This window comes from Lagopus muta, chromosome 12, assembly GCF_023343835.1.
Source record: "Lagopus muta isolate bLagMut1 chromosome 12, bLagMut1 primary, whole genome shotgun sequence".
Classification (NCBI taxonomy): Eukaryota; Metazoa; Chordata; class Aves; order Galliformes; family Phasianidae; genus Lagopus; species Lagopus muta.
This window is the reverse complement of record NC_064444.1, coordinates 1,476,150-1,736,583: the sequence shown is the minus strand read 5'-3', so window position 1 is coordinate 1,736,583 and position 260,434 is coordinate 1,476,150. Positions and strand designations below refer to the sequence as shown.

Genomic DNA, 260,434 nt, shown 5'->3' with positions numbered 1-260,434 from the left:
ACAAATGTCTGAACTTCACTTTGAGCATTATTAGCAATCTTGCATAACAAAAACAGGCTGGGTACCAAATTGTACAGTGCACGATTAAGACAGTGCTATTACACGTCTGATTTGGATTAAATTCGTCTTGATTTTTATGTCCTTAATGCATTTGTGCTGCAGTAGGCACTTGTTCAGATGACTGAAATGCTTCAAGTCTTTCAGCAGGAATTGGGTATATCTTTGTTGAAGTTTTGCTGAACCCCTTTAGTCAAGCTTTCAAAGGGCAACCAACTTTTTGACTTGGGGACGTGGTGTGCCTGAATGTTGTGCTGCAATTTCCAATTTCCTGCTCTTAATTGTGGAGAGAACACAAAGCCTTCCTGGAGCTGACAGGGGAAAGGTAGAATCAGGATGATGAGCATCCAAACCTGCGCTCTCGTGAAAATGAGGTATTTGTTGGTGTCTTCTGGGCTGATAACGTGTGTTAATAGCTGAGCAGTGCTGATTAATTGTGTAGCATTGAATTAGGGGGAAAACACGACCTTTCTGCTCTTTGGCGTACAGGCACTCCTTATCTTGGTGCCTGGGTGCAGAAGTGTGGGAGGGGAAATTGCTTCAGGAGGGAAAACCCAGCAGGTGAGGAGCAGAGCTGCAGGCTCAGTGCTCAGCCCTGGGCTCGTCCTTCACCCTTCCCATCCTACCCAGTGCAGGTGGTGGATCTTGGCTATTTGGGTTCCCATTGTTACCCTCTAGCAAGCTCCCAGGAACAAATACTGATGTGTGCAAAACCCAAAGCACAACAATAAAAGAGAGAGAGAAAAAAAAAGCACTTTTCTTTAATTGCTTTTCACCAGAACATCCTCTTCAGCAGCTGATCCCTCTCCTGAGAGCACTCTGCACACCCCCTCTCCTTCCTGCAAGGAGAACACTGTCTCTGCAGATGGCAATTGTTTGCTTTGTGGTTACTGATGTATGGAGCAATTTAGAGAGGGGAGAAAAAAAAACCTCCAACCTTTCCTTTTATAGGTTCAGTGGGAGTAATTGCTGAGCCCATTCATCTTGTGTGTTCACCAAAGCTGCTGCAACCCATGCAGGGCTGCGGTGAGATGAGGGCCGTCGTCGGATGGGAGCAGAGCATTGGGTGGAGGTTGGAGTTGTTCCTTCATGGGTAATGCTTTTGGTTGGGTTTGAGGGATGGGGAAAGGCAGGATAATGCAGGTGGTGGTGTGCTCTAAAGGTGCCTGATCTACCCAACCAAGATGTGCGTTTTGTGACACATATTGTGTCCTTGTGATTGTGCTGATCATGGTTGGCAAATCCGAGACCAGCATTGAGCATCTCGCATAGAGAAACTCCTCTATGCAACTGAAAGATAGTTTTGGCTTTGATATACATGAAGGGACTCTGAATCCTTGATTTCTTTACTCTCATTCCCCAACACAGCAAGCTGTGCTCTGTCTTCTGCTCATACCACCTGGCACAGCTTTCCTGTGCTGCAGGGGGGTGTGGGCTGCCTCTGCTAAGCCACACTTTTCCTTTGCAGCCTTTGGGAATGTCCCAGGCTGCCTCTGTAAGCCAGGAAAACACTTAGCAGTTGAGGAGTGTTTAAGGGATGACACGTGCAAAGATGATGCTCAAGTTCAGGATGGTCTCTGCTATGCATCGGAGTGGGTTTGCTTGGGGTGAAAGTGGGGCAGTGGGAGGGGTGTCGGTGTCACTGGGGACCCTGCAGTGATGACACATCTTCCTGCTGCCACGGCTGGAGGTCCCGTCCTGCCGGTGGCTGAGTGGGCAGCAGCAGTGGTCCCAGGGGCTGCTGCTGGCTCCGGATCCACAGCGCTTGCATCAGCCGAGCTGTGCGTGGTCCTCACCCAGCAAACATGTGGGGAGCAGGAGCAGGGATGCTGCAAAGGGGAATGAGGGCTGGGCGCAGCTGAAAGCAAAGCTGAGCAAGGAGAAGCGGGAGAATCCGGTGGCAAATGCACAAAGCATGAAGCTACAGGGGTGCTGATGTCCAAGGTGAGGGTCTTCCATGGCTTCGCTGCGGACCACCGAGCTCTGCCACCCACATAGCAATGGGAAGCTTGGGCTTGGGAGCACAGGGAGGTCAGAATGAACCCCCCACACCTCAGGGTTTGTCCATGCTCCCCATCCCACCTCCTGCTCCCAAATGGATGGGAGGGAGAGCTCGGCTGGACCTGGCCTTATTCCTATCAGCCCGCAGCATCTGCAGCTCGTTCCTGCAGGGAGCAGGCGGTGAGGGGGAGTTGGGATGGTTCTGGCAGTTTTTTGGCTGGGTTTTGTGTGTGTTTTGGGGTTTTGTTTGTTTGTTTGGTCTTAATGGGTTTTCTGTGTTTGCAGCTGGAGAGCTGCCGGGTGGTTGTGGGGGTGTTGGTGTTTGGGGGAGCTGTGCAATCAAAGGGTCTTTGTGCTCCTCATCCTTTGCCGTGAAATGCAAGCGTGTGCATGTTCTGCAAATCTAGCTGAAGTTCTACAAAGAGGGGAAAAAAATTAAGCTTCACTTTGCTGGTTCTTTTTTCTTCTTTTTTTTTTTTTTTTTTTTTAAGAAATATGCATTTATTTGCTGCTGTACCAAAGTGTGCTCTGATTTTATAACTATTTATAACCATTGCTCAGTCTGGAAAATAAAAAGGCCGTCTTCTGGAAGTGCTTTAAAACAGATCAAGGCACGAAATTATGCATGGCTCTTCCTCTCAGAATTCATTACAATGCTCTTCTCCCTAATCCTCCTACTTTTGTCCGAGGCTGTAAAACAAGAATCTTCCCCCACATTGCATCTCACAAACAGAGCAGTAATTGCCAACTTGGGTTTTGAAGATGGAATCTGTGGGGTTCTGGATGTGCTTTCATTTATTTGCATGCACCAGTTTATGTAGCATGAAGCTCTTTAATTATTTGTGCAATCCTTTGTGTGTATAAACCCATGCAGTGAACCTGCAAATGTTGGTGCATAATGCCCATGAGCAAAGCAGACTGGAACACAGAGCTTGAGGACACTCTGGCTTTTGAAGTTTGGGTGCTTTATGGCCACAGCTTTCAATGTGAAGCACAGATTTGGGCACTCAGGGTGCAGTCACTGCTGCTCAGTGCCCATTTTCTTCCAGGGCCATTCCTACTGATCATGCTTTAGTGGGTTGGTGGAAATGGGAAACTCCTCTATGCAACTGAAAGAGAGTTTTGGCTTTGATATACATGAAGGGACTCTGGATCCTTGATTTCTTTACTCTCATTTCCAAAGTCCACAAGTAAACAATTTTCCATCATCAATGTTGCTGTAATGGTTGGACTGGGTGATCTTAATGGTCATTTCCGACCTTAATGGTTCTGTGATAATGATCCTGAAGAACAAGCACTGAAGTTTATCTACCAAGACATTCAGGCTGGACATTAGGAAGTATTACTTTTCAGAAAGGGTGGTCAGGCACTGCAATGGATGCCCAGGGAGGTGGTGGAGTCACCGACCCTGGGGTGTTCAAGGAAAGGCTGGATGTTGTGTTGAGGGACATGGTTTAGTGGGAGCTGTTGGGAATAGGTGAACGGTTGGACTGGATGAGCTTTGAGGTCTTTTCCAACCTTGGTGATTCTATGATTCTATGATTATTTCAGTTCTCCTGGCTTTAAACATAACAGTAGATCAAACTTGATCAAACTTAATCAAACTCGTACACCTGTTGGAATACTCTAACTTAGTTTAGCTTACTTTGTAGCCCATGTGATTGCAGCCCAGCATGGTTGTATGAATGGGTAGGAAGTAGAGCTCAAGCAATGAGCTTGCAGGACTTCTCTTTGCATTTCTGCAAGCCAGTTGGGCTCCAACACTGCTTGCAAACTGCAGATGCTGTGGTCTTTCTTGTGGGTCCACCCATCAACTCACCCTCACCATGCCTACTACATTCAGGGTGCAGAGAAGCTCTCAGAATCCATAAAGATGTGAGTTGTCTTAATTGCTCAGAGATAAATGCCTGCATGTTGCTAACCAATGCTGGGTCTGAAGGGCAGGGATGCTGGGTGAGGAGGTCTGAAGCAAGCTGCTGTTTTCCCACGGAGATTTCTTGTCTCGCTGCTGCTGGTAGCTCAGAAGTTCGCCGCGTTAGCAGCGAGATAAAATCTGAATGGGTTGGAGGAAGTCTCGAGGATTCTCTCTCTTTGGGAAAGAATCTGGCTCAGATTAAGTTCCTATTTACATTTCTAATGCAAAGGTACTCGCGGTCCAACTAAAACTGTGAAAACTTCTCACATTCCTGCCGTCCCAGGGAAAGTAATTTGTACGAAATAGCGGTGCTTTCAACGGTGCTTTGTTGTAAGCCGTGATTCTTCCACCATAGAAAACATCCAGTCCTGTTCTCAGGTTGTGCTGGGAGGTGGTTAAACGGAATCACTGGTGGTGATGGATGGAGAGGACATGAAAGTGCCTACATAGAGATGGTCGTAGCCCGAGGGATGAGTGCATTTGAGGGAGGACCCCTGCCAGCACCGTGGCTGGAAGTGGGGTTTATCTTCTTATTACTCAGATCATTAATAAGCACACCTCACCATTCTCCCTTTGGACACATTGCGCAGAGCATCCCTCCCTGCACACGTGCTTCCTCTGAGATCCATTTTGTTACAGGTTATATCCATCTGTCACAGCAGACAGCTTTATTTTTGCTGAATCTTGCTGCAATAAATGCAACAAGTAATTTGCACACGCGGAGTGGCCCAAGGCTCCTGCTAAAGCCCTTCACCAGCATCTGGGTCTTATTTTGCCTCTATGCTAATAGACTTGCCTGTTTTGTATAGCTTCTGTGCTCCCTGGATAGATCTGCCCTCAAAGGATGGGGACCACGTGCTTTCACTGGAGTATTTCTGATTCAAAATGAGGCCGAGTTGGGCTCTGGGGCGAAGGAGCAACCATTCCTGCTGTTCCAAAGAAGTTTCTCAGATTTTTCTCAGCAAATGTTTGTTTCTTCAAGGGTGAAATTAGGTGACCTATATTCCATCTGAGGGACGCATGATAGATAGGGATTCTGCAGAGGAAAGAATTTGACCACTGATGAATAATAATCAAATCAAAGAGGGAAACCACATATAACTCTTGATCCCTTTTGGACTCTGACTGTTCCCAGAAGCGAGCGTGACTAATAGGTTTGCTCCGGGGCAAGCTGAATATTTTGCTGAAATAAAAATAAAATCCAGAAGCCCAGACAGATCTGTGTGACGTGAGTCATCCTCAGGCTTCTGTAACTCCGTCCTGCTCCGTGGGATCAGACAGCAAATCCCCGCTGAGCTGTGCTGCAAGGGGCACATGGGGCATGGAAACCCTGTTGTGAAATAACTTCAGGGTGACATAACCTTTGCTTGAATGTGCTGTTAGTCACTAGTTGGAGTGCTGGGATGTGTTAGCAAGATGGTAGTGCAGAGGTCTGGTCTGTCTCTGTGATTTGAAGTGCTTTTGTAAATGGGATTGCTGCATTGCGTGGCCATAGGCAACATGTGGTACCTCCCACCCTTCCAGGAGGTGATGATGGTAGTTGGAGCGAGCTGGCAGAGCAAAAATGTGATGGTTTTGCAGGGAATTGTTGTAATGAGTCAGCAAAGATGGAAATCTGCTGGGCAGAAATGGGAAAAGCAAGCAATGGGATGGGGCAGCAACGCATGTGCCTTCCTGTGTGATCGTGGAATCATTAAGGCTGGAAAAGACCTCTATGATCCCCAACCCATCCCACCATGTTGCCTCTCAGTGCCACATCTCCACAGTTCTGGAACACCCTCAGGGACAGTGACCCTTCCCCATCTCCCTGTGCAGCCTATGCTGATGCATCACTGCCCTTTAGGAGAAGAAATCCAATCTGATCCTCCCCTGGCACAATGTGAGGCCATCACCTCTCATCCTATCGCTGTTATTTGGGACAAGAGGCCAAGCCTCACCTCACCACAACCTCCTTTCAGGAGTTGTAGACAGCCATGAGGTCTCCTCTGAGCCTCCTCTTGTCCAGACTGAACCAGCCCATTCCCTCAGCTGCTCCCCATAAGGCTCCAGACCCTTCACAGCTTCTTTGTCCCTCTTGGGCATGCTCCAGAGAGCTCTGATCACTTTCATCAGTGCCCAGGCTGCACACAGAATTTTCCCCTACAGAAGAAAAATGGTCTGAATTGAGCTGACCAATCCCAAGTTGATGCTCTGAGGCAGCTCAGGTCATTGGTGACCCTGCACCATAGCAGGGGGTTGAAACTAAATGATCATTGTGGTCCTTTTCAACCCAGGCCATTCTATGGTTTCCCAGTTTCAGGTGGGAGCCATGCAGAAAGCCAAAAGCAGGCAGAAGTCGATGCATTGGACTGCGTTGCGTTTGAGTTGCGGAGTTGGGTTCCAAAAGAAATGAGCTGGAATTGCAATCGGTGCAAACCAAAAGTGGGTGAAGGTGACAACGTGCAGATGCCAAAGGCAGGAGAGCAAGCTGAGCTCTGCACGGAATGGGCTGAATTCCTGCTGTGAGGGAAGGGACAGCTGGGCCCTACTCACCTCTATAGGGCAACTCAGGATAGCGACCTCATGGGGACGGGCTTGGGTTGATGCAATTAAAAGATACTTAGTGAATAGGGTTATCCATCTTATTCTTTTAAGCAAACGCAGAGTATGAACTTTCCAAACCTCTCTGCTTATGAAATGCATTTCAGGGCAGAGAAATTGAAGTTAGAAGAAAAAAAATTGCGGTGTTTTGTGGCTGTATAATACTGAACGCATCGACCCTTTCCTGCCAAAAGCCCTGATAAGACCTCTATATGTTTTTTTCTTTTAATTAAAACTATGATTTTTCTGTACAAGCGCAGTATTTGTGCCATATTTTTCTTTTATGAATTATTATGTAATTTTAAAATTTGTTCCTGGTTCAGATGCTGAATTCCCAGTGGGAAGCAAGCAGAGCTTGTAAAGAGCATTCTCCAGTCAGTCTCTGAAATACTTCTTTCAGATATTAAGAGGCCCAGTGCCCGATCATAAATATTTCTGGGTTTTTAAGATGCTGTGAGGATGCTGGATTCCTCTGCTGGTTGTGCTGCTTGTATTAATAGCTTCAAGGAGAACATAAATTTGATCCCTGCTGCACGTACATAAATGGAAGGGCTCAATGTCTTCAAGAACCTTTTTTTTGTGGATTTTTATTTTATTTTTTCACTGAAACTGTAGGATTTTTTTTTGCCATGGGATTATTTAAGGGGTTTTCATGACTTGGCACTGAATTGGAACTGTCTCTCCATGCCCATAACCACGTCCCCAAGTGCCACATCTCCGTGGTCCTGGGGCACCTCCAGGGGCATTGACTCCATCGCTCCCTGGGCAGCCTGTGCCAATGCCTGAGCACTCAGAAGCACCCTGTGCAACATCTCCAGCTTCAGGAGCTTTCTGGATCCTTCCATACCCCAGTGATTGCAGAAGTGCTGTGTAGGTGTAGCTGTGACGGTGGCCAGGTGTAGCAGTGGGCAGAAGTTTAGTGATGCTTCCATGCGTCTTGGCTAGATGACTGCAGAAAGGTGTGTTACAAACCTGAGTCTGTGCTGCTGCAAACATGCTTTGCTTTCCCTTTATTTGGCTTTTCAGGGTTCCATCACTGAGCAAACCAGGCGGAGCACCACTTCTGTGCTCTGCTGTGCCTGGCTCAAACCTAACATAAATCCTATATACGTATGTGAGTGTTTATATAATGATTACACTGTAGAGGGTCTAGAATAGATGGTGGTTGATAACGCATTGCCAGCATGATGCCTTTAGGATAATCATCTCAAACAGACCTTGGGCAGACACGTGGATGCTGTTGGAGGAGGATTATGTGTGCTCATTACTCAGTTACATGTTTGCAGGTGTAACCTGGCTGCTGCTTTTCAACTCCTGTTCTGCAAGCTGAAACATTTGGCAGTATTAATGGGAAAAATCCTTTTGCTGCAAGCTTAACGGCAGCAAAACTGCTAAGCTTGCTGATTGGGAAGCCTTAAAAAGCACTGACAGACAAATCTTCGTAGTCTGCTTGCCTTGGATTGAGCGTCTTCTACTTTGATTAGAGAGATCTTACTCAGATGTCAACCCATTGTGCTCTCAGTTTTGGATGGGATTTATGGATCAGCCAAAGTTGTTGACTCCAAATCCAAAGCCGAATGTGCCCACATGACAGAAAGTTGTCAGGCTTCCAAATCTCAGTTTGCTCCGTGGCCCATGTCAAGCACATCTGTAGCATGGGTCTGTGTGTTTTCCCTCTTGCTGGTTGTTGAGTTTGGATTGTTTGCTTTGTGAAGGTATCTTTGCTCACAAATTGGGCTTGATGTGGGCATGCACTGTTTGCAAATTGACGGAGATTAACCCTGGACAGCTGTATGGAACTGGCTCTGGTCTCCTGGTCCTCATCCAGATCCTTTGCTACGTGGCTAATTTCCTTCTAAAGTTCAATCTAACGCTTTGGCTTGGATGTGCTGATGTCTGCAGCAGACGGATCTAGATGTTAAAGCACTTCCAGTTTTGGAGGTGTTGGTAGGTGGAGTTTCCTCCTGTAAGAGGAGAGATGGACAAATGTGGAACTTGAGTTATTTGGTTTGGATTTCACATCCACTTGGAGGATATTTGGATCCGATCCTCTGGTTTAGACCCATCTCCCTTGGAAATGTTAATGAAGCTGGTGATAGCCCAGATGCATGCAGTGCTTGGGAGAACGGCCAGGCAAACCTCGGGGGCAGCTGCAAGGCGAGCTTTGGGAATCTGTCTGCAAACCTCCTTAGAAAGACCCGAGCATCTCTAATTTCAACAGCCCTGTTGTCAGAGTGTCAGGAGATGGGCTTCCAAGGAGATTGGTGAACGTTGAAGTCGGAGTCAGAAATTGAGACGGCTTGGCTGCTGCTTCGTGCTGCTTTATGTAAAGCAGGCTGACATAGGATGCCTTGACAGTAGGCTTTCTCCATCTCACACTGCCTGAAAAGCCACATTAACACACTCGGAAGGGACAGCTTCTGAAAAGCCTGATGTTCTGTGGATGTATTTGTGCTGCAGAGAGCTGGGTCTGTGCCAGAAGCTTGTGCAAACAACAGAATCTCAATTCTAACAGACAGGAAGATGACAAAGATTTAAGTGTTTGTTCTCTTTCTTGTTTTTCTTGTTGTTTTTTTTTTTTCCCAGTGGCAGAATTCCCAACAACAGCACTCCTCGTGGCGCTTTGTTCTGAGAACAGGAGCGTTGCCAGATTTGCCACTTCAGGTCACATCTGCAGGCTGATGGAGTTTTTAATTGGATTTGAAGCTCTGTTGACTAGGGAAGAGATGTTTGTTTTGTTTTGTTTTGCTGCTTAGCATGATGGCTTGGGCACAGTTCATTTTACTGGGTGCATGTCTGACCCTGGGTAGGACTGGTTCCCAGGAACATCTTTAGGTATTAACTGAAGTCAACTTGAAAAGCCACAGGTGGGGTGTGGATTCTGGATATCACTGCTCTGGTCATTCTTGGGCATTGAAACCTCTCTCAACTTATCAGTTGGGTTTTCCATGATGTTATCAACCATATATTAATAAATATGCATAAAATTAAGAGATGTAGCTGGAAGGGAGCATGGGGCACGCCTGCATTGCATGGGCATCAAGCTCTCAGTACTTGGTTGCGTGGTGTGGGCTGTGCTGGATGCGGGTGCCAGGCTGGATGCTAAAAGCCCATCGAGAGGCTTGGTTCCAGAAGTAGCTCAGATCTCTCCTCCCATCAGGACACTGCTGAGTATGGATGTGCTCCACTGCTCTCTGAAGTACTGTAGAAGCAAGAGGCATCAGGAGGTCTGGAAAGCAATTTGGAGCTTGGGTGCACGGTGGGGCTTCGTGGTGGGAAGGAAAGGCAGGAGGGACACTTTCATCCTATGCTGGCAGAGACGTTCTGCCACTGGGTTGATGGGTTGATGGTTGGACTCGATGATCAGATTTCCAACCTGAATGATTCCGTGATTCTTTCTTTAAGCTAAGTTTAGAGGCTCCTTCTCAAGGCCATTTCTCACCGACTGAGAAAATTCCTCATTTTTGTGTCAGTTTGGAGGCTTGAGTGGATGTGCAAATCATACACCGAGTATTAAACTGTCTAATCCTGCAGCCATCCACACCGCATGGGAATGGCCTGACTTCAACAGTGAGGTCTGTAAAGGTTTACAGCTTCTTCAGCTCGCCTGAGGAAGGCAGTGGTGTTTCATAGGGATTCCCCTTGGGAAGAGGACCAGGAGAAGAGCTGCTGAGTCCTATGCACTTCAGTGAGAGCAGCTGGGGAAGCTCTGAAAGGCTGTCTGTCCTTATCATTTTAGTACAACTTCTATTTAAGAAAAACAAAAAGAAATAGCTGAGAACGTTCAAGATTTTTTAAAGTAACTTAATCTTCCTATGGAATTTGATGGTGAAACGTGGTTCAAGATGCCAAAACAACAGTACTTTCTGCCTGCGTGGTTTTGACAAGTTGTGAATAAATAAGGCTCAGCTGGCAGAGATTTTGTCCTTGGATATACAAACATCCACAGGAGAGCTCAGAGCCCTCAGACATCTCCCTTACCTCGGCATTTTTCCTTCCAGCTGCTCTCCTGTTCTATTGATCTCGTGTCTGTGTGCTTTGTGGCTGGAGGATCTGGATCTGTGACTTCGGTTCCCTTGCAGCCACCTCTGCCTTTTTGGGGCTGCTGAGCACTGAGCAAGTTGCGTATCCAGGCCATGTCTCAGTTTCTCCATTGGATGGTCAAAGGTAATGTTTTGAGAGGCTGTCACTTAAAAAGGAGGTGAGACTGTAATGTTGGCCAACAGGCTCTCCTTCTGCCCGTGTTCTCTTCTGATGGGAGATACTAACCCATACTTAGGAGTATGCTTTAGTGGGCAATACTGGTCATAGGTGGATGATTGGACTATGTGATCTTAGAGGTCTTTTCCAACCCTAATGATTCTACGTTTAGTGTGAAGCTGGTCTACTCTAGATCTGCTTTCAGGGTCAGGCACAACTGCCCGCTTCAGTTTGCTTTCCAGCTCTGCCTGAACTTAATGAGAGCACCTCTACCCTTCTCTGTCTCGCCAGCAGCTGTACCTAAGCATGCATTTCATATTTAAGGCCCCCAAGGTAGAGATTTTTGTGGTTCAAGTAGTGTTTTACACGCCGTAAAACATTGCATGCATTTAATTTATGACGTGGAAATAGTAATAAACAGCAATGCTTCACCTGTCCCTGCCGTGTGACGGAAATGTGGATTGTCTGACAGAATGCACGACACCTTACAAATGCTGCTGGAAAGGCAGATCTTGGTGTCATTTGCATGCTATTTCCAATCGGTGTTGAGATCTGAAAGTGCTTGAAAGTGGGGTTTGAGCACCACCACAGCTAAGGGCAGTGTTCAGTTAGCAAATGCGTTTTTGCTTGTGGTTGTTTCTGGGGAGATAAATCTCGTGTGTAAAACACAGCATTCACTGAAATGATTTGGGAGCAGGCGCAAAACACCATTAGGGCGTTGTGCTAATAATTTCATTATGAATTTGGAGGCCTAGAACTAGATTCCTGCAGTACTGTAGCTCCAAAAAATGCAGGTAGGCCCCTCGCAGGATGCCAGAAAGCACATGGATGCCTAAGAATAGGAATCTAAGTATGTTTCCAGATCTGCATAGCACCTGGTGCGAAGCCCAGTTGCATCAGTGGACGCGTTCCAGTAACTCGCTGTGCCTTGGGCCAGAACCAACCCTGCTCTTGCAGAAATTGAATGAGCTTTCGTTGTTCGTAGCCTTGGGTCTGAGTGTCACATCCCCAAAAAGTGCAGGTTGGATGGGTTATCCTGCCTTATCTCGCTCCCTTTGCCCCACTGAAACCTCCCATCATGGTGACTTCTGTAGGATCTTGTCCATAAACTTCCTTGACACGTTGCAAGTTGATTTTATTTCTTGTACTGCGTTGCTCTGGCCAAGCACTGGACTCTTGGAGTACTTCTGGAGTGATTTACATGATGTAAGGGACAGGCCAATTACCTTTATGAGTGTTTTATGCAGAAGTGACATCGTTTTAACAGCCTGCAATTTATTTTATGCACCTATCATGCATGAAATAGGCTTTCTGGGCACGCACATAAAATGTGGACGTTTTATAGCAGCGTGTGGTTGTCCCAGTTCTTGTGCAAAGACCTGCATCGGGCATTTTCCTTCTCGGTATGGGAGAAATCCACATGGATTGCCAAGGCAATACAGTCCCAAGGCAAGTGAGGAGCTGGAGGGCAAAGCAAAGTCTGCAGAGTTTGGAATTAGCATCAAGCAATTAAAGGGGAAGGGGAGAAGGGAAAAAGAGAGCAACTCCAACGTGAAACATGTGGTTGTTCTTTTGCCTCGTATATATTGTCAGCCTAGAGATTTATGCTGGATACAATTCATTCCAGATCATGAGAGCAGATTAATACATGGCTTTTTGGACCTAATCGAGAAGATATTAGTCTCTAATATGTTTCCCTAAAGGTGTGGCAGGCCTCTGTTTTGCTGATCAGCTGCTTTCCATAAGTGAAGTGCTCTTTCTGACCCTGATTTGTGGCACCAGCAGTGCACATGGCAGGTTCAGAGGCAGATAAAACTTTCTCTTGCTCCATCTTATTCAACTGAGAGTCTTTTTTTAACCTAAAATATGTTCTTTGCTCGGTCAGGAAGGCCAACCAAATTTCTTTTTACGGTCCTTTATTTGCCAAAGGTATTAAATATATATATAATATATGTGTATATATGTATGTTCCTCCAAGCAAGTTGCCAAATAAAACCATCCTTACTGTGCGTCTGCTCCTGGATAGCTCTGCCAAAGAGCAGTACTGGAAGCTCTCTTCTGGTCCAGGTTTCCTCTTAACGTTAGCTTCAGGATATCATCAAAGCACAAGAGTAGAAGACGAAGCAAAGTCCTCCAAGAGAGCCACAAAGATGAGACTTTCTCTCTTCAGTTCTCCACTTGTACGGGTGTCCAACCAGCCCAACTGTTTGGGCTTGGTTGGGATGCATTGAGTGAAGAGGATTGTCTTGGGCAATATATGAAATATGTGACGCAGTTAATGCATGTAAGGAAAAATCTTATCTTTATTATATATTTTTTATTCAAACACAAAAGAAAGAGGGCAACAAAAGCCTAGAACCAGCGGGTTGGACACGTATGTTTGGCAGATAGCTGGAGATTGGTGTTTGCCGATGTGGGCACGGCCGCATTCAGTCTTGCCACTCTACTTCATCCTTGAGTCTTCCCATCTGTGCTAAATCCTCCGAAATGTCTGAGTGATGCCTTAAAACCGCCCTCCTGGTCAGCTCTGTCCCAAAGCTCTGCAAGTGTCCCACAGCTGAGTCACTGCCCCTCTGAGTCAGATCCCCCAGCGGCCCCACACGCATGACCTCATTGCTTCGGTTTGGGCAAACTGATAGCTGAAGCTTCCCAAGAAGAAAGATTAATGACAGTGGAAGTCAAAAGAGTGGGAGTTGCATGTTTATGGTGAGTCAAGTGGAGCGGAGAGCTGGACAAGAGGTGCACGTATTGGGATTATGCGCTCGCTTATGTCATCGTGTTGACAATGTGCATTGGAAAGAAAAGCACTAATGTGCAACTGAGATGCTCTGGGTTCCTGGAAACTCCAAGGTAGATTTATTAGCCCCCTGTTTGGTGATGCTGTATGGGACTTTGCATCTGCCCTTCTACCCGTTGTCTGAAGTTTCAGATCTATGCTCTAACTGCTGGCTGGTCTGACAAGCGCGTGCCTTTTCCGTGCAGCCTTCAATATATGTAAGTGTCCCTATGGAAGGAAGTCTAAGAACTCGCAGTAACATAATCCGCTCATCAGCAGCCTTCTGAACTCCCTGAGCTTTTCGCTGCTCCTTCCAACTTCCTTAACTGGACGGAGCTTCCCTTTGCCTGCAGACAATTAGCGACGGCGCTGGAAGGTTGAACGTTGATGGGATGGCGGGGCTGGCTGCTGCCTGGGGCTGCGCTGCTGCCGTGCCTCCTGCTCACCATTCCTCCTGGAAAAACACCTCCAGGTAAGCACAGCGACATGCCCCAGACTGATGAGTTTTACAGCTGGAATTTCCAAACCAGACTGTAAGATTGCCCAACTCTGCACCTGTCATCCGTCCTGGAGAAAGGTTCTGTGTCAGCTGGAGTATTTGAGGGTGAGCTAAGAGTAAAACACAAGCGATGGGGGCAGAGAACAGAGCCCGCGTGGTTCTACATTGCAAAATAGTTCAAAGTTTGTAACCCAAGCTGGAGAGTCAGGGACTGAACTAGGTGTGAAATAGCTGGGTTTTATAACAGCACCTGCCTGAGTGAGAGGGGTGGGCAGGAACCAGGTATTGCTGTGGGCAAAGCTTCCAGCTCTGTGTCCAAGACCTTGCGTTGGCCCCAAAACCAAAAAAGCAATAATGCAGAAAAGTCATTAAAGGTTTAGGAAATTGTTCTGTGTAAGGCTTTCTGCTTTGTGTCAGAGGGATAGAGCTGGACTCGGGGGTCTGGTTTTATATCTGATACAATCAGAAACATCCCCAGTTGTTAGAGACTGCTTAATCAAAGGATGCTTTTCAGCACAAACCAAATAAAACACAGCAGCAAAAAGCAAGGGGCTGCAGGGGGGAGATGAATGCAGTGGAAGATGTGGGCACTCTGCATCTCCGTGCACAGCATCAACAAAGCACAGAGCAAAGCCAGATGTTGGCCACGCTGGGCTGGCTCAGCTCCAGCTGTGCACTCGCTTTCTGCTTACCTGGGACTGTGCTGGAGGAGCTGTGACCAGCTCTATTCCCCGCTCCATGTCCTGGCATGGTGCCCTGCAATGGGATTTAGGGTTTGCAGCCCTCTGTGAGACCTCATGGCCGGGAGGGCTGTGGGTTTTGTTGTTAGATGCGTGCAGAAGTGTTTTGAATTCTCATATTCACGCCTCTGAGAAGGTTTCTTCAAGCAGTCTCATTGCTATCCTTGCCAACAAGCGTCACCTTAAACAAATTAGACTTCATGGAAAAGACATGAAGGCATAATCAATTTGGTGAGGAAGTGCAGGCTGGCAGTTGTCCCTGCTCACTTGGTGGCTCAGAGGCAGCAGTGCGGCTGCTTCCCCACCTGCTGAACCTGTGTGCTGATGGATTTAAAAACCAAAAAAGCTTTCCCTGCAGTAAGGAGGGACGGACTGGCTATCCTCAGGAATTTATGCGTGTGTTAATTCCCTCCTGAATCAGTTCTGTGCAGCTGTGGAAGGGCCCCTGGTTGTGACTGAGATGCAGGAGCAAGCCTTCCTTTGCGCTTGGCCAAAGGTGAAGACCCATGAGACCATTAGAGTGTCCAAGAATCTCATACTAGGATGAGTTTTTGCCGTGTTTAAAGGCTGTGCTCACCTAATTTTTATGTTTCCATATATAGAGCTTGCAGCCGTTCCCAGCCCGATGCTTTAACTGGGTGTTCACAGCCATACTGGGCCTTTCCTTGCAGCTGTATGCCCTGTGTGTCCATCAGCATTGCTCTCAAAGGGTATGAATCTGAAGCGAGCATTCTGGAGATACAGTATTAAGAGGAGGAGGTGATCTTTGAATGCAAAATAGACCTTTGAGTTGGCAGATACTGGAGTTCTCCCAAATGTTGTGACTTGGATGGCCCCATTGGTAGTGCTTGGCTGCAGTGGGAGGCGCTCAGCATTGCAGCCGGGGCGTCAGGTTTGCGGTAGGGCTGTGGGATGGGCTCAGTTTGTCTGCTCAGTCTCTCTCAAAGAACTCTCCAATATTTCCTAAGGTGAATTAGAGGTTTGGGCCTTGTTATATTGCTGATTTACAACAGCACTTGTGGTGTTGGAAAATGCAGATGTGCACCTAGCACTGTTAAAAAAAAAAATAGTCCCGTATTGGGCTAAACATCTGAATCCCAGAGAACTCCACTGGGAGGTGATGAAAGCAAGCTTCTATCTGAGCTCTACGTTGCGTTTCCTTCCTGCTCATTCTCAATCCCTGAATGTGACACTTTTGCAACACCCTCTGCAAAAGCATGAAAAGCAGGGACTCCCAGAGCCCCGAGGTGCTCTGGATAAAGCCAAGAGGAGCTGCAGAGCAGCAGGAGGGGCACAGCAGGGACCGAGGCCATGGGTGGCAGCCTGCAGCCCTACCAGCACCCTGCAGCACGGCTCACACCGCTGCACAGATGCAGCATTAATGGCTGCCAGCGCGAGCAGGATGAAAAAGCCCGTTTGGATGTGAGAGCAGAGGAGTCATGAACATCTTCCCAAAACAAAAATAGTAGCTCAAAACACACTTAGAGTCCTTCTGGCAATAACAGCCAATGGATGGGAAGCGTGTTAGTATATTTTCCTGGTTTGGAGCAAACAGATGTTATTGTGTCCGCAGAAATCGTGGCAATAAGCAGAAAGCAGAGCCTCCCTGCTGCACTGGCATGAATTTTAATCTCCCTCTAGTGTAAATCAGGACAGACTCCATGGAGGGCAATGCTGTTACACCGTTGTAAGCCAGAATTGGCCTTACTTTAGCAAGTCCCAAGGGTGGTATTCTGATATCTAGAAAATTAATGCTTGAGATGGATCTGACCCAAAACCCCGGATTTGAACTCTTTGCAAGTTCAGATCCGGATGCAAACTTCACAGCTGCACCCTATTGTCTCTGAGCCCAATAAAACCCTCTCTCTGAACCACCCACAAGCCTAATGAAAATGTAGATTGAGATCAGATCGTTATGGCTCTGAGCCAGCTCTGCAAAGCACGCACAGTGGATGGCCCAACTCTTCTCTTGCTGCTGGTGATGTAAACCATGAGCAGCTCCAAGGCCATCAGCTGGATTTCCCCAGCATGCAGCCAGTTGTAAATACGAACAGAATAAGGCCCTAAACGTTTTGGTCTTTTTTACATTTCTGTTTTGAGGAGCAAGTGAACTCCCATCTCGCGCTGACCTCGTCAGAGAGGTCATCTCCTTCCAGGAGGAGGTTTGCCAGGAGCTGGGGCTGGATTAATCCTGATTACCACGACACATTGTTGGGGAATGTGGTATCAAATGATGGCTATTTTTGTTCCAAGCTCAGCCCTGTTCTCAGTTTGCTGGGAAAGCTGATGCTGGGTAGAAAAGTCTTGGGGAGGAGAAGGCGGGGTGGAGAAGGAGAGAGGGAGCCCAGAGAATTGTAGGATGACTGAAGTTGGAGAAGCCATCAGTTTTTAACACCTCAGTTTTCTAGCGTGTCGTTTTGGTTTTGTTTGTCCTTGTGTTTCTTCTGGAAAGCGTTTTCACACACCAAAAACTTGCCGAGTCTGTTCAGATCAGGTCCAGCTTTCAATGGTGTGAGCTCAGATTTGTGCTTCTGCTGGGTTTGAATTTTTTGATATTGTTCCCAGTGAAAGATCCAGGCTTGATCCTGATATATCCATGTCATCTCTCAAGAGCTGCCTTCACGCAGAAGCAGGTCTTGGTTGGGCATGGGCATATTTCTTTGGTTGCTGTGCAAGAAGTGGAGTTTGGGTGTTGGTTTCTCTGCTTTTGGGCTCTGCTGGAGCGGAAGCAATGCTGGGAATGGAGCAAAAGCTGCAACGCACAGGGAGCTGAGACGCCTGCTTTGGAGGGCTGTAATTGGCAAGGTCATAGGCCTGCTCTTTTATTAGAGCCCATTTGCTATTTTCCCAGAAGATGAAAGGGCTTTTCTGTCAACAGTATTAAAAACCCCATAACGAACCCAACTCAAGAGGGACTGTGGTTCTGCCATTGACCTCTACTAGGACATGCTTCTGTGAAGCTGCTGCTACAAGATCCCTCAATCCTCGCCGTTGTGAAAGCCCAGAAACGGGCCAGCAAGGCAGAGAATGATGTAGAAACAGCAACAGCTGGGTAATGGGGTGGTGTGTTTTTTGGAACCTGTGTCATCTTACACGTAAATGTGTGATGGGGGAAGCCTGTCAAAGTTTCCCACACCCCCTTTTGTCCTGAAGAGGAAACAAAACACCATCACATCTCTTGCTTTCCTCCTAAAACCTAACACCAACACATTGTTTGAAATGACTCTTAAAAATATATTTCCACGTGATGGTTTGGGAACATTCGGAGAGGATCCAAGTCATCAGCGTGGTTGTGGTGATGGGATTTTGCTCTTTGCTCAAGTAGTGGAGCACTTTGGTTTTGGAGCCTGACGAGATCTGGGCAACCTTTTTCAGGATGAATGGCTTAGTTGCCGAGAAATGCAATTTTGGGGTTGGCTGAAACTATTTACTGAATTGGCATCAGCAGCTAATCTTTTGGTAAAGGGCAGCATGTTTTGTTTCGACATTTTCAGAATTAGGCATTCATGTTCTTCCACTCTGAAGCAACATTTCATTCTGGAACTTGCTTACATTTTAATCTTTTTTTGTTGTTTTTTTTCTTTTGCAAAAGGGAAAACTTATCTACCAAACCAGAATGAAGGGATTGGTCATGCGCTTTGGTTGACCTGAACTTAAAGGCTTATTTTTGCTTTATTTTTCCTTGGCTGAGGGGGGGAAAAAAAAATCCCTAATGAAAATATAACTTTCTCCCTCCCTTTGAATCAGGCAGTGATTCACTGTATTATTTGCATGGTTGCAAGCCTCAGTGCTAATCTCCACATCATGGGTGCTTTCTCTGTCGCAGTTTCTCATCATGGGAATGAATTAGTATTTTATTAATGCTTTGATCTTGGGAAGTGGCACTGACATCTCCCGGATGCTCATTCCCTTGTGCCTGTTCTGAAGAGCAGTTGTCCCCCGACAAGATCTGCTCCTCTGCTGATTGAGGTCAATGGCTGCTGTGCTCTCGTTTTCAGTGCGTATAGGTTGGATGCTCTTAAAGCCCGACTCAGATCGTGCTAACTCTTTGCACGTTAGGACAACAGTATAGGCTGAAGGCATCTACGTTTCCCTGTTTTCCAAGATAAAGTATTTATCGTGGTTGAAGAGGATCCCTGTGGTTAGGGCAGCATGGCTGGGAGGATGGGCTCTTGCTCCATGACACTGATGCTGAATGCTTGCTCTGGTCTGGAACTGAAAGCAGAAGGCTCAGCCATGGTCTCCTCAGTGCCCAAGAAAATGGTTAAACTGGTTTGGGGATGTTACTGGGTTAATGTGAGTATCCAATGCCTGAGAAAAGCTGTGGAAAATGAGTACTGGCCTTGAAGCTTGCTGATGTCCAAGCTGTGCCGCCGTCACCGCATCTTCCCCATGTGTTGTCCCACAACCCAAGGCAGTGGCTCTTGAGCTGTTATTCCAACTGTCCTTGGTGAGCTGAACAGCACTTTGGGCTTGGCAATAAGATGTAGTTCCTCTGAGAGCAGAACAAACATCGCTGCTACTCTTCCATGTGACACTGTGCTTATTTTTCCCATGTCTTGAGCAGCGGGGAAGAAAAAAATCGGAGCCAGGCACTGAGGAGCAAAAAGTAGAGGATAAAAGAAATGGAATGGTTCACACTGGAGAAGGCTCAGCAGAGACTTTATCACTCTCTACATCTGCCTGAATGGAGGCTGTAGGGAGGTGGGGATCAGCCTCTTCACAACAGGGCAAGAGATAAATGGCCTTAAGCTGCACCAGTGGAGGTTCAGGTTGGATATTAGGAACAAATTCTTCTCCAGAAGAGTGGTCAGGTGCAGATTGCCCAGAGGGTGGTGGAGTCACCATTCCTGGAGGTGACCCAGAGCCATGGAGATGTGGCACTGAGGAACGTGGTTGGTGGGCATGGTGGGTGGGGGGGGGTTGAGGTTGGGCTTGGGGGATCTCAGAGGTTTTTAACAACCTGAATGATTCTGTGATTCTTAGGAATACAAATCCTGATTGTGCTGCCTTCTTGCTTAACAACTCATAAAAACCACAACAACTGATATTTAGCCCTGTGGACAGTTCCCTGGAAATTGCTCCTGGAAAATGCACCCATCCATTGTAACATCACATCCCAGGTCCAACAGGGCTTAAGCAGAATAATCCTTGCAGCACCAGGTCTGCAGCCATAATATGGGTAAGGATTGGTAGCTATGGAGAAAGAGCAAGAAAGAGCCGAGCCATGCAGCTGGCCTCGTGTCTTTGCTTGGGGGAAAGTCCTGCAGGGAATGCTGGAGCCTAGGTGGGTGCCAGTCCTTTGTGGGGCTGGGATGCTGCACTGGCACTGCTATATCAGAGAGCATGGGCCCATGGGGGCACAAATCACCCAACTGGTTCTACTTTCTGCCAGCTCTCACAGCTGGCGTCAATTGAGAAGCAACCCAAGGTCCTCCCAGTGCTGTCACCCAAGAACTTGGTGTTCTTGGGTGGAGCAGCACTCTGACAACAAAGACACATGAATGATTGCTTAATTCCTGTCATCACCCAGCAGTGCAGCCAGCAAGCTGCCTTCTGGCGTGTGGCTCGGGATCGTGCAGCCCTGGGATGATCTGCAACCTGCAGAGCCCTGCTGCGTGCCCCAGCCATGCTGGGGAGTGCTGGAGGTGCTGACAGGACATGGGTTTGGGGCTCTGTCCCGTGGTGTAGGGAAAGCCAGAAGTCAGATCTCGGTCATCCAGTCTGCTCCTGCCGCCATTCGTTTTATTACCCTTTGCTCCTCATTTAGAAACTCCCCTTGCAGGCTTCGTCTTCCATCCTGTCTTTTGCTCATCCTTATGGGCTGAGCTCTTGTTTCACCAGCCTTTGACTCTCTAGAGCAGTATCACAGAACAGTTGGTTTGGAAGAAACCCCAAAGATCATTTACTTCCAACCCCTACCACAGGCAGTGTTGTTGACTTCTAAACCAGGCACCAGATCAGGTTGCCCATGACTCCATCCAACCTGCTCTTGAACACCTCCCGGAATGGGGCACTGCCCATCTCTGTGTGATTCTCCATCTCTATTAACAGCACATCTTTTGTCCCATTCTGGTGTCTCTTCCTTGCTATGCACCTCTTCATTTTGCATGCTTCCTGCAGAGGCAGCTGGGATGCCCAGTTCCAGCAGTGTTTCTGCAGAGGTGACAAACTCAGGGTCACCCAATGCTCTGCCTCAAGTAGAACCCAAGCAAAGCAAGGTGCGTGCACCCTGCAATAGATGTAGGGCTGCATTTGTGCAAACCTTGCATAAATAGAAAAGGACCTTTCCTGTTTTGGCTGTGCTCATGCACTGACCTGAGGCTCACGTGTGTAGAAACCAAAAATCATGCAGCTTCCTCAGATGGTGCCATGAAGGGCATTAAGGTAACTGATGGGCCTCTTTTTACACAATTGGATTTTAATAATAGATGGGTTTTTTTTTTTGTTTGTTTGGTGTTTTGGTTTTTTTTTTGCCAAAATATTCCTGCAGGCACCTGCAGGTGGTGACTGCAGAGACTTGACAGCTTTCTGAGCTGCTCATGCTGCAGGTTTGCAGCACGCATCTGCCTTTGGATGCACATTTCTGTTTGAAGGCCCCCGCGTGCAGATATGGCTGCAGAGGGGAGACTGCAAACATTAAACGTGTTTTCGTGTTCCCATTTCAGGCCAGCATTGACTTTCCTTGAACATGGTGAAAACAAACAGATGTTCTCGGAAAGCCAGGGTGACCTGGAAACTATTAATTAGGTAGTGAGTGAAAGAGGAGATTGTAGTGTTTGGATTTCCTTTAAGGATAATTATTTTTAGCCCCTGCTGACATAGCCCAAGACAAGCTAACAGCAACCTGCTGCTGGGCCAGCAGAGGAAATCTAGAGAGAGAGAGTGCTGCGCTTTGAGGGAGGTGGAAGCTGAAATGCTGCCACTGCCTGGGGGTTAGCCTGACCAAAGCCTAGGTTTGTAAGTTTGAAGAATGATGTGTATGCATATCCCTGGAAAATGAGCCAGGAAGAGTCATGATGTAGCCCTGGTCCTGGAATGGAACCCAAAAAAACCCTCTGTTTCTGGGTCATTCTATTCCTCTCCATCTCATCCTTCTGCTCTTTCCTGCTCTGGAGGTGTTCACATCTTCTATGGGGCTCACTGTGCTCCTCACGGTGCCCTTAGCTCTGGTGTATGTTTGTGATGACAGATGTGTCATGGCTTAGGATGCCTGAGAGGAGTTTTGCTCACAAATGTTTTTGCCCATTTGATTTTCTAGCAGAAGACTGAAAACAGCCCAGGCTGACCCAGGTTTGGAGGAAGAGCTCTGTGTGCTCTGCTTGAGAGCTGGTGCTTGAAGCTGATGTTAGGGCAGGCCGTGTATGGTTTGCTCTTGTTATCACATGCTTCACTCCACCTCCTCCTTCCTCCTTTCCTTTGCAAACGTCTCTCCAAAAGCCTTTGTAGCAGCTTCTCTCCAGTTATTACAGCCCAATAATCAACCCTGCAGATCCTCCTCCAGCCATCAGGAAAGCCTCATGTTGTATACATGGTGTCAGCAACAGCAGACAAGGATTTCAGAGCAAAAAAAATAACGCCCAGAGTGGGCTGTGTGCTCTGCCCAGGGCAGGACCTGCCTTTCTGCTGCCAGCACATGAGCACTGCTCATAACAAGCTCTTCGCACGCATGCAGCATCTTTCATCTGTCTTGTTTGAGGGATGGAGATAACAGAACTCTTTGTTGGCCAGGGATGCACAGCCTCTTGGCTGAGTAGAAAATAAGACCCCAGTGCTTTTATTCCCAGCTTTCACCCCTGGCTGCATAAATGGCCCTGGGAGTCCCTATGGTTGGGTTTTCCACGTTAGCACCCCCCTCCCAGAGCTCCCTACAAAGCAGGGCAGGGCAGCAATCCCAGTGAGGATCCCGCAGCTGCATTCCACCAGCTTGGTTTCTCCTGTCCTCCCAGGCTAAAGGCCACGTGAGCTGTTTTAGCTGTGTCCTGAGCTTCCAAGCATCTGGGGCCTGTTCTGAGAAACCTTAGACTCGTGGAAGCGGTGCGTGGAAGTGGCCGGGGTGGAAGGGCTGGGCTGGACCAGGCTCTGGGGATAGTGTGGGTGTTGGGGTGTTAAGTTCACTTATGGAACTCCACCAGCTCCAGCTCCAGGAGGACTTGTGCTTTCAGCACTGCAGTGGGGAGCAGCAGCGGCCAAGGCTCAGTGAGATGAGCACGCCGTGCTCCGCTCTCATCGTGGGCTTTGCTGGCAGCAAGGCTTTGCCGGCTCCGTCTGCCCAAGGATCCAGGTGCAGATCCAGATTTAAATCTTGCCTTTCTGCATGTTTTTCAGTGCAAATGCAGAAGTTGCGCAGAGCAAAGTCCTTTGGAGCGTTCATATCAGTACGGGTCTGTTCTGGTGTGTTTTCTGCTCCCCTTCTGGAGATCTGCAGGGCTCATCCATCCCCTTGCAGTGGTGTTGACTTGGCTGTGTGCAGTGCAGGTCAGGACCTCCCTACCTGCCTCGCTGCTGAGCAATCCCTCTTCTCTGACTCATCATCACCCCAGCATCACACCAGGACGCAGGAATGTGTGTTGCAGTTTCTGGCTGAGGACTAAAACCCAAATGCACGTCCTTTGTTCCTGTTGAGCAAGCGTAACATTCCTAACTCTACTGGAAATCAATCATCCCTGTGTCAGAAGGTACTCCCTCCCCTAAACAAGGCTTTCAAGTTTTAGTTGATGGAATTTAATAATATTTATTATCCTTCCAGTTCACTTCTGGGGAGCAAGACTTGACTTGCTTTGTTGGGCTTCCTCTGGGAGCAAATGATGGGCAGGGTTTGCTTCTATGCTTTCGTGGAACTGCTGTAGCTTCATACAGGCTTAAGCCTCGCAGAGACAAAGCATTTCTTTCTGTAGCTTAATCCATGATTAGTCTTAAATTTCAGCCTTGGTGGGAGGAAAGGGGCTCTCCCTCCATTGTAGGTGAGAAGCTGGAGGTCATGTTTTCCCTCTGAGAGGTTGCTGATAATGTGTGTGTTGTGCTTAAAAGGGATTTAATCTTTTAAACGTCCTACTTCCCTTTTCTTGAGATGATGCCACAATCCTCAGATCATCACCGATGTGGTGGGTTGAGGGTGGGGAGATCTATCTTCTAGAGCATCTCCCACGTCAGCCCAACCTGATCTCATGGGAGCTTTGTAGGGTTGTGTCTTCTGACCTTCTAGGAAAAAAAACTGCCTTTTTTTGGCTTTGGGTTGCTTCAAGTTCTTGGCGACTAAGCACCAAGTCACCCCACTTCAGGCACCAACCCCTCTCCAGGCATCAACCCCTGGGATTTGCTGGGGGAGGCCTGCATAGAATCATAGAATCATGGAGTGGTTTGGGTTGAAAGGGACTTTTAAGATCATCTAGCTGCAACTGTTGTAGGCAGGGACACCTCCCATTAGACCAGGTTGCAGTTGTATGTCTTGTTCCTGGGGAGTGAGGAAGGCTCGTGGCCTCATCGTGTATTCTGAGCACAAATTGTATTATTCTGCTGTAGATTCTCTTTAAATATATATATATAGAGAGAGAGAAATGGTTTGGCTGAATAATGTGAAAAATTTGAGCATTTGCTATAGGACTACCAGCAAATTGAAGTGGTGTTTACTTAACCTACAGCGGCAGACCCAAACTTTATGGATTTTAGTTTTAATACATATTTTACATAAGTGAGATGACAATGTTATTAAAAATGAAAAGATCTGTTGATACAGGCAGCCCCAAAGCCTCCAAGGTGGCTTTTCCTTCCCCTGACCTAAGGCAGGTGATGAGCTGAACTTGAGCAAAACTGTGCCCAGGAGCCACAATCCAAACTGGGAAGTCAGAATAATAATAATAATAATAATGGCCAAGAGCTTTGGTTGCTGTTTTCCAGGGAAGACTGGGTCAGAACCTCATGCATGGGCTGTGTGTGCTTGGGTGGGATGGGAGCAGCTTGCAAAGTTCAATGGGTGCAGCTCCCTATGCACTGGGGCTTGTGCGAAGGTGACAGGTGGAGGTGGCGTGCAGCAAGAGCACACAGGGTCTCATGCTTTCCGTTGCGCTCTTTGATTTATGTTTGCTTTTAAACAACCTCTCCAGAGCTCCATGTTCGGTGCCATATTTTTGAATTGCGTACATCATCCAATAAATAAATCAAGTCCCCATCAGCTTTGCCTCTGAGCAACATCCAGCTGCAGTCGAGCAGAAACACAAACAAGCTGTTGCTGCGCTCCTCAGATCTCTGTCCTTTGTGCACACTTTGTAGTTTGCTGGCAGAGCGCGTGGGGAGTCACTCTGCACTCAGGATGGTGATTCCCAAGCCTGCTCCTGGCTCTGTTCTGTGGCCATGAGTCGTGGTGTTCCGTACACAGTGCTCTGGTTTTCCCACTGCCTCCTCGTCCCGTTTGGAGGATCATCCATCTCATGCTGGAGGAATGCTTCAGGAGGGAGTCGGGGTTGGGTTTGAGAGGTATGATGTGTTTTGTGGTTCTTCCTGACTCAGTGCTGATGGAGATTCCCAGCATCTCTGTAAGCTGGCTCGATAGTCGACCTTTAAAAGAATTTGAAATTCTCTGGGGTGAGACGGTGAGGACTGGGAGAGGGGCTGCTGGCTGGACAGCCCCACTGGCAACAGCCAGGACGTGTCTGTCCTCCCAGCAAAGCCGTCACCGTTCTGCAGCCTCTTGCAACACTCAGACTGCTCGTGCCAAACCCTCACCGAGTCCTCGTGGGATGATTCTGGCATAGGTTGGACAGTGCAAGTCCTGGTGTTCCTGCTGCTGGGAGCGGCTGGAAGAAGATGTATTCCAGGATGACCTGAGGGTGGTCTGCTTTTGAGCAGTTTATCTGTTTTCTGCATGCTGTCTCTGTGTGAGCTGAGGCATTGCCACAGGTGCACGATGGCAAAGTGAGGGAGCTCGGAAAGGGATGGGTTGGCAGGCAGGCTGTTCCCTGGGCCGGGTGTTCTAGCTGCTAATAGTCAGGATGGGTTGTAATTAAAGGATTAGCTAATCAGGCTCTGAAGCTCACTGCCCTGGCTGCTGAGCTGTGCTCGGCCTTGCAATCCTGCTTGTCCCCATCACCACAGGAACAGAGGTGCAGCCACTGGAGCAGATGGGATCGCACAGCCGCTCCCTGCAATGCCTGCCAAGCTGTGCACTGCACTTCTGAAGAACAAAGTAAGAACGAAGTACAACACTCCCCATATTTCCCTTCTGCTGAAATAAAAGCAGAACGCAGTCTCCTCCTATAATTAATTTTTTCCTTCTACCTCCTTTGGATGGTTACACAACGAACACGTTTCCTTGTAAGCGTCCCAGTTGCGCTGCTGCATGCATGCAATAAATCTCAGCAGCCCTATGAGCAAGCTTGCAAATCCCTGGGGGATTTCGGATTGCCTCCCATCCAAATAGTACAACTGCTTGGAAGAAAGCCTGGCAGACCTCTGCTCTACCCCTACTGGAAGTCTGCTGGTTGTATCTGGGTGGTTGCATGGCTCTGTGCATCTGGGGGGCATAGATGGCCAGTCCTGTGTCAGAGGTGCTCCTGTACTGAAGATGCTCCTGATCTAGCAGTGTAACAGCACTGATGAGAAATGCTGTAACAGTGGTTCTTCTGTACACCAACAGTTCTGTACTGCTATCTGTTTCCTAAATGACAGCAAAGGAGAGGGAAGGAGAACTACTTTTTGGAGGCTCCTTTGATTCTGCTTTGGGTGAGTCCCTGCCTATAAAAACACAGTGATGTTGGTGCATTCCCTGTCAGCAAGAACTAGATGTTGCTAGTCTAGAAGGCTCATTTTTCCAACCTTTCTGGTATGGGGATGTATGATGCTGCTGCTCAGCTTTGCAGCTGAACAGGAGCCCTTTCCTTTTTTGTTAATGACTGGAACTATTTCCATCACCTGGCCTACTAAAACTCTGCCAACTTTTTTTGTTGTTGTTTTTTGTAATTTTTTTATTGCATGTTGACTCATTAGGATGTCGTTTTGACAGGACTTGTATGCCTCAGCTGTTTCTGGATCGCGGCGATAATTGATTTAAGGAGGGAACTGCCCAGCTTTCCTAACTACACAATTCCTCTGGTATTCTCACTCCAACAAGCAGCTTTGGACAAATCCTGAAGTCCTCCTTCAGGCAAAAACTTGCATCTTCTCCCAGGCATCCAGATCTGTTCAACACTGCATGTGTTTGAAATGCAGACCTGCCCTGCTCTCTCCTTTTTCACTGCTGCTCTTCTGACTGAAGTCTCCATCAAACAGCTCCACAGAGGATACTGGCTTTGGGGAAAAGGGAAATTTCCACTTGTTGCTGTTTCTAAGTGCTCCCACTGCTTTTTGCACCAACCCCTTGTAGGTAATGTAGGGAGGGAAACTGTGGTCCAAAAACCACCTGGTGGTGGCAGTGGGCAGGTATTGGGCAATGCAGATCAGTCAGGTGATGCCAGGTCACAAACTTGACACATCTTTTTGCAGTGACTTTGTGAAGTGTAGAAAACGAAATAACTTGGGTAAAATATCTGTTCCTTTGAGCTGTGGGGCAGGAGGAATGGCTCCATCATCTCACACGCCATGCTACCCATGATCTAAGGATCTGGGAGGGCTGCCCCTTTCCAGTGTTCCCAAAACCCTGGAGAGCCACCACCAAGCTGTTGGACACAGAGGGTGGTGAGGCACTGGCACAGGTTGCCCAAGGAGGCTGTGGATGCCCCATCCCTGCAGGCATTCAAGGCCAGGCTGGAAGTGGCTCTGGGCAGCCTGGGCTGCTGGTTGGTGACCTGCACACAGCAGGGGCTTGGAACTGGATGGGCGTTGTGCTCCTTTGCAAGCTGGGCTGTTCTATGATTCTATGATCAAGGAACTATATTTGAGTTCATCTTTGCATCAACGCCTGTAGACAAATGAAGATGTCACTAGAATCACTGCAAGGGTCAGCTTTTGCCATGCCCAAGCCATGGTGTTCTGAGAGCAGTGCAGGAAGGCAGGCTGCAGCCCCGCTGAGCACGCACCCGCCTTAAATTCCAGCAAGGGAAATCCTGCTGACAAACACCCTCTGTTGTCCCAGAGCTTTGCGTGCAGAGGAGCTTATCCGAAGGACTTGGCTGCTGATGGGGAATTTGCAGGCTCCCTGGGGGCTGCAGGCTTTGCACAACACCCTCCCTCCCTCCCTGCCACGGACAGTGCTGCTGGCTGGGTTGGATGTTGGATGTTTATATATGCATTTGTTGAAGTGCTTGGGGAAAAGAGGTGCTTATAAAAATATAAGAAGACAGAAGAATTTATAAAAAAAAAAAAAAGGTTGTTTCAACTTTACGCTGCTGTTTGATTTGTGAGCAGCCCTCCAGCTTAAGAGCAAAAGTTTCGCTGATGGCATATGCAGATCATGCTGTGCTGGAGCGAAAAGCAAAAGGGTTTCGCCCAAGGGAAAACTGAGATTCTTCCTCCTGGAGAGAGCAAAAAGCTGCAGAGCAAAACTGAGACAAATTTGTTCCCGTTTTTTTTTTTTATTATTTTTTTTATTTTTGATGAATGGTTGATAACTTCTGGGGAAATGGATCGCTTGGAAGAATGAGTCAAAACTTAATTTGTCATCAAAATGCAGCCCTGACATTCGTTAGGAGGCTTTTGATCAGCTCCCACACCTGACGTGCGTGCACGAGTTTGGTCTGTGACTGTACACATCTGTTTGCTTTGACTCGCAAACCGGTGCCAAGAGATTAGAAGGTACTGCCAGGAAAACCTCAAGTTGACAAATGGGAATTACCCTTCCTGGGATGGCCGCTCGTGTTTTTAGGAAATAAAACCTCTCGCAAGTCATTTGTATTGCAGTGGGATCAGCCGGTCACCCCACCGCTTTCAGGTGTTGCAGTGCCCACCAGCACACGAGTGGGAAATGTTCCTGTACCTGGGGTCTGATCCTGGTGTGGGTGATAATGGTGAAATTGGGCTTAAAGATGAACTGGGAGGAATGGGGTTGCTGAGCTCCCACTGCCCTGCCCATCGCACAGCCTCAAAGGCAACATGCTCAAGATGTTTAATTGCTGCTGATGGTAGCTGGCCTTGATGATGGGGGTTCCTTTGTTGTAGCAGGGAGGCTTTGAGCTTAGGGGAATCCAAGTCCCTCTTCTGCTTTGTCCCGTGTCTCCCCAGTGACTCGCCTCGTGTTCCTCTGCCCCTGCTGCGAAATGGAGCCGCCAGCGCTGCCCTCCCTCGCACAGCTGAGTGCATTCAAGGTTGTGAAGCTGTCAGATGCTTTGCCAGGGGGACTATAAGAAACATATGGGGAGGAGGGAAACGAAATGACCTGCCAGAGGTGCGCTCGCAGGTCTTTAATTACGTGCAGGCTCTCAACCTCCTACCAAACCCTGCCGGAGGATTAAGAAGTGTAAACCCATTTTGGCAAGCTACTGCCACCCTTGAGGACAGCCCCCAACCTGCCCTTTTTCACCCCAAACCCACCCACCCAAAGATCCAACCATGGTCCTCGCAGAGAAGGATGCTGCCGTGGTGCCAGTGGTGGGAGAAGGATGGCAGAGCAGAACTCCTCTATCCAGTGGCTATCGCCAAGTAGGGATTATGTTGGACATTGCTCATGGCTGGCAGTGCTGCTCCATGAGGTTCCTGCAGAAATCTAGGCTTGCTCCATGCCTCCTGACCTTCTGGTCAAACTAAAAGAAAGAAGGTTTGATGCATACTGAAGGACGTGGTTTAGTGGGGAAATATTGGTGGATGGTTGGTCTAGATGATTTTGGATGTCTTTCCCAATCTTTGCAATTGTACAATTCTATGCACTGGTTTCCCTGGTGGCTTTGCTCTCCTCCCTTTGCTCAGGTTTGTTGGGTTTTTTTGAGCTCTTCTTGGCATCATAAAGCATCTTCAATACAGAACACATTAAATATCATTAATTTATACTACAGGTAGGCATAGCAAAGCTTCCCTACCAATACCTGAAATGTGGTATTCCTTGGGTGCGTGCCACCATCCGTGCAGCAGGTGCATGAAGTATGTTGCAAGTCATATCCCCCAGGAAATGCTATGGGTGTGCAGAGATGCTGCAGCTCCTGGCTGGCCAGCTCTGCTGGCTGCTGCCAATTCCTCTGCCCTGAAATAGCTGTGTGTGTGTGAGCAGGCAGCACTGCTGGTGCCAGTCTGCAGAAGCACTTCATGTTTCCAACTCTCCACGTCCCCTGCTGAAGACCTCCAGCGTGTTTCCCGGGAGCGGCATGTTTGTTTTCTCTTCTCCTCTAGTCTGAAAGAGAGCATGAACTTGCCAATGTCTAAGTAGCATTTGGATTACTGTCTTTCAAGCTTGGTTCCATTGATTTTTTTTTCTTCCTCTTTTCTTTTCTTTGGACTCGCAATTCGTTTCCTAGCCCAACAGCAATAAGGCATGTTTGGGCTGGAAGCTCACCACGGCTAACTCCTCAGTACAGCATCTCCAGCGCTGTATTTGTCCTACCACCTACATTTTGGAGAACACTGTTCCCAAAGGAAACTTTTACCTGGATGCTTTTCCCTGCTTTTTTGTTTGTTTGTTTGTATTTTTTTTTTCTTTCTTTTTTTGGAAGGAGTGAAAAAGTCTCTTTCATCCCTGGGAGGATTTCGGGTACCCTCTAAGCAAGCACCCACCCATCCCACAGAAGGTGCCAGAGGCAATTACATCTTGGAAACAGCTTTTCACTCAAAGGCTCACAGCTGGCCCCATCCTCACAGCCAGGAAGATGTGTTGCAGATGGGTCTGACACCATCTCCTGCCTTGTGACACTGTTGCTTCACCCTCCAGCCATCTCAGAGGTGTGAGGCACTGGGTGCAGCCACCACATCCCCATCAGCACAGTTGTTACTCTCCTTTCTTCTTTTCCTTTCTTTTTTCCTTTGTTTTTTTTTTGCCAGCTCCATAAACCAGCCATGTTCCTTGAGCAGGGCCCTTCCCTGCAGGGTAGGAGGATGCTACAGGAGGACGCTGCTTCCAACTTCCCTGTGATAGACTGGGTACAAGGGGAGCTGAGCGTTCCTCTGATCCCACTCACCTTTTTCTGTCAGTGTGGGAAACCTCTACATGCAGTGAAGCAGTTCTGGCTGTGGGAGATGCTTGAGGCCATGGCCAACTGGTGCTCCAGGAGCCAGGTGCTCTGTTATCCATCCTAATGCGCCCAAGTGTGTCCTGTCAAGCTGTGCATCTTGGATGGTCAGAGACACTGATGAATTCGTAGAATCGTGTGAGTTGGACGTGACCTTTAAAGATCACCTCATCCAGCTTCCCTGCAATGGATAGGGACATCTACAGCTGTCGGTGGGCTCTTGCTGGGCAGTTTATCAGATCTGTGATTAAACCAGGAAATGTCTCTGTTACTGCTTGTAGCTGCAGGCCATGCTTCTGCCAAGCTCCACGTGGCATGGTGGAGTGGGGTTGGGAAAGCTTGCCACAGACATCCATTGGGAGCACATAGGAATGGGAACAGAGCTGTCCCCTCCAGCTGCTCATCCCCAAATGTCACTGCAAGCCTTTGGAAGACACACATGTGCCCATGGCTTTGAAAAAAGCTGGATTTCAGCATTTCACGGAAGGATAAATGGCATGGAGTACGCAGTGCCAATAGGGAGAGAAATTTAGAGCTTCACAATATTTAAGGCATCGATCAGGATTTGTCTTTCCTCAGAGCAGCCATGCACAGTGCTCACAGTGCTGGTCCTGCTGCTCTTGGCTACTTTCAGCTGAACAAGTCCAGTTGTTAGCAAGCAGCTGCGCTCAGCCTTAATATTTTTACTTCTTAATAGATAGGGCTGTTTGCTTCAGAGGAAAGAAGTCTTGTATGAGCAGCTCAAGACGTTCCCAGTCTTCTCACTGCATTCATCTTGCCTTATTCCATCCATTGCTCTGTGGAGAGTGGTACCATGAGGGCAGGGCAGAACAGGACTGTTTCTGGTTTGCAGCACAGGTAAGAAATGAGGTTGTATCAGAGACTTCAAACCTCACCTAGGAGGTTTGACACCACATTTTACTGCAGGGAGAATTTTTTTTTTAAGGCCTAACATAGCCTCCCCAGCAGAGCTGCAGGAATTCTCCTTTTTGATGTTGCAGACTGAATGGAGATGGCTCACCATGAACATACCTGCACTTGGGAAGATTAGAAATAAAGAGATCTTTCCCATCCCAAGCTCCTCTGCTACCTTCATCCTCTTTTTGAAGCCATTTAATCCAGTGATGGGAGACATTGCACACGCTATGTAAGCCTGACCCCATGATCAAAACCCTGCTGTTGGGGTCACGGTTGGATGAGCAGCTGGAGGCCCATTTCAGCTATAAGTTCATCCCCATGTTCCCTTTTTTTTCTTCTAAATAAGGAGGAGAATGAGTGTTTGTCTCTACCCCAGAGCTCTAGTGTGGTCCTTTTCCTAGAGTGAAAGAGTTACAGAAAGTATGGGCAGTGTCCTTCTGCTAGCAGTGCTGGGGGGACCTCCCATGCATGCATGACAAGCAGGGTCTGGAATGCTGGCACTCCCCTGTTAATGTCAGTCCCTGGTTGTATACATACATATATATATATATATGACTCTTTTCACAATATCTCGTACAGCAGCCAAAGCAAGGAAAGCTGTGAAGAAAACAGCACTCAGCAGCATGGGCTGCAGCCCAGGCAGTTGACAGGAATCCCTCTTTGCCAGAAAGATCTGGAGATCCCTGTGCAAGAAAGCAGGCTTTTAATTGTACACCAGTACAGGAGATGGAGTTATGGTTTCTGGTTTGGATGGTATTACTGAAATAGCAGAAAATGTAGAAAATGAGGTAATAAACTTCAAAAGGAGCACGGGTGAATGCTGGTGTTTGCATATCAGTGAAGGAGCAGTAGCCATAAGGATAGATGGGACTTGTCTCTGTGACATACTTTGCTGCTGGAGAGGGGAAATAAATAGGCACAAACAGCCAAGGAAATGCATGCTTCTCTCTCGTGTGATTTTTAAAGCATATGCTACTGGAAGACGTGTAAAAGCCTCACTGGAGCTGGAACCTCTCACACCGCTGCTCAGAGCCCTGAAATATTTTCTCATCTGGAACTGGAAAAGATGTTGTTTTTTTTATTTTTTAATCATTATTATTTTGTTCAAGATTTCATTTAAAAATAGGGGTTTTCTTCTCCTTTTTGAGCAGCTCAGCCCTATTACTGCCGACTCCTCCGATGTTCGCCTCATGCTGTCCCTCTGCTTTCTCCTGCCTTCTTCCTGGTACTCCGGGGCTCCTACGTTTTCTGCATGTTTCAGAACCATAAACATGATTGATCCCTTTTTTTAGCAAGCTGTTGAATTATTTATGGATCTGCTGGGATGCTGGGACTGCCAGCTCCAGGCACGCGGCCAGCGGGGAAAGGGGCCAAGCTGTGAAAGGGAAAGCCTTCGCACACGCTGCCGTGAGCACGGAGGGAGCAGGATGCGTGGAAGTGGGGTGAAGGTCCCACGGAGGGTCCCATGGGTGCACTGGGAGCTCTGTAAGGTCCCAGGCACCTGGTGGAGATGGCGGCGGAAGGCTCCGGGCCACTCGCTTGCGGTGGAACACGGCAGCCTTCCGCCAAGATGGATTTTGTTCCTGACCTTTTAAATTCTAGAAAACGGCTCGTTGTCTGGGCTGAAGCGTTCCACAGCTGTTCCTCGTTCGCCTGGGTGCCACAGGCCAAGGCTGAGTGTCTGCGAGGAGCCCAGTGTCAGGGTGACATGCAGAGAGAGGAGCGCATCGTGGGTCAGAGGACGGCAGGGTCGGGACCCGGTGCGTGGGGAGATGTGGGGCTGCAGAGCAGGGCTGGCTGGGCAGACCTGGGCCTGGTTGTAACATGCATGCCGTCCCCATGCTGTGGAGCAGCAGCTGGGCTTCCTCAGCCTTCCTCCCATTGCACGTCCACCCGCTCCGCGTCCACGAAAGCTGCGAGCGATTAGCGCGCTCGGTGGCCTGGCTTTGCGGAGCTGTTAAAAGCCTAAGTGTGTCCTTCAGCTGCTTCTGTTCTTCATAAGGCTCTCCAGCCTGGGGAAAAACTGCATTAAAAAAAAAAAAGAGAAAAAAAGAAGAAGAAAAAAGAAAAGCCCGTTCATAAAACTGTGTGATTTCAGCGAGGGGGGCTGGGTGGCTGCGGGCATCTCATCCCAGCCCATCTGCCTTGGCTCTGCCTAAGCTTCTGCCTGCCCCACTCCCACCACACCTGGGCTGTGGTTGTTGCAGTGAAGGATGAGGAACGTGATGGGTTGCAGCACTTGATCTGAGTGGTCTCTCCAACCAGAATGGTTCTGTGAGTCAATGAATGGGTCCGTGCACTGTGCTTACGTGCTTAAGCACGTGAACTGCAGCAGCAGATGGGCTGCTCTGGCATGGCTGTACACATGGTGGAAGTGTTGTTGGAAGTAGGAAGTAGGAAGCCCACCCTGCCCGCATGTAGTCATTCCTTTGGTCATTAGGAGGCTGTTATCCACGTTGGAGTAACGCACGCGGGCAAATGTTGCTGTGTGACATGTCCTGGAGTATGCTGCAGTCTGTTCAAGACAGAGCCAGGAGATCTCACAAGATGGAAAACAGCAATGACTTACTGGGCTTAGTTACATTTTGTGACTTCCGTACCTGAAACACAGAGGCTAGTTTTTCCAAAGTCATGCAACCAATGAATTTTCTAATCCCGAATCTCTAGGAGCTGCCTGTTCAGCTTATAGGTGTGTAAGTTTGGTATGGCAGGACTGATTAAAATGTTATGTATATTTCTGAAAGAGCTGAGCAGCAGGTTTGCATTTTGAGATCTTTGCCCACGGTTAGAATGATGTATTGTGCTGTCACTGGGAATGTTGCAGAAAAAGAATCATTATCTTTGGAAAAAAACAACCCTAAGCTTTGAGGCATGGTCCTACAAATGCTAAGCAGATGTGTAATGAGACCTAACCTGACTAATCCTAAAGTCATCAGGCTACTTTCACAAGCGTGGTTACGCTGTGCCTTGAAGCTACACGGGGTTATGGGACTTGGAAGCCTAGCAGAGATCTTGCAGGCCAGCCTCATCTGGACCTTGGCAGGAGTACGTGCCAAGGGCTAATAACTGCAAAGACAGAGCACCTGGCTTGGTACATCTCTGTGATGCAAAAAAGCTGGAGGCCGATAGACTATAACAGGGGAGTATCACTTCAGGCTCCTCGTTTTTATACTCTTCCCATGGCTCTTAGCCACTGTTGGAAGCAAATCCAGGCTTGGATGGGCCTGTGGTCCCAGGATGGCCATTCTTGTGCTCAGTCCACAGAGCTTGCATCACCCTTCTGCTCATCTGCTGTGCCACAGGAGAGCAATTCAAATAATCTCTCTTAGAAGGGAGCAGAAAGAAACCTTTGATGCTGAAAAATAAATTTCCCCATTCGCTTCTCTTCTCATGGTTGCCTGACTGACTTTGGGGTGGCTGAGCTTGCAGCTCTCTGCATGGCTCTGGCTTGGGTAGGGCTGGATGGAGCGTTTGAAGACTTGGCCAGCTGTTTTCCCTGGGAATTCTGCCTGAGCCGTTTGTGAGTAAGGATACAGGCATTTGTCCACAGGATGGCTGTAACCAACTAAGCAAACATATTTTAAAAATTAAAGGAAAATTCAGAGGTGACAAGCAGGGAGAGAACAGAGAACATTCTTGCTTTTTGTTTTTTTTCTTCTTCTGATGTAGGAAGGGTGGAAGCACTTATTTTAGTTCCTTGGGTTTTTCTTTTCTTCTTCATAGCAGAAATGCCACCATCGGTTGTTGCTTTTGTTGGAAAACTAGTAAACTGGGGAGAGAGAAGAGTGTTCCTCAGCTCCCAGGTGAAAGGCAGGAGACAGTTGGGATTTTCCTCTTGAAGACTTTGCTCCCCAGATATGCTCTAAGGGATGAGGTTGAATGGGCGTTAGGAGAGCTATAAAGCTCCTATTGAGTACTGCCTTCTGGTTTCGTGATCTCTGCATCCAGTTGACCGAGACCACCTTCACCCCAAGGTTTGGGGTCAAACTGAACCAAAGTAAAATGAGAAAACATAGAGATGCGACCAAGCACCGGCATTCCCCAAAGGCACAAAGAAGAGGTTTGCAAGGGTGATCTTCTAGCCAAGCTCAGAGCCAGGAACGAATGGACTCTGAGAATAGCATCCTTTTAAAAATGAGTCTGAGAATGAAATCTTTAGGTACGGCTGCATTCCGGATGCACTACAGTGATAAAAGTGCATTTTTTTAGCTGAGCTCGGAAGCTGCCAACTGACATGGTGCCAGTTCTAGATGCCTGCCATTAACCTTAAAACAGTCTCACATTGTTGGATTAATGAGTCACCCTTGTATCAACACAGCGACAAGCCAAGCATATTATTTCTTCTGAGGGAAATTACTGGAAGAGACAATTCCTTCTTTTTCAGATTCACCTCCAGGTTTGGCACCCAGTAGCCAGCTGTGACTCCTCTGCAGAAGCTGTGGGGTTGAGTGAGGGAAAGGGAATGGGCCCAAACCTGGGCTGGGGATGGAGCTGTGTTCCTAAAATATCCTCTGATGTCACGGCCCTTGGGTGTGGAGCACGACTGGTTTTTGGAATCGGAAGAGGACAGGCCAGGACTTCTGCTGGGAACAAAATAAACAGAGAGGAGAAATCTTCCATTGATTGGGTCTCCCGAGGAATTAGCCAGGAATTTGTTTCATGTCTCTGCATATTTTTCTCCTTACCTCTAACAAGGTTGAGTTAGGAATTTTAAGCCTCTGATTGCTTACCAAAAACCAGCCCTTTTTTTCTTCTTTCTTTTTTTTTTATGAAGAAGCACAAGGTCGAACCAGACCGAGGGCGGGAGCCCTAACAGACGGTTGCCTATTGGAAACTCTGGGCAGCTTTGCAGTCTGAGGACAGGTCTGAAAACAATAAATAATGGTGCTAGTCAGGCGCTGGTGGTGGTGACAGCCTTCATCCTTGGGGATTGCATAGGAAAACATTGCACATGGCCTGATTCACCCTTATGCTGGGGCATAAGGCTGCTGGTGCTGAGACCAATGCCGCCTTCTTGCCCAAGGAGACATCTGCAGGATGTCTTTATGGTGGGTGGAGAATGGCAGCAATGGGGGAATGGTGATGTCTGTCTGCAGCTCATTTGTGCAGGAACAGGTGTCCCTCTGTCCTGCTATAGGGGAACATGCCTGTGCTCCCCAGCACGCCTCTTTGTATGGCCAGATCCTGCAGCCCAGTGCGTCTGAATGCTGAGTGCAAACATCCCTAATATTTGTTTGGAAAAAGCGTTTGTGTTTCTCTGTGTTTTCAATAGTAACTTCAAAGAGACTTCCTTCATGCATTCACCTTTGTAATACGCTCTTGTTGGGAACCCACGCTTCCCACCCGTGTTTCTGCTGTGAAGCACCAGCAGTGCTTCGCCCCCAAAACAAACTCAAATGGGAACCCATTCCCACAGGTTCCAGAGATGCCCATGAAGGTTTCGTAGAGTCATTCAAGTCAGAGATGATCTCTCAGGTCCCTCCACCCAACCCCAACCCATCCCCGCAATGCCCACTGTCCGTGTCCCTCCATTCTGGGACACCTCCAGGAAATGGAACTTCCCCACCTCCATGGGCAATCTGTGCCAACGCATCACCTCTCTTTAGGAGAACAAGTTTTTTCCTAACATCCAACCTGCATTTCAGCATCGGGTATCATGTGTAGTCAGGACTGCTGCTTCCTTCCCTCTCATTTTGGAAATGAAGGTGACAGCACCTCTCTTGCAAACACTATAGTTAGGTGTGTGCAGGCAGGATGGGGGTTATGTGAAACCATGTGAAGCGGATTGCTGCTGCAGGTCCAGAGGTGCCCTGCAGAGCTCACGGGGCTTCGGAGCACACAGAATCTCAGCTCCAGCTCTTGCGTGTGGGCATCCACGTATCAAAACCCACTGGTCCTTCTGGAAAGCACTATCCACAGTGCCAGCAGGGGTAGGTGACTCATTTCTCAGCCCACAGTGGCCCCACTGGAGTGGGTTGGCTGGGAGCCATCGGCTTTGGCAGCATCCCTGCCCGAGGAGCATCTGTGCTGTGGGTTAGGAGAATGTCCTCTTTGGGAACGGGAGCTGAGTGCTTCAACACAAGCCTCCTGTCTGGGAGATGTACAGAGGGGAGGATGTGTTCTGGGAAGCTGTCAGTGAGCTGGTTTGCCCAGCGTGGTGGCTGGTGGGGTCTGAGCAAGGAGCTGCCTTCCAAAGGGAAAGCAGTGCCAGGGCAGGGCAAAGAGCTGCGCCGTACGGTGGATATGTTAATGTTAGCAAGTTTTGTAACAAATCATATTTTCTCCTGACCTTTCAGTTTCTGGAAACGTAGACACAATAAACAAACGTGGAAGGGATGAGCTTAAGCTGAAATATGAGGATATAGCAGAGTGGAAAGTACAAAGCAAACAAGGAAGCAATTAAGTGCACAATGAAGGGAATTAACCAATATGCAATCCATTACGTATTTATTTATACTCAGAGGCATAACTAATAATAAACATAGGATTTCCACAAAGAAAACAGCCTCTGTTCCTTATTTTAAACAACCTTATGGGGCTGTGATGGTTATAGATGGAGAAATTCCTTCTATCACATTACCCATTTCCTGGTTCTTCCCTGCAGCCCAGATTTTATGGCTTTTGTCTGGGTTTGCAGAGCTCCTGGGAAGCCTCTGGTGCAGCTCCTGCAGCATCTCAGAGCAGAGGGGTTTGTTCCTTCAAAGCTTTTTCTTCATGCAGTGTGTAGCAGGATGGAGCCCTGCTCTGCGCTGGAGCTTCTGGGTACTGCTGAAACATAAATATTAAGCAAGCATCCTTGTGATCCTTGGCTCAGAAACAGGCCGGCGTGGGGATGGACCTGGCTTCTGCCAAAGCTCCTTGATCGTGTTTGAGTTGAGCAAGCAGCAGCTCACAGCGTGCGTTGGATCCCGTGGGTTTGGCTGTTCTGAAGCACGGTGCAAGGAGAGATTCCAGGGATTTCAAGGGCAGCAGCATCAGCCCTTTTTGTGGGTGCTCTTGACCCAAGCCAGAGCCCCTCTGTGCAAGCAGGGTGTGCAAGCAGGGCAACTGCCTCACCATAAAGCTCTGTGCATGCATGGTGCTGCCCTGAAACCCTCCCAGCCCTCATTTCACCACCTCCAGGCTCAGAAATTAATTTGAAGCAGTTTTCCCTGTTTTGGCTGTTTGTGGGCTGTCTGTGAGCTGTGACAGTGACCACTGCCCGATGCGATGCTGACTGCAGGGCAGTGCCATGGGCACTGGGTTGGTGTTCCTGCACAAAGCCCCATCCCTGAGCATCTTCACACTGCACCTGGTGGGCACAGTGGGGTGACAAATGGTTTGCAAAGCTGTTTGTTCTGCTTCAGCATCACCCGCGGTCCTTTTGGGGTTGTGCATCATCTGACATTTACGTTGCTTGTGGGAATGCTTAATCTGTGTAATGCTTGGGAGATGAAAGAAGTTAGGGAAGCGCTCACTAGATGCTGCTATTAATTGTTTGTTATGTAAATCACTGATGTTTTGTCTCCTTTCTGAGTCGGAGGATGGGATTTCCAGCTGTATGTATGGAGATCTTGCAAGGAACACAGTTAATGCAGCACTGTGGCTGGTATCATAAACATTCAGTATTCTCAGCAACATATGGGGAGAGTATGGTGGAGCTTCTTGCCTCGTTTGCCAATTAGTAAAGCAGCTCAGTGGATGTTTCTTGAATGTTTGTGTTCTTTCTTCTCCCAGTTTCAACAAAGTATGGGAAACATCACAGTCCCTTGGCTTTCGAGCCATTATAAGGAAATGGAAATGAGGGGGGATAAAAAGATCAAGTGTGTGGAGTGCTACTTGTTCTAACATCTTCAGCCTTTCTGTGATGAGCTGCGGCTGTTGCCACGCATGAGCATCCCAGCAGTTTGGCCTTTCTTATTTAATTACCTTCTCAGCCCTCCACTGAGGCTGGGAGATGCTGCTGCCTCGTGCACCCACCTCACCTCTCCGAATCATAGAATGGTTGCACTGGAAAGGACCTCAAAGCTCACCTAGTCCCAAGCCCTTGATGGAGGTCCATCCCCCTATGAAGGTCTCCATGCATGGCTCTTTGGGTCAGTGCCACCCCTCCTGGCCTTCCCTGCTTGCTCCAAACAGGTGTGATGCTTCCTACGGATGCACCAGAAAGTGTGCTTTGATCAGGACATCCCTGAACTCGAGAGAAACCCAAACCTTGGCTCTGCATAACCCTGAGCTTTGGGAAAAGTGCAGATTTGGAGCTGAATGTTGTGGTTTGGACTTATTTTGAATGCTTACCTTCCGAGCCACTCAAAACAAAACCAGAATCTGACTTCCAAAGCAGCAGAGAGGTTGAATTCATTTTCCGGGTCTCTTCTTTCCTCTGTATAATGCCACACAAGTTTTCATGTGGTCAGTGCAAGTTATGTCTGTAGCAAAGACAGCAGAGACTCCTTCCTCTAAGTCGTGCATTCTCAGAGGATGTTTGGATGTTTGTGTTGCAAATTTTGAATGGATGATGTGAGCCTATAGCCAAGATTTTAGTACATAACAGTGCACAGCTTACCCCATGTGCACTTTAACCCCTGCTGTAGAACACCAGAGAGAGCGTTAACAAAGAGCCAAGGGTTTGGTAACTTCTGGAAGTTGGGGTGGTGGAGCTCCATCGTTGACATAACAGAAAGGATGGCCGTGCAGCAAAACCTGCTACCATGAGCGCTGCAACAGGCAAACATCCTGATAGCCTCTGCAGAAAGACAGCAATCCAGCCCGTCTTTCTTATGGGGTTTCTCCAAGAACTCAGAGAGGAAATATTTAGTGGCAGTGGGAAGCTGGAGACCTCATTGAAGGTCTCATTTGGAGGAGCTTTTCTCTAGCCCCAGAGGAAGGGGATGAGATGCTGAGAAGCTCTCACAGCAGGGTGGGCGATGGCACTGCAGAGATGCCCCTAGGTAAGCCTTAGGGCTGCCAGTGAGACTCTTGTTGGTTGTCCCTTCGTAGAGTTGGAGGAGAGGCATGCATACAGTTTCCACCTTTGGTTCTCTCTTGTCGGCAGCTCTCTGCACTGCTCTCCCCCTCTATCAGTTATTGTCCTCCTGATCTAAAGCAGGCTGTTACACACACAGCTTGTCCTCTTGGGCATATGAGGTAAACGTTATCGCTCATTCATTTTTAAGGCAATTATGGTTTTTTTTCTTCTTTTTTTAATAACATAATTGTTTTTGATTGTCGTTTTTTGACAGTTTCTTGGCTGGAGCGTGCTGCAGCTGCCCTCATTAGGGGCTGTGCCAAACACAATCTTTTTGATATTGCATGTTTCTTGGTGGCTGCTGCCCCACATGGCATGTGTAGTAGCGATCGAATCCAATTACATCTGTGTAATGCTTTTTAAATTGAAAGCCCGATAGGAAAGGGATGCTGAGCTCTTTGCATTTAAGCAAACCGAACTGGACTTTCTCCTAAGACTCAATGAATCAGAGATCAGAAGGAAGGGGCTGTCCTGAAAACAGAATAATAGTCTTTATGTCGTATTTCTCTATGTGTAATGTCCCTGTCCCTGTGTGATGCGTTGTGCCCATTGAACAGGTCAGGAAAGGTGAGGCAGGGAGCCATGACCTCCCCCTCCAAGAGCACCAAACAAACCAGCAGCCAAACACATTGACCTAGTCAGATAAACGTGGTATTGTGATTTCTTCCACTCCACTGCCCTGTTGTAATAGTCTCATTTGGGCCATTGAAACACATTCACAGCTACAAAGCCACTGAGGATGCTGAGAAGCTTTGGTGAGGTGTGTTGGCTCTGAGTGATGGGGAAGCATGCATGCGTCACTTGGTTTTACTTTGTTGTTGTCCAAAATGTGCCTTTAGTGAGACTTTTCATGAATGTGACGTTGTCTGTCGAGCTTGAATCATTATTAGGCTGTGCTGCTGGATATCTCCAAGCACTTCTCTGCTTGCTGACCTCCAGCTGTTGCACAGCTGCCATTAGCCGATGCTGACAACAAGTTCATGCCATGCAGGAGGGGATTGCACTGGGAGAGCTTCCACCGTGGGCCACCATGAGTGGGAAACAAGGGGAGAGAGGCAGCTGGCTGTCTGGGGGGGCTGTTGCTACTCCAGCCTCACCCTAGAAGCAGTGATGCTGCTTTCCACAGCCTCCTGCATCGACTGGCATCACAGTTACCAACTGGGACTCCCAGAAAGGATTTAAGAACTCAGCCCAAACGCACTCAGGAGCAAACAGAAAAAGAAGTAGAAATGGAAATTGATACAGCCATCAGCAAAGGGTGGGAGAGATGCTACGCATTTGGCAGCTCCCACTGCTCATTTGTTCCTGCTTTGCATTAAGCTATTTGCCACGACTTAAAAAACCAAACAAACATCTCTTCCCACTGAGGCAGGCAGAGAAGAGGTTGTTGGAGGGGGCTGCATGGCAGAGCAGCCTTGAGACAGCTTGGCTCAGTCCTGGCATCACCAGCTCATCCATGGCACAGCCAAGCATTAAATGTCCCCTTCATCCCATATAGGAGATAGAATTGAATGTTCAAGCTGGGCTAGTTTCCTTTTTTTTCCCACTGAGATCACATTTTTTAGATGTTAAGGCTTTTGCAGCGTTCCATGGGAGAACTCTTAGAGTCATTGAAACCACTTCTTCGTTGGACGTGCTCCTAAATATTCCTCAAAAAAAAAATGCATGTGGAAGAATCTACTGTTTGAAAGCAAAGCAAACTGTTTTCAGCGGTCCAAGATGCATTTGCAACATTTTTTTAATTAGCTGAAAATTTTAAGGGAAATGATTTCCAGTCAGTTCTGGTGTGTACAATTTCATGAGGTTGTCAACAAATAGTAGTTCTTCTCCTGGTACGGCCGTTGCATCAGGGATTTCCTATCCCAAAGGTTTCAGAGGCAATTCAGTCAAAGCTCTGAACTTCTGACGCTTTTTCTGGTGTGTTTAATGTGAGCAGTTTCTGAAGCCCCACCACAATTGTTCTCCCATTAACAACGAAGCCCAGCGTGGTCTCTGGAACAACCAGTGTTCAAATTGTGGAATAATCCCTGGTCCAGCAGTGCTGGATGTAGGCAGTGATGAGCGGATAGAGCCCAGGATGAATGGGGTTTGGTCCCACCATGAGTGATGCCAGGGATGCTCTCTTGGGATCACTGAGCAGCAGAACTGAAGCAAAACCAGCTGGTGGTTCAGGGAGGAGGATGAAGACTTGAGAGTATTGCCTCCCTTTCCATCAACAGTGAACCAGCACATGGTGTCATCACCCAGCATCCATACCCAACAGCAAGAACACGCTCCCCAAAATGTAGGGGCAGAATTTTGTCCTTTCCTGCTATGCAACACCAGGAAGGGGTTGTCCAGCCCTGCTTCCTGCTTGCTAAAAGCTTGGCAGGGTTGTCTGTGCCACCTAGGGGACTGCAAGCCAAGGAGTGAGTGTGAAGATATCTCACATTAGCAGTTGATATTATTTTGCTGCGTGCTTAGTGTGTCAAGGAGAAAAATGCCTTGTCTGAGGATCTTTGGGATCCCTCATCTCTAGCACAGGAGAAGACCCACAAGTGGGTCCCTGGGGCAGCAGGATGGGTGATGTGGGGTGGTTGCGACCAAGTTAGTTGGTCGTTGGTGTAAGCAGGAAGGTGGGAGCTCTGCTTTGAGAAATGAGGAGAACCTGCAGCCATCAGCTCCCTTCCCAGTGCTGCTCTCCAGGACAAACTCAAACTCATAAATCTCCTACTCAGCAGGAAGCATTTGTGCTATAAACTAATTAGGCAAGTGGTCAAATACCACCAACACCTTTACCCTCATTAGAGACCGATAATGATCCCAAGTAGGTGCTGAAATGCCTCATTAACAAAGAGCTGGGCCTCATCTCTGGGGTTTGGCCACAAAACCAAGCCAGCAACCCAAGGATGCAGGAAGACCTGACACTAATTTAGTGCACTGCTAATGATTTAAATGCCAGTTATCTTGTCTGACACAATGTGGAAGCTCTGGGCTTATGGGCCATGTAAACCTAGGCATGGAGATGACAGAATTTGCCACAGAAATGAGGAATTTGACCCCCTTCCCATCACTGTTTTGGTGCCCTTCCCCTGATGGTCTCGTGCTGCCTATAGATGCCCTATGAAGATGTGTCTGCGTATAAGTGAACTGGGAAATCTGTCTCCCAGATACCCTAAAGTTAGTAAAGTTCTGCTAAAGCAGAACTGAAACTGGTAGCTTCTTCCACACTGCCCAACCATGGTGTGTTATAAGGCAATAGCAGCTGGGAAATCAGAAGCACCAGCCCTGGGTCTGCATTTCCTGCACTGTTTGTCTTCATTTTCAGTGTCTTTCCCTGCCATGACAAGCACCTGCTCCTACTTTGTATGAGCCTGGTGATATGTGGACCATCACCCCAAGACTGCTAGGCTGTATTGTTTGCTTCTATATGTTTTTCTGCCCAATTTCAGCGTGATCTCTGAAAAAATTCATTGGGCACTGAAGTGAGTTGGAGGCTGTGCCACAATAGAATCTGTTTCCTACGTCAAATTAGAGGCTTGTATTTGTCATAAGCCATGAAGATGTTGCAACCAGCCTGGAGTTTACATTTCTGTTAGCACTCAGCCAAGATGAACAACAGAGATAACACACAGCAGTGCCAAACCAGGCGAAGGGAGACGTAGCATGGAGAAATTCTTGGAGTGATGAATGTTCTGAAACGACTACCAAGAGTGGCAAAGAGAATTACTTAAGCCAAAAGTTAAGAAATTCCTGATTCAGAAATTAGCCTAAGACGGATCCCCTAGGCCAAGTCTTCTGCACAGACATGTCCTGCTGAATGCTCTCCCCATTTCTCCAGCGGAGCAGAAAGTTCTATCGGCATTCCTCGGATGCCATTCATGGAGGGATGTGCGGAAGGGTCATTATTTTGTGCATAACCAGAGAGATTCTGTGTTTGCCCAGGTCATGTGTCACTGGGAACACTGCAGAGCAAATGGCAAAGCCCTTATAAAAGCAGTGTTGAATGGCTTGGGTAGGAAGGGACCTCAAGGATCACGGATCTCCAACCCCCCTGCATGCAGGGCCATCAGCCTCCCCATTTCACAGCAGCCCAGGCTGCCCAGGACCCCATCCAACCTGGCCTTCAACACCTCCAGGGATGGACGGGGCATCACAGCCTCTCTGGGCAGCTGTTCCAGCACCTCACCGCTCTCACCTCTGTTGAGGTGCAGATTGTACAGCTGCAGCCACTTCCAGATGTGTGATGAGGAGTGACGTATCTCCCCATTCCCTCCTCACCGAGTCCTTTAATGCTGCTCTCCAGCTCTGAGGTTCACCCCAGCGGCCCTTTAACACCTCCATGCAGATGTGTTTGGGTGCTGATGGGTCCCCCAGTCATTTGCTCTAAAAGCAAACGCTCGCTCGCAGCTGCTTGATAACTCCAGGGAGACGTTTTGTAAAGTAATAATAATGGTCAATGAAGAAATCCTGTGTGGATTTTGTCAGCTTTGCTGCTTAATGGACCAACTCATTCAGCCTGTAGCGTTGAAATAATCCTTCCAAGGATTCCCACTAGGTTAAGGGAAAGCTTTTACTGCAGGACTTTTGTTAATGAACCTAGATATTGTTGTCGGAGGGAGAAATGGGGCTTTCTCCGACCTGACTTTAGGTGCAGGTGAATTCATTTAGATTTCTCCCCCTGTATTTCAGGCTGACACCTCATCATCGCAGTCTGAACTGTTTCTTTGTCTCTTGCTATTAACCAGGGGACAATGGAGAGGTTTGTAGAGGAGAAATCCCCGGAGTTCTCTTTATTACAAAGACAATACCTCCTTCAGCTCAGGAAGTCCCAGAGCTGCAGTTTCTTTGAGGCTGGGATAATATTATTCTAGGGGGGGGAAAAAAAATCAGTGCATGTTTATTGTATCCTTAAACTCTTCCCTAGGCATCTGCTTTCATCCCCTTGCAGTGGCAAAACACTGTGCTAGACTGACCTTGGTAAGCCATTATTGCAGTCTTAATCTTGGTATGGGCTGTTCCCATGGACTTCAATTAGTATTCATGGACTGAATTTGGCTTGTCGACTTTGCTATCCTTCTTTTCAGCTCTCCCTTCTTCTGAAGCCTCTTTGCTTTTTGGGTTTGTCTCCCACCTCCCAAGGATGCTCAGAGCTCAGGTTTGAGTGCTCTCCTCTTGGCACCTTGCTACAGGGAAGCGTGAGCACCATCATGGAGCTCTGCAGATCTCTGCATTCCTGGAAGAAGAATTTGTTACCTGAATGTCCTTTAGCACTGACTCTTCTTCCACATCCAAGAAAGGGGACTTCCATTAATAACAATAATTTACACGTGGAAGGATCTGACTCATATCCCATTGATCTGAATGGCAATGCTGAGCTCTGAGTGGAGGCAACATACAGATGGTGTGCAACAAACTTGGTGTGCAAATCCAGGAGCTCTGGGCCCATTGAGAACACAAGCAGGCGTGCACTATTTCCTCAAAATACAAGCAGGGCCCTTTGTTGAAACCCTCCCCTCACTGAATGCAAATGCAAAATCCCATTCTGTTAGATAGGACCAGGATTGCCACCCCAAAAAGCCTTTGCTTGGCTGTTGGGAGCAGCCGGGAGGTGAGCAGAGCAGAAGCAGACGAGCTGCAGGTGAAGCTGCAGAGCTGCTCAGCAGCAGACAGCCTTCCCCTCCCTATCAAAGCCATCTGGCTCGCAGTTGCCAAAGCGGTGCCAAGCCCCAGTGACCTTTCAGACTCATCACTGCACTTCGAAGATTTACAGCGGAAGAAAAAAAAACCAAAAAGCTGCTTCTTGCGAGGAAACTCTTGCTCCTTCCTCCCAGGAGAGCACGGAGCTGCAGTGACTCATGCGTTCATCATCCTGGCTTCCCGTCACCGTCCGACAGTGGCTACAATGTGCAGGCTCGGGGAGAATCCGTGCCGCTCGCCTCGAGTGAGGGTGATGTCAGCTCCTGCTCTGGCTTCTCCCGGCTTCCCAGACTCAAAGTTCAAAGCCTGATCGCTCCGTCACCCAGCAGGCCAGCCCTGGCTCGATCCTCTCCTGAAGTGATGACATTTTAAAAGGGCTTTGGAATGACGAAGGTCCCAGAGTCCTGGAGGAAATGGAGGTGAAGCTCGCGGACGGTGGTGGTTCCAGGAGAGCGGTCTGCCTGCTTCCAGGCAGCGCTGCAATCTGCACAGCTGAGGGTTTTTGTCCTGCAGGCTGCCAGGATGCTCTCTGCAAGGTACTCTGATGGGAAGAAGAAATTCTCTTCTTCTGGGATGAGTGGAAAACTGAGAGCACTGACGTCAGGAGAGAGACTGCTTCTTCTGCAGGAGAAGAAGGGCAGCAAAATGAATGAAGAGATGGGTCCGGGCTCTGAAGCAGCACTGGGTTCAGATTTCAGACACCTTCAAAATCCATAAGTAAATCTGAATTCGCTACCCATACAGCAGCAAAACAGCCTCAAGCCCAAAGCCTTGCTGTAAGTTTAACCATGACGTTTACTGGAGTGAGAACTCTCCTTTCATGGACAGCCTGCACCTGGGAAGTGCAGGAAAGCCAAATCTGAAGTCAGCATTAGTGAAAGCTGGCTGTGCTGTTGGATCACTTTGGGCCTTTCCCTCCATCCCCTGAACCTCACCAGTGCACAGCTCTAGAATGCTCCTGGCACCCTGCAGGTGGTCCTTCCGAGGAGAAGGCAGTTCTCCATCCCTCATCCCTCAAGGGATGCTGCCAGGAGGAAAGTTCTTCAGAACATGCCTGAAATCTTACAGAGCAGAACATCTTTTATTGCTGGTTTAACCCTTCCATAAAGGCCAACATGCTCTGTAAGCAGGCTTGCATGCATGCAAGGCAAACACACAGCACCAGCTACCAGAGAGGACGAATGGAAAATAGACACTGTGAAATGTTTGCTGTGTTTTTCCCATGTGGGACAGGTGGTGCCAGGCAGAGCTGGACCAAGGACTGATTTGAATCCTTTCGTTCTCACTGCTTTCAGGGGGTTTCCATGTAGGTCTTCCAGTTTGGAGGTGGGCTTTGAGTGGCTCAGCTGTGTATTTGCTTCCTCAAGCTCAGGAACTGCCAGGCAGGAGTGCAGGTGGAAAGAGCCCATAGAAAGCAAAGAAATGAGCCCAAATCCCCTTTGCCCACTATCAGGCTCTAAGTGATGGGAGCGCAAAGGCAAGCAAAACTTTCCCAAGTGGATGTCTGAGGTCGTGAGGGTTTCATGGGCTGATGTTGCTCTGGGCAAATGGATTGGAACATCCCTACTGGAGAGACCTCTCCATGGAGGGTTTGGCCAAGGATAGTGCTTGGCTGTCTGCAGGAGGGATGGGTGAGCTCCAGCTCCATCCTGCAGGAGTTTGGGGCCTTTGGAACAGAAAGCTGTACCACCAGAGCACAAGGGAACAGAGCATGGCTTTTCTTTCCCATCAAATCTCTCCTTGATTTATTATGTGCCTGCTCAGCAAGGAGGAATGCCAGCACTGCAAGGATTGCGTTATCTGGCTTGTGCTGTTAATGAGGCCATCGTGTTGATTAAGCCTCCGCCTGGAACTTTATCTTGGAGAGGTCTCTCTCTCCCCATGCAGTGACTGACACTTCTCCCTGAACAGGCGCTGGAGAAAGTCCTCAGCACTCATTTCTGCAATTAAAACGAATAGCAGGAGGGATGGAGCTGGGTTGGTGGCAGATGTGTGCAGGAGATTGCACAACTTCTCGTCACTGAGGACAGAGCTGCCCGATTAAAACCAGCTACAGATGAGGAGAGGGGTGGATGCATGACAGTGTTCATTAAGGCTAATAAATAATTAGGTGTGAAATGCCTACAAGCACCTCAAGTCAAGGGGTGCAAAGGGAGTGGGAGAAAGAATGGAGGAGCGGAAGAGAACTGAAGACAAGGGAAATCTGCAGGCTGTGCTTTGGGCATGGAGCTGGCATAAGGGAAGCAGGTGACCTGGAAAATGGTTCCACTTCCCTTCCTTCTTCTCCAGCTTTTTCCCCAGCGGCGACCATCTGCCAATTCCACCCTGCGCAGCTCTGAGTAAAAGTGACACATCTGGCAGTTCTACCCAGGAACTCCAGCCCAAATCTCTTTTCTTTGCTAACAACTCAAGGTTTTGTCATATTCTGGGCCACCCGTGAACCCTGGAGGAGGCAGAAATGGCAGCAAATCCGCCTGCTGAGCCGTGCCAGCGGGACGTGGCAGGCGCAAGGTGGTCACGAGCTCAGCTCGTGCTGGTGCCCTGCCATCAGCTGAAGGCTTGGGCTGTGTTGGACCCTCGCTGGCCATCATCACTTGCATTTTCACCCACAGGGTGGTGAGGCACTGGCACAGGTTGTCCAAGGAGGCTGTGGATGCCCCATCCCTGCAGGCATTCAAGGCCAGGCTGGATGTGGCTCTGGGCAGCCTGGGCTGCTGGTTGGCGACCTGCACACAGCAGGGGGTTGACACTAAATGGTCACTGCAGTCCTTTTCAACCCAGGCCATTCTATGACTCTGTGATTATATGTAGGGTTACGGTGTGGAGAGTGGCTCCTGGCAAGGACAGAGGCAGGCTTGGCAGGGTGTAGGTCGTCACGGGTTTACAGCACGGTTTACAGAGCTGGGCTCTGCCAGCATTCCTACAGCTGGTGTAACTCATTGGGTACACCTTGCCTTGGTGCTGTGGTTTGGGTTGTGGTTTTTTGGTTTTATTTTCTTATCTCCTTCGGGACGATCTGTAAATGGTGCCAGAGCACCAGTTAGTGGGTATGGTGAGATGAGTTGGATGTGGGGATCACAGCGGTCTTCTCCAACATGAATTGGAGATTCATCACATGATTCTATGAGTGATTAAGCTGCTCTTGGGAGACCATGTTCTGCTGCATGGAAGTGCCACACGTGGAATGCAGGCTTAGAGTCCCAGGGCAAAAAGGATGCAACATATGCAAGGGTTTGCTCATCACCAGCGCAGTGAAATGTAGGAGTGCCAGCAGGGAAAGCGAAGCTTCACTTCATGCATATGAGGCACAGCACAGAGAGCTGCAAAGCACTCAGTGTTCAGGCTGCTGCCCCTGGAATCAGCAGGAGCAAGTCCCTTCAGCGTCCACGAAGTGATGCTGCTGCTTCATGTGCTTCCTCCACCTGAGCCTCCAGCAGCTGCAAACGGGAAAGAACAGCAGAGGTTCAGGTGCTGGCAGCGTGTCCTGGGCTTGCAGACACACAGCTGACATCTGCAGGCAGCTCTCAGATCCTCCTAAATATAAATACCCCCCTTCCAAATCGAACTAAACCCTGGAATACCTCCTCGTGCGAAGCATTCCCAATTCCCAAACTATTTGCCTTTGTGTGAGCTCACCGGTGGACCATTGCACAGGTCAAAGGAGTTTTACATTTTATTGTTTTTCAGTTTTACGTTTGGTTATGGGTGTTTGTTGTTCTTTTTTTTCTCCCCACTAAGACCTATGCAGTCCCAGGGCAGCTTGTGCATTAGGAGCTGCTGAGCAAGATAAGTGCTTAAGGCAGTTCCTTAGGGGGGACTGTTTTTAAATGGAAAGAGCAGTGTGTTGATTTGGTCACGTGCCAGCCAGGAAATACCAAAAGCTGAAGATGGACCCGTTACAAACAGCCTAACCAGCCTCAGATGTCCCTTCAATATTGGAAAATGCAAGGTAATAGAGAGCACATGGGTCCTGCAAATAATGAGATTATTAACAAATACGCAGAAATAAAGCCATTTGGCTGCTTCAGTGAGACACTGAAGCCACTGATTCCAGCTGAAATCCCTTAATTGCCCCCTCTTGCCCTGTAAGGGCTGCTTTTTCTGCAGCCGGTCAGAGCTGGGTTTTGCATCTCATAGGTGCTTCTTCCCACGCTTTCCTCCTGCAGAAGGGCTGGGGAGAGGCTGGGGCAGAATGGAGACACTAATGCTGCGGGATGCAGGAAAAGAGGGGCTGCCAAGGGAGCAGGGCAGAGGTGGGAGCTGCTTCTGCTCCTGCTCAACCACCCAAGCCCGTCCTGCTGCTTCTGTAACCCACGGTGTGAGCCGAAAAACCTGGGGAGGAAGGAAGTGAGTCAGAGTCAGAGGGACCCATGGGAAAGCTCACAGCTCTCGGAACAGGGAGAGGGATTGCAGCCCTTCCTTTGGCATCCCTGCAAACGAGGCTGCTGGAGCGCAGGTGCTGGAGAGGGCTGCAAAGCAGTGGGGTTGTTTGTCTGTGCACTGAGAGATGGTGAAGGAGCCCTGCTCTGGGCATCCAGCCTTGCAAATGCTGGCTCAGGCTTTAATCCCTGCATCCAGCTTTCCTTTCCTGGAGTGGGACAAGGTGCATGCAGGTGTCAGTGCAGCATGTATGCATGCACATGGCTTGCCCTTGCTGCGAGGATAGGGAAAGGGCACAGGGCACAAGCAGCAGCTTGGGGATTGGAAAAGAAAGTGCAGACATGGCATTTTGGAGGTGTCAGGAATGCAGGAGGCCATCTGGACCTGTGGCATGGTGCTGAGAGCAGAGGGTGCTTTAACTAGGTGCTAGAGGGCAGTCCTCCTGCACATTGGTATGTCCATCCCCAGCACTGCAGGCAGTGCAGCATTGCATGGAGGAGAGCAGCACAGTGCAGCATCCATCTCCGACTTCTCCCAGTGCTTCAGCATCACTCATTGCCCTCGAGAGCATTTGAGCTGGGAAGTTTAAAGCCATTTTTAGCTGCCTGGCTGCAGAAGGGTAGAGAGGGAGGAGGGAGGGACGAATGCCATGCGGTTAGTATTACATCCCCGACACAATAGGAACTTTTATTAGCAATTTTCCATTGTGTTGTAAATGGCAAAGATCACTGTTATATTTGCATGTTGCAGACTGTCCGGGAGAATTAGCTTTCCTCTGTGATTGGGTAATAGTTTTCACATCTCATTAGCTTCAGCGTTGGGACTGAGGTAGAAAAGTTGCAGCTCGAAGAGCACAGGTTCTGCACCCATGGAGCCATCCATCCTTACCTGGTGGTTCAGGCTCGTTAAGAAGTGATCATAGGAGCTTGATTTCTGTGGGATCGAGGAGGGGGAGGTGGCAGGTGGCAATATGTTTGCTCCAGGACTATTGATTGTGCTTTTCAGGCCAATATAAACACATGCATTCCTGGCTAGAAAACTGACGAGGACATTTCTTTGCTCTGGGATAAGTCAAGACTTGACTAGATTTAAACTTGGCTCCGCGGAGGACATGCAGCTATTGACGGCCTGTAAGAAATTAGGCCAAGAAAACAAAACAGAAACAACTGGGAATGGTTGCAATTCTCCGTCTGCTGCTTTGCTTCCAGGGCACAGGACCCGGGCGCTTTGCCGTGGGGCCATGGCCCCATTTTATTTTGCCTTTCCTTTGAGATTTTGCACTGTGCTTTCCGTGGGGGCATTGAGCTCTGTGCTGCGGTCTGGTGGAGCGCTGATGTGTGTCTGTCCTATTGTGGGACCTGGAGCACAGTGACTGAGCTGACTGATGGCTCTGCTCTCGTCATCTCACCCTGTAGTGCCAGCTATGGCTTCAGCGCAGTGCTAGGTGGCAAAAAAATGGCAGAACTTCCCATTGCGCCAGCTCTCCAATCCCTGTGCAACACCACTGCAACAGAAATCCCCAGCTGCAGCATCCCGCTGAGGGTGGGAAGCTGTTGCTGCTGAGGATAGCCTGCTCCGAACCATCTCAGCTCCTTTTACCCGCAAGGAAACAACAGATTTGTGCTTGCTAGAAGCCAACAAGCTCCTCCGGTAGACTTGAGAAGCATCTTTGAATTGACGTTGGTCTGTTTTCTTCCTATTCTGTGAGACCACCCTTGAGTCATTTTAGGTTTCCAAACACTGGAGATGAGCCCCCATACACTGCAGGCATGGTTTCCATCCCAAGGCTGAACATTGCACCAGGCCTTGGTGAAGGTGTTCCAGCTACAGAGTGAGCTTTCAGGGGTTTGATGTGATGTAAGACCAAGTTCCATGTGGATAAATACCGTATTTTAGCTGTGCTGGGCTTTGTTACTCCCAATCTACATCTCTGATGCATAAACCCAGGGGAAAAGCCATATGTGTACTGTACAGCATCAAGGTCAGAGTGATGTTAGGACTGCAGAGCATCTCTTTGTCCATTCTACTCACAGAAAAGCCCTTCATTTTTGTTACCATCTGGAGAGCAAATGTGCCCTCGTCCGGGAACGTAGCTTTGACCTTTGCTCATTTTGTTTAAGAATGAACATAAGGCAAATGTGTAACATTTGCACCAGGGATCTCCTGTCAGCGCCGCTCATAGGTCAGAGAGCTGGCTTGGCTGCGCTCTGTGTTTATGGTACGTGTAGATGAGTGCAAATATTTAAGTTTGTTCTTTGCATTTGGCTGAAGCTGGGGGAGGCAGACCCTCTCTTTGAAGCGAGGGTGTTCCTAATGTCGCTGTGATTATTGGTGTTAATGAGAACGGCGAGCCCTGCTGTTTGCCAGGCACAACGCGCTCCTGCATGGCGGTGGCACATCTGTCACCAAGGCCCTTGGTGTTCATGGCCACCATCCGTCAACCTGATCTCCTGCAGACCGTGGGGCATTGCTGCTTGCTCCAGGGGTTGTTAGCACGTGCGGGTCACGTTGCTCAGCAATCACTATGTGGGCCAACGGGAGCTGGAGAGCGTCCAAAAGACCACTGTCTCCAGGTCTTCCTGCTGCTTTCCAGTTAGAAAGCCCTGAAAAGCAGGGAAAAAAAACGTGCTATAAGCAGGAGGGGAAGGAAAGGTCAGTCTTCCAGTTATCAAGCGACCTGGGGAGTTGCCAACAAAACTAGCTGGAGGTGTCCCTGTTCATTGCAGAGGATTTGGGCTAGATGATCTTATAGGGTCTCTTCCAGCTCAAGCTCTATGATTCTGTGAAAATACAGTGGGCCAGCAGACCCAAGTGCCATAACTCACAATGAACAGGAATCATTGGTCAAACACCTAGAGAAAATTGGAGCTGTTGGTGCTGGGCACGTGTCCTGCATTCCCCTGGCTTGGTGCAGGCTTGAGGGAGCCCTGGCTCCATCCAGCGTCCCTCAGCACCCCCTCAAAATGCTGCTGCTCACTTCCTAGCATTTCAGTGGGTTTGGCCAAGAATAAATTGGAAAATAACCCCCCGCTGCTCCGAGCTTAGCCAGTGAACTTGTGAAAATTGATTGAATAGCACAATTTGTGCGTTTACTACATAAATGGGTGGTGTACCTTCCTTTTGCTCTGCGCCCAAGGGGCCAATACTGAACCAGGCAAGAGCAGAACCAAGCCCTTGCACTGCATCCTGGAGCTGGAGCAGTGGTTTTGCTTCTGGGAGCTGGTGCTCACTGTTTCCTTTGCCCATTTCCTTGCATTGACTGCAATGCTACCCAGAGTGGGTTCTTCCTGGTAGGCTTTGGGGGTGGTTGCGTTTGTGCAAAGATCTGGCTTTGACAGTGAAAACCAAACAAGCATCACCCCCCACACCCCAATAAATTAAAAGGCATTTCTCTTTATTTGTTTTGCAACCTGACTTGGTTGAAAAATTGCAGATTCTGCCCATTCTTGCACGGTCTCTGGCTCTGCATGCAGCTCCTGTCCCGAGCAGAGGATTCCAGGTGACCCAGGTTGGGCAGCAGGTCCTCAGGATGCCACAGCTCTGCTTTCTCCTGTCATCAATAAAACCATTGAGGGATTCTTTCATAAACAAACAACAAGCATTTTCAGCAGACAGCGGGATGGAAAATGACTCATAGGAAAGCAGGGTATAAAGTACACTCTAGTATTAGGTATTACATGTGTCAAGTTTCTGCTTTTGGTCCAAGAATGCTGTGGTTTTTCTCTAAGGATTATGCCATTGTGGAATAATGTCATTGTGGACTACTTGGTCAAGATGAGCTGATCGAGTCTGGTGGTTACTTACAAATACATATCTCTGTATTTTTCAGCATTTGGAAAATCTGTGACAAGCAGTTTTCAAGAGACTACGGTCAAATTATTGCCATCACTGTTTCCAGCCCTGCCAAATACCATGAAAACTGCTGGAGTCATGCTTTCTCTCTTCCTCTCCTCCTTCCCTTTGCTTCGTGTTATAGAATCGTAGAATCATTCAGGTTGGACAAGACCTCTGAGATCCCCAAGCCACCCCATAATGCCCACTGACCGTGTCCCTCAGTGCCACATCTCTGTGTTTCTGGGCCACCCCCAGGGTCGGTGACTCCTCCACCTCCCTGTGCCAGCCTGTGCCAGAGCATCGCTGCTCTTTGAGAGAGGAAATCGTTCCAAATATCCAACCTGACCCTTCCCTGGTGCACTCTGAGGCCATCCCCTCTCATCCTATTGCTTTTACATGGGAGCAGAGGCTGATCCCCACCTCCTTTCAGGAGCAATGAGGTCTGCCCTGGGTAGACCAAGCCATCCCATTCCATCAGCTGCTCCCCATGAGGGCTGTGCTCCCTTCAACCACATTGCATCACAGCAGTGGCATGTGCCATTCCTCCAGTGCAATTATTCTTCATGGGCCCGCTGACCTGGAACAAAACCCTCTGAGACTGGAGGCAGGGAAAGGGCAGACAGGGGAAAACCTGCTTGCCATTCCCATGGATGTTTTTGGGGGATTAAGAGGCGAGCGATGGCTCTCCAGGGTTGTCTCAAGTGCAAGGAATTACCTGGAGGGGCTGCTGGAGTCTGTTTTTGGATGAGTGGAGATTCTTACCTATTTGCAGAGACAGGAGGTGAGCGCAGCAGGCTGGAAGCATCCCTGAGCTGTCAGGAGGTGCAGATCCCTGAGATGCAGGCTGCACTCCATGCAGATCAGGGATGCCGACCTCGCCAGTTAGCTGGAGGTTCATCCCATCTGCAGGCTAGGTTACAGACACACACTCCACTCCACACCCCTAGAAAAACCACATATGGCTGGGCACCAGAATGGCTGGAAGCTGTTTGGGGTGAGAAGCGAAGCTTGGGCACTACAACGACCCTAACCCCATACCCACCACTCCTCCAGCTGCAGGGCTGTGTGGTTTGATGGGGAGCACTCTCCATCCCCATGCCTGCAGGGTACAAGCACCACTGTCACAAAGGATATTTTCTCTGCCTTTCAGTTTGTTTGTTTTTTTTTTTCTTTTTAATTTCTTAGGCACTTTCCTGCAGTTACCTGTTTTATTGCTAACATCCCTGGATGAAGTGCTAGGGGGCAATCAGAGGAACACAGTGCAGGCCTTTGCTTGCTAACGTAAAAATCTCTTTTCTTTCTTTTCTGAAGGTTCTGGTTCCTGAGGAGGAGCTGAAGAAGGGCAGGCAGCATGGCTTAACTGCAAACTCATCGTAGCGTAGAGCAGGGACCTCATCCAGCAGCGGTAAGGAAACATTCTCAGTGCTGCTGAGGTGGTGAACTGGGACATGACCCTTCTGTGCTTTTATGGCAGGACTTATGACATTGACAAAGGCCATCCTGTTCAATCTGGGCTTCCTGGGCACACACGTTCTGCGCTGAGCATTGCCTATGGGTTGGGAAATGCCCTTGTGTTGGTTTGGGGCATTTGGAGCACATTTATTTGGAAGGTTCTGCTGTAATGAGTCCACGATTTAGGGTCACGCTGGGTCATTGTGTCATCCTATGATAAGGACGAGAAAATGGCTGATCAGATGCTATGAGGTTTCATATATGTGTGTGACTGTATGTGCATATATGCATTCTCTAAATACACATACTTAAAAGACCTAGAAACAGGGAATCTGCAGCTGCTTGCAAATGGAGACTGTACCCCATTGTATCTGCTTATTTAAAAGTCTACTCGGAATCCCACAAATGAAATATCTTTTATAAAAGGGAGGGATGAAATATGCACTTCCTTGGCAGACCTGTACTCTACGACGTATTCTGTAGTGTGCTGACTGGACAGTTTGTAGTGTGCTGAGGCTGAGGGGTTCAGCCCTTAGAGCTGAGGACTTCACAGCTCACAGCTTGGAAAAGAAAATGATGGTTTGTGGTATTCAGCTTCATCAACCAGCTTAGCTCAGCTATGCAGGAGCTGGGGACAAGGGATACTGCAGCTTCTGCAGGTCTCATGGGAGGTTGCCAGTGTGCAGGTAGCTTGCTTACATTGTCCTTTTATTGATCAGTTTGGGTTATAGCATCTCTCCTGCAGGAAGAAAAAAAAAGCTAAACAACCAAACCATCATCTTGAATGGTAAATGAGTACAAAGAAATTCGTGAAATAGAAATGCGTTTCACTTTCCAGCTTATTGGAGTTGGAAACAATGTGGAAAGAGATGTTGTTCATGGCTCCTGATGAGTGATCCTCTGGCAGCACCATTAATCAGAGCTGATTGTTTTGGGAGCAGGAATTTGTAGACGGGGGTTTGATTCCTGTGTTGCATAAATGTCTGTATTGGTTTCTTTTAAAGGATTTTGTGATGCATCCAGGGCTGGGTCTGCCCTGACCCGGGGCGAGTGGGAAGGCCCAGCAGAGGTTTGATGAATGAAGAGCTTGGGGCTGAGCACAGAACCATAGGATGGTTTGAGTTAACAGACCTCTTAAGGTCATCTGGCCCCACTCCCTGCAATGACTGGGGACACCCACAGCTCCATCAGTGCTCAGAGCCCTTCCAGCCTGACCCTGGGTGTCTGCAGGGATGGAGCACCACCACCTCTGGGCAACACAGTGCTTCTCCACCCTTAATCCTGCCCTTCTGGTTGCCCAATTTTCAATGACAAAGATATTTCAGTAGTGCAGCTCCAATGGCTCCAATGCCTCAATTGAGCAAGCGCCTCATTGAGATCAATGAAACTGTATCTAAAGGGTGGAAAATGGATGTGCTGAGCACAGAGCATCCTGCCCTGTCATGCCTGCTGCAAGAGCTTGTCAGGGAAATGCTCACAAACGGTTTCCAGGGTGCAAGGACAATACTTTTCTCATATATATCCACGTATATATTTCCCTTTGTCTCAGTACTTCACATCACTTTTTGCCTCACAATCCCCCACATTCATTTTTCCCTCCCTCGGAGCCGCTCGCTAAATATATTCCCCATCTCAACACTTTGACTTCTGCTGTTTGTTTAATGACCTCCGCTCACTTCGCTGTGATTAAGTTCATCTGTGTCGGGGTGTTTTGGTTAGCATTAAATTCCCTTTATGTTGGGAAGTTCATTTCCACGCCGCGCTCTCTCCCAGTTGCCTTCCTGTAAGCGAGGAGGGTGGATTTCCATCCATGTCTCCCCTCCTCCAAACTCCTCTGTTGCAATTTTTCCTTTCTGGCTTGCGAGCGGCTTTCCAGTTCTCAGAGTGTGAAAACCCACCCTGGAACAGCACGCTAGAAAACCCAAAGCTTTCTGCTGCCAAACTGGAAGCTGACCCCCTAGCGCTCAAGCTCTTTGCACCCCATTGCACCGTGCCGGCCTCAAAACCCCCATTTCCCCCCCTCTTTTCGGGGATGGTGGTGATGGGTCTTTGTACACATGCATTTCCCCATGGGGACTGCCGACCTCTTGGCTGCCATTCCCGTGTCTCAGCATAGCGGTGACTCAGAGGGCTGCGAGTTGTTGTGCTCTGGGCTCATGCATGGGGGTTTTGTCCAGTTGGGGCCCCGCTGCAGCCGGCGAGGGAGCGCGGGGCTGAGCAACAGCAACCGCAACGCTCCACCTGGAGGTGAAAGCAATTCACAACGCAGCCAAGCTGGTGTTATTAGAGCCAGAGGTGGACCAGAAGAAACAGAGGGCCGATGCTGGACCTGAGAGCGGGGCTGTGTTCAGGGTAAGCGTCGCAGAATCACAGAATATCCCCAGTTGGAAGGGACCCATTTGGGTCATTGAGTCCAAGTTGGACTCAGAGCCATCACTGAGCAGAGAAGCGGTGTGGAAACATGCAGAGCTGTGCTGTGCTCAGATCTGGGGGGCCATAAGCAAGGATTTGAGTTTTCTGCCCATGCATTCAGGTGTGCGTTTGCTTTCCTAGCTGCTAAGCTTCTGCCTTCTCCATAAAACCCATTTTTACCCATCGAAACACACATCCCAACCATCCCACTGACTTACAGATGCTCCCAGCCAACCTGCTCACCAACAGCTCACAGCAGCATTTTTTAGCTATGAGCAATTAACCGAAATGAAGTCATCTGGGCTAATTAGAAGTATAATTCAGGGAGCCTTAGGACCTGGTGATAACAGCTCGTTGCGAGGTGCTGATCCAACCCATTGGGCATTTCCATTGCTCCTGCAAACCCTCCGGTGTCTCTGGGGCTGTTCTCCACCTAAACATCACTGCAAGGGAAATTAGTGCTGAATAGATGTGGAAAATAACCAAAAAACATAGTCATCTATCTTGCAAGAATTACAGGAAATTAGAGCAAGTGAATTACACTAAACAAAATTACCCTGCCTCAGAGCACATGTGGTCTGAAAAGAACTTGAAAACCATTCGAGAAGGCATTGCTTTCTTTCTTTTTATTTTTTTTTTTAGTTTTTGCAAAGCTAATAGATCTTATAATTCTGCACAGCCGTATTGGAAATAGGAAAGAACCTGCCTCGTCCAATTAGGAATTAGAAGTAGAGCAGCACCAGGGAGAAAGACTTCTATTTAAATGACTGAGTTTGTTCTCAAGCTCCACGAGGTCCTGCTGGACTGGGAATTCTCTCAACATTCACTGGTAACAGAAGATGCTGGGAGCTCATTGCCAAGCCTTCGCCTTTTCTCCCCTGGGATGCTCTAGCTGCATGCACCTCTTTGCTATTCCCAGCCCTGGTGCACCAGCAACATCTTTAATTTCTTTTTCTGCCCACGCAACCTTGTGCTGTGGGTTTGTGTGGAGGGAAGGGACCTGACTCTCCTTTGGTCCCAGCCAAGCCCTCACTGGGGTGGCTCCAGCAGAATCTGCAGATCCCAAATGCGAACAAAAGCCCAGCACCAGGTCAGCATTCAGCATTCAGCATATTTAAGTATTTACTGCTGTCTCAGGAAGCAGGAAATTCCTACCACTATGTGGGAAGCACAAAGTTCAGTCGGACAAACAGCGGTGCTGCCCTAATTTGGGATGGGCAGGGAGCAGACACCAGGAGATGAAATGCTTTTATGTGTGCTCTGTGCATCCCAGGAGGAGGACAGCACAGCTCCCAGCATGTCATCCCAGTCCTCTTCAGGCTTCTGCTGGCAAGAGGAGATGCCAAAGCAAGAGCCAGTCAATAGGGAGCACCGGAGGGCAGCAACTGCAGCTTTAATGGTTGGGAAGGGGAAAGATGCTCTCTTCTTCCCTGTGCAGACAGCAATCAGCAGGCCATCTAAATTAAGGTTTCTCCAGCCTACAAGGAGCCTTGTGTGGGAATCTTGCAAGTCAGCACAACTGCAGCCGTGGCCTCGGTTTTAAATAGCCCTGTGGTGTGGGCTGCCTCAGCTGTTGGTAAATTTGGGGCTGAAAAAGGAGGTGCTTGCGAGGAGCTGCTGCAGTGACCTCAAAACTCAGCAGCGGTGATCAGTGCTTTGCAGGATCTCTGTTTCTTGCTCCTTGGCATTGGGTGGCAATGCTGTGACTGTGACCAGGTGGGACCGTGGCAGGTTAGTAGCAGGTGGTGTCGATGAGCAATAAATTGTGTCTGAGCATGGATGCAGTGAAGCTGAAGCACTGTCTGCCCAGGGAAGAGTTGAGATCCCCATCCCTGGAGGTGCTCTGGAGCTGTGGAGATGTGGCACTGAGCTGCTTGGTCAATGGACATGATGGGATGGATTGGGATTGGGCTTCGTGATGGTCTTGAGGTCTTTTCCAACCTGAACAGTTCTGATTCTTTGACTGCACTAAAATGATGCCAAAATACACCTGCATGTTCGTGGTGGGAGCTCTAATTCTATGTATGAGGTTCTTACATCAAAGTCCACCTGCTCTCATGAGCCAGTCCTTATCAGATGTGTGTGGCATCTCTGAACCTCCCTCGCCATGCCCAAATTGCAGTGTTGTGCACCATGCACACCTGCAGCATCCACGTGGTTGAGACAGTTTGGGAAGTTACCTGCGTGTGGTGTGCGGGTACTGGAGCATATCTGCATGGGCACAGGGACCTGGCAGCACAGCCAAATGCATGCAGAATGAAGGGCACTGGGCTTTGTGTTGCACAGGGAAAGCTGGAGCTTCCCTTTGCAGGAGGGTTATCCAGACAGGGAGTTCTCTGGCACCAAAATGCTATGGTTGGATAGGAAAAATTGTTGGCTTTGATTTAATTCTTCGGCTGTCAGAGGGGGTGTGAGAGGGACTACATTTCCCCCCACTCCCTCTCCAGACTTCTCCCCTCTTCCCTAAAGAAAGCCCTCTCCCAAACGAAGGCGTTTGTTATGTCTCGTTGTCTTCTCTGGCACTTGGAAGTGCAAGCTTTTCCCATCTCTCTTCTTGGCATCTGTTCACGCTCTCCAGACCTTTGTTGGTTTTTGCACTGATTCTTGCTCTGAGACTCACTTCAGGACCATGGGAAAGACTTTATGGGGCAGCAATACGTCTGAGCTGAGGACCACACTGATGATGAAGCACATGTTGGGCTGCACCACACGACGTCTGACCCAGAGGGATGGGGAGGGAGGGCAAAGTATTTTATAGTGCATTTCTATTCTTCAGACACACAAATCTGCTCTTTGGCATATGTCATGTGTCATAGAATCATAATATCATGGAATGGCCTGGGTTGAAAAGGAGCACAGTGATCACCTCGTTCCAACCCCCTGCTTTGTGCAGGTCACCAACCAGCAGCCCAGGCTGCCCAGAGCCACATCCAGCCTGGCCTTGAATGCCTGCAGGGATGGGGCATCCACAGCCTCCTTGGGCAACCTGTGCCAGTGTGTCACCAAACCTCTGATGTACATCCTTACCGGGAGAGACGTGGGGCAAAACCCCACTGTCCTGGGCTGGGGCTTGGTTGTGAGAAGGGTTATCTGCCATGGGGTCTGGTGATAGCAGGTGATGTGGGAAGTGATATCAGTCATTACGTGAAGCATCTCCAACATAGGAAATGGAGGAGGTCCATGGGGTCGCAAAGCAGAGCCCTGATCCTGAGTCAGGAGACACACATGAACAGCACGGTGTCGCCTTCAGGGGAAGCAAGCTGGGCACAACACCCCCAACTCTGTGTCTTTCTTTCCAGCCAGCAGTCCCTTCCCTAAGGTGGAGGCAAGGTGAGAGCACTACGAGGCGAGCAAATTGCAAGCGAAGCAGAGCAGCAGGAGCTGGTGGCATCTGCAGGGCTGCGGAGCAGCCTCGACGAAGCGGGTGCTCCTACTTGACTCTGCCACTTCGCTGCTGAGATTATTACCAATGGGGTACATTTCTGAAAGCAAACGTGGTTTCAAAACGCCTGCTGATAAGATCTTTCTTGCCCTCAGCGGAGTCATTAATTCAATACGCCGAAATACCATTTTAATTAGTTTGCACGACGGTCCCAAGAGCGATGAAATAATGCTCTTTATTGTGTGAATATGTAGTGCGCCGTGCATAATCCTGTTCTTTATCTCGTCTTCCGTTCTGCCTCACTGGCAAATATTAGTGCATCCTGTCTCCCCGTCGTATCCTTGCGCGAGCGTGCCAGCACTCCCCGGTTAAATGCTCAAAGTTACATTAAAACAATGTTGTAGTTACTGCTGTGGCCAGAAAAACTGGAGTGAATGGCTGCCTTTCATTGCTTATCACGTAGCCAGGTGTTACAATGACCCCAAATTGTGTCAGTAGCATTTATCTTTAGACCCGTCTTCCTCTCAGCTCTGCTATGGTAGGAACTCTTGGCCATAGTAGGGCCAAGGGTTGCTCCAGGAAGGCAGAGCTGTGTTTACAAACACATTCCATGGCAAACTCAGCTCCAAGGATAGGGGTGGACTATGACATTTGCCTGTAATGCCCCACAGTGATCATGGAGAGTCTGTGTGCTGTGACCAAAGTGTTGCTTGGGTTTGAGTGGTGGCTTCTTGAGCCAGCTCTCATTTTGCATCCCCAGGCAGGTTGGATATCAGGAAAAATTTCTTCACATACAGAGCGTTGACACACGGGCACAGGATACCCAGGGAGTGGTGGGGTCACCACTGGGGATGACACAGAACCACGGAGATGTGGCACTGTGGAGGTGGTTATTGGCATGGTGTGATGTGTTGGGTTTGGACTGGGTGATCTCAGTGGTCTTTTCCAGCCTTAATGATTCTGTGGTATCTATGATTCTATGATATCTATGGTTGGACTTGATGATCTCTAGAGGTCCCTTCCAACCCCTACAATTCTGTGATTCTGTGATCCTGTGGTATCTATGATTCTATGGGCAGTGCCTTGATGCTTTTTCTCCTTCGAATCTGATCCGTGCTGATGAGTGCAGTGGCAGTTTGTGTCATCCCGTGCTGCTGAAGGAATGCACCGGGCTGTATGGGGAGCTGCAGATGGACGTAAATCATCTTCACTGCTCATTTGCAGTCCTGCTTGAGCAGAAGGATTACTGCTAGTAATGTCCTTGGTATGCATTGCTTTAAAGGTTATGTCATGTAATGGATGTCGCAGAAGCGTGGTGCAGCTCCCCCGTCAGATGAGTCCCACTGCACTGAGCTCAGCATTTCGTGCTGCTCTTATTCTGCTTTAGTTATGGCACCATTCCTTCAACTCCTGGGCACATCCCGTGGGCACAACCTGGCCATCTCAGCACCACCAACCCACACGTGCCCAGGGCTGGCCCCTGCAGTCCTCAGCAGCTGAAGCTCGTTCCATGCAAGCAATGAAAATTGTGGGGATTTTGCAATTCAGCTCTGGAAGGAGACGTGACAGATAAAGCAGCAGAGATGCAGACTCTGCTGAGGTTCCAGAAAAACCCAGGCGTTTCATCTCAGCTAACCCAGCTGCCTCACAGACCTAGACAAAATAGTAAATGTCCAAATATCTTTTCCTGCCTCTTTTTCTTAATGGCTCTCTGAAGGTCTTTGTAAGTAAGTCCAAACCCTCTAAGCGGTCCCGAATCCTCCTCCATCCTGTTTGGATGCACCTGAGCTCTCCTCCAGCCCTTCTCACTCTTGTATCTGGTTTCCAAAAACGACCACCGAGAGACCCTCTATTTCATAACCTTCCCATCCTTTTCCAGACGACTCTTGCTCAGCCCCACATCCAACCCTGTGCATCCCACCAGGTCTGTCGCTCCATTATTTCAGTGCTGGAATTCCAATTTTAAAGCTGGTTTGCCTACATGCTGCCTGCATTTCTGGCTGCTGAGCTTCTGGAGGAGCTGAGGATCGGCGGTGGAAGCAGGCAATGGAAAAACCAGATAAGATCTGCTTTCAAGATGAAGTTTTCAGTCATGAAATGTAGACTTAAAATATCCTCAGTGACCGAAGAGGATTGAGAGGCGGCCCATAGGCTCCTGCAATCGTTGCGTTTCTCATAAGCTCGTCTCGTTTTTCATGGAGTATGGTGAAAAGTTTGGAAATCTGTTGTCCGAAAGCAAAGGCAGAAGAAAACCTTTGGTCTTAAAAAGCAGTTGAGGGTTGAAAACCAATCCCCTCAGTGGTTTCCTTCTATTTGCAGCGCGGAACTCTTCTGGTGGACCTGGCGGAGGTGGGAGCTGTCAAACCCCGCGGGTGTGGGTGCTGCTCTCACACGTTGTAAAAAAGCCTCGACATGGAGATTGGCTCTGAAACACCTCCAAGTCAGGGAGGAGCTGCTCGAGCCCGTCCAGCTTTTTGTCTGTGGAAACAAATAACTCCGAAAGAGAACAAACCCGTAATGCGTGGCTGAGCGCGCCAGCGCCCGTTATCGTAGGCTGTAATCTGCAAACCACGGTTGTGACTAATGAGTGCATCCCATCGGATAATGGGCCATAAATTAGAAAAAATAAACCACGTCTTAGAGCTTCCAGAGCACTGCAGGAAGAGGAAGGAGCAGAAGATGGTGGCGCGAAGGACGGTGTGAATACAGCCCTTGGGGACGCAGCCTTGGGGAGCAATCCAGAGAGATCCTGGCACGAAGGGCTGTCCCAGATCCCAGCAGCTTTTTTTCAGGAGTTTTTCCCTTTTTTTTCCCCCTGTTGTGCGTGGGGTGGATGTGGCTTTAACGCCTCTGTTGTGTAGGTAGGGATGTGCACTCTGGGTGTCTTTTTGGACATATGGAACAGCAAAGAAATCCAGTGATGTAACATGGCTGCTCCTAACCAGGGAAAGGGAACCCTCCGAAGTGCTGTTTTTCCAGTGGGATGGCTGCTTTCTAATTAAGTTTATTAAGTAATATCAAAAGCACATGGGACTGGAAATGCCATCGGTTCATCATGAAGCGATTAAGTTTGTTAGAAAGTGAAGAGCCCAGGCAGTGATTTCTCGTGGCTGGTGCTGAAAAGATAATATCTACCCCGGCTTATCGGCATGTCTGTCTTGCACGGGCCTCTTTATCCAGCCCGTAGCCTTGGCTTTTACCATCAAAGCCTTCCTGCCATTATCCTAGGGATTATTTCTCTGCCAAAATGGCCAGTAATCCCCAGATTCCCTCGACTGAACTGAAGGAGCTGTTAGGAATCTGCTTGTGTGCATTATGTTTTTACATGCTGTTATCCTGTGCAGATCTTTCCTTTAAAGATGTTGCTGCTTGAGCAGATCTGTCCATTTTCAGACTAATCCAATGACAGTACCTGCTCTAATCTCAACAGTGCTTCTTATGCTAAACCCCTCCCTCCTCTCTGCCTAATCAGGGTTTGGGACCACTTCTTTACCTCCAATCCTTTTGCCATAGTGCACTCATCTGTGTTCCGAGGTGGTGATGGGAACTGGGACCAGCTGCTGTCTCTTGCAAGGGCAGCTTCCAGGGGACCAAGGGCTTCCCCCAGCCCCAGAGCTCCAGGAGAAAACTGGGTAGCAAACCAGGGAGCCCCTGGTAACTTCTGGCCTAAGCAAGATTTCCTTATGCTTGCACTAATGACCAGTTCCCATGTGGCTAATGTAAGAGGGGAGAAATCTGTGCCAGGAGGGAAAGAGGAAGGAATTAATTGCCTGTTGTGCTCTGATTGAAGGTGGTGGTCAATGGAACCAGAGCAGCAGCTGCTATTTGCATCTCCCATAAGGGATATTCCCCCTCTCCTGGCTCTGGGATCCGTGCTGGGCACAGGTCTGCAAGGGGACAGCAGGGAGCAATGACACTGATGTCCCCATGTGGCTGCCAGTATCCCCATGCCATCCCCATATATGCTCACTGCCTGCTCCAGATCTCTCTGCAGAAGCAGCTCCTGCAAACATCTGTCCTTGCAATCAGGCTCTGCTTTTATTTATTTGTTCTACACAGCATCTCCCTGTCCAGAAGCCTCTTGTTTCACAGATGCCATTTGTCTTAATTGCTTTGTATTTCCACACCTCTGCACTGCTGGCAGCCAGTGCCTTTCCCCCAGAGCCTTTGTGCCTCTCAGCATCATTTGAGGGAAGCTTCTGCCTTTTCCCTCCTGCAGTCCCCACTGCCTCTGTGAACACTTGCAAGGCTGGTTTCCGCTCTGCAATTCCTCCACCTCGTGCACAAACCCTTCCTTACTCCCATGTCCCCTGCTTTGCATCCAGGGACGGAAGCAAGCAGAGAGCAAGAACTGTGCAAACCGACTTGCAGGATGCAAACCGAATGCGTTTCCTTGGATTTGTTTTTGCTTGGGTAACTCTCATGGTAGCTTTGCTGCCCTCATTATGGGCAGAATATGACCTCAAGGTGCTGATATTTGGCTTTGGGCAGCCCCTGTCCCAGCAGGTCCAGCCCTTCTGCATTCTCCAGTGTCCATGCAATGACCCAGTGGTGCCTTTACATTTTTAGGGATGAGGGTGAACCTAAAGCATCTGCTTAATGCCAGCTACGTGCTTAAGTATTCTCCCAAGTGAGGCTTTACGTTATGAATTCTGAAGCTGCTGAAGCTAAAAGCACATTTTCTAACCTCTAATCTGCTGTGCCTGTCTTGCTTTCCCATTTCTGCATTGCTTTCGTGCCAGGAAAACTTTTTAACTGAAGTCTCAGCTGGTGCAGCCATTGACACACTCCATGCCATGAGGGTTTTGTGCTTGTCTGTGCTCGGAGGAAAAAAAGAGCAGGGAGAATGGGAATAAAACACAGATCAGATGATGCAAACCTATAACCCGACCTGGGACGTCACCCACAGACTATTTACTTCAAAGATTCACTCTTTGCCATGGTAACTGAGAGCCAAAGGCACATGCTGTACAGAGCACAGTGCCCTGCTAAAGCCATTCCATGGGCTCTGCTTATGGCACCCTGCCTCCGGGGGGGCTGCGCTGTGCATCTTTCCATAGGAAACTTGCCTCTGGGACCCAGCTTTTGCTCTGGGTTTTATATGACTGCACAATCCTGGGGCTGCTCCTCCACTTAGGAGGATTATGAATTTCTTTTTTTTCTTTTTCTCCCCCTTTGGAGCCCAACTGCTGTGCTTCAGCGTCGCTGTCACCACCAGCAGCACTCTGCTCGTGGCCCGTGATGAGCAACATGGGCATCCTTGGGTGGGCTGAAGGGATGCAGGGGGGAGCATCACTTTAGAATCGTAGAACCACAGAATGATTTGAGTTAGAAGAGACATTTAAAGGCCATCATCTGGTCCCACTGCCCTGCAGTGAACAGGGACACAGCTCCACCAGGGTGCTCAGAACCTCAGTTTTCTGAGAGGGGAGCATCACTTTGGGAGGGGAGAGAATCTCGTTAGAGAGAGCATCAATCTGAGAGAGAGGTGCATCAGCTAGGGATGCGGTAGCATCACATTCAAATGGGGAAGCAATCACTTCGAGAAGGGGAAGCGTGATGTTGGGAGTGGGGAGCTTAAATTTGGGAAGAAAGCATCGATTTGAGGGAGGCAAGCATCACTTTGGGGGTGGAAGCATCACTTTTAGAGGGAGAAGCATCCCCTTGGGGAGGCTTACCTTGTGCTTGGCCAGCTCCACCTGCAGTGCAGCAGGAGATGCTGTCACAGCCTTGGCTGTGGCTGGAGGAGCAGGTAGCAAATATCCCATCCTGGCACTCTCCCAGTGAGACCACACTTACGATTAATGAGCTTATAAAGAGGAGTTTCCCCTTCCTCCCAGCAGCAGTTATGGTCGGACCACAGCTGTCATCCCACATCCACACATCCTCCTGCTGCCCACCCAGCTCCTGCAGGCACAGACATCCAATGCAGAGGAAAAGGGGGGCAATGATCCACCCTAAAAATGCAAAACTCCCACAGGTTGGGCATTGTTTCTGCGCTTAGTATGGGAGGGATGATCGCTCTCGAATCTTTTTCTTTAATTATTATATTAAAAGAAAGAAAGAAAAAAGGACACTTGGCAGCGCCCGAAGAGCTGTTCTTCATTTAGCAAACAGAGCATGTGGCTGTTTGTGTAGATATTATTCCTCTGGAAACGCTGCTTTCAGTTAATCACTCTGTAACTTGTATTGGATTCTGTGTTTATGTATCAGCCAAAGCCTCTTTCTGGGCCTTTATGACATAATTTTGAAGTGTTGAAAAATCAGCTTATTCTCTGCCTTCACGGCCTGATATTTTGAAGCATTTTTTTTCCCCCGTGAAGAAAATCCTCATAAACCACCTCATTCTTCAAGTGAAAGAACAGCTGAAAAAAGAGAGAGAAAGGGAGTGTTCCTGGCTCGTGCATGGCGTGGCAGCATCCCTCTCCTCCGATAAGCAGGAGGCAGCCAGCTGCTGGATCCTATTAGAGCTGCTGGGGGAGCCTATGCCCAAATCACTGCTGCAGACTGGGGCAGGCAGAGAGATGGGCAGAAATGAAGTATTCCTTTCCTGAAGAAATGCTGTGCCCAGATGTAACGCCTCTGCGCTCAGTGTTGCAGGAACCCGGAGCTGCTGCAGAACAGGAATGCGTTCCATCCCCATGGACAGAGCAGAGGGCACCTCCTATCTCACCACGTCACTCATATTGTAGAATCACAGAATCATTCAGGTTGGAAAAGACCTCGACGATCCCCAGGCCCAACCCCAAGCCACCCCACCATGCCCATCACTGCATCCCTCGGTGCCACATCTCCACGGCTCTCCAACACCTCCATGTCCCCAAGGGCTGCCCCCATTTCGCATCACCCAGTGTCCTGGCATTGCCCACGTGTCCCCACGGCCTTCTGGGGACATCAAAGGAGGGGTTACCAAGAGCTGAGCCCCTTGGAATGGTGGCCAACAACACTGAAGAGAGACATCTGTTAGCACAGCCAGAGCCCAGGGTTTGGGTTTTCGTAGTAAGAGGGCTTTAGAAAAACAAATGGGAAATAGAAATGTTTCCATTACTGCTTCGTTTTCATTAAAATAGTTTTTAAGAGTACATAGGCAGCTTTAGTGACATAAACACATTGGCTCTGGGCTGCTGTGCCAGAAGAAGAGAGTGAAAATGATTATTAGAATAGGACAACTATGGGAAAAATGTCGAGAAAAAACTTCTTACCGCTTTGGATGGCTTTCTGCTTTGCAGAGCTTAAAATGCTTTTCCTTCTGTTGGGTGAGATGTGCTTTTAGGGGAATTGCTGACATTTTCCCCCGCTTTTGCCCTTTTTTTTTTGCGGTAGCAGGGGGCTGGCAAGAGGATTCGAGGAACCTCCTCACTTCCACAAGGTTTTCATATTTCATTTTTTTCCACTATGCAACCTTTTAAAAATTCTTCCAACATGAGAAATATGACAATGTTTCATATTTCCTTGGCCCATCTGCGCCCTTTCTGGAGCTTGAGCTGCTGCTTCAAAGCCACAAATGAAACATAAAGAATTTGCTACCAGTAACGATGGAAAACTCATCCTGCTCCACGAGGATTGCTCGGGCAGATCCAGCAGCAGAAAGAGGGAGGAAAAGAAAAAGGGAGGATAACGCTACACTCCAATGAGTACCAGAGCATGAAGGCAAGAGGGGAAAAGAAAAAGTTAGATGAGGTTTATGAGCATTTCAAGAAAGGTCATTTTTTACTGAGGTTCCTCCCAAGAAAGTCTGAAATTCAAGAGGTTGACCAAGAATGAACAGGCGGAGAAAATGGCTTTTGTCTGGTTTTGCTGGGCAGAAAAACAAAACGTCAAAGCTGTAGCATAGAGGTGCTGACAAATACTATGCATTTTTAATTTCCTGCAATTTTATTATTTTTTCTGTTGCTGTCTGGAGATAGGAGTTGAAGCGAGGATTTTGTTTGAGAGCGGTGGGGATGTGGCTCTCTGTGCTGTGATTTGGGCCTATCTCAAGATGTCATGAATTAGAGACAACACCCACAGTCAAGCAAGTTCAGCCCAGTTGAGGCTGGATTTATTCAGTGGAGAGAAAAAGCAGAGTGCACTTTCTGGGGATGGACAAGCAGAGTGTGAGTGGCTCCAGCTCCAAGAAACCTGCCTGGATGCCTACCTGTGTGACCTACTGTAGGGAACCTGCTTTGGCAGGGGGGATGGACTCGATGATCTCTGGAGGTCCCTTCCAACCCCTACAATTCTGTGTGATTCTGTGTGATTCTGTGTGAAACCCTTAGAATCATAGAATCAGAGTCATTCAGGTTGGGAAAGACCTCCAAGATCACCAAGCCCAACCCCAACACATCTCACCATTCCCATAACTACGTCCCTCAGGGCCACATCTCCATGGTTCTGGGACACCTCCAGGGACAGTGACCCCATCACTCCCTGGGCAGCCTGTGCTGGTGCCCAACCGCTCTTTGGGAGAAGAAATTTAGGGATCCTCTTGAGGTTCTTGGAGGTCTTTTCCAGCCTTAATGATACTGCGATTCTAATGGCATGAAACCGTGTTCCAACCCAGCATCATCATGCATTTATTCCCACCAGCCCCATGAGCAGAAAACCAGGTTTCCCACAGCTCCCGCTCAGTTTCCCGTTGGCTGTAGTTCAGTTCCTGCATAGGAAGGGGATGATCCTCTGTGATCTCTCCTCTCCCTGACACCTCATAAATCCAGTGCCTGCTCCAGAGGTTTCTTGCAGGGTGTTGGGGCTGTTGGGTTGCTGACTTTCCCGTCCTCACACTCGCCAGCGCATTCGTGGCATTCTGGATGCATAACAGCGTTGCGTTGGACAGGGCTTTAATTAGTTTCCAGAATGCTGTCGTATACAAAAAGGGCCAAATCTGCTCTTAATTACCTTGCTTTTATTTTCCTGGGGCTGATTTAGGCTGTGGCTCGCAGGGCTGAAGCTGGCACTCTGAGCATCGCTTTGTTGCACATATTGGGGCGCTTTTTTGTCTCTTGAATAACATTGGCAGTATATTCACGTGTATCTGTGCAGTCAGTAGGTTATAAAGTGGCACCGACCTGTAGAACTTTGGGATTCTCATTGGACAGAAAACTGCCCAGCTGTATAAAAGTGAGAGGTTCTGTAACTTTTGCCTTTTTCAGATCTTTTTCGTGAAGAAACCCAGAAGTCAGAAGGTCAAACCCATAAACACTTTAAACGAAGAGCTCAGGGGTGGAAATCCTCCCTCCTGAGGCTCAGGGTGCTTTGTTGAAGGCCCTCAGGTCTGGGAATTACCGTGTCCTTGAAAGCAAAACAATAAGAATCTTAGTACTGACTAATTCTTGGTCCCCAAAATTGAGTTCCCACTCGTGCATATGTTCCATTCTCTTTCCTATTTTTTTGTTGCCAACGATCACAATTTGCACGTTAATATAATAGTATGATAATGTGCCAGCAGGCAAAGCTGGATGAGGCGTAGGAAAGTTCCTCTGCCTCCTGTTTCCATTATTCATGGAAGGAGGGCAGCAGGATGGAGCCCTGGGATGGGATATATCCCAGGTCAGGGCTTGGGCATGCACGAGTTCATTTCGAATCAAAATGATGTAATTGCAAAGTGCAGAGGTGATGTCAGAGAGTGCCAAAGCGATGGAGGCTGGGAGTGAAAATCAAGCGATGCAACTGTGTTGAATATTTTTTTCTTTAATTTTTTTTTTTTTTCTCGGTCTAATTATTTTTTTGAGTCAATATCACTTTGTCGTTCAAACCCTGACTCATGACTTCTGCATGCTGGAGGCTGGCAAGGCTGGATGCGGTACAAGAATGCTGGTCTCCAAGAACGCTTGGCAGAGCGTGGCATTTCCAAAAGCAAAAAAGAAAAAATTGGGAAGAAAAAAAAAAAAGTCGTTAATTCCCTTCTGTTTTCTGTAGTTCTTAATGCTCTGCTGCCTCATTGCTGTGCATTGTGTAGGTGTGCTACGATCCAAATTGCCTCCCAGCGATCAGCCATGTTAAAATTCCTCCTCGACACGAGGGTTGCTGGAGCTGCTCCATGCCTGCGTGCTGCAGCTTGCACCGAAACCCTCAAGGCAGGGGAATTGGAGCAGGTGGGACTGGAAACCACAGCCAGGCTGGGTGATGCACGCGGGGCCGCAGGCTGTTGGAAGGCTGGGCAGCAGCAGGATGCAAAGGAGCGGTTTGGCAGGCAGCCATTGCTGCTGGCTGCTCGCAGGCTTGTTGCAGTCACCTGCCCTGCCAGCGTGGTTTTTGCAGGTTTGGCAGGGAGTGTTGGGGTCACCATCCTTGACTGGAGGTGTCCCAGAACCGTGGAGACGTGGCCCTGATGGACGTGGTTATGGGCGCAGTAGGATGGGTTGGGCTTGGGCTTGGGGATCCTGGACATCTTCTCCAATCGGAGTGATTCTGTGGTTCTATGATTAAGGAATGCAGGTCCCAGATCCTTGTTGCATGAGGATCCCAACCAGCCTTCATTTTCCTTTCCAATCTTAGACATCAACGGCGTTTCTTTAAAAACCAAACATTCTGTCCTTGCACTGTTTTCAGGCACTGGCTTCTCCCCTATTGTCAGTGTGTGTCAAGGAGAGAAAACTGCAAACCAAACCTTAAAAAAACATCCCAGAGATGGCTTTATTTCTGGCTGGCTTTCCGCCGCGTGCTCCGTCCAATCTGGCAGGATGGGGAGGATCCATTTGGGACCTATGGATGTAGGCGAGCGCTGGAACAAGGAGAAGACCTGAAAATCTGGCTGTGCTGGGAGGGGAGCAGAGTTTGGGGCATAGATGGACTATATTGCCTTGAAGCCTCCTAAAAATGGACAAAGATGCTGCTTCTAGAAAGCCCCCAACTCCCTTTGCCTTTGTGGTTAATCAGCCGATAAATTACCCCCTCTCTCTCTGCAGTTGGTGAGCAACTGATCACGTGTCCTTGAAAGAGACATTTTCTCCACTTTGCTGGAAGTTTTCTCTTTTACATTTTGGGCCAGCTGCACAAAATGCCTTTTTTTCCCCTTTGTTTTTCCCCTCTCCATTTCCCCAGCTTTAACTCCATTCCTTTGATGAGCGACAATAGTCGAAGGGTTTTAGATGAAGTTGTACCACCAGCAGGACAGGAGCCAAGCAGTTGGTGCCAAGCTCTGCACAAACAGAGCAGGAGATCTGAACTACTGCGGCTGCATAATGGAAATGGCCCACATTGGCCAACAATCTGCACATGAATCACGCTCTGGCAAAACGCGCTCTAACTATAGGTGTCAGCTAGAGTCAGGCCCTTAAAGCTATTTTAACACAGTCCTGTTAGTGTAATTTCCTTTGTTTTTAATGATAGGATTCATTAAAAAGCTGATTAAAAAAAGAAAAAAGGATGGTGAGTGTTAGCAGAGCCTGACCACAGCAAGTGATTGGGGCTGGCTGTCTTTGTGTTGAATCCCATCCCATTCTTGGCCGCACTGAACTCTCACATGGTCAGGAGGAATTTGCAGCCAGAGGTGTCCCTCGAGAAGCTTTGGGTGTCTGTGACCATCATAGCTGTGCTCTTGAAGACAAGATCTCCATTTTGCCAGGGCACTCCATGGTGTAGTATGGGAGGATTGGCCATGGGGTGTTGGTGTTGGCCCCTCACCAACACTTGGAAGGATTGGCCAAGGGGTGGAGGTGGTGGAGCCCGGCTCCTCCTGCTCCAGAAGGTTGGTGTTGCTTGGTGGGGTTGGGAGGATGGATTTTCTGCAAGAGAGTAAAGGAAAATCTCTGGGGATGGTGGCAAAGCTGGGTTTCTCCCAACAGCTGGGAGTCAGCAAGCTCCTGCACATGCCTTATTATTTCTGCTGGGTAACTTCCAGTGTTTTGCTCAGATTTCATTTCTGGCCTGGGAACATTATTGTTGAAATGCTTTTGTCTGGCTCAGGCCACTTCAATACCATCCCAGAGCATCTCCCCACAACAGAGGCCACTAAATGCCTCCTCCTCGCTTCAGAAACCATGTGCACAGTGGCTGCTGGGTTTCTAGGAAGCTCCCACGTCCTTTCTCTTTTTCATCCCTGTTGATGCAAGCTGGAGTCCATCCATGGGACAACTGGGGAAGCCAGACACCAAGACTCTCCCAAGCAGCATGAATAATGCTGCAAGAAGGAGATCCCCAGGAATGCCCTTATGGGGCATTTCAAGTGGCCAGTGGCTACACAGGATTTGATCTGCTCCCGGTGCTGTGCTTGCTTTGGCCATGGCATTATTGCCATAGTAAAATTCTGTTTGTTCAAAGCAAGGGCATTGGTCTTGCTGGGACTGCTGTTGTGTCTGAGAGGCACCAGGAGCCTTCAGCTTTGGATCTCTTCTTTTAATTGCTGGTGGGGCTGTGGTCAACATCTGGGTCTTATATCTGTGCTTACTACAGACTCATTCGGAGCGATGTTTGTGGCACATGAAGTCATCTGGCATCCTCCTTAAGAGCAGAAGATGCTTTCCTGCAGAAGGAAGAGGCTGTTTGGTTTGCAGCGCTTGCACAGTGCGTGTCCAGCATCTTGCTTGGTCTTTGCATCTATTTGGCTGCAAGGAGACGTTAAAAAAAGCAAGCTGTGTTGATTTCATTGTGCAAAAGTATTTTCCCATCATTCTCAGTCAAAAAGCATGATTTAATTAACATTTTTATATGTTTATTATTTAAGAAAGCATGTGCTGCTGGGGTTGGGGATTTTTTATATTCTTTTTTTTTTAACCCAACTCGTGTTTGTTATGAAATAGATGAGTCATGCTCTACTGTATAGGCGGAGGGAAGGGGCCAGGGGATGGATGGGGAGCACCCACCATCTCCGCCTCCCAGATTGGTGTCCACGCATTAAATAAGACAGGAAGAGACTTAAATCCTCCCTCCCCCCCCCCCCTCCTTGCCAACTCACATTAGCTCTCAAGCAAGGCAAGATTTGCATTTTATGTGGCTGTGCTACAGGTGCAAGCTGGATGGGTGTAATGCTTTCTCCCATGGTTATGTGTGAGGCTGTGCTTGGGGTTTAGGGCTTTGAAATCACTGCCTGTTGATATTAACTGGGAGCTACTTGTCTTCAACCCAAACCAGTGGGAGAAACCAACAATTGTGCCGAGCGCTGTGGATGCCTCATCCTTGGAGGTGCCCAAGGCCAAGTTGGATGAGGCCATGGGCATCCAGTGGGAGGCAACCAGACCATGGCAGGGGGTTGGAGCTGGAGGATCTTTGAGGTCCCTTCCAACCCAATCATCCTATGATTCCATGATTCATTCTGTGTTTCTGTGATGTGACTGACAGTGGTCAGGATTGGGCCATTTGGGTCCACCCTCCCTGCAAGGCTCTGCCCAGGGAGGGAGGTGCTCGTAGGGAGCAACCCTCCGCATGCTCTGCTGTCATGGGACAGGGCCAGAGACTGTTTGTTTGCTGTGTCTTGCATAAAAAATATAGCCAAGTCATTTTTAGCCCTTTAAGCACAGGATCACCCTCACACCCGCGTTTCAGGCTCTCCTGCGCCAGCGCTGGAGACTTTTCTCATTGTAAAAAGTAAACATGTGCTTTAGGGCTCTGAAAACAGATAAAGAAAGATCCCTCCCTGAAGGAGAAGGATAAACATTGCTAAAATGTTATCGTTCATGCAACTGCGCTCTGGGTGCTGGATGTGGCCGCAACTGCAGCAGCTCCTTCCTTTGCACGGGAAAGTGCTGGAGAGCCGTGCTGGGCCCAGCTGGAGCAGAAAGCAGTTTTGTTTAGCATCCTTTGCTCTTATCAGCATAAACAGAGCCCTCCTCTTCTGGGGGTGGAGGGGGGGGGCCCGATGACCACACAGCCACCAGTCCCCATCCTGCTGATGATGGCAAGGCTGGTGTTGGCAACCCCTGGTCCTGTCAGCCCCCGTGGCCCCAGCAGCACGATGGGGTGTTAGGACCCCCAGTCCCCATTTCTTGTCCCTCTGTGGCTGGGCTAGAATCCAGCAGGTCCCAAAAAGGGGCTGCAATGGGTGGGCACCCAGAGGTGCGCAGTGCACAGGGATTGTGCCCATCTCCCCCAGCTGGGGCAGCATTATTCCTTCCAGCTCTGCAGGAAAGCTACGCGTGGGCTTGCTCCCTTCCAACAGAAGTTGTAGGAAGCAGAAGGAGGCGGATATATATATCTACATATAAAATTATAGAAATAATTGCCCCCAGAAGGCTCTTGTGGAGGGGCCGGGGGCTGGCAGCGGTGCACGGCCTCTCCGCGTCCCTCCCCGGGGCTAAAGATAGCCGTGTCTGCAGCTGAGCTGTGAATCAGCCACAAAAAATGTGGGTCACCTCCTGTGCGAAGAAATGAACATTCGGAGACTCATCCGCTCCTGACCTCATTTTGCTGGGTATGAATCAGGCCTCCAACCCGACGGACCCCACAGCTGCTCCTGCGACAGCAGCTCTGCGCTCTGACACCCGGCGCACAGCAGGCCTTTATTAAAAGCTATTTGGGGCTGGTTTTCTCGTTAGGGCGAGAGGGTGTTAATTGGGTGAGAGCGCAGGCGCAGAGATTTTGCCTCATTTCCAGGCGGCAGAGCGCTCAGAGCTGACAGTGAAATGGTTAAACCCCGCGTTCCCACCCCATGTGCATGCACACACGTGCAAGCCCCTCACCCACACACATGTTGCATGCATGCATGGCTGCAGCATCCGCATGTGCACGGACTCTGCATGCAAAAAGCGGGCATGGCACACACAGACACCGCTGCACACTGTACAGAGGGAAACACGGCTGTTTGCAACCATGGGTGCACAACCACATGCACCCAGGGAGAGCTGCACATGGGCTTATGTAGTTTTGCTCTCTTTTTTTTCCCCCCCCCCTATCCTACTGTTGCAAAACTCACTCCTGTTTCTCTTTGTCCAAGGAAAACCTGACATGGACTCCAAAGCAGTGAGAAGTGTAGGGGGATATCTTTGGGCTGGCACCCAGAGTGCTGGGTGCTGTCCTTGATGCTGTCCCATGTATCAGGCACGCTGCTGGCAGGTCTGTGTTCTGTGCCTGCACCTTGCACACCCGTCCTCTCACCCAGAAACCCTATTGCTTTTGCAGAAAGTTCTCTGTCCCTACTCACGCCAGCAAGAAGGCAATGGCAGCGGTGGCAATGCCCGCGGGTGACATAGCGTGGGTGACCGCAGGGTGACAGCTTCATGCACCAAACCCCGCTCAGCTCCCTCTGTCTGAGCCGCCTTTAAACAAAACCACTCCGTCTCCACGGGGGGAAATCTCACCCCGAAGGTGGAAAGGCTCCTTCCTCTCTGCATCCGCCTGCACTAAAGGTCCCGCGCGGCACAGCAGCACTGTGCCCTGGGTGCAGCCGGATGGAGCACACTGCTCTGCAGAGCTCCAAACACCGCTCCTGGGTCCAGGCTGGGACACGAATCCCAATCTCTGTTCCCATTTGGGATTTGTTACCCCGCGGGGCTTCGTCTTGCAAAAGCCCGGAGTCAGGAAATAGTTAAGCGCTAGAGTATTTTGATTAGCAGAGCCTTAAAGTCAGTAAAAGACAGTCAGAGAGAACTATCAGGAGCATGCTAATGAAGTGAAGTCATCAGCAGACACCAGGGACGGATTCATGCCTGCTCCACGCCGCGCCGGACCGCCGGGCTGCAGGAACGCGCGGGCAGGTGGACGGGGGCTGACGGCGAGGGGCTCCCCTGGATATCGCAGGAGCCTGATGGCATTTCCAGCCCCGCCGGAGCCGCGGGAGGACTGGAGATAGCGCAGAGAGAGACCGGGAAGGCAGCACAGGGCAGCTTCCGACTCGCGGGGAAAGGTGAGGGAACGCTGTTGGAAAATCCATTTGGTTTTGCCGTGTTGCGGTTGGATTGGGGAAATGCTGGGGGTGGGGTGAGGGGACCGTTTGGGCTTTTTCGGTGGCAGTGGTGGTTGGAAGGGGCCGCATTCTGCATTCATTCTGACTGCACCCACAGAGCTTCCCCCGGTGCCGGGCGCTCGAGGTGTCCTCGGCACAAGGAATGCCCTGGCCCTATGCATGCACCTGGGGCAGCTCCTGCCCTGGGGACACCAAACGGAATACGGAAACCACTCTGTCGCTTGGGGGATCCCCACCCCCTCTTTGAAAACCTGTGGGCGATTTTAAGAGTGTTTAAGAATATCTGTTGGGCTTGGGGCGCCGTGCAGAACTGTTCTCATCCTTCTCGTTTCGCACTATGGGCGCGCAGGCTCTACCTCTTCTGTACAAACGGCTTTCGTGGAATCCTTTAGAAACTTAGGACGGAGTTTGAGTCAGGCAGCTGCCTCAGGGCTGAAGGCAGTAACTCTTCCCCAGACAAATCCACGCTGGAGCCGATGACGCGACGACGCTGTTTAATTTACAGAAAGGCACACGGTGAAAACAGGCGTTTTTGTCAGTGGTAAACGAAAGAAAAACACGCAGAAGAGGTTTTATCCCGACCAGATGGGATTAACCCATTCAAGATGAGCAGCTCCTGCCATGCGCGCGGGCAGTACTGATGAGGACCGTATTGCTTTGCAGTGCCGATGGCTCAGCCCCACGCGCGCACGGATCCTCAGCCACTCTCCAGGTCGGTCCCCAAATTTGGTGCTTTCTGCCCCAAAATAGTTTTAATTTTCCTATTGCAGCGACATCCAAGCTTGTGACACTGAGAATGTGCTTGGCTGCTGAGGACACCCGGCTTCTGGGCTGATGCGGATTCCCGCAATGCGCTCGTTTCAAGTAGCTTCCTTAAATAAAACCCCTCGATTTTATCCATATGGAGGTTAGCATTATCTCCATGCTGTAATGTCAACACGGGATCTTTTGGGCCTAGGGACTCCCGGCGGGATTGGTGACATGATTCCTTTTTAATCTTACATCAGAAGCAGCGCGCTTCCTTCTCTACCGCTCTAAAATCGTAAGGAGGCTCATCCGAAAAGCGACGGCTCTCTGTTTGCACATCCCACGATCTCCCATGATCTCCCCGTGTGCCCCTGCCATGCTCTGCATGCTGCCATGCGACTGGCATCCAGGTGGGATTTTTCCTATGGGAGCACATAGGATGTGCAGCTCCATCCCCACAGCATGGAGAATCCTTGTGCATCGCTGCTGCACCCAGACGCGTCGCAGGGAGCGAGGGGTTGTGAGCTTGTCTGTAATTAAAGGAGAGGAAAATGAGAGAAAAATGAGGGATCTTAGAGGACTCCTTCCTTTCTTCTCTCCCTTGTCCTGTCTGCAGGAGGTGGGTGCGGGCGTCCCATGGCAGGATGCTGGTTGTGGGCAGATGTGGGCAAATTGGTGACCCCTTGGAGATGTTTCCTGGGAGCAGGAATGTGCTTCTGTACGAGCCCGCTGGTCTGCCCCCCACTCTCAGGGTGACATTTGCTGAGTACACCCCAAAGCACACATGTTTAAAAGCAATGATTTGCAATGGGCACTGCAGAAGAGCAGCGGTTTGCTGCGAGGAGATGGGATGCCAGCAGAGCTCGGGGCTGGGGGTGCTCCCCAGGGCTGGGATGGAGCTCAGCCCACCCAGGATATGGGCTAAGGGGTCTCTGGTGCTCTCCATGGCCAGCAGATGTGCCCGGAGTTGTTCTGCTGCTCTGATTTTGCTGTGGTTTCGGTGCACTGCGCTCGGGATCGAAGCACCCAGGGACCCAAAAGTCCTCTAGCAGAGCTGCTGTAGATCCCATGGAATGAAACACCCTGGAATCACCCGCCGTCCTCTTTGGCTGCCCATCCTTGGAGGAGAAAGGTGTTAAAGGGCCAGTGGCCCACTACTAAGCAACAGTTACCAACAACCTTAAGCAAATAAAATATGTGAGATTATGAAAACAGGGGAACTGCAGCTGATTCCCAGCATCTCTGCAGTGTGAGTCAGTAGTGCACGTCTGCTGCTCCCTGCTCGTTCCTAGATGACAGCATCCACACATCAAATCCGCTGGCCCTTGGAGATCAGACAGCCCCTAATATTTATGGTGTTTTCAGATAGCATGCGTTTCTCTGGCTGCTAGATAACACCAGCAAGGAGCTGGGATTTACATGTTTCTGTTCTGGAGGGGTCTTGTTTTGCTTTTTTTTTTAAAATAAGGCTCAGTTGTAGGGTGGTTCAAACACCGTGTGCTGTTCCTATGTGCATTTTGGCACAGCTCGTGCCATCCCATTGCAAGACAGCTCACCAAACCCTGACCCCACACCAGCTGACAGAGGGAAATCATCCATCAGTGAGATAGGGATGAGGAGGGCGTTTGCCCAGCAGTGTTCAGAGATGGGTTTTTATGCAGAAACTCAGGATTTGAGCAGCAGAGGGGGATTTCAGGGTGGTCAGCTGCAGCTTTCCATCTACAGGCACTGGGGGAGTGGGATCAGGCTCGTTTGCCATCCTGTGGAGGCTACACATTTGGCTTTGTGGTGGTTCTGGTTGCTATGGTATGATGAGGATAAGGTTTGGGGTTGGTGGGTGGGAGCTCTGCAGAGGTCTGGATGTGACCTTAGATGACTGCTGTCTGCTGTGCAAGGTGGGTCTTCGGGATGAGTGCGGTGCGTCGCTTTCTTAGCCTGCGCTTTACCATCACTATTCATCCTGCTGGGCCGTGCCTGAGGATGCTGCCCTGTGTTTCCCAACCCTCCCACCACAGCCTCAGCCTCTCCAGATGAGATTCACTCAGAACTTTGGTCTGTCCCCTCCGTGGAGCGCTCACCTTTTCCTGCACAGATGGTGCTGGGCTGCAGGATGGAGCCCTTCAGCCTGGTACCACTGGGAGCCCTTCTGCTGCTGCTCTCCATCACCTGGCATGGCTGGTGTCACATGAGCTGTGACCAAAGGGGCTTTGCTGAAGAAATGCCACCAGTCCGTGGGAACTTGGCACTGCTGTGCAACTCAACGCATCCCACACTGTGCGAATCTCCTGCCTGTGGGCACAGCGAGGGCAAGAAGCTTCTCCATGATCTTCCACCTCCTCCTCCAGAAGGCAGGAGGTTGCTCCAGCTCAGGAGCAGGAATGTGCTTCAGAGACAGGCTCCAGATTTGTTTCTCTGCAAAAAAAAAAAGCACATGGTTGCATGGCAAATCAGAGCCTGGGCACACTTTGGTGGAGGTGCTGGGTGACATCACACACACTGTATGGGACAGACTGTGACCATGGGCTTCTGCAGCAGCGTCTGCTCCAGCTCTGCCACCTCCACCCCATGACCCTGGTCCCATACCATGTCCCTGATCCTCACGCTGCATCCCTTGGGGACAGCATCCTGCACAGACTTCCCTCCAGGAATGGGTGCAGCAAGATGTCATCATGCTGATTGCTCCCAGAACACCATCATCAGTGCTGCATGGCCATGCAGGGCAGACTGCACCTACAAGTGGCTTTGGGAGCAAGAAAACGTGTTAGTCCCACAATCTTCTCCAGCACACTGGCGCTTTTGGTGCACACAGGCTGTCTGCAAAGCCCTTGCCCAGTGCACGCCTCTTCTCTGCCTCTCTCCCAGCTCAGTCCCACTGCACACCGGGGGGAATGCGGCCCGGCCGCTTCGGAGGGCGGCTCTCTGGATGCAGTCCGGATTTTGGGGCTGGAAGCTGAAATCCTGGAGTACAACATCGCCACCTGTTTGCCATTTGAGAACATACAGCGGGAGAAACGCCGGCAGGATGAACCCCGTCAGGACAGTCCCAGCAGGGTGAGCCCTATCAAGATAATCCTGTCGGGATGAGATCCGTCAGGATGCGTTCCATCAGTCGGGATAAATCCCAGCAGGGTGAGCCCCATCGGGATAAGATCCATCCGGCTGCGCAGCTGAAGGAGGGAGGAGGAGAGGAGAGGATGGAGGAAGGAAGCAGCACTGTTTTTTTTTGCCAAAGCAGATGCTGCAGTGCAAGTACACCTCTCCTGTCCGTGCCTTTAGACTTCCTGCTTGCTCCCTGCCCTATTTGCTGGAGCTCTTCACCACCAAAGTGCTTTTTTTCCCCCATCCTCATCAGGAGGCTGAAGCCGGAGCGTGGCATGGGTGAGACAAAAGCATTGAGCCCATCAGAGCTGTGGTACCCATGCAATGGATGTGGCTGCTGCATCCCACCAGGATGCTGGGAGCTCTGCTGCTGGAAAACGCTGAGATCCTCTCCCTCAGTCAAAACCCCTCTGAAGGGTTTCACACACCTCCTAAATCAGGGACCAGCCAGGCTGGACACTGCTTTCCAGTGGACAGTTAGAAAATCTGGCAGTGGATGAGGTCCCACACATGCTGGGTTAATCCTCCTTCACCTCTGTGCTGAAGGTTAATTCACGTCTTCACAAGGCTTTGGACAAATGCTCCCCCCATTTCCACCAAAAAGCACGTGCATGGATGAAGCATCAGCTTTTGTTTGAAAGAAGCCTTCTAGAAAGTGATGCAACAAGACATTTCTCTGTTTGAATTTGTTGGGATTTGAAATATTTAGATTCTGCTTATGAATTTTGGCATCTACCGGGGGAGATCTTGAGCTTAGAGCCCTGGCTGTTGTTCGCAAGGGGGAGAAGTGTGCACACACTCACACGCCTGTGCACACACACAAGGGTTTTCCCTCTTGGAAAGTGCTAATGGGAACAGGCCAACATAGATTGTTCCATTAATGGGGATTTATAGCACAAATCTGCTACTGTTTTGTCAGGACAAACAGAAATAAGTGGGCTTTTAGTGCTGGGAAAGCTGGCCCCGGGGCAGAGTGCTGTTTACTAGCAAAGGGCAGCTGCTCAGCAAGAGCTGCGGGGAGCAGGGAGGAATAAGCAGCAGAGGATGGAGACGAGCAGAGCCAGGGTTTGGAGAAGGAAGAGGCATGGACTCAGGTCCCTTCCTGCATTTGCTGAGTGCATTTTGCCCCTCAAAGTCCTGATGGATGACCGTGCTGCATGCTTTCCCCCTGTTGCTTTGTTAGGGATGGAGGTTGGGCTCGTGCAAGGGCACGGACACCTCAGAGATGAGACGTATTTTGGGGAGAGATGCCCCAGAATTGGATTTGGTGTGATGAGACGCGGGCACAGGGCTGCTCTCCCCACCTCCAGCTGCCTGGGCGGCTTCGTATGGCTGCAGCAGCATTGGTCTTCATTCAAGTGGTGGCACTTGGGTGTGTTCTCCTTATGAGGGCTCTGGCAGTGGGTCCCAGCCCTGATGGACAAGGACAGGTTGCTGCTGAGCCACTGCAGGTCTGGGCTCGGAGGTGAGAGGCTTTCAGAAGGCGCTTGTTTGCACTGCGCGTGAATACCGAATTGTTCTCCCCGTGCCGTTCCTTATTATGCAAAGGCAAGTCCTAAAAAAATATTGAATTTCCTCTCCCATAATTTGGAGGAAAAACACTCATCCGGCATCGAGCAGCGATTGTGAGGTGTCCTTTCATCTCCCGCGTACCTGGCGGGGAGCGCCAGGCCTGCAGCCTCCCCCAGGGCTTCTCTTAGGAATGCACACATTGCTCAAAGCTCCATGAAAAGCTTCTTTTCCTTGGAGCAAAACCTAGGCAGAGCTGCTGCGTTCACAAGAACGCATGAGAGAATCTCATGGAATATCTTGAATTGGAAGGGACCCACGTGGATCTATGGGGCAGTGGGTGCAGGGGGGAAGCCTGCACCTCCTGATGTAGCAGGACGCAATGGGATGGGACTCTGCCCAATGCCACTCTGCCATGCCCAGGTCCTCACTGCATCACCAGCAGCAGCAAACCCATGGGACAGAGCTGCAGGAATGGGGCACGTCACCGTGATTCTATGAGCTGAGTTTATGTCTGATTTGAAGGTGAGCAGCAGGAGGTGGTGCTCCCTCCTCCGTTATTTCTGCTGAATTCATAATGCGCATAAATGAAGGCAGATTAAGCTCCAGCTGGGAGGCAGGAGCGGGCTCAGCAGCTCTCCTTGCCTTTGCAGGTGAAATCCACAGGTTTCATTTCAGACTGCAAAATCCAACAGGAATTTGTTGGTTGTAAATGAACGGAAAGCTCTCTGTCCCATTTCAGCAGTGAGTCCGGCCCATGAAAGAGCAAGAAGTGAGAAGAGGTGATGTGGTAACACATCTGTGATGGTGGCAAGAGCCATGATCCCATTGATCCCTTTTATCTCTTATTTCCTGGGGACACCTCGAAGCAGAGGTCCGAGCCAGGAACCCCATGGCCACAAAGTGATGCTAGAGCCACAGAAGCATGAATCCTCGTCCTGCCAGGGCCAGCAGCCACCTGTGTGACACCCCCATGTCCCTTCCACCCAAGGGCACATCCTCCCTCTGCCTAGGGATGCTGCAACCCTGCACAACAGCACTCACAAGGGCTGATGCGATGGCACAGGGCAGGATGCTCTCTTCTCCCCAGTAGGTGCAGGAAAGCTTCAGCAAGGTGCAGCCGGCGCTGCGATGCCTCTTTTTCTTTTGGTGTAATCCTGATCTTTCAGCACCTCAACAGCTGGAAAATCGAGCCTTTGAGTTTCACCTCCACAAGGTGCCGAGCTCTGGATTGAGTGTGTGTTTGAGCAGGGAAAGGTAGGCAGCCAGGCACCGTGGATGGGAGCGTGCAGGCACTGCCAGCACCGCCCCCCGCATCGCAGCCGCGAGGGAACATCGCGCTTCTCACAGGCATGGTGCACCTTTCCAAACCAAACAAAGCACGTGGTGAACCTGGCAGCAGGTGAGGCAGGAGCCGTGCCAACCTGGTGCCAACCAGCAGCCATCCCCTCTGCCCACTGCTGGAGCCTGGTGACATTTTGCTCCTGCGCATCGCCAGGTTTTGCTCGCTTTCTCCCTCTGGGCACATGGATGCAGTTTTGTGGCTCAGCAGGAGGAGAGGCAAGGCGAGCTTGGGTTGTTTTTATTAGACTTGAAAAGGAAGCTTGAAAGCAGACGTTCCTACAAGTCGTGAGCCCAGTCCGCACGTCGCAGCCGTGCCAGCACAGCCAAGTAGCAAAATCCTCACGTCGGCTGCTGAGCTCCCAGCTGCAGGAAGCTGCTGTCACCAGCAGCCAAAGCAGTCCCCTTGGTGGGGGCTGTGCTGTCTCACAAGCATCAGTTGGTCCAAACTTGGGGTCCCTTCTTTGTCCCCATCAGCCCAGAGAGGTGGAGTGATCGTCACCATCTGGGGCTGAAAATATGTCTGGGGGCTTGGAAGGAGCAAGAGGAATCTGTGCATGCGTTCCTATTTAGTCTGGCTCTTGCTTTTGGATGGGACAGCCTCATATGGCTTCTTTGCGACGTGCTTCCGTGTGCTGGGATGGGTTTGTGATCAGAAACAGAGGGGACCTCTGTGCTCCAGGTTCACATCCACGCCATCTCAGGTGCGGGGGGCATTTCAATGGGCAGCATTCTGCTCCCACTGCTGTTAATGCAGCACTTTGGGGCAGTGCAAATGGGCCTCTTAGCAAGGAAGAGGATGCGCAGAGCTGGGCATCCCACCGATAAAACAGGGTTGCACGCAGCTCTTGATGCAGCTCATTGCACAGCTTAAAGATTTGAATTGGGTTTTCACTCTGCTTGGGTACCAGTGCAGCATCCTCGCAGCCAAACACACACAGCGCTCGTGCCTCAGTTTCCCCATCACAGAGGTGGATGGGAGGGCAGCAGTACGTGTCTGGGATGGCTGGAATGTCCCCAGCCATGCCTCTCCATTGAGAGCCGACATTGACCTATTTACCTACGGCAGAACTTTCTGCTCCACTTAGTTGACCCGGCACCTTTCTGTTTGTTCAAAGCCAGGAACGCTTCCTCCCGGCCAAGGCTGGAGCGCAAGCAGGTATGTTTGCACGGGCACCCGTGCCCAGCAGACAGACCTCTGCTCTGTGCATCCCCACTCCTTCACCTCAAAGGAATCCAGATCCTCTTTCTGCAAAATTCACCCCCAAAATCTCCCGCGTTTCTCTTTGCCCCCATCCTTCTGTGGCTGCATGGTCGTCATCTCGGGGACAGGCAGCGCTGCAATAGAAAGGTGACATTGTTCTGCCCTCAGCATCCCGGCTCTGGAGGTGCCTCAGCCATGCATGTTTGCATATGTTAAAAATATTTAGTCCTCTGCTAAAAAAATATTATGCCCGAGAGCTGGGGCCAGCTCAGTATAATGCCATCTATGTGTCCGTGGCGGAGGCACAGAGGGGCACTATTTGTGTTCAGAGCGTGCGAGGCAGCAGGGATGGGATGCTGCTGGCTGCAGGTGATGCTCTTATCCACACAGAGGGACGTGGGGCAGTGAGGGCTCCTTGCTCTGGTGTGGGGCTTTGCACTTGGATTGCTTCCTGCATGGAGGAATGAGAGTTCAGAGACAGATCTTGGCTCTAAGAAATGGGTTGGTAGGGATGGGATGGGGACAGCACAGCGCACGAGGTGGTGTGCAGAGATGGATGCGTGCCTGAGGCTGCCCAAACTCATCTCACACGTGCTGCGTGACCTCCAAGGGCAATTGGCAGCCATCTGAGGGCAAATGTCAGCCATCTGAGGGCAACTGTTGGCCATTCCCAACCTCAGACTCAGGAGAGGCTTCCTGAGAAGTTCCAGATAAAGAATACTGCTCCAGCTGAGAGTGTGGGAGGGCGAACACTGCCCTGTAGCAGTGTCTCCTGGTGAGATGCTGGAGAAGGCGATGGAGCGGAGGGGAGCAGGGCTGGGGGCCGTCTGCAACATTAAGGGATCATTTCCTCCTCTTTTTCCTGACGGATTTATTTCTGAAGTGGGAAAAGGGGGTGAAATAATCCGGCAGAAAGCGTGAAGGAATCTCTGTGCCCCCCCTTCCCTTCTGCTTTTCGGGGATTTTCCCCCAGCAGCACCAGGAGGGGCATTCCCCCACACACTGCACCCATTCACAGCACGGACTGAGCACAATGTATAGGAGGGTGAGCATCAATAAGGCCATTTATGAACGGAGCCCTTTGCTGCGCGGGGCCGTGAATAAACTGTACAGCTCGCACAAAAATGTAAATGTTAGCGATCCCTTGGAGACATAATTACAGGAAAAAATAAGGACAGCTTTTCAGCCTTTGGGAAGCGAGCCTCCTTCTCCCCTTCCCCAGCTGCTGGGACACATCCTGCTGCCCGCTCCGTGCTGCAGCTCCATCCCATCCTGCTAATTAATTAACGAACGTGGCTCCCGCCCCGCACCGCGCGCTCGCCCTGCCTCGCATTCCTCAATCCCGTGTGCCACGGGCTCCTCTGGACCACAGTGAAAGGTTTCATTCATGCCTCCTCGCTGCCTTCTAGAGTTACCACACCCTGGGCCTCCGCTCCGCAGCTCCTCTCTGTTTTCCTTTCATTAGCAGGATTCCCAGCTTGAATGTCTGCAAAGGGCCGGGAAGGGATGCTACAGCCCTACTGGCATCGGGGCTGTGCAAACAGCCACGCTTGCCACGAGGGCAAGAATGCCAAAATCATCCTTCATTTTTAATTTTTTCCCCTCAGATTGGGCTATGAAAGCAACTCATAGTGCTGCTCCGTGTGCCTCGTACCTCAGTTTCCCCTCTCGCAACCTGCAGGTCCCCATTTGAACCCTGGGCTGCGATGGGTTCGGGGCATTGCTTCCAGGATGGTGCCCAATGCGGGGTCCCCATGCTGGGGCATTTGAGGGCACATGGACACCCTGATGTGCTCAGCTTCCCCCTGAGCCACTCTGTTCTGCAGAGCCTGAGGTTAGAGTGAGAAAATGACATCCTGAGAAACCAGTGCTTTGGCCCAGAGGGGTCACTGAGGGCTTTTGGGAGGAAGCACTGGGACACGGAGCAGCCACTGCCCCTCTGCCCCTGCTGATGGATTTATGGAGGACCTGGAGAAGCAAATTGGCACGCGACAACTTTTCCAATTGAAATAGGGATGGGATTTCACCAGCAATGCAGAGCAAAGCTTTGACTTCACGCTGCCCATCCATTGCCTTGCTGCCTTGGAAGTGCCAGTCCCCTGTCCAGGTGGAGGCAGTGCTCCTCTCACCTTGGAGATAGGAAGCTGCGTGTGGGTATGCTGATGATGAACATCCAGTTGGGAAGGGGCCAGGGAGGGGTGTGGAGAGGCACTGTCCCTTTGTCAGCAATGATGGTGTCACATATGGTGCCCAGGATTCCACAGGTGCTCCCCATCCTCCCTTCCAAACTGTAGGACAGACTAAATAAATAGCATTCTTGGCTCTTCAAGCTGCTGTACCCATGGAGCAGACTGCGTGCTTTGCTGCTACCTGGCTGCGTGGCCATCATTCAGAGCAGTAGAGGATCTGGAGCTGCCATTCCTGATGTCTTTGGTGCAGGGACTGCTCTCCCTGCTGTTTGGGTTGTGGGTTCAAGAAGCCTGAAATAAACTCAAAGCTAATGGCAAAGATAAGCTGTGCTGCTGCATTGCTGCGAGCCATGAGCTCAGATCCTCAGCTCTTTCCTGGGGCCATCCCAGGCAGCAGTGCTGTGCACATCTGGGCTGTGGGTTCACACTGGGATCAGACACCCATGACAGGTTCTGTGGTCAGAGCTGAGCTCTGTTCTCACCCCATCCCTCGTGCAAACCGAACCTCCCTCTGTCTTTTGCATCAGACAAGATGGGGTCGTTAGCACTGCTGGGGGAAAACCTCTATTCCTGGACAAAAAACAAATTCCAGCTCCTCCAAAGGATGGGCTGGGCTGTATTTGGGCACAGGCATGTATCTGTTTTAAGCAATGTTTATTAGCAAAGTATTCCACGTAGCAAGATGCACCTGGCTTTGATTTATGTCACACGAGAAGCATCTTGGCCAAGGCCAACAGCACAGAGCTTGGAGACGGGGGGACACGAAGCAAGCTATTCCTTCTATGCTGCATAATGAGACGTTTGCCATGCGACAAATATATAAGTGGTTTCATGTTAGTGGATTCAAAACAAATCTATGAATACAGCATGTATTTTGAAAGGCATTGTTTTGCCTGCAAACGAGGCTCCTAAAAAAGCCCTTGCGTGGAGACGTGCTGCAAGAATGCGTTCAGTCCATAGAGCTGGGGGAAGTTCCTCAGGAATAACCTCATTTCCCAACATTCTTCCTTCTTTCCTCCCTCTTTCTGCATGGGACCACGTTTGTGTAATGCTTTGTGGTGGTATTCCTCAAATAGGCCCTGGAAGGGCTGGCGCAGCAGCACCCTCACTCTTGGAACAGGGCATCCCATGGATGCATGGAACAGGGCATCCCATGGATGCATGGGCAGTACCTGCAGCAGAGCTGATGTTGGGGGTGCTTCCCCCCCAAAAAAAAGCACCTTTGGAAAGCAAAAGCCAAGAAAAATACAAAAAAGGAGAAAGAGAATGGCATGAATTGCAAACAACACCCCGAGCTGGTGGAGCACCGCTGCTGCTCCCTGCAAACCCGTGCAGGGCATTTGGTGCTGCAAAGGGCTGTGTGCTCCCACAGGGCTGCATGGATGTGGGCCTGGGGGGGTTATTGCAATCCTGCCTGCTTTCCAGGCTGAGACTGCAGCCTCTTCTCCATGCTGCAGAAAGGATGGGCGCGATGGGACGGCGCCGATGGGAATGGCTGGGTCACCCTGCTGGGCATCTCCACGAGCAGATGCTCTTAGCAGAGCAAACCCCCTCAGCTTTTGATCCCTACAAATTGCAGGAGTTACTTTTTTGGTGTATTTGGAGTCGAATTTCCCTCGTGAGCCTTAGGACAGGGCCTGACCCTGCTGCCATCAGCCCTGACCCTGCTGCGTCGGCCTTGGGGTGGCTGTGGGTGCACTGGGGTGTAACTGGGAGGTACCTGCAGGGCTGTCACCCCACGCTGGCAGCTCTCCCCATCTCTCCCCAGAGCTGCTGTGCCAGCAAAGGCCTGGAAACACAACCCACGAGCTGATAGCAGCCCCTTCTCACCAAGGCTTTGCCTGAGGCTCCCTGGTGCGTTTCCTTCTCCTCAGGGCACATCCCCACCTCTGTCACCCCTCAGAAACTCCACAGCCACTTTTCCTGCCCTGCCATATTCAGAGCAAAAGCACTTTATTTTCTGTTCTCTCCCCTTTTTGTCTTTGCTTTCCACATTTTTTCCTCTTTTCTTCCCTTTTTCCTTCCTTTTTCCCGCTTTTTTCTTTTTTTTTTCCCTTTCCCTTTTAAAACCTTTTTCTCTTCCCTTTTCTTTTTTTCCCTTTCCATTTTTCCCCTTTTCCTCCTTTTTTTCTTTTTCCCCTTTCCCTCCTTTCCCCTTTCATTCTCTTTTCCATTCTTTATCCTTTTTCTCCCCCTTTTTCCCCTTTTCCCCCTTTTTTCCTTTATCCCCTTTTCCCCTCTTTTTTCCACTTACTTTCCTCATTTTTTTCCCTTTTTCCCCACTTTTTCCCCCTTTTTTCCTTTTTTTTTCCTTTTCCCCCATTTCTTTCCTTCTTTCCTTCCCCCTTTTTCCTTTCCCCCCATTTCTTTCCTTCTTTCCTTCCCCTTTTCCTTTCCCCCCATTTCTTTCCTTCCTTCCTTCCCCCTTTTTCCTTTTCCCCCTTCTTTCCCCTTTCTCCCCACTTTTTCCTTTTATCCTTTTCCACTTTTTCCCCTCTTTTTCCTCTTTCCTTTCCCCCTTTTTTTCCCCTTCTCCCCACATCTTTCCCCTTTCCCCCCACTTTTTCCTTTTATCCTTTTCCTCTTTTTTCCCTCTTTTTCCCCTCTTTTTCCTCTCTTTCCTTTCCCCCTTTTTTTCCCCTTCTCCCCACATCTTTCCCTTTTTTCCCCCACTATTTCCTTCACTCCTTTCCCCCTTTTTCCCTTTCCCCCCCTTTTTTTCCTCCCCCCCCCCATTCCCCCCCACCCTCCATTCTCTCCCTCTCCCCACCAGAGCTGCAGATCAATCTGCTCTCCTCTCTTTCTCCATCTCCCAACTTCTGTGTGCTACTGGCTGTGCACACGGAGGGGGCGTGAGCAGCTCCGTGCCTGCGGTCAGTAATGAAGACTTCTCTTTTTATACCCAGATTACGGAGGAGCTGCATGGGGTGAGACGGCAGCGCTTCATCCCCCGACTTTTTAATTTCCAGCTCATAGGAGAATGCAGCCCTCCCCTCCGGCCGCCCTATAATGAGGTGAGTAAACACCCCTTTGTCATTTAGGGCTTGCCATGTCAATATTATTTTTGTTCGGTGGAAGGACGGGGTGGGAAGCAGAGTGTGCTGCTGTTTGCCACATGTCACTGTTGGGGTTTTAATACCCGGCTCCGATGCTTTCCTGAGGGTTGGCTTCTCAATGCAGTGTCTCTTTAACACCAACTTTTCTCCCCCTTTTTTGCTCGTTTAATGACTCACTGAGGATTGTCAGCTTTAAAACGCGATGCTGTTGGGTTGCAAAGTATCCGGGCTGGATGTGCCACCCCCCAACCTTTCAAAAGAAAAAGCTTTGCCGCTCCCCGTCCATCCTCTTCTCCTCCCCCAACCCCCCCAAACTAAAAATCATCCCCAGTTTGTGGCTGGGGAAGGGGATGCACTCCTGGGACACTGAACTCAGTGTGTCCCTGTCACTGCTGCACCGGGAGATCAAGGGTTAACCCGCCCCCTCCGCCCCGAGTTCATCTGCAAAAAATATGAAGTGAGGATGGATCTGCTCATCTGCCGAGCAGAGAAGTTGCCTTTGATGTCAGTCCTTCCTTTCCTCCTTCTCCTCCTTTTTCTTTTTTTTCTTTCTTTTTTTTTCTTTTCATTGTTTTCCCTTTTTAACCCTTCTCCTGGTGCTGAGGTCACCTCCCCCCCCCCCCGGGGGGGGGACACACAGAGCTGAATCCCCACAGAGATGGGATTGGGGGGACAGGTCCCCATGGGGACCTCTGTGTGTGCCCCCAGGGGTGGCTGGCTGTGGGGGACACTGTTCCCAACCAACACCTCCAGGCTGGGGACACCTCAGCTGTCCCCAGGGGACAACAGATATTGGGGTGCTCAGGGCAAGAAGTGAGGGGGGGGGGTGTGGATTCACCCCTTTTATTCTTCAAGGCGAAAGGAAAATCTCTGCGGCCGCTTTAAGGCAGGCGTCCCTTTAAGTGACTTTCCATTCGCTCCTTTGGAGAGCTGAGAATTCGGTTTCCCAGATTTCCTTTGAATTGTGAGCAGTAGTCAGAGGGAGTTTAAAAAAGAAAGAAAGAAAGAAAGAAAAACAACTGTGCACACACACACACACACAACTACTGTAAGCTGCGGGAAACCTACAGCAGCAGCGAGATGGGGGGGGAGAAGAGAGAAAAAAGGAGGTTCAAAAATATAGATCAGCTGCTGGCATTTTGCTTCACTTTGCTAATCCCATTACCTCCCCCCTGCATGAGGAAGGCATGGGCACAGAGGGACCCCCCCCCACCCCAGGCAGTGGCTGTGGGCACTGGGGATGCTGTGCCTGGGATGCAGTGATGGGGTTAACCTTGCTCGCCAGCTGGGGAGCATCATAAAACGCAGCCGTGCCCCACCAAATTAATTTGCACTTTCTTTTCCTAATGTTTGCTGGGGGAAGAACAAGAAAAAAAAAAGAGAGAAAGAGAGAAAGAAAAAAGACCCTAAATAAATAAGCAGGCTGGAAGGGGGCTGGGGAAGGCTCTGTTTCCTCAATTAGCTGGGACTTGCCTTCTCTTGACGAAGGGAAGGCAGCGCGTTTTAGCCTCTGGATTTGTGGAGCTTTCTCAAAGTGCCAAGTCTGGTTATACGGGGACTTGGGAGGGTTAGGTGGAGGAATCCGAGTTGCTCTCTGCTCCATTAACTCCTTCGGGGCTGAGTGAGTGGCTTTGGAAACGTGTGCCTGGAGCGGAGGTGTTTGCTTTGGGGAGGGGATTCCCACCCTACGGGGACCCCCCTGGGAAGGAGGTGCTGCGACCCTGTGAGCAAACAGCGATGGGCTGAGAGTTCATCGTCATCCTTAGGGAGAGACTCGCGGGGCCATGGGGAATGTACTCAGCTCTTGAAGGGGGGCAGTGGGGTCTTCGTGCCCAGGAGGAGAGGCTGAAGGTGCGTAAAGCCCCAGCGGGGGATCAGTGCTGCAGGGCGGAGCATCCTCTACCCTACGGCTGTCTGGAACCATCAGGCATGCACTGACAGCAGGAGTTGCTCTTGACACCGTGAGGACACAGTCATATTTTGGGGCAAATGCAAGAATTGGTTGCACAGCACCACCCAGCAGCACCTTTGGAGATGGAGAGCTCTGCGGGACACCCTGTAATCACACCGCTGCAGGAGAAGTGCGCTCCGGAACAATGCAGTCACCTGTGTCACAGGTTGGCAGGATGCCTTCACCTGCCTGGGAAAAATGTTCCTGGGATGCTCAAAACCACATCCTGATCTGCTCCACCCTTGGGAAGGAGGAGCACGGCCGTGGGATTCCTGCTGTACCCTCCCTGGGACTCCATCTCCATCGCGTCGGCACAGCGCAGCGCTTTCACCCCTCGCTGGAACCGTAAAGGGGCCTTCAAAAGGAAGCAGAACTAACTTAAATTTAATTTACACTCACTTAGAGGCCTCTTTACATGGCTCAAGGAGCATAAAGGGGCCTTAATGTGGCCAGGAAGCAGCACTGTGTGGATCTGCTGCATGGCTGCAGGGCTGCACGCATCTCTGCCTGCAACCCAGTCCTGACTTTCCGACCCCAGATATGGACGTGGACTCACAGCATCACCCCAAATGGGGTCAGGCCTCGTTGACGTGTGTGGAAGAAGAGTCAGGGATGGGCTTCCAAGGAACAACTTGCAGGGAGCAGTTCTTGGCTCAGCAAGGAATCTGTGATACCATCCCATGCAACTTCTATTAAAAAGGATCAACCATCCGCCTGTCTGCAGTCAAAAAATTATCTCCTTCATAAGTGCTGTCTGCTTGGGCTTGGAAATGGGGCTTCTTGTTATCGTCTCTTCCTGCTCGCTTCGGGCACAGAGCCCTGTGGATTTGCCATGGTTGAGTTTCTGTGGCTGAATGCAGATGTAACTCCCCAAATCTCTGTGTTGCCTTTGTGTTATTGCAAGCAAAGTGACTCCTGAGACAAAGGATGATGAGGAAACCCCGTGAGCTTGTTTGGGGTTCATCTGCACCCTACAAATTCCCACTGCTGACCGGTTGGAGCCAATCCAGTGATCACTGCTGATGCTGTGCTTATTATAAAGCCTCAATGTGGTGGCCAGTGGAGGTGATGCTGCACACTTGGTCCTACTGCAGCATCCCAGGAAGCCAGGAGATGTTGGCAGGGAGAGTGCATTGCTCCTCAGCATCACACAGGGGGGACTGGAAGGGCCCCGAGCTGCCTCCCCCACTTTGGAGCAGAAGGCAGAACCACCAACTTGGAGAGGGTGGCATGCTGACATCTAAGAAAAGCACCAAGGTTTATCCCAGCCCTGGTTCAGAAGGGAATATCCCACCCAGAGCTTTAGGGCTGCAGTTAATGGGGAGCCATTGAATTTATGGGCAGGTTTCATGGCACCTGTCCCCAGTGCTCCTGGGCTGGGAGCAGCAGGCTTGTGCCGGGTGCTGGCAGGTATTTTCTTCTGCGTTTTGGCCTCGGTGCAAAGCTCCAGCCTCTCAGCCAGCCCCGCTGCCTGCCCACCTGCTTTCCATGCAGCTGCCAGGCTGGGCTCCTTCCCGACCCACAGCTTTGGATTTGTCCCAGGTCCCACACCTGGCACGATGGGACTTTGCCGGGCACAATGCGCAGCAGCCTGCAAACCACAGGGCTCAAACCATGCACTGATAGCCATCTTTCTTAGGAAGGCATGTGAAAAATGCAGCCGCAGGCAAGCATCAGTGTCCCCTTCAAAGCAGAGCCTTGTCTCAGTTTGGGTTGGATCTGCTGCTGCTTAATTACAAGCGAGCACCTACCCCCTCCCCATCACCAATGCCAGGGAGTATTTAATGCCTCTTCCCATCAGGCTCCTGTGTTGAATTAACACCCTCTTGCTCCAGCATGAGGTAACGCCTCCAAATTTCCACCCTCCAAAGGAAGAATGAGGGAATCCCCATTTCTCCCAGCATCACACAATGCATTGCTTTTCCCTCTTGGCCAAGTGGGGAGCAGCCTCCCCATCAGCCCAGCACTGGGAGGAAGAGGAGAGGAGGAAGGCCAGGAGCGGGGGCCATCAGCACCAGCTCCAGGGGCTGCCCTGACCCCAGCCAACTTCAGGATTGGCTTTCATACACCAGCACTGATGGGAACAGATTCCTCACTCCTGATTCTGAGCGGCATCTAGGATGGAAATGTTCCCAGCTGACAGCAAAAGGCAGCGTTTTGCAGTGATGAGAGAAGGGCAGCGGGCTCTGGAGTGTGCTGTGGACAGCATCCAGCACTGGTGGAGCAGAGCTGACCTGCCTCGGCCAGCTCCAGCCCCATAACTCGCTCATGTTTGCATTTAATTACGAACGTTAAAAGCCCTTTCTTTTCCCAACAACAAAGCCTTGAACCATACTTCAAAGTTGGGTTTCTGGGACAGTTGCATACCTTTTAAAAATAGCCCTCTGAGCGGTGCCAAGTGGTAAATGGATTGCAGAGGGCAGGTCCCCCACGTGGGGCTTCAAACGGCCCCGCACGCACTGCTTTTTGGGTTGGTTTTTTTTAGTAGCAAATCTGCATTGCAGAGCGATGGGGAGATGATAAAGTGGTCACCAAGTCAAAGCAGATCCACTGTTTTGGGATGGCACCAACAGGGAGCAGTGCAGAACCACCGGAGTGACAGATGCCCAGCGCACCGCCAGCAGCATCCCGATCTGCCCACAGCATCCTTTGGGGTTGGGGTGGCCAGCATCCCCCAAACCCACGTTGGCATCATTCAGACACATCTGCACAGCTCGCATCCTGCAGCATCACTGCTCCCATTGGTATCAAGGTGCTGGGTGAAACAGCTTCACCTTTGAGGATGGCTTAAAGCTGCCCTGGAGGAAGCAAGCTGCTGTCTGCAGCAGAAGTCTGTGGTTCCCGAGGAAAGGAGGCTGAGCTCAGCTCCGGGAAAAGCTTGTCGGACTCAGAGTGTGCTTTTCTTGGACTTCTGTGCTGTATTTATGCAGGCTGGTATGTGGGGAGTAATTAGAACCTCATCCCAAGCACTTGACGAGCGTATTTTCCATCCTGGATGTTGACAGGTCAGGCTCTCCGGCCGTCCCTCTGTGCCTAAAAATGTTGACATTTTGTCTGCTGAAAATAAACCAAGGGCCCGTGAAGCTCCTGGAGCACGGAGCTGTGGCTGTTACGGATGGGGGGATGGATGTCCACGTGCTTATGGCACCTCTGGGTTCCACGTGCCTGGATTTGGGGCGATGGCCAGAGGGCAAATGGCCGGGGTGCAGGACCTGGGCACATCAGAGAGCCTCATCCCGCAGAGTAAAGGCTTTGCAGATCCCTGTATCCAACCTGCAGACAGAGAGCCATGAGGATGCCAAGGCTGCATCTCACTCTTCTCTCTCTAAAAGACCTTTTCAAATCCCCAGGAAATACCCAGGAGGCAGCCCAGGCTTGGAGAGCTTAAGAAGCTACTGGAGGAGGTTTCAGCAGCTGAACCAAAATTAATACATTTCAGCCCATGCATGAAGTGAACCCACAAGAGTTCGTGGGTGTTGTGCAGCCTGTGGAGCCCGTCAGAAACTGCCCCCCATCCTTGTTCAGCACAGCCTCCATGTCTCTGGGTGTCAGAGGATGGGATACAGGGGTGGGATGCAGGGGGTGGAGTGCAGGGAGAGATGCAGGCGATGGGATGCAGCGCGTAGGATGTAGGGGAGATGTAGGGGATGGGATGCAGGGAACGCAATACAGTGGATGGGATGCAGGGGATGCAGCTTGGGATGCCGGGTGCAGGATGCAGGGAGGGATGGGATATAGGAGGGATGCAGGGCATAAGGGGATGCAGGGGATGGGATGCGCTCCTGGTGGCCATAGCATCTCTCCAACCCCACTGATCTGCTGCCAGCCCCTTGTGTGGCAGGCTTGCTTTCCTCCTCACCCCCTCTCCGTGCCACCCAGCCCCGCCGCATAACGCCGCTCATTTCCCCTATAGATTAACAAAGGCTCAGAGTGAAAAGCTGCGCTCGGACTGACCTAACCCCACACTGGAGCACTGCCGGGGGACACAAAGAGCCGCTGTTCGGCCCTCGCTGGCACCGGCCCCACGTCTGCTCCTGACACAATGGTGTTTTCCTTGGCTGGAGCTCAGAGGCGCGCGCTGGAGCTGGTGACAGGGTGTCGGGCTCGGCAGGGTTCCCACGCGCTCCCGGCTGGGCAGCCTGGCCCCAAAGCGTGGCACAGCCACTGTGTGATGCCTGGTGCTGCTGCGGTGCAGGGGAATGGTGCAGGATCAGCTGTGCTGGCACTGGGGCTGGCAGCTGCTTGGCAATGTTAAATACACTCGGTGTAGAGGTGAAGGATTGCTTCTGAAATGGAAAGTTTGGATGCTACTGACTGAAACGTTCCCACAGCTCCAACCTGAGCTTCCTCTGCAGTGCATCCCCAGCTCCAGTGCTGCTGCCTTCCCTGTCCGGCTGAGCTGTCATTCCGTAGCAGGTCCTTCCGAGTGTGTGGCCTCTGGGATGGGGATGAGCTGCAGCAGGAGGAACCTGATGCTGCTGGGCTGGTGAAAGTGCAATGTGGTGACAGTACAGAGCAATGAAAGAGCAGCACGGTGACAGTGTGGGGTGGTGACAGTGCAGCATGGAGACAATGCAGCTTAGTGCAATGTAGTGACGGTGCAACACGGTGACAGTGCAGCACAGGGACAATGCAGCGAGGTCCCAGTGCAACACAGTGACAGTGCAACATGGGAACAGTGCAACAGTGACAATGCAGTGCAGTGACAGTGCATCATAGTGACAGTGCAAGTTGGTGGCAACGAAACTTTGTGATAGTGCAGCCAGGTGACAGTGCAGCACGGAGGCAGGGCATGCACAGCACCAGGCAGAGGGCATGCAGGTGGTTTCCATCAGTTCAGTGCACAGCAAGGCATAGGAGAGCAAGAGGCAGCCGCCCAGGGCAGGTTTGCAGAGCTTGTTGCTGCTGGTGCATTATTAAATTGAGCCTGAACCCCTTCCCTGCTGCCAACCCCGGACCTCTAATTATATTTTAATCATTTAGTCATGCTGCAGGAGCCTGGAGATGTTGTGGAGGTTGAAGCAATGAAGCCAGGGTTGTTGGGGTGATGCTGCAGGAACCCTAGGGACAAGGGTTAGTTCAGTTTTAGTGCAAAAAAACAGGAGGATCCAGCAGTGAGTTGAAGAGCTGAGGTTTGCTTTTAGGGAGGGAAGCACCTGGTGGCAGAGCCAAAGCTGCAGGCTGGAGAATTCAAGTGGGAAAGCTTCAGGAGTGGGGATAATTGGTGTTGGAAGAGATTACGGAAGCTACTGTGAGTTTTGTGGATTCTGGTGTAGAATCTCTGCTCTGTCCAACAGCAGCTCTCAGGGTGAGGCCAGAATCCCTGTGTGATGTTCCTAGGAGCTGGTGGCTGACCCATGGTGGGGAGCAATGATGATCTGAATGCATCGCGTCCTTCTCATCCCAGCCCCTGCCATCTCCACTGCCAGCTTTCTGCCTGTGCCACTGAGCTGAAATGCTCCCTGGCTGGGATGGCAGCGGATGCTCCGTGAAATCTCATCTTGCAGGAGGGAGAAATCCAGACAAATGGAATGGGAACATTGGTTTCCACAACGCTGAGTTCACTGAGGTCCAGGGGGTGGGTGCAGAGCTGGGGCTGGCACTGAGAATCAGAGGCTGCCCAGGTAATGCCTCCTGATCCAGGTTGTCATCAGTTTAGAGGCCAAGGGAAAGGCAGAACGCTGCAGGAGGGGCTGCCCATGGGCGTTTTTCAGGCTCGGTGTCACAGCTCCTAGGGCACAATCGTGGGTCTGTGTGTCAGGGCTGAACGGTAGCCCCGTTGGAAAGGTTTCGTGCCCTCTCTCAATTCCTGAGTAAACCTCTCGTCCCCCTGTCAGCTTTGATTTGTAATCGTAGTCGTGGCATCTGGTTTTCATATGAAGCGTGGAATACAGGGGATGCTGTCTGCTCACTTCTGCCCAGAGCTATTCATCTGGGGCCGGCGAGCAGGAAAAAAACCCAGCCTGCTCCTGAAAGGCACTAATCATCACTGAGGCCACAGCAGAGAATGGAGCTGCTGTCCCTGTATGTAGGGGCAGGAGGAGGAGGAGGGGAAGAGCCATCATCTGCCTGCGGGAGTGGGACCTCTGCACGGGATGGAGACAGGGATGGGCTTGCAGGAGAAGCTCACAAATGGCACGTGCATGTGGCACATCTGATGATTTGTCCCCGGAGTGCTGGGCAGCACCTGGCACTGGGTGTTCTGCAGTGCACGGGGCTCTTGCAAAGCTCGCCTATGCAGGATGAGGCTCCGGCGTTTTGCGTGCTCTCACAGTGCCAAAAATCGGTGTGATTTTGCTGGTGGGTGAATGAGGTTTCTTTCAATGCGTTGTGATCAGAGCCTGCTTTGTGGATCAGATGGATTGCTGCAGACAAGGAGCATCCAGAAACCCGCTGCTGTCCCTGCCCTCCACTAGCAAGATGCCCCATAAAGCCCTTAGGACAGCAAACTATAGATGATGCTCCAACTTTCCTACACCAGCTTATTTTCAGCAGTGAGGAATGCTCTAGAGGAAGCAATTTTATTTTCCCCTCCTGTGCTGAACTTCCTAGGATGCAGCCTTTGATCCAGACTCCTGATGTTATCAAGGAGGAAGCTGCTGCTCTTTGAAGTGAGCTTCACGTTGTGCTTTAAACTTCTGGGGGTTGGGAGCCTCCAGCACCAGGGACATCTTTTGTACAGATCCACTGGGTCTGAGGGCTGGGAGCTCACATGGTACAGATCTCCTTAATGGCATGCACTGTGTTCCAGGAGGTTTTCTGCTTTCGAGGAGCCCAGCATGTTAGTGCACTGCTGCTGCTGGTGGCTGTGCCTTTCTGCTGGAAGCCAGGGTGGTAGAATCGGGTCACATCCTGAGTCCTGCATACAGGGTTTTGCTTGTCTGGGTCATCAGAAAACATTGTGCTTTGCATCTGTAGTGGCAATGCTAAGTCACAGCCTGACACTGAGATGGAGCACCTGGTGGGAAGCTCAGGTGCATGCAATGTACCTGAGTGACAAGAAGGGCTGGAGCCAGGATCCACCCCTTTCCAGCCCTCATTTAAGGGTTGGCAGTGGAAGCAAGGGTGTCTCTTGTTGGAGGTCCCTGCCTATCTGAGGTCTGAGCTGCTGTTCTTTCATTTCTGCCTCTGGGGCTGCTGTATTTGGGTTCATTCTCATTTGCTGTAGCCAAAGACTTTGTTACCCTGCTTTTATCATCCCGTTACAGCATCTCTGGTGCTGCCTGAATTCACCCCCGAAATGCCCATGTTCATGCAACAGATCAGGCTGGGAGCAGAAAACGGGCAAGAAACAGGAGTAGTTTTATCCTGGTTCTGGATCCTGGAGGGATCAATGCACCTGGGGAGGCTTGGGGTGGACTTGGGTGGCAGAGATTGGTTCATTAAGGAGCCCTGACACAGCAAAGGACGCAGTGCTAATGAGCTGCACAGGGAGCTGTGTCAAGCATGACTCTTGCCAAGTGTTAAGCTGTGCTCAAGAGTGTGATAGTGCTTTCAGGATGACTGCCCCTGCCAGCTCAGGGCAGGCAGTGTTGCATGTCCCCACACAACCTGAGCACAGCTGCAGGAGTGCAGTGGGGAGAGCTATGGAGGAGGATGCAGGCAGGTGGCTCCACCAAAAACCCTGCCATTGCTTTCTGCAGCAGCTTCTGTAGTGGAGCTTCTCTCAAATAACTCATAGGGTCTTTGTACCGTGACAGCCTGAAGGTGGTAGGATGTTGTCGCTGTGGTGGTGAATAGAGCCCACCTCCAGCATCCCCCATGTAAGCATTCCTCCTGACCCTGAGTACTGCCTTCTCCCACAGAGCCAGCATGTGGGCTGCCTGCTGAGCACCACAGGACGAGCACAGCTGCCACAAGGAAAGGATTCACCCCAGGGCATCAGGAATGGCCCCTCCGTTGCCCAGGAGCTGCCAAACAGAGCTGCACGCAGCTGGAGCGTGCAGGGAACCCATGTAGGATAGAGCCATCTGTGGGTGCCAGGTGGGTGACAGTGACACAGCCACTGCCTGTGGGCAGGAGGTGCAAAATGTGTGGCAGAGCACATTTCTGGGCTTGAGGAGTGCAGCTCCTTGAGTGTGTGCATCAGGTGCAGCACAGTCCCTCCATCCCAATCGTCTCAGATGGACCGCAGACCCTAAATGCCTTCAGATGGAAAATAGGCCCTTAGTGCTCTAAGAAACTTCCTCTCTTTCCTCCGCTTCGTCTTCCCTTCCACAAACTCTTAAGCTTACCCAAAAAACAGCCATCTTCTGCTTCTATATGCTGATTTCAGCACGGGGAAGCTGCAGCTCTGCCAGTGGCGCGGAATCTCTGTTGAGCTCTAAGTGAAAGCAAATGGTTTAAAAGGAAATTAAGTTTACAGCTCTATAAAATGAAAAAGAGAAGAAAAAAAGAAAAAGAAAAAAAAAAAGCATTTTATTGCTTCACCTGTCATTCCATTGAGGCAGGAAAGTAAAGGAATGCTTTGCATTTGTCTCTCCTCTCCGGAGGCAAAGGAGAGCAAGCCCACCAAAGGTGGCAATGTGAATCACACTGCTGGGAGGTGGTGGTGCTCTTCCTGGGGTTGAGGGATCAGTGGTGACCCATGGGGAGTATGGTGAATGTGTCACTGCCATTGCAACCCTGTTGGTGGCCCCAGCATAGCACCAGGGATGCTCTTGCACAGAGCTGATGTTTGCTGTCAAAGGAGCTGTGCCTCTTCCAGCACTGCTGGAGCTACAGAGTGAATGCATGGAGCATTTCGGAGGAGGAGGAGCCCTACCCTGGCCCCAGCCCTCCCAGCTGTGTCAATAGTGGAGGAAGAAACAAAAGTGCTCTTTTCTTGCTCTGTTGTTTTTGCAGAGGGGGACATGCTGGTGGCTGTCATTGCATGGTGACACACTGCACAGGATGGGCAAATTGGAGGCTGTGTGCAGCCTTTGGGAAGCATCCACCAGCAGGGTGCTGGGAGGGATCTCCTAGAAGTCTGCTGAGATGGATATATTGATGTTTCCTTTCGCCCGTGGCTCTGCTTGGCAGGGAGCAGGTCACCAAAGGAAGGACCCTTGCCATTTCTCCATGGCTCAGCCCTTTGCTCCCAGCAGCACACTGGGATTTGCTGGGCCATCTCATGCCCAGCTGCAGCAAATCCCTCAGAGCATTGCAGGACCCAGCTGGCCCTGCACACCTGCACTCCCAATGATGTTTGAATGGACTTTAAGCTTGCACACAAACCCTTCCAGAGAAGACCCAAATGGGAGAAGATGCTTGATCACCTTGTTGGTCTCCTGTGATGGCATAACTGTGTCAGCAGACAAGGGAAGAGCTGCTAATGTCACCTAGCTGGACTTCAGCGGAGCCTTTGACACAGTCCCCTGTAACATCCTCTCCAAATTGGAAGGATATGGATTTGATGGGTGGAACTGTTCTGTGGATGAGTTGTAAGATGGTACCCAGAGAGTGGCGGTCAGTGGCTCAGTGTCTGGATGGAGATGGGGGACAGCACTGGGATCATTGCTCTTTAATGCTTTCATCAATAACATCAGCAGGGGGCAAAATCTTCTCCAGGGTGGGTTGGAACAGGACAAGGGGAAATTGTGCCACGCTAAAAGAGGGGCATGCAGAATGAGAATAAGGAATGGTGCTTCAAGGATGGTGCTTGCAGCCCCGAAGCCGTGCTGGCTGTGCATGCTGTCAGGTTGGGCTCCATGCAGAGGACATATGGACATAGTGAGGAGATACAGCAGAGCTGAGAGGAGCAGCTCTGATCCACACCTTTCCTTGGAAAGCAGCAGATTGATGTGCAGTGTTCATGAGGGCATCGTGATAGGGATCAGCTGCTCTCCTCTGCTGCTGTTGGTTCCCATGCATTTTAATCTCAGGGATGATGGGGAGAAATCATTTCTTCTCAGGTAGGAGAAGGAGAGTCCTGGGGAGAGGCATTAATTGCTCGAAGGAAGCATCTTCCATCAGCACCTGGCTTTGCAGTTGGGTTTGGCTGCACTTTGGCAGCCTGAGCCAAGCGGAGGAAAACAACACAGCATGCTGCAATTAAACATCCTTCTCATTGCAGTGCTACACGCAGCTCTTCCTCTGCTTTCTAAGTTTGGTGGCATAATTACAGCAGCAGGGCAGAGGTAGCATCTCTGGCCATGCCAAGCCCTGCCTTCCAGGGATTTTTGGATCCAATCACCTAAAGGCTGGGCTGGGAGCTGGCAGCAGATAAAAGGGCCAAGCAGCCCCAGCTCTCCTTGCTTTGGTCGTGGTGAGGAAGCACAGGCAGAGCCCTCTGTGTCCCTTGCACTGCGGCTCTGGGTGTTTCAGGGGTAGGCAGAGCATTTTGCTGCCTATGTAACAGGTTTGTGAGAAACAGATTTAAAAAAACAACCAACCAACCACAAAGCACAATTCTGCTCCAGTCAGATGCTGCAAGTCCCAGTTTAGAAACCCGCGGGGAGGACAATTAAAGGGCATCCAGCAGGAGGAGGCTGGGTGTCAGGACACGAGGACGAGGGAGTTGTCTTCTCACTGTGCCTCTGCCTCCTCTCCTTGGCTCAGTTTGGAGAATCACAACCCCATGAGCCCGTTTCCATCCTGCTGATCCCCACCTTGTTATTGTGGGGTTGCTCACACGGGTGGTTTGTGGTGGTGTGGGTGTGTGCATTGTCCCACGCTGCAGCGCCTCTGTGCATGCCAGGATGTTCTGACAAGGCTGTGCACCCAGTTCTCAGCCTGCCCAGGGGTGGGCAGCACTACAAGGGGTGTCCCACATCCGCTTCTACTTAAGGCACAAACAGAAGTGACAGGCAGTTTTCTCTTTGGTTGCACCTCTGTGTCGTTTCCATGAGCCAGCCACAGCATCCTTGCATGTACATCCTTCTGGAGCTCCCACCGTGGGGACACCTGGGCCCATGGAAAAGCCCTTTTGAGGTGCAGGGGTGGCAGATGGCACTGCCTGGCAGTGTGACACCCAGGGGCAATGGGCAGCAGGTCACAGGCAGACATACAGATCGACGCATAGATGTGCACAGAGTGGGATGCACAGGTGGAAACATGGATGCACAGACAGATGGATGCACAGGCAGACACACAGATGTGCAGGCTGATGCACAGGTGGACATATGGATACAGGGACGGATACGCAGACAGATGCACAGCTGGGTGTGCAGATGGACAGACAGATGGGCGCACAGAGATGCACAGATGGATGCACAGACTGACACAGATGCACAAATGGACACAGAGACAGATGCACAGGCAGGCACAGATGCGTAGGCAGACATGCAGACGAACACACAGATGATAGATAGAGGCATAGACGCACAGATGGACGCACAGATGGATGCACAGACTGACAGACAGAGATGCACAGATGATGCTTGGGCGCACAGATGGATACCTGGATGGACACATGGGCGCACAGGTGGACACACAGTCACGCAGATGGACGTATGGATGGACACACAGGCACACAGATGGACACACAGGCGGATATTTAATTCCTTTTCCTTCTTTGGACTTGTAGTTTTTTGGGGGGAGTTGATGAATCCTGTGGCAAATACTGCTCCCCATGTCAGGAGGGCACTGAACGCAGGCTGTGGGAACGCAGCCGGGGTGCTGAGCCTTTCCCAGCACACAAGCAGGTTTGTGTGAGTTCACAAAGGCAGGAAGCACCGGGGTAAAGCAACCTCCCCCTGCTCCAACACCCCTCTCCCTAAACCCAATAGCCATAACGAACTAAACAGCAGTGCAAAAATTCAGAGTCGCAACGTTCTGTTGGAAAAATGGAGCAAAAGGAGCCGAGCGGGCTGTGGGTGCATGCAGGGATGTGCTCCCCATGCTGGCTTTCATTGATTCCCCATTGCTGAGGGTGGATTGAGCCTCCAGGTGAAGGAAAAAACGCAGCTGGGGTGTGAATTCAGCATAAAACTATGCTGGGTTTGGTAATCCCCCGTTAGCACCGCGGCGCAGGGAAATGAATGGTTTCCGGCGGTATCACGTTGGGTATTGTGTGGGATGGAGGGGACGTGGGGATGAGCACCCCCTGGGTACAGCCCCTGCTCTTGGGGGAGGAGGAAAGGCCCAGAGAAGGGCTTTTGTCCATCGGTCAGAAGTGAGAAGTTTCATTTTTTTAGTTGCATATTTTTTAATGATGAAAAATTGTCGCTGCTCAGAGGAATTCCGTTTTCCAGCCAGGGTATAAAAATACACATTTTTTCCTTCGGGCAGCCTCCCAGAGGGTTGGGTCTTGGTGTTCTTTTTCTGTAATCCTTCTGCGGTTCAGATGAGGAAAGAGTTGGGAAGCCTGGAGCACCGTCCCTGATACCACAGAACGCCCCATTTCTCCCAGATTCCCCCAGTTCTGCCCTCTGATGCTCAGAGCCATCCCCACCCGCATCCCAATCCCTCTGCAGACACTGTGTGTGGTAGCAGAGTCCATGTGAGCCACCGTGCTTAGGTTCCAGCCTCATTTTGGATTAATTTCTGTGCTTTTCAGTCACCCTTTGCTCACAGCATCACCTTACCATGCAATCCAGCCCTGGGAATGGCTGCAGCTGTGCTTTCCCTGCAGGAAGGGCAGCAGCATCCTCTCCTTGGATCACCCTTCCTGTGTCGGCGTCCTTTGTGCATCCTCCTGCTCACCCTCATAACGATGCCCCAAAGCTGTCAGGAAATCCCCCATCTTCGTTTTGCATCTTGTGAGCACATGTGGCGGAAGGATGCGCAGTGCTGCTGCACCCGGCTGCTTCTTCACCTCCAGCAAAATGCAGATGCCTTTCTTCAGCCCTGTGCAATAGCCCGTGCTCATTTTTTGTGTATGTGCACATGCAGGGTTTGTTCTCTGCAGCCACAAGTGAGTTTGACCCCATCTTTGGGCAGTTTTGGTGCAGGATGCTCAAACCTTCCCCAGTTTCATTTCACTGCTGATGCAGGGATAGCATCAGGTCTGCAGCCACGAGCTGTGAGCATCCATCCCTTGGTCTCAACGCCTGCAAAAAGGGAGAGGAACCCCATGAAGCTCCTTTGCAGAGCACATCTGCCCCATCCCTGCAAGCATCCTACAGGGCTCTGATGCCAGCCTCCAAAGCTTGGGGCAGGATAAGCCATCACATCCCAGCACATTCTGCATGCAGCTGCTCCCATCACCCACACCAGGCAGCCAATTGAGGCGTACCATGAATGTGCCTCTGTTCTTCAGCCTTTTTTACAGCTCCACGTGGATTTTCTGGGCTCCACACCTTTTTTGCTCCTTGGGAGAACAGAAGGCAGCTCTCAGCCTTGGCAGCTGCCGCAACTCACTGGGGACTTTGGGGGTGCTGCCCCAAAATGCAGTGCTTACATGGGCACCAATGCTTCAAGGCAGGCTGGAGGCTCAGCTCAGCGAAGGTCACATCATGCCACGGTGCACTGTGAGCCCAGCAGAGAGCTGGCAGCTCATGCCATTGGCACTGTCATCTCTGTGCCAAGCTGCAGAACTCAATGTCAGCACATCTCCCTCTGTTCTTGGTCCAGGCTCCATCCTTTGGTGCTTGTTTTGCTGTTTGCTGCAGAACCCCAGATGCAAGAGGGAAGGAAATCCTGCCACAATTCCATGCAATGTGCTGGAGGGGGTGGGAAGCTGCTCTTTGAGCAACAGCTCAGAGGAACCCAGAATGGGTTTGCTCCATCAGCAGGGATGGAATCGCCATGGGGATGGATAGGGATAGGGATGGAGAAGGGTTTTGTCTTGGTGCCCACATGCAGGTCTGTGAGCGCAGGTATGGTGAGGTGCACACCTGGATCTGTCCCCAACCTTTGCATTTAGCTCAGCATCCTGTTTTGCTTTCTACCAGCCACAAAGAAAACCAGCAGGACTTCTGCAGGGGGACAGTGTGGGGTTAAAGGCAGCCTCACCACGGCCCATGTCTGGGGCTCTGTTTCAGCTGCAGGGTGTTTTCCAGCACCACTCCCCCTGTGTCCTGGGTGTAACCGGATCCGTCCCCCGCCAAGCAAGCATTTGTGTTCAGAGCATTTTCAGAATGTTTTGCATTTGGGAGGCACACGAGGAATGTCTGCTGTGTGCAGCGTGTGAGCCCTGCGCCTGCTGCAGCTCTTGGCCACTTCTGTCTGCAGCAAGACGTCATTTTGGGGGGCCAAACTCATCTCTGTGGGGAATGGGTGCTGCTATAGAACTGCCATCTTCACAGCCAACAGCATTGGTGTCCCATGGAGCATCTCTTAGAGGGGCCGGTGCATGGAAATGGCACCGAAATGGCACTGAAATGGCACTGAAATGGCACTGAAATGGAACTGAAATGGAACTGAAATGCATTGAAACAGAATTGAATTGCACTGAACAGCACTGAAATGACACACTGGAACTGTACCAAAGTGGCATCAAAATTGCACTGAAATGCACTGAAATGAGATTGGAATAAATCAAAATTGCACTGAAATGGCACTGAAATACACTGAAATTGCACCAAAATGGCACCAAAATTTCACCGAAATTGCGCCAAAATGCTCCAAAATGGCACTGAAATGGCACCAAAATGTCACTAAAATAGCACCGAATTGCGCCGAAATTGCGCTGAAATGGCACCGGAATGAACCAGAAGCACCCAGAGGCTCCGGACACCTTTGCTTTCCGCGCATCCCTCCGCTTCCCTCTGCCTCCCTCTGCGGGTCCGGCCGCGCACTGCAGCGCGTTTGCGCGTCCCGCACCCATCATTGCGGCCAAGGGGCGGCCGCGTCCCGCTGCAGCCACCGTTATCTCCCTCCCTCGGCTATTAGACTTAATCAGGAAGGGGATAGTTTAAAAAAAAAAAAAAAATTTAAAAAAAAAACGGCTTTTCTTTTATAGGGAGCAAATTTTAATCACTTTTAATTGAAAAAAAAAAAAAAAGAAAAAGAAAAAGAAAAAAGAAAAAAAAAGGGGGCTGATAATATTCGGAACCAAATTTCTGGGAGAGCATAATTAAAAGCGCAATCAATCCCCAAAGGAAATGCTCATTAATCTTGTCTTTCAGAAGCAAATTTCAGAGGAGAGAGAGCTTATTTAAGACGTTGCTAATAACGATAGGAAAAGTTGGCAGCTTAAAAGCCCCCAAATCTGGCAGTGTCCTCCTATCAGATCCCAAAGGAACGAGGTCAGGTTGGACACAGCGGTCTCGATCTGCTGGAGGGGGCTTGGTTGATGTGGTCACTGCCACTCAGTGTCACCTGCTGTCACCCAATGTCACCCATTGTCACCCAGTGCCACCCAGTGTCACCCAATGTCACCCACTGTCACCCAGTGTCACCCAACATCCCGCCCAGGCCATCAGCATCCCCATGGGGAGGATTGGACCTGCTCACAGCCATGGGGTGAGCCAAGCACCTTGCTCAGGGTGCCTGGGTGAGAAGCGGAGCCATATGGGCACAGAAGGGGACCTCGCAGAGGAGCCAGGGCATGGCTGTTGCTCATGCAGGGGATGCAGGGTGACATGGTGACACCCAGCGCAGACGTGCTGCGGAGCAAAGGGGATGGAAGGGATGCCAAAAGGACAACGAGATAACTGAGGCTTGGGTGAAAATAACGGCGATGTTCTCATGTGCTCTCAGGTTTCCTGTCCCTGTTTGACCAGGAGTGGAGGGGAAGGCAGCTTGGAGCAGACCCAGGCTCTGCTGGGAGGAAGGAAACATAATATTGAGCTGGGAATGGTGTCATTGCCTTCTTTCCTTTTCTTTTTTTTTCTTCTTTTTTTTTTCTTTCTTCTTTTTGACTCATAACAGCCAGAGCAGGGCCCTATGTCAGGGAAGCAGAGTCTGGGGGCATCCAGGGGCTGCAAAGCCACACTTCGTACCCATCAGCATCTCCACAGGTGCATCTCTCACCCGCTTCCATCACCTCCCCCCTCACGCATCTGTGCACTCATCATCGTTTGCACAGGGGTGTGAAGTTTGGAAAGTTAAAAATAAGGGGGAAGGAGAAGAGAGGGAGAGGGAGAAGGAGAAGGAGAAGGAGAAGGAGAAGGGGAGAAGGGGAGAAGGGGAGAAGGGAAGAAGGGAAGAAGGAGAAGGAGAAGGAGAAGGAGAAGGAGAAGGAGAAGGAGAAGGAGAAGGAGAAGGACACATCACCCCCATCTCCTTTTGACTTATCCAGGCTCTCTGTGTGATGGTGAACAAACTCAGGTCACGCTGACCTGGGGAGATGCAGAGATACCCAATACCTCTCCAAGGCCCCGGTTAACGAGAGCACTTAATCCTTGTGCTTTATTTCATCTCTATGCCTCGAAATACTTCACAATGCGCTCACCTCTGGGCGAGTGCCTGATCCCATTCATCCGAATAAGAGGGATTTAAGCAGCGGTGCTTCCCTGCAGCACGCATTCAGCAGGGCACTGACTTGCTTCTGTCCTCATCTTCCTTTCTCACCCCAAACAGCATTAATTTCTATTAACTATTTCTTTGTCCTGGGCTCCTTGGTCCCCTCCTGCTCCTTGTCACTCTGCCCCACGCTGCCCTGCGCCTTTTATCTGCGTCCCGTTAAATGATCTCAAATATGTGATATGATAAAGACAAACAAACACCCGTTCAATTTAGCTCTCCCTAATGCCAGACTCTACTTTTACCAAAGTAATTAAGATTAATGCAGTTGATAATTTGGGAAGCATTCTTAAATGTACCCTTCTGGCAGCGTCTAACATGTAATTTTACCTTGGAAGATTTATCGGAGCACTTAGGTAACAGATAGTTCCTCAGCAAACAGGAGCATTTAGGAGGAAAATGAAAGATTAATATTTCTTAAATAAACGTCAAAATAAGTCATTCTTCCTGACAGCCCCACAAAGATGCTGCTGTCAGCCCCGGCTCCGCTGCCGATCCCTGGAGGAGATTAAACCCACACGGTCCCAGAGGCTCAGGACTGGGGCAAGAGAGGTGCTCAGGTGCCTCATCTATGGGATTTTTATAGGAAATGGGGCACCTGGAGGGCTCTGCTTGCCCATACCGTAGCTAAGCTGTGTGTTTACCATCGCCATCCCATCGCCTCTGGCAAAGAGCCTTGGGATGGAGTCAGCGTGAGCACCTGCAGAGGTGCACACCAGACATTGGGATCTATGGGATTTGTTTTGCTGTCCTCGATCCACCCGGCTCTTCTTACACTGACAGCAGGCAGGGGTGACCTCCAGCTGCTTCCCGTGGCTTCTCCCCTTTCCACCACCCTGGATGCTCCCAAAAAAGTCCCATGGGGCATTTCCCAGCCTTGCCAGCACCTCCAGATAGGGCAGCGTGGATATTTGGGAGGAGTGTGGGCGCTGTGCCCAGACACTGGCACGCAGCACCCTGAGGGGTACCCAGAGAGCAGCTCAGGATGTGCCTTGTGCTTGTTTGGAACCAGCTCGCGTTAGAAGCTGAGGAAGGATTTGGACTCTCTGCAAAGTCTGGATCCAGACTGAAAGCTGGACGCTCACCAGCTTGGAAACCCAAAGCCGTTCGGATCCAGAAAATCAGTTTTGGACCATTGTGAGCAAGAAGCAAACTTTCTGAATAGCCTTCCAACTCGTCCTCTGGCCAGCAACGTCTGCTGGAAGCAGTCTCTTGCAGTGCTCCTCACCCGGACAGAGCCAGACCAAACCACCCGTGTGTGTGTACACCAGCAGGGCTTCCATCCTATGGCTCCTCCCCAAGGGATGCCCCAGCCTTCCTCAGAACAAGTCTGTGTCCATCACTAAACCTTCTCCTTCCATCCCCAGGCCTTGTCCCCATCCTCAGCCACCATCCCTGGGGCTGAAGGACCCATCGTGTTCCTCTTGATGTGCCACACATGGACAGGAGCTGGCCCCCATTTTGCTTTTCTCTTTATTTTATGGGTTAGCATCAGATGGATGAGCTGTTTTGGGACCTGACCAAGCAGCACGCATGCTCCAGGGGAGCAGCAAGCATTGCTCAGCACTGCAGAGCTCCTGAGCTCTGGGCTGAACCAGGAGCTGGCAGGGAGATAATAATGTGCCCTGAAAATATCCTGAGCTTCTCAGAAGTGCTCTTTTCCCTCCATTCCCCAGTGGGAATGCAGGAAAGGACCCCAGCAGGCTGGGATGCAGGGGGACGGGCTGCCAAGAGGCAGATAGAGCTGGGATACAAGGGGTGGGGATGAAACATAGGGGCTGGGGGCTGGGAATGGGGATGAGATGCAGGGGATGGGGATGAAATGCAGGAGATGGATGGGATGCAAGAGATGAATGGAATGCAGGGGATGGGTGGGATGCAGGGGATAGGGATGGGATGCCAGGGATGGGGATGAGATGCAGGGAATGGAGTGGGATTCAGAACACGTGATACAGCTCTCATCTCCATCCCTGCCTCACTTTCCCTTCCCTGGGGGCACCCATCCTGGCATGGCTGTGGCAGTGCGTTTTGGGAACCCCTCCTTCTCTCAGCCACATGCCAGAGCCCAGCCCAGGCGCTGGGAGCCACTGTGCCGCAGCCAAGCCAAACACAGATTCCTGACATAGTTCTCTCTTTCCCTTGCAGCCAAGAAATTCATATTTCATGGGAGGTGGAAGTGAGTCCCGGCAGTAGCGGCGTGGCGGAGGGGTGCCAAGGTACCGGCCAGCTGACGGCGCGCTCCGATGCTATTTTTGTGAGCCAGGCTTTGCTCCTCATCCCAGCGGGCTCAGGGCATGCCACAACCCCCCCCAAACCTCCTCAGTGCGGGGATGCCGAGGCTCAGCCCCCCCATCACTCCAACCTCCCCAGCTGCTTTCCTGGCCACAAGAGACAGAAAGCTGAAACAGTCCCTGCTTTGAGAAGGGGCCAGTTCACGAGAGAGAGGGATTTTTCACAGCCTCGGCCAAAACCTCACCAACAGAAGCAGCTGCTTGACCCGCCCGGATGGGATGGAAATCCTTTAAATGCCTCTCTCCATCCATGCAGGGCAGACAGAAAGCATCTTCAGAGTTTGGTGGCAGAAACCAGCAGAGGGTTTGGGGGGAGGGAGGGTATATGAGGGGCTTTTTAAGGGTCAGCACAGCCCCGCTGCCTTCAGGGGGCTCTTTGTGTGCCTCCCTAAAGGTACGGCCCAGCTGGGATCTGTGTTTATTTTTTTCCATCCGTTCCCACACCCGTCCCTGTCTGGTCAAAGCTGCATTTGGAGAAACCACAGTGCCTCTGAGGGCCACGGTACCCAGCAGGATAACAGCACTCCATGCTGACATCCAAACAGCACTCTTGCCCCCAGAAGACCCTCACCCCAAGCACGAACCCCACACACCACCCAGCCCTATCAGGGCTTCGTGACACCGGGGCACCGCACGCACAGCTCGTAAGAACAGTCCCTGCCTCGCTAATCTGAGGAGCTGATACACGAGGCAGATAGGCGAGGGGAAGCCTTATCGGGGCTGATTTACAGATGGAGAGCTGAGTCACCACGATTAAATGTCTCACCCAAGGTCAGGCGAGGGAGACGCCGAACCCGGGGCTGCGAGGCCCCAAGAGCTGCGTCCTCCACTCCCCCACAGGGCTGGAGATCCTCCTCCCCATCCCTGACCCTGCATGGGGCAGGAGCTATGGTGGGGTTCTGCAGGGGGGTTTTGGCCCTCTTTGTCTGCTTTGTTTCAGCAGCTGTAGGGTTTTTTTGGTCAGTTTGGGGTTTTTTTTCTTTCTTGGTTTTTGCTTTTTCTTTTTTCTTTTTTTTTTTTTGGCTTTTTTAACGTTTCCCAGAAGCTGCCTTGCTGCAGTGGGGATGTGGTGGCCACCTCTATCCCCATGCTGCATCCCACTGCTGGGATTCACAGCTTTCCCTCTAGGAGAGGAGAAGCTGCCAGGACTGGGATGGATGCGTGCAGGGACAGAGCTCCAGGGGTGGTAGGATGGATGCTCCCATGATGGAGCACTGCCTGCATACCTGGGGACCGGGCTCTCTGCCATGCGCCATGTACCCTGTGTGGCACTTCTATGCTGTGCAGACCAAGCTAGTCACATTGCCACAGCAGAGCCAGGCAAAGGAGCAGGCTTAGAGTCACTTCCATAATAAGAGGAAATGGAACTTCTTTGCATTTTATTCTGTGTTTCCCATCCCATGTCTATGCTCGATCCATAAACCCTGCAGTAAAGGATTATTGCTTGAAGTTAAAGCAACCAGCCCTCCTTATGCATATCCCATGGCTGGCAGCAGTACCTGCCTGGGACAGAGCAGCCCCAGATCCCTGCCCCACTCTGCTCCCTGGGCACCTGTGCAACCAGAGGGCGCAACGGGGCACCGCCATCGGAGTTGGGCTCCCTGAATTCTTCTGCAGGAATGCTTTGTCCCATTCAGCCAGGGTCTTGGGGAGCAAATCCTTTATTCCCAAGCACCACCTATGGGCTGAGCTCAACCCATCCATGCCCAGGCTCTGCCAGCACTGCCATGCATTGCTGTGCCAGCTCCCGCGGCTCTCCGGCACGCTCCTGCATGCCACCAGCTCCACTCTGCCACCCCCAGCTCCCGCTGCCAGCACTGTGTTTGTTTCTCCTGGCGCTCAGCACTAACACAACAGCAGCCCCAGCCCTCGCCATGCCAGCGCCACAGCTTTCGGGACGCACAACTGAGCCTTTCCTCCCAAAAAATAGCCCCTTTATGTGGCTGAAAGAGCGCGACTGTGATAACGGAGCTCACGCTGGCCTTGGTTATTTTATCTTGGCTAGGAGCCTTTGCAAAGTTAAACAGCAGTAAACAAGCCGTGCCATTGCAGCACGGCACAGCATAAGGGGGCATTGTCTGCCCGCTGGAGCCCCGCGTGCCGCTGTGCTGTGTTGGCTTTGGCCAGTGGCAGAGCCACCGCCACAGGGGTCGGCCCCATCGGTTCGGGGCTTGTTTCACTTTGGGGAGTGAAAAAACGTCCTCCTGTTTTGCTTTTCCCTTCCTGCGTCGTCCCAGAAAGGGGCTGCAGGGGGATGCAGAGGTGTCTCACTTCCCATGCATGGGATCTGCAATCAGCACAACTCTAATGAGCTGCACCTGACCCTTATTTGCAGCCCCGGTGCCCCCTCCCCTGCTCGGGGCTGTGATGGGGCGTGCAGACACCAAACGGGTACTCTAACTAGGGAACTAATTCGACAGACCGGTTTTTGGAATGCCTCTTCTCCTCACAATGCAGAGCAGCATTTGGCACAGTGTGCAGTGTTGCTTGGGGGAGTGATGCAAAAAGGGGACTAAGGGCTGCAGATGCCTTTTGCTGCATGCCCTGCCTGGCTCTAAGTGCGGCCATACCCCAAAATCCAGAGCCCTTTTTGGGATGTCTCTCCCAGCCCTGCTGTCAGCCCTCCCTGGTAATCCGTAGGTGGAGCTCTTCTGTCATCTTTTTCTGCCTATGTTGCTAAGAAGTGAACAGAAATAGCTTCCAAGGGAGGAAAAAGTGCCTGGCTCAGCAGCTCTTGTGAAGGTGAACTGCTCCGGGCATCCTTTGAAGCACAAAAAGTTTCATCCCGGGGGCGTTTGCTGGGTTTCACTGCTCAAAGTGCAAAGGGAAGGGGTACTGTCTTGCACCCATTTCTCACTCCACGTTGTTTCTTCTCCATCCTGCAGGTCCAGGTTGAAGGATGCAGCAGCACCCTGCTGGTGCCTGGCAGTCCACAGTGCACCGTGCCCATCCCTGCGCCCGGCCCCGCAGCACCGTGCCATGACGGGCGGACAGGAGGCAGCAGCAGGACGGGCGTGTGGGGCTGCGTAGCCCCCTCCCTGGGTACCATGACTGGAGAGACCCAGCATGCGTACAACATCAGTGAGAAGAGCGAGGCTGGCCCCAAAGAGCAGGACAAGGACTTTGGCTTCGAAGGCTGCGGCGAGAAGGATGGCAGAGGGCTCGGTGGCACCGAGGGGACGTCCTCATTCGCCTCCACCAAGGACAAGGAGCCCCACAGCCAGCGGGAAGCCGTGATCCGGCCGCAGCAAGCGGGGAAGATCGACTTCAAATCCCTCCACAACAACCCCAAGTTTGCGGGTGAGAGCGGTTGGGGCGGAATCAAGGGCGGCCCCCAGTCCCCCCCAGGCAAAGGCCGAACCCGCGAGCGCAGCCGGCGAGCAGGGAAGGGCGAACGGGGCCAGCACCAGCTCTACCGCCTCAGCATCGCCAGCACTCGCCCCAGCCCCACCATAGGCATCGCCTACCCCCAGCAGAAGGTGACCCCCCCGAAAGCTCCCGACCCCGGCCGAGCTCCTGCAGCAGGCAGTTACCGCTTCCACACACCCAGCGTCCCCGAGGAGGAAGAGCTGAGCTTCGGCCGCTGCTTCCCCGAGGCGGCTGCCGGCCGTACCTCTGCCAACTATACCTCACCGCCCCACGGCCCCAAAGGGCAGCCCCCCCCCGGCGTGCCCCTCAAGAGCCCCGGCACCAATGGGCAGCTACATTACTTTGAGTTTCAGGCGAACGGGGCCAATGCGTGGCCCTCTCCGGAGAAGAGCTTCGCAGGTGCTAGCTATGGGGTCAAGCCCAGCTCTTTCTCTGAGGGTGGCAAAGCAGGCGGCCACTCTCTGGGCACTTTGCCCTACCAGTTCCCCTTCCAGCTGCTGCACGAGGCGGGGAAGGAGCCGTACCGTGGCGATGCTGAATACCTGGATGTGGCCATTGCCACTGGGCAAGCGGCTCACGGAGCATTCAGCTTCCATTCATCGTCTGTCCGCGACTGGCAGGAGGAGACACCAAGCGTTGGCCCCTTCGAGGGTGCGTGCCCCTCAGGACGGCTGTACGGTGTGCCCCCGCTGCTGGCCCCACTGCCCACCCCACACCGCAGCCCACTGCCGTGCTATAAGGGCAGGAGCGAGCATCCCACCGACCCCAGTGGTGCTCTCTCATCCTCTGGTGCTATCGACCAAAACCCAAGCACTTTCCAAGAAAACCAAGCTGTTTTTCCGTCTAGTTTACACTCGCCTAACGTGCCAAAGCCAGTCGGTAAGGGGCAAGCCTCAGCCAAGGACAGTGTGCCCAGCCCACGGCTGCTGCTGCAGAGCAGCCCCCTTCGAAGGAACATGCCACCCAATCTCTCCCAAGTGCACTTTCAGAGCAAAGCCTATTGCAGCCCCCCTGCGGGTAGCGCGGGATCAGTGCCTTTTGAGACCGGCATTCCTCCCCCGGCGCCCACCCACCCCCGGCTCGTGCAAGCCTGGGGAGGGGCCGCGAAGGTGTTTTCCCCCATGGACCAGAACTCAGCACCTTATTCAAACCCTGTTGGAAGCCAGTTCTCCTTCGAGTGCCAGCCTGGCCCTGAGCAGAGGCAGCAGAGGCAGAAAAATGCCAGGATGCCCTGGCAGCAGATACACCTCGCTCCCGCAGTTCCCACTCCCAACAGGATGGAGCTGCCAAGACCAATCCCTGGTCAGAAGCTCCCTTTCCCTCTCGGCACCCCAGAGTGGCCAGGCAGTGGCAAAGCCCACAAAGGTCCCCCCCTCAGCAGCCCCTCGGGGTACCACAGCAAAAAGCTCTTATCGGGAGACAGTCTTGGGGCACAGCATGGGGACCTTGCCTCTGTGGGTGCTTTTTCTTTCGACAGTGGCAAGGATCCGGGGTCTCCCAGCTGCGACTTGAGAAGCAAAGCCCTCTTCTATGGCATGAACCAGGCAGGGCCGCCACCTGCTCCTCCTGCCCCCAGGAGCTCATCAGGCTCAGCACTGGTCCTGCCACCATCAGCCTTGGTGGCCACCTCCCCATGTGAATCCCCGCTGCCTTCTCCCGTCCCCAATCCCACCTGTGGCAGCACCTGCTCCTCGCTCTCCCCCATGTCCAGCAGCCCGCTCAATCCCGGCTTTGACGATGGCCAGATGCCTACAGCGCTTGCCCCTTCACCCTTCTTCCACCACCCGTGCCATACAAAGGAGGGCAGCAAAAGCTTCCACCCTTCCGAGGTGCTGAGCTCAGCCTCTCTCCATTATCACCCCCAGGACCCCGCCAAGCCCTTCCACTACCCTCCTGACACCCTAAAGGATGACAACCCCCTGAAGTGCTCCCCAGAGAGCCCCTTTCACAAACCAGGTGTGGAGGTGGCCAAAGGCTGCTTGGAGGAGTTGGATGGGGGCACCCCTCCACCACCACCCTACACATCCCATCACCTGCTGGCCGGCTCACTCAGCAGCGCCAGCCTGGACCAACTGGATGTGCTACTGACCTGCAAGCAGTGCGACCAGAACTACAGCAACTTGGCCTCCTTCCTGGAGCACCGCCAGTTCTGCACGTCCCACCCCGAGGCCAAAGAGGGACGGCGAGCCCCTGAGCCCCCTAAGCCACCCACCAGCATGCCTTTGTCTCCAGACCCCCAGACCCATTTGTTGGCGCTGAACAAGGGCGAGGAGTTTCTGTTGGATGGGGAAAGCAAGAGCGAAGGCAAGGAGGATGCTCTGAAGGGTGGTCTCTTCAATGCCAGCTCACTGCCACTCACCGCCTCCGACCTGGATATCGACGACGCCAAGCTGGACAGCCTGATTACTGAAGCTCTCAATGGCCTGGGCTACCAGTCAGACAACCCTGAGATTGACAGCAGCTTCATAGACGTCTTCGTCGATGAGGATCTAACAGCAGTGAAGGCTGCCGGCAGCGTGTCATCCCACAGAGCAAAGGAAGGTCTGGCCTCAGAGAGCAAAATGAAGCATGCGGCCACAGAGGAGAAAGGGGTGGGCCAACCCAAGGACGGTTACTGCTCTGCAGACAGCCAATGGGGCAAAGAGCGGGCAAAGAGGCGAGCGGGAAGGCAGCACACTCACAAGAGGAGGCCGGCACGAAGGCTGGCAGCCCGCGAGAGCGAGCAGACAGAACCAGTGGTGGAGGAGAAGACAGCCAGACTGAGGGCGGGCAGGAAGAACAGCATTCCACCAGCATCCTCCAGGCCAGCCTCCAGCCAAAAGCAGCCCAAGAAGCTCAACCAGGAGCCTCAGGGTGCTTCCTCCAAAAGCCCCAAGCCACCTCGGTTCTCCATGAAGGAGGTGAAGAAGAGGAAGGCCCGCAGCGGGACGTGGAGCAAGGAGCTCATCCACAAGATCGTGCAGCAGAAGAACAAGCTCCACCAGCTGCACACGAAGAGCAGCAAGCTGCCCACACTCGCTGGGAGACCAGCACCGGGCACCCAGGAGGGCCGGTTCCAGGAATATGAGTACATCTCCGACTCGGAGGAGGAAGGAGCGGCTTGCAGCAAGCTCCGCGGGAGGAGAAAGCGGGGAACAGCATTTATGGGGAGAGCCAAATATGGCTTCAGCAAGAAATGCCCCGGGAGAGGCGAGAGAGCAAAAGAGAAAGATCCAGCCTGGAGCTACAGCCAGAGAAGAAACCACCGGAAAAGGGAGGCACCAGAGCACAGCAGGCTCTCCAGTCCAGAGACAGCCAAGAAAGGGGACAGTTCTGGCAGAGCCTGCAGGCGCAGCAGCCAGTCGTCCATGGGCAGCAGTCCCAGCACCAGTGCTTGCACCAAGGCTGGTCCCAGTGAGCCAGAAAGCAAGAAGGCAGGCGTGAAGGGGACAAGGTGCTCAGACAGCCTGGCACTGACACCAGCAGCTGTACTCAGCCATCCTGAGGACAGGAGCCCAAAGACGAGCCAGAAAAGTAAGGAGGACTTTTCCCGAGGGAGCAGGCGGGTAGGCTCAGCCAAGCCTTTGGTGGCAGCCTCCAGAACACACCTAGGTACCAAAGCAGATGCTGCCACTGCAGGAGATGGAGAGGAGGAGCCGCTACCACAGACCCAGGAGAGGCAGCTGCCAAGCACAGCCACCTTGGGAAGAAGCCCCATCAGACTGCCCCATAAGGAGGAGGCAGAAGAGCCTGAAGGAGCAGCAAACCCCACAGGTGAGGCAAGAGAGCCTGCCTTTGAGGCTCAGGGCTCACCCGGGTCAGAGGTGGCCATCCAGAGGCAACACTTTGCCCCATACACACGTGATGCACTCAAATGCCACGCAGAGGAGCTGATGTCTCCAGCCCATGGTGGGGATGGATCCAGCCCCAGTGCCACCTACTCAGCTGGGGAGGCACCCAGGCTCAGTGACAGTGGGAAGGGCTATGCCATGCAGGCAGCCCCAGTCAGTGACAATGCTGTGGGAATGATGCTGGCCAAAGCGCCTGATCCATACGTCAGCAGTGACAACACGTTTTTTGATCCCAAAGGCCTTCCTGCTCACTACGATGCCAATCTCTTCTCAAAGCCACCGCCCTTGGGACCCTCGCACATGGAGGGTGTGTATTTATGCCAGGAGGACATCAGTGCTGGTTCCTTCGAGCAGAAGCACGCCAGCGTCTCCCCCTACACCGCAGAGACTCAGCAGACTAAGGCCTCCTCCCCTCTCAGCTTCGATTCCTCTTCCATTTTTGGAGAGCTGCCAGTGGCCGAATTCGATTCACCGCTGTATGAGACGGTGCCTGCGAGCAAGGACAGCTATGTGACAGCGTTTGCCTGCCCTGGTGGTGACCCCAGCAAGCCACTGCCCTTTGAGCAGCCATTCTCAGCATTCATGCCAGAGAAGGACTGGTCCCTCATGGAGGAGGTGGCTCCAATGCTGCCCGAAGACATGGCTCCCTTCCACAGCTTGTCAGTGGACAAGCCACTCGCCAAGAAATTCCCTGAGGAGGGACCCATCCCCGCCAACCAGCTGCCTCTGCCGGACAGGATAACAGATTACAATGTGGCTTTCATGAACCACATATCAGATGATGAGCTGGAGATCAAGCGCTTAGTGACCGAGCTGGAGAGTCAGCTGCAAACCAGCAAGCTGAGCGGTGAGGTGCCAACCGCCCCGCAGAAAGGTGAGCATCACGCTGCTGCAGCCCTGCGGGGACCGGCTGAGCCCTTCCCATCCCTACCTGAAGAGCCAGGGATGGGCCACCAGAGGGGGCTCTTTGTGGCAGATGATGTGGGCAGCTCAAACCTCCTGGCCTCTGGGGAAAGGCTGGGGGGCGAGAAGCCAGCAGTCACACATGGAGGCTACGAGGGAGGCAGGGAGCCCTGGCACAGACCCGCGAGGTTCGTCTCGCTGGATGCTGGGATGTGTGCGCCAGCCCCTGCAGATGGATTTTGTCCCATGAAGAGCGGGGAGCAGCTGCAGGGACCTGAGGCCACTCAGGGAAGTGACCCCAGAAAGAAGGAAAATGAGTCTTCCTCCAAAAGTCCACCCGAATCATGCACAGCTGACACAAATGAGGTGCCTGTCTACCCTGCAGACCCCATTGCAAAAAGCCCTCCTGCTGCCACCAGCACCACATTCCCCGAGACACAGGAAGTAACCAAAGCTGGAGAGGACAGCCTGCCACCCCTGGCTCACACACATGATGCTGAGAGCTTCCCCACACCCGGGAAAACAGGGGAGCTCACTGCAGAGCTGGAGAAGTTCGATGCCAGTCTTCCAAGCCATAACCCTGAACAAGGCCTTCAGGCAGATCCATGCACAGCTGCGGATCTTGTCTTCTCGCCTCACATCAAAGATGTCCCAGATGCAGAAGAAAGGCCCTTTGGCAAGTCTGAGGCACCCAAAATGGTGAAGAGTGCTGTGGATTTCAATGGGGACAGCAGTGCGTCTGCATTGCTGGAAGAAGCAGAGGAGAGGAAGAGCCCTCCAGCCTTCCTGGCCCCTGGGCAGGGAGATAGAGGCAGCAAGCACACGGCACGACTGCTCGACATGCTGAGTCTGCCCAAGCAGAGCTCTCCAAAGACCCCCCAGGACACCAACCCTCTGCAGCAGCTCCAGCTCTTCGTGGCACGGACAGTGAAGAGCAATGAGGAGGAGATGCTGCTGCCATGCTTCCCTGTGCTGCTGGCTCCCGGCCACCCCACTGCCTCCAGCAAAGGCCAGCCAGAGCAGAAAGAGGAGAGCAACGATGGGGAAAATCAGACATATCGGCCTGCCCCGGGGGAAGAGGATGGCCCCGTGGTGGGCAATGCAGAGAGCATTGCTGCCCCTGCTAAAGATGCTGCACTATTCCCCAGTGCGTGCGAGCAGCTGGAGTCGTTCAGTGCAGCGGGCTCTTACAGTGCAAAACTATCCACATTTGCTGACCCCGAGCTGCAAAATAACGTGGCAGATCTGCAGCACTTAGCAAATGAGCACATGGAGCTGAATGACATTAATATCCGTGCAGATGGAGCTTCCCCAGAGCACAGTGACCTCTCACCACTCAAAAGCACAGCGGTGACCCTGCTGCCAGGGCAAGGGAAGAAAGCTGATCAGCTCATGGAAGACCAGGAACTAGATAAAAACAAAGCGACCTTGGCATTTACAAAACATGAGCAATCCCATTTAAGCCATAATGCGCCAGAGAAAGAAACGCAGGGCAGCACGACTGCAGAGATGCTGGGGACAAACAAGACTGAATGTGGAGTGTGGTGCAAAGGAGCTGATGTGCAGGTGTCAGGATCTGTACAGAGCAAGCACATGGGAGCAGGCAGTGCTCCCAGCAGCCCTACTGACACGCTCGGTCCCTCTGGTGAGCTCCAGGTACATTCCACCTTGCCACAGGACCCAAAAACCTTCACGGTAAATGCAAAGCTCCCCAGAGATGGGAACAGCAAGAAGAAGCCCCTCAGCTGTCATTACGCAGATGAAGCTCTGGCCAGCCAGCCCTTGCTGATGAATTCTTCCCACCCTGAGTACTTGCAGAGCAGTGGAACTGATGGAGAAGGGTCACCCAGCATTGGCAACCAGCTCTTAGAAGAGAAGAACGCTTGGGGGATGGAGGGTCCCTGTGAGCCGCGCTCTGCTCCTTGCTCACCACCTCAAGGTGTTGGGAAAGAGGGACCTGAGAGCGCTGGTGACGTGCTGCCAGGCTCTTCTTCTAAACAAAACCAAGTGTGTGCTATCCCAGATGTGGTCATTAACTCTATACCTCCAAAAAACACAAACTACCCAACCCAGCCCACGACGGATCTGCTGCTGATCACAGACAGAGAGGTAAACCTTAATGAAGAGAAAAAGTTTGAGAACAGCTCCAATGATGGCAGTAAGCACCAAAATGACGCAGAGGCTCTGTCCGGTTGTTTTGTTGCTCTGCAGGTGCCAAGTGCTGTCTGTAGAGGTTTTAAAAGGACTGGAGATCTTGGTCCCACCGAACTCAATGACCACCACTCAGACGCAGCAGAGGTGGAAACTGGTGATCTCTCCAAAATCACAGAGAACGGGGAAAAGAGTTTAAAAGGTGAGAATCCCAAAAGCCACAGGGCTGAGCATGGCAGGGAAGCTGCGAGTTGCTCACTGAATAACGCAGACCAAGGAGAGAACAACACATGTCCCAGTACTCCAAAACCTTCCCAGCTTGAACCCCATAAAGAAAAGAACCCCGGTGTGCTCCAGGTCATCTGTGACATCTGCTCAGCCTCTTTCCGCTCCAAGCCTGGCCTGACCAGGCACAAAGCTGTCAAGCACCATGTGAGGAACAGCAGCGTGCTGCAGGCCAACAAAACTCCTAAGTCTGCCCTGATCTCTGCAGACCGGACATCAAAAGCAGCAACTCAGAAAGTCCCCAGGAAGAGCCTGAAGATGGGCAAAGAGAAAACCTGCAACTCCCAGACACCAATTGAAGTGGTTGAGCACGTCCCCAAGAAAATATGCACCGGACTGGAGAAAGAGCCTGGTGCACAGATGCAGGAGGTGGTCAGCAGAGTGCTGAGCGACCTGAGTGTGAGATCATTGGAGATGTCGCAGGAGCTGCACCACACACGCTTTCTGCAGCAGGAGATGGGGGCAAAGGGGCAGTGCGTGGAGGCAAGGGCAGCAGGGGAGGTGTCAGCTGAGAAGCTGGACCTGGGCAGGCAGGGCAGGAAGGGGGAAAAGGGCAGAAGGAGCCAAAGCAAAGATCTCGAAGGGATAAACGGCAATTCAGAGAAGAAGCTGAACAGGAAAGTAAGACGAAGGAAAGCAAAGGCATTTGCCAGCAGACACAGGCCTGATGATCTGTGTGAGCTGGAGGAGAATTCACGTCCTCCCCCTGCTCTCCTCAGCTCCAGCCTGCCCAGTGTCATGGAAGGCTTGCATGAGCCTGGCGGTTGCATCTCTACAGAGGAACAAAACAGGCCCAACTCATCCCAGCACCCTCAGAACACAAAACAATCTCCGTGTGCAGCTGAGCTCGCAGAGGACCCAGGTGATGGGACAGTGTCTTCAAAGGAGATGGCCAGCAGGGAGCCAACAACAGGCACAGCTGCCTGTCCTGAGGAGATGGAAGATCCAGATCAAGTAGAAAGTAGCACGCAGGCTTGCAAAATGTGGGTTAGTGGGTTGGCAAAGCAAGTCGGGGAGGGATTGGGCAAGGTAGGCAAAGAGCAGCATCACAGTGCCAACAGCAGGGAAAAGATGGACACCGAGACACGAGACGGTTTGGGAGGCAACGGCAACAGGAACTGGAGCAGTGCTCTGCAGAGTCCTCCATCTCCTTCCCATGGGGTCCCACTGCTTGAGACGTATGATCTGGAAGGCTCTCAGACGTCCCCCAGGCGCAATGCCCTGCAGCCCATGCCAGCAGCCAGCCCCACATCTGCAGAGCCAAAGCACTGGGCAAAGGCAGAGCTTCCACCGAGCAGAGAACACTCACTGGATGAAGACTCCACGTTCTCCCAGCTGTTCCCCAGGGATGACCAGTTCATCCGGAGGAAATGCACACGGGTCTATGGGAAGCGCAGCAAGAAACCCAAGCCCACCAGCGAGGCAAGCCTCCAGCCAGCAGGTGCCATCGACCTCTTCACCATCCAAGTAGCATCTAACCTCAGCAACACCAGCTCCTTCTGCATCACCAGGGAGGATCCTTGTGAATATGAGACCATCTCCATTGACGATGCCTTAACGCTCAACATGTGTCACGGCAACAAGGCAAAGAGTGGAGAAGATGTTCCTAGTGGATCTGAAGGTGTTGTGCTGAGGTCAGACGGTGAGAAGATCGACCAAGAGAAGGAGGTCATTGACTTGGAGGACAACATGCTAACCTTCTTGTGCGAAAACAGCCAAATAGACAATGTCCACAGCATGAACATCTGGGGCAGTCTAGAGAAGGAGGATGAAAGCCTCTCTGCTGAGATGTTTGAGGCCCCAATGGGCCTTGAGAGCGAGCACTCACTTGGAGAAATGAGCTCCAAACCACCCAACTTAGTGGAGGAGCCGTACAATGGCGGGGTGACCGAAGAGTCAGGCTCTCCTGAATTCCACACAATTGACATTGAGAGGCTGAATGCAAAGTTTAAAATGAGAGATGTGTGTTTCTTCAGCCCTTGTGAAGATCCTTCTGGGGACAGCAGCACCATGAGTTTCAAGCCAAAGCCAGGCCAGCACAGCAAGCATAGCAGGAGTAAGCTAGAAGATGGGAAGCTGAGCAAAAACCGCGGTGACATCACCATCAAGACCAAAGACAAGCAGTACAAGTGCAAGGTCTGCTTCCAGTGGTTCCTGACACTAGGAGAGCTGGACTTCCACAAACTAACCCACAACCCATCCCCACCACCCACCTGCTACATGTGCGTCCAGCGCAAGTTCAGCTCCCGGGAACAGCTGAGGGACCACCTGAAGGAGAAGCATGCCAAGAACAAGGCAGGGCTGTGGGCTTGTGGGATGTGCCTGAAGGAGATTTCCGATGTCTGGATGTACAATGAGCATCTTCGGGAGCATGCCACGCAATTTGCTCGCAAAGGGCAAGCGCAGAAGTCTGTGATGGGCCTACCGTCTTGCTTCAGTGAGGACAGTGATGCTGTCACCCATTTCCTCAACACCATCATGTGTCGGAAACCCAGCAGGTCATCCCGGCATGCTGACTCCAGCTGCAAGCATGCAGTGAGCAGAGAGAGCAGGAGCCCCAGGGAGCTACCCCTTGAGCAGGAGGCCAAGGCGATAAAAGAGCCCTTAGAAAGCAGCATGAAAGTAAAGCCAGCTGCACCCAGCTCCTCCAAAGCGTCTGCCAGCCCTTCTCCAGAGCGTACATCAAAAAGTGAAGGCACTCCAAAATCTGTCCCCATGCACCCAGACTGCAAGGATCCTTCCAGGGACTGCCATCACTGTGGCAAGCAGTTTCCCAAGCCCTTTAAACTCCAGCGGCACTTGGTGGTGCACAGTTTGCAGAAGATTTACTTGTGCCACAAGTGCCCCATGTTCTACCAGGAGACCAAAGAGCTTCGAAACCACCTCAGCCAGGAGCACGGGATTGTGGAGGAGCAGGAGATCAAGCACACCACGCTGTATGCCTGCGAGCTGTGTGCCGACGTCATGCATGTTATCAAGAAGTCCTTCATATGCAGCATGTGCAACTACACCTTCTCTAAGAAGGAGCAGTACGACCGGCACATGGAGAAGCACCTAGTGGGAAGCAGCAAGACTTTTAAATTCAGAGGGGTCATGAGGCCCAGCAATGCCTCCAGAGAGCGCAGAGAGCAGGGCAGGGAGGATAGCTCTCTTCGGGAGGCTGTGCCACCAAGCAAGAGGAGGAAGGTTGCTCACAATGGCAGCTCACCCGCTCATCTCAACCACACCGGTGACCTGCAGCTGGTGGAGTCTCCAGCTGGCTCCAACTTGCAGCCTCCTCCTGCCTCTTTCTCTACAGCCTCCAGGGACCCGACGGTGCCTCTGCCCCAGACCTCGGTGAAAACAGAAGAGCTGGTGGGTGACTTCTCTGACCTGCTGGCAGAGATGGAGAAATCTCAGTTTGACACCCTGCCTCCACCCCCCTGCCTCTCCCCATCTTTGCCACAGGCTGTGACAAGTGGCCCAGAGCTCAGTCATATCGCTGCCCTTTCCATTGAGGAGCTGGAGAAAGGAGCGTTTGATGGGAAACCGCTTCCTTTCTTGGACTCACCTGAGTTTGGCATTGACCTTGCCGGGTTAGCTTGCAACCAAGCTACAGACCAAAAGCTGTCTCCTCCACACCTCACCGAGAAATGTGGCTATACCGATACTCCCAAACGAACAAGCATAGGCAACAAAGACGAATACATAGCAGGACTTTCGGATAATCCTGATGCAGCCACGGATGCCATGGACAGAATCCCATTTCTCCAGCTTGCCAAGAAGGTCTCAGAAATTCCTTCCCCACGGGCAGAGGCTCCACCAGCTAAGGAGACCCATAGGACGCTGTGGGGCAACCCCAGTGAGGCCTCCTCTTGGGAAGGAGCATCCAAAGCCACTTCTCCAGGGTCTGCTCATCAGCCCTTGCCCCTGAAGGACAAGACGGCGTCACCCGCACTGAACAGAGCTGCCAAAGATTCGGCCCCACAGAAGAAGACCGCGGGTGAGGAGGCTGCTCCTGAGGAGGGCCAGCAAGGCGGTGTGGTGAAGGACAAACCCGCACCCGAGGCCAGCCCTAAGGACAGCAGCACGAATCCCAAGGACCAGGGTGGCAACCCCAGCAGGTCCACAGGCCACCAAGCCCGGGGAGAGGCAGCCAACAACGCAGCCAAGCTTCACCCCAAGAGGCGGAAAGAACACAAATCTCTCGGCCACCGGGGCAGCGCCGGCTCCCGGGAGAACATGGAGGGGGACGGCAAAAAGAAGAAAATGCGGACACCGGGTCTGTCCAGGAGCGAGGGCTCCGCTGAGCTCAAACGCAATGACTGGGGCAACGGCGACGGCCCAGCCTTGTCCCCTGGGCGGAGGGAGACCCACTGCAACAAGCTGCTGCCCAGGCCCAGAGCGGGCTCCCAGCTGAAGAAGACGGTGCCGGATGCTTGCAGCCAGAAGAAGGGGGAGGTGCGGCACGCCAACGGGGACGTGCGGCGGAGGAAGGCCATTTTGGGGAAGAGCCTCCAGCAGGTGCTGGCCAAAGGTGCGGTGCAGAGCCCACGCGGCTCATTGCACGGCCCGCGGCCCGCACGTGGCACCAGGCCCGCCGGGACGGCCAGCTTCCGCACCGCCGAGTCCCAGAACAACCTGCTCAGCCAGCTCTTCGGGCAAAAATTAACCAGCTTTAAGATTCCTCTAAGAAGAGATACTTCAGAGTAATTTATGGAAGTGACTTACGGTGATCCGCAGCTGCTTTCATGGGGTTTGCAAGGGAAAAATTATCAAAGCATTAAATTCGTTTGTGTAGCATGATTTTTCTGTCTAGCTTAAATGAACTTGCACTGCAGCCTCTGTGAAATAGTTTGCTTTGTGTCTACTAATCTACTTTAATTCACCTGATTTATCATGCAAATGCTAGAACTTTGATGTTGCTGATGATTTTCATGAACTGAAATTGTAATCGCTTTGGGCAGACTGAATCGTGAAGAGCAATTTCTTTATTGCAGAAGTGCTGAGGTTATAAGGATACTTGCAAATCTCAGACCCTTTTGAGACTGTGTCTGTGTTATCTTTGTACAAAGTACTTGAAGAGATGAACTTCATTCCGTAGACGTCTTATTCATGAGGTGCAGTACACTGTAGAAAGCAAATTTTTTTATACATATATATATATATATATTTTTTTTTTTTTTTGGTGAAGATTTTGCACAAATAATCCCGTACGATTCATTAAATTGGGAGCTGGCCTAAGAGCTGATACAATTAAAATAATTAAATTAAGCATCAAGCACCCCGCATTTTGACAGTTATCCCTGGGAATTGGTTTCTACGCCGTCAGGAGGACCCCAAAGGCGCCGGGGCTGTCCGAGCGCTGCCGCCGTCGCTGCCGCTCTTTGACCACTGTAGACGATGCGCACGGAGGAGAGCTGCCGGCACACTGCACCTTGACACTTGTGACAAACTCTTGTGTTGTTTTGGTTTTTTTTTTGAGGGGGGAAGGGGAAAGACTCGGAGATTTTTATTGTTTTTTGTTGTTGTTCGTGTGGGGGTTGGGTTTTTTGGGGTTTTTTTTTGCGCAACGACAAAACTGTGCCAATTTACCGCACCGCAACGGTACTACCCGAGTGCCCTCAACGGTATCACTTCTACCCTATCTTACTGTATTGAGTTAGTGGCTCTGTAGGTATCCGCTTGTACTATGCAGTTACTGGTGCTATTCTTCTTTTGTAATGTGAATACAGACTTCCTCGATCGAGAAGTAAAGGAGAACCGTTAGGAAAGCAGCCGTTACCTGGAGGAGAAAACGAGGCAGGAAAATCAAACGTTAGGGACAATCCTGTATGCTGGTACTCCGCAGTGTCGCGAAGGTTACGTCACGCCCAACGAGCACGTCGTACGACCGAACTTTCGAACCAGAAAGAAATCTCAGGTGCACACGAGGACATGGAAGATAACTAAATACTATTGAAACACTCCCAAGTCAAGGAGGTGAAGCAATGCACTGATGTGATATGAACAGTCAGAGTCCTTTGCGTCTGTCCTGCAATTTTGTTTTGTTTTGTTTTGTTTCAGAGTTAAAAAGAAAAAAGAAAAAAAAAAAGAGGCTTTATTCTGTTAATATGTACCTTTACAATTCTTTGTATTGTATAAAAATATTGTAGGTAATTTACCTTGGGTGCAATGTGTTATGTCAAAAGTTTTTATTTTGATATTTTGTCAGAGAAGCAGAGAGAGAGCAGGAAACGCCGTTTTATGATGTTGTATGTGTGCTTTGAAAGTGCCTCTTTAATATTGTTAAATAAACTATGAGATGAAAATATGGGGTGGTACTGTAAAATCATACGTGATTAATCTTTTCAAATATATTCCAATATTTTCACAGAAATTCCCTGTCTGTGTGACATTTGTGGGCTCTTTCTCCCCAGCTGTGCCTGCCCCACTCTCAGCCCCATTCCCAGCCCAACCACAACACGACCACTCTCAGAGGCTGATGTTCTGCACGCTTTGCTGTTGTCTCATGCAAAGCAGCTGCAGGAGTCCAACCACTGAGTCGTTAAGGTTGGAGAAGAGCTCCATGCTCACCAAGTCCAACCATTGAGTTGTTAAGGTTGGAGAAGAGCTCCATGCTCACCAAGTCCAACCACTGAGTCATTAAGGTTGGAGAAGAGCTCCACGCTCACCGAGTCCAACCATTGAGTCGTTAAAGTTGGAGAAGAGCTCCATGTTCACCAAGTCCAACCATTGAGTCGTTAAGGTTGGAGAAGAGCTCTATGCTCACCAAGTCCAACCATTGAGTCGTTAAGGTTGGAGAAGAGCTCCATGCTCACCAAGTCCAACCATTGAGTCGTTAAGGTTGGAGAAGAGCTCTATGCTCACCAAGTCCAACCATTGAGTTGTTAAGGTTGGAGAAGAGCTCCATGCTCACCAAGTCCAACCATTGAGTCGTTAAGGTTGGAGAAGAGCTCCATGCTCACCAAGTCCAACCACTGAGTCATTAAGGTTGGAGAAGAGCTCCATGCTCACCAAGTCCAACCATTGAGTTGTTAAGGTTGGAGAAGAGCTCCATGCTCACCAAGTCCAACCATTGAGTCGTTAAGGTTGGAGAAGAGCTCCATGCTCACCAAGTCCAACCATTAAGTCGTTAAGGTTGGAGAAGAGCTCCATGCTCACCAAGTCCAACCATTAAGTAGTTAAGGTTGGAGAAGAGCTCTATGCTCACCAAGTCCAACCATTGAGTCGTTAAGGTTGGAGAAGAGCTCCATGCTCACCAAGTGCAACCATTGAGTCGTTAATGTTGGAGAAGAGCTCCATGCTCACCAAGTGCAACCATTGAGTCGTTAAGGTTGGAGAAGAGCTCCATGCTCACCAAGTCCAACCATTGAGTCGTTAAGGTTAGAGAAGAGCTCCATGCTCATCAAGTCCAACTCCAATCCATCCCACCATGCCCACACACCGTGTCCCCATGTGCCACATCTCCACAGCTCTGGAACGCCTCGAGGGACGTGGACTCCACTCACCCATTGGCAGTGACACCGTAGCGGAGGGACCAGGCCCAGGTGGGGAAAGCTGCCCCATTTGTTCATCCCCAAATTGTCCTCGAGACGACCTCTGCTGCACAGCGCTGAGGTCTGGAGGTGGGAGGCTGACACAAAGCCGGGCGTATTACGTTCTTTAATTACTGTTGCAATCATAACATTTAAACGCTGTCAATGAGAGATAGCTCATAACCGCGGGCTGGAATCCTCGCCACTTGGGGCTTGTAACTAAAACTGCAGGATTAATTTGATTAATTGATAGAATTATTTTCCAAACTACTCTTTTGTTTATGGAGGCTTAAAATGCTCACCGCCCGCACCCTCCTGGTGTGTTGCAGAGTGGAGATAAAGAGGCAGAAAATAATTAGTATGGCTTAATTTAGGGGAAAAAATAACCTCAAAAGAATTTTGCAGAAAATTTAAAGCGGCACATTTTACTTTGTTTTGGCAGGAAATATTATGGAGTTGGAAATGGGACTTTTATGTTTTCTCACTCCTATATTTCACCGGGGCTGCAGCCCTACCAAGGAGAGGAGTATTTCACTCTGCTTTGCTGCTGCAGCTCTCTCACACCTCCAGCTTTACACCATGACAAAATCCCACTGAGAGCAACAGGTTTGCTGCAGGCAAGTGCAGGGATGTTGTGCAGGAGCTGCTCTGACCTTATTCCTGCATGCACTGCTCCCCCAAATGCTGCCGGAGCCCCGAACATCCTCCCTGCAGCACTTCACGCTCCTACAGACACCACTGGAGCACTGAATTCTTCCTTTCATCCTCCCTGAGGGACGTCCATCAGCTCCCAAGCCCTGTAGTTTGCTGAGTGCTGCATTATCCATGCACTCCTGGCATGGTGTACAGCTGGCTGATTGCAAATGCCCCTGACAGCACGATTCCAGCAAGGAAGGAAGTGATGGGTTGGGATTGGAAGGCATGGCATGGCCTAGCATGGGATGGCATGGCGTGAGATGCTCCTTGCTACCACAGCAATGTACTCTGGGATGCTGCATGGCACCCTGCAGCAATGTGCACAGCCCTGCCACCAGCCCCAGTCTGAAACCAGGGTTCCCATCACATTCGGATATTTCCTGCCTCCTTGCTCCCAGCCCACATTTTCTTTCTTCCAGCTGCTGTTTGCTCTCAGAGCCCCCGAAATCCAGCTGCCTTTCCTGAAGCCATGCAACCAAGTTCCTGCACTGCAGGTCCTTTAAGCCTCACCACTACGCCTGGCGGATAACAGGATCCACCATGGTTGTCACACTGCTGGCACAGCTAGAGATATTTTTGTTGCTTGAGTCAAATCCTCCTGTTCCTTGCACAGCAATAATTTAAATCCTGTCTCACATACCCTCTCCTTGCCAGGGACCTCATGCACCCGCAGCCTCAGGTGTGCAAGCTGCACATCTGAATGCAAGCAGGATGGGGATGTGATGCTCCACTGAGGTGCAGATTTAAGGAGAAGCATAGAATGGGGGGGGGGGAACCCCAGGCTGGGGTGGGTGTTCAGTGGAGGGGTGAGGGAAGGGGGTCCTGCCACAGCCCCAGGGATGGGGTTATCAGTCCAATTCAGTGCTGTAGCATCATCCCCAAAGCAGACAGCAGGACAGGAAAAGGAAGAAAGAAAATACACCAAGAAATCACAGAATCACAGAACATCCCGAGTTGGATAGACATCCCGGACCATATGGTCCGATCCCAAATCCCTTGAATACAGGGCATGGGGTGGGAGTCTGTCTGTATACTGCCCATCACCTAGGAGCAAACTGCACCGTCCCTTCCAAGCCCAGGCCACCACGGCTCAGCACAGAGGTGACAGGTGGCACTGGGGAGCTGTGAGCACCGGTAGGTGGCAGGGCCTGCCCAGCACCCAGCACTGCAGGGCACCCCAGATGCAATTCCTTCCTTTTCAGAACAAAACACACCAAAAAAAAACAACCCAGGCTTTTGCAGCCATTCCATTCCTACAGCCCCATCAGAGCCTCTCCGTGCCACTGACCGGCACAGCTGTGATCCCCATGGGCACCCAGCACCTCTTGGATGCACCCAGCATGGTTACCCATGAAATATGGCCGAGGCAGCGCCCGAGCTTTTTTCCATTTACATTCCTCTGCCGACACATCCTCTCTAATAATATCACCCCAGATTAATTGGCACTAATACAAATGTACACAGCTCCATAAAAAGATGTCACCTCGCTCACAATGGGGGAAACGGCTGCTTGTGCATTATCTCTGCTCTGCAGGCATGTAATTCACTCCTCGGGAAAACACGCTATTTATTCTGTTACCCTGTAACAATCGCTCAGCAAACACAACGGGATGGAAGGGGAGAAAAAAATCCAAGAGGAGGCACAGCTGCTGTCACCCACACCCACGAGGAGGTGTCCCCACACGAGGACACCCAACGCAATGGGGTGGGACACACAGCAAGACCGGGGATGCTCCTGCACCAAAAATGATCCGATCTGAAGCAACTGCAAATTCTGAGGCCTGAGGGGATCTTATAGGGTTTGGGTGGGTGCCAAAAAGCTAATTAAAAGGACACTGGCAAGGAATGCGCAAAGGGAAGGACTGCAACACGGTTTCCCTCTCCTCCTCCCCCCCCCCCCCCCCCCTCAGTGCTGTGTGCTCCTTCCAGGTTTGGGGGATTCTTGCAGGGCGAGGTGCAGCCACACAGCCTGGGAGGGGTTCAGGGCAGCCACGCAGGGAGGTCTGTGCCCATGGAGCTCTGTGGGACACCGTGCTGATTGCCATAGTACAAAGAGCCAGGAGAAGTCAGTGTCTCCAAGCCAGGATGGCTCGTCAGGGGAAGAAATTTGGCCTACGGCCTCCCCAGGTCCACACATGCATTTGTGTTGCGTTGTGTTTAATTAAAGGCTTCTAGCTGTCTCCCAGGGAGGATGGAAGATGCTGTGGATATGTGCCATCGGTGTCCCCATCACCCTGGTCCCAAAACACCACGTGGACCCCCACGGGTGGCCCATAGGGCAGGGGGCAGGCAGCCCTCGGGGCCCTACATAGACATACATGAGCCGTGGCAGGGAATTAAAGGGCGCTGGACACAGCCACGTGCCCGGCACTATGATGGTCTCCAGGAAAGCTGCAGTTCGGGGCCAACTGAGGTGAAAAACGGTGTGGGACATTTAGGGACTGGATGGAGAGCAGGGCAGGGAGCTCCACAGCATCTCCGCCCTCAATGGTTCCATTTTTTCCCCTGGAACTCTTCTTAATTCCTAACTTAATTTCTTTTGACATCCTCACTGCCGGCTTGACCTCTTTACTGGAATCATGTGCTGCTTAAAACTCATTATCCCACCATTGAAACAGGAAGTTAATTAAAAACCCTTTAAAAAAGAAGGAGAAAAAAAAATAGATAGCGAGGAAGGGAAAAAAAAGAAAAAAGGGAGAGAGGAAAAAAAGAAGAAGAAAAAAAGAAATGCACACCACACACTGGGGGAGGACATGGCAGTAGTGCCACACTGTTCCATGCCATGCTGTGCCATCCCACTCAGGGGTCCTGCAGTTTCCAAGGGCTGGGTTTTGCTGGCATAGGTTATTTTTGACAGCAGAAATATTCAGATTATGGGCCCACGATGGAAGCAGCCCCCTCTTGACCCTGCTTGGCCCCAAACTAGCTGCACGTGCTGGCACTGAGGGCTGGTACAGAGGTGCCAACATCTGTCCCCATTGCACCCTGACCTGTCCTCACTGCCCTAAGAACCCTGGTGGGATTCTGGGGGGCTCTCCATCCCCATTGCACCCTGACCTGTTCTCACTGCCCTAAGAACCCTGGTGGGATTTTGGGGGGCTCTCCATCCTCAGATAGGGTTGGAAGAGCAGAATGAGGCACTGCGGGAACACCGAATTTCAGGTGGGGTGGGCAGGACGAAATGTCACCCTGCAGAGCAGATGTCCCCAGATGTCCCCATGTGAGAGGGGCACAGCGGGACCGGGACTCCCCATACAGTGTCCCTCTGTGGGGGCTATGTGTGGGCTTAGAGGAGCCCGGGATTCCAAGGGGGAACTGAAGCCTCACCGCGTCACCCCAAAACTGTTGACGATCTCATAGCGGTACACCGGAGCTCCCAAAAAGCTGCGTCGGAACCCCAAATTGGGAGGGGTCGAGGCGGCGCTTGGAGACCCCAATGGAGGACACGTAGGAGGGCTTGAGGACCCTCAAAAGACGAGGGCAGGACCCCACAGCACCGAGGCAGCGCCCTGCCGGCTCGCACCGAACCCCGATCCCGACTCCTCTCCCCCCCCCCCCCGCTCCCCGCACACACGCACAGCCCCGCCCCGCGCCGCGCGGCACTACGCCATCCGGTGGGCGTGGCCCGGAGGGAGGGGCGGCGGCCTATGAGCGGCCTCGGTGGGGGGAGGCCACGCCCCCGTGGAACGTTCCGCGCGTTTGAGCCGTCCCGGGCGCCCCATTGAGAAAATCCCGCGGCGGCGGCGGCGGCTGCGGCTCCGCTGTGCCGCTTACGGCCCCGGCCCGGCAGCGCGGGGGGGGCGGGCGGGCATGCGAGGGGCCGGGAGCCCGCCCGCCGCCACCCACCTGCCGCCCGCCCAGCCGCCAGGCTCGCCCCGAGCCGAGCGATGTCCAGGAGGAAACAGAGCAACCCCCGGCAGATCAAACGTGAGTTCCACCGGCCGCTCGCTTCGCCCTATCGCACGCCCCCCTTTTTTTTTTTCTTTTTTCAATTAAATGGCTGGTTTAATTTTTTTTTATTCCCGTTTTAATGGCTTGATTATTATTATTATTATTATTATTATTTTTAATGACGATGATGATTTGGCTTTTTTCTCATTTTTGTTATTCGGTTATTTTTAATAATTCGTGATTAGTACGCGCCGTTTCTTTTAATTATTTTTCATTACCCTTTTACACTCCGCCTCTGCCCTCAAGCCACCCCCCCACAACCCCCCTCCCCCCACCACCACCGCGCTGCCCACCGCCCTCCCCTCGGCTCCGCTCCCGATGGTGCCCTCGATAAGCGCTGCAAATATTCCGCTCCGCGAGTCCCGGCCCGATAGATACCATCGCTCTGTCGGGACGGCCCTGCAATGCCGATCGTATCGCTCCCACCCGTCGGAGCCGCCCACGGGGCTCTCGGTTCCGCGTGGGGTTCCCCGACCTCCACGGGACATCCCGCTTTGTCGTGCGTTCCCTCTCCGCGTTCCGGGGAAGGAAGGGGGGGGGGGGTGGAAATCGGGATCCCCGTTCGGCCGCTGTCCCCCGTGGGTCCGCGAGATGCGGGGCTGGGATGCGCCGCTCGTCGCTGCGTTTTATGAGAAATTCCCCCAACTGTTGGAAGTTTTGGCTGTCGGGCTCCGCCGGCTGCGTTTTCCCTTCCTCTCTCTGTTGGCTTTTTTTTTCTTTCTTTTTTTCTTTTTTTTTTCTCCCCCTCGAGTCGATGGAAGCGGGCGATAAGGCCGAGATGGGAGGATAGGGAAGGCTGGCCACCATGTGATAATAGGGCTTTATCTTTCTCTTGAAATAATTGCAAGGCTGAGTTGCACCTACCTGTTTCCCTGCCTGGGGTGATTGTTCTGCCGATAAAGCTCAGCAGACTTTTACCCGGCTGGAGTTAAAAATAGTCCCAGCTGCCTCCTCGGGTTGTTGTTTTTTTTATTATTTTTTTTTCTCTTTCCCTTTTGATTATTCCCCGTTTCCTTTTATCCAACTTCTGCGGGTTCCTCTCTCTCTGCTCCCCGGCGATGGAGCCGGGTCCCTTTGGACATCCGGGTGGGGGAAAACGGGATAAGATGGGAGTGGGTGCAGAGGGGATGTGGGGTGCTGGGGGGGTGATGTGGAGGGTGGGGGGGGGATATGGGGTGAGGGCGGCTCCCCCCCCCCGTTCACTGCAGAGATGCGAAGCTCTGATACAGTGGGAGGCTGATCTCAGGCCGCCAGCGATGGCCAAAAGCGATTAAAAGCTGAAAGCTTGGAACCCTTCCTGTATGTGTCAACATGAAAACAGTCATTAGAGACGTGGAGCGCCGCGAGAGCGCGTTGCGCTGCCTCCGACAGCCCTCTCCTGAGGAGGGAAAGTATGCATGAATCAGGGCTCTGGTAACCAGACTCCTCTCATGTACAGACCGGACCTGTTTCCACAAAGTCTATCCTTTTTATCATCTCGGCTGGAGCATTAAAACCTCCTCCAGATCCCTATCTGCTTATTTTATTTTCCCCAGTGACGCTATGTTCCCTCTCTTGTCTTCATCTCCTCCTTTTTATTTATTTTTTTTCTTTTCTTTTTCTTTTTCTTTTTTTTTTTGCATTATGTATATTTGACAAACCCGATGTGCAGCACAGATAAGGGGGAGATCGCGGCTGATTGCTGGCAGTGATAAGACAAAGATCAGACGCTGGACTATATTTAACCGCCCGCTTCAACCTTCCCCTCCGCTCTGTGTGTGCCGAAGGTTTCCTCTCCCCCCTGGGGAGGGGTTGGGGCTGCCCCCCCCTCATTGCCACGCCATGGGAATGTGCTGATGGGAGCATCGCATCCAGCTCTTGTGTTCTGCAGGGTCTCTGTGCCATGTGCTGTTCCCTATCCCGTCTCCCTGTGTCCCCATGCTGTGTGCCATTCCCCATCCCATGTGCTGTTCCTTATCCCATGTCCCCATCCCCATCCCATGTGCTGTTCCCTATCCCATGTTACCATTCCCCATCCCATATGCTGTTCCCTGTGCCATGTCCCCATCCCCGTGCTGTGTTACCATTCCCCATGCCACGTCCCCATCCCATGTGCTGTTCCCATGCCACATCCCCATCCCATGTGCTGCTCCTTATCCCATGTCCCCATCCCATGTGCTGCTCCCTGTGCCATGTCCCCATCCCCATGCTGTGTTACCATTCCCCATGCCATGTCCCCATCCCATGTGCTGTTCCCCCTGTCCCCATCCCCACGCCGTGTTGCCATTCTCCATCTCACATCCCCTTGCTGTGTGCCTGTCCCTACACCACGCTCTTACCCCCCTGGGGTGGCTCACCTCCCCCTCCTCCCTCCATCACCACGTTTCACACATGCCGAGCTCCCTGCAGCTGCCACCGCTTTATTTTCTTTCATTATATATATTTTTTTATTTTTATTTTCAGCCTTTTGTTCTGCTGGCAGATAGATGTGAGGGGCTGATAGAGCGCAGGAGCCGATCCCCAGTGCTGATAGCCCCGTGATATTTATTAACTTCAAACGCAGGAGCGCGGCTGATGAGCGAGCAGCTGGCGGCACGCAGCCCTGCGATGGGGGGGCGATAACATTGACCCGTGCACCTCCCCGAGGCCCGTTTTTAGTATATAAATGTATTTATTTTATTTTATTTTCCTTCCTAAATGAGCTGGAAGTGAGCACTTTTGTTGTCGTCGCAGGAGGCTGTGGGTTTTTCTCTTTTTTCTTTTTTTTTTCCCCCTTTTCCCTTTCAATTCTGCTCTCAGCCAGAGCAGATCTGCGCTCCGATAAGCGCAGCCGATCTCCATCCTGATAGAGATCGCCAGCGCAGATAAGGGCTGCTTATCTCTCCCAACCAGGCTGGAGCAGCGCTCGCTGCAGCAACAAACACAGCAACGAGGGGCAGGAGGGCTCCCACGCTCCCTTCCCTTGCAATTGTGATTAATGCAGGTGCTTTAATTACCTGATGGGGGGCAGCTGCGTGCATGTGCTGCTATTTCTCAGCGTGTTCCCCCCCCCCCCCACACACACACATACACACCCCCCGTGTGCAAAGCAGCCTCAAGTAGAAGCCGAGCTTATCACCTACAGATGTTGCATTACTTTGACGAGCACTGACTTTCTTTTCCGATCTCTATCTCCGATTCTGCTCAGCGCAGCAAACGCGCGTGGGGGTGTGCGGGGGGGGAGGGCTGTCGTATTTTTGTCTGTGGATACTTTTTAATTGCCGCGTGATGGTGTTAGATAGCGAGCCCCATTGGCGGGGGGGGGGGGGGGGAGGGGGGCAATATTCCTCTGTTGCAGTGCAGTGGGGCTGTGGGTGCTGCAGGAACCCCGGTGCTGGGGTCTATGTTTGGTGCCAGCGGTCAGCCCGCCGTTTCTGATCCTCCCGGTGCTCCTCCCGCTGTTGGCTCTGCGTCACTCCTCTCGGTAGCATGCAGGTGACTAACTCCCTCCGCTCTGCTCTTCTTATTTTCCTCCCCCCATCCTTTCCCCCCCTCCCCCCCTCCTGTTGTTCTGCTGCTGCACTTTTCCATCCTCACCGCCCTCCGTGCCTCAGTTTCCCCATCCGTGCTGCCAGAGAGGAGTGGGTGGCAGACAATGCTTTTCCCCCCCCCTGCTCTGGGGTTGGGGAGGATTTCCTCCCTCATCTGCAGGGAGACCCCTGAGGATAAGCAGCACCTCCCTAAACCGGTCCTATCTGTGAGATTGGGGTGGGGGGGCACAGCCCCTCACATGTCCTGCTGATGGGGACGGCCCCCACGTCCTGCAGGGTTCTGCTGCTGCTCCCATGGGCGCTGCCACCCCGCGTGCCAACCCCTCCCCTCTTGTGCAAACCCCTCCAAGCTCCTGCCAGCTGTGACTCAGTGCTGGCAGGGCCCCGTGGCACCTCTGCCCCCGCAGCCAGCTGCTGCCATCCCCTTGGGACGCCCTGGGAGCTGCGCTTAAAGGTGAGGACCCATTGGAGCATCTTTGTAGGGTGGGGTGGCCCAGGCCAGGCCGTTGGTGCTGTGATGGTGGGGATGTGGCCAGCAGTGCTATGGAACATCCCACCATCCTGGGTCTGATCCTGCATGGCCACCAACTGCTGACGGCAGGGTGAGGGCTTTGAGCCAACCGTAGGTGATGCTGTGAGGTTGGAAAAAGGCAACCTCGTATCTGCTGGGGTTGGGGGAAGGGTTGTCACCGTGGATGGTGGCACAGGGACACCTCACTTCTGTGCCTCCCCGTGTCACGATCATCATTTGGATGCCACGCTCTGTGCTGTGCCATGCTCTGCCAGTTGTTGGACTTGTGTGGGCTGCTACCCCAACTTCAGACCCCTCCACAGGTCTGTCCCCAAGCTGCCGTCCCCATAAGCCCCATGCTGTGCTCCCCACTGCCTGCAGGATGAGAACCATGGTGAGCCAAGGACCGTTTCCAGCGCTCTGACGGAGGTGGACACTGTGCTTTGGGACATCCCTGTCCCCAGCACCTGGAGTCAGAGGGTTGTCTGCAGGATTTGTGCTCTGCGTGCAGGCTGGTGAGGTCACTCTTTTCCCTGGGTGGATTATGAGGCTTTTGTGAGTTGTGGGCTGGTGATGCGGGCTGGGAATGAGCCGTGATGTCCTCGGGGGTGTTGTGGCAGACAGAGCGGTGGATAGGGCAGAAGAGGGGCACTGGATGGCAACATCCCAAAGGCAACTGTGGACGCGGCGACGCCATGCCCTGCATCCCTCTGTGTGTCCCCATCTCGGATTCCCACCGACGTGAGATGGGGTCATCCTGGAGCGGAGATATAATGCACAGCACTGGGGTGGATGGCACCCACGTCCATTGCAAGGATGGCACTCAGGCTGGGAGCGGCGGTGTTGGCCGAGCCTGGGGCAGAGCTGCTGCACCCTGCAGTTTGGGGTCAAGTGGAGCCTTTTTGGGCAAGGGAAGAGGCCTCATCCACAGCTCCTGGGGGAAGGGGAGGTCTCCTCTAACTCACAGCTCGCCGGTTGTGTCCCATGACCGCCGCTGCCGCCTGACTCAGGAGTTTTGGCTGCCCGTGCTCAGTGAGGCTGCTGTCCTGCTCCATATTTTATCAGAAAAGTTCAAGTGTTTCGGGGGTAATAAAGTTCCCTCTTCCGACAGCCGCCGCAGTGAAGGCTGCGCATTGTTCCTGTAGCAGCATGTTTTTTCGGAAGGGATGAAATGCTGAAAGGAATGTAACTGCTGACCTTGGGCTGCAGCGGGGTTAAGGAGTGTGTGCCTATGAGTCACTCCCGATAAGAGCCTTCCACGGCTTTTTTTTTTTCCTCTTTTTTTTTTTTTTTCCTCTAAAATAATTCTTTATCTCCCGTTTCTCACATCAACATATTTTCTTGACATCTCCCAGTGAATAGGAAGCAAGCCTCTCTCTCTCTCTTCCTCTCTCTCTGCCCATTTGATGCGATAGGGTCGCACGGTGGCCATCCTTTGGGCTCAGCGAGCTCCGTGCCGTCGTCTCGGTGCCACCCACACTGGGCACAGCCCCATTCCCAGCACTCGGGGCAGCTCACGGCGCTCCATCTCCCAGCCGAGGCCTCTCGCGCTACTTCCAGCTCTATGATAATGCGGAAAGTTGAACTGGCCCCATTACTGCGCCGCGATGGTTGCGGCGATAAGGCTGTGATAATGGCAGCGATAGCGGCAGCTCGGTAGCCAATGGCTCTGCCGCTCCTCCCATTAACATTCCCCACCACGGCCCGGCTCGGAGCTGCCTATCTGCTCTCCATTTCCACTCCTCCGCTAGATAAGAATGGAAATACTGACTTCATAGCTCACTGATTAAAGTGTCTGGATTTCTTGATAATACACAGATAAATTATGTTTTTCAAAAAGAAGGTAGGGAAGGGAGCGCGAGGGGAGGGGAAAAACCTCCGGTCCATTTTTATTATTATTATTATATTTTTTTTTTCATTCCCTTTCCCTCCTTCTCAGGGTGAGGCTGGGCACAGCGGGCAGCAGCTTTTGGGGTTCAGCACACAGGGCCGTGCTGTGAGCCGGGTTACATCCTCGCTCCATGTATGGCGTGGCTTCATGCAGCCAGGCTGCCTGTGCTGCATCCCCAGCCTCGAGCGTTGTGTCCCTAAGGATGGTGGCACTTGGCCACTTGGGACCTGCTGGCACCGTGCTTTGCTGCGTGCCGTGGGGATGCTCGGCTTCCCCCATTGCCGTGGTGCCACGTGCTGTGTGGTTGTTCCCAATGGACTGCAGCCAGCTTGCTGCGCTTGGCGACGCTTTTCCTTCTGGACCTCCTCACACCCCCCCCAGCTCTGCTTCCAGGACTTCTTCCTGTCTCTTTTCTGCATCTGCTGGTTGTGCTCTGTGCGTTGGGTTCAGCCCTGGGATGCTGCTGCATGGTTCCAGCCTCGCTCCATGGGCACATCCTCATCATGATCCCATTCAGCCTTAAGGATGCTCAGCCCCTCCTGCCCGGTGCCTTGAAAAAATCACTCTTATTGGGTGTTTTCCTAAATATTGCTGATGTCCCTTAACCATCCTTGCCAGAGCCGTCGGGACTCGCAGGCTTTTTGGTTCCTAGCACAGGGAAAGGTATCGGCTGTGGGAATCTCAGTTTGTTTCATCCAAATATAAAACTAAAGAGCAAACAGTATAAAGTTCATTTTTTAATGTGCTGCCCCATTCCAGTTGGGCTGTTCTCTTGAATTTTTTTATTTTTTTTTTAGAGGAACTGCGATAAAAAGCAGCGATAAAGCCAGGACTGTTTTGTGTAGGAGTCGGTATCTGCGTTATCTATCTCCCTTTTTCACTCTCCGAGCAGCTCTGTTGTTTTTTACCCTTATCTCGCTCCACCAAAATGCCAAGAACAGGAAAAAAAAAAAAAAAAGAGAGAGAAAGAAAAAGAAAAGCAACCCAAGCACACGTGGTGTGCAGACACCAACCCAGCATTGGGGGCTGCTGGGGGCAGAGGGGGGCTGCAAAGGGCACTGGGGGCTGTGCACCCACAGGAGCAGCGAGGGATGCAGGAGCCCAGCTGATGGCTCAGTGCACACTGTGCCTCACAGGGATGTGCTGTGCTCCGTATCCCTGCTTGTCCTCATGTTATTGATCGTAGAGTTGGGACTGGTGGCATGCTGGGGGAGTGGGAGCATCCCCAGCAGTGATGTTGGAGGCTGGTGGGCATCCTGCTGTACCCTCGTCCTCTCGTGATGCTGTTGGTAGCTGAAGTTTCAGACTTGAGGGCACGATCTGGCCCCATCCTTTTGCTGGCAGTTGTTGGATGTTGGCAGTTTTGGATGGAGGAATTTGGGGCTCCCCAGGTTAGGGACCTGCAGCAGTGAGAGGTGATGGGTGGCCCTGTGTAGGTCCGATTTGTCACTGGATTGGCACAGTGTGTGAATTGTGGCCTCTCTGTCACCTGCTGCTTGTGGTGTTCGTGGTGCTGTGCAGTGGGTGAGCATCCCCATCACTCCCTATTCCCATCACGCACCGTTCCCATCCTCGTCCTGCCTCCATCCCATCCCTATCGCACTCCATCCTCATCCCCATTCCTCTCTATCCCATCCCCTCCCATCCTTCAAGGCCTCATAACGCCGGGATCCTGCACAGGAGCAGGACACCATTATCCCAAGGAAAAATACGGAAATGGAGACATTTCACCCAAAAAAAGTCCCTTTCACCAAGGCCCATTTGCTCCCTGATGCTTTTGGGGCCGTTTCCTGGACCACACGCTTGTGCCACCTGATCCCAGTTGTGCATCCCTTCGTGTCCCTGCGCCCCGCGTGGTGCTGCCTCAGTTTCCCCCCACATGAAGGCATTACAGCAGCATCTCCTTCCCCCCCCCATCCTCCAGCAGCAGATCGCATCCCCATTTTTGTGCAGCAATCTTCTCCGATCCATCTGATGCGCCGGGGACGGCTCTATTAGAAGCTCTCTCCTCTCTTAAAAATCTATCAGGGCCTTATCGGCCCCATCTGAAACGTAAAGTCACTTCATTGTCATTGTTCCTGTATTTTCTTTCTCATTATTTCCCCGTGCCCCCCGCGGCCGCTCCCCCCCGCCCCGCGGCGGCTGTTTGATACGATGCGGGCTCTCTGCTATTAGTATTAGTAATCGCGTCCCCTGAAGTGAAACAATCTCCTGTAATCTATCAGCGGTTTATCGGCCCTATCTGAGCGCCGGGAATGGCTGGGCTCGGCGATGGCGCCATGCTCGGGCGCTGATAAAGTTACAGAGTTCAGCCGGTGATGAATGTTAAGTAACTGCACCCCGCGCAGATAGGATGTGGACTTGGCAGGGGGAGCAGCTCCGGCTGAAACCAATCTCTCCCCTATCAGCAGGGCTGGTTTTTCTCAGGCTCTGCCTTTCGGCTCGGCTTTTTCTGTTCTTTTTCTCTTTTTCTTGCTCTATACGTGCGCGTTTTGGGGTGAGCATCGCCGTGGGTGTCCATGTGGAGCGTGGGATGGGCTCTGCTCTCCCATCGTCTTCCTCCGTCTCTCCAAGGGAACCTGTAGAACACAGAGGGGTGGTTGGGGTGGGGGGGGATCTGTGGGGCCTCTCCCCGTTCGGACCCCGCTTGCTTTGGGGGATGCTCAAGGATGCAGGAGGCGTGGAGCGGCCTTGGGTTGCCATCCCAATGGCGCACACAGGGAGGCTGCACCCATGCCGTAGGAGAGGTGCCACCCACATCTCACCGTTGTCCCTTAGCCTCTTGCTGGTGGAGTTTATAGAGCCGCTGCTTTGGTCTCAGAGCATTCCTTTAGGGATGCAAGCGTCCCCTGCAGCCATTGGGTTGGGATCACTGTGCGTTGTGAGGGACCCAACAGAGCGTCCCCCACCCCGGCAGCAAGGCACTCTCTGTTCTATGGTGCAGACATAAGCATCCTCCCCCAGCACCTCCCCAGATACATATATATTTATTATTTTTTTCTTCCTCACCCTTTTAACACAAGGGAGCCGCAGGGTGAGTTTATCTGAGCGCGATAGAGAAGGGCTCCCGATTCGAGATAGGTACAGCTGGGGCTGGCCCCAACATTATCAGCTCCATGCATGGGGTTGATATTAAAAATACTGATATCTTCGGGGGGGGGAGGAGGGGAGGGGATGCCGTTCCAAACCTGTGCTTGGGCTGATAGGGAGAGTTCTGTGCACAAAAGTGCTCGTTTGCCCCCAAAATGAGCGAGTCCGCATCGCTGAGGACTATATTGCAGTTTCGGTCAGGTTAAGGTGAGAAAGGTCAGCCAAGGGGAGGACAGAATAACCCTGTAGATAGCACGCCCTTTGGGGACTCGTGTCATTTCCTAGCCACCAAAACCTCCATTGGCTGCAGCTCCTGGCACCTCCTGTGCTGCTCAGGGCACCCGAGGCCATGCAGAGCATTAGGGCTGCTGGAAAAGAAACCTTAATAAGTGCCGGGGAAAAAAAAATTGGGTGAGAAGTGTGGGCTGCTGGCCCATCAGATAGCGGTGGTTTTGGATCACCCTGCAGCCCAGGTTGCTCCTCAGGCATCACGTGCTGCGGAGCGGCTGCAGCACAACCTCAATACAAGACCCTGGGGAATCCCCGTGCAGCGATGGATGTGGCCAAATTGCTGCACAGCGATGGGGATGGCTTTATGGGGCGGGAGGGGGGCTGGCACAGGGCGTAATCTGGGGGCATCCAGTTGGTGATGGTGCAGATGGGAACTGATACAGACTGGGGAGAGAGCGGGTTGTCCAGGGAGTGCTACTGGCTGTGGCTTTTCTCTGCAAATTTGTGCTGGTTTGGGAGAAAGAGAGATTTGGGATTGGGAGGCTGCTGCACTGCCCCCAAAGCACCCAGGCTCACGGCCCTGCATCTCCATTGCAGCGCAACTGATGAGCAACCCGTCGTCCCATCCTTGTGGTGCTCCATGCGCTGGGAGCCAGAACCTGGTGGGGATGCTCGCCTGGCTGACGGGGCTTGGGATTGGTTTTCCTCTGCGTTTGGAGCTGAATTCTCTTCTTAATTCAGAATGTCAAGTGGAGCATGAAGGGTGTGGTGAAAACGAAGAACGAGGTTGTTATATGGCTGCTCGCTGCCAGCTGACCCCATAGTTGTGCCCGTGGTTCTGTGATGCTGACCTCAACCCCATAGAAACGGGGACACTGGAGGGAGAGGGAGGAGATCTCTGGGCACCAGGAGGCCACTATATCACGTGCTTAGGCTCTCCATCCCCACGATCTTTTAGGTGATTTGGGGTGAAAAGTGTGGTCAGCCTTCAGTCCGTGGCTCTGGGCACTGGGCAGTGCCGATCCCTTTTATTTAAACCTCCACCTGAACTTTGATGCGTGCTGATAAAAGCCAGCAGGTCGCCCCTGCTCACACGTGCAGTGCTGCAGCTCGCGGGACCGCTTCCATGGGCTCCTCCTCCTCCTCCTCCTCCTCCCCCCTGCTCAGAGCCGGTGGGAAAGTCTGGATCTGTTGCTATTTTCTATCTGTTATCGCGGCCCCTTATCGCTTTGCTCTTGTCTGCGTGCCTGCTCTCAGAGCGCCCAGGGTCTCTCTTTTGGCAGCGTGGAAAAGTCCCCTCTTCTTTTCTCGTTTGATTTTTTCCCCGATGTTGGAGCTATCCCAGCCGAGGGGTGGCCAATGCTCCTCGTTCTGGGGGTGCAGAGGTGTGGGGTTGGTGGTGTGGCTGAGGGGGGCCCTGGTGCTGACCCCATCCCTGCGCCCACCCCAGTGTTGGCACGCCGTCACGCACCTCAACGCGAGTTCTTACAGCCGCTGTGATTCAGAGAATGAAACTCCTTGTTATCATGGAAGGAAAAAAAGAGAGAGAGAGAAGGAGGGAGGAGGAAGAAGAGTTAATCGCCGAGCGGAGGATCTCGGAGCAGAGCGCTTTTGGGCTCTTCCCATCGCTGTAAAGCCAGCCTCAGTAATTCAGTTTTAAAGCATGAAAAAAGGGAGTTGATGAAATTCCGCTATCAGCACCGAACCAATATGCAAAATATCTCGCCGAAAATCAAATAGCTATTATGTTTTCATTTCCATTTCAGCGTATTTGCTTAATGAAGAATAGACAGATCAGGCAAGCGGAGGGAGGCTGTGTGCGGCGATAACTGCGCAGGGCTCCCAGCAATCCCACAGAAATGACGCTCTGCTCCGCCACTCTCTCCCTCTTTTTTTTTCCCCCCTCCTCCTTTTTCACCCCTTTTTACTTTTCTTAACGTAGCCGAGGGCTCCTTTAAGCCCCACAGCCATCGGTGCTTCCCTGCCTGGGGCTGGGATGCTGCTTGAGGATGCTGCACCCCTGGGGATGGGGGTCCAGATGCAGTGGGTACCACCTGTCCCCAGCCAGTGCAACCCTTTCCCTGTAGGCATCCCATATCAATGCATTCTCAAAAAATGAGTTTTTTTGAATGGTTTTTTGTCCCCATTGCCTCTCAAGGTGGGATGTGAGTAGAGTGGTGCCATTGGGACGCCCATTGGGACACCCATTGCCACACGGCTCCGTCCCCATTGGTCCCTCCCCACCCCTCTGTGGCAGTGCTGTGCCGGAGCAGCACGATTTGGGTTAACTTTATCAGGAGCCCGAGAGCTGGGAAGGCGTGAAAGAAAAAATTAGCCTAACAATGTTTCATTTACCGCAAGAGAAACGATTTGTTAGCCGGCGATTGTTTCTGAATATTATCAGAGTCTTTTTAATTGTGCTGGAACTGAAATTAGCAGAATTAGAATAAATTGCCTTCCCTTCTCCGGCAGCCTCTTTATTCACGCTCATTGTTGTCTGCTTTGTATAGATTATGGCCCTTTGTTCTCCCGCTGTAAATATACATGCCTGGAGTCACGGCGAGCGGTGGAGGGCCGCAGCCCCATCCCACTGCTGTGCTCCCTGCCCGCTGTGCCATGTGCTGGGGGTGTGCCTTAATTTGGGATGCTGCGTTGCCATGGGGACGGCGGGGTGGCGAGGTACCCGCGGTGCATCCCTCCTGCACCGTGCCACGTCCCCACGTGCATCCTTCCTGCACCCTGCCGTTGACAGCCTTGTGTGCATCCCTCCTGTGCCCTGCAATAATCCTGCACGCGTCCCTCCTGCCCTGTGCCATACGTGCCCTACAGCCACCCTGCTCACACCCTGTTTCCACCCAATACGCCTCCCCAGTTTCCTCCAGCACAGCGGGACGATGCGCACCTGCATCCTCTCTGTTTCTCTGGGGCCCCCACCAGCAGAGTGTGGGGGACCATGGGCGATGCTTTCTGGGGTCCCTCAATGAGTATGGACGCCACTGACCACCCTCTGTGCCCCACAGGTTCCCTGGGAGCGATGGAGGAAGGTGAGGATGCTGCTGCAGGCGAGCAGAGCCCCATGGAGAGGGATGGGGCCACCTCGGAGCGTGAGGGCTCAGCGGAGCGCGACGCCTGCAGCCCCCCCAGCAGCGAAGGTGAGAGCCCCCGCATGTCATCACCGTTTGTTCCCCGTTAGCAGAGCATCCCATTAAGGGTTCAGTGGAGGGTTCAGCAAAATGCTGAACCTGGAGGCTCCATGGGGGCCGCGGGTTTGGGGTCCCCGTGGATGTGGTGTGTTGTGTGGGTTTGGGGTCCTCGTGGGCTTAGTGCGCTGTGCCATTGATTTGTGGGGTCCTTGTGGATGTGTGATGGTCCATGGATGTGGTGGCCAGGAATGAGGATGCTCTCGGTGGACTCTGGACATGTAAGGATCCACAGCTGGGGACAATTTGGACACATTGAGGTTAGACCACACATGGGGCTATGCTGGATCCCAAAGCAGGTTGGGATCCTGGGTGCATTATATGTTGGCACTGTAATGGGGAAGGGTGCAATGGTAGAGAGGGACTCCTGAGGTTAACATCTGTGCAATGGGATGGGGATGGAGCCAATGGGATGGGGATGGAGCCAATGGGATGGGGATGGAGCCAATGGGATGGGGATGGAGCCAATGGGATGGGGATGGAGCCAATGGGATGGGGATGGAGCCGTGCCGCTGCCGCCCGCTTCCTGCTCGGTGCCGCCTGCCTGCCGCCTGCTGCCCCACCCTGGGGCCCAGATAGCCCTTCAGTTCCTTCCTGCGGAGGTGGGGGCAAACCCTAATCAGCCTCCTGGTGAGATAACAGCAGCAGGGCACGCTGCGTGGGGCTGGCCGAGAGGCTCCCGGCGTGCGCCCAACCCCAAAACCGTGGGCTCAGGGAGCGGGGAATCCAGCGAGCGCCCCAACCCCAAAACCAGGGGTCAGCCCCATGGAGGCAGAGTCTTCTTAGGAGTGGGGAGTGTTATCTGATGGGGGCACGGAGCTGGGAGCCGGGCGCAGAGCTGCACCTGGCACTGGCCCGGCTCGATAAAGAGGTGATAGCAGAGATAACGCCGAGCAGCAATAACGGCCACTAAAGCTTTCAGCGAGATGGATAAAAATCAATATGCCAGGCACTTTGATTTATAGCCAAAAATAATAGGACTTTTATACCCGGTGATTGATTTATTTGATGTTAATCATTCCGCTTATCACCTGTATTAATAATCTGCCATGGCAGTGACGTCACCCCAGGGTGTTCGCTCCGGTGCCTATCGATTGGGCTCCGCGCGGGTGATCCGCCCGGGACGAAGGCAAACATGTACTTTGGGCACTAATCTTCCACACTGTCATATGCAGATAGGCTCTTATCTGCCTCATCTCCAGCAGCAGTTAATGGAGAAAATAATTGTTATCAAGTTGCTATGAATACGCCACAAATAGAGCCGTGACGGGAGAGTGCAGCGGGTGACGTGGGGCTGTGGGTCCTGGTGGGGGCACCGGGGTCCCCATGGATGTGGTGCATTGTGCCCTGGGTTTGGGGTCCCCATGGATGTGGTGTGTTCTGTGGGTTTGGGATCCCCGTAGTTGTGGTGTGTTATGTGGATTTGGGGTCCTCATGGGTGTGGGGCGTTGTGCTGCAGGTTTTGGTGTCCCTGTGGATGTGGTGTGTTGTGCCATGGGTTTGGGGTCCCCGTGGATGTGGTGTATTGTGTGGGTTTGGGGTCCTCGTGGGCGTAGTGCGTTGTGCCATTGATTTGTGGGGTCCTTGTGGATGTGATGCATTGTGTGGGTTTGGGGTCCCCTTGGATACGGCGTGTTTTGTCATGGGTTTGTGGGGTCCCCGTGGACGTGGTGCATTGCGCCATGGGGTTTGGGGTCCCCATGGATGGCATGTATTGTGTGGGCTTGGGGTTCCAATGGATGTGGTGCATTAGGCCATGGGTTTGGGGTGGCCATGGGTTTGGGGTGGCCATGGGTTTGGGGTGGCCATGGATGTGATGCGTTGTGTGGGTTTGGGATCCTCGTGGATGTAGTGCACTGTGCCATGCCTTGTGGGGTCCCCCATGGATTGTGGTGCGTTGCGCCATGGGGTTGTGGGGTTCCCATGGATGTAGTGCATTGTGCCATGAATCTCTGGGATCCCTGTGGATGTTATGTATTGTGTGGGTTTCGGGTCCCCGTGGATGTGGTGCATTGTGCCATGGATTTGGGGTCCCCATGGATTTGGTTGGGTACAGGGGAAGTGCAGGGTTCTTGGTGTGTGCCATGGGTTGGGGTGCTCCGTGTTGATCTCATGTTCTTCTGCTGCAGAGGCGGAGTGCAAAGATGTTCCTGAGAGCCCAAAGGAGACGGAGAAGTCAGATCCTGGAGAAAACACGCAGGAGCTGAGCTCTTGGAATGGGCCAGGTAGGTCCCTGTGCGGCCATCACTGTGTGCTCCTATTGCAGAAGTGGGGCTGAGATTGGGGCATGCTGCAAGCATCGTGCCTCCTGCCAGGCTCCATGCAGAAGGTGATGGGCGCAGTGCCCCATGTCCCCTGCTTTGCCATTGGGGCCATAAAAGCCATCAGGGCTGCAGCGTGCGAGAGCTCTGTCCTGCCCCATGTGCACACAGGGCACTTTGCAGACATCCTGGTAACCACTGGAGTGGTTTTGCGATGCTTATCAAAACCCCAAGACGCAGCTTGAGCCATCTATCTCCCCACTGCTATCTCTGTGCCACGCTCGCTGGGTGCCCCGTGCCCTATCGCACTCCTATCTGCAAACCTCCACACCGATGGGGAGAAGGTCAGGATTCCCCCATGAAGATTAGGCCTGTGGGTGCGTGCGCAATGGGGAGCCGCTGGCTCCGGGGTGACTGTTCCCCGATGGGTGGCCGTGCAGTGCTTTGGATGATGGGCTGTGTGCGTCCCATTGGCAGCCTCTCAGAGCAGCACGCTTCCTCCCCACTGCACATGACGGGAAGGGGTGACCCCAGTGCCGGATAGCTAACCCCAGCCCAGCAATGGATGGGGACACCCGCTGCGTCCCCACGGCCGTGTGCAATGCAGAGCCCTGGGAAGGTCTGCCCAGCAATGCACGTGTGCAGCAGCTGCCCCAATCCCCACGGATGGGCCCCGCTCCCCATCCCGCCCCATCCGAGGGGAAGCACGCAGCGGCCCCACTGATACCCCCATTCCTTCCTGCAGGAAGGAGCTGCGAGGCCGCTCCGGCTCCTCCTTATCTCCTCTCTGGCCCTTTGTCCCCATGACCGCGATGCATCGCTCCTAAAATCAACCCTTCCCATCCCAGCAATCCCAAACCCCGTCCCTTTTCCGTGCCTGGTCTGTAGGGGCTTCCTTGGGGTCTCGTTGCAGCAGGTTGCAGCGTGCTCCCCCAAAATGAGCACCACGCAGTGCAGCGCCCGGCTCCGGCCGTGCCTCCCCTTCCCCCCCATCTCCGCAGCGGGTTATTTGCATTCTTTATGTAAAAGAGATTTTATTATCGCCTTCTCCCAGCCCATCTCTATTCTGGTAATTGGAGTAGTATTAATTTCTGTGTGGCTGGGAGTTGATGGCGGTCCGGCGATGCTGCAGCGATAGGGTGTTCCTTTCGCACCAACCGCCGCGATAGCCCGTCTATCAGGCGCTCTGCAGGCTCTGCACTTATCAGGGATGGAGCTGGCAAAAAGGGAAACTCTGAGCAGCCTGAATTTTCTTTTTATCTGGCAGGATCCGCCGTATGTCAGCAATGGCAGCCGCGAAGATGCGGTGTGGGGAGGAGGAGGGGGGAGGTGGGCTGCTCCCGGCGCCTTTGTTTGCACCCCCATGGGGTCTCGGGGGTCTGCAGGGCTCTGTGGGTGCTCATCCCTTGGGATGCTCTTCCAGTGGGTTAACCTATGGGATGACACGGGCACCTCATCGCCTGTCTGCTGCACTGCCCCTGTGGGGACCATCCTGGCTTTCCTCGGCCTCATGCGCAGGAGGTGCTGGGGGGAGGAGAGCGTTTGAGTCTTTTCTTTTTATCTTTGAAATGACCTTGTTGGCAGAGGGTTCTGATACGTGGACGGCTGATAACTGGAATCCATACTCCTGCACTTGGGAGCGCTGCAGATGGACGGGGCAGGTTGGTGTTGGAGGGGGGATTGCTGCCCGGATGCGCTTTGGTCACTTCAGGGCACTTTCTGGAGAGGTGTTGGTGTGGGAGCTCTGCTGTCCATGCCCACCAGGCACTGTGTGGCTCCTAGAGGGGGCTTCACACCCATCCCATCCCTTAGACCATCCCATGAGCAGCGTTCCCCCAGCCCTGTCTTTGCACCTTTCCCACCCATTTGAGAGCTGGTGATGTGGGGAGCACTGCAGCCTCCAGCCCCTCTCCAGTGGGGAGAATTGGGTGTACAGGGCTGTATCCCCTCCCAGTCCCCATTGCCTCCTGGAGGGGCACAGCGAGTGGCTCTGAATTAGGTGTTGGCCTGGTGAATAGAGCTACAGGCAGCTCAGCCTCATTTAGACACCAGAGAATCCCCACGGCAGGCTGCAGCCCCGGGAGGCCGCTGCTTTGTGCTTAAGGTCCTGCAGATCCCCATCCCTCATCATGCACCAATATTCCCCCCCCCAAAAAAAATGAAACCCACAAGTCCAGGCACTATGCCACACCAATAGCAATCACCTGCTCACATCCCCACAGTGTCACCCAGGTGTGGGGCACAGTGTCCCCCCTCCCCCCATGAGACCATTTGGCTCCGAGGGTCACATTGCCCCCATCCCCATATCCATCTTTGCCCATCTCCACGTGCTCTCCCAGCTCCAGCATGGAGATAACTTTCTCAGTGCCATTTTTTTTTCCCCCCTCCATCTAATTAAAACTACAAACTTCTTTTTTTCTCCTTCTCCCTTTTGTTCCTTCCCCTCCACCCCCCCCCCCCCTTTCCCTCAGTCGTTCGGTTGTGTTTATCTGCGCCCTGACTCCTGCCCGAATAATCTCTCGCCGCCCGGAGCTGGTGTGCAAACCTCAAGGTTTATTATCGGGGTGAGCAGGGCACGGCGAGGAGGGACGGCTCGTCCTGACGGACAGCCCCTGCACTCCCCCTTCCCCTCCACAATGGTATGTGTGGGTGGGAAAAATAATTCCAGCTATTTCTCTTTTATCGCCCGGAGCCGGGCTGAGCGGCAGAGAGTTGTGTTTGTGGTAGATTGCTAGGAAGGAAGGAGGAGAAGTTGGGGTTTGGGATGGCAGCCCCGTCAGATGGGGGTCCTGCCCCCCGTGCTCAGCCTGCCGGTGACATGGCAGAGCTCTGTGGTGGCACTGGGGCTGCAGTAGGGCTGGTGACACTTGTCCCGTGTTGGGGACGTTGGGAATGTGGCTGTCACCTTGCTGCTTGGGCACGCCGTGGGCTGGTGAGATGCTCGGGGTAGTTGGGATGGTGTTGGTGGGTTCAGGGTGGGCTGGGGGCATTGCTGGGACAGATTAATGTGTGTCTGCCCCTAAATCTGCCCCACAGAAAGTTTTTGTTAGGGGGTTTTCTGGTTGTATTCCTAATGATTGATGCTGCCACCCCATAGCAAACTCAATGCAGCACAGAGCTGTGGGGTCAATCATGTCCTGGCAGGGAGGGCACCCGTTCTGTGCTGGAATGAGGTGTGATGGCATCTCCTACCACAGCAACCACTGTGGTCTGCTAGAGAAGGGAGCTCCAAGCTGCCCGTGTGCAGCCATCCTTCTCCTCCTGCTCTTCCCCTTGGCACCGCACCCCATGCGTTGGTGGGATGCAGGATGGGGACCCTTTAGGATCGTGGCCCCATCCATCTGTGGGACGCAGCAACGCCCTGAAGGCAAACCCAGCTGTCGGGATGCATCCTGTGGGGCAGGGCATCGCAGCTCCCTGGGGTACGTGGGCACAGCATGGCATGGCCGGTGCCAGCACAGCTGGTGAGCGGAGCCTTGTGCCCTCCTTTCCCCACCCTCCCTCCCCCCCCTCTGCCTGCTGTGCTGCTCAGGGTAGGTAACAGCTCCTCCATTAACCAGGGTCAGGGTTCAGCACGATAAAGATTTGCTGTTGTACCGTGGCAAAAGAAAAAAAAAAAATCAATAAATGGTGAGCGATGGTGGGGAGCGATAAGGGCAGAAGAACTCTTCCCCCCCCCCCGACCCTGGCAGCAAGCAGTTATGCACCAACACCCCCCCTTAACGGAGCCCAAAGCTACAGATCTGAGCCACCCGTGGGGTCGGGGCTGTCCCATAGTGGCCTGGGATCAGTTGGAGAGGGGTGAGAGCCTCCCGAGCCCCCGTCCTCGCCTGCTCTAATTTAAGCCCCGCTCACTCTTTTGTTGTTCCCAAGGCTGCCCTGATTACTCGAGCACCCGGGACGGCAAAGCCGGGATAATCTCCTTAGCCCCTTTGGAGAGATTTCCCTTTGTGAGCGGAGGTGAAGAGTGGAGATGCTGCGTGTTTGCAGCTTAAGACTCTTCCCAATCGGCTCCCTCCATCTTATCGGCGCGGTGCCATCACATCATTGCGCTAGTTGAGTTGTCAGGATTTATTCCTTCCGCCGCACGCGCTCACGGCTTCGGAAAGCAGCAGCGGGGGGCTCGGGGGCTCCGCTTCCGCGCTCGGATCGCGTTTCCTGGGCTGGGAGGATGGGCAGATAGGTGGATAGGTAGGTGGATGGATGGGCAGATGGATCGGTGGACAAACAGGTGGGCAGGTGGGTGGATGGGCAGATGGATGAACAGGTGGACAAATGGCCGGATGAATGGATGGATGGGTAGAGGGATGGATGGCTGGATGGATGGACGGACAGGTGGATGGACGGATGGGCAGATGGGTGAATAGATGGGCAGATGGATGGGCAGATGGATAGGTGGATAGACAGATGGACAGACGGATGGAGAGGTGGGTGAATAGATGGCTAGGTGGATGGGTGGACAGATGTAAGGGCAAATGGGTGGTCGGACAGGATGAATGGATGGATAGATAGACAGACAGACAGACTCGGCCTGCCCTTCAGGGATCCCCAAGCCATGGGCTGGGCTGCATCTGTTTGGCCCTGTGTTTCAGGCATCACTGAAGATGTCTTATTTCCACTCTATCCAGGATGTCTCATTTTGGTGTATTTGGGGCATGAAGGCCCCCAGTGACCCCCAGACCTGGCCCTGGGGGCTGGGACACAAGTATTAATAGGAGTGATGCATGGTGCTGGGAAGCAGTCCCATGACTCCCTGATAGCAGTATTTATCCAGATAGTATCCAGGCAGCTGCAAACACTCCGAGTCCTCAAATCAGAGATCCTGTCCCAGGGCAGATCTGATGCATTCAAATTTGATTAAAGTCTCACGGACACCCGTTGGGCAAGGGACGTGGGAGCCTTTTGGGATGGGACCAGCTGGGCAGCCCTCGTCCTTCCCTTCTCCTTACTCCTGGAGGAGAAGTGCCTGTGTCACCTTGTGTCACCCCAGGTCACCCTTTGTCCCTTCATCTCCAGGACCCCGTCAGCCCCCAGGTGCAGGTGGCAGCCAGCCTTTCTCTTTCATTTATCAGCCGATAACCAGCAGCGGGGCGATGACAGGATTAATCTTTGCTCTCCAGCATAGCCTGGGCCATTTCTTTGAAATCTCGATGGGGAGATAAGCTGGAGCACAGCGCCGGGGGGAGAAGGAGTTGCCAGCCCCATGGCAAACACCACAGCATGGGGACGTGTCCCCAGGCTGTGCCTGCCTCCTTGTGATGGGGCATTGGGGTGGATGCTGGGATCCTACACAGCTCCTGAGTAGAGGCACCTGTTGGGACCGAGCTTTGTGGGTTGGGGTGGTTGTTTTTTATTTTCTCTTTCCATGCTTTTTGGTGACCCAAAGCACACAGCCCCATCCCTGCCCCTTTTGGTTAATCATCTCGGAGATGGGAATTCCTGCATTATCGATGTGGTTCCACCTCACCGGGACCCGATGGTGAGATTAGATAAAGGGCTGTGTCACCCCACGGGGTGGTGACACCGAGCAGCGGTGGCAGTGTGGGGTACACAGACTTTGCTCCTTGAGGCCACCGTCCAGGCTGTGTGTGTGTCGGTCACCTCGAGCGTCCCCAAGGGGTGGCACTGCTGTGTGCCACGTCCCCGTTGCAGTGCATTGGGGCTGAGTGCAGGGCTTGTTTTCCTCCTCTCCCTCTTGCTGGGTGCTGTGACAAGCATAGGGACACAGCTGGCCACCTCTCTGTCACCCCGTGTCCCCATGGGGGGGGGGGGATCTAATAGCATTCCCATCCAAGCACAAGCAGCAGACCCGGCTCCAGGCAGCACCATCCCCACGCTGAGTTTTTGGGGGTGCCAGCAGGCAGCCCATGCTGCTGTGTGCTCCACGATGGGGCCGACTCTATTTTTGTCCCCCAGTCTGGAACGGTTTTCTCTTTATCAGCGCCTGCGTGTTTTCTCTGCTGGGGATTGATACACAGAAGATGAAGTGCTCTGACATGGGAAGTGTCAGGCGAACACGCTTATCTCACAGACATGGTCTCCTGACCCAAACGCTGCTGATTACCACAGAGATGGGGGGAGGGGGGCAACAGGGGGGCAATGCTGGGGTGTGTGGGGGGTGGCAGTTGGGTTAGGATGGGGACGGCTTCCATGAGAGAGCAGTTGGGCTGCAGGGTGGCAAAGGCAACGGTGAGCCAGAAATCCCCCCTCCAGCCCATAGGGAATCTGGGCCCTGGGGAATGGACCTATAGGCTCTCCCAGCTCTCTTCTCCCCTCTTTCCATCACACTGTGATCTGGAAGGATGACAGAGGGCAGGGGACAGAGAGAGCCTGAGGTGCCAGCACGTGGCTGGGTGAGCGCTCGTCCCCCCCCAACCCCACACACAGCACCTGATGCTCACCTGGAATAACCCCAGCACAGAGAGGATCCAGATGTCAGCCCAGCTTATAAACACATCAGATTTCAATCTCGGCAGCCATGGGATCATTTTCTCCTCCCCACGTTTCTAACCCTGAAAGCAATTTGCCTTCCAACCAGCGCAGCCTTCTCCCTGCCTGTGGGACCCCAGTGCTTTGCAAAGCCCTTTAGAGGATGCGACACTGATGTCCCCCATTGTGCTGTGGTGGCAGCAGGGACTGTGACCCAACACATGTGGTGGCTTTAGGAGGATCCCAGCGTGGGGCTCGTGGCAGCTTGGTGTCCTTGTAGAGCATCCTCACAGCACGGAGCAGCCAGAGCGCATACATCCCAGTATTGGTTACCTGCCATCTTATCTGCGCTCCGAAAGACAAAGGCACAGTTAAAACATTTTAGAGCAGCCTTCATAGTGTATTAACATGTTATCTAACCCATTAAACCAGAGCCTTATCAGATAATCAAAGCCATTAAGCCCTGAAGCCGCTGCAACTTTGGATGCGGGGATGGGAAGCGCTCCTTCCTCTCTGCTGCACCACGGTGTGCCCAGACCCCCAGCACTGCTATGGGACCACCAAGCTGGGCACCTGTGGGTTTCCCTGGCCTGGGAACTGCAGTACCAGTGTTTGGGGAACCCAGGGTGGTGGGATTTTCCCAATACCTGCATAGAACCTTCTTCTTCTTCTTCCGGGCACGGATGGGGATGGGGATGGATGGGGATGGATGGGGATGGGACTGACTGACTCCATCCTTCTCCTTGCAGATGAACTGGAGCTGGTGGTGCAGGATGGGGAGCGTCGGGTGCGAGCCCGACAGAGCCTCCCTGAAGGCTTCTCCTGGGGACCCTTCCAGGGCAGCATCCACAGTGAGCCAGCATCACCAGGACACGGCGAGGCGGTAAGGAGCACTTATAGGAGTGGGAAAAGCCCTGCAGCAACAGTGAGCGAAGTTGAGGAGAGGGATTTCCTGGGAAGGCATTTTCCCTGTGCTGAGCTTTGGGATTGTATGGGATCCCCTGGCTGTTTTTGGGTGCCCTGGAACAGCAGCACTGCTGAGAGGCTGGTGGTCCCCCTGGCAGTGCAAGCGGGCTGTTGGCAGGTATGTGTCTCTCACAGAGATGGGTCAGGGTGCAGGAGGATTTGGGGCACAAAGGGAACCTCAGGGACGAGCAGGGGTACAGAGAGGGGCTGGGAGCCTTTGGGAAGGATGGGTTTCTGCTGGTTTTGGGCACCACTGCTGGAGTTTCACGTCGCAGAGCTGGGACCAGCAGAGGCTGCTGGTGGCTCGTGCTTGCTCTGTCAGTGCGGGTGGTGTGCATGGGTGTGCAGGGATGCATGGAGAGGCTGGGGCCCCACAGACGCACACTCACACATCCTTCCCCTCCCTGCAGCCATGCAGGTCAGCTCCAGCCCAGGGGCTCCGCAGCCAGGATCTCAGCTTGGCTCCATCCCCACTCCTCCTCCTCCACTCTCCCTCACTCTTTTTTTTTTTTCTTCTTCTTTTTTTCCTCTCTCTCTCTCTTTTTTTTTAAGCTCAGGCCTGTTTATCTTTGCCGAATTAAATCCTTGATTAACCCTTATCTGCCCAGTTTGGCTCCATATCTCCCGCTTGGCGCCGTGTGTCCAGACACCCGGTACAGGATGATTGATTCCTTAAAGATATGCGCGGCTTTTTTTCTGATACTTCATTTATTGTCTAAATATTTTTGCTCCCATTTCAGCAGCTCCCTTATCGAGGCGGGCTGATGATTCCCAGCCCTGCTTTCCTCCGCCGCTCGCCTCCCTCCTATCTCTGCCTGGGGAAGCGAGGAAGGAATCGCAGCCCCATCCCTGATATGGGCTGTCGCCCTCGGGTCCCTTCGCATTGTTGCTGGCGGCGGGGGGAGATAGAGGGGGCCTCCCCCAGATGCCATCTTGCAGCTGGACGTCCAGCCCATACACAGGTTTTAGTGGGAATCGGGGACACGGAGTGCCTTTGGTGCATGAGGAGCATCGCTCGCGCTCCCTGCTGCATGATGGCACTGTGGCTGAGGTGATGGAGGAGGAGGAGGATGCCTGCTGCATCCCCAGAGGGGATCCCGCAGTGCTCTCCAAAACTCAGTTGCTCAGGAGGGTTTGCAAACCGCCAGTGAAGGGATGCAAGGGGAACTCGGTGCCCATCCCATTTCCCCCGAGGAAGGATGCCTGCTGGGGGGAGCTGCCCTGCTAACACCAGCCCGGGCGGATGCAGAGCAGATAGAGTTTCTGATGGTTATCAGGGCCAGTTCGGCACGGAGACACTGACCTCTTTGTTCAGGGGAAACAAGGAAGGTTCTCAGCATGGGCTGCAGACGGGCAGCTGCTGCTATGGCTGTGGATGGAGTGGGAGCACCTGAGGGTGCTGCAGGGTCCTGAATGCCACAGGGAGCTGCATCTGCTTGGGTACCCCGTGCACAGAGCCAAGCTGCTCCCCAGGGCAACTTCCTGCAGGCCCAGTGCTGCGTGTGCACTGGTGCAGTGTGCACGCGTGTGTGAGCCCCTGTGTGTGTGTGTGTGTGTGTGTGTGTGTGTGAGTGAGCTTTATCACGCTGCGAGCACTCGGCTCCTCGCAGCGATAAGGCCTAAAACCGGCTGTGACTGTCAGTCTGAGTTGGAGGGTTTAGAAATATTGGGAGGAATAATTAGATTTCATATCGTTACCGCGGCAGCCATCAGAGGATCAGGCAGATTAATTTCCAACCCCCCCCCCCCACCCCCCCACTCCCATCCTTGCTCATTAATATTCATTAGAGATGCAGGGAGGCAGCACAGGGTGCAGCGCTGGCACGGGCATGCCAGTGTCCCCTGCTGTCCCCTGCTGTCCCAGTGCCACGAAGACCCTGATGCTCACCTGTACCCCTCCCTGCCCACAGCAGAGCCCACCCGTGACGCTGGTGCTGGGGGATGAGAGCTGCTGGCTGTCCCGCCTGCCCTTGGTGCCTGGAGAGCCTGATGCCAACGCTGTCATCTACAGGAAGGGTTGGTACCTGCGCTGGGGTCAGGGGTTGGCACGGTGATGATGGGGGCTGCATTGGTGCAGTGCTGGCTGCAAGCCTTGTTGCGAGCATTAGTGCAGGTAGTGGTGCAAGATGCAGCGCAGTGCTTTGTGTGAGTGTTACAAATGCTGGTGCAGCGGTCATTGGAAGCCTTGCAAGCATTGGTGCAGGATTCAGCACAGCGTTCAGTGCAAGCATTGGTGCAGGCACTGCTGCAAGGCTTAATGCAGACGTTACTGCAAGATTCAGTGCAAGCAGTATTGCAAGTGTGGAGCTGTGCCCATCAGGCGTGGGCTGACACTGCCACCTCCAGGCGAGCCCAGGCTTTGCCACGGGGGAGGGAGAGCACCCAGGAGCCGGGAGCAGGGCTGGGCACCAGGCCCCAGGGGCGTAATGCTGACCACTCTCTTTTTGTGCCCCCAGATGATGCCGTGTGGTGCAGGACCACACGTGCCGTGCAGGAGGATGAGCCAATGTGCGCCTTCGTGGTGGCTGAGCCGGCTGCCATCCCCAGGCAGGCTGTGAAGGCAGAGCCTGGAGACTCACCCTACCCGGCTGCACTGCACTCCGACATCCAGCTGCTGCCCCAGCAGGCGGGCATGGCTGCCATCCTGGCTACTGCCGTGGTGAACAGTGAGTGCTGGGGTGACGCCAGGGGAGGGGTCCCCAAGGGGATGCCCGTCCTCATCTCTGTGCTCATCCCATCCCCTGGCATCCATCCCTTCCCTTTGCAGAGGACGTCTTCCCATGCAAGGACTGCGGGATCTGGTACCGGAGCGAGCGCAACCTGCAAGCCCATCTGATGTACTACTGTGCCAGTCGGCAGAGCGCGGGCTCACCTGCTGTGGATGAGAAGCCCAAGGAGACGTACCCAAACGAGCGTGTCTGCCCCTTCCCCCAGTGCAAGAAGAGCTGCCCCAGTGCCAGCTCCTTGGAAATCCACATGCGGAGCCACAGCGGTATGGGCATGGCATGACGTGGCACAGCCTGGGGACAGCGGGGACCACAAGGGAGCCAGCCGGCCTGCCAGAGGCACAGGGAGGCTGTGGGTTGCTTGCAGCCAGATGAGGGTCTTCCCCAGTTAGATTACCAATCTGGGGCAGCGCTCTGCAAGCTGGTGCTCACCTGCAAAGCCAAAGATGGAGCAGGTGTAGCTGTGCTGTCCCCATGGTCCCTGTCCCTCAGTGTTGAGGTGTCCTTCTGTCTGCCTTGCAGGGGAGCGTCCATTTGTCTGTCTGATCTGCCTGTCTGCCTTCACCACCAAAGCCAACTGCGAACGTCACTTGAAGGTGCACACGGACACCCTCAACGGTGAGTTAGCACTGCCTGGTGTGCCCATAGGGGATAGCAGCACCAGGGGATGGGAATGACAGGGAGAGATCCTGCGGTGGGACCCACGCCCATGGGTCAAACCCACTTTGTGTCCTTTGCAGGGGTCTGCCACAGCTGTGGCTTCATCTCCACCACACGGGACATCCTCTACAGCCACTTGGTCACCAACCACATGATCTGCCAGCCGGGCTCTAAGGGAGAGGTGTACTCACCAGGGCCAGCACTGCCAGCTGCCAAACCCCTCACCCCTGGTGCGTATGGGACAGGGTTCACACACCAGCCCCCCTAGGGCCACTTGGCATTGCCCCAGCGAGGGCTGTGTCCCCCCATGGCTCCAGATGTGGGGTGGGATGCCACTGACACCTCTCTCCCCTTGGCAGGGCTGAGCCAGCCGAACAATGCACCCGTGCTGAAGTGCAGCCTGCCCACCTTCATACCCGAGGGGCTGCCAGCCCTGCCACAGCACGTGGTGCTGCACGGCCCCCTACCCACCGTTCTGCCCGGCCCAGATGCCACCCCACAGCCCGCATCACCCTCGGACACCACCACAGGACCCACATCCTGCGAGGCGCAGAATGGCGAAGCCCCAAGAGAAGGTCAGTCCTCCTCCTCCGGTGAGCCCATCCGCATCAAGGAGGAGCCAGCTGACAGCCCGGCTGGGAGCGAGGCGGAGGAACCCAAAAGCGGGGAAGCCGCTGCTAGCCCCAGCTCAGAGCCAGAGCCCAGCTCCCGGACTTCATCCCCCCGTAGCCTTCCCCCAGGGAAGGTGAAGTCGGAGCTGGCCAGCCCCACGCCGGGCTCCAGCCCTGTACCCAGCGAGCCGGGCTCAGGCACGGCGGGAGGCACCGTCTTCCTGCCGCAGTACCTGTTTGGCCACGAGGCTGCAACGGTGGTCCCGCAGGCATCGGAGATCCTAGCCAAGATGTCAGAGCTGGTGCACAGCCGGCTGAAGCAGGGCCATGGCACGGTGCCACCGGGACTGTTCACCGGAGCGCCGGTGCCGAAAGGTGCGACGTGCTTCGAGTGCGAGATCACCTTCAACAACATCAACAACTACTACGTGCACAAGCGGCTCTACTGCTCCAGCCGCCACCTGGCCGAGGACAGCCCTCCCGGTGCCCGAAAGCTCAAAGTGCCCCCCGCAACCCCCAAGGGTCCTCCCGTCCCTGGGACGCTGCTGTCTGCTCCGTCAGGTGAAGGGCACAGCGCTCCGTCGGGGGACGGGGAAGTGGGGCGCGCAGCCACACCGCCCGCCCCGCTGGAAGAAGGCAAAGCGGTGTCCCCAGGGACAGAGGTGGCAGCATCAGGGCGGTGCAGCGAGGACAGCCAGAGCCCCGTCAGCTCGGAGGGGGACGAGGACCCCAGCAAGACGCTGTGTGAGGCGTGCAACATCCGCTTCAGCCGCCACGAGACCTACGCCGTCCACAAGCGCTTCTACTGCGCCTCGCGCCACGACCCGCCGCTGCGCCGACCCGGCCTGCCCAAGGTGCCCTTCATCCCGCAGCCCCTCCGCACCCGCAAGCGCCGCAAGCTCTACGAGATCCACGGGGCTGAGCCGCCCCCACAGCCCGACCCCAAAGCCCCTGCGGCCGCCCCTTCGCCCAGCTCCAGCCCCGATGCTGAGGGCCCCATTGATCTGAGCAAGAAGCCGCGGCGGCGCGGCGGAGAGCAGAACGCAGCCACGTTGCTGCCGTTGGCCGACTACCACGAGTGCACGGCGTGCCGCCTCAGCTTTAACAGCCTGGACAGCTATCTGGCCCACAAGAAGTTCTCCTGCCCTGCCACCCCGCTGCAGCCCGGTGCCATGGAGCACCTCCAGAAGATCAAAGGGGCCGTGCCCAAGGGACACCGCGACGGCGAAGGGGACAAAACGGCCCCAACCGGCGCCGCCAAGGCTCTGCCACCCACCTACCCTGCAGTATCCATGGGGGATTCGCGGTACCCTAAAGGTGCCAAAGGGCCGCTTTCTGTCTGCCCCTACTGCCCTCTTAACGGGGCCATCAAGGGGGACCTCATTGAGCACTTCCGCCACGTCCATGGGCTCTTTGTGGCTGCGCATGGCCTCCCTGACACCCCACGGCCCGGGGGGGGCAGGACGCCCGAGCCCCCCGCCGCCTCACCCCCACGCCCACCCGCCCCGCGCCTCCGCCGGGACAGCTTCAACGGCAAGGAGGCTCGCGATGCCCCCCCCAACGGCAGCCCCCGGCCCCCCGTCTCCCCCCGGCCCCCCGCTGACAAGCCACCCACTCCACCCTCCTATACAGACCGGGGGGTGCAGACCCCCCCGGCCAAGGCTGCCCCCAGCCCTGTGCCCAACGGCAACCACCGGTACTGTCGCCTGTGCAACATCAAATTCAGCAGCTTGTCCACTTTCATCGCCCACAAGAAGTATTATTGCTCGTCCCACGCAGCCGAGCACGTCAAGTAAAGGGCCCCCCCCCAGCTCTGATCGGCAGTTTGGGGTTGGGGGGGCTGTGAGGGAATGGTGTGGCTGGGGGGGACACTGGGGGCCGACATCCCGGTGATGGATGTGTATTTATAAAGCGATGCGGCACCATCCTCACTGCAGATGTGGGGTTGGGTCTCGATGATGGACCCCGGGGGGGGGCTTCCGCAGCCCCTCCTCATCTCCAGAGCACCACATCTCTCTGCTCTGGGTGCTGACGTTCACCTCAAGTGGAAGGACCTCAGAGCACGGACCTGAAGCCGTGGTATGGGGAGGGGGGCTGCCCCCCCAGCTCTGCAAAGCCCCCTCCATCTGCCCTACTGCTCCTCCCTACATGGTGCTGCAGGGAAACTAGGGCGGGGGGAGGGGGGGGCAGACACTACAGGGAAAGGGGGGCACAACCAGGCCCTGGAACAGGAGAGCACTGAAGTTGAGAATGAAGCAACCCTGGGAACTGTGTGTATAAGCGTGTACAGAAAATAAATATGTCTAATTACACTGGGTGCTGCCTCCATGCTGGAGGGAAGGGGGGCTGGGGTGCAGCCCCTGCCCAGGTGGTGCAGCAGGTGTGGGGATGGAGGCTGACGACTAATTGTCTGCTTAATGAAAGGAATGAGCTGCAGGTGGGCTGTGCTGCCCCACACCCAGTCCTGGGCTCTGCTGTGGGGTGCAATGCTGCAGTCTCAAAGCTGTGCTGGGAGCTGGGAGCCCCAGGTGAGTGTGGCTGGGATTTGGGATTCCTGCTGTACTGTGGAGGGCACCTAGGGGCTTAGGGACACCGCAGAGAGCTGGGGTTCAGCCAGTATGAACCATTAAACCCTACAGAAAACCATTGCAACAGGAGCTTGTCTGAGTTAATGGGGTTCTCTCCCTACCATAACTCAGCATTTTTGAGCAGGTAAGGTGCAACTCAGGGGGGTGCACATACAGCACCCATTCCTCACCCAGGTTCTCTCCTCCCTGAAACTCTGCCCCCATTCTGGCACAGGTGGGCACTGATTTGCTCTCCCTTCTCCCACTCCTGCTAGAAACTGGCACCAGGCAGGCAGTGAGTGGTGCCACAGCTCCCCCAGGGCCTCTTGCAGCAGCAGCCCTTGCACCACAGCCTGGCACAGCCCCGTGCCAAATGGGGCAAGCAGCTGAACCCCCCCTTCCACCCCAAACCCAGCCAGAGAGGGGAAAGGACACAGAGCAGACTTGCAAGAAGCACAGCTTTACTTAAATAAATATATTTACAAAGCAGCAGGCATCACAGAGGAGGCTGCATCCAGCCAGCAGCATGCAGGGAGAGCTCTGGGTACTGACCTAGGGAGGGGCTCTGGGACCCCCAGGAAAGGACATGCCCTATCTCCTCACTGCAGCATCTTGCTGGGGGGCAGCAGGGGGAGGCTGTGGGGCAGGACGTGGGGCAGCTGCACACAGCTCTCTTCCTTGGGCTCCTCGGTGGCATCCAGCAGCTGCTGCATGTAGCAGGAGGTGCCCAGCAGCACGTGCCCCGTGGCCTGCATGCTGAAGAGCATCCAGCGCAGTGCTTCCCTGGGTAGGGGTCAAAAAACAAGAGTGAGCATCGCTCCGTGCACCTGTGTGTGCTGTGGCTGCCCTCCCAGCACTCACTTCATGAGCCTCTTGGCCCCGTAGCAGCGCAGGTCGTAGGACATGCTGTAGGTGCCATAGAGCGTGGCTTTGACATTGAGGCAGCCCAGGTCCTGCGGATTGGTCTTGTACAGGTCAAAAGTGACACAGGCGACATCGATGCGGCGGGATGGCTTGTGGGACAGGCTCAGCTGGTAGCCAGGTGCCTAAGGCACAGCAGGACCGAGAGTTGCCCAAGGAACCTCGTGCTTCCTCACCCAGCATCATCCTCATTGACCCCAGTGAAATGGATGAAATGGGCTCCTACAGCCCACGCTCACCTTGCAGGCAGACCACGACTGCCCCTTGCCCAGGGCCATCAGCACTGTGCCCTCCTCCAGCGTGCAGAAGAAAGCTTCTGTTTCCACCACAGTGCCGTCCTCATCCAGGACCAGCGTGATGGGGTCAGGGACCAGCAGGGTGCTCCGGACCTGCAATAGGGCTGTGGTGAGGAGATGGCCCATCAGATAGATGGGCCCCTGACAGATAGATGGACGGCTCACCTGGTGCAGCAGCTCGGCCAGGCTGTGTGCCATGATGCCTTTGCGCAGGCTGCGGTCGCAGTTGCAGACACGGAAGGGTCGGGGCCGTGGGGCCGGGCTGGAGAGGAGCAGCTGCTGGGTCATAGAGGCACTGGCGGAGACACATCTGGAGGGGATGGGGAAGGTCAGGGGGCTTCCCAGAGCCATCCCCAGCCCTGGGCTTTCACTCAAAGTGCTGAGTGGTGTCAGAGCAGGGGGAGACAGTGACATCCCCTTCCTAGGGTCAACCAAAGCTTACTTGGAAACAGGCGCAGCCAGGCGCAGGCTCAAGGACTTGGCATAATCCATGCTGGCACGGAACTGAGCCTGGCAGGGAGAAAGCTTCAGCCCAGGCAATGGCAGTGTTCAGTTCTGCCAACCCCTCAGGAGACCCCATCCCTATATCCCAGTGGTACCCGCCCTGCTCAGCAGAGACAGCATCTGCCCTTTGAGCAGGAACAGGCTGGAAGCAACGGGCAGAGTCCTGCTGCCAGCACAGCTCTTGCGTAAAGCAGTGCATGGGCTCTGAGTCAGTGCTGGAGCAAAGGTTAGCAGAGGTGTAGGACTGTGCCCCGACCCCTTTAGGGGACTGTAAGGGATTTAAGGCAGTCAGAGGCACTCACCCCAGCAAATATGACCCTAATGGTCTGTGGACAGCCCCCATCCCCATCCCCATCCCCATCCCCATCCCCATCCCCATCCCCATCCCCATCCCCATCCCCATCCCCATCCCCATCCCCATCCCCATCCCCATCCCCATCCCCATCCCCATCCCCATCCCCATCCCCATCCCCATCCCCATCCCCATCCCCATCCCCATCCCCATCCCCATCCCCATCCCCATCCCCATCCCCATCCCCATCCCCATCCCCATCCCCATCCCCATCCCCATCCCCATCCCCATCCCCATCCCCATCCCCATCCCCATCCCCATCCCCATCCCCATCCCCACTCACCTCCACCACTCAATCTACACCCCACACTACCACGCTCACCTTATATAGCTGTCAGCTAAGGCTCCACCCCACACCCCTCCCACCTAAACCAACCCTCAACTCTGGCTGCTGACACAAGGGGTGGGACCAGTCCTGCCCAGCTGCTCCGCCTGCAGCTCTATTTGCAATGAGTGCATAGTCTCAAACATGCATGCAAGCATTGTCCCAGCAATGCAACAAGCATTGTTGCAGCACCCCACGTGCCTGGTGCTCACTTGCATATAGTTGTGCCTCTGTGTGTGTACGCACACTCATTTACCACTTCTTCTATATGTGTGCACGTATACATTTATTTCTGCGTGTGTGTGTGTATGAGCAGAAATACACATCAGTGTGCATGCACATATCTCCATGCGTGCACACAACCGGCTCCGTGTGACACGTGCAGATCCAGATATGGCATTCACACTCACGTACACATGTCCGCTTCTTTATGGTGTAAGCATCCACAAGCGTGCACACAGGCACCTCCTTGTCCTTGCACGCCTGGCTGCATGTGTCAATGCCTAAAACTCTGCAACTCCATGCACATGTACGTGCATGCTTGGTTGTGCAGGCATGCATGTGTGCCCACGTGCATGGGCACACAGATGTATGCACGCATGTGTTCACACCTGCAGCTCTCCATGTGCATGCACCCATGCACGCGGGTGCAGATATCTACACGCATGTGCGCACTGCCACACGCCCGTGTCCCCCCTCCTCGCGCGCACGACTACGCACGCGCGCACAGCACATTTCCCGCGCGCGGCCCCTTTAAGACGAGAGCTGCGCGGCCGCGCGCGCGTAACGCCGGGCCGCGCAGGCTCCGCCCCCTTTCTTCCCCTCCCCCCGCCCGAACGGCCGTCGCGCCCTGATGACGTCACGCCATGGCCGCCCTGCGCCGCCGCGAGTAGAGGCCCCGTCCCGTCCGCGCCGCCCGCGCCGGAGCCGCTGCCGCCGCCGCCCCCCCGCCCCGCTCTCGCCCCGCCCCGCCCCGCCCGCCGCCCCCCCTCCCCGCCCGGTCCCGCCCGGCCCAGGTGAGCGGCTCCCGTCCCGCCTCGCTCTGCGGGTTGCCGGCTGCGGCCTAGTGCCGGGAAACGGAGGGAGCGGGGGGGGCGGGTCCGGGTGGCAGCGGCGGAAGCGGGGGCGGGGGGCGACGGAACCCCGAGGGGATGAGTGCAGGTGATGGGCGCTACCGGCGGGGTGGGGTTGGAGGGAGGAGGCGGAGGAAGGGGAGGGGGCGGCTCCAGGGTGCCCCCCCCACCAAAAGGCAGTGGGGCCGACCTGGGGCCGTTTGGGGATGCGGCCCTCAGCCGGGTGGGGTAGAAGCTGGGAGAGCTCGTTGAAGGGGTGGTTTGTAGGCCTGTTGGCTCTGACCGGCTTTTTCCCCATGCAGGTGGGAACAGGGAGAGCTCCAGGAGCCTGGGGCGCTGCAGGTCCTCAGCCTGGCAGGAGGAAGCTGAGGTAAGGCTGGTGAAGTTAAGCTTTGTGGTTATTGACCAATTCTGCAGGATATGGAAGTGATGGCGCTTGTTTTCTGGCCTGGCGTTACGGCTCCTGTCGTTCGAAATTAGCATCTGCCAGCACAGAGCTGCAGGAAGAGCCAGCCGGGTGTGCTTCAGCTGTAGGGAAATCAGTGTTGCTGGGATCACAAACTGCAGCTCGTGCAGCTCTGTTTCTCTTAAGGTTTCTGTCCCAGAGTTTGCCTGATACAGCGCAGTGAGGAGCAGTGTATGAGTTGTGTTGGTGTTCTGGATCAGAGCTTTATGGCACTCTTCTTTAAAAGCCAGCTCACTGAAAGCGACTGTCACCAAATAGTTCTCTTTTATTCACGCCAAAAGGTGGCTCAGTTCTCTGCATTAACAGCTTCCCTGACAGCTGCTAAATGCTGCGTATCATCAAAGTCAGGCCTTCTTAGAGGATGTCAGATAAGTTTCTGTTTTAGTTCATTAACCTGCTAAGGATCATAGTTTCATTCAAAGCAAAGGACTGAGTGTTTTGCTTTTGTTCTGTTTCTTCCTGATTTAATACAATGCTCTTTTCTCAGATCACAGGGCTTCTTTTTTTCCCCCCTTCTCTTCCCATTTTTGCTATTCTTTCATATTTTTGCTCATTACAGTTCCTGCCCTTCATTTCTGTTTTGCTTCTGCTTTGCACATCTTTGTCCCCTTAACCTCTTTGTGCTGTGTTTCTTTTCTAACCTGTCTTACCAGCTGTATTTCCCATTCTTTCTCCTCGGCTTGCACATCATTCTTCATTCATCCTTGTGGCTTGACTTGGAACATGCTCCCAAACACTTCTGTTCTGCATTAAGCATTGATTTTCATGGATAAATGGGAATATTTTGTTTTTTGCATCAGACTGTTTGGCTGCAAGAAAGGGGAAAAATAAACCAGCAAACTTTCTGTTACTCCTGAGAGTTCTGCCTGAAACAGAGAGGCCTCAAATCCCTCTCACCAGCAGCACTGAGAGGCAATTCTGCTCCCCTGATATCTGCCCCATGAGCACCCTGGAGCTGCAGGGTGTCTATTTGGAGGTTAATGATGTTGGGGATGGGCTTGGTTCTTCCATCCAACTGGCAATTTGTACTATTGAAGGGTGAAGCTGATGGATCTGTCAGGGCACAGTTTTGTTGTAGGGCACTCGGTGCCTTCCTGCACCCAGAGGTGTTGGGATCAGCTGAGCTGCTGGTTTCTGTACTGTGTTCAAGGTGTGTTTCTTGTTCATTTGTGGCACCGTGGAAAGGCTGAGGGAGGAATCTAATGAATGGAAATAGCAGTTGCCAAGATTATCTTTCCTTGGCGCCTCTTTTAGGTTGGTCCTTGCAGCACTACTGTTTAGTCTGCCACCAAACTGCTACCTTCAGCAGTGAGTCAGCTGCACACGAAGCTTTGCTTCGTCAGCTTAGTTGACGATACGACTTAAACTTTTAATGAGTTGTAGTTGAAAAAGAGCAGTAAGAAACAGGATTTCAGCCTCCTGCCTTCGATGGGCACTGTTGAGAGACGTGCCTTCAGAACACAAAGCAGTGAAATGGGGAGCAGCCTCTGAGATACCTGTGTGATCCCAGACTAAAATCTGTGGTTGGAAATGTTTTCCAGCAAGGCTGTGAGGCTCGAGTGGGAACAGAGGATGAGATGGGCACCCTTTGCTATTGCATCCAAGTCCTTCTGGGTGAGGGCAGCTGTGCCAGTGGCTGGTTTACAAGGAGCACCTCATATGTGGGCCATGAAATGCTGACGAATTCCATTCCTTAAGCTGAAAAAATTCAGAGCTCGGTCTGTGAAACTTCAGCATTGCTTCCTGCTGCATGTGTATTGTGTAACTAAAAACCTCTTTTCCACCAGACCTGGCTGTGACAGCAGAGACAAGGAAGGGCTGTGTTCTGAGAGTGGATGCTGGCTGCTCTTCCAGTGGTCTGTGTGTGTGCAGGGAGGGAGGCTGCAGGGAGAAAAGGCAGTTCTGTCAGTAAGAAAGCTGCAGATCATTGCAGCCAGGTGTCACCTGGGGCTCTTCTTGCCTTTTTCATCCCGTCACCAATGGTTCTGGATGTGTCTCTCTGCAGAGTGCTTTCCCTCATCATCTCTAGACAGAAGAAGAAGGGAAGGATGAACTTTGCAAAGACTGCTCAGGGTTTTTATTTTCTTTTCTGTTCCATTTGCTTGTGTTTCTGGTGGCCCATCTGCAGTGCTCTTGATGGCAGCACCGACAGGCTGCTGCATGGCAACAGGGACTGGCTGGGTCACGAGGATTCTGAAGGAACAACAGGAGGGAAAGTGTTGCTCGATCTGCAGGACAGCAAGCGCAGTCTGGGAGCTGGGAGGATGGCATGTGCTTGCAGATGGGACAGCTGGAAAGCTCAGCTGCCAAATCTGCAGCATCTCTACCTGACATCGTGTGAACTGCTTTGAAGGGACTTAAAATTCAATCAGGTGTGCACAAGTGCTTCTCTAGACAGCACAAGACACAGTTTTGGCCAGAGATGCGTGCCGTGGTTGCATTCACTCCAAAGCTGCTCAGTGGAAGGGTTGTAGAACTTGTCAAGCCTGGCAAAGCAGACTGTTCTGAACTCGTCTGCTACAGATGTGAGGGAAGGGAAAATGTGTCACAGTTTGAATAAATGAAGTCAATTTTGTAGTAAAAAGGGTAAGGTGGCTGGGTCCAACGTTGGCTTTGCCTGAACAACCTGCAGTTTTAAAGATAGCTCTGAAGATAAGCCTCTGCTAGGTGAGAGGTGTCATTGTACAGCTGGTTCGTTGCCCCGTGAACCAAAGCTACAAGTCAAACAATCTTACCTGTAGCTCTGAAGTTAATTTTTGCTTTCATAACCAGTTTTGAAGACAGTAGGAAACAGGCTCGGTTCTGAGACAAAAATTCAGGACTCGTTTACTGTGAAAATGAAAGCTGTGGATTTCTGCTCTGTTGCTTTGCTCAATTTAAAATGCTTCCTTGTAGTCATTTTTGTCCTCAGGTTTTCCTGTTCTTCATCTGTATGTGTAACTAAAGGAGAGTGGAAAGAAAAAGCAGCAACCTGCAGGATTCCAGAGCTTTGGGATGAGCTGTTGTGCAGCTTATTCTGAGGCAGGACTTGGAACGTGAGCTTTAGGTTGCTGCTGCCCTGAAAAGAACAAATCCATTGCAGCTTGTAAGGAAGCCTGAGTGATGCTGGCAAAGACTCCACCATTTCACTCAATTCTTTCTCTGGTGCTCTCACCTTTCATTGCACTCAGTTGTATCTTTTATTCCCTGAAAGAATGGCTACAAGTAACACTGGTTAGGTCAGCGATGAGGCCTTCTCCCATCACTGGTCATTCTTCTGATGTGCTGCTGTTGCAGGTAGGTTTGTGACTGTGATATAAACCACGTTCACTTGCTGTCCTCTTGGCTCAGACCCACGGGGATGCCCAGGGCTGAGGGATGGCTGGAGGATTTGTTTTCAAAGGACCTTTAGGAATCTTTTCTCTCGGAGCATCTTTTCTCACATAGCAGTGAACAGGGAGCAGTGACCCATAGGGAGCAGCTGAGCTGTGGTCTTGCTGAAATCCTGCAGTGTAGGAAGCAGCATAGAGACCATAAGTGCCCTCTGTGTGTTGCTTTGCAGCACGAGCAGATAGAGGCAGCAGGAGGCCTGGAGGCCCATTGCCCAAGGGAAGCTTGGATTTTGTGAACTCTTACAATCAGCTGTCATTTATGGTGTTTCTTATCGCTTCTGCTGTTGGGAATTAATAGGAAATTATTGCAACTCACAAATGCTCTGGATTTAGCTTTAATAGAGGAGGTGAATGTTTCGTGCTCGTCAGTTCAGCTGATGGTGAGAATGTATTCATTTTCCCCCAGCCCTCTGGAGGACTCGGTGTTGAGTGCAGAAAGGCAGTGAGTCACTTAAAAGCCTTTGCTTTGGTGCTGCTTATTTTTTAAGAAATTAGAAAACAAATTTCCTGAACGCATCCATACTTGACAGCTTCTGTATTTCTGCTGGCCTCTTCAGGCTGACCTTTCGGGTGTGATACACTGAGCTGCTCTGTGTGCATGCAAAGTGTAACTTCTCAGACACTCAGGCAATTAAAATTGCTGTCATAAAATTCCTCTTGAAGCCAGCAACGATTTGTGCAAGCATTTATGAACTCGGCGTCAACCTTTATAGGCACAGTAAGAATATAATTTGTTTCAGATTACATCCTGCTTAACTGCCCAGAGCCGCTATCAGCGAGAGGCAATTGCTGTCTTTTAATTTGGTTTATCACCTCTCAGTCAAATCACAGCTTTGGTTGTGAGCAAGAACCAAGAAGTGCAAGGAGGCACGAGGAGCTTGCAGGCAGCTCAGCACGGCCCTGCTGCTCCCCAGGGCTCCCTCAGGCATTCACATCATCCTCACGTATCGGCGAGCTGATGTTTGAGCAGAGTTACTGGCACTGCTGTTTGGATACACTTGTGCTGCTGCTTTTGTTTCTGAGGAACGTTCACAGCTCCTCTGCAGCCTCCCCTGGTGTAACGAGCGTTTCTTGAGAGTGGCTTTCATCTCCAGGGTCTGCTGCCTATACCAGCTAACGAGGGCTGCGCTGTGGCGAAGGCAGGCGATGCTGTCTCAGAGGTGACAGCACAGCTGGCAGTGTCTGGAGCATGAATACAACAGTCCTCATCCCAGGAAGTTCTTAGGGAAGCAGAGAAATACCGTGGGTAATAAAGCTGTGACTGATTTTCCAGGCTCTTAGCACACAGAAGCAATGCTCCGTGCTCCTCCTGCCATATCTCAGCACCAAGTTCCCTCACCACAGTTACTTTCCCTGAGTTTTCTGGATTGCATCCTGTCCTGGTTGCAGTACGTAAAACAAACAAACAAAAAAACCCACCATCAATATATGGCCATTTTTTCCTAGAATCATTGTGAATAGTGGTTCTGTCTCTTCAGGAGTCTGTGCTATCTGCAGTGCCACATTCTTATGCTTAACCAGATGTGTCTGAAAAAGCTGACCCTGTGCTCTGGAGCTCACTCACTTGCTTATGAGAGAAATGCCGTGAGGGTGAGAAAACCCCCTCATTGCTTGGTGGGAGTGCAGTGCAGCTCACTGTTAGGGCCTGTAGATGAAATCCCAACCTTGAGCTCTATCCATATAAATCAAGGGTAACGTGCTCTTAGCTTATGTGGAGTAATCTTGGAGTAAGTTTTTTACGCAGTTTAAAATGCCATCTTCTTGAAGATACTTTGATAAACCACATTTGTGAACTCAAGCGTTCTTTTTCCCCTTTAGGAGGACAAAATACAAGGTGAGCCTTTCTTGTTTTTCCCAGCTCATTCTCCATAACAAGTGCAGCATCCTTCCTCCCACAGGCTATTGGGTACTGATGGATGTTTCCAACAGCCCTGAGCGAAACCCCTGCTCTCCTGATGAAGACCAGCAGCTTTCTGACGACGAGGTCCTAAAGGAGAGCGGTTCGGAGCGGGGACTTGATGGAGAGGGTGGGCAAGGCAGCGTCCTGGGTGAGGAGGAGGAGGCAGCCCGGGCCCTGAGCCGTGGCGAGGAGAACCACTCGGATGAAGAGGACCACTTAAGTGAAGCCAAGTCTCAGGACTCTGACAACAATGAGCAGAGTGGGGAGCTGAAGAGCCCCCAGCCTCGCAAAGGTGAGGAGGAAAACCGTGCTAATGACCTTGGTGATGAAGCATCTTCTGTCACCCGTGAGCTGGATGAGCATGAGTTGGACTATGATGAGGAGGTTCCTGAGGAGCCAAGCGCTGCTCCTGCAGAGGAGGATGTTGAGAAAGCTGCTGGTGAGGATGATGAGGAAGAGGAGAAAGGAGACGACGCCCCTGAGGAGGAGAAAAAATCCAGCAGTAAAAGTGATGATGAAAAGGATGGCCAGGATCCCGTCAAGGAGAAGAAGAAAGAAGAGGATGATGGAGAGATTGATGATGGCGAAATTGATGTAAGTAGGAGCTGGTCTGGGGTGGACAGTTCTGCTGGGAGAGACCTGTCCTTGTGTTTGAGCTGTTGGAGTGTCGTGCCTTTCTCTCCTCATTTGCACGGGTGTCTGTGCTAGTTACATCCCCAGCATGCAAGTAACAACGTTTCCTTCGGAGGTGTAACTGTTGTGGGCCAAGTCCTGACCTCAGTTTTTAGGGCATCCACTGCCACATACTGTAGAAGAATTGTGCCACATATTGCTGGAGCAGTTGCAAGTAAGCTAGTAGCTGCCTAGTGTGGAACAGCTCCAGTGCCTTAAGAAACTATTCTGCTTTGGCTCTCAGAGGACTTACAGATGATGCTGATAGCAAATTAATTAGTGATTCATTAAGCATTCATAAGTGTCTCATCAGGATGGTTTGAGAGGCTGTAGTGCAGCTCCTGGACTTGGTGTCGGGGGTACAAGAAACCCAGGGTCCCAGGAACAACAGGAGGAGCAGACTGTGCTGGGATTCGTGGGGAGTGCTTAACCAGGCAGGCCCTGAGGGCTGGTCATCAGGTAGGGGATGTGCAGAGCCAGTCGGTGCTGTTTCAGCTGAGAAACACATGTAAGTATTTAGGAAAAATGAAGCACCATTTGTTGTTGCTGTGCTCTGGGGCTTCGTGGTCGGCTGTTTTTCCCCCCAAAAGTTGTGGGTTTTTTTGTTTCTAAAACAAAGCAATGCAGCTTTGCTTCATCGTGCCTTGCTCTGGCAAGCAGCTTCCTTAACCACTGATGGCATTTTCCAAAAGTTTTGTGTATTTCTTATTGAGTTAGGAGGAATTTCAGCATGTTGTGAGGGAGTCCAGGCAGGATAAAATAAATTCCTGGCGCCCTGACTCCGTGCCTGCTTCTTGATTAAAATATGAATGCTTTCCTTTAGAATTCACGGCATTCTTAGGAGAGCTCTCCTTACAAAGCACAGGATGAATTTGTTCTCTGCTTCTCATACATTAACTCATAACAGGGTTCCCAGCTGCCTGATTCCAAGGAGACCTCACAGAAATAAATACTTTCCCTTTTGTTCCAGTAGGGCGTCTGCAGAGACTTCACACGGCTCTTTTGAAAGCAGCCGAGTTGAGCTGGTTGTGCCATTCTCTCATCCTTGAATGCCATCCCTGGCTTTTGGGGAACCTCTTAAAGCTCCACGTTTTGCTCTGCTTTCAGACTCCTGTCTTTGGAGGAGGGGATATTAATACAGGTTTTAATTTGAATGAAAGCATAGCCTTTAAAATCAGTTCTTGCTCAGGGGAGCGCTCCTTGCGTTGCCCTCAAAGGGATGCAGAAGGGGCTGTTAATCCATCTCCCTGCAGACTCTATCTAGAGACAAGCAGTGCTTTTTCCTCCTTTCCAGCTTCTACACTGATCAAAGTATGCAACTTTCCTCATCTACTCCCACTGCTGCCGTGGGGCTGTTATTTTTGCCTTGTAGTGGGGAGGCCTCTGCCAGCTGCTCCTTGCTCAGATGTTTTGTACGCTGAAAAATGAGTGGTGAACAGAGACTGTGAGATAAGGCGTGTGCCTTTTAGGAGAGGTAACTGTTTTTCTTGAGTGTGTGTCGGGTGCCTGACAGCTGTGTGCTCACATGGAACAAAGGGAAAGCAGGTACTTCAAAGCCCTGACTGCTGTCTCCTAGAGGAGTTCCATGGTGGTTGCTCTGTGCTCGTCCCCTGTGGTTCTGAGTCTTTGAAGAAAGCTCCATCATCCTGAGTTGTTTCCTCTGTAACTGCTGCATGGAGCTGAGGAGTAGAGAATCACACAATGACTTGGTTTGGAAGGGGCCTCAAGGATCACGAAGCTCCATCCCCCCTGCTGTATGCAGGGCTGCCAACTTCCATATCTAATACCAGCCCAGGCTGCCCAGGGCCCCATCCAACCTGGCCTTGAACACCTCCAGGGATGGACGGGGCATCACAGCCTCTCTGGGCAGCTGTTCCAGCACCTCACCACTCTCATAGTAAAGAACTTCCCCCTTATATCCAACTTAAACCTTCCCTCCTAGAGAGTGACCATACTGGGACACTGCATTAAGTACTCTACTCTGGAATTCTGCTGTGTAATTTAAATCAGTTAATGGAAGGAATTTGCTTCAGCTGAGCAGGTGTGACAGGAGTGCAGAGTAGGGCCAGGCAGTGTGGAGGCTCTGGAGGACAGAAACATCACCCAGCTGTGCTGCCATAGCTTTCTGTGTGCACTTGTAGCCTGCAGCAAGGAAAGGCAATGCAATTGAGCTTGTTTGCATGAGGCTTCCTCTAATTGCATTCCACCTGCTGTCAGCTGGAAGTGCACAACCAGCCTCATTCAACCAAGGTACATTAAGATTTTAATCCACTGTACCACTGATTATTGAGCCCCTGAATGTACACTGAGTAAATTGGTGCAGCACAGTCTACACGTGGTGCCAGGATGTTCGTGATGCCTGCTGGGCTTTGCAGTCAGCTTTGGAAAGCACTGAAGTTGATCCATGTTCTCATTGCTAGCAGTAAGTTGTGAATATACTCAAGGGTGTTTCTCACAACCTCTTCTTGAATTTCCCCCGTGCTTTGCCTCAGGGTGTGCTTGCAGTGGTTGATATTGCACCATGTTGTGACATGTCAAATCACTGCATGAAGTGTCAGCCTGTCTGTCTGTTCCAGGACGATGACTTGGAAGAAGGAGAAGTTAAAGATCCCAACGACAGAAAAGTGAGGCCACGTCCCACCTGTCGGTTCTTCATGAAAGGTAATGGCATGCTGTGATGGTGGAGGCAGACCCGAGGTGCTGTAGGTTTTCTCCCTCTCACTGTTTTGTAGCAGTTAAGCTGCTCTCTGCACAACAGTCTCTGCCCCAGGCATCCCCAGTGTCAGCTTCCTGGTGGCCAGATGCTGAATTTACATAGGGCCAATATGCAAAAAATCCTGTGACCTGGGTCTGTTGAACCCAGGAGAAGCAAATAAAGGAGAACTCACCAACGTGTTCAAAACAGGGTGGAATAAAACTGCTGGGGCTGATTTGACAATTGGTTGTTGCTTAAGGAGGTTCTGTGATGTTATTCAATGGAAAACAAAAATGGCAAGTTTCATTCTTTCTTATCAAGCTGATGCCTTACCAAAATGTAATTGTTTCTTGTAATTTGATGGCCAGCTCACTTCCCTAGTTATTAAAAGGCTCTCCTTTGTTGTTTTTTAAACTGAAGGTAGGGCTGGAGATCTTGGTAAGTCATGTTCTAAGCTATAGTTCTTCATTCAGCCCCCCTGATGTCTACTTTCTGACTGTGCTTTACTGACAGTCATCATTGAACAATTGATTGAAATCTGAAATTAAAAGGAGGATGGAAAGCAGGGTGGAGTCCTCCCCTTTGCGTCAGCAGCACAGGCAGCATAGGGACCTGCTTGGGGATTTCCAGGCACGTGCCCATCACCCAGCACGTCCCTGGCTTCCTGATCTACCTGTGCTGAGCCTGATAAGGATGCTGATGGCACAGGGAAGTTCCTGTGCTTATTCCTCAATGCTTTGCACAACGCACGCCTCCGCTGGATGGAAATGTTTGCCTGAGTCAAAGTTCAGGCTGTGGGATCTCCTGCCCCAGGTGTTCTTTGACTTGGCACTGCTTCAGGTAACGCTGACACTCGCTTTGCCTTGCCCCCCTCAGGGCTTTGTTGCCATCAGTGAGGTCAGGTGCTGCTCACTTGGGACCTTGAGGACATCCGGATTTTCACCCTCGCTGTGTCTGATAAGCACACGTACGGCTGCGCCTCTTCTATTGCATGAATGATGAGCTTGACAGCTTTCAGGGATGGAGCTTGGCGTGTGGCTGCTTTGCCACGTGCCCCTCAGGGGGATCGTTCCCCTTGACACCTCTGTGTGAGGTAGCAGGAGCTGGTGGGGTGTCTCGCAGACCCCTCCTGGCAGGCATTCAGCTGCATGTTGAGCAAGGATGCTGCAGCCACAGCGTGCCTCTGCAAAGGGATTTGTGCTCTCACTGTTGCTGACAGCACGACAGCATCTAGTGTTATCTCTGACTGTGGTTAGTCTGGGACTGATGAGGAGCGTTTCCACAGACCAAGAGCTTCCCTTTACCCAGGTGCAGCATGGATTTCTGACATGTTGCTGAGGCCAGGGAGGCTTCTTAGGCCACGTGCTGCTAGCACGTAAAATCAATGTGTTAATGCCTGAGAGAGCACAGGATTAGTGGTGCCTCTGTGATGCGCTTCTCTGCAAAATCTGCAAAGTGTCTGTTGCCTGATGCTGAGTGAATTGCCAGCAGGAATAAATAACGGGCATTATTTCTAAGACAAGCTGAATTAAAATCAGGAATTGGCTTTGCATCCTGCTACAGACCCCTGAGCGCTGCCATCTCCTTGAGATGATGACTGAAGCTAATGAGCAAGCTGCTGCAGGTTGCTGGCTGCTGCCCTCCTTAGCAGTGTCTCCGTTGCTGCTTTGTGCTGGCAGGCGTGTGGAGTCGGCTGCAGGGAAAAGTCTTTGATGTATGGTCGTGCCTCACCAGAGAGCTGCTAATTCCAAATGCACTGTGATGTTTTCTTTGCTGTCAGGTTATAGTGGTTGTTTTCTGTAAAAGGTGAAGCTCTGAGTTGAGGCATTTGTCTTTAGTATGGCTTGCAGAGCTCACGGACTTATTACGGCGTTTGCTTAACGGTGTGTCTGCATCCATCACTCCCTTCTCCCTGGCATAATAAGGTTCTTGTACGTTCATCTGTTTGTGACTGGAGCTGTTGAATTTATCCTCCCTGGGACAGTGGGGGGTTGACAAGAATATGCAAGTAGGCAAAGCTCAGCAAACTGGGAGAGAAGGGTGGTCAGGTATCCGGAGCAGCGTTGTTCCTTGATGGGTTTCGAGTGGTGGTGGCCCTGAACGAGCATTGCTGTACTGTTCAGACATGCATGGATCTAACAGAGAACTCTGTATTTCCACAGGTCATTGCACTTGGGGCATGAACTGTCGATTTATACACCCCGGAGTGAATGACAAAGGAAATTATTCCTTGATCTCCAAGCCTGAGCCCTTCTCCCCGAATGGCGCGCCGCCCATCGGCCCTCACCCGCTGATGCCAGCCAACCCGTGGGTATGCACTCCTTTTGTGTGAATTCCTGGCTTCTGCAGTCAGCTTCTGTCTCGTGCTCCAGGAGGAGCGAAGGTTCTGAGTTAGTGTTTTAGCAAAACTCTATACGCTTACTGCATATGTGATTCTGAAAAGGTGGTCTTGAAGTTGCTAGTAGAGGGGAGTAATTTTCCACGTGTGTCCCAGCGTATGCCCTGCTGATGCGTCTCCAGAGATTCTGAAGGTATTCCTGAGTGGCTATTTACAAAGCAAATGTTTGCTTAGAACTAATGTTGAATGTCTGTCTCCTTCTCTTTCCCTTTGTGACAGGGAGGGCCGGTGGTTGATGAAATCTTACCTCCCCCTCCTCCGGATCCTCCAACAGAAAGTGCCTGGGAGCGAGGACTCCGGCATGCGAAGGAGGTGAGTGACATCCTCAAGCATGCTGGCTTTCTCCAGAACACACAGACAGGTCTCACTGATAGCAGAATGCTAGCAGAGCTTTCTTTTGCAGCATGTCATGTAGGCTCTTTCTCAGAAGCCTTCCTTTTGCCTTTTAATTTATTGAGTGCTGCCTCCTGCTATCACAGTTCTTGTGCAGGCAAGAGGAGCTGATATCCAGCTTTGTTTTTCCTGTTAGCCTGAGCCATGGGGGAGCTTGTGGCCCAAGGCAGTTAGAAAAAGCTGAAGTCATGCCCTCAAGGAAGCTTGAAAAGCTGGTCGTTTCCCTTTCTGTTTTTCTAGCACCCATGTGTCTGAACATTTCAGAGCATGGGGTTTGCGTGCTTGAAATGCAGCACAGCAGCTGTTCTGAGCTGATCTGGTAGTGAATTACACTTTCTGCAGCAAGGAAATTCCTTTGTGTGCACATTCCTGAGACTTGGGCAGAAGAAGTTCGTTTGAGTTGAAGAACACATTTCTCCCAAGGATTCTTCTGTGCCTTTGGGAAGTTCTCTTCACAGGACTTCTTTTTTTTTTCCTCGTAGGTATTAAAAAAGGCAACAATGAGGAAAGAACAGGAGCCTGACTTTGAGGAGAAGAGGTTCACTGTGACTATTGGAGAAGACGAGCGTGAATTTGACAAGGAAAATGAGTTTTTCCGTGACTGGAATTACCGCATCACCAGAGACGTCCGAGATCCAGCGTAAGATGCAGCTTGGTTCTTGCCGTGTGGAATGGATGGGTGGGAGTGCAGTGTAGCATGGCAGCCTTCCAGTAGCTGAACAGGAAGAATACCTGTCACCAGCTCATTCTTCTGACTTCTTTTCTCTTTTTTTTTAATTGCAACTCGTGAGGGATTTAAACACCAAAATTGGGGTTGTAAAGTTGGAATATCCTCAGTGTCCAAGAGCTTCGTGGCAGCTGCCATGCTGTCATAGCTAGCTGAGTGTTTAGTTGCAAGGTTATTGAGACAGAAGGCTCTTAACAAACGTCTTGACCAGTCCCTAGTAAGCTGTTCGGTAAGGCACTGGTCAGAAAGCAAGCCTGGTAGCTGCTGGTGCACAGCCTAGGCAAAAACAAGCATCCTGAACCTAAGTTGTAGGTGGCTGCTAAAGGAGGTAGTAAAACATGCAATGTTAGCCACCTCAGACACCATCCTGTCATGGCTGAGAGCAGGCAGGCAGAAGCAGGTGCAAGGGTACATCAGTGTGCTCTGGGAGATGTGCACAGTAGTTCTGAGGCTAAAAGATGATATGGAAAGCAACGTTTAAGAGAGAGGTTTGTGTTCTGTAGTGATGTAGGTGAAGCCATGGTTTTTTCTCTCACACATGCATCCCCTGTTCCTCCACATACAGATTTTGGAGATATTTCCACTCAGTTCTACAAACTGACCAATTGGTTCCCCCTGTTAATTCTTCCCCTTTGTAGGAATCAGCCTCTGTCTTCTTCTGAGAAGGCGTTCAGTTGTACCTGGGGCACATTATGAGCAGTGCTCTGTGGGTTAACCCCACAGAGTTATGGGGTTATAAGCTCTATGGTTAAACCACAGAGCATCCTTGTTTTATAACTGTACAGTTACAGCATCTTCACTCAGCGTCCTTCTGTGCCATTGCCTCATTTATGTAAGGATTTGCTGTGCTGGGTGCAGGACTGTCTGTGCTTTCATACAGTCAAGCAAAGTTTGCTCTCACATGTAGTCAACATTAAATAGTAGTAAGCAAACATGGAATTTCTGAAAGTTAATGAATTTTACATAGAAGCAGATGGAGATGTTGAAATATTAAGATGTGTGGTGTGCACAGGCAAAAGTTACCAAGTAGTTACTGCTGTATGCTCTAGAAATAGTGATTTCTCTCTCGTGCACAGATTGACGCCAGCAAATAACCACTGATGGTTCAGCTGGAATGTTAATAAATGCTTTCAGAATTGTCTTGTGACGTATGGAGATGTCTAAATAGTTCATGAATCCCTTTCTCTTTTTTGAAAAACTATAGGGAGGTGGACATCAAAGAAAACATTAACTATGGGTAAGCAGGTCTTTGATTCCAGTACTGTTGCAACTGTAAGAAAATATTCCCCTTCTTTTTCTCCATTGCACTTCTGAAAACTTCCGAGGCCACAGACAACTGGCACACAGATGTGGCTGGCAGTTCACTGACTGAATGGATGTATTTTGGGGGTGAAGCCAATTATTCACCTGTAATTATTTAGATGCACGGCAGGGGTGCTTATGATGTGAATAAAAAGACCATAAATGGATATGGGAAGGGAATGCAGAGATTGGGATTTGAGGCTGGGTTAAAAAGTGAAGAGCTTCCTTTTTGGGGTAGCTTGAGATTTCTTTTATTCAAACACCTGATGTCACTGAATCTCTACTGCTACCTCCTTGGCATCAGCTGTTGGTAAAGGCTTGGCTAGCAGTATTCAGGATTCCCTGGTACGCTTTCCTTTGGAAATCAATTCAGACAGAAACAGAGATCTTAAACCATTTAAAAGTGCTGAAAGAAATACAGGCAGCCTCTAGACTGGCAGGGGAGCACTTTCATGGTAGCCTGGCTTAGGTTATTTGGCACTTCTTCAAATGCAAATTCCCCCTACTCATGAGCTGGAGTCCCACTGTGGACGACCTGGAAGTTGGGAGCACTTTATAATCCTAGTTCTGCCACACTACCTGTTCTGTGGCCCTGGAAGTTTCTTGTTTCCCATACCCACCTCCCCATCTGTACCATGGATCTGATATTTGCACTCCAGGTGGCTGGCAGGGATTGGATGTGGTTGGATATCCAAATTAAAAAACATCAATCAAAACCATCAGAAAATGCGAACAAGAAACCTTTTGGAGGCATTGAGATACAAGGAGGGGTGGGATTTAGATCCTTTTCCTCCTCAAAAGTAATTACAGTTCTTTGCAATTGAGAAGCATGTCGTGTGCCCCCCCAGCCCATTTGTGCACTCGGGGCTTTTCCACTGGAGGATATCAGCTGCAGTTGCAGTTACCTTTGATGCATGGAGTATTCCAGGTGCAGGGACTCAGCACTGCTGTCTGCATCCAGAGCCGAGCTGTTCAGCATCGCTCTGCTTCCAATCCAGGCAGCACTGCTGTGCACCCATCACCTCTGGTGGCTGCAGAGCAGGAGATGGCAGCCTGCTGTGCTTGGGATGTGCTCGAGAGAGCTGTGTGTGCAGGCACAGAGTGCAGCCCTCGGTCAGCGAGGCAAAATGCGTTCTGTTACGTTTGCACACGTCTGAAGTAGCTGTAAGAAGCAATTCTGTATTTGTTACCACGTTGATTTGAAGGCTGAATGGGGCCAGTAGTGTCCTTTCCTGTGCTGTTGAGAAAATGTGGTGCTTTCCTCTGATAAGCTTCATTTGAAGAAGGCTGTTTCTGTGTGGGGTATGTAGGAAACAAACCACTTTCTGCAGCCATAATCCACAGAGCATTTCTTCTTGTCGGTACGCAGTGACTAAGAGCTGACCTAGGCTATGTAGCGTTTCTGTATGGTGACAAAGCCATGTTTCCCTTTCTAACCTTCTGTTTTTCATTGTAGGCTTGATCCCTATGCAGATCCCTATTACGACTATGAAATAGAACGGTTCTGGCGCGGTGGGCAGTATGAGAATTTCAGGGTCCAGTACACAGACCCAGATCCATACCGTAACTACAGAGTAAGTAAGGTGATACCTCTCCCACACCTTCCCTTCCAGCTCTCCTCCAGTATTTCTGCTGCTCATCACATTCCTGTGCAGCTGAGCCAGGATTTCTCTCCTATGTTCAAGATGCCAAATCTTACAGCAGTTAAACCTTCAGTTACTGTGCAGAACGTGCGAAGTGATGGAGCTGGCAGCTCAGTGGCACTGCTGGGTGCAGCTTTCTGCTCTCCTAACTGAAGGTGCTTCTTTTTCACGTGCCCTGGCTGCTTCTGCCAGCACAAGGCAGTTGTGCAACCATTCTTGGAAATTTTGGAGAGGGGAGGGAATTTCCAGGAAATAATGTAGCTGAGGGATGGTTTAGCTGTTAGTTACTGGGACAGATGGAAAGGATTAGATGTGGGCAGGCAGAGGCTCCAGCAAGGCTGTCTTCTGCTGCTACAGCTGCACATTAATTGCTTTGAGTTAGGCAGGGAGAGCACCCTGCTTCTGCCAAAACCCCAACTACTGTCAGTTGGTGTTGCTGTGCTGCAAGGTGCAGAGCACAATGGAAATAAGGCTATGAAGCTTTCTCTGCTCATCCTTTTGCAAGCTGTTGTGCCTAAAGAGAGTAGTGTCTGAAAGAGTAACTCCTGCTCGCTGGGAAGCTTTACTGTGGTTTTCACCATGTTCTTAAGAAAGTGGCTTTGCTTTGCTGTATGACCTCTTTTTCTTACAAAAGCATTGCAGAAACAGGAGCCTTGTCCTCACTGTTGCTGCATATCGCGCACCATCCATTTTCGTGGTGCTTATTTCTCAAGCTAATTAGCTTGTTACAAACATTGACATAATGAGGGAATACTGTAAACATCAATGCATTCCCTTAACAGGTATAGTAAGCAAAAGTAATTTTTCACAGATCACAGAATGGCTTGGGTTGGAAGGGACCTCGAGGCTCATCAAGCTCCAACCCCCCTGCCGCATGCAGGGCCACCAACTTCCATATCTAATAGCAGCCCAGGCTGCCCAGGGCCCCATCCAACCTGGCCTTGAACACCTCCAGGGATGGACGGGGCATCACAGCCTCTCTGGGCAGCTGTTCCAGCACCTCACCACTCTCATAGCAAAGAACTTCCCCCTGACATCCAACCTAAATCCTCCCTCCTTCAACTTGAAACCATTTCCCCTTGTCCTGCCCTTATCTACCCTTTCAAAGAGCTGACTCCCCTCCCATTTATAGGCTTTTTGCCTTTGAAAATCACGACGGTGATTTGTCTCTGGATTTGTCTCAATACTTGGCTCTAACATAGGAGGATGGAGTGCAGTCTGAGACTTGGAGGCCTCCCTATGTGAGATGCTGCCATCCTGACACAGTGATTGCTCTTTGTTTTTTTTATAGGAAAGAGAGCGAGAACGGGAAAGGGAAAGAGAGAACAGACAACGTGAGAGGGAGCGGGAAAGGGAGAGGGAACGGGAGCGAGAGCGGCGTCAAAGGGAGCGCGAACGGGAGCGCGAACGGGAGCGTGACAAGGAGAGACAGAGGAGGAAAGAAGAGTGGGAACGTGAGAGGGAACGGGTGAAAAGAGACGAGAAGGACAGGCAGCACCGGGACCGGGACAGAGACCGGGACAGGGACCGGGACCGGGACAAGGACAAAGATAAACCAAAGCCCCGGTCCCCGCTGCTACCAAGGTAAGCCTTGGCTTCCATTCACTCTTTGCGTTCTAGCTGTGGGTCGTGAATGGGTTCGTGCTGTTCATACAGTGGCTTAGGTTGGAAGGGACTTTCCTTCCTATCCTGTTCCCATCTCTGCTGTGGGCTGGGTGCCCCCACCACGAGGTGAAGCTGCTCAGGGCCCCGTCCCACCTGGCGCTGAGCACCTCCAGGGATGGGGCACCCACAGCTCTCTGGGCAGCAGTGCCAGCACCTCACGTCTGACCTTCCTCTGGACCTGCTCTTTGTTATCTGCAACTGTAGTTGAGCTGTATTTTTAGAGCAAGGCAACAGTGAGCCTTGCTGGCCACTAAGTGGAGCTAAAACATCAGATAAGCAGCAGTCTCTGTAACCTGGCTCTAAAAGGAGCAGAGTGCCAATCCTGTGGCCTGGAGCTACGGAGATGTGCAGCTTGTCCCTGTCTGTGGGGCTGGAGTTTGTGGTGGAAGGCTGACTGAGCCCCCAGTGCTGAGAATCCTGCAGATGGGAGTGACTTTCTGTGGCCTTGACCAGTGCCCTTAGGCACGAATCAGAGCTGGTTTGGGTCTGTATTTACTTCATGAAGTAAAGCTCCAAGAAGAGGTTTGAAAAGCTGAGAGAGTTACATGCCTTGAAATAAGTTTCTTCTAGTCAGTTCCTTCAGTACACTGATATATAGACTGTGTATGAGGCGTGTTTGTAAAGCACTTTATCAATATAGAACTTATGGAAAGTTCTGATTGTTGCAATTTGGTTCAGAGTAAGGGAAAAGTGTGAGATTTCCTGCTCAGGAAAACTGATCAGCAGCATCAGGACCTTGGAAACCAGAGGCAGATAGAGGTTTGTGCTGCTGTGCTGAGAAACATCTGGGTGCACAAGTGTATGCATGTGCATGCTGGGGCAGAAGAGGCACAAGGAAGCCGTGTTCCCCTGAACATACTGAAGCTTCTCCTTCTGGGCAATGTATTCTGCTTCTTGAGCACTGGAGGAGAACATCATGAGCATAAAAAAGAGTGTATTTTAATGCTGAACAGGGCTAAGAAGGCCAGCAACAAGATGCCACGTGGATTTGTGTGCCTTCAGGTGAGAGAAGGGATTAAGTCTGGAATCTGATGCAGAATTCTTGTTTGTATTGCTGGAAGGGAAAACTGATTTTTTGGTGGTGACCCTTTTTCTTAAGAGGAAGTCTCAGTTTCAGAACACCAGGACTGTGCCTTGTGAGTGCTTTGATGCACTAACAGTGTCAGAGTGGTTATAGTAATAAGGGGAATTACATTTAATTGTAATCTTCACTTACAACCATAATTTGTGCACTTAATTACACATTTGCTGTCGGTTTGCGCTCTCGTTGGGTCAGTGATGGAGGAGATCTCACTGTCCATGTGATGATGATGGCGAAAGCAGCATCAGCTGATTGGCAGGGTGTTAGGTATTGAGTCACCATGCCCATGATTGCCAGTCTCCTTCCCTTGACACTTGTGCAGGGTCATGGGTAGGGCTTGGTGGAGGAGCTTTCGCTGTCAGTGCTGCCCAGGCTGTGCTGGGTAGGAGCAGTGGCCATGTTGGCCAGTTGTAGACCCATCTTGCCTCTTGTAACCATGTGTGTGAGCTGAGAGATGGGATTTATAGCATCTGGGGTGTTGCATACTTTGTAGATACAGGTTTCCTGCTTCTCTTGTGTGCATCTCTGCCCTGTAAGCATCACTTAAGCAAGCTGTGGACTGCCTCTTGTAACTCCATAACAGCCTTTTGAAGTTAAGCCTTCGTAGGATCATAGAATGGCTTAGGTTGGAAGGAACCCTAAAGATCATCACGTTCTCCTTGCTGTGGGCAGGTTGCCCTCCGCCAGATGAGGCTGCCAATGGCCCCATCCCGTGTGGCCTTGAGCATCTCTAGGGATAGGGCAGCCTGTGCCACAGCCTTACCACCCTCTTGGGTAACCTCTTGGCAAGCTGAGAGTAGTCCTTGATGTGCCTCTTTGCTTTCTGTGATGTCTGCTGTTATTTCTACCAGCGGATCACAGAGTGCCTACAACTGTAAGCGCCCTCAGCCTGGTGCTGAAAGCAGGAGCAGATGTCTGCAGGGCCAGGCAGAAAGCCAGGAGGGAGTCGGAGCGTGCAGAGCTTGCTTTTGGGCTTCGTGTGGCTGTCAGCAAGGAGCATTAGTATCTCTTGGTGTTGAGTGGGCAATTGATACTGCCTTGGAGAAGAGACAGAAGCGCAGAACAGATTCATAGAATGGCTTGGGTTGGAAGGGACCTTAAAGATGAGCTTGGTAGCATTCCCACCCACTAAACCAGGCACTGGACATCTTCCCCCCCCCCCCCATCCAGCACCTTGTTCCCCCGTGCTGCCCAAAAAGCAGCAAATACACCCCAGAGCCTTTATCACAGGGTGCAGCACCTCCAGGCACCATGGTTTTGTCCCACACAGCCTTTGGATGGGCTTTATGTGGCTCCTGTTGGAGCGGCCTCACCTTTTCCCCACATCCCTTCCTTTGGGCTGGGCTGCAGAGGCTCCATTTTTGGCACCTCGGCATCAAACAGTTCCCCGGTTTGTTTAATGTGTAAAAGGTTTGCAGTCAGTTTACGTGTCCCTGGTAGCATGATAGCAGTGCAGCACTCACCTGCAGCTCTATTTATAGCCTCTGTGCTTTTCCCCATTCGCTGGAGCCCAGTTTTTGGCAGGCCTGCCCTTCCCAGGTGCCCTCATCTCCGTGTGTGTGCAGAACAGTGGAGTTGAAAGGGATGAAAGACAGCTTGAGAAGCAAACGCCTGACGCATGAAAACAAGTTCCCTTTCGGTGCTACTGAAAACAGGAAACTTTAATCTGATCTCTAAACAACGCGCAGCAGTTAAGGCTGATAACAGCAGAGAATCAGAGGACTTCCTTGCATCGTGTTTGCTGCTGGTGAGGAAGATTAAAATTTAACAGACACACGCTGTAAATCCAAGTAGACTCGATGGCAGATGTTTCTCCTTCAGCCTTTTGAGAGGAGGCTGCAGCACTTGGGCTTTCCATAGGATTGGCGCACGAGGATCAGACCTTCTCAAAGTGTGTAATTGCTGTTTCATGCTTGGTTGTTGGTTGTTGTGTTGTTTTTTTTCCAAGCTTGAGATGAGCTTTCCAAGAAGTCTACAATCTGAGATTGCAGTGCCAGTGAAATTGTTCCTCCTCCTCTTCCCTCCTCAGGCATCGAGCACTCAAACAAGCCGGGACACTTTGTGATCCATGGGAGGGATAACGTGGCTGTCTGGCCCCATGCTCCCCATCTCCAGAACAAGTTCTGGGGCCCCAGGCTGTGCCTGTTTTTGCTGAGCACCAGATTTCAGCTTTGTATCTGTCTCTTGCCAGTGTAGTTGACTGTTGTGCAAAGCGTGTTGGAGTGGAGTTGGCATGAAAGATTTGATTTGACTTAAAGCAGGACAAGATGTTCCAACCTGAGCGCTGGATCCAGCCGTGGAGCTGCTGGCTTTCAGCTGCAACCCTGCACACAGAAATAGTAACGTGTTTTAATCCTTCTATTGTTGCACAGGTCTTTATCCTGTCATCATCCCAGTGAATCTGATTGTTTCAGCGGGGCGTTAAGCAACTCACTTGCTGTCGTGGGACTTGTTAGTGTTTCTTTCCAAAGCACTGAGGAGCGTTAAGGCATAGGGCCCAGCAGGCAGGGCAGTGCCCTGGGGTCATGGTGCATGGTGGTTCCCTATGAGCAGGAAGGGAGGGGACGTAATCCTGTGCTGTGGTCAGTGAGACAGCGCTGGGGTTCTTTCCCACTCAGAGAAGTGTGGGTTTTTGCATGCATGGGGTGCTGTGGGCTGTGCTGTGATGAACGTTCAGCTTAAGGTGAGAATTTGGTCCTGCAGTTCTCCAGGAGGTTCGTCTCCACGTCGGTAAGTTCAGTCTAAGCCCAAAACCTGCAGGACACCAGTGCAGATGGGGTGAGGAGGATGCTTGGAGACAGCTCTGGGTGCACCCAGGAGATCCCAGCAGCTCCAAGTCCCAGGGAAGAGGTTGTGTCCTGGTGAACTCATGTGCATTGCCCTATGCTTATAACAGAGCTCTGTGGAAGGAAGTTTGCTTTGGCTGGGTTAGAGGCTATCGATGGAGTGCACTTAGGCAGCCATTAAAAAAAAAAATAAAAATAACACCTACGAGTGGGGATGCTAAAATGGAAAGCAATGTCAGAAAGGGCAGCTCTTCTGTAGGGAACCACAAATCCTTCAGGAAGCCCTTCCAGCACAGAGCATCGTCCTTCTCCCTGCATCTGCTGAGTTGGTGGCAGCTGCTGGCAGTTCTGCAGGCCCTGGGATGGAGGGCTGCGTTCCCTTTCCAGAGATCCCTGGCATTTTCATTCAAGCTGGTTCACGTTGTCTCTGTAATAGGCCATGATGAGTCCCTGGGGTGCTCACGTTAATGAGCAGGATCCCCTGGAGTGTGAAATCAATGAGCGCAGGTTACCCAGGGCTTGCAAGTTAGAAAGTGTTAGAGGGAGGCTGATTAGATAAAGGAGTGGCAAAAAGTAGGGAATGCAAATGGAGTGATTCATGAGTGTGTGTGTGTGATCACAGACTGACTGAGCTTGCTGGGTTTTTGTGTTGGTTTTGGGGTTTTTTTGGAGAATTCAGAGTTCTGAGGGTCGTTCTGATCTTTCGTGGCAGCTGCTGGTGGTCTGCCCATAGCACCAGGTCTGCTCTGTGCTTTGAGTTCTGCTGGAAGCAGCTCTTCAAGCCAGCTGTTGTTCAGGTACATCGCAGGATTCTGAAGGGAAGAAGATGCTCTCGTTAAGGATCCCCATCTCTTGGGGTACAGCTTCCAGCACAAGCAGTGGAACCTGGTTAGACAACCTCTCTTTGTTCTCCCAGCTCATCTGAGGAATGAACGATAATAAAATCTCTCTGCAAACTCCAATCAGCAGAACTTGTCCAAGCTCTCTGCAGAGCAATTCTGTTGGCTGGAGCTTTGGTTGATCGTCGTGCTTCCTGAGGTGGTGCCTCCACTTCTGCAGCAAAAGGAGAAGGGTTTCATAACCGCACCTCAATAGGAAGGAGGGCATCGAGTGACTCAGATGTGGATCTCAGGGAATGCGTTTTTCCTTGGCTTTTTGGAGTCAGAACTGCCGGATCGATCCCACACACGGGATTTTATTAAAGCACAGTTGGGAGCATTGCTGCATGTGGGTCCCTCTTGTTTCGGGAAGGCTCTCGAGGCGTCAAATGCTCGGCCCTCGGGGCAGATCCCATTGCAGATAGGTTTATCTGCCCACTGGGATGATTTCATCCTGGAGGTTCAGATCGTATCTCCAGCTATTTAATTTCAAAGCCTCTCCCCGTCGGGCTTTGAAGAAATCTTTTTATTATTTTTTTTTTTTAAGCAACTGATTACTTGGCTGGAGATGGAAACCTCTTGAGAAAAGCAAAGCCTCTGCTAACACTGCTGCAGCTCGGCGGCCGCTGGCACTGCACAGCGTGGTTCCCATTGCTGGGTGGCTGCTGGGACCCTGTGTCCTTTAGCAGCGCTGGGGATGTATGACTTTACTGTGCTGAGATGGGAGGTGTGCCAGCGTTCACGTGCGCGGCTGGAGCTTATTTAGCAGAAATTATAGAGCCCTTAACGAGCGCTCTGGTTTATGCCTGCAAACATTCCTCGAGTTCACTTCCTTTGGAAAATTCCACTGACACCGAAGGGAAACTTGTGCCAGTGGCACGGCTTCTGCTTTCCTGCTCGAAACGAAACGGCTCGAAGCCGTCGCCAGACTTTTCCTCTTGGAGAAAATTGAGCTGGAAGTGGCGGCCAAAAGAGCAGCCCTGGAGCCAGGCTGACGTCACCGTCGCCGATAAGGTGTGCATTAACCCACGGTGCTGGTGTCACACGGGGAGGGAAGGAAGGAAGCACTTTTCCCTGGGAAGCTTATTTTCTGGCTGAGATTAGGAATGCTTCAGCATCATTTGCATAGCACACGAGCAGGAAGACTGGGGGCACCCAGCTTGATTTTTCTCCCCCCCAAGTGAATTCCTGCTGAGGTTTGGTGGGTCTGGGGCTGAACCATGCGGTGCTGTTACCTTTGTTCCTCCTCACCAAAGCCACGTGCAGCTTCAGTTCTCCTCTGGCTTGCTGTAATTAAACTCCAGCCATATATGCGTTAACGTGTTTGTTCTGGGAAAGAAAGCATTCAGTTATTTTAAGGTTAAAACAGGCTTTAGAAATAGCCGTGCTCTGCCGTGGCTGTTTGTGCCCTGGTGATGCAGGGTGCTGCTGCTCTGGGCTCTGAGGAAATGAAGCTGCTTTTGATTGGGCTTCATCAGTCCCTTTTTATTTCCTTTGTTATTTTTTTAACCTCTTGGCATATCTATCTAATTAGGGAGTTCGTTCTCAAAGGCGCTCTGAAGTATTTCCTGAAAACTACAAGTGGGTGAAAAAGGAGACCTGGATTTACAGAAGTGCTTTGGCTGCAGGTTTGCCTGCAGCTGGATGAGAGTTGGCTGAAGATGAGCCCTTGTAAATCGCAGGAGCTGACCTCCTGGTTCACCACCCCAGCCCTTAAGCCTTGTGCCACCTCCAGCAGTCGTTCAGCTGCTAGGACTCACCAACCCAGCTCCGAACTGAGGCTTCATGCTCTTTGTTCCTCCCTCTTCAACCAAAGAGTTGAGTTGGCTCACGGAGAGCTCAGTCAAACACCAGATCCAGCATGGGATGGGAAGTGGAAATCACCCAGAGTGAAAGTGCAGAGAGAACCTAGCCTAGGATGAAACACGTTGTTGAAGGCCCAGCAGCACGGCACCGTGAGCAGCAATCACACTGGGTGCCATTCCCTCTGCTCTGAGCCCCACAGCTTCCCTGCCTTCATCCACCTGCACCCATCTGCAGCAGGACGTGGCACCAGCACGCTGTCTGCTTGCAGGCTGCCAGCCCTTGGTAGCCTCTGCAGTGAAACTCGTGCGGTTGGTAATGGAGATGTTACTCCGAGGCAGATGGTGAGGATCATCTTGGCGCTTGTTCAGGCTCACTTTCAATTCTGACTCCTGAATTCCATTGTAGGAGATGAGCCAAATGGTGTCGGATGGCACAGTCCCTTGTGCTAAGTTGAACAAGTTCATGTGGTGATGGTACTTGCTGGGCACACAGGTAACTCTTGAGGAAAGCCTTTGATAATGCCTGACACGAGCATCAGCTTTCTTTCTTGGCTGTAGTGTGGTGACACATTTACTGCTGAGTCAAAAGCCAAAGCATACCCAGGAATGAGGCCTTCTGTTGTGGTTTTCCTGGGGAAGAAACCTCTCCTCCAGAAAGTGACCTCATCAAGAGGGAATTGCATCAAACCAGCTAATAAGTGCAAGTAATGGGAATTGTTCTAATAGCCGCCTTTGCTCCAAGCTCGTACCCGAGGTCTAGAGTTAAGTGCTGTGGAAAGGTTCTCAGCATCTTTTTTCCAAGTCTTGAGGTGTAAACTGTGCCTCTCTGCCCGCCTGTGCCAGCAGAATGCTCCCCTTGCATGTCCCCAAGGAGAGGACATCAGAGTGACACGGTCTGCCCGTGTTCAGTAGCATCCTCCCACCGTGTTCTCTTCCATTCTGTTGCCTTTTAGCCTGCTGCTGGGTACCAGGTGTGTAGGCTGAACCTTTCCTCCTTTCTTCCTGCTTTATGCCTCCTTGCTTTGAAGATACTGCAGAGTTCAGATAACCTCAAATCTGCTGGAACAGGAGCTCAGTCCTGGCTACGGCCATTCAGCGTTATCAGAGTATGAACAGTAGGTCGGGTCTATCCCAGCCCCGTGCTCAGAATCATGGTTTTCCTCCCTGATTAGATACTCAGATATAATTGCAGATCTAACATGGAAAACTGGACCAGCCCACTGCAAATAACATGTTAAATAGCGTATGGTAGAGCAATACGGGAAAGGATGGTTCAGCTAAACCAAGGCTCTGGTGAATCATGCTGAGCCATAGCCTGCCTGGGACTCTGAGCAGGCAGTCAGCAGTTCTGCATGCCGCTACGTCATCCTCAGAAGCATCATCTTGTAAGGCTGGACAGAGATTTGTGGGGCTGGTGAACATGAAACATTTCTTGTTTCATTAAATTCTATACGTATAGAGAATAGGGGAGGGGCAAAGTGTGAAGCTGGAGTAGCTGAAGCTGGGAGGACAGAGGATAGGATGCTGTGCTGTCCCTTGATGTCATCATGTACCAGCTGTGGAGTTTGGCAAGAGGGTGAGAGGCTGTAGGAGTTCAACTGTGTGCTGAGGCAATTTGGGGTACTACCAAACAAGGAGCTGGTGAGGCTTCTTAGTGACTGGTGAAGCCTTCAAAGGGAAGAGCAGGCTGCTAATGAAGGGCTTTAATTATCCCGTGTCTGTTGGAAAAGTGTTGTGGCAAGAAACGCAATCCATGGAATTATTAGAAAACTTGGAGGTTGCTTTTTTATCTCAGAAGGTAAAGGAAGTCGTGTGGGGAGTGGTTGCTTCACAGTGGTGTGACTAATAGGGTGGTACTGGCTGAGCCTTCCCTCCCCGGTCCTCCAAGGGAGAGGGTTCATTATTTGGAGAAAAAGAATAAATACGTAGTTATAGAGGTGACTTGATGAGCGCAGTAGGCTTCATAAACCTTTAAGCAAGCATAAACTTTGCTTAAAACCTGACGAAGGAGGTTATGAGCAGGTAATTGACCAGTCACGTGTGTGGTGAAGTAAGGGTGAGGAAAAAACCCAGGTTAAATCATCCACAGATAAGAGATGTGATAAAGTCTAGGCCTGAAGAAACTCATTAAGGAACCATCTGGTGCAGATGCTGAAAAAGCTAGGACCGAATGATTCTCAGAGGGCTGTGGGGGAGAATGGAAGCCCAGAGGAGCAAAGAAAAAGGTTAAACACAGCAAGAGCCCTGGAAGGGAGGAGAGGTGCCCCGTCAAATCTTCAGTGTCATCAAGAACAGGAGAGCACGTGCTCAGCTGTGTTTATAAGCACCTAGAGAATAATAGAGTGATAAACAGCCACTGCAAACTGCTTTCTGCTCAGCTGACGAGGTAACCAGCCCCTTGGTGAAGGTTGGTGAGGCTGCTGAGCATCCCACCTGATGCTCCCATAAGGGAGCTGTGGGAGAAGAACTCGGGCTGAATCTCTTCTCCTAGTGCCTGCTGGCTGTTTGGGTTTGTTGGCTGCGCTGAGGAGATGGCTCAGACGCACACTCCAAGTCCATCCTCAGTCTTGGTCTGGTTAGTATTCTCATTGCACTGGGCTCTGCCCCCCACGCTGAAGTTGCTCCAGCTCCAGCCACCTGGCATAGGTGAAAGAAGCAGTTATGTGTCCCTTTCCTTTGGCACGTGCTTGTGTCTGCTCCTTGGAGACAAGGGGCAGAAGCTGAAACCAGCTGGCAGGTCTCCGCTCAGAAGGAGCGGTTGGCAGAGCTTGCAGGTACCACTTTCCTGAGCGCTTGCAGAGCACTTTACAGAGCTGCTTTGTTTACAGTGGCTGTTCTAAACACTGAACTGCCACAGATTGATGCTGCATATCCTGCAGTGGAGATGTACAGCTAGTACCAGTGTGTGGGGTCAATGTCTGGACCTACGTTTCCGTTGGCCGTGCGATAGAAAAAGATCCGAGGGATTTCACACCTCTTCGTTTTCCAGCCGTCAGCCTGAGCCACCAAAGAAGGAGAAGGAGGCTTCGGCCATCGCCACCGCTCAGTCCAAGAGGGCAGACGAATGGAAGGACCCCTGGCGCCGATCCAAGTCCCCCAAAAAGAAACTGGGGCTGTCTGTGTCTCCCAGCCGTGCCCGTAGGCGCCGGAAAACCTCTGCTTCTTCAGCATCTGCTTCTGGTTCTTCAAGGTAAGGGAAGAGCGTGGTCGCATCCGAGCCTTGGCAGCGCTCCCTCACACCGAGGGAGTGCGGTGTGCTTCTGTCATTGGCAGAATGGAGGTGTTTGGGGAAGCAGTTTGAGGCTTGCTGCTCAATAGCTGCCGTGGATGCTAGTGTATGGGAGGTAGGGAGGTGCCAGGCACAGGGGTCGTGTAGACATGGGTGCTGTGAAGAGCTGTGGTGTATTGAAGGCTAAGCAGCAGCATGGCCATGGGAAAAATAACTCTGTAGGGATGCTGTTCAAGGTGAAAGCTGACCTGTAGGAGCTGGAAACTGCAGGAGTTGGTGCCTCTTCACTGGAGGAGTGCTACAGAGATGAGGAAAAGCATGATGCTACCTGGGAAAAAACTGGGTCCGTGGAGGCTTGACAGGAGGCCAAGAGAGGTGCAGAGATGCTTGGAAACCAGGGTGGGGGAGATAAGTCCACTTCTCAGAAAGAAAGGGGAAAAAAAAAGTGCCCTGAATCTAGGAAAGCTGAGGCATAAGCTGGATCCATTTCCTTTGAATGTTTGAACTTGAAGCTCCTGTAAAGAGGAAAAAAAATGGATCAGAGGAGAATGAGGAACACAGTGAATTGAAGATACAGATCTATAAACCAAAGCCCTCCGGAACCAAATAGGTTTTTTTCACTGGAGTTGCTGCACTGTTGGTTTTTCTGTTTTCTCCTATGTGTGTGACCCAACCTAACAGCCTGGGAAAAGATGTAAAGCTGTGTGCTAGGAGTTCTCAAAAAGAGATTGGATGTCATTAGGTAAATGACAATGACAGAAGCAATAGAATCATGACTTAGAGAGAAGCTGGGATGGGGACTGAGGAAAGGCTGCAGTCCTGGAAGGCCCTCCAGGAGAGGGCAGGCGCTTTTGGAGCAGTGTTTGAGAACTTGGAAGGAGTGTACCTTGGTCTCTCAGGACTTCTCAAGAGGCACTGAATGAAATGCTTTTATTGCAGGTCCTCTTCTCGGTCGTCCACCTACTCTGGTTCAGGCTCCTCACGATCTCGTTCCAGATCGTCCTCTTACAGCTCTTACTCCAGCCGCTCTTCAAGACACAGCTCTTTCTCAGGCAGCAGGTCCAGGTAATGGGTTGGAAAGGAATCGGATCCTGTTTCCCAAACGTTTCCTCGTGGCTTCTTTTGGTGCTGCTTAAAAGCAAATAGCCAACTCCTGAAACAAGATCTTGGATCCGCTCCTGGGTGAGGGAAACGCGAGAGACTGTGAGGCAGCCTGCTGCTTCAGTTGTGGAATGAAGCAGATGTGTCAGCCACCCCCTCCTCTCCCCTGTGCTCCCACCCACGTGTATCCTGCTGCTGTGGCTGGGCTGTTTCCCATGCTTGTGGTAAGCAGGCAGTTGTAGGAGCCTGGCTGAGATGAACGTTTCCATCATTTGCATTTTATGATTGGAAGTTGTTGGCATCTCTTTCTTACTGCTGCACTGGGATTTGTATTTTAAAGAGGCAAATCGCAGTTCTTTAATAAAGCAGCCCATGCAGTTTTGTCTTGTGATAGTCCTGACACTTCAAAGTAACAATCCTGTGTCCCGTCCTAATTAAACACGGGCATGTTTATAGCTCTGCCACTTCCTTGCCCCTGCAGACAGTTGCCCAAATCTGGAATATGCATAGTGGGAGAACTGGCTCCCTAGATAGGCACCTCTTCAGAGCTGAAATTGCACCAAGCCTCAGAGTGAATTGTTTAGTTGATAGTAGAGCGTGGCTTCATTTGGAAGGGGGATTTCTCCTAGGAGAGTCTCCAGCCTCCAGCTCATACATCTTTCTAGCAGAGCAGGCTGACATTCCTCAGCCACCCCATTCCAGCCTCTGTTCCACGCGTGGCAATGCCAAGCATTCAGGACACTTAGATTAGCATTCCTCTCTCTGAAGGTGGGAGAGTGAGGAACACTGCAAATGAGTGCAGTAAAGGTTCTTCAGAAAGCAAGTCACCAAGGCATCTCAAGTACTAAGCTGCAAGGAGGGCACTTCCAGTCTTGCCAGTCAGGAGAATCACCCAGTGACAACATCTGGGGTGCTGGATGAGTGACAACATCTGGTCTTCTTCCTTTCCAGGTCACGGTCCTTCTCATCATCACCCTCTCCTTCCCCAACACCATCTCCACACAAGCCGCTCATGAAGGCTAAAGGGGACTTGTTACCACCTGCTGGTAAAGGGTAAGCCTTCGTAACCCTTTAAATGACACAGCACAGAAAAGCTTCCAAACAGCAGCCGAATTCCTGACCCGAGTCAGACCTTTCTGACCTTCTGGACAGATTAAGGAAGAAGTGGAAGATGCAAAGCTTCACTTGCATAGAGTTGCATTTTGCTTTGCATGGCTGATTAAATGGCAGCACTTTCACATCTTAAATTCAAGTTAAACTCTAGGAGTGTCCTTCACTATTGTATGTATGCATGGGGGTTGAAACGCATACATGATTTGCTATTTAAACACTGTGTGTGCAGAATGCTTACACAGGAGCTCTGCAAAAGCCCAATTCATTCATCTGCTGTAGTTTTGGTTAATGCTCGTCCTTAGAATAACAAAGTAGTCCAGACTCATCTGCTTTTAGCACTGGAGACAAATTGAAGAAGTGCTGTGGCTCTGGAGCTGTTTGTTGAGCAGGCTATGAATACGTGAATGCTGTTTCCGCATAGTTTTTTATACTGCTCTTTTGAATGTTTGAAGTTGCTGTTTCACAAACTGCTGTAACAGGCAGTAAGTTGCAGATAGTTGGAGGTGTCACAACAGCTCAGTGATGTCAGCACTGCTAAGGTCACCTGCAAACCAGTTACATCATGGGAATCCCCCTGCATCCTCCAGCATATGGGACAGTACCCTTTGCCACACTTGTTGTACCTCCTCGACCTGCTTTATTATTATTTGTTTTTTTCCTTCTCAAATCAGAAGGATCAACCCTTTAAGGACACATTCTCTGCCCGCTGCCACGTCTTTATACCTTTCCAGTATACATTGCAGTGCTGGTTTGGTAACACTTAACATCAGGCAGCAACCTGCACTAGCAGGGGGATTGGTTTGGCTGTGTAACATTGCATGCACTGGATCCCACGTTCTTCAGAGAATGAATTTAGATATTCTTAAACACGGAGGAATGAGGAGTCTCTGTTTCAGTATGCAGGCAGCTGCCTCCTCCCCAGTTAATAGCAGGTGTGACTGCACTGCTGGGGATGCTGAGCAGCATCTAGAGCAGAGGTTGGAATGCTCTGAGCAGTGCCAAAGTGATCCCCATCTCCCGCGCTGGATAAAGTGACAAAGTCCATGCACAGCAGTGTGAGATTTACCATCAAGTATTCTGCAGGGTAGAAAAGCATGGAGTCGACTGAGAGACAGCAGTGATTCTGCACTGTCTGCTTCACGAGTTGATTGGCAAGTAGAAAATATCTCCAGCATTCACTGCTGTACAGAGCAGCTCCTCTCTGAGGAGGTGACTTGATTGAGGCAACAGATCCCTTCCAGGGGGTCTCTGTTGTTTGAGAGCAGCTTGGTGAGACGAGTTTGCTTTCTGCAGATTGCACAGCACCGGTTATCAGTGCGTTTAGAAGGTGTCTGTGTTCTGTTCCTTGCGAGGTTGATCGTGAGTGTGACTTTATCTTACAGTGAGAAATCAGTGAAGAAACTAGCTGCCCTTCCCGTCCCTCAGCCGCTCGCTAAAATTACAGCAGCTGCACCAGAGCCAGCCAAACCAGGGGATAATAGGGAGGCAAGAAGGAAGGAACGTCAGACCAGAACTCCACCCAGGAGGTAAGAAAGCTGTGGGGTGGAGTGAGGTTTGATCTCCTGGAAGATAGAGCAAGTCCTGAGCTTGCCTCTAGAGTACCTGTTATGAGGGCTGCTCAGTGTTGAAGGAGAAATGTGTTTCCTGGGGTGGGAAGGAAATGGGAAGATAGAGCTGGTCCATCAGCATCCAGCAGTGCTGTGTCCTGAGCACAGCTCTCTTTTCTCCTCCTGCCATGTGTCTGAATCTCTCACTGGGGCTTCGTTCTGTCTGTCCTCTGATTGTTTTTGTTGTCTTCTGCTCTTCCCTTTGCATTTGAAATGAGAGAAGCTTCTGATAGCATTCAAACAGGGAGTGCTCATCTCTATGTAAATATTTTAATCGGGCCCAATCTACTCTGTATTTTAAAACGTTACAGAATGCATGCAGGTAGCACTGCCTGTTCTTGGAGAGACACTGAGTCAGCTGAACAGAGCTGAAGCTCTTTGAGCATCCTTCCTGCACTGTAAGTTTTGAATCCTGGTGCAATGCCTGTGTGCTCTGGCAGCGGAAGCTTGGTGGGCAGGAAGCAGAGTGCAGGCTGCTGTCCTGCAGTAAGACACATGATTTGTTCTGGATCAGGGGATGATGCTTTACAGCAGTGCGTTTTGGAGGAGGCCGTGCATCTGCTGTATGTGCAGGTTTTTGGAAGCATTCTCAATTCTTAATTTTGCATGGGATTACCTCTCCTGTTCCTCGCCAGTAGCTGCAGAGAAGGGCTGGAGCTGAGCAGTTTTTTTCCATAGGTGAAAATTGATCACCACCATTTCTTTTCCATAGAAACTTCTTCCATTCCAGTTTCTGTTTCACTAGTTGATCAGATTTTTCCCTTCTTCTTTATCCCAGTCTTGGTTTGTTGGCTTTTTTTCTTGCAAGTTCCTGCCCAAATCCCGCTGCCCTACGCTCTGACAGCTCTGTTTATGTCAGTGCTGGTGAGTTACTCAGAAAATGCATATGGTTATTTAGAGAGCCTGAAATACAATGTAGTCCCACTGTGTTCTGCAGTGAGCAGTTTTTCTTCATAGGAAGCATTTGCTCCTGGTGTCAGTATGGGATTAAGCAGCTTTAGCTCATCTGGCTCTGACTCGCATGGTTCAGTCCTGCATGAAATCTGTACCGTTCACAAAAGAGATGGAGGGAAAACAATGCGGAGAAGAGCATCCAAACCAATTCCCGTGGGCAAAGCACCATTCTTCCACACAGTACAGCAGAGCAGTGTGCCAGCACCGTGCTGCAGCTGCCCCTGCTCAGCATCCTGCAGCCCCTGTGGCCGGGTGCAGCGAGCTGAGCGCTGTTGCTGTGTTGCAGGCGGACCATCAGCGGCAGCATCAGCGGCAGCGCCAGCAGCTACAGCGGCTCCAGCTCCCGCTCCAGGTCTCTGTCCCGGTCCCTATCCAGATCTCATTCCAGATCATCGTCTGCCTCAGCCTCCCACTCCCCATCTGGATCCAGGAAATCCAGGTACGGCCTTGTGGCCCTCCATAGCAGCACATTCTAACTGTTTGTTGGTGTCCATGCTTTTCTACGACGAAGGCTCTCTCTAGGTTCCGGTATCAGCAGCTGCAGGCAAGTAGGATGTGTTCCTGCTTGTTCCTTCTTGTTGTGAACGTGTTCCTTCTCGTGGTGTTACAAATCCTGAGTCCTGAATCACGACAGAGGCCTCGTGGCTTCATCAAGGAAACAATTTGCCATGTGCCGAACTGTCCGTGTTCACCTAAACCATCACTAAAGCTGTTTCTCCAGGTCTTAGCTTAACATGTTGTCTTGCTGTGGGAAGAAAAAAACAAAACAAAACCAAAAACCAAACCACCCCACATCTTAATTTATTTACAAGGTAACAGTTTTGGTCTGTGGAGCTTTGCAATTCTAAACCTCCGTTCCCTCCAGTTACTGGATGTCCTTAGGGAAGATGCTGGGCCCAGCAGGAAGGTGGGTCAGAAAACACCTAAAAGGCCTCACTAATGATATTTTTGCTTTGCTGTGAAGTTGCACGACCAGTTCCCTTTGCATTTAGCCCCGAGTGACTAGTTCAGTGGCTGTTAGTCTGTGAGATCTGTAAACAGCTAACTCCCTCCAGTAAAAAGTCATCAGATCAATCTCTTTCAAGTCCTTCCTTTCAGCCCTCTTGCGTCTCTGGTACACAGGAATCCCTGGAACTTCAGAGGCAGCCTTGAAATGTGAAGCTTCCCAGTAAGGAAGTGCAGGCATACAGCTAGACCTGCCTAAAGCCAGTGGATAAAACAGGATTTGGCTCAGCCCAGCTTTAATTCGCATATCTGAGCTGTGTGAAACTCCCAGGTTCAATATCCGCGTTATTTTACGGAAATGCAGGCTTGTTTACAACGTGCCTGTTGCCTTCATCAGATCAGGCAGGGGTGATGCAAGAAGTTCAGAGAGCACTCAGCTGTGCACTGCCCTGCTGCACGAGGGCTTGAGAAGAGATGTGTGCAGAACTGCAGTGCAGGTGTTGCTTGTGTGGCACTGCACTGGTTGCTTTTGCAGGTGCGTAGACAAGGAGGAAACTTCTAGGAAATAGTCTGTAGCCAAGCCAAGTTTGCTGTCACACAAGCAAACAGGAGCTTTCCCAAAGATTGTGGCTCATCCAGTCGCTGTTGTGCCTTCAGCAAGCCCTTCTCCCAGGGCTCAGCTCTGGCTCTGGCATGGATACCCATGGGTAGCAACTTTGCAGCTTGTTGCAGGGCATGTCTGCGTTGTGGCTGCTGCAGGCTGTGTGGTTGTGCACAGCCCAGCTTTTGGTGAGTGAGCCTGACTCTTGCCTGCAGAACCTGCTGGAGAGGCTGCATAAATATTCATGGGGTTAGCATACAGCTGGTCCTGCCTGGCAGTGGCTGTGTGTGAGCCAGCTCCTGCCTGGCTGGGATTTGAGCACAGCTATGCTGGAGACTTGCCCCTGCAGGGGAGTCCACTTGTGCTTAGCCCTGTATAGCGTGTTCCCAAGTACAAAGTCTTTCTCAAGTAAGTAGGACTGTCTGACATTCGTGGTGTTGTGACTCCACGAGCAGATAGCCATCTTACAGGCTTCCTTCCCTGTCATTACCACTCCTGACAGTATGTGCATCCTCAGAGCAGGCAGCTGGGCTCTCCTGTACCCTGGGGAGATGTGGGCAGTAGGGCTCGAGGTGTTGAAAGCCTCCATGAATAAATGTGTACCAAGCAACAAAAACACTGCTGGGAAACCCTTGACAACCTGAGCTGCAGTGCTGACATGTACATGCTAGCACACACCCTGCTTTCACTTTTTGTTTACTGGAGTAACAGTGACCTGTTTAAGTTTGTTGCCTTAATCCTGTTTATAAATAAACAGTACTTTCCAGACTTCCATCTGACACATTCTAGATTTTCCTATTGCCAGCCCCCCAGGAGCTTTTGTCCTTTTGTTGGATGCTTCCTGCCCTGGGAGCTGACATCTCAGCCGCTCTGTTTTGGGGAATTAAAACAAAGACATCTGTCTCAGTGCTGCTTTCTCATCCCATTCCTGACTGCAGTGGGTTCTTGGCTCTTTGCAGGTCCCTGAGTGTGAGCAGCGTTTCTTCTGTCTCCAGTGCCTCCTCCAGCAGCAGCTCTGTGCGCAGCGCCGACTCAGAAGACATGTATGCAGACCTGGCCAGCCCTGTCTCCTCAGCCAGCTCTCGATCCCCAACCCCTGCACAGCAGAAGAAAGGTAGAGGTACCTGGTTTGCTTTTTTGTTTGTTTTTCTTCTCTAAGGGGCCCTGGGTAAAGAAAGGGAGAGGTGTGCAGACAGTTTGGTGATGCTCCAGGCCACTGGAAAATGGTTGAGCAGCTCGCAAGGGCTTGGGGTGGGCTAAGGGAGTCCAGAGGCTTCCCCAAGGATCATGGAGAAGGGAAGATGCAGAGCTTTCCTCCATGTAGCCGTGGCTCTAAAGCTGCTTTCTCGTGCCCTCGCGTTCTGCCTGATGTTCCCTCGCCTCATTTTGTTCCCTTTCACCTCTGCACCTCTGATGCCCAATCTTCTGGATGGATCCAGCATCGTGTTGCACGTCCCCTGTTCTTTTTTTGACAGCAGCAGAGGTAGCAGTGAGAGCTTTTTGTTCTTTGTCCTTACGTTAAGTGTTCCCCCTGTGGAAGTTATGGCTTCCTGGATCTTTTGAACTTGGGGCCACGTGCAGTGCTAACTGTGTGGGCATTTTCAGTCTGTGATGGAGCAGCATCCTCCCAAAGGGAGGGCAGGAGAAAGGAGCTGGTTACAAACCACTCCATCTGCACTTTGGTTTCAACAGGAAAGTCGAAAAAAGAAGATAGTGCTAAAGAGGAAAAACGGAAACGGGACGTGCCTGCTCAGCTGAAAGCAGCCAAGCCCACCCAGGGGGGCAAATCCCAGCAGCTCCTCCAGGCCCAGCAGCCTACGGCCCCCCAGGCCCAGCAAGGGGGCTTCAGTGCTCACAAAGAGATCAAACTGACGCTCTTGAATAAGGTGAGAGCAGGGGTGGCTGCGGTTCCTTGCGCTCAGGGGTCCGAGGGATGGGGACCAGCTGCAGGGCCACGGGCTGGAAAAGGGAGCTCTGGGGCCAGTGCTGTGAGGATGAGCTCAGCAGGTAGGTCTGCAGCTGGGATTGGCGAGGCTGCAGACAGAACCTGTCTGGCAGCACACACCCTGTGGTGGCTGGGGCTTGGGACCGTGTTGGCGGCTCCCCTGGGGCGCATTCCTGCTGCAGCTTCAAGGGCTGTTCCCTGCTTTCTCGAAGGCTGCAGATGCAGGTCCCACATGTGCTAGGGCCTTGCCCACTGAAGGCGTGCTGGCAGTGAGCTGTCCTCCTGCTGGCCTGCTCCAGAGCCGACTGCTGGCAAGTCATTAACTGAGTCAGGAGGTAAAAGTGGTGACTGCTGCATGCGGCAGCTGGAAGCACTGAGCCCCGTGCCCCAGTTGAGTGCCTTCAGCAGGGGAACTGTCTTGGATCATGTGAGAGTTTGGCCTCGTGGGGCTTTGTGCTGGAGCGGGGCGTTGGCTCCCATCACGTGGTTGGTTCCTGGTTTTGAAGTGTTCATGTGGTTATTTATTTTTTGTTTTGTCTGAATTCCCCATTGCCGTCTGAGGCTGCAGTTTTCCCTACTTCCCTGTGCTGTGACGTAGGGCATCTTTATCGAGTCTGTGAAGCATGCTCTGCAGGGAGGAGTGTGCAATTACACCTAACGACCGGCTGGCATCGGGTGCTGGAAGGCACAGCTGGTTGGCATTTGCTGTCCTTGGTGGCAGCGATGGTGGGGACTGGTATGCACAGAGTTTAATCACAGAGATGTGCTGGTGTTGGTGAGCCGGCGCGTGGCTGGCACCTGTCACAGGAAATCACCTGCTCACTTCCCTCCCTGCAGGGAAATGGCTGCTCAGTCCTGCTGTCTCAGTCCTGCTGTCTCTTTCATTCCATTTAGGCAGCTGACAAAGGAAGCAGGAAGAGATACGAGCCAGCAGACAAAGACAGGCCGACCTCTCCTCCTGCCAAACGGGCGAACCTGTCACCAGACAGAGGTGAGACACAGCCCTCAGAGGGGTTCCTCTGCTGCTAGAGGCAGCCCAGCTCAAGGGCCAGCATCCTCTGGGAGTCCCCTTGCTGCAGGGGTTAACTGCAGGCGTGTGCCCTCCCAAACCCTCAGATAACGTGGGCAGATTAGCTGTCCTGCTGCAACAACATGGTGGAGGTGAGATGCTGCGGTCTGCCTGTGAAGTCAGCGAGGTGAGGTCAGCCCTGGGCCTGGCTGTGCCTAGCTGTCTTGTGGTGTGCCTTGCCAGTGCCTGGCTCCACTGTGTCTGTGTAACTCCCTACGAGAAACCAAAGCAGCCCTTATTTCCCATCTCCACTGTAGGTACATGTCCATCTGTGCCACGAGGGCTGCCCATCCTCCTCTAACGGCGCTGCTTGTGGCTGCTGAGTTCTCAGGGTCTTCACCCTGTATTTCTGTGTATCGCAACGGGATCTCAGCCTCCTGATAGAGGTTCTGGCAGTGCTTGGAGAGGGAATGCAGGCTGCCAAGGCTCCAGGATGAGTGCAATACTCGGCTGCATCATCCATCCTGTGAAATGAGATGATTTCCCCACTCGTGTGTGACACAATCTGATCTGCCCTGCGTGTTTAGAAAGACACAGGCTTTCCAAGTGTCCTCCTGTGTCTGAGTCCTCAGCAGCACTATTAGCATCTTGGAAAACCCAGCTCATATGCTGCATTGAGAGGGGACTGCATGCAAAGAACAAGAGGGGAGTGGATGGCCAGAGATGCCTGGTTTTGACGTAGCGAACCAGTGCTGACACGTGATGTTGTTTTCCCTGTTGTCTCAGCTGTAGGTGTATCTTGTTGACTCTGGGTGCTAGCCAGAAAAAAATTTCTGTGCTAATAACCTGATTGCATTCAACTACTGCAGTGTGGAAGGGACTCGGTGAGGCTGAAGTTCACTGGGATGTAGTTCACAGGTGCTGGGCTGCAGACAGGTGAATGATCTAGTAAACTGTGCTGATTTTATAGTTCTAGACATAGTTGTGCACTTAATTTGCTCTCTAAACATGATACAATACATGATAACATTTTTTAGACCGGGACTGTAGCCCTGACTGAGCGTGAGTGCAGCTTGTGCAGAAGTATTGTGGCACAGAGAGGATGAGGGCACCCTGAGCATCACATCCCTCTTTCTGTAACTTTGCTGTGGCCAAACCTGCACCACCCTCAGCCTGGGCTTCTCGTGCAGCTCACACACCCTGTTAGCTGTGGCTGATGCAGAGCCAGCATCGGTGCCTGCATGCCCGTTGTACAAACTGGATGATCTGCCTGGGGATAATGGAGCACCGGTTTGGTGCATTGGGGTGCAGCTGCCCCACAGGTTTGCAAGCAGAGCTCAGTGACAAGCAAGAACATCTCACCTTTCATTTTCCTGGTAGGCTCTCGCGACAGGAAGGCGACTGGGAGAGCTTCATCACCCAAACAGGAGCGGCAGAGGGGCCAGAACCCAAAACCATCTCCTGCACAGGCAGACAGGTGAGTGCCTGCTTGTGCTCAGAGGTCTCTGGGGACAAGGCTGGGGGCAGAAGAGCCAAAGCCAGGGCTTGTGGCGGGAGGCCTCATCTCCCTGAAGGCACAGCCCTGCAGAGAAGACCCTGTGCTCTCCTCAAGCCTTTCCCAGGTGAGGTGAGGCTCGCACAGGGAAGGTGGGCATTCCTGGTGTCTTGCCTGAGAAGCTCTTGTGCTCCTTCACATTTCTCCAGCGGTTCCTCCTCTTGGGGCAGCTCTGAGGCTCTCTGACTGTAGCAGTTTCCAGTTGTTGCTATGGAGGCACAGAGAGAGGAAGGACGCAGAGCTCTTGGGCAGGAGCCAGAGGTTGCTCAGGGGTTCATGCAGAAGCTGCCACTAAGCTGTTCCGGCTCAGAAACAAGCAGGAGCCCGGGGGGTTTCTTGAGGTCAGTTCCGTCAAGAGGAGCCAACTGGGTTAGATGCGAGCTCAGTCGTGCCTCTGCTTCATTGTGAGAAAGAAACTGCAGCCCCTTCCTGCTTCTGCTGAACTCCTCTGTGGGTGCCCAGTTTCCTTTCTTCTTAGCTTGGCCTGCTGGAGAGGTTAGATCCGGGCCCTGGGGCGAGCAGGTGGGTGATAGCTGGTGCCATTCCATCCCCTCTGGTGATGTGGCCAGCTCATGTCCATGTCTTGGCAAGGCATCTGCCTCTGCAGAACTGGATGTGCAGCTGCAGGGGCCTGGGGCTGTGCTGCACACTGAGCCCTTTGGCTAAAGGGCTGTGGAGTGGCACACCTAAAGCTTCCTCGGTCCTCCTCACCCAGAGCCAGACTGCACTGCCTTGCATTTCCCTGGTGTCATATCAGGGATCTCCATGGACAAGCGCCCCTGGCCAGTGGGCCTCCTGTCATCCCTTCTGCCCAGCCTGGGGCAGGAGCGAGCCTCAACTTCTGTGTGTCAGAGTCTTCCCAAGCCAAAATCTAGCCCCAGCTACCACGACCCTATTCTGAGCCAGGAGAAGAGGTCCCATTTTCTTGTGTGGAAGAGGAACCTCAGCCTTTACTGTCTTGTGGTGTTTGCAGCATCCTTGCTGATGCTCCCTCTGCTGCTGTTTGTGTTGGCACCGTAGTGTGCTGGGTTTGGCACGCCGTGTTCCCAGCCGTGGGCTGGTTAAGGAGCAGTGGATTCCCAGAGTTGGGAGGTCGGTGGCTACTCACAAGTCTTTGAGGCTGTTTGGGTTAGAACAGAAAGGAGAGTGACATGGGGTGTGAGGAGGGACCCCCGCAGTGCCAGATCTGCACCACAGGGACGCAATGGAGACCACAACAGCTGCCACGCCATCAGCACAGCCCTATGGGGCTGTGGCACCGAGCTGACCTCTCAGGCTCCCTCTCTTCCAGCTGCTTTGCTAAACCAAGGCCTCATCTCCACCCAGGGTGGGCTTTGTTTCCATCAGCCCCCAGCTCACCTCTCTGTCCCTTCTCTCCTGCAGGAAGCGCCAGCTCTCGCCGCAGTCCAAGAGCTCCAGCAAAGTAACGAGCATCCCAGGCAAAGCAACAGAGCCCGGCCCTGCAGGTGCCAAGGGGGGCAAATCCAGCACGCTGTCACGGCGTGAGGAGCTCCTCAAACAGCTCAAAGCAGTGGAAGATGCCATCGCTCGCAAGCGAGCCAAAATCCCTGGGAAAGTATAATGCTGCCCTGCAGTGACTGTTCACGTTTTTATAAATAGCAGCAAAGCGGCCACTTTTGGGATTTTGCAGTTCTGTCTTTGATTTTTTTTTTGGCTGCGGTTCTTTAAAAAAAGAAAAAAAGAAAAAGAAAAAAAAGAGAAAAAAAAGAAAAGAGAAACAAACACACACAAAATAAAGAAATAAAGATGGATGTTGGTCAGCGCTGTGACGCCCTGTGGCTCCCTGTGGGGCCCGGCAGCCCGTGCTGGCGCCAGGATGGGGGTCACCCACCCCCCCCCCCCCTTCCCTCCCTTCTTTTATTTTCCATGTAAATTATGCACAGAGGACTCCAGCCCCGTGGGATGCTCTCACTGCTTCCCCCTCTTCCTCTCTCTACCCTCTCCTCTTTGCTAAGCCTCCAGTTGTATCCTAGTTAGCCCTGCTGTGTGTTGAGTGTCATCAGCCATGCAGTTCTCTATACTGTGTAACGAGAGAGCCGAAATCTGCTGTGAACTACTGGCGACATCCTGCCCCCCTCCCCCCCACCAGGAACAAAAATATATATATATTCTTGACTCTAAAAGTCCCCATTGGGAAAGCGACCTGTCTTTTATTTGAAGCCTCGGCTGCTTTGAGTTGAGCGGAAAGGAGCCCCGAAGGCCTTTTGTGGGATGTCTGTTCTCCTTTTCTCCTATTGGGTTTGGTTGGTTGGTTTTTTGTTTTTTTTTTCCTTTTTTTTTTTTTTTTTTTTTTTTTTTTTTTGAGGGATCTTCCCATGAAATAAAGTATTTTGATAACCAGTTCCTCCTCTCTCTGTCACCTCGGCCATCCCCTGCTGTTTAGCCCCCTATAAGCAGCCCTATGGGGCTGGGGGGGGGGGTTGGTTGACACCCCCCCATTACCCGAGCCCCTTTACCCCCCAAAAGCTCCCACCTCAGCCCTTTCCAAGGTTGCCCAATTCGGGATTTCTGCTCCAGGTTCACAGCAGCCCCGGAACGTGACGGTGATATCACCGCTCAGCTTGCGCAACGGAGCGGCGCACTGACAGCTCCGGGGATCGTCCCGTCCTCGGCACGGCAGCTTGGCTTCCCTAAGGGGGTCAGCGTGCCGGTGGGCTTCACCCGGCGACCCCATCCGTATTCCCAGCCACCATCACCCCGGCTTCTTTAGTCTGTGACCCCAAAAACCCCACGGCCGTCCTACCGAAGCCCTATTTGCCCGTTTCCCCCTCCCGGCACACGCACAGCGGGCCGAGGCCGGCTGCTTTCCCAGCTCCCCTCCTCGCAGGGCTGGGACACGCCGGGAGAAGGAAGTGCCGCGGCTGTTGGGAGGAGGAAGGCAGCCCGAGCTGGAGTTTCCAGGTGTGTGTACATCACCTGCACTAACCCTATATAAAGGCGGGGACGGCGGCGGCGCTGCCACTCGGGGCCGCGGCAGGTTGCAGCTCCGAGCAGCCCGACGACGTCCTGCAGCCCATGGTAACGCTGGGGGGCAGCCGGGGGGGAGGAGGGGGGAGGAGGGAGGGAGTGTGAACGGGGTGGTGCGTGCATGGCAGGAGCTGTGTGCACAGTGCTGCGGCTGGGGGGGGGGTTGTGTGTGTGTGGGGGGGAGGGTATGGATAGATTGGGGGGGGTGAGATGTGTGGGTATAGAGGTGTGTGTGTGCAGTGTGCTGTGGGTGTGTGGGTAGGGATGTGTGTGCATAGGGCTGTGCATAGGGGTGTGGGTATGGGGGTGTTGTGGGTGCATACGTGTGTGTGTATGGGGTGTGTGTGTGTAGGGATGTGCTCTGTGTGCTGTGTATATGGTGTGTGTGTGTGTATGGATGTGCTCTGTGTATGGTGTGTGTGTGTATGGATGTGCTCTGTGTGCTTACATGTGTGTGTAAGGGGTGTGTGTGTGTACAGGTGTGTGTGTATGGATGTGCTCTGTGTGCTGTGTGTGTATGGCATGTGTGTGTATAGATGTGTTCTGTGTGCATACATGTGTGTGTATGGTGTGTGTGTGTATAGCTGTGTGCTGTATGGTGTAGAGATGTGTGTATAGATGAGTTCTGTGTGCTGAGATGTGTGTACATGGATGTTCTCTGTGTGACTAGATGTGTGTGATTGGTGTGTGCGTATGTATAGTTGTGTTCTGTGTGCTGAGATGTGTATGTATGGTGTGTGTGCATAGATGTGCTCTGTGAGCTGAGATGTGTGTATGGTGTGTGTGTATATAGATGTGTGTGTGTGTATGGATGTGCTCTGTGTGCTGGATGGTGTAGAGATGTGTGTATAGATGAGTTCTGCTGAGATGTGTGTATATGGATGTTCTCTGTGTGTATAGATGTGTGTGTATGGTGTGTGTGTGTATAGATGTGTGAGGTGTGTGTATAGAGAGGTGTGTGTGCAGCTGTGTTTGTGTGTGTGTGGGTATGGATGTGTGTGTATGGATGTGTTCTGTGTGCATACATGTGTGTGTATGGGGTGTGTGTACAGGGGTGTGTGCATGGTGTGTGTGTGTATAGATGTGTTCTGTGTACTTAGATGTGTGTGTATAGATGTGCTCTGTGTGTATAGATGTGCGTGGATGGTGTGTGTGTGTGTATAGATGTGTGTGTATAGATGTGTTCTGTGTGCTGTGTGTGTATGGTGTGTGTGTGTATAGATGTGTGAGGTGTATGTATAGAGAGGTGTGTGTGCAGCTGTGTTTGTGTGTGGGGGGGTATGGATGTGTGTGTATAGACGGGTGTGTGCATAGATGTGGTGTACAGATGTGCTCTGTGTGCATACATGTGTGTGCATTGGGTGACTGTCTAGATGTTAGATCTGTGTGTATAGAGATGTGTGATGTGCGTGCATAGGTGTGTTCTGTGTGCTTAGGTATGTGTTTATGGTGTATGTATGGGTGTGTTAGATTGTGTATAGAGATGTGTGATGTGTGTGTATAGATGTGTGTGTACAGATGTGTTCTGTGTGCATACGTGTGTGCGTATAGATGTGTTCAATGTGTGTGCACAGAGATGTGTGGTGTGTGTATAGGTGTGTGTATATAGATGTGTTCTGTGTGCTTAGATGTGTGTGTATAGATGTGTTCTGTGTGCTTAGATGTGTGTGTGTATGGGTGTGTTAGATGTGTGTGTGTATAGAGACGTGTGATGTGTCTGTACAGATGTGCTCTGTGTGCACAGGTGTGTTTGTGTATATTGTGTGTGTGTACAGATGTGTGTGTACAGAGATGTGTGTATAGAGGTGTGTATGGATGTGCTGTATATGGGTGTGTGTGCATAGATGTGTGTCTAGATGTGTTCTATCTGTGTGCATACGTGTGTGTGTGCATAGAGATGTGTACAGATGTGTGTGTATAGAGATGTGTGGTGTGCGTGTATAGATGTGTGTGCACAGATGTGTGTTTGTGTATGGTGTGTGTGTATAGAGGTGTGTGTATGGATGTGCTGTATATGGGTATGGATGTATATGTAATGTGTGTGCACAGATGTGTGTATAGATGTGTGAGATGTGTGTGTATAGAGATCTGTGTGTGTGTATGGTGTGTGGGTATGGATGTGTGTTGTATAGACAGGGGTGTGTGCACAGATGTGTTCTGTGTGCTGAGGTGTGTGTATGGTGTGTGTGTATGGATGTGTGTGTGTGTATGGGTGTGTTAGATGTGTGTGTATGGATGTGTGTGTGTGTACGGGTGTGTTAGATGTGTGTGTATGGATGTGTGACATGTGTGTATAGATGTGCTCTGTGTGCACAGATGCATGTTTGTGTATGGTGTGCATGTATAGATGTGTCAGATGTGTGTGTGTGCATAGATGTGTGTATAGCTGTGTTAGATGTGTGTGCATACATGTGTGTGCATGGTCTGTGTGTGTACAGATATGTTAGATGTGTGTGTATAGAAGTGTGTGTGTATGGATGTGCTGTATATGGTTGTGTGTGCATAGATGTGTGTGTCTAGATGTGTTCTATCTGTGTGCATACGTGTGTGTGTATGGTGTGTGTGTGTACAGATGTGTCAGATGTGTGTGTATAGAGGTGTGTGTGCATAGATATGTGTCTAGATGTGTTCTGTGTGCATACGTGTGTGTATGGTGTGTGTATAGAGGTGTGTGTGTGTGTGTGTGTATAGATGTGCTCTGTGTGGGTATAGATGTGCTAGATATGGGTGTGTGTGTGCACAGATGTGTGTTTGTGGATGGGTGTGTAACATGTGTGCATAGGGGCGTGTGTACAGGGGTGTTATGTTTGTGTATATGGAGATGTGCATGCATGGATGCACTGTATGGGTGTGTGGTGTGTGTGTATAGACGTGTTCTATCTGCCTCTGCATGTGCACAGATGTGTGTTTGTGTGTGAAAGTGTTAAATATACGTGTGTGTTTGTGGAAGGGTGTTAAACGTGTGTGTGTATAGATGTGTGTGCTATGGATGTGTGTACATAGAGGTTGTGTGCATAGCTGTGCTGTATGCGTGTGTATGGATGTGTGGGGGGTGTGCATAGATGTGTTCCACCTGTGTGTGCTATGGATGTGTTAAATGTGTGTACATGTGTGTGTGCATAGAGGGGTGTGCTTACAGATGTGTTATATATGTGTGTATGTGTTAAATGGGCACGTATGTGTCATGTGCACAAGTGTTACGTGTGTGCATGTGGCCTGTGTGTGTATATCTGTGTGTATATGTGCATATCTGTGTGTACATGTGCTTATCTGTGTGCATGTGTGTATAAGTGTTACATGCGTGCATATGGACATATGTGTGTGTGTGGGGGGGTACTTGTTACATACATTTGTATACAGTGCATATGTTCTATCTGTATGTGTTTCATATCCATTACATCTACACATATGTTATACACGTGCACCAAAGCATTATGCATGTGTCGTGCATGTGCAGTTTGTGTGTAAACGGGTCGTAAGCCTGCATACGTGCTGTAAGCGTGTATGATGTGCACGTTACATGTGTGCAAATATAAGTGCATGCATGATGTGTGTCTGTTACACCTTCCTGCATCCACGTGCACACAGATGTGCTTGCCACATGCCATGCACAGATGTATCAGAGCTACGTTGTGTGTTACATGCGTGTGCACACACGCTAGCTGTGCATCGATGCTGTAACGCACACAGCTGATCCCCTGCCCCCCACACAGGGCTGGCTGGGAGCGCTGGCGCTGCTGAGCGCCGTGGTGCTGTGCTGCTGCCTGCGCCGTCCTGCCGTCCCCACGCATCACCACCCCCACGTGCGCTGCTACGGCATGGCAGAGCTGCGGGATGGAGAGGCCCCTGCACACCTCCTGGGCCGCAGCCTGCGCTGGGAGCAGCACGTGCCGGTGCAGTTGGTGCCCCAGATCGAGGCCGCCCAACGGCGACGGAGACGCAGAGAGCATTCCTGCCCCACGCTGCAGCTCCGTGCAGGGCTGCACAGTGAGCCCCATGAGAGATCCATCTCACCGTGGCGGGTACCGGTGGGTGTGGGGGATGGAGGGGGATGGAGGGGGATGGAGGGGGGTGGAGGGGGGTGGAGGGGGGTGGAGGGGGGTGGAGGGGGGTGGAGGGGGGTGGAGGGGGGTGGAGGGGGGTGGAGGGGGGTGGAGGGGGGTGGAGGGGGGTGGGTACAGCAGGATGAAGAAAGATGGGCACCGTGGGATGGAGAGGGATGGGGAGGGATGGGTACAGTGGGATGAAGAAGGATGGGCACCGTGGGATGGAGAGGGATGGGCACAGAGGGGTACAGCAGAATGGATAGGGATGGGCACAGAGGGATGGAGAGGGATGGACACAGTGGGATGGATGCAGTGGGATGAAGAAGGATGAGCACCGTGGAATGGAGGGGGATGAACACATTGGGATGGAGAGGGCTGGATGCAATGGGATTGAGAGGGAGGGACACAGCAGGATGGAGAGAGATGGATGCAATGGGATGGAGAGGGATGGGCACAGCAGGATGGACAGAGTGGAATGGAGCAGGATGGACACAGCGGGATGAACACAGAGATGGAGAGAGATGAATAAGGATGAACACAGTAAGATGCAGCAGGATGGACAGGAACGAGCACTGGGGTGGAATGGGATGGAAATAACGGGTTGGATAGCAATGGGCACAGCGGTATGGAGTGGGATGGATGCAGAGGGGCAGAGCAGGTAGTATACAGCGGGATGGAGAGAGTTAGACACAGGGGGATGGAGAAGGACGGAGAGGGATGGACACAGAGGGGCAGCTGCTCACCACCTTGCCCTTCTTGCAGCATCGATGAGGACGAGGACCGCTACCCCCGCAAGCTGGCCTTCGCCGAGTGCCTGTGCACCGGCTGCGTGGATGTGAAGACAGGGAGGGAGACGACGGCGCTCAACTCGGTGCTCATCCACCAGACCATGATGGTGCTGCGCCGCAAGCCCTGCCCGCGTCCCTCCAGCCCCGGCCTCATCACCTTTGAGGTGGATTACATCCGTGTGCCAGTGGGCTGCACCTGCGTCCTGCCCCGCACCGGGCGCTGAGCCCGCTCCCTCGGAGCACCCCCGACCCCGTGACCGTGTCACCCTCCTCGTGCTTGTTTTAGAGCACTCGTTCCTCCCACCCCGTCCTCCTCCTCGACCCCATCACCATTTATTTATGAGTTATTTATGATGCCCGCTGGGGGATTTATTTTTGTAACCCCGTATTTATTGCTCACCCTCCCCTAAGCCTCCCCATAAGGCAGCAGCCCTGGGCTCAGCCTCAGCCCGTACCTGCAGCCCTCCCCGGGTGCTTCCCAGTTATTTATTCCCCCTCAGTGCTATTTATTGAGACCTCCGTGTGCTATTTAACGCCGGCAGCGTGCAGCCTGAAAATAAAAGCCTGACTCCCAATGTGCCACGCTGGGATAACTGGGAGGGCAAGGAGCAGAGGTGCACGGGTCCCCCAGTTGTGCCCCATGGATGCTGGAGGGGAGGTGCCAAAGATGCAGGGAGGAAGGTGCTTTGGGTAACCCCCAATGGATGCTGGGGGGCATCTGCCATCCCCAAAGCACACCCAGGAGAAGGGGGAAGCAATGGGGAGAACAGGAGGACAACCCCACACAAGCACCCCATCACCACCCACTCCTTTCCCACAGCTCTGCCCTGGGCACTCACATCCCATGGGCTCAGCGCCACCTACAGGGGTTGTCCCACGTATCTTCAGAGCACCCATGGGTGCTGGGGGGGGAGTGAGGGGGTAAGGGGCTGGGTGTCACCTCTGGGGACCACGTGTCCTCAAGCCTTTCCCCACTCCAGGTTTGTCCCATCGGTGGGATCACTAAAGATTTGGGCATCGAGCTCCCACCTCGCATCCAGGGCACAGGGGGCAATGAATGCGGTGGGGTCAGGCAGGATCTGGGGCCTTTCGGTCCTTTTATTGTAAAAAGCAACCAGAGAAAAAAGAAAAGAAGAAAAAAAAAAAAATGACAACATACAAAATGTGAAGAGGTGGTGCAGCGAGCAGAGCTGCGTGAACCCCAGCAGCACAGTGGGGCTGTGTGGCTGGCAGAGTCCCCTGGGATATGGGGTGGGCATCTCAACAGCCCCCAGGGATTCCAAAATCACCCAGGAGCTGGGGAGGAAGACCCCCCCCCACCCCAGGGGTTTGGGGACCAGTGGGGGGGTGATGGGTGCAGCTGGGAAGTGAATGCAGCAGCAGGGACCCCCTGCTCTGTGTTACTCAACCTCTACAGGGATGGGGTTCACCTGCCCCCCCACTTCGACCATCTGCTTCCTGCGTGCATCAGCAGGGGGTCGCGGTGGGGGGTTGCTGGGGGGCTGCTTGATGGTGTCCCCCATATGGGGCCGCTCCCGGGGCTTCTGCTCAATGGGTCGCCACTCCTCCCCACGCACAGCTGCCTGCAGGGCCAGTGGGGGATAGGGGGGGGAAAGGGGCAGTCAGTGGGGAAACCCTCTCCTTCAACCCCATCACCACCCCCTGCCCCCCCAGAGCAGCTCACCAGCAGGTAGATGCCACTGGCAATGCCCAGACAGACAGTGCCCAGGATGGTGGAAAGCAGGAAGCCAGCAGGGACGGCCAGCCTGAGAGCACAAGGGAAGGTGAAGGGGGTGGTTCAGGGTGCGCCCCCCATCCCCAACCCCACTCACGCTGCATGCAGGATGGCACGGATGTAGTAACTCCGGGTGAGCGGTCCAAACACCTTCAGCACTGCCGTCATGTACCTCTGGCCACTGTGGGGTAATATGCAGAGTCAGGGGGGGCACCCTGCCCTAAAGGACCCCCCCCCCAACACGTAGGAACCACAGTGCCACCCCATCACTCACCAGCGCTCCATGGTGGAGCCCTTCTGCCTCTTGCTGCGTGGGTACTCCAGCAGGCAGACGAAGGCACCTGCAGCACTGAGTTGAGGGGGGGGGGGGGGGAGTCAAGGAAAAGGGTGTTGGGAGCCAAGGGTAGGGGGTGAGATCCATAGGGAGTGGGGCAGAAATGTGGTCAAGGGTGGGGGTGAATTCTGTAGGGAAAGGGGCAGGAATGGAGCGATGTGGGGCCAAACAGTGGGAAGGAGATGTAGGACCCCCCTCCCCTCCCCTCCCCGCCTGCACAGGGTCAGGTGCCCCCTCCCACCCTGAGTCCCATAAGGATACATGGCGTACGCAGCGAAGTACCAGCCCTTGAACTGCCCAGCCACCGCCACGACTCCTCCGGTCAGCATGACTGCGGGACAGCGGGGACATGGCTGCCACCCCCGGCACCTCCAACGAGTGGGGACATCGGGGGACGCTCGGCGGTGGGACCCTCAGGAGCCCGAGCAGGGAACGGGGGGGGGTTTAACTCCCGGTAGTGGCATGGCGGGGGGACAGCGTGGGAGACCCACGGTGACACGATGGGGACGATAGACTCGTCAGCTCTTCCGCGTCCTCGTTGCCGCTCACTTCCTCCATCCCCGGGGGGGGGGGGTTGGGCCAAAACGGGCTGGAGGGGGGGGCGAGGGGAGCGGCTCGGGGGGGACGCAGCCAGGGGTCGCTGCGTGGGGCGAGGGCTCGAACCCCTCTCCATATCCCATCTCCACAGCCCCGCATCCTCAACCCCGCCTCCCTACCCCTTAAACCCCCTCCCCATATCCTCACCCCATCCCTGCATCCCCATCCCATATTCAGCCTTTCGACCCCCCTCCCCCTCATCACCCAGCCCTTTAACCCCGCACTCACTCAGCCCGGCCGCCAACGCCTGTTCGTTGGCCCACATGGCCCACTCGATCTGCCCCATGGCCCGGCTCCGCTCGGCTCAGCCCGACCCGGAAGGCAGCGGTGCAGCGGCGCAGCCGAACCCCTTCCCCTCCTTTGGCCACGCCCCCTTCTCGTAAACCACGCCCATAAATACGCTCCGACCACGCCCACTAATTACAAACCACGCCCGTTAACCACAGGCCACGCCCACCGAACACAAACCACGCCCCTTTTCGCGCAAGCCACGCCCCCGCAGCGCAGCGCCGGGCCAGAGCGGGACGAGGGGCGGTGCGGGGACACAGGATGACATGGGACAGGAGCAGCCCTGAGGGGGAACACAGAGCGACTCGGGTGGACCCCCGGTGGGACACAGGGCGTGCTGAGCTCCGGCAGGAGGCTGGCTGCAGGGGACAGCAGCACAGTGGACAGCAGGGGGAGGCAGGACAGCCCCCCGGCACCTCATGGCACACAGAACCCACAAACCTCAGAGCAGAGCTGCGGCTGGAAAACCTCTGTTATTTGGTTACAAAAGAGTAAAAACCAGGCAATGGGAGGGGACACGTCTGGGCCAGGATGGGTACAGCTGAGCACAGCACCTCACAGCCCCAAAGCAGGCACTGGGACGGTGGCTCCCTGCCTGTGTGCCCCCCCAAGGGCAGCCCCTGCTTGGCATCCCTGCTGTCCCCGGTGGTGTCCCCATCATAGCGTCCCCATCACAGAGTCCCCCATTCTCAGGCAGAGCGGCACGGCAGCCCATCAGGGCCCAGCAGGTGCTGGCTGGGGTCATCCAGGAGCTGTGGGCCAGGGCCAGGCTGTGGGGACAGGAGACGTGTTAGGGGACAGAAGGGAGCAGTAGGGTCGGAGCCCTGTCCCCCCCCATACCTTGGTGTGCAGGATGTAGCGAATGGCCCCTGGCACTGGATCCACCACCACGGCTGACACCAGCTCCTCTGGCAGCACCGCCGTGCCAACGGGCCGGCCTCGAAGGAACCTGCAGCAGGGATGGCACTTAGGTGTCCCCAACCCCATCCCATGTCCCCGTCCCATGGTTCCATCCCCATTCCCATCCCACCAGTCCCTATCCACATCTCCACCCCCATCCCTCCAGTCCCCATCTCCCTCCCTATCGCCATCCCCCCAGTGCCTACACCCATTTCCATACCCATTCCCACCCCACCTTTTCCCAACCCCAACCCCATTCCCATCCCACCGGTCCCAAATGACAACACCCTTACTGGTCCCCATTGGAGCTGGGTGGGAAGCTGCGCCTCACCACCTCCACGAACTCATCCACGGTGTCCTCCAGCATGAAGATGACAGCGTTGGGGCCAGCATCGAAGGTGTAGGCCACCTGGGGACGGGGACACAGTGAGAGGTGCACAGTGCCAGCAGGACGGGGCCGCGGGGGGGCTGCCCTACCTTGGTGCGCCCATGGTGGGCGTTGAAGCGGTGTGCCAGGGCGATGATGCGCTGCGAGATGTCATTGAGGTAGAAGATGGGAGGGAAGGTGTCAAGGCAGGTGGCGTGGAACTGATTGCTGTCCTGCATGGTCAGCTGCCCAAAGGCCTCAAAGTCCCGATCCTGGATGCAGCGCGCCATGCGGGTCATGCGCTCCGGCACCACCACCTCAGCACGGTACTATGGGGAGAGCACCAGGGGGGGTCATCTCACAGATCCCATGGGATTTGCTTCCCCACAGCTCCTCCCCACCCTCCCCCCCCCAGAATACCATGGCCCCATTGCACTCAACCATTAGAGGAGACTTCTAAGATCTACGCCCACTGACCGTGTCCCCATGTGCCACGTCTGTACAGTTCTGGGACACCCCCAGGGATGGGACTGCCCCACCTCCCCAGGCAGCCTGTGCTGGTCATCATCAAACATCCAACCCACCTTCAGCAGGGGGCTGGTGTCCACGCTGGTCTGCATCCCCGCCGTGCTGCCCACCGCCTTCTTCTCCCCACTGACCTGCACGAGACCACAGGATGTGGGCATCCTACAAGGGCCAGCTCCCAGCCCCAACAGCAATTCCCATCCCTCACCACCAGCACAAGGACGCTCAGCTCCGGCCAGTGTGTCTCAGGTGCCAGCTGCTGTGCCACGCTGTCCCTGCCGTCTGGCCGCTCCCCACGGTGCCACTGCACGAAGCCCCCCAGCATACTGCGGCATGCACTGCCCGACCCACGCCGTGCCACCTCCGACAGCTCACCCTCCACACCGTACAGCCGTGCCAGTGCTGTAACTGCAGGGATAACATTGCTGTGCTCACGCTGTCCCCATCACCCCGCCCTCCACCCCCCGCTGTCCCCCATACCCACCCAGGCAGGCATAACCAGCAGCTGAGGATGCCAACCCGGCAGCAGTGGGGAAGTTGTTCTCGGAGGCGACGTGCACTTTGTAGGAGAGGCTGAGTGGGGCTGCAGCATCGTCACCGCGTCTCTTGCGGGCCAAGCGCCTCACTGTGCCGGGATGGGGTTACAGGGAAGCACAGGACACGTGGCTCTGTGCCCCCACCCCAGCACAGCTCACCTTCCCGCAGGCAGGCCTGCAGCCGGGGCTGCCCCGCATCCACCTCCTCCCCATTCAGCCACAGGCGGTCCTCGGTGAAGTCACGGCACGCGGCGGCTGTGGTGGTGGTCCTCAGCTGGATGGGATGGCGCTGAGCTCGGGGACATGCAGCCCCGGAGATGGGGAGGGGGATATCGGATCCCCCAGGGCTGGAGGTGGGCACACAGCCCTGCACTAACCTGGTCCTGGTGCAGCGTCACGCTGAGTGAGGAGTTGATGGGCAGGATGAGGTCGGTGTCACGCTTACCCCCTGCGAGAGATGTGGAGAGGTACAGCAATGCTTGGCACGGCACAGTGCCACTGTGCACAGCACGGCGCTGCATGGCATGGCATGGCACCACTTGGCATGGCGTGGCACTGCTTGCTGCCCATCAGCACAGCCTGGCACAGCATGCCATACTGCTTGGATCGGCACCACACAGCACGGCACTGCACGGCACGGCTTGGCACAGCACGGCACTGCTTGTGATGGGCATGGCACAGCTCAGCACAGCATGGCACTGCCTGGCACGGCTCGGCACTTAGCACAGCAAAACCCGGCACGGCACATCACGACCCCGCACCCCCCGCCCGCACTCACAGTATTTGATGACGGCGATGTTGACGGGCGCTGTGCAGGTGACCCGCGCCGTGCCCCGTTCCGCCGCCATGCTTCCGCACACCGCCGCCGCCACGCCCCGCCCAGCCGCTCGCGCGTGCGAGTCCCGCCACGCCATTGGCTGGAGGCATAGCGGCCGGGGCCGGAAGACCAATAGCAGAGATCGGACCACGGGGCGGTCCCGCCCCATCCCGCCCATTGATGGAGCAGAGCGAAGGCGTGAAGGGGGCGGGGCCAACGTCGTGCCGTGTGGGCAGCGCGCATGCGCGGAGATGGGCTGTGCTGGGGGTCCGTGCTCGCAGTGCCCCTATCCCGGTGCCCCCAGCACCCCACTGCCCACCCAGAGCCCACAATAACCCCGCTATACACCCCCAGTGCCAACGCTCCCAGTTTCCCCAGTGCTCCCAGCACACCAGCCTGACAAGCCCCTATTCCCCCTTTGGCAGCCGAGATCCACTCCCCCCCCCAGTATCCCCTCACTCCCGTGGGGTGTTTTTGCCCCTCGTCCCTGTGCCTGGAGGTGGGCACACGCCTGGTATGTGGATTACACTGCTGGGGTGGGCCCAAAAGCCCCCACCAGAGGCTGAGGGAGCAGCCCATAGGGAGTATTTCGGGTGACCCCCCCCCAATGGGTGCTGGCAGGTGCAGCGGGGGCCACCCCAGCCTCTGAGTGCCCCCCCCCCCAGAGCTTTACAAGCATTTTCCATGGGCGAGAGGAGGCACACGGCTATTTTGGGGTGTGGAATCCTTTCCCCGCCACAGGGACAGGTGGGGACTGGATTTAGCCCAGCGGGGCAGCAAACAGCACACGGGGAGGAGCGTGTGGCACCCCTCTGCTGACATCCCCCAAAATGCCCCCAGGGCTCCCCACCAGGGTGACACCATGGGGCACCACTACCATGCTGGGGATGCTCAGTTATTGGTGGCATCCCTGGGGTACAAATCCTACAGGAGCACCCAGGCTAGAAGTCTCCTCAGCAAGCAGGGCTAAGACCCGAGGGACAGCCAGCTCCAGCCCCTGGGACCCCACAGCCAGCAGGGCACAGCCAGGGGAGCCATGGCACTGTGCTTGGGTTACAGCTGAGCTCAGTAAAACCCAATATCCCTGCTCTTCTTTATAGGGCTTCCCACCCAAAAGCGGCCAGGAGTAGCACAGACCCCCCTCAGCCCTGGCTTGGGGGCATGAGGGCAGCTTGGCTCCATCCATGGGGACACAGCGGTGAGCAGGGCAGGGGATGTGGGATGGGGATGAGGATGCACTGCATCAGAAAGGGACATCTCCCTGCTGACAGCCGTGGGGCTCAGCTCCACCTTTAAGAGCCTGAAGCCCCAAAACCCTCTATGGTGCAGAAACTGAGGGAGGACACTCAGCCTCAGGGTGTCTGAACTGCAAAAAGAGGCTGAGCAGAGCCAGCACTGCGTCCCCAGGGAACCCCATAGAGGCACGGAGCCAGGACACCCGGAGCAGGAACACCCATCACACTGCCCTGGCTCACACCCAGCAGCGCTTTTGGGACAGCACGCTCAGCGTGTGCCAGGACACACTGCCAGGACTGGGCAGAGGTGGCCACGGGGCTCCCGTGGGGTCTGGTGATGTCACAGCACGGCCAAATCCCTCCATGAATGGCAGGAGTTGATGACTCAGGGGACAGGGAAGGATTTTGGCCCCGGTGCCACCCCCTCCTGCTCCCCACTTGGACACCCTGTGGGGCACAGACTGCAGTCGAGGCCGCCCATGGATGAAACTGCCTTTATTGAGAAAAAATGGTTTGCTACAAATACGTCGTCGTATTTTTATAATTATTATTGTTATTATTCTTTTCTTCTTTTTCAAAAAACGGTATGTCTCGTTAAAAGTTCTACTCGTTATGCAAAAAGTCAGGGTAACATGGACGAGCACGGCTGGCAGCACAGCAGGATTCCCAACCCCACACCAAGGGGTGCAAGAGGCAGGAGCTGCCCGCGCTGCCTTAAAGTGCTTTACAAAAGCAGCTACTGCTGCCCCTGCTCCAACACTGCCGGGGCAAAAAGGAGGAAGAGGAGGAGGAAGAGGAGGAGGAAGGAGACAGAGGCATTAAAAGCACTGTCCCAGATCACCCAAGGCAGGCAGAGAGAGCTCCAATGGAGGGCTGCATGAGGCAGAGCCCTCTAAGCAGGAACCTGGGGGTCCCAGACAAGGAGGGGACAGGGAAACCCAACTAGGTTCCTCTCTGATGTCCCTGCTCCAGTGGGAGCAGGTAAAGCCCCTGGGCTGGACACGTGGCAAGGGGACAGTGATGGGTAGGGAAGACACCGCTGCTTCCCACTAACCCTGGCTGCACAGAGGGAGCAGAGCAGCCCCCAGCCCTTACCCCCTGCCTGGGGGCTGCCAGAAGCACAGGGGAGACCCCGGCCCCCAGAACACTTGGTACTACTTGAAGTAAAAAGACAGTATTGCTAGAGCACAGCTGGAAGGAGCCAGGACTCAGGCAACCCACAAAAGGATGCTTCTCTGAGTGTGGGGATGCAGGCAGCAGCCCAGCCCCACGGGCATAGGTACAGCCCCAGAGCAGAGCAGTGGCACATCCCAGCAGCACGCTGTCCTTTGGCATAGCTTTGGGCCAGCCCTGGATGGGACTGTGGGGGCAAAGCTTGGGGTCCAACTCGGAGAGACTCCTTGGGACCTCCTCCAGCACACAGTGGGGCTGCTGCCCTCTGCAGCACTCTTCCCAAAGCCACCTCCAAAGCCCTGCTGGGAAGCAGGTGTCAACTCGCTGCCTCCACTTGGTAAACCTGGGCCAGCCCCCTTGCTGGTGTGAGCCCAGAGGGTGGCAGGGCACCAACACGCAGCTCTTCTCCTCCAGCTGCTGGCAACTCATTACGTGGGAAGGGAATTAAGCTGCACAGGGCCATGGCTGTGCCAGGCAGATCTCCCTTCCACTCACACTCAGCTGAGCAGAGCAGACAGCACAGGGCAGGGAGGAAGGGGACGGTGGGGCACAGAGACCCGCTGGCCTGGGCAGGGCTGCAAGGCAAAAGGGAAGGGGACAAAGAGCTGCACCTTCTGCCCCAACACTGCGTGGCATGGGAGCACAGCACGTGCCCTGCAGCTGATTTCTGCCTGTCCAGTACAAGGAGCTATGGAGCTTCACTCAGAGCAGCAACTGCCCACTTGAGAGAGGCATCCTGAAGTCTCCTGGTTCAGGGGACCAGATGCTGTGCATTAGGGCTGGCATTCTGCACAGCCACCAAGGGCAGACATCCCCACACAACCCAGCTGCTCTGCACTGAGCACCAGCTGGCAGCACCAAACCCTCTTGCTTCCTCACCACACACCCAAATGCAAGCTGCCCCTCCGGGTCACAGCCAGCAGTGCCACGCAGCCAGCTCTGCCTGCAAGGATTAACAGTGCCACTGCAGGAGCACAAAGCCTCCTAGGGAAATCCTCCCCTGCCATGCCAAAGGGTTACAGCAACGCCGTGGGTTTGGAGGAAAATCCAAACTTGGGCAATTTCCAGCAGAGCTTTTTGCAAGCCCAGCCTGGTGGGCTGCACCCTTTGCTCCCAGCCCAGCACTCAAACACTGCTTGCTGTTTAATTACAAGCATCTGAGAGAGAGAACTGTGGGCAGAGAGGAAGGAAGCCCACTCACAGCTCAGAGAAGCTGCACCCAGCAGGAACCCGAGGAGCCCAGCAACGCAGCCAACAGCCCAGGGATCACAGCCACGCGACAAAGGGGCTGCTTGTCCTCCCAAAGGTCCTTTTTGAAGCAGAGCTGTGGGGCTGGCCGTGCTCTGACCAACACAGCACTGCGCTGACACGGCCTCATCGCTGCCTGCAGAGAAAAGCTGACAGCAGAAGGGGACAGAACAGGTTGGAGAGAAGAGAGGAGGAAGCCCAGCTGCTCACGTGGCTCAGCAGAGTCCCAGCTGCAGGCCCAGGGTCCAGCTCTTCCCTCCCACCCCCATTTCAAATCCACAGCACGTTCGTTTGGTTGGTTTCTTTTTGTTGCTTTGTTAAAAAATATACTTTCTTCATAATGTCCCATAAAAATACTCTGGTCCCCAGTGACGGATATTGCGGTGTGAAGAGTAACAGCTTCTGTTCCTGCTCTATAAAACGTGGAAAAGGCGTCACGCCGCTTCATGTAGAAAAACAGAACGCAGTATTACAAGAGCTGGTACAAAAGGAGGGAGGTGGGAGTCGCACTGGGACAGTCCACAGCTCCAAGGTGGGCACAGCAGGCCTGCAGTCTCGCTCTGGGATTCAGCCCTGCTGCTTTTGGGCTGGGCTGTGTGGCAGCAGGGAGAGGAGGCAGCTCCCAACTGCAGCGTGGGGGGGGGACGACAGAGAGACATCTCCAGAAATAACCTCGTGGGGTTTAAAAAGGAACAAAACCACTCTGTGCTGCTTTCTTCCTTTTCCAAAAACAAAACCAAAACCTCAAAAGGACGTGGATGGTTGCAGTTTGAAACGAGGGCATTTCTGCATAAAACGCAACGTAGTTTTACGTACCTATCAAATTGCAACAAAGAGCATGAAGACCAATGGTGCCAAAAAGCATCTAATAATAAATAGATCTGGATACAGGTATACACTCCGTGTACGGATATGAAATGCCTAACTGAGGAACGGTCCCCTGTCCTCTCTCCTCCCAGCAGCGGACGGCTCTGCTCACTCACCAGTCCAGAGTGATGCTGAGGCATCTGCCCCTTCTTCGTGGTGGTGGGATCTGCCCAGAGAGGTGAGGGAAGAGAGGCCGTGATTCTCAGGGGGCAACGAGTTCCATGCCTTCCCCAGCAGGAAGGTCGAGTGTGCAAAAAGGGGTGTGAGGTGGGATCCGAAGCAAAGCTCCACGGCAGCCCTCAGTTCTCAGAGAGTGACAGAGCCAGAGCAGCCTGCAGCGCTGCCTCCTCGTCGATGTTATAGTCCTACAAACAGAGAATGGATGGTCAGCAAGGCAGTGGTGTGAGGCTGTGCTGCCCTGCCTTTGCGTCGCAGTCCCTCTCCTGCCTAGGTTGAGACTCCTGACATCACCCCTGCTTTCAGAGCTGGCAGCAGGCAGGGATGAAACTGGCCATGGTTTCCCAGATGGGCTCCAGGGAAAGCTGTCTTGCAATGCTACACGCTTCTCCAGCACTCCAGTCAGTAACCCCTTCCTGGGCTGGGGATGTTTCTCTGCAAATAGTTGCAGGGAGGTCCAGGCAACAAAGTTAGGATGCTAATAAAACCATCTGCTAGTCCCTGTGAGCACAGCTGCACAGTCACACTCCTACGCCCTGCTCAGATGGTCTGCAGCCCCCCAAGGAACGTCCCCCTGTGCTGTAGCCAGACCTTCCAGGCTGCAGGCTGGGCTGCTCCTCGCCCTCTCCTCGTGTTTCCCCACGTGAAGCCTTGAAGAAAAGGGCTTTTGTATTACAGTCCCTCAGGGGAAGAGTTTAATGGAGCACATGGAAATAAACAAACCATCTTCATGGGGAGGGATAACATTTCTCTCTGCTGCACTTGGGGTGACTTTTGCCTTAGTGTGTGTCTAACAAGGCCCAGTGTGAACACCCAGAAGCTCTCCCAAGTGGGGCTATGTGTGCTGCATGCATCCCACAAAGCCCAAAGGAGAAACTTTCCCCTTGCACCCCTCAATGTGCTGCAAACCAGGACAGGCAAATCCTGGCAGGCAAGAAGGGCTGGATTTGTCACCCAGACACTCAGTGTGGGACACAGGGAAGATGATTCTGTTCTGGCTCACAGCCATACTCACCACAAAGGTGTCGTAGGAGAACTTGTGCCGGTGCAGGAGGTGCTGCAGGAAGTTTGCACTCTTGTAGCTGGGGTCCCCCCAGGGCATGGCTGAGCAGACAGGGCACACCTGCAGCAGGCAGGGACAGGACAGCTGTGAGATGTGGGCACTGAGCCGCCTCCAGCTCTCCTGGGGGGCATCAGGGAGCTGCTGCAGCCATGGCACGAGAGAAGTGAGCAGTGTCCTTCTGTCTGGGGTTGGGTATCCACTGCAGTGGGTATGCCAAGTGCCTCTGCTCTGCACACAAAGCTGCTGGCACGTAGCCCAGACTGCTTTTAGCTTGCTGACTAGTTAAATGTGTACATGAGCACCTTTCAGATGATGCCAGAGCTGCGAGTTCCCCACACCTCAGTCAAATCAACAGCAAGAGAGAGAGCAAATCCAGCACCAGCTCGGTCATGAGCACAGTGAGACAAAGGCAGCTCGCTCTAGAGAGCCTCTAACAAAGCCAGCAGGGGCTGCTGTGAATCTAGTCATATTCCCAGCATTACCCACCCAGAACCAGCCTTGCTCACCACTTTGTTGGGGTCATTGCGGTGATTCTCCATGCAGTGCTTCACCAGTTCCTGCTGGTCCAGATTCCGGGCCCCACAATATGGGCACACAAACGTTGAGCGATTGGGAATATTGCTAAAGAGAATGAGAACACGCTCAGAGCCCTGCCAAGTGTCTGCATCAACTTCTTCCAAACGCACCCAGCCACCTCTGCTGCTGCCTGTTCTGCTGTGTCCCACCTGCCCATGGTAAAGCCAAACCAGCCTGTTCCCAGCCCAGCCATGAGCTCAGCCACCCTGATCTGCTCAGTCCCTTCTCGCTGGCTGAAACACGGAGCAGTGCCAGGGCTGCAGATGCCACCAGGATAAGCATGCTGATGTTTGTGGTTGTGAACAGCCCGGGAGAACGAGCAAACAAAACCCGTGTTTGGATTTTAGAGCTTCTAAGTGTGAAGCTGGATGGTGAAGACGGATGAGAGCGTCTGTGCAATCTGCATTTTTCTATGTGATGCATGACAGTACCTGGGGATAGGCTGGGATGTGGGGACAACTGGGACAAACTTGGGGCAGTTGGCCATCTGCTCCTGCACCTTTGCACAAGACGAGACGTGAGACCGCATTTTTGCTAGGGTCACCTGGAGAAGGAGAGGAGAAACATTCCCAGAGGCTGCAGGAACACATTCACCTGTCAGACAAAGCACCAGAGCCACCGGTGTGGTAGAGGAAAGCAGTTTTCACCACGCTTTGGCCAATCAACAGCAGAGCAAACCGAGGTTACACGCAAAAAGTCAGGCTGGCTGCACTACTGCAGCACTAGCTCCAATTTCCTTTGCAAAAGAGGAACTGTTGACATGCATAGCCCTGAACTGCTCTGCCACCATGACAGCAGTTTGTTTCAGGGTGACACACAGGCAGCTACAGGGAAATCCCCACTGTCAGGGGAAGGCAGAAAGCAACCAGCACAGCCTGTGGAGGTGCACCACGAATCACAGCCTTACAGCCGGTCCAGAAGCACCCCATGCCCAACTGCTGGGCTGGGCCATGCTTTACCTTCTTGCTGCAGCCTCTGCAGGGAGCCTTGTAGGATGAGAGCTGCTTCTCCACACTGGAAGCCTTCTCTACCTTCTTGGGGTCGAAGGGCATGCGGCAGAGCGGGCAGAGCGGGGATGGCACCTGGAGGCAGGGCTGCAGGCACTCCCCACAGAACCTGGGGGCAAAGAGAGCAGCAGGAGTGAAACCTCAGCCCCAGGGCAGGACACGGGGCTGCTGGGCACCTCAGGCAGCCCCAAAACCTAGCAAGCAGCATCCTCATGGGGCAGCGTGGGAAATGGTGAGGGGGAGTGAGGCACAGCTCAATCCCCAAAAGAGCTGCTTGCCCTTCAAACATCATTCCTTGCACGTGCCATAGGGCTCCACACACGTGTGCCTGCTGCTTGGAGACTCACGGCTGGGAGCAGCGAGCAGCCGGCCCAGATTTGAGCAGAGCCAAACAATAATGGGCGCTGAGCGCTCAAGCTGCAAGGAACAAAGCAAGCATGCAAGCTCAAGCATTAGAGCCCAGCTCACCTCCTCTCAAGGTCTTTACGTTGGCAGCACAAAGGAAGCCCACGCAGCCACACGGAGGGGAGGGCTGAGCACCGTGCCACCTCCTGTCCTCTTCCTGCAACCCCCTGGCACTCAGACGTGGTCACTTAAAGTGCCACAGCATCCCCATCTGCTACCCAGCTCATGTCACTCCGCAGCTGTGCTGGCAGCTGGCACAGCCCCTATCTCACACACTGCCTCTCCACATGACAGCAGCAAAGCCTGCAGGGATGTCACTGTCGGGGGTTCCCAGGTGGCAGCTTGGCACACTTAGAAGGGCCAGTGCTGCGGAGGAGCCACGTGCACTGCAGATGAGAAGGGAAAACACCATATGGGGGTCCTCTGCTCCAGTTCCCTTCCAACCCCCTGCAGCACCCTCAGCCTCAAGCACACCAAGAGCTGCCACAGCCATGGGAGAAAATCCCCAAAAGCTGCTCAGAGGTGGCACTGACACACTGTGCTGCCAAGGGGACCCAGTGCACTCCCAGGGGTGTCAGTGGGGATTTCTAACCTGAAACCCCAATTGGAAAAGCCAGGGAGAGGAGTCAGCTTTGGGGAGGAACAGCAGGACTCGGTGTGGGCACAGGATGGGATGGGGGCACCAGTACCAGCTGGAGTGCAGGATGGGGCCTTGATGTGGAGATGCTGTGGTTGCCCTATCCCTGGAGGCATTCAGTTTGGATGGGACCCAGTGCAGCCTCACCTGGTTCCTGATTTAGCTGTTGGCAACCCCAGCCACGACAGGAGCTTGGAAACGGATAATCTTTGAGGTCCCATCCAACCCAACCATTCTGTGACTGTATCGTGTGAGGCAGGAGATGGGACGGGGGCTGGTACTGGGTGTGCTGTGGGATGAGGGTCCTGGGTTGGAGGTCCCTGTTCCAGGTAAGGCACGGGATGGCACGGCACGGGATGGCACGGCACGGGATGGCACGGCACGGGATGGCACGGCACGGGATGGCACGGCACGGGATGGCACGGCACGGGATGGCACGGCACGGCACGGGATGGCACGGTACGGCGGTCCCGGTGCCACCAAGGCTGTGGGACGGCAGGCAGGGCATGGGGCGTGTTGCAAGATGGACTGACAGCCCGGTTCTGGCCTGGCAGCGGGATGTGGGTCCCGGTTCTGGGGGCCCTCCTCACGCACCGCCACCCGCCCCAGGCCCACCGCCCACACCGACCCCCTCAGCCCCCCCTACCGCCGCCGCCCCCGCTCACGTGTGGCCGCAGCCCGCGATGCCGACGGCGCGGTGGAAGACCTCCAGGCAGATGGGGCAGCTGAACTGCGCCTCCAGCGCCTCGGCCGCGGGGCCGCCGGGGGGCGGTGGGCGGGGGGGGCCGGGGCCCGGGGCCTGGGGGCGCTGCGCCGCCGCTACCAGCAGGCTGCGGAACATGGCGGCGGCGGGCGTAGGGATGGCGTGACGTCGCCGTGCGTCCTGACGTCGCCGTGCGTCGTGACGTCATCACCGCGCGCCGGCGGAGGAGGGAGGGGGAGCGGAGCGGAGCGGAGGTGCCATGTGTGAATCATCGGGGCGGTGCGGAGGGTGCGGGGAAGCGCCGGTGCGGCGCCGCGCTGCCCCCGCTTGCAGGTGGGAGTGGGACGTCGCGAGAGATCCGTCCCCGGGGCCGTGCCCCGCTTCGGGAGGGGATCGGTGACGGCTTCGTTCCCCGCAGCCACCCGCGGCCGTGCGTGAAGTGCGGGGATGGCCCCGCCGCCGTCGTCATCCGAATCGGGGATGCGTTTTGTCGGTGAGGGGACCGGGATGCTGGGGTGTGGGGACGGCGGGGCGTGGGGATGTGTGGTTCAGGGGTGTGGGGTTGGGAGACGTCAGGGCTTGGGGATGTCAGCGCTTGGGGACTTTGGGTTCTGGGGAGATCGCGGCTCTGGGTTATGGGGGCATCAGGCTTGGGGACGCGAGGCTCTGAGATGTCTGGGGATATTGGGTTTGGTGACATCCAGGAATAGGGACATCACATCCTGGGGACATTAAGGCATGGAGATTGTGATTCAGGGCCAGGGGATGCTGCAGCTTGGGGATGTGGTTTGGTGTCATGGGGTTGAGAAACATCAGGGCTCTGGGGTGGAGGGCACGGGGACAGCACAGATTGGAGACATTGGTCATCAGGACACAGAGACGTGGGGCTCTGGGATATAGAGAACTCAGGGGTGTAGGGCTTAGAGATGTCAGGTCTGGGGACATTGGGTTTTGTAATGTCCAAGAATGGGGACATCACAGCTTGGGAACATCAGCACTTAGAGATAAGACCTTGTAGACGTGGGGCTTGAGGACACTGGATGTCAGAGACACCAAGGCCCGGGCACAGCAGTGCTTGGAGACAGGGGTGCTCAGGGCTGCCTGTCTGTCTGCAGCTCCTGTTTCCGTGAGTACTTTGTGCACAAGTTCCGTGCCATGCTGGGCAAGAACCGCGTCATCTTCCCAGGAGAAAAGGTACTGGGGACACGTGGGGTGGGGGGGATGTGGTGCTGGGGGCACTGCACTGAGGCCGCTGACTGTCCCTGCTGTCCCTGCAGGTTCTGCTGGCACTGTCGGGCGGGATGGCCTCCAGTGCCATGCTGCGACAGGTGCAGGAGGTGAGTATAGGGGGCTTGGGGGACGTGGGGCACAGCTTAGCCTGCTTACCCCATTGCTGTGCCAGGGGCTGAGCCGTGAGACGGCCAAGCGGCTGCGCTTCGTGCCTGGCCTCATCTACATCGACGGTAAGGCACGTCCCATCCCTGCTGCTCGTGCATCTCCCTGTGACCTGTCCCCATCCCTCCTTCCCATTCCTGTTGTGGGGCTGTGATACCCCGGGGTCTGCTCCCCTGCTCCAGCTGCTGCCACTGTGCCCACAGAGGGAGCGGTGTGCGGGCAGAGCCTGGTGCAACGGGAGCAAACTCTGACCTGCATGGAGGCCTTGCTGCAGGAAACCGGCTTCCCCTACTACCTGGCCTCCCTGGAGCAGGTGGGGACAGGATGGGGCTGGGGAGCACGATGTGGGGAGATGTGTCTGCCTGCACACAGCTCCCTATCTGTCCACAGGCCTTGGAGCTGCCTGGCTCAATCCTGCAGCGGGGCCCTGGTGGGGACAGTGAGCCAAGCCCTTCTTACAAGGCGGCTGTAGAGGGTTTCATCCAGCAGCAGCGGCAGGAGGAGGCCGGTGGGGATGGTGGCACCTCGCCCACGGGGTTCAGCACCCAGGATGGTCCCACAGGGGACTCCCACGCCTGCCTGCCTGCAGCTGCCCGCACTGAGGAGCTGCTGCGGCTCTTTGATGCAGCAGAGACGCTGACGGCAAAGGAGGAGCTGCTGCAGATGCTGCGGTGAGGGACTCCTCCTGCCCAGCGAGCACATGGCATGGCCCTGTGGGTCTGAGCCAGTGTCACTGTGTCCCCAGGAGCCACCTCCTCCTGCACACTGCCCGCACGCGGGGTTACACCAAGGTGATGACAGGCGAGAGCTGCACCCGTGTGGCCATCAAGCTGCTCACCAATCTGGCACTGGGACGCGGCGCCTTCCTCGCTGTGGACACAGTGAGTGCCATCCCTGCCTGGGAGGGGGACACGATCCAAGCACTGCACTGTTCCTAGGATTATCCCCAGCTTGGTGGCAGTATCTCAGCAGACTCCTCCTCATCTGCAGGGCTTTGTGGACAGCCGACACGGTGACGTGACAGTGGTGCGTCCCATGCGGGACTACACGGCCAAGGAGATTGCATTCTACAACCACTTCTTTGGCGTCCCCACCATCATCACACCACCCCTCCACGCCAAGGTAGGGGTGCCCCCGTTTCCCCACTTCCAGCCAGACTGAGCTGTGGGCCTCCCTCCATCCTGCCCCTCTCTATTTCCCCTGCAGCGCCGAGAGAAGACCAGCATCCACCGCCTGATGGAGAACTTCCTGCTGGGGTTGCAGGTGGATTTCCCCTCCACCATCAGCACCGTGTACCGGTACAGCACCTGAGGGCAGGGTGGTTGGGGGCAGGCAGTGAGGTGCCGCTGCTCATCCCCTCTTTACATCTGCAGAACAGGTGAGAAGCTGAGCGTGGCTCCAGCAGAAGCAAACAGCGAAGTGCAGCGCTGCCTGCTCTGCCTCTGCGCCCTGGACATCGCTGGGGGTGAGTGGCACTAGGGGGGGGGATTCACTGAGGTGACAGCGTGTGCCGAGTGTGTGACTGTCCCTTGGTTCTTGCAGAGGAGGAGCTGGCCTTAGAGCCCACGCTGGTGAAGGAGGAGACAGGGAACGGGTGAGCAGTAGGATGCTCTCCAGCATGGGGGACGTGGAGACACCAGAGGCAGCAGCAGGGACATTGTCACTGCTCCGTCCCTTCTCCCTGCAGGGCTGAGAGCAGAGCTGCCTTCATCCCACTGCTGTGCTACGGCTGCCGCCTGACGTTCAAGGAAATGGTAAGGATTTGAGGTGGCTCTCCAGGAATTGGGGACAGGGCTCAGTGTCCCCACTGTCCCCTCTCTTGCAGGGCCCCCCAGCCACGCTGCCACCCTACGTGCGCACCGAAGCTCAGCGCAGGAACTGCAGGTAGGGGACAAGCTGGGGAGGTCCCTTCCCTGCGGGCTGAGGGCAGTGCAGCCAGCAGGGCCCCCTGGTCTGTCCTTCACAGGGCTCTGATGAAGCAGCAGATCCAGGAATTCCTGCTGGAGGATGAGGAAGAGGAACCTGGCGGGAGCTGACAGTGCAGGGCACAGCTGTGGGGCACAGGGCCCTGTCACTGTGGGGCAGGAGGGTCCTATTAGGGTGAGGGAATCTGGAGTCACTGGGCCACCTGTGGTGATACTTGGCATGCAGGCAGCTGCTTTTACACCAGATTCAAATGATCCAGTACCAGCAGGGGGTCAGGGGAGACCCCCCTCCAAGTGCCCATGCAGGGGGTGCTGATACCCACAGGCATCACATCCCTGCTCCCGCCCCACCGCTGGGGAAGCTGGGGTGGCCTCAGCTTTATTTTATTAGATATCTGTATAAATAAACCATTTGAATTAAAAAAAAAAAGTGTCTACAGTCCGGCTGGGGATGCCAGCCACCCCAGTGGGGAGCCACAGCACCGTGCACCCCCCCTTTATGGGGCTATGGGGGTATTGCTTTAGAGTTCAACCTGGTTGTGGAGCGGGGCTGGGGGGTGCAGGGGGATGCTGGCTCGTGCCCAACCCCAGCAGTCAGGGGTATGTGGCGTCAACTCCTGACACCCCCCACAGCTGGCCAGCCCCCCAGAGAAGGCACAACATGGTCTCTGCCGGTTGGACGGCTTCAAAGCAAGGTGAGGATGAGATCCTCCTTCTAAAAGCACCGTCCCGTGCCCCCCAGCAGGATGCGACCCTGCAGGGCTGCTTAAGGCATTGGCGGTGGTGTCCCCTTGCGAGGGGCTGCAGTCCCTTCCCCTTATTCCTTCTCCCTCGTCCACTTGATCATGGTCTCGGGTGAGCGGTAGAGGAAGATGAGCTTGGCGTAGAGCTCCTCCTCCAGCTCCAGCTCTCCCGTCTCCCGCACCAGGAAGATGTCCTGGCACAGCTTCAGGATGCGGTCCACGCAGGGCAGCTCCTCAAACATGATGGAGTGTGAGATCTCGCTGAAGAAGCCTCGCACAAACTTCCCAATCACCAGCACGATGGAGACGTACAGCCCCATGATCCTGCAATGGGGGTGGGATGAAACCACCTTCATTCCCCCCTCGCCACCCCCAGCTCCCTCCCTTGCCCCCCTACGCACCCATAGCCGGCCAAAAAGCCCAGGCTGGGGGGGCTGACTTTGTCGTTGAAGATGACCATGGGCAGGATGTTGCCATCGCGTGCTGGAGCATCCTTCAGCCTCACCACCCACCACTCCAGGAAGCTGTCACTGCCCTGCCCTGAGCCTGAGTGCTCCCGTTTCAGCTGCACCTCGACATCTAGGTAGCTGTCCTCTCCATCTGTGGGGCGAACAAGGCGGGGGTCAGGGCATGGCACGCTGGCCAAGTCCCCCATCGTGTGTACAACAGACAATGGGACCCACCTGGCAGCAGCTGCTTGACTGGGTTGGCTTCGGGGCCATTGGGCGCCCGGATATATTTGGGGAAGAGTTTGGGCACTTGCCTGCAACAAAGCAGAGTGAAGTGCCATCCCCGGGGGCGTCCCCTTTCCCTGACCCCCTCTCCCCAGGGACACTCACACTGGGGCATCACGAGTGCCTTGCAGCAGCTGGGCCAGCTCCATGCGCTCCGGTGCTCCGGGCTGCAGGTCAGTGGTGTGCTTGTCGAAGGTGTGCTCCACCGTGCCGCCCTTCCCCAGGTCCCTGCAGGCACAGAGGTTTGCTGGGAGGGCACAGATAGGGCTGCCCCCTTCCCCAGTAGCCCCGCTGTTACCTCTGGAAGGTCCAGGTGAGGCGCAGGGTGATGTCAGAGGAACCATTCTGCAGCTCTCGCCGCATCTGCTCGCGGCTGGGGGGGCTGATGCTCCACAGTGAGCCTGAGCTGCCCTCAATGCGCGCCGTGACGATGTCCTCATAGCCGTACAGCGTGATGAACTGCATGGCCACCTGGGGATGGAATGGGGTGCTGAGCCACGTGCCCCTCGGGGCGCCCACTGGGGACAGAGGAAGGGCTCTGCAGGGCTTTGGGGCTACCGGCTGCCTCTCGAATTCCTTGGTCAGCGCTTCGTAGTCCTGCGGTGTGAAGGGTTGGATGGACTGCTGCTGGGCACTCATGGTGAACAGCGGCTGCGGGGATGCGGTGCGGTCAGTGCGGGATCCCGGTGCCCAACGCAGAGCTTGCCCCCCATCCTCACCTCATACCCCCCCAGCTTGAGGGTGACGGTGACGTCGATGGGGTGGTTGACGACGCCCACCACCGAGCGCACCAGCGACATGAAGAGCAGTGGGAACCAGATGATGGCCACCAGGAAGAGGATGATGAGGCCGCCCATGCCGTACTTGACGATCTTCTTCTTCTTCTGCCCTTTGGGCTGTGGGTATTTCTGCAGACAGACGGCACGGGCTGCCTGGTAGAACCCATCTGGAGCCACCCCAATGGCAGCAGACTCAATGGGGCCGTACCTTCTCTGTCTCACGGCTGCACTTGATGATGAAGATGTTGGCGTAGATGTCTTCCACACACATCCAGTTGGACAGTGACAGCGTGGTGTCGGTCCAGACCCAGTCCATGACGGCACGCAGCTCCACCAGGAAGGGCACGAGGCGGAACCTGGGAGGCACGGGGAGATGGGGCTGGTACAGCTCCATCCACCCAAATGGGGCAACCTGTCCCCGCACCACCCGCTGCCCCGTACCCCTGGAAGAGGAAGAGGTTGAGGTGGTTGTATTTCTTGGTGAGGAAGTTGCCCAGGATGCGGGTGGGGTAGCCGCAGCGGATCTGGTAGGCTGACAGCGAGAAGTAGATGCACTTGACAAAGTACCACAGCTGGGCCACCGTGTTGAGGCTGAACAACCTGCAGGAGGGACGTGTCACTGCTCTGGCTGCCTGAGCCCCCATCATAAAGGACACATAAAGGAATCACCCCCCTAGGCTACGCAAGGACCTTAGGGGTTGGTCAGTGGGGACCGGTACCTTTCAGTGACGGCTGGCAGGATGAAGAACATCCAGAGATGGATGCTGAAAACCAGGATGACCTGGAAGATGAGCTTGCCCAGTACAGTCTTACGGAGGTAGAGCGCGCGGTCGATCACCATGGTGGTGAACTGGATGAGCAGCATGACCAGGAAGGCCTCTGGGACTTGGTCATCCGACAGAGAGGAGGTGATGTCGGCGGCTGCTGAGTGTTTCTGGGGACACCAAAGAGGTGAGGACTCAGCCCCGCCTGACCTCACATTGGGATCCCACCGTCTGGCACCCTGCAGAGCTTTCTGCTCACCCCAAAGGCCCAGAAACCGAAGATTATGATGATGAAGTCAACCACATCAGCCAGGAACATGAAGGCATAGACGTCGGTGGCTGCCCGGTACTGGGTGTGCAGGATGTCATGGAAGAACCCACGCACGGGCTGGTACACATTCTGTGCCCTGGAGGAGACAGGGATGGGTGACAGGTGACCGGTGGGCTGCAAGCTGTAGTTCCCACCCTAACCCACATTGTGGGGCACTCACATGGTGAGGAAGAAGAGCTTGACCCGGAGACCAAACGCCTTCAGCTTCTTCTGAGAGTGGCTCTGTTTTGTCTCCTCCTCTTCCTCTTCTTCCTCTTCCTCTCCCTCCTCCTCCTCCTCCCCATCCTCTGTGAGTGATAAGCAGCATGGGTGACCGTCAGGCTCCCTGCCAGACCACATCTTGCCCAATTCCAGGTACTCACCTTCCTCCACCACTGCTGCTGGCTCCTTGCCCCACTGCCTCTTCTTTCTGAAGCGGAGATGTGTTGCTCCATCCCCACTCCCCTCCTTCTGCCCCTGGGCATTGCCCTCCGACTCTGACCCCACAGCTGCACCCAGAGCTGCTGACTCTGCTGGCACCGCTGGGGACACTGCTTCCTCCTGCCGCTCCTCCTCCTCCTCTGCCTGCTCCGCCTCCGCCTTCTTCTTGGCAAAGGGATCCTCCTCGTGGTCCCACAGCCCATAGCACTGGGAAGGACAAGGGTCATGGGGGTACAATGGGATACAGTGGGGCTCAGGCCACCACCAGCCCTCACTCACGAAGCACCCGCAGGGCTCACCAGCAGCAGCGAGCGGTGGAAGAAGAGTGCCAGGAGCTGGATGAGGTCGTATTTGATGTAGCGGTCGGTCTTCTCCAGCCCCAGGATGCGGGGTGGGAAGAAGGGCTTGCCCTCATTACGCACCAGCATGGCATAGCCGTTCCAAGGGAAGAAACCAAACTGGAAGAGGTATTTCACCACCACCATCACCTGCAGGGATATGGGTGTCAGGAGGTGGCAGCCAGAGCTGGGCATCATCACATCTTTGTCCCCTGTGCAGCCACCTCTTGCCCACCTCAGTGAAGACGATGGCAGTCATCCAGAAGCGTTTGCTGGGCCGGGGAATGGAGAGCATGGCCCAGAGGAAGACAAGGATGGGCAGGAAGAGGGAGATGACGGAGGCAGTCACCATGTTGTTGAGGATGATGATGAAGTAGCAGAGCAGCTCGGAGTGGGCGGCCACGCAGTGGTAGATGGCCAGCAGCAGCTTCAGAAAGCGGTTGTGGGACTGGTAGAACTTCTCTGACTCCTCCAGCTCGGCAAAGTACAGCCTCCTGTGGGGCACGGGAGCTGAGCCTGCACCCTGGTCCCACTGCATCCCCATCACCGCCATTGTCCACATTGTCTCCATCCCATCCCTGTCATCACCACCGTCCCCAATGCCTTCATCCCCTATCTCCATCCCCATCACCCCCATTGTCCACATCATCTCCATCCCATCCCTGTCATCACCACCGTCCCCAATGCCTTCATCCCCTATCTCCATCCCCATCACCCCCATTGTCCACATCATCTCCATCCCATCCCTGTCATCACCACCATCCCCAATGCCTTCATCCCCTATCTCCATCCCCATCACCCCCCATCCCCACACCATACCTGCTCACCAGCAGCTCGCTGGCTGTCCGGCTCCGGTTCTGCGGCAGGGCCAGGAGCTCCCGAGATCCTGCCACGTCCTCCCGTGACCCCCAGTTTGCCACCTGCTCCTGGCTGCCTCTCTGCAGAGGGCACTCTGCTGCAGGGGGCTCAGCCCTTTGCTCACACTCAGCTCCGTTGCGCCCACTGTGAACAGCGCAGGGACAGGTGAGCACCCTCCTCAGCGGTCCCCACTGCGGGTGGGTGGGCACCCAGGGGTGTATCTATGCACCTGCCTGGAAGCGATGCCATTCTGGGGCTCCTCTTGGGGCTCCTCGGGTGGCAGCAGGTAGAGCTCATCCAGCACCCCGCGGTGCACATCTTCACCCTACAGCACACATAGGGTCAGCACCGTCACAGTGCTGCGGTGCCAAGCGCCACCATCCCCCTTCCCCATGTGTCACCTTGGCCAGGCGCTGTGTCAGGACGTATCTCTCGAGCTGCAGCACGGTGGACATGTCGGTGTGCTCCTGCGTGCAGGCATCCAGCCACTGGGTGAGGCCGTCCACCATGGCCTGGCACAGCACCCACAGGAAGCGCAGGGTGTTCAGCGCCCGCTGCAGCACGTTGCCCCGCTCTGTTGGGCGAGGAGAGAGGGGCTCGTGGCTCTGCACCCACCCAGGGCACCTCCTGCTGATGGGGTCCTGCTGCCCACCTACCAGATCCTTCTTCCTCCTCCTCTTCCTCCTCCTGACCTTCAGCCTCTTCGGGCGCTGCTGATGCCTCCTCCCTTGCTCTGGTGTCCCCTGCACGGCAGACAGCAAGTCATGCCCTCCCCATGATGGGACAAGATATCATTTCCAAACCCCCTTTGTGGCTTTTCTGCCCACCACCCAGACTCCTCCCCTCTTAAAAATTCATGGATGGGCACAGCTTGTGCCCAGCCCTAGATCTGCTATCAGAGAATACACACACATACTGGGAACCCCATGGAGACAATGTCCCAACTGGGACAGGATCGCTTCGTCCCCCCCACCAGGTACCCCCGGCCCTGTTTTAGGGTTCAGTAGCCCCATTGGGGGTCTGGTAGCCCCACTTTGGGATGAGCCAACCCCACCTGCAGTGAGCTCATCGCCCAGCGGCTCCTGCTGCTCACGCTCCTGCTGTCTCAGCGCTGTCCTGGTGTTGGTCATCCAGGCCTGGTAGGCGAGCTGCATTGGGGAGGGGGCTGTCAGCACCCAGCAGCACGGCTGGCACCACCCAGCTCCCACCAGGCTCACCTGGAAGGCACTCTGCCTGCCTGGCCGCGGCTCCTCAGGCACTGCTGCCTCCTCCTCTTCCTCGCTGTCTGACTCAAAGAGGAAGTATTCCCCAGAATGCAGCACTGTCAGGGTGACAGAGGGTGTCACAGCACAGTGTGACACAGGGTGACACGGCACGGCTGGTGCCCAAGCTGTCCCCGTTGCCATCTCCCCCGTGCTCAGTGCCAAAGATGCCCGCAGGGACCCCACTGGGGACCTCAGTGCCAAACATCTCGATGTCCCCAGAGGGGTATCCCTCCAGCACCGAGTCCTGCAGGCACCCCGACTGCACGCCCCGTTAGTGCACACAAGCAGAGAACGCCCTGGTTAATGCCAAGAGCGGGGATAGGAGGCATGCGGGGCATCACCTCGCCAAAAGCACCGTCACCGTCGCTCCCCTCGGTGGCACCGCGTGCCGCCCGCGCCCCCTGCGGGGCAATACCTGCGGCGTGGTCTAACCATGGCCGCCACCACCGCTCCCTCTGCCGGGCAGGGTCCGCCGGGCTGCTGGGCGCTGTGGAACGGCAGTAGGGACTGAGCGTGGCCATAATGGGGGCACCCACCCCAGGGAACGGTGTGGGGACGTGCCAGGGGAGGGTTTGGGGGGTTTGACAGCTGTGCGCTCTGCTGGGCCACACCGGTCCTTGCACAGCAAAGGGATGGGGATGTTGGGAGTAAGAGTTGGTGATGGGTTGAGGTCACCATTCCAGTGACAAAAGAGGGGTTGGAGGGGCTGGGGACCCCCCAGCCGGCTCTCACCTGCCCTGGCCCCATCCTGCCCCTCACCACCGGGCAGCCGCTCCTGGTGGTACTTCTCCTGCTTGGCACGGATCCGTTCCATCCTGTTGGATGCAGCACCAGATGCTCCAGAGCTCCCCAAGCCCCCACTACTCCATCACCATGCTGGGTACCCGCCACCCCCTTGGGCCCTTCCCACGCCTCGGAGTGCCCCAACAGCTCTAGGGGTTTGGGAGGTGCCCCAAGTACCCTTCCCTTCCCCCCCAAAACCCACTCACTGCCGTTTGAGCTGAGCCAGCGACTTCTTCTCAGCCTGCCGGTGGGAGCGCATGCTCTTCATGAGGCTGGCTCTGAACAGCGCGACGCCCCTGCAGCAATGGGGACAGTGGGTGGTGAATTTCCTCACCCAGCCCCCTCAGGGACCCTGCAGACACCCCCTGCCCCACCTGGAAGCCTGCAGGGCAGAAGCTTGGAGGTCCAGCATGACGTGCAAGAAGTAGTAGCTGAGGAAGACACGGCGCTGGAGCAGGAGGAAGAAGAAGCAGATGCTGTCCCAGATGATGCCAGCCTCCTCCACTGGCAGCGAGCAGTCCTGGTCCTTGCCCATCTCCTTGGCTGGCAGACAGAGGGATGGAGGAGCAGGTGAAGCAGCACCCCAAAATGCCCCCGTCAGTCCCAGCCCACCCTGTGCCAGTGCTCACGGTCGTAGTAGCCCTTGACGGTGCAGACCAGGCTGAAGAGTTGGATCACCCAGCAGAAGTTGCTCTGCATCTGCTGCACGAAGACGCAGGAGAGGAGCTGTGGGAAGAGCGCGAGGTTGGTCCCTCTGCACCCACCTGGCCGACCCGAGGAGCAAACCCAGGAACGGCGCCCTCACCGACAGCATGTTTTTGGAGATGATGACGGTGATGTTGTAGAGGATGAGGCAGTCCCAGAGCACGAGGCGTGCCCGTGCTGGCTTGCGCAGCATGGCAGTGCCGAAGAGCAGGAGGTAGAAGCAGGCAAGCAGGTAGCCGAGGCCAAAGAGGCTGATGCGGGTGGCCCCGGTGATGAAGACCACCACCAGGACAAACCAGAAGAGGTAGCGGAAGACCACCACCTTCGCCATGTCCAAGTAGGACCTGCAGAACGCCGTGCTCAGAGCGGGGTTCCCATCCCCTCCCAGCACCTGCACCCAGCTCCACCTGGAGCTGGAGTGCAGCAAAGTGCTACACCTCCACAACCGAACCAGCAGGTCCCTATCTAGGGGTTCCAGTGCCCTCGGTGACCTGGTGCTCATTTTGGGGCACAAAGTGTTTGTCCCAGTTCACAGGTATCCCAACGCTCAGTGGGTTCTCACACCATCACTGCATCTCCCCACAAGCTCCCCTCACACCCTCAGGGCACTCTGGACCCAGCTGTACCACCTTGCTGGCAGATCGTATCCCAACCTACAGGAGGGTCTCCCTGGCCCTATGCTGCTGCAACCCCACCCTGGGGGACCCCAACCCAATCCTTGGGGACCACATCCCAGCGCGTCTCACTGCCTGTAGATCCCAGCCCTCTCTCCGTGGCCCCCATCCGTGGGCACCCACCGGCAGTGGATGAAGTTGGGGGTGGGATTGTGGGGCTCTCTCTCCAGGTCCGGCCGGTCCGCATTGTCACCCGCAGCCCGCAGCCACTCCTCGGTGCGTTCGGCCACAAACACCCTCCACTGCTGGGCGGCGCACAGCAGCAGCACGAAGTCATCTGCAGGCACGCGGATCAGCCCCTTGGGGGCGGGGCTTCGGAGAGCCACGCCCCCTTTCTACGAAAGTGGGCAGGGCCAAGGAGGGGGCGGGGCTTCCCACACCCTGGGCGTCGTATTCAATGAGTGGTTCCCACGGGGGTGTGGCCATTCATAGCCCCTCCCTCTCAACGGGGCGTGGCTTCAACCAAGCTCCTCCCCAAAGCCCTATGGCCACTCACGTGCCCCCTCCTCCCTATAAGGGGGTTTTTCTCCTATTCTCATCCCAAATGGATGCGGCACCCCCCAAGCCCCGCCTCAACAAACGACCCCTCCCACCTTCAGGGCTTGTGGCCATGCAGATCCCAGTCCTCCCACCCCCCATCCCAGGGGGCACTCACTGATGAGGTTGGTGGATTTGGGAGCCACAAAGAAATCGGGCAGGTAGAGCCATTTGATGAGCGCTGAGTTCATGGGGAGGGACCGGCTCCAGCGCCACGGGTAATCTGGGGAGGGGGGACAGCAGCACGCTGTATCTTGGCCCCCCAACATCCCCCAGCCCATTCCCCATGCCTCATACCCATGCAGAGAGCGGGCGGCATGCCGACACACAGCAGGTACTGGTAGAGGAGGAAGACCACGAGGAAGAGGCAATACTTGGGCCAGAGGCGTGCAATGGCCGCCCGCCGGCGCCGCGTCAGGATGACGACCAGCCAGCAGCCGTGCAGGATCACCATGAAGTTCATCCGCTGCCCGATCACGTTCACTGTCATCAGGAAGCAGATCTGGAATTGGGGTGGTTCAGGAGCTCAGCTCCACACGTACCAGATGCCCCACGTTGCCCCGTAGCCCCCGCTGCCCACCTCCAAGCCAAACTTGTAGTAGAAGTAGTTGAGGAAGTACTTGACACAGTTGACCAAGCCATGGTCCAGCTGCTCACGGGACACGTCCTCAAAGATGGTCTCAGTGATGGGGACCAGCAGCTGGTGCTGCTTGCGGTAATACTCCTGGCGCCGATACACCACCGCCTCCAGCACCAGCAGCAGCAGCACCAGGAGGTGGTTCTGGGGGGGTGAGGGGTGCTCAGCTCCACTGTGCTCAGGGTGCAGAGCATCCCACCACCCCATTCCTGCCCGCACCCCCCACCCACCTGGATGTAGCCCAGGTTGGGGAAGCCCTTGCGGATGCCGAACCAGTTGGCGGGGTCCACGGGGCCGCGGTACAGCGTGGAGTTGCCCATCTCCTCCGGGCTCAGGTTGGTGCTGTTAAGCAGGGGCTGCCAGGGAACACGGTGTCAGCACCCACAGCCATTGGAACCCATCAGCATCCCCATCCCTGCCCCGGCACCTGGGTGCAGTTGCTGGAATACTCGCTGGGGTCGACAATCTTGAGCTGGTAGAGCATCTTGCAGACGATGATGATGCAGGTCCAGATGGTGGAGAGGCACGAGGCCATGTGGCGGAAGCGGCAGTAAGGCATAGCGAAAGCCCACAGCAGCACCAGCAAGAAATTCATCAATGATACCTGGGGGCAATGACAGTGTCAGCACTGTGGGACACCCCCCGGGACCCCCAGGCCCTGTGCCGTACCTCCTGCAGAGCCACCCAGACGGTGTAAAGGGCCACCAGCTTGAGGATATGCAGTTCCAGCAGGCGCCCCACGAAGACCTGCCCGCGGGTCAGTGTGTCTGAGAAGGTCCAGCCCAGCACGATGAGGCGCTCCAGCACCAGCCCCCACTTGCTGGGTGCTGTGAGGACACAGACCATCACGGGTTTGGAGGATACCCCAACCCTGCCCCCTCCCTTCCAGGCTTGGGGAATGCTTTAATCCACCCCTTTACTCTCCCAGGCTCAGGACATCCCAACACATCTCTGTAATCTTCCATCCCTTTCTTGGCCTGAAGGACACCCCAGCCCATCCCTGTATCCTCCTCTCCCAGGTTTGGAGATCACTCTGACTCAGCCCTGTATTCTCTTGGCCCCTTCTTGGCTTGGAGGATGCTCCCATCCATTCCTGTATCCTCCAAATATCAGAGGACATCCCAACTCATCCCCATATCCAAGTGTCCCCGTCTTGGTTTTGGAGAACACTCCAATCTATCCCCGTACCCTCCAGACTTCAGAGAACACCCCAACCCATCCTACATCCTCCTGGCTCCTCCACAGCTCAGGAGACAACCCAATCCATCCCTGCACTCTCCAAGGCACAAAGGACACCCCAAACCCATCCCTTATCAATTCCCCAGCTTGGAGAACGTCCCATCCCATCCCCAACCCCAAGGACAGCCCACCCCTGGCAGTACCCTGCGAGGCAGTGTCAGACTCTCCCCCTTCAGTCCTGGCACTCTCAGCAACGACTGCATCACGCAGCAGCCGGCTGCCGTGCAGCTCCTCGGGCCGGGGGATGTGGCAGGGCTGCAGCCCAGCAGCAGGGATGTGCTCCAGATCAGTGATGTGCATGAAGGGACGATGGAAGTAGTGAAGCTGAAGGATGCAGGCCAGCAGAAAGAAGCCTGGGATGAGGGTGCTGGAGAAGAGCTCGGAGACGCTGAACTGCTCCAGACCCAGGTCACCCAACCTGGAAGGGAGGGGATGTTGTGGTCACCATGGGGCCACCTCCATCCCCTTTGCTATGCATGGGTGTCCTGAGCAAGGCAAACCTTCTGTGCCTCAGTTTCCCGGTGTGGAACACATCTCCCAGCCATGCCCTGGTGCCACCGCACCATTGGGGACACCATGATGGCATGGGGACACCATGATGGCATGGGAACACCATGATGGCATGGGGACACTCACTGCTCATTGGTGAGACCCGTCAGATTCCTCCAGTACATGGGGAAGTCCTCAAACTGGAAGGTGTAGACGGCGATGAGCACCAGCATGGTGTAAGCCACCACCAGCCACCAGAAGCCCTTCAGCACTTTGCGCCATAGGCTGTAGTACACCTGCAGGGATGGGGACATCAGTGTGTTGCCATTGGGTGCACACGCCGTTCGGGGCCAGCACCTCCATCCCCTGTACCTGGAAGAGGGTGAGGCAGAGGAGGAAGAGGAACATGTAGACGATCTTGTAGACCACGAGGCGCCCGGCGAAGCTGACCACGATGAACATCCCGGCGCACACACAGATCCAATACTTGGCATAGAAATCCCGCACCAGAGCCCCCAGTGCCTTCAGCACATCCCGCTGTCGGCCAGGTTCTGCAAGGCATGGCATTGCTGGTACCGTGGGTCGCATGGGGGCAGACCCAGCGTCACCGAGGGACCTCACCTGTATCCGAAATGGTCACCTCCAGTAGCGGGGTGGCCGGGCTCGTCCTCGTTAGCAGCTTCTCCTTAACGAACTGCCGCACCAGCAGCCAGAAGGTGAGGGTGAGCAGGAGCTGCAGGGACAGGTGGTGAGCAGAGCTGGTGGGCACCGCAGGGACGGGGATGGGGATGGTGCAGGAGGTACCTTGGCCCCCAGGTCCAGGCAGGGGTACTTGGGGCGCACGAGCCCCAGCTGCTCCAGGCTCATGAGGCCGACACGGGTGGGCAGCTCGGGGCCCAGGTCCATGCCCCAGACATACTGCAGGCTGCAGAGAGCAATGCCATAAAGCAGCAGGAAGGGTGAGCAGAGCATGGCAAAGTGGTGCCGGCTGCGCACGATCCAGATGAGGCAGGACCAGAGCAGCAGCACAAAGGTCAGCCAGCTGTGGTAGGTGATGCTCCACACCTGTGGGACAGAAAAAAACTCAGCTTCTCCCCTTTTTCAGGCTCACAACCTGGAGAAAAATTCCTGGAGGCCACGATGGAGTGCCTTACCATCATGGCAATGAGGGCACAGACGTAGCTCTGGTTCATGATGACGTGCCACAGTGTCTGCAAGGGCAGCCGCTCTCCCGGACGGTCCCTGCCTGGCCAGCGAAGCAGTAGCTGTGAGCCTCTGCCCCACTGCAGGGCAGGGATGGGGCAGCACTCGGGCTGGGCTTACCCAGTGGCGTGGCATCACCCAGGACGTGGACAGTGCAGTTCTCTGTTCTCCGCTTCCCAGTGCTGGAGGACAGCATGGGCTGGAGGAGGGAAGGGGCAGAGAGTGCTGAGCACCCACTGGCACCCCCAGAACACCGCAGTGCGGCTCCCCCGACTCACCTTGGTGTCTTCAGCCACACCATCGCTGTCCTTGGGCCAGCTCTCTAGCTCCACCAGATCCCGCGCTGGGGGCTGTGCTGGCAATGCTGCTCTCTGCAAGAGCAAGGAGCCAGCTGCAACCCCGGGGGGGGGGGGGTCCCAACCCCGAGCACAGCACCCCCTCCACCACGCACCCTGGGCCATTGAGGTGCACACATCCCCGCAGCCCCTCACCCTGGCGTCCAGGCGGCGCAGCTTCAGCAGCGTGGCCACGGTGTAGTAGAGCAGCAGCAGGATGCCAGGATTGGCGTAGACGGGCCAGGGGTGTTCGGTGTTGAGCTGCAGGGCATTGGGTCGGGAGCAGTTGCTGTACAGGATGATGTCCTTGAAGCCAAACACCCTGCGAGGGGGGGAGGAGGGCATGAATGGCATTAACTCCCTGGGACCGGCGATGTCCCCATCCCCGCAGCACCAGGCTGTGAGCAGGATGGGAGCCAAGCAGGAGCCGTGCCAGCTGCAAGCCATCCCTGGGGACATGGGGACCCGTGGTGGGGGTACATGTGGAGAGGGGCACCCACGGCACCACTTACCGTGCCCAGATGGTGGGGGGCGGGAAGACCCCCTGCACAAAGGGTGCTTGGTAGGCATAGAGGCACAGGAGGTGGGCAGCAGCGTAGAGGCCGATGAGGACACAGAGGGCATCGAAGGCAGCGCGGCTGGAGGGGAGGTGGCATGCCCACCAGGTGCACAGCCCCACGAACAGCAGGTAGTAGATGCTGGAGGAGGCGGAGGGCAGGGTGATCCCTGCAGAGCAGCGCCCCGAGGGCGGTCAGTCACCCACACCCCCCATCCAGAGATCCCCCACATTCACCACATACCCCCTCCCCAGTCCCAGACCCACCGGCCAAAGCCAGCAGCACGATGGCCAACCCCTTCCCGGCCGCCCACAGCACCCAGTGCGCCGTCACCCGCAGCCTGGCGCTGAGCGGTGCGTCCCCGCCTGCCGTGCCACCGCGCCGCTCCACGTCCTGCTCTTCCCCCTGCAGCAGGCAGGAAGCACAGCAGTGAGCCCCAAACCCCCCAAGGCATCCCCCCACGGGCTCCCCCAGTCCCCGCTGCTGGCCGTGCCTCGGTTTCCCTGCTGCACGTGGCCTGGCTCTGCACCTGGCCGTGTTTATCTCGCAGCCGCTTGGAAAGCGCCTCTGAAACACGGCTGTTTTTCTTGGCAGCAGCAGCCAGGTTCCCAGCACTGAGCTTTTTTCCAGGCTGCCTCCCGCGCTCACTGCAAAGGCATCCACGCTGCCAGCGCTCCGGTTACAGCACGGCCTGCATGGGGCTGCGGGATGCACCCGAAATGGGGCTGGGACACGGAGGTGCCATCAGCACGGATCTGCACGGGTGATGCTGGTGCCACCCTCACAGCTTGTTGGCACAGCACAGTATGGCACTGCATGGCACTGCATGGCACGGCTCCCAGCTGGCTCCATCCCCACCCGTGGGCAGCCTGTGCTCTGCCGTCCCACATCGAGCAGCTCTATGGGGCTGGGCTGTTTGTGGGATCCCTATGGAAACACGGGAGCAAACACGGGCACTCCTCTGCAGCTGAGTCACTCCGGGGAAGGGAGGCACAGGGGGGACCCAATCCATCGCTGACCGCCCAAAAAACGCTCCCCATTGCGCAGCCCCAACCCGGATCCCAGCCCAGGTCCACAGGCACCTGGGTGTCCCCGTGGGGACAAGCAGGGACAGATGGGGGCCCTGCAGGAGGAGCACTGCTGGTGGCACCGGTGGCACCTCACCTGCTCAGGGGGCTGCCGGGACTCCTGTCTGCGGGTGGCAGTGCTGCCCTTGGGGACGAGGCGGTGGCACAGACACAGGCAGAGGGATGAGACCAGCAGGATGCCGACGTCGGGGGCCACCAGGCGCACCGAGTTGGGGAGGTCACCCAAGTCCAGCCTGGAGGGGGAGAAAGAGCAGGGTTGAGGGGGGTCCTCCTCCACCAGTGACCACAACCAACGTTAAGGGAGCCGCACCTGGTGACCCCAATGTGCCGGGCGAGGACTTCCCAGCTGCTGCCTGTGGAGAAGCATAGAGGTGTTAGGGTGGCACCGACCCCACAGCAGCTCCATAGCACATGGTAGGTGGGGTCTGACGGCCAAATGCCACCAGCTCGGGGGCTCTGGGGCACCCGGCACCGGGGTACTCACAGCTGGGCCCCAGCAGCTGATCCAGGGCAGGCAGCGTGTACAGACATATCTGGAAAACGAAGTGGGCGAGGAGGAAGAGGAGGCTGGTCCCCAACAGAGCTTTGAGGAAGCGGCCGGCGTGACCTGCAAGAGATGGGCACCCATCGCCCCGAGCAGCCCCCGGGGGTGCCAGCATCCCCACTCTGAACTCCTGGGAAGGGTCCACTGGTGCCATACCAGTGCTGCCAGACCCCCACGTCCCTCAGCCCCCTCCAGGAGAACCCTTTCTGCCCCACCATTGGGGAAACCGAGGCACGGGGTGATGTGGGACCCCAGGACCACACTCTCTTCTCCATTCACCCGCAGCCAGCACTCAGCAATGGGATCAGCACACCACTGCCTCCCAACCCCGTCCCATCCCAGATCTCCCCCACCTGCAGCCGTGCCCCCAGCCCTTCACTCCCCTGGCTGCAGGGGACACATCCCGGGCACCAGCCTGGGCACAGAGCCACGCACCAGGAGCGGCTCTGAGGTTTCTGGTTAATAGGGCCGAGGCTCGAAATTGGCCACCTCGCAGCAGGAGGACTATTAATAGTTGCACCAGACTATAATTAACCAAACGAGGCTGCCACGTGGAGCCGCCCAACCCTGGGGAAACCACAAAGGAGGAGCAGGTACCTGCAGGAGGGACAGCGTGCATCCCCTAAAAATAGTCCCAAACCCCACTGATGGTCCCCAAGCCTGAGATGCAGTGCCCTCACCTGAGATGTCAGCCGGTCCCGGGAACCACGGCAGCAGCAGGAGGTACAGCAGGTACACCAGGGAGAGGACGTTGAAACGGAACAGGCAGGCTGGGGGCACAGGGTGGGCAGGGTTGGGGGCACCGGGGCTGCACTGTGTTATCCACACCCCATAGGGACCCCATCACCGGGATGCTCGCTGAGAGCACCCCGACTGGCTCGCTCCAAAACGGTGCAGACCCCAGGACGGCCCCAAAGAAGGTCTGCGCCCTTCCAGACCAGAATGACCCGACCCCCCACTGCCAGGCAGGGCGCTGGGGTGGGCCGGTCGCCAGGGGACGTGCTGCGAGCCCGGCGCGGCCCTTCCTGTGTTTACGAGGCTCTAATGGGACGGAGCGTCCTGCAGCAGCACGTGAGCCTCCCCACGGACCCCAGCGGGGGGTTAAACCGAGGTGTCCCCGCCTGCCCCGTATCCGGGGAGCCCCCGAGCGGGGCTGGGTGCCGCTCACATCGCCACTCTCGTCGGGGACACCGCCGCCTCCCAGCGGTGACCCCATCCCGCGTCATCTCCCCGCACGCCGAGCGTTGCTCGCTGCATTTCGGCAAAGCCATGATCTCATGGAACAACTATTCCTCTCCCCGCCGCCAGCCGTGAGCAGCCGGCCCGGCGGGGAGCGAAGCCCGGAAAGGGGCAGCCGGAGCCACCCTCGTGTTGCAGACAGACCCTGCGGGTCCCTGGGGAGGTGGGGGTCACCCCAATGGTGGCAAGAAGGGGGATTGGTGCCCAGAGCATCACTGGGGCAGAGGGCTGTGAAGGGGGGTAGCAGCACTGGGTACGAACAGGGACAACTTGCGACGGCGTGGCTCAGCTGCTTCCTGCCACCAAGGGCTGGGGACATCGCTCCTGGGGCACGACGGGTTTGGGGTCACCCGCAGCACTACGAGGGATGGGAAAGAGGGACGTGCCATAGAAGCGGCATTCCGCCTCGTCGGTGTGGCCGACACCGGGGGGCACCGCAGCCCCCAAACCCTCCCAGCGCCACGGGACGGGGCTCCCACGGCCGTCCTGAAGCGGCACCGCAAACCGGTTCCCCTCCGTGCTGACAGCGGGGAAAGCGCAGCAAGGAGAGAGGGGGGAAAAACCAGTTTGGCAGAGCCGGGAGCGCAGAGCGTGCCAAAGGCGAGCTGCCCCGCGGCACCGGGACGGCACCTCCCCACCGCGCTGCCTCCGCTGCACCGAGCCGCCAGGGTGGGTGTTTGGGTGGGGGGTGGCACCCACCGCCCCCTCTGCGTGCCAGCAGCACCCACCGCCCACGAGGTTTTGCTGCTGTGAGGTAAGAGCTGCTCTTCGCTGGGTGCCTCCCTGCTGGATCCGCCCGGCCGTGCGTCCCAGCGGTCGGTAGCACTTGAACGGAGCGCTGCGCTCGTGTGCCGAGAGGACAAACCGCAGCGCAGGGAGCTGGGCAAGACGCGCTGCCGCTCCCTGTTGCCGGCCTGCAGCCTTTCCCTGCCTCGGATCCATCCCAGGATCCCCTGGCAGGGTGGGTGCCACGCAGAGGGCTGCAGCAGCGCCTCGTTTGCAGCACGGAGAGCACGACAGCAGTGGGGTCAGATAGGATGGAGCCATACCCAGCCATAGGGTGGAGGTGGCTCCCAGACTCCAGAGGTGCTGGGACCCCGACCCCCCGCCCAGCACCCCAGCGGCAGTGCTGGCTGCACGCAGCCCCACTGGTTGGCATCAGCGCTGCTCCTTGCTCTCTGCAGGATAAGGAACGACCCCTGCAGCCCTCCAGCAGCAGCGAGAACCCGGTGAGAAGCAGCCATGGGCATATCTCCACTCCCAGCCCCATCTCTGCTTTCCGGGAAGAAGCAGCAGCAGCCCCGCCATATCCTGTTTGTGTGGAAAATACATCCTGGTGCTGCCAGCGCGGGGCAGGGGCCGTCCAGCTCCCCACGGAGATGCTACGGGATCGGTGCACAACCTGGGAAAACCCCACAGCCGGGTGGGATGGGGGAAAGCCTCGCCGGGGGAGCGGTGCTCGATGCCAGCCCTTCGCCCAAGGATGGGGCGAAGGGCTGGCATGTCCCCCACAGCACCGACGCCGACCGCTGGGGACAAACCGCGCGGCCGTCCCGCCCCGAGTCCTTATCTGCGCTGCGCATAGGAGGAAGCGGGAGCAGGGAGGTTAAACGGGCAGCGCGGCCCCAAGCACCAACCCTGCCCCGAAGTAGCGGGGCCGCAAAGGGACGGGGCGGCCACACAGGGATTGGAGCCGACTCAGCGCCCTAAAGCTCGGCACCGGGACGTCCGCGCTGCTGGACCGACACCTCCGTCCCCAGCAGCCCCAGAGGGAATCCCAGATGCTCAGGGCATCCCCGCAGCTGCAGGCCGGGGGTGAAACCCCACCGCGCCCCGACATCCCCTGCAAACCCCCACAAACCCAACACACCTCGCAGCATCGAGGGATGGAGCGTCGCCCACCCCAGCCCTGCGCAGCCCATCCCCCAGGGCCGCCCTTGGGAGGAAACGGAGTTATTGCTCTTGGAGACATTTGGTGGCAGGTTTTTTTTTGGTTTTTTGTTGTTTTTTTTTTTTCCTCCTCTTATTTCCCCTCATTTAAAAAAAGCACCTGACCGCAGGAGGCGGCTGGCCGCAGCCCACGCCGGGCACCGCGCCTGCAGCGCTCCCCAGGACCCCCAAACTCCGCTCTTGGGGATTTGGGAAGGAGGGGAGGGGGGCGCGTCCTCACCCCCCCCCCCCTCCGGCTCAGAATCTCCCCTCATTTTGGGAGGCGCATCCTCAGGGAAGCGATGCCCGAGGGCTTGAGGGGTGGGATGGGCAGTCGGGGGGGGGAGGAGGGGGGAGCTGCACGCGGCGCAGCCAGGCACGTTTACCCCCACAGCGGGTGGGAATCCGGCCCTACGGAGCTGCACCCCTGTGGGGCCACGGCCAGCGGGGGCTGCCCCACACCGTGCCGCAGGGTCCGGCCACCGCCCGCACCGGGCTGGCTGAGAGCCGCCTGCATACATCCTGCGGACGTCGGGGAAAGGCTTAATTGCAGGGGAAGGAAGGCTGTGGGGCTCCCACCCGCCCCGTGCCTCAGTTCCCCCCCGTGCAGGGAGCCCAGCTGCCCAACGAGCACCCGCTGAGTCACCAGCACCTCTATTTCGACCTCATATCCCGGGACGGCGCTGCCGAGCCGGGCCCCACAACAAACCGGGAGGGGAACGCCGCGCCGGAGCTGCAGCCCGTCCCGCAACGCGGCCGCGGCACCGGAGATCGCAACGCCAGGCGACACCGCGGGGGGGGAACCGCACGGGATGCGCCCGGCCTTGTGCAAGCGGAGCCCGGCCACCACCTTCCCGGCCCGGTTTGCAGGCAGGGTTATAATTAACCTCCTCACATCCTGCGCGATGCACTGAGTCACTCCTCGCACACAGCAAACTGCAGAAAGAAGCTTTTCACCCGGCACCGACTTCCTCCCCCAACACCGCGGGGACGGGCAACGCTCCGCCGGGGGGTGGCACGGCCCGGGGGGGTCCCCGCACAAGGAGCCCGTTGAACCACGCGTGTTGACGGAGCCCCACGGAGCCGGAAAGGTTTTCCTTTCGGACGAAAAAGTTCAAAAGGCCGATTCTTGTCCCGCTCGCGAGGACGCGGGGATTTTCCAGGCTGGGGGCCAAGCGCTCCCCGCTGTGGGTGGTGCGCGGAGCGGCCGCCCCAATGCAGCGCACGGCCAGGGGGTGAGCGGGGCTCCGACCGACCGGCCACGGGACGGGGCGGCCGCGTGTGACAGCGTTACCCGCAGCCCCCGAGCGCCGCTCCGTCTGCGACTCTCGGCAGAGAAAAAGTTGCGTGCTCCCCTCCCAACCCCCATCACCGCGTCCCGGTTCCGATTCACCCGTGGGAACGACACCGGGGGGGAGGGGGAAGAAGGAAAAGTGGGGATCACCCCTACACCGTGAGCCCGTTGGCCCAACACCCGCAACGAGGGATAACCCTGAGCCCCTCCGGTAGGAAATAACGCGCGACACGTGCACCCACCGGCGAGCAGGGCGAGCGGCAGCAGCAGCCAGTAGAGCCCCGCGCACAGCGCCCGCCGCTCCATGCTTCAGGCGGCCGCGGGCCGGGCCATACCGCGCCGAGCCGGGCCGTTGCCGTTCCGCCCCGCAGGGCCGGACCCGGAGCGCTGCGAGGGAACGCGCTTCCCCCCGCCCCACCGCTGCTTTTATACGCGGCACCGCCCGGCCCCCTCGGCCCGGCCCCGCCTTGCGCCGCCCGCGGGCGTTGCGGCCATCGGTGTCGCGAGTTGGCCGGTCTCAGCCCTTCCAGCGGCACCGCAGGGAAGTAAAGGCGCGGGAGGGAGGGGAGAAACAAACAAATGAATTAATTATAACGCTAAGATCGTGCGCTTCCTCTGTTTGCTCGTCATAAAATAATAATAATAATAAAAAAAAAAAACAAAAAAAGGCTGCAGAGTTAATCGAGGCTGAGCGCGTCGGGACGGGAGCTGCTGGAGATGGGGTGGGAGCAGCGGGAGTTCACATCCCTACAGCCCGGCACAGGGGCAGCGCTGGAAACCGCCGCCGCTCCCACCCCGATCGGGAAGCATCGGCCCGTGACATTCTCCGCATTCTTTGGCACTTATTCTGCAAACGCACTCAACAACCTGGCGGTTCTGCACCCCGTCGCCGTGCCGCAGCCCCCGACTCACACCTGGGCACCTCCGGGCACCGCCGCACCGATCCTCGGGGCTGCGCCCATTGCGATCCGCTGCGCAAAGCCCGCGGGTGCCGAGCGCCGGATCCGTGACGGAGCGGGGCCAGGAAGGGCGATGAGCGCCGCATCCCAGCCCCGAGCTCCCATCGCAGCGCGGCCGGGCCCGGATGCTGCGGGAGTAAATGGGAGCCGGGAACGGCACCCCAGAGCCCAGCTCGCACATCCGAGTCCGGCCCTGAGTGCCCCGCTCCGGCTTTCAGAGTCACGCTGAGTGCAACGCGGTCCCGTAATGCGCTGCGGGCGCGGCCTGAGTGCCCGGCCAGGCGCTTTCCAGGCAAAGCGCGCTGCACCCGCATCCGGGCAGCGCCATTAACGCGTGGCCGTGCAGGTGGGCACCCCGCAGCCTCTGCTTTGGGAGCTCGGCTGCGTCCTCCTGCTCGGACAGCCTGCAGGGGAAGGAAGTGGGCTGAAATCCCTCCTGCCCCTCTGCCCAGAGCCCAAACTGCATCCCGCACTGTGCAGACCTCGCGGCCACCCCGCAGCCCTCGCTGCAAGCCCAGCTTAGGAAGAACGGATAAAAGAAGCAACCTCCAGAGCAGCGTGCCGGCTGGAAGCTGCTCCGGGAGCCGCGTGCTCTGCTCCCCCCAGCACGGAGCCTCTCTCCCCCCATCCCAAACCGAAAGCGTAGCCCCACCCGCCCCCCACGTGCAGCAACGCGGTCAAACGAGCGCGGCGCCTTTAAGAGCCCCGTGGCGCCAATTCCGCCTCACGTGACCTGCTAGGGGGCGGCGCCGCAGTTCGTGTGAGTTCCCGCCAAACGCGGCGGGACCCCGCGCAGGGAATGGCGCAGCTCCGCCTCACCGATTTCTTCGGCCGCACCAAAGCCGCCGGCAGCCTCACCGCCAAGCACGGCGCCCGCGGTCTTAAGGCCGCCCTCCTCGCTCCCCCGGGGCCGCGGAACGATGATGCCCGCGCTCCCGCGTCGCCGCGCACCCCGACCCGCAGCGCTGCCCCGGCGGTGCCGCGGATGGCGGGCAGGAAACGGAGCCGCCGGGAGATGGAAGCGGAGACACCGGGCGGGGAGCGGGGCGGGAAGTCGGCGCGGAAGCGGCTGGAGCTGCCGCGGGATGCGGGGCCGGAGGTGGGCGCCGGGGGGCGGGCGTGGAAGCGGGGCGCGGTGCTGTGTGCGGTGTTTGATTTGGGGGCGATCCTTGGCGTTTAAGTGGAAGGGTCCCTGGTGTTTAATTTGGGGGGGGGGGGGGGGGTCGGTCCCACTGCTCGCTTTGGGTTCGCGGCATCGGGTCCTGCTGCTTGGATGGCGGAAGCTGACCCGGGAATGCCCGCACGCCTAGGAGCAGCTCCAGCTTTCACACCCTAATCCCATCTCCTGTGATCCACAGCCTGCCAGCCCCCCATCGCTGGGTCCCCTGGAGCCCCCCGTAGCCAGCAGGATGTGCGCCCCCAGCCCGGAGCGGGACAGCGGGAGCACAGCATGCCTGGAGCAGGTATGGCAACATGGCTTAGTGCCACGTCGGGGTCTCCACTTGATCTCTTTGTGCCTTCATCCTTTATTAACTGTCCCTGACCCCACAGGAGGAACTGGCCACGCTGCAGAGCCGTCTCCAGAGGATGAGGATGAAGCCCCCCGCCCAACTGCCCCCCATCCCCGCTGGGGTCGGCGCTGAGCTGCGGAGCCGCCTGCAGAGCCTGCAGAGCCTGGAGCTGCGGCTCCGTGCCAAGGCAGCAGGCAGTGGGACGGGGCAGCCTGGGGTCACCGGCACAGAGGCTCCGGTAGCAGCAGAGAATAGGTGAGAAACAGCTCCGAGGAGGAAAGTGGGGCATGGAGGGGTTGCTGCCACAGGGGAAATGGCCACGGTGCTGCTCTGCCCATGCGATGTTGCATTTCTGCTGAGAGTGGCAGCAGGGTCCCACAGATCAGCTCTGCTGTGGGCAAAGCCCTGAGCCTGGAGGGTTTGCCATTCCCAGAGCGCTGTGAGCCGGGACCAGTGTGGGGTGCTGGGATGGGAGGGAGCACATGGGTCCTGCATCCAGCCTGGGGTGCGTGCTGCTCCCATCTCAGTGACCCCTCTCCATTCCCAGCAGCGCACGGCTCCCCGCATACCAGCGCTTCCATGCCCTGGCACAGGACACACCACCAGGGCTGACGCTGCCCTATAAGTACAAAGTGCTGGCAGAGATGTTCCGCAGCGTGGACACCATTGCTGGGATGCTCTTCAACCGTGCTGAGACCATCACCTTCGCCAAAGTCAAGCAGGGTGTGCAGGACATGATGCGCAAGTGAGTCTGCAGCAGTGCTGGCGTGTGGCTGGGGCTGCTTCCCTCTGTCGGCCCTTTGGATTCCCCACCTCTCTGGTGCTGTTGCAGGCAGTTTGAGGAGCGGCACGTGGGGCAAATCAAGGCAGTGTATCCCAGCTCGTACCGCTTCCGCCAGGAGAAGAACATCCCCACCTACAGCAGCGGCGTGAAGAAGTCGGAGTATCAGCTGACACTGGAGCCGGTGCTGGGGGAAGGTACGCAGGGCTGGGACCTGCTGGGTCTGAAACAACCTGGGCGTGGGTCAGCCCTGCAGCTCTGCTGCTGTACCCTGAGGTCCTTGCTGTGACGCTGCAGTGATGTTCTCCTCTCTCCCTGCAGATGAGCAGCTGTGTGGCCGCCCTCACCTGTCAGCATCACGCCTGCTGGAGCGCAGGAAGGAGTTCCACCGCAGCCTGGTGAACATCGTCAAGCAGCACCACGCGGTGAGCCCCAGCCCTCTGCCAGGGAGCCAGGCTGTTCTCGCTCCCTGAAGGAGTGGGTGGGAGCACAGTAATGCGGCATGGAGAGCAAGGAATGCGTGGCTGCTGGGATTTCTCCCGGTTCTGGCTTTCCCCAATCCGGCTGCCACATTCTCACCCTGCTGCAGGCATTCCTGGCTGCACTGAGCCCTCCCATGGAGGTGCCGGAGGACAAGCTGACCCGCTGGCATCCCCGCTTCAATGTGGATGAGGTGCCTGACATCAGCCCAGCAGAGCTGCCACGGCCACCGCAGGAGGACAGGATCAGCACGGCACAGGAGGTGCTGAGTGCAGCTCGGGGCACAATGAGCACTAAGGTGAGCAGGGAGCACCCAGCCACTGCCCCATAGCAGCCATCCCGCTTTGTATGGGGAGGGGTGGGGAAGGGCTGCTCCCGTGTGGGCCAACTCGGTGCTGTAAGATGGGAGCACGTGCTGAACATCGGTGTGCACGAGGCTGGAGGAGCTGCCCCTGGGGGCAGAGGTGAGGTCGTGCCCCACACAGATGGGTCTGATGCACGTGTGGGGAGCGCTGGGCTGCTGCCGGGTGGCCCTGGTGGGGGTGGGGGGCAGCGGAGGGGAAACTTCTCCTTCCTCCCAGCTGTAACCCAACTCCTCCTCCGTCCACATGAGCAGATGGAAAAAGCTCTTGCCAACCTGGCCTTAAGAAGCGCTGAAGCCGGTGCGGAGGAACCGGCGCTTTCCAAAGCAGCATCCCCTGCCAGCACCTCCAGCGCTCTCAAAGGGGTGTCCCAGGAGCTGCTGGAGCGGGTGAGTAATTCCATCCTGGCCACGGCCCCGGGGAGGGGGCCCACCTGTGCCTGAGCCCCTCTCCTTGCTCCCCAGATCCGTGCTAAGGAGGCCCGGCGGCTGCAGGCACTGATGACACGGGCGGCAGGGCAGGAGGAGCGGCTGGCCATGCTGGGCCGACTGCCGGCCATGGCCCGCATCCTGCGTGGGGTCTTTGTGGCCGAGAAGAAGCCGGCGCTGCCCATGGAGCTGGCGTGTGTCCGTCTGGCTGACAGCTTCCCCACCCAGATGGCAGCAGGTAGGGGGGCAGTTGGGGCTGCGGGAGGCACGGCGCTGAGCTTTGCCAGGCTGGGAGCTGAGCTGTTGTCTGCATCCATCCCTGCAGGTGAGATGGAGAAGCACCTGCGGCTCCTGGCTGAGCAGCTGCCCGACTGGGTGACGATCCACGCCCTGCGCACCGACACCTACATCAAGCTGGACAAGAATGTGGACCTCAGCCTCGTCACCGAGAGGCTGGAGAAGGCAGCCAAGGAGGCAGAAGCCCTCTGAGCCCTGCTGGAGTCCGGGCTTCCCCCGTGCAGTTCTCTATTCTTCAAGCATAGTGAGCTTTGGCCGTGCTCTGCGAGCAAAGCGGGTGTTGATGGAGTTAGTTCTTCTGTTGGGTCCCTGCAGATTGCAGCTGCCTCTAAGGCTGAAAGCAGTCTGGGGTCGTGGGTTAGATCTGGAGCTTCCAGCCCCCTTTGTGCCATACCCTGGATGGGCACAGGGGCTTCTTCTGTTCGCTGAGGGCAAGGAGGAAGGAGGGAGAGAAGTTACAAAGCGCTGGTTTTGGTGTTTGGGTCTGGTTGTGTTTTTAAGGGAGGGAAGCACATCTCCAGCACTCGCTGGAAACGACGACAGGACTTGTCAAAACACATTTATATTAAATGTTTTAAATAGAGCTGAGTGGCGTTGTGAACCCAGCGCTTTTCCTCCCGCTGTCTGTGCTGCTCCATGGCAAAGGGCCCCGGCCGCTCACGCAGGGAAGGGCTGGGGCACAGTCCAAGTGCAGAAAGCCTCGTTGGAAAAAGTGAGCGTGGGCTCAGCAGAGCTGAATGCAGCTCTTGTCAGCGGGGCCGGCGTGGCTCTGGCACGGGGCAGAGGGGTGAGCGTGGGGAGGGGCTGCCCAACGTGGGGCCGTTCACCTGGCTTGGGTGAATCCTGCCTTCTGATGGAAGGAGGGGGGCACTGAGGCGCTGCGTGCAGGGCTGAGCTGGAGGGAACTTCCACTCTGAAGGCAGTGTGAGCCCAGCAGGGCTTGGACCCAGCACACAGGACATCTCTCCTTGCTCCCCCAGGCTGAGCACAGCAGCTGTGTGCCTCCCCAGGGAGCTCGCCCAGCTCCCGTTCACTGCTCTCACACACACACACACACACACACACACCTCCTCCTGCCTGGAAGTAGCAGCTCCGAAGTGCCGCTGTGAGTCATGGCATCAAGTGAAAGCACCGTCCCCAGGTTCCCTGATGTCACCCCTTGGCTGCACGCACAGCCAGCCCTGGCAGCAGCGAGGCCAGCGCTCGCCTCCGCACAGCGCAGCTGCTTTCCACAGCTCCGTGGGGTGGAACTCACTTTTCCCCCTCTCTACATCACAGCGGGGGCCTGCGAGCAGCGCCAAGTGTGTGTGTGCTCAGCCCTGGGATCCCAGCACCCAGGGGAAGCTTCCCTGTGCAGTGGCTTTTTAGGGAACGGTGATAGAAGTGGGCACAACGAGGGCTGTGAGCGGGGCAGGCCATCCCCTGTGCTCTGTGGTGGGAAGGTGCTCCTCCAGCACTGAGATTCACGCTGCCCACGTGCTCCCCTCCGACCTGTGGGATGGAGATACCTGGATGTGGTCGCTGCTGCCTCCTGGATGGTTTTGGGGTGGCAATGGGGGGCTCAGGCTGCAGCCCCCAGCGCTGCCACGAGGGTCATTAACAGCTCCTGCTACTGCAAGAAGAGCACTGAGACAGGTTAGAAAAAATAGAAAAATACATGCATGTTTATTGTAGCAGTGAGTTCAGCCCCTGCTAAGATAGGGAGGTGGGATAACCCAGGGCTGGCCTGAACCCTGCTCAGACCAGGAGGCACAGCAGCACTGCGCCCATCTGAGCTCCTCAGGACCTGCTTGGAGCTCTCCCTCAGGCAGAGGGACCTGTGGCCCCGTGGAGCACCCTGCCCTGCTTTGGTAGCCTAGAACGCAACACCTGTAAACTGGCATCATGGTCTCCTCCTCCCCAAAGAGCTGAACTCAAAACCAAAATATCTGTGCGCTAAGCATGCTTTGATCTGTGCCTCGGCAAATGAACAGCACTGCAGCTTCCACAGCTTCTTGTGCAGGAGTCAGTGCAGCAGGTCCCCCTGCACACCCCATCGTGACACCAAGCCAGAGTCACCGCCTGCAACCCCAGAGGTGCTGCAGCAGCCAGCAGCCTCAGTCGTACTGCAGCAGGGAGTGGAAGGGAATGGGCTCCAGCTTGGCTGCTCCCCCCAAGGCCTTCAGCTCAATGACCACCAGGCACTCCAGGATGTCAGCCTTCAGCCTCGCCAGCAGCTCGCAGGCTGCACGCATCGTACCTGCACGCAGAGAGAGCTTCAGCACAGAGATCCCTGCTCGAGGAGCAGCAGCAAGCAAAGCACGCAGCAGGGAACTCCATGACAGCATGAGGTGTAGCTGCTGCAGCCACTGACACGCAACAACCATTGCTGCTGCCACCTCACACACTGCAGGATGTTACATGGTGGTGGTTTCCATACACGATGTTCTCAAGGTTCCCCCGTGGAGGAAACAAGGGTGACCCCCCCCTACACCCCAGCACCCGCTTCTCTCACCTCCAGTTGCAAGCAAGTCATCCACCACGACCACTTTTTGTCCTGCTTCCACAGCATCGCTCTGGATTTCGAGTTCAGCCTGCAGGGTGGAAAGAGCATCTTCACTGCAGCCCTGCCTTGCAGAGGAACACCTCCTAACCTGCAAACCCTCAGAGCCCACGCACAGCCTGCTGACCCCTTCCCCCACTGGGCATCACCTTGCCGTACTCCAGGGCGTATGAGATGGACTCGGTGGGGCCGGGGAGTTTCCCTTTCTTTCGGATCAGCACGAAGCCAACTCCCAGTCTCTGAGCCAGGGGGGGGCCGATGAGGAAGCCACGGGAGTCCAGACCTGAGGGGGCAAGCAGCAAGAGCACCCAGAAAAGCCATTTGGGATCGACACCCCGTGTTCATCCTCCCAAGTGCAAGAGCAACGTGCCCTTACGGCGATCCCCAAGGGTTAAATGCATACCTGTGCCCACCCCAACATGTCAGTGCAGTCCCACAACTCATCAGTGACCCCCACCCCCCAGCAGAAACCCCTCTGGGTTTCCCCTCAAGCTCTCCTGTACAGAGCTGAGCTCGGCTGAGCCCCAGTTATCATTGTGGCCACGCAGCCAAGGACTTTGCACAGCAGGTTATCAGCAGGCACTTGGAGATTTTGTCCAGACTGAGCTCAGGCCTATCACCCAGCCCCAGCAGTTCCCTTCCCAGCGCTTTCATTCTCAGCCTCTTTAATGCTGAAATGCATTATCACTGCTACGGCTGTTTCAGTTGGCTTGAAAAAAGCTGCATGGGAAGACAAACATGCTGGAACAGGGGCTCCCTGCCACGGGGCTGCCCAGGCACAGCACACCAGGCTGCAGTGCTCACCAAAAGCCTCTTTTTTAACAATGGAATTACAGAATTGGCACTGGTTGGCATCTGCCCCATCCCAAACCAGTATTTCAGGAAAGGAGAGTTCTGGGTTAAGGGCAACACCATGCTGCTGTTACTGTACAGTACAGGCCAGCAGACAATGTCCAAGGGCTATGGTATTTCCTGTCCCATTAGCAAGGTGTCTGCCCACACTGAGCACCTGGGAGCACACAGCACCCTGCAGCAGCCTCGGAGCTGAACACCCACCTGCAATGACATCGATTTTGGGGAACGAGGCCCTCAGGTGATCTTCCAAAAGATCAATCAAAGCCTTGAAAGCTACAGGATCCTTCAACAGGGGGCTGATGTCGCTGCAAACAGAGGGAGAGCAGTTAGCAAGCAACCAAGGGGTGCAGGTGATGCTGCTACTACACCCAGGGGGCACAGCTAGAGAAGCCCCTGCCCCATCTCCATCTCTGCTCCATCTCCATCCCTTGCTCCCTGCCCCATCCCCAAATCCATCTGCATTCCTCAGCCCCATTCCCATCCCCTGCTTCATTCCCAGCTCCTTGGCCCCATCCCTACCCCCATACCCCATCCCCTGCTCCATCTCCAGCCCAGTCCCCCGCCTCATTCCCATCCTCTGCCCCTTGGTTCCATTCTCATCCCCATATCCCATCCCCCGCTCCATCCCTAGCTCCATCTCCATTCCCCCAGCCCCATTCCCATCCACTGCTCCATCCCCCATCCCCTGCCCAGTCCCCAATCTTCCTCCTCCACTCCCATCTCCACCCTAATTCCCCCGCCCCATTCCCACCCCCTCCTTCATTCCCAGTTCCTCGGCTCCATCCCCACTCCCACTCCCATCCCCATCCCAACCCCCAGCTCCTCGGCTCCATCCTCGGCCCCATCTCCCCCGTTCCAAACCCGCACCGGAACAGCACTCCAGGCACGGGGAAGTCGGGGAAGGACCGCACGCGGTCCCGCACCGCCCGCAGCCGCTCCTGGCTCATGGCGCTCCGCGCACCGACTGCGCAACCGCGGCCGGACGGCACCCGGCGGGCGGAGCTTCCGCTACTGCCGTGCGCGGAGCCCCGAGCTCCGGAGCGCCTTCCCCAGCCCTGGGCACGAAGCTTTCGGTCCACGGAGCTCCAGCACCGCAAGGCGCGATGCCCCGGCCTGCTCTGCTCAACGATGCCTCGTTGCGCTGCTCTGGTTGCGCTCCCTGCAGCGCGCGGAGCTCCGCTTGGAAGAGAGGCGCCGTGCCCAGGGGAACGTTTCCACCCCTTTCACCCCTCCCAGTTCCTCGCACCGATAACGTGCTCGTAAGGACTACGTGATTTCCTGCTTTTTGTCTCTCATCGACTCCTGTGAAGCTGTGCAATCGTACCTTGCGTTTATTAGAGCCGTTTGGGTTACGATCAGAGCAGATGGACGCAGCAGAGCGCCCTGGGTCCTGGGCCAGCTGAGCACCAGCGGCCTGATCTGCTGGTTGGTGACCCTGCACGTAGCAGGGGGTTGAAACCCAGGCCATTCTGCGGTTCTGGTTGGCGAGGCAGTCATGGTGCTCCTGCACAGCCCTCAGTTCCACCTCCTGCTGTGGGAATTGCCATTTGCCCATGCGAAATCCATCGCGGGCAGGAGATGTGCTGCCGAATGATTACAGATCTCCTTTTCCATTAGCAGATCTGACCTGGATCTGCACCAAATGCACCCAGGTACAGCTGCCCACTGAAAGCAAAGGCAGCTCTAGCGTGCAAAACCCCCAGCTGAGCCTGGTGCCTGCCTGTGATAGGGAATGCAGCAGCCTGGCTGCGGACACAAAGCTGCCCCCGCACCTCCAGCTGTCAGATGGGGCTCTTGCACAGCGAGGGTTCTGCCCACATCCCACACCCCCCACGCTGTTGCATTTCCAGCTCTCGATGCACAGCCTCTAGGAGGCTGCAGGCTGAATCCTCCACTGCTCCACCTCCTTCCTTCTCCATCCATAGGGTCTCTTTGGCCCTCTGGTTGAAGGCACCTGTGTGCTGGATGGCTGGGGCGAGCTGAAGGTCAGCTCAGAGGTTGCTCCATTCCTAGCCAGGCTCCTTTGCCAGGGCAGCCCACACAGGAGCTCAGCGTGCCTCCTTCCACAACCGTTCCCTCGCAGAGTAACATTTTCCCTGAAGTCAGATTATCTCCTTGGCACCAGAAAAATCCTAACAGCTGTTCCAGCGAAGCAAACACAGCTGTGGCACGCGGCCACGCGCTGGAACAGGCGCCGCGCTGCACCCGTGCTCCCGCAGAACAACTGGAAGGGTTTTGCTCTTTTGTCATCCCACCAACGACAATCCCAGATGTGAGCCGTTCCGGCAG

General features: G+C 53.9%; 12 protein-coding genes across 22 annotated transcripts; 6 read left to right on the top strand and 6 right to left on the bottom strand.

The window, feature by feature from the left end:
- The first annotated feature begins 25,150 nt into the window (after positions 1-25,150).
- On the top strand, positions 25,151-128,272 carry ZNF469 (zinc finger protein 469). Of its 2 annotated transcripts, XM_048959020.1 has the most exons (5): positions 25,151-25,241; positions 55,980-56,073; positions 90,727-90,834; positions 111,302-111,372; positions 114,333-128,272. In XM_048959020.1, exon 5 carries the CDS (start codon positions 114,495-114,497, stop codon positions 126,675-126,677), a length of 12,183 nt encoding a protein of 4,060 aa, XP_048814977.1. In that variant the 5' UTR covers positions 25,151-25,241; positions 55,980-56,073; positions 90,727-90,834; positions 111,302-111,372; positions 114,333-114,494; the 3' UTR covers positions 126,678-128,272. The 2 variants fall into 2 exon arrangements, with proteins under 2 accessions (XP_048814977.1, XP_048814978.1); XM_048959021.1 differs by lacking the exons at positions 25,151-25,241; positions 55,980-56,073 and adding an exon at positions 77,495-77,671.
- Positions 128,273-134,022: 5,750 nt separating this feature from the next.
- ZFPM1 (zinc finger protein, FOG family member 1) lies at positions 134,023-162,546 on the top strand. 2 transcript variants are annotated; one of them, XM_048958728.1, is made up of 10 exons: positions 134,023-134,125; positions 146,402-146,533; positions 148,711-148,806; positions 156,021-156,154; positions 158,151-158,253; positions 158,694-158,903; positions 159,005-159,229; positions 159,486-159,581; positions 159,704-159,853; positions 159,983-162,546. In XM_048958728.1, the coding sequence occupies exons 1-10, from the start codon at positions 134,086-134,088 to the stop codon at positions 162,028-162,030; spliced, it is 3,234 nt and encodes a 1,077-aa protein (XP_048814685.1). In that variant the 5' UTR covers positions 134,023-134,085; the 3' UTR covers positions 162,031-162,546. The 2 variants fall into 2 exon arrangements, with proteins under 2 accessions (XP_048814685.1, XP_048814684.1); XM_048958727.1 differs by having other exon boundaries at positions 158,148-158,253.
- Positions 162,547-162,652: 106 nt separating this feature from the next.
- Positions 162,653-164,593, bottom strand: CIDEC (cell death inducing DFFA like effector c). The gene is made up of 5 exons (XM_048958729.1): positions 164,461-164,593; positions 164,184-164,328; positions 163,962-164,111; positions 163,663-163,847; positions 162,653-163,584 (listed from the first exon to the last, which is right to left on the bottom strand). Exons 1-5 carry the CDS (start codon positions 164,508-164,510, stop codon positions 163,401-163,403), a joined length of 714 nt encoding a protein of 237 aa, XP_048814686.1. The 5' UTR covers positions 164,511-164,593; the 3' UTR covers positions 162,653-163,400.
- A 1,599-nt stretch (positions 164,594-166,192) lies between these two features.
- ZC3H18 (zinc finger CCCH-type containing 18) lies at positions 166,193-206,398 on the top strand. Of its 6 annotated transcripts, none has more exons than XM_048958621.1 (20): positions 166,193-166,215; positions 166,575-166,642; positions 172,008-172,603; positions 175,258-175,342; positions 177,539-177,687; positions 177,994-178,086; positions 178,650-178,807; positions 180,099-180,131; positions 181,653-181,770; positions 183,131-183,423; positions 193,044-193,244; positions 194,223-194,348; positions 195,336-195,437; positions 196,880-197,023; positions 198,345-198,497; positions 200,564-200,724; positions 201,297-201,490; positions 202,444-202,540; positions 203,939-204,035; positions 205,497-206,398. In XM_048958621.1, exons 3-20 carry the CDS (start codon positions 172,022-172,024, stop codon positions 205,693-205,695), a joined length of 2,985 nt encoding a protein of 994 aa, XP_048814578.1. In that variant the 5' UTR covers positions 166,193-166,215; positions 166,575-166,642; positions 172,008-172,021; the 3' UTR covers positions 205,696-206,398. The 6 variants fall into 6 exon arrangements, with proteins under 6 accessions (XP_048814578.1, XP_048814575.1, XP_048814574.1 ...); XM_048958618.1 differs by lacking the exon at positions 166,193-166,215 and adding an exon at positions 166,342-166,360; XM_048958617.1 differs by lacking the exon at positions 166,193-166,215 and adding an exon at positions 166,457-166,495.
- Positions 206,399-209,121: 2,723 nt separating this feature from the next.
- Positions 209,122-212,919, top strand: IL17C (interleukin 17C). The gene is made up of 3 exons (XM_048959044.1): positions 209,122-209,133; positions 210,815-211,127; positions 211,909-212,919. The coding sequence occupies exons 1-3, from the start codon at positions 209,122-209,124 to the stop codon at positions 212,157-212,159; spliced, it is 576 nt and encodes a 191-aa protein (XP_048815001.1). The 3' UTR covers positions 212,160-212,919.
- Positions 212,920-213,008: 89 nt separating this feature from the next.
- Positions 213,009-215,001, bottom strand: LOC125699383 (cytochrome b-245 light chain). The gene is made up of 6 exons (XM_048958893.1): positions 214,830-215,001; positions 214,266-214,335; positions 213,945-214,019; positions 213,768-213,851; positions 213,620-213,701; positions 213,009-213,518 (listed from the first exon to the last, which is right to left on the bottom strand). Exons 1-6 carry the CDS (start codon positions 214,885-214,887, stop codon positions 213,336-213,338), a joined length of 552 nt encoding a protein of 183 aa, XP_048814850.1. The 5' UTR covers positions 214,888-215,001; the 3' UTR covers positions 213,009-213,335.
- A 374-nt stretch (positions 215,002-215,375) lies between these two features.
- On the bottom strand, positions 215,376-218,092 carry MVD (mevalonate diphosphate decarboxylase). The gene is made up of 10 exons (XM_048958892.1): positions 217,996-218,092; positions 217,595-217,665; positions 217,377-217,491; positions 217,166-217,306; positions 216,890-217,089; positions 216,741-216,815; positions 216,267-216,485; positions 216,083-216,198; positions 215,730-215,838; positions 215,376-215,659 (listed from the first exon to the last, which is right to left on the bottom strand). Exons 1-10 carry the CDS (start codon positions 218,063-218,065, stop codon positions 215,579-215,581), a joined length of 1,197 nt encoding a protein of 398 aa, XP_048814849.1. The 5' UTR covers positions 218,066-218,092; the 3' UTR covers positions 215,376-215,578.
- A 4,437-nt stretch (positions 218,093-222,529) lies between these two features.
- RNF166 (ring finger protein 166) lies at positions 222,530-227,263 on the bottom strand. Of its 3 annotated transcripts, none has more exons than XM_048958868.1 (6): positions 227,088-227,263; positions 225,333-225,489; positions 224,805-224,917; positions 224,304-224,418; positions 223,750-223,857; positions 222,530-222,922 (listed from the first exon to the last, which is right to left on the bottom strand). In XM_048958868.1, the coding sequence occupies exons 1-6, from the start codon at positions 227,261-227,263 to the stop codon at positions 222,857-222,859; spliced, it is 735 nt and encodes a 244-aa protein (XP_048814825.1). In that variant the 3' UTR covers positions 222,530-222,856. The 3 variants fall into 3 exon arrangements, with proteins under 3 accessions (XP_048814825.1, XP_048814826.1, XP_048814828.1); XM_048958869.1 differs by lacking the exon at positions 227,088-227,263 and adding an exon at positions 226,570-226,797; XM_048958871.1 differs by lacking the exon at positions 227,088-227,263 and adding an exon at positions 225,849-226,546.
- Positions 227,264-227,349: 86 nt separating this feature from the next.
- On the top strand, positions 227,350-230,598 carry CTU2 (cytosolic thiouridylase subunit 2). Its single transcript, XM_048958810.1, has 15 exons — positions 227,350-227,458; positions 227,544-227,618; positions 228,241-228,319; positions 228,403-228,462; positions 228,528-228,588; positions 228,724-228,833; positions 228,911-229,191; positions 229,266-229,401; positions 229,511-229,642; positions 229,727-229,818; positions 229,894-229,985; positions 230,063-230,114; positions 230,208-230,274; positions 230,346-230,404; positions 230,487-230,598. Exons 1-15 carry the CDS (start codon positions 227,385-227,387, stop codon positions 230,554-230,556), a joined length of 1,440 nt encoding a protein of 479 aa, XP_048814767.1. The 5' UTR covers positions 227,350-227,384; the 3' UTR covers positions 230,557-230,598.
- Positions 230,599-231,262: 664 nt separating this feature from the next.
- Positions 231,263-250,336, bottom strand: PIEZO1 (piezo type mechanosensitive ion channel component 1). The gene is made up of 50 exons (XM_048958792.1): positions 250,173-250,336; positions 246,149-246,238; positions 245,409-245,531; positions 245,235-245,277; positions 245,001-245,157; positions 244,103-244,241; positions 243,792-244,005; positions 243,436-243,601; positions 243,223-243,315; positions 243,065-243,143; positions 242,896-242,987; positions 242,546-242,806; positions 242,363-242,474; positions 242,114-242,292; positions 241,889-242,037; positions 241,396-241,670; positions 240,683-240,840; positions 240,441-240,617; positions 240,244-240,369; positions 239,957-240,157; positions 239,674-239,878; positions 239,495-239,599; positions 238,963-239,116; positions 238,266-238,509; positions 238,090-238,186; positions 237,835-238,003; positions 237,667-237,756; positions 237,410-237,492; positions 237,093-237,164; positions 236,630-236,733; positions 236,467-236,560; positions 236,069-236,155; positions 235,814-235,986; positions 235,646-235,737; positions 235,374-235,556; positions 234,790-235,048; positions 234,516-234,704; positions 234,159-234,423; positions 233,957-234,083; positions 233,725-233,872; positions 233,421-233,635; positions 233,143-233,301; positions 232,910-233,057; positions 232,642-232,830; positions 232,481-232,573; positions 232,221-232,393; positions 232,028-232,150; positions 231,872-231,951; positions 231,590-231,788; positions 231,263-231,512 (listed from the first exon to the last, which is right to left on the bottom strand). Exons 1-50 carry the CDS (start codon positions 250,234-250,236, stop codon positions 231,263-231,265), a joined length of 7,467 nt encoding a protein of 2,488 aa, XP_048814749.1. The 5' UTR covers positions 250,237-250,336.
- Positions 250,337-251,639: 1,303 nt separating this feature from the next.
- On the top strand, positions 251,640-256,272 carry CDT1 (chromatin licensing and DNA replication factor 1). Of its 2 annotated transcripts, none has more exons than XM_048958804.1 (10): positions 251,640-251,988; positions 252,248-252,352; positions 252,441-252,655; positions 252,951-253,145; positions 253,233-253,378; positions 253,503-253,606; positions 253,771-253,959; positions 254,278-254,412; positions 254,488-254,689; positions 254,777-256,272. In XM_048958804.1, exons 1-10 carry the CDS (start codon positions 251,689-251,691, stop codon positions 254,938-254,940), a joined length of 1,755 nt encoding a protein of 584 aa, XP_048814761.1. In that variant the 5' UTR covers positions 251,640-251,688; the 3' UTR covers positions 254,941-256,272. The 2 variants fall into 2 exon arrangements, with proteins under 2 accessions (XP_048814761.1, XP_048814760.1); XM_048958803.1 differs by having other exon boundaries at positions 252,948-253,145.
- A 117-nt stretch (positions 256,273-256,389) lies between these two features.
- APRT (adenine phosphoribosyltransferase) lies at positions 256,390-259,283 on the bottom strand. The gene is made up of 5 exons (XM_048958812.1): positions 259,013-259,283; positions 258,347-258,450; positions 257,440-257,573; positions 257,243-257,321; positions 256,390-256,987 (listed from the first exon to the last, which is right to left on the bottom strand). Exons 1-5 carry the CDS (start codon positions 259,090-259,092, stop codon positions 256,845-256,847), a joined length of 540 nt encoding a protein of 179 aa, XP_048814769.1. The 5' UTR covers positions 259,093-259,283; the 3' UTR covers positions 256,390-256,844.
- Between the last annotated feature and the right edge of the window lie 1,151 nt (positions 259,284-260,434).

Excerpts from the sequence above, each read along its gene's own strand:
- ZNF469 (XM_048959020.1), top strand. The coding sequence starts at position 114,495 with ATGACTGGAGAGACCCAGCATGCGTACAACATCAGTGAGAAGAGCGAG.
- MVD (XM_048958892.1), bottom strand. The coding sequence starts at position 218,065 with ATGGCGGCGGAACGGGGCACGGCGCGGGTCACCTGCACAGCGCCCGTC. Across the intron at positions 217,090-217,165 it reads TGCTGGTTATGCCTGCCTGG|TTACAGCACTGGCACGGCTG; the intron begins GTGGGTATGGGG and ends TTATCCCTGCAG. Across the intron at positions 215,660-215,729 it reads GCTACATCCTGCACACCAAG|CCTGGCCCTGGCCCACAGCT; the intron begins GTATGGGGGGGG and ends CTGTCCCCACAG.
- RNF166 (XM_048958868.1), bottom strand. The coding sequence starts at position 227,263 with ATGTTCCGCAGCCTGCTGGTAGCGGCGGCGCAGCGCCCCCAGGCCCCG. Across the intron at positions 225,490-227,087 it reads ATCGCGGGCTGCGGCCACAC|GTTCTGTGGGGAGTGCCTGC; the intron begins GTGAGCGGGGGC and ends CTTTGCCCCCAG. Across the intron at positions 224,918-225,332 it reads GCAGAGGCTGCAGCAAGAAG|GTGACCCTAGCAAAAATGCG; the intron begins GTAAAGCATGGC and ends CTCCTTCTCCAG.
- ZFPM1 (XM_048958727.1), top strand. The coding sequence starts at position 134,086 with ATGTCCAGGAGGAAACAGAGCAACCCCCGGCAGATCAAAC. Across the intron at positions 159,230-159,485 it reads CCACATGCGGAGCCACAGCG|GGGAGCGTCCATTTGTCTGT; the intron begins GTATGGGCATGG and ends TCTGCCTTGCAG. Across the intron at positions 159,854-159,982 it reads TGCCAAACCCCTCACCCCTG|GGCTGAGCCAGCCGAACAAT; the intron begins GTGCGTATGGGA and ends TCCCCTTGGCAG.
- PIEZO1 (XM_048958792.1), bottom strand. The coding sequence starts at position 250,236 with ATGGAGCGGCGGGCGCTGTGCGCGGGGCTCTACTGGCTGCTGCTGCCG. Across the intron at positions 245,158-245,234 it reads CGGCACATTGGGGTCACCAG|GCTGGACTTGGGTGACCTCC; the intron begins GTGCGGCTCCCT and ends CTCCCCCTCCAG. Across the intron at positions 238,004-238,089 it reads CGTCAAGGGCTACTACGACC|CCAAGGAGATGGGCAAGGAC; the intron begins GTGAGCACTGGC and ends TCTGTCTGCCAG.
- IL17C (XM_048959044.1), top strand. Across the intron at positions 211,128-211,908 it reads CATCTCACCGTGGCGGGTAC|GCATCGATGAGGACGAGGAC; the intron begins CGGTGGGTGTGG and ends GCCCTTCTTGCA.
- CDT1 (XM_048958803.1), top strand. The coding sequence starts at position 251,689 with ATGGCGCAGCTCCGCCTCACCGATTTCTTCGGCCGCACCAAAGCCGCC. Across the intron at positions 253,146-253,232 it reads GTGCAGGACATGATGCGCAA|GCAGTTTGAGGAGCGGCACG; the intron begins GTGAGTCTGCAG and ends GTGCTGTTGCAG. Across the intron at positions 253,379-253,502 it reads GGAGCCGGTGCTGGGGGAAG|ATGAGCAGCTGTGTGGCCGC; the intron begins GTACGCAGGGCT and ends CTCTCCCTGCAG.
- CIDEC (XM_048958729.1), bottom strand. The coding sequence starts at position 164,510 with ATGGATTATGCCAAGTCCTTGAGCCTGCGCCTGGCTGCGCCTGTTTCC. Across the intron at positions 163,848-163,961 it reads AGTCGTGGTCTGCCTGCAAG|GCACCTGGCTACCAGCTGAG; the intron begins GTGAGCGTGGGC and ends GCTGTGCCTTAG. Across the intron at positions 163,585-163,662 it reads GGGGCCAAGAGGCTCATGAA|GGAAGCACTGCGCTGGATGC; the intron begins GTGAGTGCTGGG and ends ACCCCTACCCAG.
- ZC3H18 (XM_048958621.1), top strand. The coding sequence starts at position 172,022 with ATGGATGTTTCCAACAGCCCTGAGCGAAACCCCTGCTCTCCTGATGAA. Across the intron at positions 197,024-198,344 it reads ACCAGAACTCCACCCAGGAG|GCGGACCATCAGCGGCAGCA; the intron begins GTAAGAAAGCTG and ends GCTGTGTTGCAG. Across the intron at positions 204,036-205,496 it reads TCTCCTGCACAGGCAGACAG|GAAGCGCCAGCTCTCGCCGC; the intron begins GTGAGTGCCTGC and ends TCTCTCCTGCAG.
- LOC125699383 (XM_048958893.1), bottom strand. The coding sequence starts at position 214,887 with ATGGGGCAGATCGAGTGGGCCATGTGGGCCAACGAACAGGCGTTGGCG. Across the intron at positions 214,020-214,265 it reads TACTTCGCTGCGTACGCCAT|TGCTGCAGGTGCCTTCGTCT; the intron begins GTATCCTTATGG and ends CCCTCAACTCAG. Across the intron at positions 213,519-213,619 it reads CCAGTGGCATCTACCTGCTG|GCAGCTGTGCGTGGGGAGGA; the intron begins GTGAGCTGCTCT and ends CTGGCCCTGCAG.
- APRT (XM_048958812.1), bottom strand. The coding sequence starts at position 259,092 with ATGAGCCAGGAGCGGCTGCGGGCGGTGCGGGACCGCGTGCGGTCCTTC. Across the intron at positions 257,322-257,439 it reads ACGCCCTGGAGTACGGCAAG|GCTGAACTCGAAATCCAGAG; the intron begins GTGATGCCCAGT and ends TCCACCCTGCAG. Across the intron at positions 256,988-257,242 it reads TGACTTGCTTGCAACTGGAG|GTACGATGCGTGCAGCCTGC; the intron begins GTGAGAGAAGCG and ends CTCTGCGTGCAG.
- CTU2 (XM_048958810.1), top strand. The coding sequence starts at position 227,385 with ATGTGTGAATCATCGGGGCGGTGCGGAGGGTGCGGGGAAGCGCCGGTG. Across the intron at positions 228,834-228,910 it reads ACCTGGCCTCCCTGGAGCAG|GCCTTGGAGCTGCCTGGCTC; the intron begins GTGGGGACAGGA and ends ATCTGTCCACAG. Across the intron at positions 229,192-229,265 it reads GAGCTGCTGCAGATGCTGCG|GAGCCACCTCCTCCTGCACA; the intron begins GTGAGGGACTCC and ends CTGTGTCCCCAG.